General features: G+C 45.8%; 1 protein-coding gene across 12 annotated transcripts; it reads left to right on the forward strand.

The window, feature by feature from the left end:
* Nucleotides 1-4,607: 4,607 nt before the first annotated feature.
* On the forward strand, nucleotides 4,608-169,646 carry CYRIB (CYFIP related Rac1 interactor B). Of its 12 annotated transcripts, none has more exons than XM_047783244.1 (14): nucleotides 4,608-4,815; nucleotides 49,435-49,487; nucleotides 113,223-113,261; nucleotides 113,473-113,491; nucleotides 136,864-136,946; nucleotides 143,693-143,814; nucleotides 148,037-148,142; nucleotides 154,425-154,561; nucleotides 156,588-156,665; nucleotides 158,661-158,777; nucleotides 159,983-160,062; nucleotides 161,301-161,427; nucleotides 162,640-162,710; nucleotides 168,901-169,646. In XM_047783244.1, the coding sequence occupies exons 5-14, from the start codon at nucleotides 136,874-136,876 to the stop codon at nucleotides 168,962-168,964; spliced, it is 975 nt and encodes a 324-aa protein (XP_047639200.1). In that variant the 5' UTR covers nucleotides 4,608-4,815; nucleotides 49,435-49,487; nucleotides 113,223-113,261; nucleotides 113,473-113,491; nucleotides 136,864-136,873; the 3' UTR covers nucleotides 168,965-169,646. The 12 variants fall into 12 exon arrangements, with proteins under 12 accessions (XP_047639200.1, XP_047639199.1, XP_047639207.1 ...); XM_047783245.1 differs by lacking the exon at nucleotides 4,608-4,815 and adding an exon at nucleotides 34,701-34,838; XM_047783243.1 differs by lacking the exon at nucleotides 113,473-113,491.
* Nucleotides 169,647-288,358: the final 118,712 nt, after the last annotated feature.

A 288,358-nucleotide genomic window follows, 5' to 3' on the forward strand; every position in this document is an offset into this window, starting at 1 on the left:
CAAATTAAGGTTTAGCAGAAACATCAATACTCCGCCACATTATTCCATACTCGTTCCTTTGACTTTCAATTGTTAAAGCATCCCTTATGTAAACTGGATGCTCACAAGAAGTTACGGCGCCCCTTTGCCCTGATTCTGACATTCGGGTTCATTTGTGGGGTTTTCGTTTTGTTTTATTTTATGGTCTTTTGTCTTTTTAGGGCTGCACCCATGGCATATGGAAGTTCCCAGGCTAGGGGTCTAATCAGAGCTGTAGCTGCCAGCCTATACCACAGCCACAGCAAGGCGGGATCCTATCCCTGTCTGTGACCTACACCACAGCTCATGGCAACCCCACCGAGCGAGGCCAGGGATCAAACCTGCGTCCTCATGAAAACTAGTCGGGTTCATTAACCACTGACCCATGACAGGAACTCTTCCCCCCTATTTTTTTTTTAAGGCAGGTGAAATTCTGATAACCTGTAGTTAACTGTTCTGATTTTTTATTTTTTAACTGAGATATAGTTGACATACAATATATAGTTATCCATTTTAAAGTGAACAATTCAGCGGCATGTAGTACATTCACTGTGGGGCGCAACCGCCACCTTGTTTAGTTCCAGATTTTCCTCACCCCTAAAGAAGCCTATCGATTAAGTTAGCCCCATTCGCTCCTCCTCCTGGCCCCTGGAAACCATCACTCACTAGCCCTGGTTCTGCATGCCCGGGTTAGGATGCCCGCTCCAGCCTGAAGGTAGCTCTCTCCACACCCCTGAGCCGGCTTCTCCAGCCTGAAGGGGCTGCCTGAGCCACCTGCAAGCTCCCTTCCAAGCGGCCTCAAACCCTTCCAGGATGAGAACCTCTAGAGGGCTCCAGTTTTGAGTGTCCTCCCTTAAGTCTGTTGGTTCTGGGTGACCGGAGGTCGAGGGATGCCGATGACCAGGTGAGTAGACTATCACTGAATTTGCTTTTTCCCGGCTTGAATTTGGTATCTGCTTAAGTGCAAAATCCTAAGCAGCAGGACAAAAACAGACGCCCTGTGTCTCTGGACTTCTACCTTCTGTTACCTCCTACAGGAAATAGCATTCGCTCTGGGGAAAAGGCACATGCTCAGCAGGAAAACACACACACACATTTTTTTGGCTGTGCCCTTGGCATTCAGAAGTTCCTGGAGGCAGGGATAGAACTGATGCCACCACAGTGACAGTGCCAGGTCCTTAACCCGTTGAGCCACCAAGGAACTCCAGGGAAACATATTTACAATTTTTTTTTCTCTTTACGGCCGCACCTGTGGCATATGGAACTTCCTAGGCTAGGGGTCAAATCAGAGCTGCAGCTGGGACTACGCCACAGCCACAGCAACACAAGATCCGAGACACATCTGCAACCTACACTGCACCTGGTGGCAATGCCGGATCGTTTTACCCACTAAGCAAGGACAGGGGTTGAACCCGAATCCTCATGGACACTAGTTGGATTCTTAATCTGCTGAGCCACAATGGGAACTCCAGGAAGCATATTTTTAAAGGACTTTTGCATATATGGTGAAAGAGCTACTTTGCTTAAAAGATGCATGGACTTCACAAAAAGATAGGATTCCAATATTGAAATTAAAAAGTACGTGATGTCGTCCAGCTTATAGAGCAGTGAAAATTCATTATCTCATGTAGCCTTCTCAACATCAGAAAGTAACGTTATGAGTCCCATTTTACAGACAAGGAAATGAAAGCAGTCAGAAGTTAAATGACTTGCCCAGGGTTGCACAGCTGGAAATGGCAGGCAGGCCTTCCTGACTCCAAAATCCTTGCTCTTCTTAGGGTGCTGGGTGTTATGGATTGAATGTGTCTGCCCCAAATTCCTATGTTGAAACCAAGTCCCTCATATGATAGTATTGGAAGGTGGGGCCTTTGGGAGGTAATTAGGTCCCTGAGGGTAGAGCCTTCATAGATGGGATTAGTGTCTGTTTAAAAGCACCCCATAGAGCTCCGACCCCTCTTCTGTCCTGTGAGGACACAGTGATGTAGGCTGCCTGTGAACCAGATCGTGGGCCCCCACCAGACACCAAATCTGCCAGCACCTTGATCCTGAACTTCCCAGCTTCTGAAACCCTAAGAAGCCCGTGTTTATTGTTTAAGCCACCCAGTCTGTGCATTTGATGACAACAGCCAAACAGACTGAGTCTGGGGCTTCTACCTGCTGTTGTCAGGATTGATACCCCAGGGAAATAGAGCTTTTCCAGGCATTATCCCTAGCTTTCCCTCTCCTTGAATTTGTCGGATCCATGAGGACCTGACTGAATGAGCCAGGGTCAGAGGGCAGAACCATCCTCTCAGCCTCCCTAGAGCCAGTGTGGAGACACATGCATATGAGTTAGACCTCTCATCTCAGGCATCTTTGAATACAGTGGAGTGCAAGGGGAGTGTGATCCAGTCCCTGCCCACACCCTCACCTTACACTTCCCTGCTTCCTAGCCCGAACTCTCTGTTATAATCACACCAAACCGTTTCCAAGCATGCCAGAAAGTTCCTACCCCCATGCCTTTAACAATTATCGTGATGATAACTACAACGGCGATAGCTCTCTCCTGGCTCCTACTAATGTCCTGGGTTCCACACATGTGCTATTTCATTCACCTGTTCTCCCCTCTCCCCACCTAATGATGTGGTTAAGGTCAATCCCATTTCACAGATAAGCAAACTGAGGCACAGTGAGGTTAAGTGCTGGGCTTTGAGCCAGACAATCTGGGTTCATGCCCAGCTCTACCGCTATCTAATTAGTCTGACCTTGGGCAAATTCCATCTCTCTCCCAGCTCCAGTATCTTGCAAAACACTGAGCGTGATGAACCTGCCTCATGGGGCTGTGGTGAGAATTAAATTAGACGGGCCCAGCGTTTGGCACCTGGTCAGCATTTCAAAAATGTTCCGAATTATTCATGCCCACTTTGTAGGCAGCCAAGAAAGCAACTAAACTCAGCTCAGCTGTGTCTGACTCCAAACCCTTTCCCTGCATCTCCTCACGTTCATAGTTCAAGACCCAGCTGTCCCGCCCCTCCCCGGTTCACCCTCCACCCGCTGGAGGGTGGGGTAGGGAGGAGAGGCATCTGTTCCCCTCTGTAGGAATGAGCTTCCAGGTGATTCTAATGCCCCTCCAAACTTCTAGGAAGGGTTTTCTGATCTGCTGTCCTCTCTTGGTTCCCTCCCTTCCAAGTTGAGTAACCCCCCCTTTCTCCTGTCTCCTCTGCACGCTATCATCTGTGCTGCTTTCGTGCAGCTAAGGAATCACATGGCACCCCATCTCCCCCCAGGACCGGGAGCCCCTTGGAGGTCCTGGTGAAATCCTCTCATCTCAGCTCCTAGCAGAGGGCTTTAGAGGGGGCGCATTAAGAAACGAGTCATAATGAGGTACGTCGGCCCTCGATATTATTGGGTCACTGCTCAGTCCCCCAGTTCCCCACCACATCCAGGCTAGGTGGAGGTGCAGGGTAAAAAGACAATAGACGCTTTTGAGACAACTCTTGATGTCCTTCTAGAGGTCAAGGGAAAGACACTTTACAGAACATTGTCTATATTCTTAGGAAAAACTTGGCTGAATTTCAAGACAGTGATAGGAGGGGGTCGAGGAACAAGGCAGAGAAGAGAAGAATCGGTTTCCCAGGCATGATGTCTTCTCACGTGGAGAAAAACGCTTTCTTTGCCCTTGTAGACAAGGGGAAATGTGGGGGTCTCATAATACCTGAAACTATAATCACAGTGAGGAGCATTTTGCGGGGGAATTTCCGTTCTAGAAGTCCTTGGCGAGCCTCTTACAGCACAGACACCCCCATTCTCTCCCCGGCCCTGCTTTATTTTTCCTCCGAGCACTTGGCCCCGCAAGGCACATCCCATATTTGTTTATCGCTTGTCATCACCCCACCCCACCACTCTCCCCGCAGGGATTTTGTTTGGATTCCCAGCTGTGTCCCCAGGGCCTGAACCTGCCCTGGCACTTAGTAGGCCCTCAAAGAGTGTCTGTTTAGGGCTGAATGCATGTTTTGAATGCCCACGCTCTCACCGCCCCCGCGGCCAGGTGGGCCGGGCGGGGATCTGCATCCGACCTCCTTCCCCACGTACAGGTGAGGGGCAAGGGGACCCAGGTCCAGGAACCTGGCTGGCCTGAAGGTCCGGGGCACTCGAGCTGGAGCGGGAGCCCTGCCAAATGGGCTGTGACCTTGGGCCATCCCCGCGCTTCTCAGAGCTGGAGTTTCCTCGTCTAGGCGGGGAGGGCGCTCAGCCCCCCAGCGCACCCCTCGCGGCAGCCCGCCCGCCTGCCTGCCGCGACTGGCCCAAGGTCACCCCGGCCCTGGGCCACAGCGCCCTGGCCCCGGAGGGCGCCGGGGGTCGGCGCCGGGCCCCCCGCGCCCCCCGCCCCGGCCGCGGGCTTTCGGGGTGGGGGCGGGCACAGGGCGGTCCCGGGGCGCTGCGCGCGCTGACGCCGGGCCCCGCGATGCGGCGGCGGGGCCGGGGCGCGGGGGGAGGCGGCGTCGGCGGGCGTCCTCCTTTTGTGCGAGCGCCGGCGGCTCGGCTTCTCGAAGGTAAACGGCGTTTCCTCTTCCTCCTCGTTGCGTCTCTTCCTTTTATAGTTATTTCTCGCCTGGCACTCGCCGGGGCCGCTGCTGCTGCTGCTGCTGCCGCCGCGGCGGGGGCCGCTCGCAAACCTGTGGCGGTGACGTGAGACCCGCCAACCCGGAAACGGCGGCGGCGGCGGCGGCACCCGAGGCTCCAAGGCTCCGAGGCTCCTGCGCTCCAGCGCCCGCGGCCACTCTGCCCTCGCCGCTCGCCCCTCGCCCCGGCCGCCAGGTACGTGCTTGGCGCTCCGCCGGCGCCGCCGCCCGGTTCGCCCGCTCGCGCCCTGGGAGCCGATCCGCACCCGGGGAGGGCGTGGGGTGTGGGGCGCGCGCGTGATGGGTGCGGGGAGAGGTGGGGGTGCGATCCGGGCCGCGCGGGGTGCCCTGTGGTTGGAGATGGGGGCGCCGCAGCGGAGAAGGCCCCCCGGCCTGGGAGGGGGCCCGGAGGATGCGGCTCGGGTGGGTTGGGGCGGGAGGATGCGAGGGGTGCACGCCGCGGGGCCGCCGCCCGGGTCTACCCAGCTGCGGGGAGCGCGCAGGGGCTCCCCCCGCCAGGAGGGAGGTGGTTGCCCAGCGTGGCTGCGCCCTCTCGGACCCCTCCTGTGCGCCAGGTGGAAGCGCAGGGTCTCACCCTGGGCGCCCCCTACGCCATCCCGGCTAAGTTCCACTGGGGGCTTGCAAGGCCAGTCTCTTAAAATTGAGGAACTGGAGGGAGTGAGCAAAATCTCCATTGGCTTCAAGACTTCCTCCTGGGGCAACCACCCGCCTGTGTTTAAAGAACATTTCCTCTTTGCCCTTTATCTTTTCATCATCTTTTTTTTTTTTTTTTGATGGAAGTTCAGTGTTAACGGGAGGATGCCCTTGCAAACTGCAGGGCTTTCCTGGGGCTGCGTACACGCACCGTGGGTCTCGAACCTCTGTGAGCTGTGTAGGGGGTGGGAGGAAAGAGGAACCAAGGACTTCCCTTACCGGAGCCTCAGGGGCGGAGGTAGGGGGGTGGGGGGTGGGATCTTTGATCCTCACCCCACCGGGGCCAGCGAGGGGGAGGGGTTGAGCGGGAAGAAGATGCCCTCCCCCCCCCCCACAGAGGAGTGTCACGTGGATTTGCACCTATGTTTTAAGTCCTGGCTCTGCCACTTACTAGCTGTGTGACCTTGGGCAAGTCGCTTGCCCTCTCTGAGTCTTACGCGCCAGAGTGTAAAATGGGTTGCTTTGAGTTGGGCTGTAGAAACTGAGCGTGGATTTCCTGGCCTGGAGAGGATGCAGTGATGGGAAGTGTCATTATCAGTCACCTTTAGTTTCAGCATTTCCCCCTCCCCCCCACACACACACCCCCAGGGAGGCCTGGGCACTTGGGAGGCTCTCCATAGCTATTTGTGAAATGATTAGGTGGATGGTGAATTTTGAGACATGAGTGGGTGGGTGTGTCCATATTTTGGTTTCCTTGCCCTGTAACATCCATTCTGCAATCCCCAGACAGCCACATCTTGCCACCTGGGATATATATATATATATATATATATATATATATATATATATATATATAAAATATATATGCCACCTGGGATATATATATATATATATATATATATATATAAAAATATGTAATCTTCCTCCTTCCTGAAGAGGATTAGCTCGTGAAAATCATTGACTCCTTGTGAAAAGGAGCTTAAACTCTGACTTCCAGCCTCTCCTAATTCTTGGAAGATTGCATTTGGTGAAAATGAAAAGGAGGCATGGTTTTGATTGCCACCACCAGATGCCTGGCTGGGGCAGGCTGCCAGGGCTGCCAGCTGGGCGGGGGGGGGGGGGGGTTCCTGTAAACGTTGAGGAAGCTGGGGGAGAGGTGGGTTTTCTCCTTGCTCCACCTACAGAGGTGGTCAGCTTGCCTGAGCTTTCTTCCCAGGGAGGCATGTTGTAATTTGCATGTCTGCATCCTGGCTAAACTTTAGGTTTGGGGCAGGGCAGAGTGTGTGAGTGATGGAGGAGGCTGGGATGGCGTCATGCACACGGGTGCTTGGAAATGGCCTTCAGATCAAGGCCCACTATGCGTTTCTGCACATCACTTTGGGAGATTTTCGGGTAATCTTGCTTTCTCTGACAGACAGCCGCCTTCTCCTTTCTCAGCTCCCAAAGGCCTGTGTGCACCTCTCTTAGGATCCTTCGCTGTGCTTTCTTTTTTTTCTCCCCTCACATCTGGAGGGCAGCCTGAGTGCTACTCTTATTTTCAGAGGCAACAGCAGGCACCTGTTGGGGGGGAGGCAGCTGTAGTTAAACAGGCGTTGGTTCATATTTAAGATGTAGAGTGACCATAGTACCTCCAAAGTAGAGATTTTTATTCTCATCTTATGACTTTGAGAAAGTGCAGGACTTGGCCCAAGAACCTCAGCCAATTCAGCAGATTCAAGGTCTTCGCTCAAGTCGTCCATCTACAAGACCCTCCCGCTTTTCCCTGTGGACTGTGCTCCTTTCTGAATGGCTTTTGTTTCCTCTGGCACCTGGCAGGCTGGCTGGCATATGCTGAATACACAGTGCGTGGATTTTTTTTTTTTTTTGACAGAAAGAACAAAAGAGTGATGGTTTTCCCTTTGCTCTTTATGGAGATACAGTCTGTCTCCACCTCAAGGTCAGTGCACTGGCCTGTAGGTGACCTTGAAACTGTTCTCTGGTGGTTCCTCCCAAGTGCATCCTGAGTCCTCCTCGTGGAACTCCAGCCTCTGACAGCTCAGGACCCAGAGCTCATGACAGGAGGCACTCCTGAGGGACACCGGTGCCAGGAGGTTGTGGCCTCACACTCAGCACCTCCTTGATTGAAGGAGGTCCTGTGGCTTCTGTGGTCTGGGACGTGGCAGGCTCCAGCAAAACCGTCTTCCAGTGGGCATTGTGGAGTCAGTGTTGTATCAGTGAATCATTTAAAATCCGTACACTTTAGCCTGACAAGTATCCATGTGGATGCGGGTTTGATCCCTGGCCTCGCTCAGTGGGTTAAGGATCTGGCGTTGCCATGAGCTGTGGTGTAGGTCACAGATGTGGCTCAGATCCAGTGTTGCTGTGGCTGTGGCCTGGGCTGGCAGCTGTAGCTCTGATTTGACCCCTAGCCTGGGAACTTTCATAGGCCACGGGTACAGCCCTTAAAGGAAAAAAAAAAAAGGAAAAGAAAAAAAAATCAGTACACCTTAGCTGCATGCTGGCATGAAGCCTCAGAGAGGTCATGACCTTCTCGGAACTTTCTTTTCCAATCTGTGACCAGGCAAAATAATGCCTGCCGCATCCCATCCAGTTCCCTGGGCTTCCGAGCATGAGGGCAGGACCCATATTCTCACCTCACTTTCTGCTCTTAGCGCCCGAGTGCCTGTCAGCGGGTTTCCTCACCTTTCAGAGCCTCATGGTTCTCATTTGGAAAACCCGATGGTGTCTCAGGGGTTGTTTTGCTCACTGCCCTGGTGTGAGTCATGCTCCTAGCCCAGGCCCCCAGCGTCAGTAACGATGGCCTGTGTCCTCACCTAGAGCAAGCGAGAGTGCCAGACCCGTCTCTCCTTTTCAGTTTGAATTGGAGCTTCTGGAGAGAGAGAAGTAACTTGAGCGCAGAGGGTCGGGGGTGGGGGCTGATTTTATTCTTCTTCTCTGGGACACTTGATAAAGGTCTGAGGGGAGTTCCTGCTGTGGCACAACAGGAATGGCAGCGTCGCCCCAGGACACGGGTTCGATCCCCAGCCTGGCACAGTGGGCTAAAGGATTTGGTATGGCTTTGTGGCTTGGATCTGATCCCTGGCCTGGGAAGTCTGTATGCCATTGGGGTGGCCAAAAAAAAGGGGGGGGAGTTCCCGTCGTGGCGCAGTGGTTAACGAATCCGACTAGGAACCATGAGGTTGTGGGTTCGGTCCCTGCCCTTGCTCAGTGGGTTAAGGATCCCGCGTTGCCGTGAGCTGTGGTGTAGGTTGCAGACGCGGCTCGGATCCCGCGTTGCTGTGGCTCTGGTGTAGGCCGGTGGCTATAGCTGTGATTCAACCCCTAGCCTGGGAACCTCCATATGCCGCGGGAGCGGCCCAAGAAATAGCAACAGCAACAACAACAACAACTACAACAACAAAAGACAAAAAGACAAAAACAAAAAAAAAAACAAAAAAAAGGGGGGGGAATCGCTGATGAAGGAAGAGTCGTCCTGATGCTGTTTTTCACCTGTCCCTGAGGGTGAAAGCTCTTCTCCGGACTCTCTCTCATAAAGTCAGCCCTTTGTATGCCAGTGACACTCCCTTCGCATCGTCTCACAACCTTCCTGTCCACTCCTTCCAGATTTCACCCGAGACTTGACTCCCCCCAGGTTCTCAAATGGACAAAGTTCCTGTCGCCTGGGTGAAACTTTGGGAGTCTGGTCTTCGATGTTCTTAAACGGGGGGCAGTTGGCCTCACCAGGTTGAAAGGAAGGTAATACTTTGTAGCCAAGGATGCATGAGGTTAAGGGCAATTGTATTTTCCCTTCTTGCCTCTTCTGCTTCAGAGGAAGCGTGGGTATGGGTTTGGGGGCCAGACTGTCTGGCTTTCCATCCTGGTTCTGCTGCTTACCAGTTCTGGGACCCTGGGCAAGATACTTCCTCTCTCTCTGGGCCTTCTTCACTTTTTTTTTTTTTTTTTTTTTGCTATTTCTTGGGCCGCTCCCTAGGCATATGGAGGTTCCCAGGCTAGGGGTCGAATCGGAGCTGTAGCCACCAGCCCACACCAGAGCCACAGCAATGCGGGATCCGAGATGCGTCTGCAACCTACACCACAGCTCACGGCAACGCCGGATCCTTAACCCACTGAGCAAGGGCAGGGAGCAAATGCACAACCTCATGGATCCTAGTCGGATTCATTTCCCCTGCGCCATGACGGGAACTCACTTCCTTACCTTTCAAGTGAGAAATTGGCACCAGCAGAGGTTGCCGTGACGATCAACGCAGAGGTGGTATGGGGAGCCTCCTGGCACAGTGCATGGCACATAGTAGGTGCTCAGCAAATCTCAGTTCTTTCCCCCTCCCCCGCGCCTGGGCTCTTTCTGTCCCAGCCTCCATCCCAGTATCCTGTCCCTCTGTTAACAGAGCTCTGCTTCCCATGAGGGATCAAGCCCTTGGTTGGCAGCTTCTTCCTAGATTCAAGTTCAGGCCACCACGCTTTCCCAAACCGCTAGTGGACTGGCCTCAGAGTGGTGCTTCCACTGAATAGAGAGATCCCGGTACCAGAGCTTGTCAAGGAGAGTAAACTGGGGAGTCATTGAGTTTACGTTTTGTCCCATTGATTTTTTTTTTTTTTCTTCCTCCTTTCCAAAGACTCACTAGCTGCCATCTGCTCCAGGGGAAGGAGACATCATGTTCATAAATACATAAATAATCGAAGGCAACGAGGAGATTTGTTTAAAGAAGCGATGCTGAGAATGATTTTTATAAATATTTAAGATAATCTAAAACCATTAGAGGAATTGCAGGGTTTATTAAAAAAACTGAAAGCGTGTTTTGGAAGGGTTCCTTTTCTTTCCAAGCTTGAATAAATGTCAAGAGTAGAAAATCAGGGAAGAGAATTTTTCTGAGCAGGGACGCAGGGCCTGGAAGGGGCAGGTGGGCCTCTGGTCTGTTTGTCTTTGCTGTTGGGTGTTGGCAGCTGTGCAGCCATCCGTTTATGGGGGCTGATGGGTGGGGAGCCCAAGGGCAGCCAACTCCCCAGAGCTGAGGGGATTGCCTCGCAGTTCTGAAGCTGCCTGAGCTTCCCTGAGACTCGGGGCCAGTGGCACATGCCAGGAATCACCCTGGGGGCTGAACATTTCATCTCACAGCTTGCTTGTGAGTCAGTGGCAGGCTTCTGGAAGGTTCCTAAGGTGGATGTCTTTTGGTTCATGACAGGCTATGTTTTCCTGAGCCCTGCTAAGGCCTGCAGGTTGGGAGGCATCTAGGTGTCAAAGCGAAGAATGTGTGGTAGGGGGCACATCAGAGCTGGGGGGCATCTTGGAACACCTCCCAGTTGGAAGTGTGCCCCAAATCCCTCATGGATTCCCTTGCAGCTTCTGAGTCGGAGGCCTGGGGTGGACTGAGAGCCCGCCTTTCTAACAGTGTCCCACGCAATGCCCTGGCTTGTGGACCACACTTTGAGTAGGGGGTGCCTGGAGGTCCCCACTCCCCTCATTCATTTGGGACCCCAACTGACACTGAGGATGCAAATTAGAATATGACCCCGGAGGCTCCCGGCAGCTGATGGCTTAGTCAGCACGGGGTGGGGGGGAGGGAGAGGCAGACAGGCCCCAAATGACATGATAAGAAGGTGGCGGGAGCATGAAGGGTTGGTGGAGAAAAGAGCCCAGCTTTACCGCCCGGGAGGTGCCCCACAGGGCCTGTGGGTGCTCTGAGCAGTTAGGTGGGGGTGGGCGAGGGAGGGAAGGCGGCAGGCAGGGCGAGCAGGCTGGGCCTGCCCACGTGCTGGGGTCTGGAAGGACAGAGCAGGAACCTCTTGCTCAGAGTTGCAGGCATCCTGTGCTGTTAAGCGAACAGACGAGGGAACTGACATCCAGACAGGGAACCGTTCTTGCCCGAGAGGCAAAGTCAGGGCCGGAACCTGGGTCTTCTGGCTCCGGAGCCAGGCTTTTCACATGGCCCCCAGAGCCCCTCCCTGTGAGCGCCTCGGGGCTACCTGACTGCAAGGCTCTGAGGCCAAGGGGATGCTGGAGGCTGGATGCCCTCCCCGGGCCCAAAGGTACCTCTACCATGACCTTCCTTTGACAGGGGACCAAGCCCTGTAACCCGCAGGGACAAAGAAGGCCCAACACAGGAAAAGTGAGGACTTTGAAGTCACATAGCCCGTCAGAGGCTAATAGTCTCCTCTCCCCCCCAATCCTTAGCCTCTGATTAGGAGTCTGGGGGACAGAGTGCAGTCCTGCGGAGACTTAAGGGTGGAGAGAAGCTTGGGCAGCCTGAGGAAGGAGAATTCCATCCTGGACTCATTTGCTTAGTGGAGTCTCGTGGGAACGCCTCTGTCTGGCCCCCTTGGAGCTCTTTGGACTTTAAACCCAGCGTCCACCCAGCAAATGCTGTCGGACTGGGGCGCTGAAGGCGCCCTGGTCCTACCACTCAGTAGCTGTGAGACGTCGCCCAAGTCACAGCACCTGGCTGAGCCAGAACCATCCCGAGTGAAGCAGGGCTGATAATGCCTGCCTCTCCCGATTGTTTGGAGAACTAAGTGAGATAATGTGTGTCCCAGATGCTAGGCTAGCCCCTTGCAGAAACACTCCAAAAAGACCCAGGCCCCTCTTCCCAAGGACAAAGGCACCTCCGGGCGGGAACTGATGTGTCTCATGCTGATTTCAGAGTGCGACGTGATCGGAAGGGAGGGAGGGCAGGCATTTCCGTAAGATAATTTGAAACTGCTGCCGTGCCTTTGTGTAAAACTGAACGCTGGGGTTGGCCCCTCTGGGTTCTGCTTGGAACCATGAAGAGAATGATGTACCTTCGGGCCCGGTACCTCCTGGTTCACATGGGATCCCCTTGCTGGGGAGCCTTCTGCAGGTTGCCCACCTCCCGCCGCCTTCGCAGTGCCTGTGTTGCAACTTTGTTGTGGCTCCGAAGTCAGAAACCGGCTGAATCTGCCTGGCGTAGGGCCGGACATCTCACCGAGGCCCAAGAATCCGCGTTCCCCCGTCCACTCAGCCTCAGGGTCTGGGATGCACAGAGGAGGAGCGTGTAGACCTGGGGGGTGGGGGCTGTGTACCCGCCTGGCCCCAGCTTTGCTCAAACCCAGAGTTGAAGTAAAATCCAGAAGACAGTGAGGAAGTGAAACTCAGGCAATAACATCCTAAGATGTCTGCTCTGCTGCCTTGAACTCGAGTTTTGTGTCCTGCCCTGAGCTCCGGAGGCACCAGAGACCAGCCCCTGGGCGCACACAGATCAAACCGTCAGGGAGCAGAGGCTGAGGGATATTTCACAGACCTTTCTGAACAGGGCTTCATAGCTGTTGAGGGCTCAGCTCCTTTGGAGGAAACAGATCCACCCTCTGTGCAACGACAGGTACCCCGTGAGAACCCACTGTGCGCTGGCCTGGTGATGGAGCCACAAGAGGAATAAATGCTAAGTGTCCCCCTGCCACCCCCACGAGTCCCTAAGGGCTAGCCACTCGAGAAGGACGGATTGGGGTTGTTCCCTCAGGCTCACCCAAGCCCAGCCCCGCTAGGCCTGTTCTTGTCACGTAGAAATTGGAGAAGCGCTCCAGTGCTGTTTGAAGGTTGTGGGACAGTAGGGAGAGTCACCAGGCACCAGAGGACAGAGCGGCAGGTGACTGAAGGGGCGGCGGGAGCAGGGCTTGGGCAGCGGTTGTGGCCCAGACAGAGGCCTCCCTAATCACAAGGCGCTCGTAAATGTCATATTGGGGGTTTTTGTGATTGGGGTTTTGGGGGTCTCCTTTGTAATAACAACTTTCCCTTACTGAGCATGTGTCCTTTGCAGTTACGTTCTCGGTAACCCTGTGAGGCAGGCTGTGTTATCCTCAACTTACAGATGAGGAAACGGAGAACAGTTAGAGGCTAGTAAAAATCAGGCTTGGGGGAGTTCGCGTCGTGGCTCAGTGGGTTACAAACCTGCCTAGCAGGTTCGATCCCTGACCTGGCTCAGTGGGTTAAGGATCTGAGGCTGCCTTAAGCAGTGGTATCGGCCATAGACATGGCTTGGATACCGTTTTGCTGTAGGCTGGCAGCTGCAACTCCAATTCGACCCCTAGCCCAGGAACTTCCATATGCCGAGGGTGCAGCCCTAAAAAGCAAAAAAAAAAAAAAAAAAAAGCAGGACTTGACAGTACTGCGCCAGCTTCAACGCCCACCTCTCTCTACTACCTCTTCCAAGTGCATCTCGAATAATCTCCAAAGCCAAAAAAGAAAAAGGAGTTCCCATCATGGCACAGCAGAAATAATTCTGACGAGGAACCATGAGGTCGTGGGTTCGATCCGTGGCCTTGCTCAGTGGGTTAAGGATCTGGCATTGCTGTGAGCTGTGGTATAGGTTGCAGACACGGCTTGGATCCCACGTTGCTGTGGCTGTGGTGCAGGCCAGCGGCTACAGCTCTGATTAGACCCCTAGCCTGGGAAGCTCCATGTGCTGCAGGTACAGCCCTAAAGAGACAAAAGACAAAAACAGAAGAAAAACCTGCAAAGGGAGTTGTGTACCAGCGAGCAGGCGCTGCTCCTGCTGGATGCTGCTAGAAGACAGTGGTGGTTCTCTAAGTGGGCATCTCGCTCTGATGGGCACCTTGGCCATCACCACCACCGAGCGGCACCCTGTGAACGCATCAGCCAAGGGAGTTCCGAATTTATAAATTACTCTTGCAGATAGATGACTCGGGCCCATTAGGGTGGCGAGGTTCTTGGTAAATTCATTGTGAAACTGGCTCGTGCTATTAATACACCCCTGGGCGCATTTGGTGTTAGGATGTGTGGCACAAGCATTGTCCGCATTACTCTGCCTGCACACCGCCCCAGAGGAAAATCTGGAGGAAGGAAGTGTGCTAGGTGTTGAATTGGAGCTGCAGCTGCCAGCCTACAGCACAGCAACACCAGATCCGAGCTGCATCTGCAACCTGTGCTGTAGCTTGGGGCACCACTGGATCCTTAACCCACTGAGCGAGGCCAGGAGTTGAACCGGGGTCCTCATGGAGACTACGTTGGTCCTTAACCCACTGAGCCCCAAGGGGAGCTCCAAGGGTCCACCCTTTTAACTAGCATTCTCAAGTGATTCTGATGCAGTGGTCCCCGTCACCCACCTAGAGGAACGCCCGCATAGCATCTTTTGGCCATGTGCCATCTGTGTCTAATTCCAGGTGTGCCTGGGGGCGGGGCAGCTGGCGTAAGGTGGGAAGGTGTTAAAGGTCATCTAGTCCTATCCTTTTTGGTCTTTTTCAGGCCACAGCCCCCACAGGAAATAGAATTTGTAAGGCGTGGGTTGGGGGATGGGCAGTAAAAGAGGAAGCATCTCTGAGCTGGAGGTGACTGACCCCAGGGCCACTTGCCCAGAGCGTTGAGGAGGTCCGTATCTCAACACAATGTGACCTTCCCACTTGGGAAGCGCTGATTCTTACACCAGGTGGGACCTTGCTCAGATGGCCCGGATTGGTGATGTGGGGTGCCCAGATCACCCGGGCAAAGTCGTCTAGGCCACTCATGGAAAGAATGAGCACCCAGCCAGGGAGGTGAAGGGCCTACTAAGGACCAGCTCATGGCCCAATGAGGATTTCTTGTGACCAGAGGGCCTGTCCTTGGCAGGTGGGTTATTGAGAAAGGCCACCATGGGGTGGCCTTGCTGGCACTCCCCAGCCTCGGAGGCCCGGTTTCCTGTTCTCATCCGAAACTGATTTTCTGCTAGTTCCCAACAGACAGACACATCCTTCAAGACCCAAAAGCATCAACGGAGAAGAAACCTTACATAGCAGTCACATCTCAGTTGTGATGCCCAGAAGTCAGCACAGCAGGCACAGCTGCAGGGCAAAAATGACTCGGAACTTGCACATGCGTGGCTTGTGTGTGTGGTGGGGTGCAGTAACGTGTGTGTAAATTTTGAAGCATGAACAGTAGTGTATAGCGTCCAGTAAGGTACAATGTACGGTATCCAGAAAATAAAACAAGGACAATTAAATGCAGTGGGCAAAGGACACTTTTATTAAAGTCTTCTTAATTTGGAGCTCCCTGGTGGCTCAGTGGGTTAAGGAGCCAGCGTTATCACTGCTGTGGCTCAGGTTCAATCCCTGGCTTGGGAACTTCTGCATGCTCAGTGGCCAAACAATATTTTTTCTTAATTAAAAAAAAAGCATTTGGGGAGTTCCCATTGGGGTGCCACAGAAATGAATCCAGCTAGCATCCATGAGGATGAGGGTTCGATCCCTGATCCCTGGCCTTGCTCAGTGCGTTAAGGATCTGGCATTGCTGTGGCTATGGTGTAGGTCACAGATGCAGCTCGGATCTGGTGTTGCTGTGGCTGTGGTGTAGGCTGGCAACTGTAGCTCTGATTCGACCCCTAGCCTGTGGAACCTCCATATGCTGCAGGAACGGCCCTAAAAAGAAAAAAAAGCATTTGGCCCTTCGGATGTAGTTGAATTTGGCTAAGTTAAATGAGCGAGCTCGGGGTCTTGAGGACATTGTGGTGCATTGAGGGCACCTTGAGCGTGTGTGCTTGCATTCCATATATTCCATGTGTCTGGCTAGTCATTTCTGCTTGAGTGTGACCAACTCTGGAGAGAGTTTTGGGGGCTCCAGCTCCTTGTGGGAGACCCAGAGGGCTGGAAGGCACAGCCTCTCTTGGCCTAGTGAGGCCTGACTCTTTTTTTTTTTTTTTTTTTTTGGTCTTTTTAAGGCCTCACCCGCGGCATATAGAAGTTCCTAGGTTAGGGGTCGAATCAGAGCTGCAGCTGCTGGCCTCCACCACAGCCGCAGCAACACAGGATCTGAGCCCTGTCTGGACCCACACCACAGCTTGGGGCAATGCCGGATCCCTAACCCACTGAGTGAGGCCAGGGCTCGAACCCAGTTCCTCATGGGCCCCTCAGTGGGTTCCTTACCACTGAGCCATGACGGAAACTCCCTACTGTTTTTTTGAATAAAAGCCATCTCTTTGATCACAACAGCTCCTAAATTGAAGACTTTTACGACTGTCCTTGTTTCTGCCCATCTCCCGTCTGGGGTTGGGTGCCCCAGCACAGAGGAGATTTGAGAGGGCCTCCTGCCTCTGGAGAGGACCCTGCCCTCCCAACACCTCCCCCCCCCCCCCCCCCCCGCCGTGGAACTGTCTGTTTCTCAAGTCTTGTTTCTCAAAATTTCAGCGGCGAAAGGCAGGGGAAGTGTAGAAAAACGAATTTGCATCCTTGTGACTGCGCCCTGGCCCTCGCCCTCTTGGAGGCACATGCAGAGTAGAACCGGAGGTGTGACTTTGGACGGTCCCCCAGCCCCTTCCCCCAGGGACCCCCCACCCCCAGGATCATGGCTGGGAACGTCGTGGGAAAGTGCTTCTCTCCAGCTAAACTGACCTCTGTCTCAGGACCTGGGGTAGTTAACACCCAAAGAACAGGCACCTGATCTTTTGTTCTTGACCGGTCATGTTACATGGGGCAAGAGGGAAGGTGTTTGATTTCACCTTGGAACTTGTTCTCCTCCCTGTTATGGAGCAGCCACTCTGACAGGGAAGGTTGAAGGGCAACTGAGAGACACCTGCTGGTGTGCAGAGACCAGAATGTTCCATAGGCGCTCGCTCCAGAGAAAACCCAGCGGGTGCCCTGGCTCCCCCCACCCCCCTGGGTGCCTGGGAGCCCAGTCATCCCCGGAAAGCACCCGAGTTTTCTTGCTGGTGGCCAGCTGGGTCCTTGATCGACCCTTCTGGGCAATCATGGCAATTTTTGTCAAGAGCCATGCAGATCTTTGTAAGCTTTGACCCAGTGACCCCACTTTGGGAACGCTCTCTTAGGGAAACAATAGAAAATCCGGACAAAATGTTGTACGGAGGTGCTCAGCTCAGCTTTTTTGGCAATAGCAAAATAAATTGGAGACACCCTAAGCCTCTGACCATAACCAAAGACCTGAATCATTTCTGCTGTAGCTGCTAAGGGGAAGGCCAGGGAGGCTGGGTGAAGCTGAGCAAAGGCACTTGTTTATTGGGGAAAAGGTGAGAGGGAAATACACCCCCAAATCGTGTCAGAGGTTGTGGCCGGGGGACCAGAACATGGATGCCTTTCTTTTCCCTTCTCTGGTTTATACCTTTTCTGTGATGTGGTTATGGCACTTCTACTGGAAGAGGAATTCTTTCCTCTCTTTTCTGCTAAGAAACCAAGTGCTCGGCTGTTTCCAGGGGAAAGCAAGAAAACCAACGTTGAGCTCCCTTTCTGCATGGCGCTCGAGAAAACAGAGCAGTTCCTAAAACGAAGGCCTAGGTCCCAGTGCTCCTTGGCCAGTTAATAGGAATATAAGAGGACAGCTGGCAAAATCCTCCAGTATAATAGCCGCCGTGGATCAGACCCCCAGACCCGGGCAGAAGGCATTATTGTTGCCATTTATTAATACTAATAATAATGGGGCCATGGGGGAGGGGGAGTCAGGGAGAAGTCACGTGACTCTCTCCCCTCTCAGCGCTGTCTCCCAGAGCCGCTGATGGGGTTCAGGGTGTTTAGAGACCCCAGTACCAGGACCTCTTTTCAAGTCATTTGGAGATTATTTTCTGGGAAAGCTAAGGTGAGGGACAGCTACCAGGGCACAGCAGCAAATTGTTTTCCATGTGGGTGACGTTGTCTTTGTAAGTGGGAAGCAGACGTGTGTAGTCTGGTTTAGACGGAGGGGGTACTGCCCTGGTGTGTGCTCAGTGGCAGATCTGGAACCTTCTGTCCGCGGGTGGGCATCTGAGCTTCCGTCACTTTGGGAGGGCAAATTTCCAGACTGTCTCTGTGGTATTTAAAATGCTATTGTCGGGAGTTCCCATTGTGGCTCAGTGGTAACAAACCTGACTCCTATCCGTGAGGTTGTGGGTTCGATCCCTGGCCTCGCTCAGTGGGTTAAGGATCCAGCACTGCAGTGAGCTGTGGTGTAGGTCGCAGATACGGCTTGGATCCAGCATTGCTGTGGCTGTGGTGTAGGCCGGCAGCTGAAGCTCCAATTCAACCCCAGCCTGGGAACCTCCATATGCTGTGGGCACGGCCCTAAAAAGACTAACTAACCAACTAAATAAAATGTTGTCTCTCAAGTCCTGTGTTTGTCCTGCAGCTCACTTGTCCCCTTTGCCTTCATTTGAAGCAGTTCTGATTCAAAACTCAACCAGTTTTTAAAAGGAGGCACAAAAAAAGGTGCCAGGGACTTTGGTGCCAAAGGTAGGTTTGAGGAAGAAGTGTATGAATTAATTTTCAGCTTTAGGTGGAAAACTGAATTTGCCGTATTTTATTCTTTTTTTGGCCACACCTGCGGCATGTGGAAGTTCCTGGTCCAGGGGTTGAACCCGCGCTGTAGCAGTGACCACACCAGATCCCTAACCCACTGAGCCACAAGGGAACTTCTGAAGTTGCAGGGGGATGTGTTTGAACTTCTTTCTACACAGCCGTTCATTTATTTACTTGTCCCTTTTCTTTTGTCTTTTTTTTTTTTTTTTGCTATTTCTTGGGCCGCTCCCGCGGCATATGGAGGTTCCCAGGCTAGGGGTCGAATCGGAGCTGTGGCCACCAGCCTACACCAGAGCCACAGCAACGTGGGATCCGAGATGCATCTGCAACCTACACCACAGCTCACGGCAACACCGGATCGTTAACCCACTGAGCAAGGGCAGGGACCGAACCCGCAACCTCCTGGTTCCTAGTCGGATTCGTTAACCACTGCGCCACGACGGGAACTCCCCTTTTTTGTCTTTTTTTTTTTGCTATTTCTCTGGGCCGCCCTTGCGGCATATGGAGGGTCCCAGGCTAGGGGTTGAATCGGAGCTGTAGCCCCAGGCCTACGCCAGAGCCACAGCAACGCAGGATCCGAGCCGCGTCTGCAACCTACACCACAGCTCACGGCAACACCAGATCGATAACCCACTGAGCAAGGGCAGGGACCAAACCCGCAACCTCATGGTTCCTAGTCGGATTCATTAACCACTGCGCCATGACGGGAACTTCCTTTTTTTTTTTATAGGGCCGCACCCTTGGCACATGGAAACTCACATCAGAGCTACAGCTGCTGGCCTACACCACAGCCACAGCAATGCAGGATCCAAGCCGTGTCCATGACCTACACAACAGCTCATGGCAATGCCGGATCCCTAACCTACTGAGCGAGGCCAGGGATTGAACCTGTGTCCTCATGGATAGATACTACTCAGTCTCGTTACCGCTGAGCCCTGACGGGAACTCCAAATAGCCATTTATTGAGGTTTCAAGAAAAGCTCTTGTTTTCCTCATTCCCGTTCTCCTCCGCTCTCCTGTTTGGCCCCAAGCCCGGGGCCCTCTGCTCCGAGGCACCTTCTGGAGGAAATGACAGGCAGTTGTGCTGAAAGAATGGAGCAGGGAAGCTCCAGCCACCTGCCGAGTCACACCTGCTCCCCCTACCTGCCCCCACAGGGTCCGGGGAGGGAAGTGCAGCCCAGAACAGAGTGGGAAAGCTGCTGGCGAGAGAGGTTTCTGCCTGGGCACATTATCTCATTTAATCTCCCTCGCCCTCTGCGGGGACGTGTCATTGTCGTCAAGGGTGGCTCAGGTGTCAAGCAGTTTCAGTAAAAGGTTTCAGCTGCTCCCCAGCCAGGAAACCTTGCCTCTGCTGGGTGTGTGTGACCAGCCCTGCCAGCTGCTCCACGTCCCCTCGCTCCTCTCTGGAGGAGGGGTCATGAAGCATCCTTATAGGAGGGGGACGTCGGGGGATAGGCCTGTCGCCTCCGCAGTCCCTCTGCCTTCCCCGAGGGGTGTGGCTGTGCCTGGGCGGCAGGGGTCTGTTCTAGGCCTTCCTCCCTGGCCCCCACGCCTCTCTCAGAGCCTGAGACAAGCCCTCTGTTGGAGAAGAGTTGAGAACTAACTCTAGGAGCAGGCATCCATGGGTAGATGCGCTGGGAGGAGGTGCTGGCCCAGTTTGAGCCCAGCTGAGTGTTGTCAGCGCTGAAGTAGCCATGAGCTTCCTGGCGCTCTGTTCTGCTTCACTGTGACAAACACTATGTCTTGAACCTTAAGAAAAAAAGGAAAGAAAGGAAGAGAAAAAAAGTCAGAAAGGGGCTTCTATGACAGAACATAAAGTCTAATGACAACACCTTACATCCGTAGAGTGCTGTGTGTTTATGCTGTGGCCTTATTCCAGTAAACATCCCCAAGCCCCAGGCTTGGCTTCTCTCTCTTTGAGGTCTGTAGGTCAAGCTCACAGCAGGCCTTGCTCTGAGAGTGCTTGGAGAATGAATGTGCAATTTTTCTTTCTTTTTTTTTCTTTTTTCAGAAAATTGAAGCCCAGAGAGGTTGAGCGATTTGCTTTAAGGCTGCACAGCCAGCGAGGGCCGGAGTTGGGACTTAGTCCTGGCTCTTCTTCAAGTTCCCTTGGTGGCCTCCTCACAGATGCACGTCAGGCTGGCAGAGGAATTCAGGTGCCAAGAGAAACCCCTGTTGAATGACCAGGGCGTTTACTGAGACCTCATTCCCCCTTTATTCTGAAGGCTGGTATCCTTGTCTCGGTCAGCCTGCTCTTGTGGCCATATGCACTGTCCTCCCTAACCCCCTGCCTGCTGAAGCATTTTCTCCTTTGTATGACACTCTTGGGTCTCCTCCAAAGCTCCTGGAAGCCCCCTGGGGCCATATTCTTGAGTAGCTGAGAGTCAGGGTGCAGCCTGTGGCTGCTGCCGTAGCAGCTGGAGCGGAAGGAGGCCAATGCTGGTCCCCGAGCGAGGCCTGGCTGGCTGCTGGGTGGTCTCAGGTCACGTCTCCTCTGGGCCATCACACATTCATGTTCCAGCCTCTGCTGTTTTCATCTGTAGACATGGTCATTCGTGCATCAGACACGTCCCAGAGCCCCTGTGCATGCTGGGTACAGTATGGGGGCTTCTGGTCGTCACAGTAAATGCTGGCTTGTCCCTTCAGCCGGCTCTGGGTTGTGTCTTACTTGGGTCCTGTGCACCTCCAGGCTCCGAGGTTTGGGGGGCATTGGGGAGGCTTACCTGAGAAGGCCTTCTGCACCCCTCTGCCTGCTCCTTTTCGGGGTGCAGGGGGGACCCTGTGCTCAGTGTTTTTCTTCTTCTCCTGTTCCTCTTCCCCTCCCCTTGCTCCCCTTTCCCTCCTCCCCTCCCCCTCCGTTTTCCATTTTCAGCAAGCTTGAATTAAGCATGAGCTGTTGCCCAGGTTTGGGTCGAGTGTCCTGATAGAAAGATTAGCAGCATGCCAGCCCCAGTCCCAGAAGGTCCTCGACTGTGGGAGGAGATGGATATAAACACCAACAGGGAGTTCCCATCGTGGCTCAGTGGGTTAAGAACCCCACATGGTTTCTGTGAGGATGCGGGCTTGACCCCTGGCCTCCCTCCGTGGGTTAAGGATCCAGCCTTTGCCGTGAGCTGCGGTATAGGTCACAGGTGTGTCTCGGACCCTGTGTTGCCATGGCTGTGGCACAGGCCTGCAGCTGCAGCTCTGCTTCAGCCGCTAGCCTGGGAACTTCCCTATACAGCAGGTGTGGCCTTAAAAGAAAAAAAAAAAAAAAAAAGAAGAAGTCATTATATTAATATGCAAAGTCTTAAGGTTTATGAAATTTTAAAAGTTGCAAAATAAGGATATTCATGGTTTAAGGGGCACAACCCCATGTAGTAAAAGTATCAAGAAATGCGTGACAGTGACTAATCCCAAATTTAAGATAATGTGTACCTCTAGGGAACTGGGAGACAAATAGTGTTGGGGTGGGATACCCAAGGAACCTAGTAGTTTGCGTTCGCTGTATTTTTGTTGTTGTTGTTCCTTTAGTTGGGTGGTGGGCACCAGAGGCAGTTTCATTATTCTTTATGTATTTTTTTGTGTATCTGCAATATTGCAGAGTAAAATTAAAAAAAAAAAAAAAAAGGGGAATTCCCATTGTGGCTCAGCGGGTTAAAAACCCAACTAGTATCCGTGAGGATGTGGGTTCAATCCCTGACCTTGCTCAGTGGGTTTAAGGATCTGGCATTGCCACAATCTGTGGCATCGGTCACAGATGTGATTCACATCTGGCTTGGCTGTGGCTCTGGCTGTAGCCGGCAGCTGCAGCTCCCATTTGACCCCCTAGTCTGGGAATTTCCATGTGCTATGGATGTGGCCCTAAAATAAACTAATTAAATAAAAATAAAGTTGTAGGCAAGAGGTTTTAGGGGAGACTGGCCTAGGAGGGTCTGCAACCAGATATGGGGAAATTTCTCTGCACATCTAGCCAAGCACAGGGCTTGGCCAGGCTCATGCACTCAGGACATCTTCAACTCTGCCCTGAGGGGCTGGGGCAGGCTTTCTACAGAAGGTCATAGCTGGAAGTGAATTTTGAAGGCCCAGTGTTGGGAACAGCATTTTAGAAATGGAACAGCATCTGCAAAAGCTGGCAGGCAGGCCAGCGTTCAAGGAACTCCGTGCGAATGGGTGCATTGGCCCAGCTCTGGAGTGGTCCTTCAGTGTATTTGGCTCTTGATCATGTGTGCTCAGAACGGCTCAGAATCCAGGTTGATTTAGAGTTGCCTTGGGATGGGTTCCACTCGGTATGAAACCAAGTCAATTTCCCAAGAACATTTTGATGTTCATCAGGGCCTTGGCTTTGTGAGACATTGGTCCCAGCCCAAGGAGATTGGCTTTGGCTTCAAGTGCAGAAAGCCTCGGTAAACTGAGGCTCTGATAAAGGAGGTGGACCAGCAGAGAGCCAACACTGGCCGGAAAGATCATCTCGTACAGACAGAGAGCCAAAGTGCCATTGTCTGACTCTCAAGACTCTTGGGAAACTGCTCTGTGCTCCAAGGGAGGAGGAGACAGGAGGCAGAAGGGCCAGTCTCTGTTTAGCGGTTTGGGGGATCATGTACATTCAAGATCGTTTTCTTTGAAAACATTGCAAAGCCAATGAAGCTCTCGGGGGAGCCGGATTAAAGCAGTGAGGGGGAATTTCATCCGCACTTAATCAAAGACATTGACTGTTTTCTGGGCCTCGCTGGTTACCCTCTGTTGTTGTCTTTAATTGTGGAAACTTGGCGATGAGGGTTTCATGAAGGCTGGCCCAGGGCGTCACCCCCTCGTCCTCCCACTTTGATCTCTGGGAAGTCATCAGCTTTCTGGGGGACCCTTGGGGCTCCTGGCCATCTCTGCCACTCACGTTCAAGTTCAGGCCAGACTTGCACCCAAATTAAGAGGAGAGGTAATTCTCCACACCCCAGGTCCCTGCCTGGCTGGAGGAAGGACAGAGTTTGTGGACAGCTGTCACTGACAGGGAAGGGAGCTTCGCCAGTGTCTGGTGCAGTGGCCAGAGGAGGAGACTGAAGCCTCCTGATGAGAGTGAACATTCTGGAAGCGGTGGCTTCAGCTTCTGAGCTTCGTTACGTACATCTTTTTTTTTTTCCTTCTTTTTGGCCGCCCTGTGGCATATGGAGTTCCCCGGCCAGCGATCAGATCTGAGTTATAGTTGCGACCTAAGCCACAGCTGTGGCAACACTGGATCCTTAACCCATTGTGCCGGGCCGGGGATTGAACCTGCGACTCAGTGCTCCCAAGACGCTGCCAATCCTGATGCACCCCAGCGGGAACTCCCATTCTGTGTGTCTTTTAATCTCCTAAAGGCTGTTCCTGATGAACCTGCAAGTCCACAGGATTTTTAAATGCAATCCTGACGAGCTGTGTGACAGCCTCGTGGCAGGAGGGGGGCGGCGAAACCCTCCTGTCCAGAGGAACTTAGCATAGATCTCCCACTGGGGACCAATTAATTCTGCAGGAAGTTATGGTTTACATTTTGTCCTGGAAACTCGGGCGCTGTGCACATTCATGCATCTTGGCCCTGAGAGCATCCTCCTCGCAAGTTTTGTTTAATTGCAGTCATGGTTGAAAACTCCCAGCGTTGTTTCCCCCTGATTTCATTAGTCAGTCCTTACCCACATTTCATCTGCTTTCTCTTAAACACTTTTTTGGGGGTCTGTGTTTATAAACCCTGAGTAAACACAAATCCTTGACTTTAATTAGGAAGCCAGCAGCGGCCAGTAAAGGAGGCTCATTCTGCCTGTTTCTCTCTCTTGTACTGTGGCTGTTGAAAGAGTACGTTGGTGTTCCCTGGTCGCTCAGTGGGTTAAGGATCTGATGTTGTCACTGCTGGGGTGCAGGTTCAATCCCTGGCCGGGGAACTTCATGCCGCAGGAGTGGCTGAAAAAAAAAAAAAAAAAAAGAAAGAAAGAAAAGAAAAGAAAAAGAAGAGTAAGTGAAGGCAGGGACCACCCCAGTAGCTAGTTGACTGACCTCAGGGTGAAGAACCGTGTGGTCTTTCCACCTCCCAAGGTATCAGGTGCCCTGAGTCAGCTTCAGTTACAGTGACCTTGCCTGTAATAGATCACTGGCCATGACCTCTGATTCATTCATTCATTCATTCACTGACCACAGGGGCATCCCATTTTATAATACTGTTTCCCCATCAGACCTTAGAGGGCAGTGATTTTTGCCTGTGTTCATTCCTGCTTCTCTGCCCCTAGACTAGCACCTACTGTGGGTGTTCAGTAAATATTTGCTTCATGAATCAATCAGTACCCATTATTAGGGATCTATTTTTCAGTTTTAATTACAGGCTCCGGCCTCCTTGTATCTTTAAAAAAATGTCTCAGGAGGGTTTAGAAGACAAGTTCCCATAGGTGCCAATGGGAACTTGATCAGAGGAAGGTGGATGGAGCTCTGTGGCCCCTGGAGAGATGGTGAGCCAGAAGCTGGCCAGGATGTCGAGTGCATGTGGAAATTGGTGCAAAGAGATCAGGGTTAGAGGCACAGCTGGTTGTACAAGCAAGGACGTCTTGGGCAGGTCACCTGAGCTCCTTGCTTGCCCTGTCCCCTCAGTTTCCATTTCCCTGATGGCCGCTCTGCCCTCCTGGTGGTTCCCGTGGGTACCTCCTCAAGGCATTCATCTGATCCCACTGTGTCAGGCACCACGCTGGGCTCTGAGGTACAGTGGTGTAGGAGGTAGCGGATTCCCTTTTCCATCTAAGCCAGGGGGGTTAGATGGAGGGCCAGACGGTGATGATACAGGGAGCTGGGGTGGGGGGACATGCTGGGGTGGGTGACATGGAACCCAGCCTGAGAAATCAAGGAGGGCTTCCCAGAGGAAGTGGCATCCAGGAGGGTAGAGAGGGGCTGCATCTTCCTACTTTTTGGATTCCTAGCTTTTGGCAGAGCACGTGTAGCAGGTGTTCGGGGAATGCATGGTGACCGAGTGAATGCGTGTAACAGTGTTTTTATAAACCAGGAAGTGTAGGATGAGTGGCAGGTGTTAGGATTATGATTTGTGGACGGTAGAGAAGGGACAAACTTTATCTCCCACTTTCCTGAGGACCAGCTGTTGCCAGGAGCTAGGGTCTGCCTAAGGGCACAGATAGCCCTGTGACATGTCTGTCTCTGCCTTTTGTCCCCACCCCAACCTCACCCCTGCTCGGGGAAGGGGACTGCCCAGAGCTGGTTAGTTTAAACCAACTCAGAAGCCAGCAGCCCCTCCTAACGGGATGCAGATTTGGACATTCTGACTTTGTGCTCAGGACCACAGTCCTAAGGCTGGTGGCAGACTAAGGAGGTAGCTTATCGTGTGTGTGTGTGTTGTGTAAACAGAGTGAGGCCCCACAATTGCTAAGAAAGCTCTGCAGCTCATATTGAAATCACTAACCTCTAACCCCTCACTATAGTTGCCATCTCCAAAGCAAAGCTTGCTCTTTTTTTTTTTTTTTTTGGCTTTTCAGGGCCACATCTGTGGCACATGGAAGTTCCCAGGCCAGGGGTCGAATTGGAGCCATAGCTGCTGGCCTATACCACAGCTACAGCAATGCGGGATCCAGGCCGCATCTGTGACCTACACCGCAGCTCATGGCAACGCTGGGTCCTTAACCCACTGAGCGCAGACAGGGATTGGACCTGCAATCTCATGGATGCTAGTTGGGTTTGTAACCTGTTGAACCACAACAGGAATTCCAACTGATTCATCTTTGTAACCCTAGAGCCCAGCATGGGGCCTGGCAAATCGGGGTCTTGGGACAGTTCGCAGAATGAATGAATGATCTCCAGTTAATGCCCATTAAGTTATCCAGGGTACAGCTGAAGCCTCATATCTTCAGAGGGCAGAGAGAGGGATGTTTCCGGAAGTGACCTTTCGCTACTTGCTTGACGTGTTTTGCAATAACAGGGCTTGAACTTCTGCTCGACACTTACTCTCTGTGGCGAGAGATGAAGAAACACTTCCTTTGTTCACACTTGGCTCTGGGGCTGTGTAGCTGGGCAGAGGCCTCGCTCACTTCTGCTGCCCTGGGAGCCCCTGGGTCTGCCCTGTGGACCAGGCATGGTGAGACAGGTCTCGTGGAGGTGGAGTCACCTAACTCCACAGTTGAGTGAATTGGGCATTTTCTATATTTTGGGGTGCTCAGTATTCTACCTACTTTCCTGTTTGGGGGCATCCCCAAGATGTAAGTCTTGAGAGAAGCAGAGCTCTGCCTCTCAGTACAGAAGCTAAGGTGGACCAGATGTGCATTTTTCCCACCTCCAGCTGCTTGGGCCCTGGTCTGTGGCATCCATGCAGGCCCACAACTTAGATTCCAGCTTGAGCGCTGCAACAATGGAGCTCAGTTGGAGCTTCCTCAGAGTCAAGAGTATCCCACGAACATCATGTGACATGACCTTGGCCACGTCTCCCCTCTGCCCAGTCTTCCCTGGTTCCTTATCCCAGCCTGGTTCCCAGAGTGGCTGATGATTCTGGGAGTTTCCCATTATTTTCTCGTCCAATTCCCTTTTTTCTTTTCTGCTGTCTGTGATTAGCAACCCCGACTGACAGTACCTCCGAGGTCAGAGTAAGACACCCAGTCCCTAAGATGGACCCAACATGGTGAGATGGGTGAGCTCACTCTGGATGCTTCCCATCTCCTGCCTCCCTTTTTGGGGTGTCAGTGCCACCTAGCCTGATCTCTGGTCCACTGCAGTGCAGGTCCATAAACATCAGGTCACCTACTGTTTGTCAGGCATTGTTCTTGGAAGGACAGGGATGCAGATCAGGTGCCTCCAGTGCAAAGGTGGAGATGGACACATGGGTGGGTCTTTCTGCCCAGGCTGGTGGAAGAAGAGGGGCAGGCAAAGCCACTGCCATTGCACAAGACACTCTTGACCTTGATGGGGACCTGCAAAGAAGAGGTGAAACTGGAGCTGGTGGGAGGGCGCAAGGAGTGAGCTAGCAGACTACGCTGACAGAAGAAGGTGTTTCTGCTGTTTCTGCTCAGAGCATCCGAGCCAGGGAGATAATAGGTGTTACAGGCAGGCAGAGGGTGGTGGCTGGTCAGTCAGGAAGGGAAGGCAGGATGACCTGGATGCCAGTGGTCAGCAAATGTCTTCTATAAAGAACCAGATGGTAGATTTCTAGGATTTATAGGCCAGGTGGTCTCTGTCACAACGGCTCTACTCTGCCATCGGGCTGCCCAAGCGTCCTGAGACAATCCATGAGTGAGTGGGTGTGACCATGTTCCAATAAAACTTTATTGATAGAAGCAGGTGGTGGACCTGATTTAGCCCACCGTAGTTCGTTTTGCCAATCCCCGGTTGTACACTATGCTAGAATTTGTACTTTGTGTTGAAGATTATGGCAAATAGATGTACTTCTGATTTTTTTTTTCTTTGTCCTTTTGCCATTTCTTGGGCCACTGCCACAGCATATGGAGGTTCCCAGGCTAGGGGTCTAATCAGAGCTGTCGCCACCGGCCTACGCCAGAGGCACAGCAACGCGGGATCCGAGCTGTGTCTGAGATCCACACCACAGCTCACAGCAATGCCAGATCCTTAACCCACTGAGCAAGGTCAGGGATCGAACCCGCAACCTCATGGTTCCTACTCGGATTTGTTAACCACTGAGCCACGACGGGAACTTCTACTTCTGATTGGTGATAGCAGTAAACTCAAGCCAGCTCAGCTACGGAAAGGAATTAATGAACACATGCAACTGAAACATCCAGGGGTATGGCAAGCTTTAGGTGCAGTTTGAGCTGGGCACTGGCCGGCCCATTTCTCTGCTGTTCTCTCAGCTCTGCCCTCCCGGGTGAACATCCTCCTCAGGCTTCCTCCCTCATGGTAGCAATGAGGCCTCAGCTATTCCAGCCTTCATGTCTAATTCTCTTCCGCAATTCTCATTGGACCACCTTAGGTCACGTGCACACCCTGGAGCCAATCCCTATGGCCGGGAGAATGCGTGCTGATTGGCTTAGGCTTGGGTTCCTGCCTCCTTGTATTGCCCACTGTGACAAAGGAATCAGGACCCCTGGGGCTGCTTGCCTAGGCCAGCTGGGAGCTGCCTGCAAAGAGAGATAGTTCTGCCAGACTGTGTGCCCACTATCCAGCAGGACAGGGTGGAACGAGGCCACTCATGAGAGGGTTGGAAGAAGAGCAGTGCAGAAATGTACCATTTCTAGAAAAATCACTATGGTGACATTGGGGAGAAGAGCCAGCCTAGAGGCAGGGACACCTTGGGAAGTGTTTCTGAGACCGGTAGTAAGGCAGTGGGACTGGGTATTGAAAAGAGAGAATGAATTTGAGAACAGTTTGGGAAATGGAATGGCTAGCACATGTGATTAGTTTACTGTGTGTGAAGTGGATAATGGAGAGGGAGGAAGAAAGACATAGTTGTCGAGGAATCCCCGTTTCTATTAGTTTGGTCACTAGTAGAGCTAGATGAGGGACACGTTTGTAAGGGACAATGTGGAGTTCTTGTAAGGAGTGTGATGAGTTCCGAGGCTGCCTTTCTTTTTTTTGGTCTTTTTAGGGCTGCACCCGAGGCATATGGAGGTTCCCACGCTAGAGGTCGAATCGGAGCTGTAGCCTCAGGCCACAGCCACAGCCATGCCAGATCCAAGCCATGTCTGTGACCTACACCACAGCTCACGGCAACACCAGATCCTTAACCCACTGAGCGAGGCCAGGGATCAAACCTGCAACCTCATGAACACTAGTCAGATTCGTTCCTGCTGAGCCACCATGGGAACTCCCATGGCTGCCTTAATGTCATCCCAGCCTTGCCTGCCAGAAGAGCCCCACCTTTGACCTGCAGAATTTAGGGACAACCAAGAAAAGCTGTGTTGCCATCGAGGAAAGGTTGTTCTCCCTCCTTGCTCTGTATTCCTCTTTGCTCTGGCTGCCAGGAAGCTCAGAGCCAGATTCATGTTTAGGGACAGCTGTAACCTGTCCTTAGGTGCAGTCTATCTGCTTTACTTCCATTCTCATTGCCCCCTTTCAAAGGTATTGGTCTGGGAGTTCCCATTGTGAGTCAGCAGGTTATGAACCCGACTAGTATCGATGAGGTTGCAGGTTCGATCCCTGGCCTTGCTCAGTGTGTTAAGGATCTGGCATTGCCACAAGCTGTGGTGTAGGTTGCAGATATGGCTCAGATCTGGCATTGCTGTGGCTGTGGTGTAGGCCGGCAGCTGTAGCTCCGATTCAACCCTGAGCCTGGAATTTCCATATGCCACAGATGCGGCCCTAAAAAGAAAAGAAAAAAAGTGTTGGTCTGAATTAAATTCCTCTAGTCTGTGCCAAGCTTGTCCTTTAGACATGTACATACATAGACATACTCATATACACATATATAGCATTCACTGAATGCGTGTGTTCTCTATATAAGTGTATGTATAAATAGATAGCGTAAAACATGAATATATGTGCATGTGCATGTATGTGAAAATAAGTATATCTTGATGCCAATTACATGCTACAAATAAAACACATGTTTCTGTATGTAACATGCACGTACAGTGTATGCAGACAGCTGCATGTATATCCACGTGTTTACTGCATACCTGCTTTGTGCCCACACTGAGCTAGGCATGCAGGGAGCACAGCCTAGTAGAAGAGACTGAAAAGAAAAGACCATTGTCACTTGCTGGGAAGGGCCCTGACCTTGGTGAGGACCAGGCAGAGCGGTGACACTTGGCAGGGTTACGGGAAGGCGTGAAGGGTGAGCGGTCACCAGGCCGCTGTGCGCTGGGCGCAGCCCGCCACCCGTGCAGAGCCCAGCCCTGGCTGCTTTGATGAGGACAGCCTGGCCCGGGTGCCTGCTGAGCGACTGACTCCCAGTGGCTCCTTACATATTGATTTAGGTGCGTGCCAAAACCAGAGAGCATCTGGGAACTAGCCTTAGGTTCTTTTAAAGTAATCCATGAGATGGAAATTTCAGAACACCGGGAGACTCCTACCTATGCAGACATGAAACTTCTCCTCTTCCTTAGAATTGACAAGGGGATTGGCGGGGGGGGGTGCGGTGGGTGGAAACTAAAGGCATTTCTGCTCCTCTCCCCATCCCCTCCCTCTTCTGGAACTTGACTAGGTGTCCAGGTCTTCTTTCCAGGAGTTATCATTCTCTGGCCCCCTTCCCTCCTCAGTTTTGAAGCCAAAATGAGGACCCTTTCAGTTTGTTTATGCCACATGTGCGGCCCTAGGACAGGGCTCCCCGGGGCTGCTTCCAGACAGGTCACCCGCTGCCCACATCCCGCACTGGCTGTTTTTTGTTTTTGTTTTTGTTAACAGCTTTATTGAGGTATAGGGTAGACAGAGTCATAACCTGCCAAAGATGACCATGTCCCCATCGCCAGAACTGGTGAATACTCACCTTCCGTGGCAAAAGGAACTTGGCTGATATGACTGAGTTAAGGGTCCTTTTTTTTTTAAGGGCCATACCCGAGGCACATGGAAGTTCCAGGCTAGGGGTCCAGTTGGAGCTGTAGCTGCCAGCCTACACCACAGCCACAGCTATGCCAGATCCGAGCCACATCTGCAAGCTTCACCACAGCTCATGGCAATGCTGGATTCTTAACCCACTGAGCGGGGCCAGGAATTGAACCTGTATCCTCATGGATGCTAGTCAGGTTTGTTACCGCTGCGCCACAACGGGAACTCGAGGTAAGCATCTTGAAAGAGGGAGATGGCGGAGTAGAGTCAGAGAAGGAGGTTCTGATGATGGAAGCAGAGTGTCTGAGTCAGAGATCTGAGGATGCTAACAGTGCTGGCTTTGAAGCTGGAGGAGGGGCCAGGAACCAAGGCATGCTGGCCTCCACCAGGAAGGAAGAACAGGCTCCCCCCTCGCGCCTCCGGAGGGAGTCTGGTTCTGCTGATGCCTTGATCTCAACCCAGGGAAGCCCAGTCTGGATTTCTGATCTCCAGAATTGCAAGACAATACATTTGTGTTATGTTAAGCCACTAAGTTTGTGGTAATTTGTTACAGCAGCCATAGGAAACTGAGGCAAGGTATACTTAATGCATCATAAAGATCTTCCCATGTCAAGTGTACAATTCAGTGAATTTTTTTTGGTCACTTTACCAGTGGTGCAGCGATGGCCATAAGATGGTTTTTAGAACATTTTTGCACCCCATTGAGTGTCCCTTCCTGTCCATTTACAGACAACCTCTGTCCTCAGCTCCAGGTAACCACTAATCTACTTTTTGTCTCCATAAATTCATCTGTAAATTTGCCTTTGGGACATCTCATATAAGTGGAATATATGATTTCTTATGTCTGGCTTCTTTTACTGGGCATAATGTTTTTGAGGTTCATCCATGTTGTTGAGTGTGTTAGCACTTTGTTCCTTTTTTCCTTTTCTTTTTTTTTTTTTTTTTTCTTTTAGGGCCACGCCTGTGGCGTATGGAGGTTCCTAGGCTGGGGTTGAATCGGAGCTATAGCTATAGCCACAGTGATGCCAGATCTGAGCCTCGTCTGCCACATACACCACACAGGTCATGACAACGCTAGATCCTTAACCCACTGAGGGAGGCCAGGGATCAAACCTGCATCCTCATGGTTACTAGTCAGATTCATTTCCACTGAGCCACTATGGGAACTCCTCGTTCCTTTTTTTCTTAATTTTTTAAAAATTATGGTTGATTTACAATGTTGTAAATCTGCTATGCAGCAAAGTGACCAGTCATACATATAAATATATAAGTAAACACACACACATTCCCTTTCTTATTTTATCTTCCATCATGGTCTATCCCAAGAGACTGGATACAGTCCCCTGTACTTTACAAGTAGAACCTCATTGCTTATCCATTCTAAAGGCAATAGTTTGCATGGACTCACCCCTAAACTCCCAGTCCATTCCATTCCCTCCATCTTCCCCCTTGGCAACCACAAGTCTGTTCTCTTATGTCTATGAGTCTGTTTCTGTTTTGTAGATAGATTCACTTGTGCCATATTTTATATTCCACATATAAGTGATATCATGGTATTTTTCTCTTTCTGACTTACTTCACTTAGTGTGAGAATCTCTAGTTGCATCTGTGTTGCTGCAAGGTGGCATTGTTTCATTCTTTTTTATGACTGAGTTGTATTCCATTTGTATATATGTACCTCATCTTAATCCATTCATCTGTCGATGGACATTTAGGTTGTTGCCATGTCTTGGCTATTGTGGGTAACTCCTTCGTTCTTTTTTACTGAAGAAATATATTCTGTTGTGTGGCTGTATCACATTCTCTCTCCACTCAGCAGCTGGTGTTCATCTGTATTGTTTTGTTTGGGGCTATTAGGATAAATACTGCTACGAGCATTCGTGTGCAAGCTTTTGTGTGAACATGGGTTTTCATTTCTCCTGGTTATATACCTGGGAGTAGCCTTTTTGGGGTTGTGTGGATTTTTATATTTAACTTTTTAAACTGCCAAATTGTTTTCCAAAGTGGTTGCACTATTTTTCATTCCTACCAGCCCTTCATGAGGGCTCCCCTCTGACCCCAGCATAAGCCCCACAACTCAAGAAATTATTGTTCACGGTCTATTGGGGTTCTCGATTCATGATCCTTGACCCATCCTACGTTCTGTTATCCTCAGGTGTGTTTTGGGCGTTTGCTAAAATTTGGGGTTTCCCACTGGGTGAGACCTGACGTTGATACTTGTATTTATTTATTTATTTATTTATTTGTCTTTTTGTCTTCTCTAGGGCCACACCCGTGGCATAGGGAGGTTCCCAGGCTAGGGGTCGAATCAGAGCTGTAGCCCCCAGCCTACACCACAGCCACAGCAACGAGAGATCCGAGCTGTGTCTGCAACTTACATCACAGCTCACGGCAACGCCGGATCCTTAACCCACTGAGCGAGGCCAGGGATTGAACTCACAACCTCATGGTTCCTAGTCGGATTCATTAACCACTGAGCCACACCGAGAACTCCGATGTTGGTACTTTTAATAGAAGCAATGAGGTAGAAAGCTCAGGTCTTCTAGACACGGGTGAGTCAAAGGGTTTAGCTCGCTATGCGTTTCTCCTTTACCCCATAGCATCCCACCCGGTTCCAGCTTCTGCTAATGAGGTCTTCTCTCCGCTCCCCCCCACCCCACATCTGAGTCTGTCTAGACTCCTCACTGGGCGGGGGTGAGGTGGGGTGGGGTGTTGGGCCCTGGGGAGCACTGAGGGTTAGGTCTATAGTTAGATGTCAGCCCAGAAGGAGTTGGGGGAGGGGAGGCAGGCTCGACAGAAATGAGATCCAGCCGGAAAGCCTCATCATCCAGGCTGGGCTTGGTGGGCAGGCAGGCTCCTCTTGTTTTCTCAGTGACAGCGGTAACCAGGACACAAGCTTAATTTCGGACAGAGGCAGGTCAAGGAATCTTGCGGGCATCGCACCTTCTGCGTGAGAAGGGGCTGCGTAAGACTTTAGTGACTTACTTTAAATTCCATTGGGTCCCACGAGGTAAAAAGTGAGTCATTTTATGGTGACCATTAGAGGTGGTCAGGCCTCGGCAGAGAAACTTGACCGTGGGGCTTCGAGGCCAGACCTGGGTGACCAGGTTGTAGAGAGCTGGACCCTGGAGCTGACAGGGACTTGGCGGTGGGGGAGATCTGGCCAGTGAGCAGAGGGTCCCCGGGCAGGAAGGCAGCCACTTAGGACCTGACTGTGGCAAAGCGGGTATGGGTGAGATGGCATTGGCCGGCTGGCCTGAGTGAGTCGGTGAGAATCGTGCCGCGTGAGTTGAAGAGTTGATGGGCGCGGGAGCGGGGAAAACATAGCAAATTTAAGGTGATGACCTGGGTCAGCAGAGTGGCCAAGCCCTAAAGTAGAGCTTGAGGGACTCCAGTGCTGTTCCGTGGATAACGTTTCTGCCATCTTTTGAAGATAAACCGAGGCTCAGAGAGGTTAAGCGCCTTGTCCAAGGTCACACAGTGAGTGAAAAGAGCAGCCAGAAATTCAAACTCCAGGCTGTTTCTGAAATCACTATGCCCTTGCAGGATGCCTTCTCTTTACAGATGAATGGAATATACACGGTCCAGGGGAGGGTAGACACTTTTACAGAGCATCCCCGCCCCCACCACGCCATCCCCCACTGCCTGGGCCCACATTAGGAAGTAGAGACTGCTTCTCATTGCACAACCAGCAGCTGTTATTGTCTGTGTTGCACACCCCCCCCCCCCGCCCCCCGCCGGCCCTCCTCTTTGGTGTTGTTTATGGGCAGCAGAGAGGGTGAGAAACCACACAAAGTCTAAGGCCTGGAAAGCTCCAGCAGCTCTGCCGGGAAACAGAGACTGCATTTTTCAGACACCCAGTGCGATGTGGTGCAAAGAGCGAAAGATGCATGCAGAACTTCTCCAGGGCTCCCACAGTTACGTGAGCAGGTATGAATGAGCGATGTGCTAAAGTGAAATGGAGATAAGATTGTCGTTTATACATTGTCACGGGGGTGGGGGGAGGGGAGCCGCAGAAAGCAGAGTACCCGGCGGCGCTTGTCCTGGCTTCTCTGCCTCCTGACTGTGTGACCCCAGGGTGTCATTTCCCTTCTTGGAATCTCAGTTTCCACTTCTGTAAAATGGGAAGGTGGCACTGGAGGTTCTCTAAAGCGCCTCTTGAAATGACCTCTCTGTATAGTGTTTTATAAGTGCTGTCAGTTTAGATTCAGTGTCAAGAGGAGTTTTGTCCACAGACTGTTTTCTATGGTTTTGGATGAAATTTTCACAGCTGGCTGATTTTTCAGATAAAATGGGGATGGGGCCGGGTGCGGGGGACTTTAATGTACATAACAAAGGCTTGACTCAGAGCCTCCTTTGGCTTCAGGGGGTTTCTGAAAGCTTTTGGGAGGGCCTTGCTTGTCCTCTGTGGGGAGGTGGTGGCATTTATGCGTTCTTTCAACATTGACTTAAGCCCTGTGAAGACTGGGGGCTCTGACCTCAGCAGACAGGATGTGGGTTACAGAGCACGAGTGGTCACCCTTGTCCTTGAAGAGCTTAGGGGGTCAGTGGGGTGGTTCGGGAGCACTGTTCATAGCTGGTGGCGTAGGTCCGCGTGGCTGGACCAGAGGTGCTCGGGGCCTGTGATGGCAGCCTTGTGAGCTGCATTAAAGGAACTTGCATCATCACCTCAGGCAGAAGGGGCCACTGCAGGATCTCTGTGTTGGAAGAGGTACCCAGGGGCAGCAAGGGAGATGGAGGGCAAGAGACCGGAGTCCGGGGGTCCAGTGAGAGTGATGCTGTGTTCGCAGGAAGCGGAGGGTACGGGGCCCAGAGCCAGCCTCCCAGGTGCCATCTGCAAGCCACCAAGTCACATGAAATGGCAGCCAGGGCAGGAAATGGGGCCTGGAAGCAACTAGCATCTTCTCATGCACCCACTGAGGAAATGTACCAGTCAGTGCTCTGGGCCACAAGTGACAGAAACCAAACTCAAGCTGGCTTAGGTTTGAAAAAGGTTGACATTTACTGGGTCATGCTGGCTGGGTTTTGTCTCCCTCTGTCTCTTGGCTTTGCCTTTACCCCTCCTTGTTTCTCAGGTGGCCTCTCCCTGTTGGATGGCAAGAGGCTGCCAGAACCTTAGATGCAGGCTTTCAACTCTTATGTCAACAACCACGTGGGGGGAAAAGCATACCCTTTCCTGGTGGCTGCAGTCATAGTGCCAGAGAAGGTTCTTATTGGCCAGTTAGGGTCACATGACCATTCTCAACCCTCAAGAGGGCTCTTATTGGCTAGTTTTGGTCACATGCTTGTTTTGCTTTTTTTGTTTTGTTTTTTGCTTTTTAGTGCCTCACCTGTGGCATATGGATGTTCCCAGGCTAGGGGGTCTAATCGGAGTTGTAGCTGCTGGCCTACGCCACAGCCACAGCCACAGCAAGAGGGATCCGAGCCATGTCTGTGACCTGCACTACAGCTCACAGCAACCCCAGATCCTTAACCCACTGAGTGGGGCCAGGGATGGAACCTGTCTTCATGGATACCGGTCGGATGCGTCACATCGGGAACATCCCACGTGCTTGTTCTTGAAGCAGCCATTGGTTCTGGAGTCTATGCTTTGACAGCGCCTGGAGCACATTGTGCATGTGTGTGTGTGTGGGGGGGGTGTCAGGGGCGGCCCCAGAGGACACGGGTGCCATTCCCGGAGGGGCCGAAGCCTGGACAGAGCAGGGCCCCAGAGGTTTCGTTTTGCCTGGTCAGGGAGGCTTCTGTGGCACTGGTGGCCTGAACTTGGATGGAGTGGGAGGCCCAGCGGGAGGAGGGGGCTGTGGTTCCATGACCTGTCCTAGGTACCACGGCCACAGGGCTTGGGCCCTCCTTCCCTCCCTCTAGCAAACATTCATCGAGGGGCTTATTCCTCTTCTGAATCTCTCAGTATGTTGCTTGCCTTCTTCACGCCCCTCAGCTGACACCCATCAGAGTACTTTCTGGATGCTTCCACCGTGTCTGGTGTTGATCCTTCCCTAGCTGGATGCTGGGGGAGGACTGGGAGCTCTGGGGGAGGGCGGTTCCAGATCGAAGCCCTTTCCCACCCGGTATGAGTGATTTCCAGAGGGCCTCCTGTAGAGCGCATGTGCCATTGATTTCTGTGGAGGTCCATGGAGAAAGGCAGGGGCAATTGCTGTTGGCATCTTTCTCTGCGCGCCCTCCGCTGGGCTGTGTGGTTATTCACAGCCTCTGCCCCTTCCTCTGGGGCTTGATGAGGCCACCTCGGCCCACCCTTACTCTCTTTGCACCTAAATTCTTTGTTGTTGTTGTTTTTCCTGTGAGCGATTCAGGTTTACAGGCCTTGGAGAGCATGCAAATATTTCACTTTAATTAAGGAAGTCTGGAGTTCCCATTGTGGCTCTGTGGAAATGAATCTGACTCGCATCCATGAGGATGCAGGTTTGATCCCTGGACTCTCTCAGTAGGTTAAGTAAGGATGCGGTGTTGCCGTGAGCTCTGGCGTAGCCAGCGGCTGCAGCTCTGATTGGACCCCTAGCCTGGGAACCTCCATGTATCTTGGGTGTGGCCCTAAAAAGACTAAATAAATAGAAAAGGAAGTCTGGAATGAGGAATAGAAAGAGTTACTTCTTGTTTATTGTTCTGGGGGACCCAGAGATTGGGGGGGGGGAATGACATGGTGCTTCCAGCCACATGGTAAGTCACCTGGTCCTCCAGGGTGGCGCGGGCACCCAAGAGGACAGGCCAGGCCAGGGGCGGTGGGGTGGGTCAGCTGGCCCAGGGTGGCCTTGAGAAGAGAAAGGAGGCACAAGGGCACACAGTTTGGAGGCTTCTGTGGGCCTGAATCTGGAGTGTGGAAGGTGATGGGAAGGGTGGGGCTGCCACCAGAGAAATCCCTGCCAGCTGTTAGTACCCCCCCTGCCCCTGCTCCCCGGCCAGGCTGCCCGAGGTGCCTGCCCATCCACTCCTTTGGATAATCCACACTTAATAATCCTCACCACATACCTAAGTGCTAAATGTCACCATTCCCCGCTTTACAGCCGAGGAAGCTGAGCCCAGAGAGGTTAAGACATGTGTCCAGGATCGCCCAGCTCCTCAGTGGCCAGGGGATGTCAGGCTCCAAAGTTGTGCTAAAAGCACCCCGCTGTGTAGTATCTAAGGGGTGTTCTTAGAAACCCCAGGGACTGTTTTGAGGATGCGCAGGGCCCTATAAATTCGAGCCTGAGGAGGTGAGTGAGCGTTTACCCCAAGGTCAGAGCCTGCATCTTGGCTGTGGGCGGGAGAGAAAAGGGCGTGGGTGAAGGTGCACGGGGAGGGGGGGGGGGGCACAACCTGGGGCATCAGGAAGGGAGTGAAGCTGGGAGCCCAGAGTTCCTGTCCCAGCCCTGCCCCAGCATCGTGGGGCTTGGTGAGTCATACCGTCTCTAGCTGCTGGTTTCCTTTTCAGTGAAATGAGTGTAACGACCATAATAATAGCATTTATTGTGGGTTTCCTCTGTGCCGGGTCCAGCCCTGCGACATGAGGGCGGAGAGGTGTGTGGAGCAGGGCTTCTGCCCTGGGCTGCTCGGGGCTCTTGGGGTGGAAGGACCCTCCCCCACCGATGCCACACGTGAGACGTGGGACGCGTTGGTCCTGGTGAACCGGAAACGCCTTCTCAGCCAGTTGGGGCACGAGGGGGGAGCAAGTTGAGTCCCGGCTCTGGTTTGAGGGTGCAGCCGCCATCTGCCTGTTGTCCCTGCAGCCAGACGGAAGGACTTGTAAACAAGGGGACTTCTTCCCCAGCCCTAGGGCTGCCATAGATAGATAGTCCCCACTGTGGCTGGTCATCAGAGCCACCTTCCCAGGCCCTCAGATGACAAATACCAAGTCCCAGCCAAGCAGTGTAGGCACCTGGGAGCTTTCGGCAAACAGATTCCCAGTCTGGGGACTGGTGTTTCTAGTAAGCTCCCCAGGTGATTCCGAAGCTCAGCCTGCTTCTCCTGGGACCCACTGCCCATTCCTGCCGAGGAGATGGATTCATTAAGGCCAAGGGAGAGCTTCCAGGAAACTGGATGCCTCAGGGGCTTCGCAGCTGCTCCTGGTTCCCAGCTCATTACTATGTGCAACCCTTGTGAGAGGCAGCAGGGGTGGCATTCTCTGTAGACATGCAGGATGTGGGCTGTCCCCTCCTTCCCTTGCCCCTGGGCACCCAGTGACCAGCCTGGGTTGCACCTGAGCACTGCGGGGGCACCTGGGCTTCCTCTGGGCGCTGCCTCTTCCTGCTCTGGGAAGGGCCTGGGTCCCTGCCCGCGGGACTGTTGAAGGCCACGTTCGGATGACCTAACGCAGTGTCTCCCGGTGCCCGCTGCCCCAGTGCAGCTCAGCGACACCCAGCCCCAGGCCGTTTAGAACCCGCACTTGAACCTCACAGGGATATTGGAGATCTGGCCGAGATGATGCTCTTGCCCTCTGTTTGGTCCAGAATCAAGTCTTTCTCACATTTTTACATAGACTTGGTCTCTCTGCGTCTAGAGAAAGCTTGTTTCTTGAAGTTCTACTGTGGGCCGGCCACTTTCTGAACATTGTCTCATAGTAAATTTGGAAGGATTACAGATGGAGAAACAAGCTTCCCTAAGGAGTTGTGACACGCTTGCAAATGACTGAGTCCAGATTCGGACCAAGGTCAGTCTGCCTCCAGCGCTCATGCCTGTGCACAGAGATGGACCGCAGTTCCCATTATGTAAAAACAGAGCCGAGCTGTTCCATACCCAAACTGCGAGCCACGTGGGGCTGTTTACGTACAATTGAAGCTTAAATGCAATTCAGTCTCGGTTCTCCTGCTAGAGTTGAGGTGCTCCAAAGCCATGTGGATCTGGTGCTACCATATTGGGCAGTGTCGATATAGACCCATCTCCATCACTGCAGAAAGTTCTGTTGTCATGGCGCAGACAGGGCTCTGGGCTGGGCTTGGTTGACAGAGGATGGTTAGAGGAGGGGATGTGGGGAGCAGGCCGTCTCACTTGTTGGCATCGGTTGGCCCTCTGTCCTGGATTGCTTGAGACTGCAGAGTTTCCCAGGACTTGGCACCTGCTTTGCTAAAGCTGGGAAATTCTCTGGCAACTTGAGTCGAGGTGGTCCCTCTGCTCTCTGCCCAGTGTCCGTGTCGATGTCATGCCTGTGCTCAGGTCCAAGACACAGAGTAGAACAGAGAGTTGCTCAGAGGTCAGGGAGGCGGCTAGCACCTGAGTGACGTCATCATTCAGGTAAAGTGGGAGGAGTGCTCGGAGAAAGGGGAGCACCAGGTACCGCGTATCCTTGACGTCTCCTGGAAGCAGGGACACCTGAGCTGAGGGCGGACCCCTGGGACGCAGTTAACCAGCTGAAGGAGTTGGGAGTGGGCGGAAGCTGAGTGATCAGCCCTGGGCGGTTGGGAGTCGGTAGCTCCAGAGCTGGTTCGGACCGCCGCGATCCTGCTGTCTTCGCTGCAGGCAAGTTCCTTTCCCTCCATGCTCCAGATTCTCTCACCTACAAAACCAGGCAGGTAGACCAGACAACCCCAAATAACATTTCGTACCTCCCCAGGGTCACTTTTTCAAGGAAATCAGGAGATGTCTTTAAGGTGACACAGCCCTGCACTGACAAGGTGTTTGATAATTGGTTCTCTGCTATTTCAGAAACACCGTCTTTACCTTGCTTGTCTGTTAATGAAGCTTCTTGCTGTTTCTCCAGTCGGAAAAGGGCAGGGCCAGGGTGAGCCCACACGGTTGAGGTTTCACTGAGATGGGCTTGAGTCTGGCTATTTCCTTCCTCCTTTATTTATTTTTTTAATTGAAATATAGTTGATATACTCTGTTACGTTAATTTCTGCTGCATAGCAAAGTGATTCCATTATATGCATGTGTATTCTTTTTCGTATTTTTTTCATTATGATTAATCACAGGGTATTGAATATAGTTCCTTGTGCTAAACAGTAGGACCTTGATGTTTATGCATGTATGATAGTTTGCACCTGCTAATCCCAAACTTCTGGTCCTTCCCTCCCTCTCCCTCCCCCTTGGCAACAAGTCTGTTCTCCATGTCTGCCTCCTTCACCTTCTTAATAAATTTTGTGTTTTGGTCTTTTTGCCTTTTTCTAGGGCTGCACCCACGGCATATGGAGGTTCCCAGGCTAGGGGTCTAATTGGAGCTGTAGCCGCTGGCCTACACCACAGTCACAGCAATGCAGGATCCTCAACCCACTGAGCAAGGCTAGGGATCGAACCTGCAACCTTGTGGTTCCTAGTCGGATTCGTTAACCACTGAGCCACGACGGGAACTCCAGATTTTTTTTTTTTCATTTTAGGGCCACACCAGCAGCATATAGAGGTACTCAGGGGTCAAATTGGAGCTGCAGCTGCCGGCCAACGCCACAGCAACATGGGATCTGAGCTGTATCTGTGACCTACACCACAGCTCACAGCAAGGCCAGATCCTTAACCAGCTGAGCGAGGCCAGGGATCAAACCCGCATCCTCATGGATACTAGTCAGGTTCATTACTACTGAGCCATGATGGGAACTCCTTGATTAGATTTCTTAACTCAGTGGTGTGCTGAGCTTTGGCATAAAAAGAAAAAGGCTGCTTATTAAAGTACACAGTAATAATGTTATTAGTTCAAAGAAATGATTGGTTAAAGCTTTAAACTCTTTCGAACCTTTACCAATATATATCTCTTACCTTCCCCTAAAGTACAGAGAATTTCTTAAGGTCAAAGGCAAATTTATCACTTGGACATAGGGTTGCAAGTAGTACAGCTTCATTCAAAACATGGTAAAATATAGAAGCAGTAGATCATGATATTCTGGGAAAACGTAAGATGCAGTTACATCTTAGCTGAACTCAGCCTGTACAAGATGAATGGTTAAGCAAAATGTAGAAACTGTATTTTGGATTTTTATCCTGCTTGAGAATTTGACCCTAGAAATGGTCCCTTGTTGCAGGAGAGAAGGGATGTAGCAGGCAATGATAATAGTGATATTATAGTGATATTATCAATAATGATCATATTGCCAACTATGATCTTTGAACGAGAACGGTCCAGTTCACTAGCAGTAGCTCCCCAAATCCCAGGCCCTGGATCTGGGAAAAGGTGAGCCCCAGAGCTTTGTCAGAGTCCTTCCGCTTAGAGGGTTACCTTCTCAGGCAAGAGGGTGTGTGCATCAGAGAAGCTCTCCCACCGGCACGCTTTCTGTTCTTGCACTTCGAACATGATTGAGGTTTTTTTTTTTTTTGTCTTTGTTGTTGTTGTTGTTGTTGTTGCTATTCTTGGGCCGCTCCCACGGCATATGGAGGTTCCCAGGCTAGGGGTCGTATCGGAGCTGTAGCCACCCGCCTACGCCAGAGCCACAGCAACGCGGGATCCGAGCCGTGTCTGCAACCTACACCACAGCTCATGGCAACGCCGGATCGTTAACCCACTGAGCAAGGGCAGGGACCGAACCCGCAACCTCATGGTTCCTAGTCGGATTCGTTAACCACTGCGCCATGACGGGAACTCCATGATTGAGGTTTTTTACAAAGATTCGTGGTGATCCTGTGTTGTCATCTGGTACAAAGCAGCATATGATGAAGTGTCAAGTTTGGGTCACGGGACTTGAGAGGGCAGTGGGATTGATGAGAGCGGCGATAGTTATCTTAACACTGTTGTCCACAGTTGTTTATCTCCTTATTTACGTATTTATTTTTGTTTTCTAATTTCTGATTCCGAAGATTCCGGGCTGCGCCGTGACCCTCTCCTTTGGGTCTCCTTGGTCAGGGTCACACTGTGTTGCAGTGACCAGTCCACACTCTCCTTGGAGCCTGAGGTCCCTTTGGGATGGGAACTCTGCCCTCATCTCCGTCTCCCTGGCACCTTCGGAGCTGCCTGGCATGTGGCGGGCATGACATTCTCTTGAGCAAACCAAGCCGTCACTAGCCTACGGCCCACGTGTGATCGCTTTGTTGTTTTAGTTGTCAGGGCTGCTGTAGAAAATGCCACAGACTGGGAGCTTATCAACAACAGGCATTTATTTCCCACCATTCTGGAGGCTGAAAAATCAGAGATCGGGGTGCCAGCGTGGTCGCATAAGAGCCCTCCTTGCGTTGTGTGCTCAGGGAGTGAGGGAGCTCTCTGGGCTCTGGCCTATAAGGGCACTAATCCCGTTCATGAGGGCTCTACCCTCATGACCTCCCGAAGGCCCCACCTCTTAAAACCATCACGTTGGGGGCCTAGGATTCCAACGTGTGAATTTGGAGGGCACCCGAACATTCAGACCCACGGTACCTGTTGTTAACGTGTAATGTACGTGTAACGAAGCCCACATACCTCATGGTTACTTTTGCACGTGTGTTGGTTTAACACCTGACGTGGGAGTTCCCGTGGTGTCTCAGTGGTTAACGAATCTGACTAGGAACCATGAGGTTGCAGGTTTGATCCCTGGCCTTGCTCAGTGGGCTAAGGATCCGGCGTTGTGTAGGTGGCAGACGTGGCTTGGATCCCGAGTTGCTGTGACTGTGGTGTAGGCCAGAGGCTACAGTTCCAATTCAACCCCTAGGGTGGGAACCTCCACATGCCGAGGGTGCAGCCCTAAAAAGACAAAAATAAATAAATAAATAAAATCTGAAATGGCAGACGCTTGGAGACAGATGGGAGAGGGGAGTGAAGGGAGATTGCTCCGGTGTGGGCCATGGAAGGTCTCCTGGTAACAGTGTGAATCCTGGACCAAGCACAGCAGATCTTCCAGCCTCGCTGGTGCACGTCTCCCGTGTTGAACATCAGCTCCCGACAGATGAGGTCTGGGTAATTCATCCAAGCAGGGCCACAGAGGTTTGGAAATGTCCTTAATAAAACCTCCTCGTCTTGGAGTTCCCATCATGGCTCGGCGATTAGCAAACCCAACGAGCATCCATGAAGATGCGGGTTCAATCCCCGGCCTTGCTCAGTGGGTTAAGGATCCGGTGTTGCCATGAGCTGTGGTGTAGGTCGCAGACGCGGCTCGGAACCCACATTGCTGTGGCTGTGGTATAGGCCAGCGGCCACAGCTCCAATTCGACCCTTGGCCTGGGACCCTCCATATGCCGCAGGTGCGCCCTAAAAAGACAAAAACAAACCAAAAAGCCCTCCTCGTCTTATGAAAGTGTATTTCTTTTTTTTTCAAACACAGTTTGGTTAGAACTGAGGGGTAACATGAACCTATAGGAAAGTCGCCTTTCCTAATTGAGGCTCAGGGAGGCAGTGGTAGGGAAAAAGTTGGATTAAGAGAGCACTTTGAACTAATTGCAGTGTTAGCATTTCCAAGTGACTGTGGAAACAGCTGAGTGTTCACAAGTAGTGTCTGCAGGGCCCCCTTGAATGTGCAGATAAGCTAGTTACCTGTGCAGTGATGACACTGAATATTTTCTCACGAGTTTATAAAAGGAATTGAGGAGTTCCCGTTGTGGCTCAGTGGTTAACGAACCTGACTAGTATCCAGAAGTACGCGGATTCCATCCCTGGCCTTGCTCAGTAGGCGAAGGATCCTGCACCACATGAGCTGTCGTGTAGGTCGCAGACGCGGCTCAGATACCGAGTTGCTGTGGCTGTGGTGTAGACCGGCAGCTATAGCTCCAATTTGACCCCTAGCCTGGGACCCTCCTTATGCCGTAGATGCGGCCCTAAAAAGACAAAAAATTTAAAAAAATTTTTAAAAAGAATTGATGTTCTTTACAGTCTATTTTCATAAGTTTGGTAAACATTGCCCTGGTAATTTTTTTTTTACATTCTTGCTAAGTCCTCCGAATAATATAAATTTCAGCCTAAGTTAGAAGGATCATTACATTGTAAATCAACTATAATAGAAAAGTAAAAATCTTAAAAAAGAATTATCGTGAATTCTGAATAACAACTACCGTGGTAATTAGCTAACATTGGTTGAGTGTTTAGCATGTTTTAGCCACTGTTCTGGGGGAGATTTTTATTAAATAAGTCATTAGGAGTTGGACGTATTACAGAGCTCTTGTAATTGAACAGGATTATGGGTATATATGTTTATAATTTTATTAATAGGGAGAGAATGAATCACGGCTAGGAAAAAACAGCAGGTGATAAATAAGCCAATAAAATTGTAAGATGAATTCACTAAGGAGCAGGAGTAATTATTTGAATTATTATTTTTTGGTTTAATTAACATATATTAAGTGTCTTCTGGGTAACAGGCCCTGTTAGGTACTTTCACATTTGCTGTTTTATTTAATTACGATGCCGTCTTCACGTCCAGATAAGATTTCCCATGGGCTTCCTTTGACTAATGAGTTATCCTACCTGATGTGTCTCAGTCCCATTTGTGCCCTACAGTCACCTGGGGATCTTTAGAAAACCAGTGCTGGTGTTTCATCCTTAGAGAGTGTTTAATTGTGCGGGCTCGGGACCCAGCAGCAGTGTTTTTGATGATTTTCCTCCCTCCCCTGGTGAAGTCTGGTTGAGCTGGGGTGAGAACCACTGGGCTAGGCTGTTGGAGATGTTGTTTCTCTGGCAGAAAAGCATTGCCTTCAACTCTTCAGCGATAAGCTATTCTTGCAAACTTGGGGGAGTTGGCTGTGCCAGGTGGATATGAGTAAAACACCTGTTTTCCTTTGTCTGTTTCCTATTAATTGGGACTTGGGAAGTGTCAGAATAAGTATTGAATGAGGCAGCCTGGAAAATGTTGCCCTCAGTGTCTGAGACCCAGAATTCCTGGGTGCCCTTATTTGTTACCTGGGTTTTGCTCTGGGGTGGTTTCAGAAATATCATGCCAAGGACCTGCATAAATTTTTTTTTTTTTTTAAGAAAAAAGGGACTCTATTTAAGGAACTTCTACACTAAAGGTAATTCCTTTAGATGAAATGCATTCATTTGTACAGAGTATAGATCTGTGAATAAAAATGTTTAAGAGGCTATGGGAATTATGAAGAATTTTTTTTTTCTTTTTGTTTGGGGCCACACCTGTGGCATATGGAAGTTCCTAGGCTAGGGGTCAACCTGGAACTGCAGCTGCTGCCAGATCCGAGCCACATCTGTGACCTACACTGAAGCTCATGGCAACACTGGATCCTTAACCCACTGAGCAAGGCCAGGGGTCGAACCCACATCCTCATGGATACCAATCGGGTTCTTAACCCGCTGAGCCACAATGGGAACTCCTTTTTTTTTTCTTTTTTTTAATGGCCACACCTGCAGCATATGGAAGTTCCTGTGCCAGGGATTGAACCTGAGCCACAGCTCTGGCAACCCCAGATCCTTAACCTACTGCACCGGGCTGTGATCAAACGTGCACCTCTGCAGCAACCTGAGCTGCTGCAGTCAGATTCTTAACCCATTGCGCCATGACGGGAACTCCCTGGGTGCATTTTTGAGGACCAGGTTCTGGGGACACCAGGATAACCAAAACAGAGTGTCAGCCCTTGGTTGGCTTGAAGTGTCCTGGGGGAGACAGTTCTAGCATTTCTTCAGCGAGGTCTAGGGCTGGGTGGAGGAGGTTGTTGGTCAAGTGACTGACTGTGTGTGAGCCCTGGGTGTTGTCGTTGTTGTTATTTTTAGAAAAAAATGACAAGCAGAGGACAGCTCCCTCCATGAGTCACTGCCCAGTCACTCCCGAAGGGAAAAGAAAGAGGAACGAGGGCCCACGTGGGCTGGTTGGGACTTCCCTTGTGCCCTGGAGTGGCTCTGGGAGTTGGCCAGGCTGGTGAAAGGGCTGTCAGGGGAAGAGGAGCATCTGGGCTCTCAGAGGACCACAGAGTCAGCTCTTAGGGCTGGGAGGGCCCTCAAGAGGTCACCTAGTCCAGGCAGGTTACCCCTGCAACCCACCTGCCTGCACATCCTGCATCTCTCTTCCCGCCTCTTGTGCTCGACCTCGTGAACCAGCAGTTTGGCCTGCGGGCCTTTGCCTGTGCTGCCAGTTCTGCTTGGATCTCCCCTGCTGGGCAGATTCTAACTTGTCTTTTAGTCCTCAGCTTCGAAATCACCTTCTTGGGGAAGTCTTTTTTTGTTTTGTTTTGTTTTTGGTCTTTTCTGGGGCCGCACCCACGGCATATGGAGGTTCCTAGGCTAGGGGTCCAATGGGAGCTGTAGCTGCCAGCCTATGCCAGAGCCACAGCAACGCAGGATCCAAGCCACGCCTGCGAACTACAGCAATACTGGATCCTTAACCCACCGAGCAAGGCCAGGGATCGAACTTGCAACCTCATGGTTCCTATTCAGATTCGTTAACCACTGAGCCATGATGGGAACTCTGGGGAAGTCTTTCTTATACCCATCACTCTCCATCTCCTGCTGAATTAATTAACACCCTTTTCTGTGAGTGCCCAGCACCTGTATTCACCCCTGTTGTAAGTCTTTTTCTTACTCCATTGTAATTGCCTGTCTGCCTGTAATTGCCCCTCTAATTGATGAGAACCCTTTGTGGCTGAGACAGTTTAATTCCTGGAATTATTCCCATGGCCACATGCTTGGCACAGTAGATAATTCTTGAAGGAAGGAGTGTCCTCATTTGACAGCAGAGGCTGCAGGAGCTCAGAGAGGTTCGGTGACTGGCCCAAAGTCACACAGTTCTGGGAGACTGAGAAGGGACCGGAGCCCATGCTGTGAGTCTAAAGAGGACACAAAATCAGATCCAGTTTCTAGAGCCATAGTCTGGGTTCTCTCTGCCCATCTAGAGGGAGAAAGTCACCCTTGTCTTGAGATGACTGCTTTCCTTCTTGGAGAGACGTATTTCCATCTTCTGGGTTTGTCTCTAAGTGGTGAAAAGACCAGCCTACTCTTCTTGTTCTCGAAATAAAATCAGAAGAGTTTTGTGAGAGTGAGTATGCTTTTTGTTAATTTCTAGGACTTTTTCCCAGGGCCTTAAAATTTTTCCCAAATTAAGAGCTTGTCCTGTTTTCTGTATTGTAAGTCTGGTCAAAGAATCAGAAAGGAAGGAAAAAATCCTTTGTGTGGCTGGAAGACATAGCGAGCAGAATCGGGATAACTGTCCTTTTCCCGTGTGTGCACCTGTGCTTGGTGGTGTGTGTCGTGTGGTATGTGCACCTGTGTTCCATGGTGTGTGTTCTCTGCTGTTCCTGTGTGTGCACCTGTGCTTGGTGGTGTGTGGTGTGTGCACCTGTGCTCCATGGTATGTGTTGTGTGTTGTTCCTGTGTGTGCACCTGTGCTCCATGGTGTGTGTTGTGTGCTGTTTCCGTGTGTGCACCTGTGCTCTGTGGTGAGTGTTGTGTGGTGTGTGTACCTGTGCTCCGTAGTGTGTGTTGTGTGCTGTTTCTGTGTGTGCACCTGTGCTCCATGGTGTGTGTTGTGTGTTCTTTCTGTGTGTGCACCTGTGCTCGGTGGTGTGTGGTGTATGTACCTGTGCTCCGTGGTGTGTGTTGTATGGCATGTGGGGCAGAGTGTGGGGCATGTGTGCACACGTGTGAAGTCTTTGCTTGTGAATATACTTAGGTGGTTCTTAAATTGAAATCTCTTTTTCTTTGGCCACTGAGCAGTTTTGTGATTATTCTTGAAAAGGCAATTTTAAACCTCACTCAGAAAACCTGTTGCGGCAAACGGGGGGCTGCTGGCTGAGCAGCAGGAGTGGTTGACAAGATGGGCCGATAACGCTCTCCCACGACAATTGGGCACGGCCCCCAAGCCTTTTGTGAATAAACTGGGGCCGGTTAAGTGGCTTCCGGTAGTCTCAGCACCCGATGAAAAGCAAAGAGAAAACACTAAGGCAGCTAAAGATTTAATCAGAATAAAGACCAGAAAGCGACATTCTTTACCTCTCCCAGGCAATAATAAGAATCTCTAGACACTGCAGACCTTGCTTCGATCTTCACACTAAGTGCTGGTGAATGGGTTCGAATGGGATATTGTCTGCCTATGGTTTTATGAAGGCTCCTTTTGATTCATAAGTTTCTGTCACTCTGAGAGATTTTGAGGGTGAAAAGGATGGGGTAACGTACATGCTTGTTTTCCTTTCTCTGTGGTGTAGAAACCTAAACCAGGAAGTGATTCAGGGTTAGAGTGACTAAGACCCGTTCAGATTCAAGTTTGAGCCGAGCGTTTTGCTGAGACCAAGACTCGCGGCTGTAGCCCAGAGTCCAGCATCCTTCGTCTTAGAATTCTGAGCCTGAAAGGACAGCCTGGCCCCACCCTCCCACCCCCACCCCGGACAGTGTGGCTCAGCCCGGCTGTGCCTTAGTCAGAGACGAGTTTGATTTGGGTTTGTTCTTTATTTACTTGCTGTGCACCCTTCCGCAAGTTACTTAACTTCTCTGAATCTCCATTTCCTTTTTTTTTTCTTTTTTTAAATCTCCGTTTCCTCATTTGTAATATATAAGACTATTTTGAACATTAAATGAGGAAAATGTTTGTGAAACATGCTCTGTAAACTCTAGTGGCCTGGGGAAATGCTGTTTAGATTGAAATGCTATTGGACAGAAATGCTGCATTGGGTCGTTATTCCTGGGACAGGAAAAGATAATGGTGGTTAGGATTGACTGAGGGCTTTTTGTCTTCTGGGGACTTGTGAGGTGCTTAATCCTTGCTTTAACTCTCTTTTACAGGGGAAGAAACTGAGGCCTGGAGTTTGAGTCATTCATTCAAGGTTACCAAGTTGGTAAGTAACAGAGCTGAATTTGACCATGGCTGTCTGCCTTCAGAACTAAGAGCTTCATCTGAATTATCTTAAGCTTTGCAACAGCCCTAGAAAGAAGAGAAGTAACTTGTTCAAGTTCATTCCCCTGATAAGGGGTTGTCTTAGTCCACCCAGGCCGTCGTAACCGAGTACCATAGACTGGGTGACATAGAAACAGTGGAAATTTAATTCCTGTGGTTCTGGAGGCTGGGAAGTGTGAGATCAAGATGCTGTCAGATTTGGTGTCTGGTAAAGGCCAATTTCCTGGTTCTTTGTGCTATTACCTCACATGCGGAAGGGCAACGGAGCTCTGTGGGGTTTGTCAGGGCACTAGTCCCACCCATGAGGGCTCCACCCGCATGACCTAATCACCTCCCAAAGGCCCCGTGTCCTAATGCCATCATATTGGGGGTTAGGTTCCAACATATGAATTTGAGGGAGACACACACAGTCCACCGTAGGGGTTGAGTCAGTATTCTTATCCAGCAGCCTGGCCCAAGAGCCTTTCATCAGAAAGGAAGGTCCATGAGTGTCGAAAATGAAGGGAAATCACAACAAAATGGTTATGTGAGCTCAAGGTATGACAGCATATGGGGCTTCTGCATCCAGGTGGAGACTGTAGAGTCTGGGATTTAAGGTTTCAAGGCCACGGTGAGTTTCAAAATGGAACCTGGGCTCAAGGGGGAACTGAGTACTCAGGAGCCTTAAACATTACATGTCTTCATGAAAAGGGGCTAGAAAAACTCCATTACTTTGAGAATCAGAGAGGAAGCTTGTTTTGAAAGAAAGAAGTCACCAGCAAGAAATTTAAAACCTGGGGCTGTACCAGATGTGGCTGTGGAATCTATATTGTTATGGCCGTGAGATATGAGACCCCCTGCAGCTGAGAAATTAACATAAAAACTGGTCATCTATTGTGGAAATCCCTAGCACAAACACATAATCACTGCACAGGGATGCTTCAATAACCAATACCTAACAGGAGGCCTACAGGATGAACTACCTCCTCTGAAGATGAGTTCACAATCAAATCATATGGACTATTCAGGAAATGAATGGCTTTGAGTTGAAAGTAATAGAACCATCTAAAAGAGATGTTAAAATAGTATATTTTAAATGATTAAAGATGATACAAAGATGTAAAAAAAGAAGGAAAAAGGATAAGTTGATTGGAAGAGCAGCCACATGGAAATGGGAAATAGTCACTGAAATTAAAATCCAACAAAAAGATTAACTGACAGCGTGAAAGAGAGAATTAGTGAACTGGAAGATAATAAGAGTTTACGTTTGTGAAGACCTTAGTATGTGCCATATATATATACTGTTCTTTGTCCTTGCACTAAGTTATTTAATCCTCAGAACAAAATTAAAAGGAAGGTAGTATCATTATCATTTGTATTTGACAGATCAAGAAACTAAGGCATAGTCATTTAAGCCACTTGCCCAAGGTCATTGAGCTTATAATGATGGAGCTGTCTAGCATAGCTGTCCAGCATAGCTGAGAGTCTGTGCTTGCAGTTATTACACTGAAGAAAAATCAAAGAATAAGCACTACGTGGTAAAGAGATGGGAATATGGTAGAGAGGCATGGAGGAAAGAGAGAGAGGGTACTTCTAGTCTCAACAGAGGGACTAGAGGGGGCCGTATGAGAAGACATAATGTTTAGCCCTCTCTTCAGATCACCTCCTATCCTTAGGTTCCAAGAATTTGTGGTCAAATCACAAGTTTGTGACTCTTAGCAGGGGCAGAAATATTCTAAGGAGGGTAGCAGAGCCTCGGTTTCCTCTGTAGAATGCATTGACAGGCTGATGTTTGCCAAGGGTCTCAGGCAGGGGGCGGGGGGGCAGGGGGAAGAAACCCTGATTTGTGGCATTTGCTGATTTCTATGTTATAAATATTTCCGCCATGACCAACTTCAAGCTGTCCACATGATGTCGCTGAACACAGGCTTGGGAAAAGACGTGCACAGTTGGCTCTTTTGAGCCAGGCCAAACCAGCTCCAGCACACCGGTAGCTCTGAGTCTCGGACGTTCCTTCTGTTTTAAGCTCTGATCGCTGGGTTGTGTATCTAAGGAGCGGAATTTTCAGTAATACGTGTGACATCACAGGGACAGGAGGAGATGATGGGACAAGAGTGGAATCTGTCCCCCTTTCTTTCCTTGAATTTAAAAAAAGGGAAAACATTTCGTGAGTGGGCGGAGAGACTGGCATACTTACGACGCTATTGATGCCAGTGAAAGTGAGTCCTAGTTCTTAGAAGGCAATTCAGCAGCATCTGCCAGCATTTTGGGTGCATGTACCCTTTGACCTCGCAATTCCCCTTCAAGAATTTGATCCTAGCAATCTTATTTTTCCTCTAGTTACACATGTGTGTGAAGGTATGCGTAATGTATGTTCATTGCAGCATAATTTATAATAGCAAGACCCTGGATGCAACTGAAATAAATGCATGTCAGGAATGGGTTGATTGAAGGAATTCTGGTATATCTTTGCAAGAGAATTCTGGGCCACTGTTTAAAATAGTTGGTTGTATATCCCAAGAAGGAAAGAAGGAATCATCTCCACAATATAGTCTCTTTTTTTTTGGTCTTTTTAGGGCTGCCCCTGTGGCATATGGAGATTCCAAGGCTAGGGGTCGAATGTGAGCTGTAGCCACCACGCCATAGACACAGCCATGCGGGATCTGAGCCACGTCTGCAACCTACACCACAGCTAACGGCAATACCAGATACTTAACCCACCGATCAAGGCCAGGGATCGAACCTGTGTCCTCATGGATACTAGTCAACACACGGATCAAGGCCAGGGATCAAACCTGCATCCTCCTGAATGCTAGTCAGATTGGTTTCCACTGAGCCACCATGGAAAACGCCTATTCTTTTTTTTTTTTTTTTTAATTGAAGTGTTTTTTTATTGTTGACATATAACCTTATATTAGTTCCAGGAACATAACATAATGACTGGGATGTATTGTGAAATGACCACAAGACGTCTAGTTAATTAATACGCCTCCCCACACAGTTGCAAATTCTTTTTCTTGCGATGAGCACTTTAGAGATTTACTCTCTTAGCACCTTTACAAATGGACACAGTTTTATTAACTGTGGTCACCACACTGTACATTTCATGCCCGTGACATTTATTTTAGAACTGGAAGTTTGAACATTTGACCCTCTTTAACTTGCTTGCCCCAACCCCCAACCCTGGCAATCACCAGTCTGTTCTCTGCATCTATGCTTAGGGATTTGTTTTTGTTTTTTAAATTCCACATAAAAGTGAGATAATACGGTATTTGTCCTTCCCAGATTTATTTCACTTAGCATAATGCCCTCAAGGTCGATCCATGTTTTGGCAAATGGCAGGATGTCCTTCTTTTTTACTGCTGAATAACAGTCCACTGTGTGTGTGTGTGTATGTATATATGTATATATATATAGTGATATTTATATATGTCACATTTTCTTTATCCATTCATTCCAGGATACATTTTTAAGTTTTTTAAAAAAATGCTATATGCAGAAAAAGTGTTTGTGGTATGCTCCCTCCCACGTGCGGGAGGAAAAAAAGGCGAGGGGCGGGGGATTAGTGCTTTATGCAATCCACACACATACACACACTTGATTCCATATAGACTTTGCTGAAGGGACACTGAAAAAGACAGTGGTTGTGGGCAGTACTGTTTAACTCTTGAGGAAAAGCCTAGGCAGTTGTAGGTCTGGGTGGGTGGAAGATATCTTACTGAATATCCTCTTTTTTTTAAATTTTTTAAGCATAAGCATATGGTGTATATTTGTTGGTAAAAACAAACTAACCAAGGAGTTCCTGTCGTGGCTCAGTGGTTAATGAATCTGACTAGGAACCATGAGGCTGTGGGTTCGATCCCTGGCCTTGCTCAGTGGGTTAAGGATCCGGCATTGCCGTGAGCTGTGGTGGAGGTTGCAGACGTGGCTCAGTTCCCGCATTGCTGTGGCTATGGTGTAGGCCGGCGGCTACAGCTCCGATTCGACCCCTAGCCTGGGAACCTTCATATGCCGCAGGAGTGGCCCTAGAAAAGGCAAAAAGACAAAAAGAACAACAACAAAAAAAACCAAACTAACCAAAACTTCACTTTGGGAGCTTTCCACATGGAAGCCCTATTATTATTATTATTTTCTTAGTTGCTCCGGGGCACAGGGACTTCCTGGGCCAGAGATCAGATCCAAGCCACACTTGTGACCTACACCGCAGCTGTGGCAATGCCAGATCCCTGAACCCACTGTGCCGGGCTGGGTATCAAACCTGTATTCTGGCACTGCAGAGCCTCCACTGATCCCATAGCCCCACAGTGGGAACTCCTTATTTTTAGAGGAGATTGGCAGGTCTCTGTGGGGTTGCTGATCCCCAGCATCTATCGAGCACATGCTAAGTGCCAGGCACCTGCCCACATTGTCATCTGCTGCAGGTCTCTCCGTTGCCTGATGCTGCCTGGACCCTACTGGCAGCCTGGTCAGCATGAGATGAACAATAATCCTATTTGCAGGAAGGCGGCGGGGGGTGGGGGGGGGGTGTCTTTGTGTGAAGTCATGTGGCAAACAAGTAGGGGAAGTGGAATTCAACAGCAATCTTAAAAGCGCTTTGGGAAGACAGGGGACCCAGCTGCTGCTTAGAAATCCCAGTTGTCCCGAAAGCATCTCAAGCCTCTCCCTCCTGCCACTCGTCCCTGGCATCTCTCTTGGGACCACATGGAAGTGTTGTCTCAGTGTGAATGTTTCCAGCTCTAAGGTTCTTTGCTCTGGAGAGCCGGAGCTGTGTTTCTGGACTGAATGGATGAATCACGGGTGTGTTTAGAAACCACAGGGGCAAGGAGAATTTGTCCTGCGATGTCCTCCTTTTTCGGCCTTATCTTTTCTTCACCACTCTCTCCTGTTGAGTTCCCATCATCAGAGATCTAAGCAACATTAGCTCTGTTCACTTAAAAAGAGTGACCTTCGGGGCCTTTCTTAGCAAAATAGATGTTCCCAGAGGTGCTTTTAGTGTTGCCCTTGTTGTTTTCCGCAATCAGCCACTTTTCTAACCCACCGGGAAATGTTTTATGGAACCGGAGGCTTGTTTTCTTTTCTCTCTCTCTTTTATCATTTAGTAGTAAATTCAGTAAACAGGTGATTCATTTTGAGAGGGCCGTGTTAGGATGTTTTGTGATTCGATCAACAGTAATTCAAATGGGCAGGAAGACTAGAGTGAAAACTTGAGTTCACAGACTCAGAATCGCAGAAGCTGACCTATTATTTAAGAGTGTAACACCATCTGGGACACTGGGATGAAATTCTTGCAAGGGAGGGCTGTCTGCCCCTGCTCTTGGCTGTTGCTGTTTTGTGGGTCCATTCAAGAGAGCATCCTTGAGCGCTTTAAGTATCACTGCCCATTGTGCAGTGTGCGAGGTAGTGGTTTTAGTTTACTGTGAGATGACTGTATATCAGCAGTACTATCTCTGCTCCCCTAACAGTAATTCTATCTTCGCTGCCTGAATGAAGATACAGAGTAGGTTGAAGTGCTATTTCTTGCGTGAGGCCTGTCCTGACTCCTCCCTGTGCTCCCATGGCTCTGTGTAGCACTTAATTATAGCAATTATTTTATTGGCTTTAAATAATTGTAATTGTTTGTAGCTCTCTCCACATCAGACCGAGTGCCAGGAGACATGGCTTGGATCATCTTGCTTCATCTGTGCATATAAACCGGCATGCAGCTTATGTTACAGCACTTCCAGTTTCATGAGTTAGGATTCTTTTGATGCTGTAATAGAAGCCCAACCTGAACTGGCTTCCACAGTAAGGGGATTTGCTGGTTTATGCAGTTGCAAAGTCCAGGGATGGAACTTAAGGCATGGAAGCTTAAATGGTGGTGCTAAGGCTTACACAGGTTTTCTTCATCTCTCAGTGCTGCCTGCTGTTTCTTTTCAGATTGTGGTGGCAAGATATTTGTCAGCAGTTCTAGAGCAGAAAAAAAGGCCACTTTCCCACCAGTTCAGTGAAAGTCTCAGAATTGAGTCTCGAAGTCGCTGATTGGTCTTCCTGGGTAACATGCCTGCTCTGATTGGTCTTCCCTGTGTAACATGCCTGTTCCTAACCAATCCTGTGGCCAAGTGAATGCAATGATCCTATTGGCCCCCTCGGATCAAATGCCTGCCCCCTGAAAAAGCTTGAGTAGGGTCTGCACCTCCCAGAGCCCAAGGACTGAGAATGGGAGGGAAGGCAGACCTTCCCCAAGAAAATCTGGGACCCATTTGTGAATGGACGGTAGACAAGAGCAAGGAAGTCTGATAAAGTAGCTTTTTAATCAGTGTTTACTCAGTGAATGAATTAACAGATGAATGAGCAAACAAGTGCTGCTGATGATTGTGTGAGCTGGTTATACAATACTCAGAGTGGGGTTCTAACAGATGGAGCCTTTGCAGAGAAGAGGATAAAAGAGAGCATTGAAGTCAAGTCATATAAGGGTGACAATAAATTAGCTGAGATGTTTAACAAGAAATAGGAGACATAGGATAGTGTTTCCAAATGTCTGAAGGGCATTCATGGGGATGGAACATTTGCTGGATTCCTGCTTTGTGTCATAAGTGCTGAACTAGATGCTCTAATTGCCATCACCCTATTTTGATTTTCATTTTATTTTTATTAGACCACCAATTTATGTTCATTATAGAAAATCCATGAATTCCCATTGTGGCTCAGTGGAAATGAACCTGACAAGTATCCATGAGGAAGAGGGTTCGATCCGTGGCCTCGCTCAGTGGGTTAAGGACCCAGCCTTGCCTTGAGCTGCGGTGTAGGTCACAAATGTGGCTTGGATCTGGCATGGCTATGGCTGTGGCCAGCAGCTGAAACTCCAATTTGACCCCTAGTTCAAGAACTTCCATATGCTGCATGTGCGGCCCTAAAAAAAAAAAAAAAAAAAATCACAGAAAAGAAAAAAAAGATCTTCCATAGTCTACTTAGGGCTAATTGTTATTAATATTTTGATATATATTCTTTCAATCCTTTCTCCCTGTTTTTAGATGCATTAAAAAATTCTTATTCAATCTTGGTAGTTGTTTTTGTCAGAGACAAACTGTGGCTTAGAGAGTTTAGGAACTTGTCTGAGGTCCCAGGCCTAGGCATTAGAATTCTAGGGCCAGAATTTGGTCCACATCTGTCACCCTCAGAACCCCCCTCTTATTCCCTGGTCTTTGATTTACCTGCTGCCTAGCCAGCAATCTGTGTAATAACTAATAAGATTTTTTTTTAACGGTTCTATTCTGAATCTTGATTTTTATCATTCTTGGTTTATCCATGCACTCATCTTTTTGCGTGTACTCAGAAAATATTTCATTGGGTGCTTTGTGGGTGCTGGGAGTAGCTCGGTGAACGGGGCAAGGAGCTGACAGTCTGGCTGAGTTCCACATCACTGTAAATAGCTAAATCCTCAGCCTCTAGGGATGTGCAGATCTGGGATCCTGTCAACTACACCAGTCTCGCTCCTCTTTCAGGAGCAACCAGCAAAGCAAACCTGTTCTCAGGTTGACTCCCTCCATAATAGTGAGAGGGCTGCCAGCAGGGCTTCTGTATTGTCCAACATCAGGAGACACCACATAGAATACACATGCTCCAGGAAGTACAGAAGCACCATAGCCAGAAAGCTGGTCAACCTGGTTTTATATATGCCCGCTGCCCAAGACCCCTTTCCTAAAGGGAGTGTGTTTGTGCCGAAGGATGGGAGGTTTAGGGTATGTGTTATAGGTCTGCACCCTCCCAGGGCTCTGCCCACTGATCCAGGGTGTGGCACAGCACGGTGTACATATGACGACCCCATCTGCTGAACTCCAGATCACAACCCATGACGTGAAGCAAGCTTAGCTCAACAGGAGGGAAATAGACGTTCCTTGCATATGGCCTACCCTAGGTGCTCTCACATGGCTCTCCTTGCCTGGGAAGATGGGCATTATTATCCTCATTTTACAGGAAAGGAAGCTGAAGCTCATTGGGAGCTGTGACTTGACCTCAGGCCTATCTGGTGGCCACAAATCCTACAAGCTTCCTCTTGATGCTCTTCTGACCTGGACACATCTGGGGAGTGGGATCTGAAAGGTTCTGGGAGTTCCTGTCATGGCTCAGCGGAAACAAATCTTGACTAGGATGCAGGAGAAGGCAGGTTCGATCCCTGGCCTCGCTCAGTGGGTTAAGGATCCGGCATTTCGAGGAGCTGTGGTGTAGGTCATAGACTCGGCTTGGGTCTGGTGTGGTTGTGGCTGGCAGGGACAGCTCCGATTGGACCCCTAGCCTGGGAACCTCCATATACCAAGGGTGCGGGCCTAAAAAGACAAAATAAAAATAAATAAAAGCTTCCGAATTTGGGTGATTTGATAAGTTTCATTCCATTCATTTATTTTAAATTCCTGGGTCCAGAAAGTCGGTCAGACCCTGGGATATGGGATGGATGACTAAGGCCAGTGAGGGCCCCTGCTCCCAGGGAACTTGATGCCTGAGTTAAGTCAGTGGAAGAGCAATGATGTTTCTGCACAGTCCTTTGCTCAGGGATTCATTCAGCCTTGCAGGAGGATGTGTTAGGATGCTTTGAGTTGCAAGGGACAGAAACCCAGTTCAAAGAGGATAATTGAAACTGACAGTGCTGAACCTAGCTAGAACACAGATTGGGACTTAAACCCACAGTTTTAAATTAGAATTACCCTGTGTCTGGACTCACCAAGATTCAGGTTCTTTATGCGTCCATGCAGGAGGAATTCAGCAAGAGACAAAGTGATAGGCAAGAATCAGATTTATCAGGACAGGATGCTTGTGAGAGATGCAAGCGGGCAGGAAAGGAAGCTTTGGCCTAGGATCCGGTGGGCTACAGATTTTATCATCCAAGGGGACTGGGGGTGGGCTTCCTTTCTGGGAGTAGTATCTCCTCCTTAGCATCCAGTAAGGCGTGTATTCAAATCAGCTGCAGGGCCCTCTTGGAGTTCTTGCCCTTGGTCTGAATCGGGCCTCATCCCATCCCCCACCCAATGACCTGAGGCAATTTTCGCACCTCCGCTTGTTAAGCAAGCCTGCTTTTTCTTTTCTTTTTTTATTTGTCTTTTTGCCTTATCTAGGGTTGCTCCCTGGGGCATATGGAGGGTCCCAGGTTAGGGGTCTAATCGGAGCTATAGCCTCAGGCCTACGTCAGAGCCATAGCAATTGGGGATCCAAGCCACATCTGCAACCTACACCACAGCTCACGGCAACGCCAGATTCTTAACCCACTGAGCCAATGCCAGGGATTGAATCTGAAACCTCATGGTTCTTAGTCGGATTCGTTAACTACTGAGCCGCAATGGAACTCCAAGCCTGCCTTTTCTTGAACCACAGGGGTCTCCCAGCATCCCCCAGGTTTCCCTCTTTATCTGTGATCCCCTATTGTGACTTCTACAACCACCTGTGCCTACTCTGGTCCTATCAGAAGCAGTTGAGTGGTTCATATAATCAAACATTGGTGAGGCGGGGTAGGCTTCAGGCACTCGGATCGGGCTCTAGCTTCATTTCTTCATGATTCTCTTGGCTCTGCACCTCTGTTGGCTGTTCTCGGGGCAACTCCCTTCATGATAGCGAGAGGGCTGGCAGCAGGGCTTCTGTGTTGTCCAACAGCAGGAGACACCACATAAAATACATATGTTCCAAGAAGTACAGAGGAGAGCAGCCCAGTGTGGTGGCCTGGCTGCTGGTACCTCTCAGACCTCATGCTTGCTTGTTCACATCCAGGGGAGAGAGAGTTACTGTCTCTCCCCAGAGCCAATGAACAAAATTTCTGAGCTTGCCTTGGATTGGATCATCTCAGGACACACCTCTGTCTGTCAGCCAATCATGGCGATTGGCTTAGACCATTCCAGACCCACCCCTGGAATTGGAGATGAGGTCTGAATGAATGAAGGATGCTGCTTGATGGGAGAGGAGTGGAGTAGATATTGAAGAGGCAACTACTGTTGGTAAGTGGAAGCGTTTACGATTCGGCTATAGAAGGATGAATAAGGCGTTGCCCTTCTCTTAAAAAGTTTATGTTCTAATGAGCTTCCTGAGATTTTGACAGTGATCAGAGGAAGGGACATTTAGTTTTTTGGTGTTTTTTTTTTCTTTTTTTTTGGCTGCCCAGTGGCACATGGTGTTCCCAGGCCAGGGATCAGATCCACACTGCAGGTGCAACCTACACCACAGCTGTGGCCATGCCAAACCCACTGTGCGGGGCTGGGGATTGAACCTGTGTCCCCGCGCTCCCAAGACACAGCTGATCTCCTTGCGCCACAGTGGGAACGCCTAGATTTGTGGACTTGTAGGCACATTATGTGTTTTCTCAGTTCTGATAATGGCCTTGTCAAGTAGGTATTTCCATTTTACAGATGAGAAAACAGGTTCAGAGCGGTTAATTGGCTTACTGGCTGTCACCCATCTCGGAGGGGAGCGAGGTGCTTTGAGGCTTGGATTCCACATTTCTTCCTCTCCTTTTTGTGATAGTCAGAGAGAAAATAGATTGTTCACAGAGACTCTTCTAAGCTTCGCCTAACGATTCCTCTACAATAAACAGGGCCTTGGGAGTAGTTATTGCTTTTCATTTCGGGCTTTTATTAGAGGGATCCTGCCTGCTTTTTTCTTCAGCTAACTCTAGATGGGAGGTAAAACTCCTCTCCCTGATCCGGATAAGCAGCAGATAATTGAAGAAGCTTCTGAGAAAAGCAGAACCGCTGTCAGCTCCCAATGCATTAGAAGCGGTGCTTGCATTCAGATAATTTTTACAAAAACGATTTCTCTCTCCTTTTGACTTTGCTGCCTGAGGCTTCCATTTGGTTTTAAAGGAATAGAGTAACTATTATGTAATCGTACACAATGCTTCTTTGCCCTGAGCCCGAGTTAACTCGAACGTTCACAACACGGAGTACATTTTTTGGTAAAGTGTTTATGTAAAGCCAGTGTGATTCCTAAATTAAACTACCAGAACAAGGGCAGATATGCTGGATTTTCTGGTTTCCTCCAGACTCTGCAGAGACATAGCATCCAACGGAGCAGGAGATGATTTGCAGAAAATGACTTGTGTGCTGGTGACAAAATATCTGCATTCGGGGGGTTCCCGTTGTGGCTCAGTGGAAACAAACCCAACTAGTATCCATGAGCATGCGGGTTCAATCCCTGGCCTCGATCAGTGGGGGGAGGATCCGGTGTTGCCGTGAGCTGTGGTGTACGTTGCAGACGTGGCTTGGATCTGGTGTGGCTGTGGCTGTGGCGTAGGCCAGCAGCTGTAGCTCTGATTCGACCCCCTAGCCTGGGAACCTCCATGTACTGTAGGTGCGGCCATAGAAAAGCAAAAAATAAATAAAAATTTTTTTTAAATGTCATGGTGCCTGCACCCGGCAGGCATGTCTCATGCTTTGCTGCCAGGTGCAAGACCCTGGTCTGTTCATAGGTCTCCTGACCTCATGTCCACCCCGCCTGTTGTAATTTCATCCTGGGAGAAGGGACATCAAAATGACGGGCGGTGACACCTTAACCCATGAGGTTTGCAACTTAGATTCTGTGCTTTTCGAGCTCTTTTGTCTGCTTTTTTTCTTTTCTTTTCAGGTTACTACCGATGGTAATTAATTTACCTGTCCACAATTCCTTTAAGTTGTCTCCTAGGTCTTGGGTCTTGGGGATCAAGAGCTGAACAAATAGTCTCAGTTATGAATGGCTTTTGGTGGCTCTCCTCGGACCAGATCTCCTCTCCATCTGTCCACACCGGCATCATTTGGGGGTTTTGATTTAATGGGCCTGGCAAACTTGTGAAAGAGGGGATGAGGTCTGAAGGTAAAATGCATAGGTGTCAGTGTTGAGTAAAAGCCAGAAAAACTGGGTTGCTGGGCTCATCTGGTTGACCCTGGAGGGTGCCCACTGTGGCTGTTGTTAGGGCTGATATTTAGGGGTTATTCGTTCCCACGCCTCACCTCGCTCACTCGAATGGTATAAACACTCCTGTCATTGAGGTGGCAGGATTCATGGAACCTGGAAGCAGGCCAGCGTGTGTGTGTGTGTGTGTGTGTGTAGGCATGGACATATATGTATGTATAGGTATGAATCTTGCTGCCTCAGTGACAGTGGTTCTCAAACTTGTCTGCCGTGTAGAATCACCTGGGGATCTTTTAAAATTCCAAAGCCAGGGCCACACACCAGATGAATTAATTCACTGATTCTGGGGCTGGGACACAAGCACTGGTAGTTTTTAAGCTTTGCAGGGGATTTTAATATGCAGACTAGTTTAGGGGCCACTGGCATATGAGAATTACGGTAATAACATCATCATCATCCTTTGAAGATGAGGAGGGATCATGACAATGACCGTGGTACTGGCCCCCGTTGTCTTCTACCAACTGCTGCCTATATTCCAGGGAGTGTCCTTGGGTGTCGTTTAACAAACAGGATCACATCTAATCTGCACAACAGCCCTGCCGGACGACTCTGTAGGTGGTTGGAGAAGGAAAGGAGCAGATCATGTCTTTGAAACCCAGTCAGCTACAGAGTTTGCTTAATCGAGAGTGTCAGGTAAAGTCTAGAAAGATGGAGTCATTGGGCTCCTCATGTTGATCCCAGCGTGACCACCGTGGTCATCATTGGGGTTGAGATTTAGGGGTTATTTGTTGCCACACCATAACCTGGCCCATCCTGATGGATGCAACCATCCTTTTAATCACCACAGTGGATTTAGGAGTCGATATGCAAAAACATGTCTTGCAAAGTTATAAATTGAGGGTGAATTTATTTTGGCTTGTGGCTTGGAAAGAGAATTGAGTGTAGTAAGCCAGGCTATTAATCTTGGGTTTGTGAATTCATCCATCAAAATCAGTTCAAGGAATCAGGTGAAATAAAGTAATAAAACATTACCTTCTGTTTTTGTAGCGCTTTTCTCAATGGGGTATTTAGCGCTCTGTAAACCTCATACCATTGCTAGTCTTTCTGACACATCCTAGAAGGACCATCAGGTCTAAGTAGAGCTATGTGGTACTGCAAGGTAAAAATAGGAGCAAATTCATGTTGAAATCCTTATTGAACATCCATAGTGATGCTTGATTGGAGTCCTGAAGGGTAGTTTGGATGGGAAGTAGGTGAGTGGTGGGAAGGGTGTTTGTAGCAGAGGGAACAGCATGAGCAAATCTGGCACTTTGCCACAAGCTTCAGTATAGGTCTCTAATGTGGCTCGGATCTGGTGTTGCTGTGGCTGTGGTGTAGGCCTGCAACTATAGCTCTGACTCCACCCCTAGCTTGGGAACGTCCATATGCCACAGGTGCAGCTGGAAGAAGAAAAAAAGAAGAAAAAAAAAAGAGTTAAAAAAAAAAAAAGGTAAAATGTTGGATTAAGGTGAATTCCAAGGTTCCTTCCAAGTCTAAATTTGGGTGATTCATTCAGAAACTCTGATGCAGGCACTCATTATTAAAAGTGGCTTATAGGTGAAAATGCTAAATAAATGATGAAATGGACACCACATACATTTCCCCAAGTCTGTGGGTTCAAACAAGACCACTGCCGGGGCAAGGTAGCATGCTCTACTCTGTCTTCCTTTGTGTGTTAGAACTAAGGGAGCTGGAGTTCCTGCTGGGGCTGAGTGGTAATGAACCCGACTGGTATCCACGAGGACTCGGGTTCGATCCCTGGCCTTGCTCATTGGGTTAAGGATCCCACGTTGCCTTGAGCTGCGGTGTAGGTCCCAGATGCAGCTTGGATCTGGCGTTGCTGTGGCTGTGACCCCTGAGAACTTCCATATGCCTTGGGTGGGGCCCTAAAAAAAAAAAAAAAAAAAAAGAGGAAGAAAAAACCGAGGAAGTGTTGCTTTCTCATTCAGCCTGTGTTCTAACACGAAATCGGCACCAGGATTTTAGAGGGGAACCTAAGTATACCAGTTAAGCTGCTTCTTAATTTGGACCATATTGGTTTCCTCTTGGAAAGATTTCTTTCTTTTTTTTTTTTAAACCTTATGTAATATCTTTTCTTCTATAGCACTCACACTCAAAACTGAGAATCTAAAATCTTTCCCTACTCTTTTTTTTTTGGCTGCAGCTTGCAAAAGTTCCCAAACCAAGGATCGAACCCATGCCATGGCAGTGACCTCAGCCACAGCCCTTAACCTGCTGAGCTACCAGGGAACTCCCTCTTTCCATACTCTTAGCTCCTGTTTGACTTATCCCCATAGTACTATCTGAAGCTCTGTATTTCAACTATTGGGACTTTGTCATTGTGGCTGCCTTGGGGAGGGTTTGAATCTCACCTCCTTGTGCTGCTTATCTGATTCCTTGGTTCCAGGGCAGTGGACACACTGGGGATTCAAGAATACATGTAAAGCCCAGGCCGGGTTAACTCAGGCTGGGCCGCTGCCATCTCTTTGGCCAGCTGCAACTGTTTGAGTGCACGCCTGGTGCCAGGCACCGTGCCCATCTCTGTGCTGGCACTGGGGATGCAGTGGTGTCAAAACAGCATGGCTTTGGCCCTCGTGGAGCTCACAGGGTTCAAGGTACACAAATCACCAGACAGTTACAAATGTGTTATGTGCTGGCCACAAGAAACACCAGATCCTGACACCTCTCCCAGCAAGGGGTCTGACCTGCTGTGCTCAAAGTTCAAATGCATGGCCATGATGAAGAGCTCAGGCCAGCAGTGGGAGGCTGCAGGCATTCAGAATAGTGTGTGATCCCACATGCAAGATGGGACCAGGGGAAGGGTTCACGATTAAGCCCACAAACAGCACTAGGGTTCCGGTGATTTGATAAAGTTCAGGACAAGGCTGTCCCCGGATATCTCCTCCCTGCCCCCTCCCCTCTGACACCCCCAAACCAAAAGGAATGATTCTTTCCCTTTAATTTCCCAGGCTGTTTGTCTGTATCAGTTTCTCTGGCAGTTGTGTTGCTTTGTATTATAATCAGGTAGGGTGTGTTTCATCCCGCTGCCCCACGGAAGGCTGTTTCAGGTGCTCTGTGTTCCCCCATCCCCGTGTGTGACCCTGGATGTGAATGTTGACCCATTAGTTCATGAGTAGACCTATGGTTTACCAGTTAACCTTAGTATATAGGCCTCGTTCTTCTTGCATCTATAGCCACAGATGAAAAGGAGGCTCAGAACTGGTGAGAACAGTAGCAGGTAACACCCCTAAAAGCCCCTTAAGGCTCAAAGCCACCCAAGCTTCTGTTGACTGAGGCAGTCAGAGGGGAACTTCTAACAACTTGAGAATAGTTTGATATTAGCTTGTAATTAAAAGTTCAAAATAGGAGTTCCTGCTGTAGTTCGATGGGATTGGTAGCATCTTGGGAGCACTGGAATGAAGGTTTGATCCCTGGCCCGGCACCACACATTGAGGATCTGGCATTGCTGCAGCTGTAGCCTAAGTGGCAACTGTAGCTCAGATCTGATCCCCTGGCCTCGGAACGCCATATGCTGCAGGGCAGCCAAAAAAAGAAGAAAAAAAAATGTTCAAAATAGGAATTCCTGTTGTGGCTCAGCAGGTTAAGGACCCGCTGTTGTCTCTCTGAGGATGTGGATTCGATCCCTGCCCTTGCTCAGTGGGTTAAGGATCCCCTGTTGCCACAAGCTGTGGTGTAGGTCAAAGATGAAGCTCGCATCTGGAGTTGCTGAGGCTGTGGCTCTGATTCCACCTGTGGCCTGGGAACTTCCGTATGCTGTAGGTGTGACCATAAAAAGAAAGTTCAGAATAAATTGGTTTTTCTCTTCTGCATTGTGGCACCTAGTTTTCTTTCTGCCCATGTGATCCTGTTTCCATTCACAGAGTAACTAACCCCCAAGAGCCTATGTTCCCTTCTGCCCCTCCGGCCCTTCCTCACACTCTCCTTCAGCTTCTCCCCCATCTCTCTAGGCCACTTCTTCCATTTCTCCTTCATTTTTTTCCTCTCTATATGCTTCTCTTGTCGATTGCCATCTATTGTTCAGGAGTTCCCCTTGTGGCTCAGCAGAAATGAACTTGACTAGGATCCGTGAGGATCCCCAGCCTCGCTCAGTGGGTTAAAGGTCCGGTGTTCGAAGTTCCCATCGTGGTACAGCGGAAACCAATCCGACTAGTATCCATGAGGTTGCAGGTTCCATCCCTGGCCTCCATCAGTGGGTTAAGGATCTGGCATTGCCATGAGCTGTGGTGTAGGTCACAGACGCAGCTCAGATCTGGCGTTGCTGTGGCTGTGGTGTAGGCTGGCAGCTGTAGCTCCAATTAGACCCCTAGCCTGGGAACCTCCATATGCCTTGGGTGCGGCCCTAAAAAGGCAAAAAAAAAAAAAAGAAAAAAGATCCGGTGTTGCCATGAGCTGCAGTGTAGATCACAGATGCAGGTTGGATCTGGTGTTGCTGTGTTGTGGTGTAGGCCGACAGCTGCAGCTCCGATTCCACCCCTAGCCTTGGAACTTCATACGCTGTACCTGCAGCCCTAAATAAAATAGTTCAAAAAATTGAAAATAAAATGATTTCTTCCCTTCTCTCGTTGGGTTGTCAGTGAATTTTAACTTCTCTGATCCCAACTGCCATTTCCCTGTGAGGGCAGATATGTGATATGAATGGCATTCTATTTTATACATATACTTTTGGACTTGGCTCTTTTAACTCAATATTCACAAATTTTCTTTCTTTTTAAGGGTTTTTACTATATTTTATTTCATTATAGCTGATTTATAGTGTTGTGCCAATTTTTGCTGTACAGCAGGATGACCCAGTCACATATATATACACATTCTTTTTCTCATACTCTTTTCCATCACGTTCTGTCCCAAGAGGTTGGATGGAGTTCCCTGTGCTATGCAGGATATCATTGCTTAATCAATTCTAAATTAATAGTTTGCATTTACCAACCTCAAACTCCCTGTCCCAATCCCTCCCCCTCCCTTTCCCCCTTGGCAACCATAAGTCTGTTCTCCAGGTCTGTGAATCTGATTTTCTTTTGGAAATAGGTTCATTTGTGCCATATTTTAGATTGCACATGTAAGTAGTAGTCACAAATTTTCTTTCTTTCTTTTTTTTTTTGTCTTTTTGTCCTTTTTAGGGCTGCACCCAAGGCATATGGAGGTTCCCAGGCTAGGGGTCTAATTGGAGCTGTTGCTACCGGCCTATGCCACCGCCACAGCAACTCCAGATCCGAGCCGTGTCTGCGACCTACACCACAGCTCACGACAACTCTGGATCCTGAACCCGCTGAGCACGAGGCCAGGGATTAAACCCACAACCTCATGGTTCCTAGTCAGATATGTTTCTGCTGTGCCACAATGGGAACTCCCAGTAGTCACAAATTTTCAATCAACAGATGTTAGTTGAGCTCCAGTTATGAGCCAGGCATCACTCTAGTCACAGGATGGACAGATGAGTGGAGAAAGTGGACCTACATCTGTGTTGTTCTGGTGCTTCTGCCTGGTTTACAGAGGTCACAATAAATACAGTGCAGATTCTGTTATGGAAAAAAGAGTTAATGAAGCTTGGGGTTATTTATAGAATATTTTCTCATGTTGTTACCATCTTTCAGTATGCCTAGGGGTTGCTTATTATCCTTGATGCCAATGGATTATGATTTATTTAGAACTTTAGGAATATAAACTTTATATCTGCAGAGGCTTCTGAGTCATTGAGAGCAGACGTTTCACTTTTGAATGAGGAAACATCTAGAAAAAGACGACTTGCTCAGAGGTATACAGCCCTTAAGTGGCAAGACAGGAGCTTTTAAATTTTAATTAAACTGGTTGGCTTTCATTCCAAAGAGTTTTCTCCCAAACCTGACTATGCTGTTTCCCCATCTCAGAAAATTTAATTTGTTTATGGTTTTTATTATATAAATAAGGCTAATATGGGTAGCTTCATGCAGATACTGTCTTAATGAAAGTGGCAAGTTAATGAATAGTAACAATAATAACAAAGAATAGAAAAGACATTTTTTTTTCTTTTCTTTTTCCCGTCTTTTTGCCATTTCTTGGGCCGCTCCTGCAGCATATGGAGGTTCCCAGGCTAGGGGTTGAATTGGAGCTGTAGCCACTGGCCTACGCCAGAGCCACAGCAACACGGGATCTGAGCCGAGTCTGCAACCTACACCACAGCTCACGGCAATACCGGATCCTTAACCCACTGAGCAAGGCCAGGGTTCCTAGTCAGATTCGTTAACCACTGAGCCACGACGGGAACTCCAGAAAAGACTACTATTTATTGAGCATTTACATTTACCAGGCATGGTGCTAAGTGCTTTACTTGAAATAACTTAACTTGGGCCATGAATACCATGACTTTCCTATTTTTTACAGATGAGAGAATAAAGGGATTCAGACGCTTAGTTCCAGAGCCTGACCTCTTAGCTGCTGTGATATACAGCCTTCCTAGTCTGAATACTAAAACAGCAAATTTCAAAAGCCAAGATAATCTGTAATGTACATTTTTCTTACCATTTAAGAGTTTATTGGAGTTTGTGTCGTGGCTCAGTGGAAACGAATCTGACTAGCATCCATGAGGACACAGGTTTGATCCCTGGCCTCACTCAGTGGGTTAAGGATCCGGTGTTGCTGTGAGCTGTGGTGTAGGTCCCAGATGTGGCTCAGATCTGGTGTGGCTGTGGCATATGTAGGCCAGTGGCTACAGCTCTGATTGGACCCCTAGCCAGGGAACTCCATATAGCTCCATATGCTGCGGGGGGCAGCCTAAAAAGACCAAAAAAAAAAAAAAAGAGTTTGTCAAGATCATGGACATATTAGGTTAAACTGTATGTAATTGTTGTTTTGAGAGTAAGAGGTGGTTGAATATTAGCGCTCTCATATATTCCGTCTATTATTGTAGTTAACCCTCATGATAACAGTGATTTAGGTGGCTATTGTACCTATTTGCTAGGTGAGTAGTCTAGTAATTTAGATGGAGCTTTGGACATTGAGTGATTTAATTAATGTTTGCAGAGAGAAAGGGCTGGGAAGCAAGGAAGGTGATTCATGCAGGTAAACGGCTCGGAGACCTGGGGCCAAATCCTGGCTCCGTCCCTGAGTAGCTTTGTGACCTCCAGCAAAATACTTAAGTTCTTTGGACCTCACCTAAGTTTACTCACCTGAAAATGGAAAGCAATAAAATCTTTCTCATGCTGTCATTATGAGGATTAAATTATAAAACGCATGGAAATCATTTTGTTCAAAACCAGCCTAAATGAAGCCATTGATCAGAGATTCTGGTCTTAGTTGTTTTTTCTGTTATTATCATATTTCAAACCAAACCTCTTTATCTTTGCCTTGACCATGGTGTTTTGGGAAAACAGAGACAAAGTCTTTTTTTTTTTTAATTGAAGTATGGTTGATTTAGGAGTTCCTGTCGTGGCTCGTTGGTTAATGAATCTGACTAGGAACCATGGGGTGGCGGGTTTGATCCCTGGCCTCACTCATTGGGTTAAGGATCCAGTGTTGCTATGAGCTGTGTGTAGGTCACAGATGCGGCTTGGACCCAGCATTGCTGTGGCTGTGGTGTAGGCCAGCGGCTACAGCTCCGATCAGACCCCTAACCTGGAAACCTCCATATGCTGTGGGTGTGGCCATAGAAACACACACACACACACACACACACACACACACACACACACACACAAAGTATAGTTGATTTACAATGTTGTGTTTTAGGTGTATAGCAAAGAGATTCTGGCATATATATATCTATCTCTCTATAGACACACACATATGTGTTCTTTTTCAGATTCTTTTCCATTATAAGTTATAAAATATTGAATATAGTTCTCTGTGCAATACAGTAGGTCTTGTTGTTTATCTGTGTTACATGTAGTGGTGTGTATCTGTTCCAAAACCTCAATTTATCCCTCTCCCCCTTTGCTTTCCCCTTTGGTAACCATAAGTTCTCACGAAACCTCTTTTTTTGAAAATTTATTTATTTTACTTTTTACAGCCATACTCATGGCATGTGGAAATTTCCAGGCTAGGGGTCGAATTGCAGCTGTAGCTGCCAACCCACACCACAGCCACAGCAACGAGGGATCCAAGCTGCATCTGTGACCTGTACCACAATCACAGCAGCGCCAGATCCTTAACCCACTGAGCAAGGCCAGGAATTGAACCCACGTCCTCATGGGTTCTAATTGGGTTGTTACTACTGAGCCATGATGGGAACTCCAGGAAATTTTTTTTTTTTTTTATTTTCCCACTGTAAAGCAAGGGGGTCAGGTTATCCTTACATGTATACATTACAATTACATTTTTCCCCCAGCCTTTCTTCTGTTGCAACATGAGTATCTAGACAAAGTTCTCAATGCTATTCAGCAGGATCTCCTTGTAAATCTATTCTAAGTTGTGTCTGATAAGCCCAAGCTCCGGATCCCTCCCACTCCCTCCCCCTCCCATCAGGCAGCCACAAGTCTCTTCTCCAAGTCCATGATTTTCTTTTCTGAGATGTTCATTTGTGCTGGATATTAGATTCCAGTTATAAGTGATATCATATTGTCTTTGTCTTTGTCTTTCAGGCTCATTTCACTCAGTATGAGATTCTCTAGCTCCATCCATGTTGCTGCAAATGGCATTATGCCATTCTTTTTTATGGCTGAGTAGTATTCCATTGTGTATATATACCACCTCTTCTGAATCCAATCATCTGTCGATGGACATTTGGGTTGTTTCCATGTCCTGGCTATTGTGAATAGTGCTGCAATGAACATGCGGGTGCACGTGTCTCTTTTAAGTAGAGTTTTGTCCGGATAGATGCCCAAGAGTGGGATTGCGGGGTCATATGGAGGTTCTATGTATAGATTTCTAAGGTATCTCCAAACTGTTCTCCATAGTGGCTGTACCAGTTTACATTCCCACCAACAGTGTAGGAGGGTTCCCTTTTCTCCACAGCCCCTCCAGTACTTGTTATTTGTGGATTTATTAATGATGGCCATTCTGACTGGTGTGAGGTGATATCTCATGGTAGTTTTGATTTGCATTTCTCTTATAACCAGCGATGTTGAGCATTTTCTCATGTGTTTGCTGGCCATCTGTATATCTTCTTTGGAGAAATGTCTATTCAGGTCTTTTGCCCATTTTTCCATTGATTGATTGGCTTTTTTGCTAGGAAATGTTTTTTAAATGGCATCTATAAAATAGTGACCCTTGACACAATTAGGGATTCTCTTTCTTTACAGGTAGTTTTTGTCCACCTCCAACAGGGTACCATACAAGGGGGGTGGAGCCGCAGCTTGACCTCTCTTTGGGTTTCTGGATGGTGGTGGGGGGAGGCCCAGGCATGGTTGGCCCACCCAGCCCTTCCTCTTCCTTCCAATCCTCCGGTGCCATCATTGATTTTATAGCATCTTTTCCCCGCCTTCAGTGGCCCCCCTCTCCCTTTGCCTGTGCATCTTGTTCAGGTGGCACAGCCGCTGTGGGGGTGGGCAGGTGGGCCAGGCGGCGGGAGCCCTGGAACACTGACGCGTCCTGCTGGAGTGGCATCAGGCGGGCAGGAGGAGGCCCTTCCTCTTAGAGGATGTGACTCTCAGGGCTGAAAAATCCCAAGAGGCTTCCGAACCCCTCAGGGGCCTGATAGAGCCGTTTGTGGGAAACTCCCTCTTGCCCTCTTGAGTTTTTTCTGCAGCCAGCTCTTCCCTCACTGGGGCGGTGGGCTTTGGGCAGCAAACTGCTTCTACCATCCATCAACTCCGTGGACCTGCCCATCCCTCTTGGGAAAAACCTGGCCTCAGGACAGGGCTTGGGAAGGAGACGTGAAGGCGCGCAGAAAGTATTTCTTTTCCTCTTTTTACCTTAAAGCCTTGGCAAGAAAACATGCTCTTTATTTCTGTCGCCTGTATTAGCAGCAGATTCCCCAACTGAACTCCAAGGCATCGTTCTGGCTTCGTCATACTTCAGCTTTTCTGGCTGCAGACAATTTTGCTTCTCTGGTTGATGCGGACTCTTAATAACTCCAGGTGGTGAATGGGCGGTGGGGAGTTGAGCTCTGCAGAAATACAGCTCCGCGCAATACAAACACGGAGGGGGAAGCGGGAAGCTTGTCAAGAGGGAAGTGCTGTATTAAAACACGTTACCTTCATTGACATTGAGGAAACCTCCCCTTGAGCTCAACACTGCGAGACTTGTTAAATACTTGATGGTGTAGCTACACAGGCCAGTCCCTATGTCTTATGGAGCCATTAACAGCAAGGTAGCTGGTACCTTTAAGAAAGGTGATTAAGTTATGAGATGAAACACAGAAGGCAACAATTCCGAATGTGAACCATTTTTATTAAAATATATGCAGGAGTTCCCGTCGTGGCGCAGTGGAAACGAATCCTACTAGGAACCATGAGGTTGCCGGTTCTATCCCTGGCCTCGCTCAGTGGGTTGAGGATCCAGCGTTGCTATGAGCTGTGGTGTGGGTCGCAGACTTGGCTCAGATCTGGCATTGCTGTGGCTGTGGCTGTGGCAGGCAGCAACAGCTCCGATTAGACCCCAGCCTGGGAACCTCCATATGCCGCAGGTGTGGCCCTAAAAATACAAAAGACAAAAAAAAATTAAAAAAAAATAAAATATATGCATTATAGGTGTTTTATTCATGGCTCAGCTGTTAACAAATGTGACTAGGATCCACGAGGATGCGGGTTCAATCCCTGGCCTCGTTCAGTGGGTTAAGGATCGGGCGTTGCCGTGAGCTGTGATGTAGGTTGCAGGTACAGCTTGGATCCTGAGTTGCTGTGGCTGTGGTGTAGGCCGGCAGCTGTAGCTCCGATTGGACCCCTACCCTGGGAACCTCCATGTGCTGCAGGTGCAGCCCTGAAAAGCAAATATATATATATTTATGCGTTATATTTATACAGGTATAGACAAAAAAAAAAAAACATTCGGAAGTGTAGCCACATATTGGGACAGTGTGGGAGGTTGGATCATGGGTGTTTATATTTTCTTCCTTTCACTCATCTGTATTTTCTTTTTCCTTTTTTTTTTTTTTTTTTTTTGCTTCTTAGGGCCATACCCATAGCATATGGAAGTTCCTAGGCTAGGGGTCGAATTGGAGCTGCAGCCAGCCTATGCCACAGCCACAGCAACATGGGATCCAAGCTGCGTCTGCGACCTACACCACAGCGCACAGCAACACTGGATCCTTAACCCACTGAGTGAGGCCAGGGATGGAACTTACATCCTCACAGATTCCAGTCAGATTCGCTTCTGCCGAGCCACAATGGGAACTCCCTGCTCATCTGTATTTTCAATTTTTCTTCTGCAATCAATGTGTATTATTCATATAATTAGAATAAAAGTAAGGTAGCCAGGGCTCGGGACCTCTCTTTTTTGCCCTTTCATTCCACATATCTATTGAGGCTCTCCCAGGATCTGGCCGCGCACAATGACAGATGTAAGGGTGGGCATGAGACCCCCAGCCTCTGCTTCCACTGAGCTGATGTTTTCTTGAGAGGCTTTTTTTTTTTTTTGGCTGCTCTTATGACATGCCTTCTGGGGCCAGGGATCAAACCTGCACCATAGCAGTGACAATGTCGGATTCTTAATCCGCTAAGCCACTCAGAAACTCTGAGAGGCTTTTAAAATTTAAAATAGTCTTTGAGCTCAAAAAAAAAAAAAAAGTACAGGTTGTGATTAGTGCTGTGGAGGGAAAAAGCCAGCGACACCCTAGGGAATGATGGAACAGAGGCAGGGGGAATGGTGACGGGGAGACCCCTTTGGAGAGGTGACTCTTAAACCTGGAGGCTGAGAAAAAGCCACATGAAGAAGCTGGAAACATATTTGAGGCACAGGGAAGGGTCAGCAAGTGCAAGGCAGTGTGAGTCTTCTTTCCTGCAGGCCACTCAGAGGGCTGGTGAAACTTGATCTGCCCACTTGTGAGAAAGGAGTTTTGCTTAGAAATGTGAAGAGGCTCACAGATACACCTTGTAGCTCTGGGAGGAATATGGCCATAAGGACAACTTTATGGCCCCTGACAGACTGATTAACGTTTTGCTAAATAATAGGAACGTGTTAGGTTTAAGCTCTTGGCTTTGTACTTTGGTTCTTTTTAGAGCAGGAGCTCTGATGGCGTCTTTCATGCTGCCCAGGCTTCCTTCCCCCGTCCTCTTCTGCATTCACTAATTTCACTCACTGGGTGCTCATCCGTAAGGCATGACCCCGGAGTCTTCGTCTTCAGCCTTGGCTGTGGTGGAAATATTTGGGAAGGTGCCTCTTTGTTCAAGGATTCCACATTCATTCATTCCTCAAAGAGGAGGAAGAAAGTAGTTGAGAACAGTTCCTGGATGTTAGATTGAAGACTTAAGACTGGATACAGAGGCACCAAAACCTATAATCGAGGGGCTTAAACATAATCGAATGGTATGTTTGAGCTAACACAGCTGTTCACAGTGTCCTCTCTAAGAACAACTGGGTCATCCAATTCAAGAACCATCCCAATGCCCCGATCCAGTCGTTACAATGCACAGAACAGAGGCTGAAGCCATAATTTTTCTGATAGCGAGAAGCCAAGAGAACAGGTCTGTAATAGTGGTGATAGTCAATAATGACATGGTGCTTTGGGGTTTGGAACATATTTTCTGATACAGTATTTCTGAGAGCATCACAACATTGCTGTGAAGTACGTTTCCATGTCCATGGCACAGTTGGGAAATGGAAGGTTAGCAAGATGGAGCAGGTGCCCTGCTTCCCTCTGGCAGATTCGGGCTCTAAACTCAGCACACGTGCTGTCGCCTGGTGGGTGCGCTCAGAAACGAAGGAATATACTGGGAGTTCAGGTCGCACAGGGGAAGGACCCAGACTGAAAATAATTATTGAACTTAACGTGTGCTGAGTTCTGTCCCAAATTCTGTACACATTTTATGGAAACGAATCTTTACAACAAACCTGTGGGGAAACTGAGGCTCTGAGAGGTTAACCTGTGGAGGTTCTAGAACAGACTTCAAACCCTGGCGGGGCTAAACCCATGCTTCTGGAAGCTTTCTGCTTTGTGGTCTTCTGCTTTGCAAGATTGCATTGCTCACAGAATGAATGAGTGGACAAAGAAACAAATGGCTTAGATGGGTTAGGACTTGAAAACCAGCTTCCATAGAGTCTCAGACATCAGGATTCCCATGGTTGATAGGTTCCTTTCAACAGCTCTGCCATCTCTCCATGCAATACAGTTGCTCAAGCCTCAGTCATGAGAATTGCACTTCACTGGCCCTTGAGGCTACGCTTTTCCAACACCCTTCACCTAAAGGCTCTCTTTCCTGACTCAACTCATCCCTTGCAAAATGCCCAGAGCCAAAGGAGTCTAGGGTTAACCAGATGTGCAGGTTGGGGACCTTTAGCAACTAAAGGAACCTGAGCTATGTCAGCATGATGAAATATGCTGCAGCCATTAAAATGATAAATGTGACTGTAGAAAAATGAAACAAGTTTGGGGAAATAGTTGCACAAATCTGAAGATACCAGTTGAAGCAATGTGCATTTACAGGGATCAAGGTTGGAAGAGAGAGTTCCCTTTGTGGCTCATTGGTTAACGAGCCCAACTAGGAACCATGAGGTTGTGGGTTCGATCCCTGGCCTCACTCATGGGCTAAGGATCTGGCATTGCAGTGAGCTGTGGTGCAGACTGCAGGTGTGGCTCAGCTCCCACGTTGCTGTGGCTGTGGCGTAGGTGAGCAGCTGGAGCTTTGATTTGACCTTTAGCCTAGGAACTTCCACATGCTGCAGGTGCAGCCCTAAAAAAAAGCAAAAAAGGTTGAAAGAGAACAGGAATGAAAACTGTGTAAAAGTTTTGGGACTGGATGGTGTCACCATCCTACCTATTAATCGTAGGAACCTCAGGGTCATGCCTATGGCTCCTTTCCTTGGATTCAACTAGCCGCAAACTCCTGTAGATTTCACATCAGTAAATATCTTAATTCTGGCTCCCGTTCTTCCTTTTCACTGCCAGTTTCCCAGAACAGGCTCTTATTATCTCTCACCTAGACCCCACAAGAGCTTCACTGGTCTGCTGGCCTTCTCTTTCCCACCTAGTCCATAGAACATTGTGGTCAGAGTGATCTTGATATAAAAGGCATCTGATTATGTCTCTCCCTTACTTGGAAGCTTCTACTTATTTGTGGTTGCCTTCAAGAGGCAAGTTCAAACACCTTTTTTTTTTGATCACACCTGCGGCATGCACGCAGAAATTCCCCAGCCAGGGACTGAACCTGCGCCACAGCAGTGACAACGTGGGATTTTTAACCCATTGAGCCACCAGGGAAATCCTCAAAACACCTTAGCAAGGTATATCAGGAGATCCTTTACAATCTCCCCGCCCCCCGACCCCAGTCTTACCCCCAGCCTGCCATGAACTCCCTTCCTCTATCCATGTGCCTTTTCTTCGTGGCATCCCCACCCACCCCCCGTCTCTTCAAGACCAAGCTCATCCTCTCTGAAGCCTTCACAGCCATTCCAGAGAGAATTAGTTCTGACACCTTCCTGGATTACAGTGAATCATGTTGTGTTGTAATGTGAGGTTGCACTCCTTCGTTTCACTAAATTTTGAGTCCCTCCAGAGCAGGCACCACATGGCTTACTGTCCTTCTGTCCACCTTAACCCCTCAGCATGGTGCCTGGGACATGGTAGAGGGGCAAAAATGTGGACTGAACGACTCAATGACTGAGTTTGTAAAAATCCCAAGAGGAAATGCAAATAAAGGGCTTAGAGTACCTGGCACATCCTAGGGACTCCAAAAAGTGTTAGCAAGCCACAGTCATTAAGTCATGATTGGAGCCTAGTGTACTTATGCAGACATCTTTTTTTTTTTTTTTATCCTTCTGCTTGTTTTTTCAAAATAAAGCTTTGACCTCAGCTGAAATGTGATTACATTTTTGCAAAATGATGAAGCAAGGACCGTGGAAGAATAAATTCAGCACTTCTTTTAGGGTCTTGTTTTCTGTTCTCTCTTCGAGGACATCCCACATGGGGGAGTGGTAGAGCTTCCTGGTGAGTTCTTACTCAGGCCAGGAACAGGTCTAGGCCTGATGAGGAGAAAGGTGCCTCTGAGAGGGGCAGTCCGTCCTCCTCAAAGGATTCATCCCCTGTACAATTGTCACTCATCAGATGGACTCTTTCCGTGGCTGGACTGTAAGCACCTCCAGGCCAGTAACATGTCTGTGTTGCTTCCCAGCAATCACTTAGGCCAGTGGATGAAAGTTGCTGGGCATCGGATTTCTCATCAGGGTGGAGGGAGAGATTCCTCAGTATTAGAGGAGGCTGACCATTGCAATAATGAGCTCCTTGTAACTGGAGATAGTCGAGCTAAACTGGGTGTTCATGTGCTGACTGTATCACAGAAAAGATTTCTATTCTCCGTGGAAGATTAAGTTACAGGTGTGTGGTTGCTCATAGCCCATCGCTAAGGGATTCAGTAGGTGAATCCTACTGTTTCAGAGAGAGGACAGAGTCGAGGTTATTTAAGAATGGGCGTCAGTGTGTCAAACAAATAGACCAGAGTTCTTGGATTGTGAAGACTGTTCTATCAGCATCAGCGTTTGCAAAACCTCAGCACCCTATGTTAAATTGAAATTGATGGAAATTATAATGGATATAGTGTAGGACCCCCCCCAAATCATCATTAAGTATGGTAATTAGGGTAAAAGTCTGAGGCCTAGGACTCTTGCTCTTAGTGTATACCTTGAAAAAGCCACCTACTCTCTCCAAATAATATGCCAATGTCATTTGATCTCCATTTAACTCAAGAAGAGGACAGAAGGCTAAAATAATGTTGAGGACTGTCCTCTATTTGGAGCAAGGAGTGATTTCTTGGCTACATGTGGTAAGGCCCAGATGGTTGCTAGAGGCTTGCCTTTTAACTGAAACAAGAGGGTTCATAATCATCCACAGTCTTCCTGAAATTGTGTGTAAATTTGTGTGCCTATGTGCATTTTCCTGGAGAAGAGCCCATACTTTTATGGGCTTTTCAGTGGGGCTCTTGACTCCAAAATGCTTAGAACCATTTACCTCTGTAGGTAAAGATCGGCTCCGCAGTCAAATTGAAAACATACTTGGGAGAGGTAACATTGCAATCACTTACATTTTAGTGTTGATGAAAAAAATCTGAGTTTCCTAACAGGATTAGGATGAGCTAGCTAGATGGGATGTTCTGGGTTTGGTTTTGTTTTCTTTTAATGTAAAGAGGGAGCGTTTATGTTTAGAGTGAAAGGGGAATTAGGGAAAAATGAAGAAGCTGCGCCCTCTGCCACATCTAAATTCTCAGTCCAGCAGACCCCAGAACAAAGTCTCATTTATCTGAAAGAGCTATGCGTGGCACGGTACAAGTCTCAAGTGGCGCCCGATTTCTGTCCTCAGACGGATCCTTTAACACCTCCCAAAGGCGTCTCCATCACAGGTGATAACGGTGTACCTCTAGGCTCTGGGGAGCCTGCCAAACACATCTGCCGTGTCTGGGAGCGTGAGGCTCGGTACCTGGCGGAGGGGTAAAGGAGCGCCCACCAGCCCAGCCGTTCCACGCGTGGGGGGCGGGGGCTGGGTTCAGCACAGAGTCCTGATCCGCGAGTCTGTAGTTCCAGTTCCTGCCATTTCCGAGCTCGCTGACCTGAGACAGGTCACCGTCACCTCTGAGCCTCACTTTTCCAAGTGTAGGATGAGGAGGCTGCAAGACCCGGACCCACCCAGATGCCATCTTCGCGCGAAGGTGCTGCCCCTTTAAGGAGGGCGGGGAGCGGAGGAGGTGGCCGCGCCCCCTTCCTCTCCGCCCCTAGCCCTCCGGACCACCTGTCTCCAGCCTCGCCCCGCCCCCTTGTGGAGGGACGGGGGAAGCGGGGCGGGGAAGGAAGATTGAGGATTTACCTTGCGGGGCGGGCGCGCGGCGCATGCGCACGGCCGGACAGGTCCGTGGCGCCCTCACTTCCTGGCATTCCCCCCTCCCCCTCCTCGCCGTTACCCTGTACATCCGGGTCACTTGCCCTCCCCGCTCAGAGCAGCCGCTGCCGCCGCCGCCTGGCTCGTCGCGGCTCCGCCACAGGGGCAGGTGCGGAGGGGCTCCCGGTCCGGCCGCCGCCGCTGCCCCGCTCCGGGCCCGGGGCTCCCCCTAGCGCCGCTGAGGAGCCGCCGTCGCGGCTCGAGGAGGACAGAGGAGCGGGGCTGAGAGAGCCTGGAGGTTCGAACAGAGCGTGAGTGCTTTATTTTTTTACCCTTTCCTCTCTTCCCTCACAGCTCTCGCTTTGCTGCTCCGCGACCCCATTTTGGCGGAGAGGCGGCTGCGGTGGGGCGGACGCCGGCGCGGGGCTTCCTCTTTTCCCGGCGCGGGGGCCCGCCCCGGCGCCCACCCGCGGTGCTGCGGCTGTACCTCCGCCGGTGCCCCCGGCCCTCCCCCAGCGTCCCCCCGCGTCCCCCGCGTCCCCGGCCTCCCCGGCGCTCATTCATTCGGATCTTCCTTCCTTCCGCCCCTTCCTGCCCCTCGCATCTCCGCGCGCGTGCTCGCTGTCCCCTCCTACCCCCGAATCCTGCCTCTGCCCGTGACCTTTGGCTCCCGGGCTCTTCCCGTCCCGTGTCGGCGTGCGCCCCCCACCCGCAGCTCCCATCTCCCATCTCCCTCTCTTCCTAGCGGCCTCCTTCCCCCTCTCCCCGTGCTCGTCCCCTGATCCACACCCCCTTCTCCCTCGGACTCTGCCACGCCTCGTCCGGACACCCGGCCCTCCTGGTCACTCTCGTGGAAGTTGGTCTCCCCCGCCCCCCGCCACCTGTGCGGCCTGACCGTCCAACTTATGGACTGCTTTGACCTCTTTACTCCCAGCATTTAAAGTCCAGATTCTCAGTCCTAGGGTGTGGTCGTAGTGTGTTTCCACAACACACAGTTTCTACTATAATTACCCAAATCTTTGACTGTCAAACTGTGTGAAAGTGGCAATTGCTGTGTGCGTGCGTGTGTGTGTTCATGTTCCTCATGGCTATTCTGGGTCCTACCAATTATTTTCGCCCCCCACCCCACCCCAGGGGTATCTATGATGGTTTAATTTGCCCTGAATGTAAAATTTGGCAGAAAGTTGTTACTCTTTCGTCTCCTCCACAGTCCTCCTCGCGTGGTTCCATGACTGATTTGCAACGTAACCTGTTAATACTGTTTGTTGCTGAGACTTTTTCTCAGCTCATCTGTCAACAACAGTTACTGAGTGTCTCCCGGTGTGCAGAATACTGATGAAATGCTGAATTCTTGCAGTACCACAAAGTGCCATTCTGGATCAGGCAAAGATTAGGGGCATTTGTTTATACTCCTCCTCTCATGTAAATTTATTGAGATTGCCATCTTTTTATTCCTTAATACGTAATGTGAAAAATGTACATCAGTCAATTTTGCATTTTTACGGTCTTGCCATTTGGAAGATTGGCATTCCAGAGGAGTGTTTCATATAGCTAAAGGAATGTCAATCTCTTGAGTGTTGAGGGACTTATTGCAAATCTTTTTAGACTAATGTACGTCAAGAAAAATAAACCGATCCCTTTAATTCTTTAATTGTACTTAATAATAGAAACAGAAGCTTTGTGTCTGAACACCTTGGTAATTGCAGCTTATTTGGTAGCCTGCTTGTAAAGTGTTGCAGTTAACTAACACTGCCTGATTCAGCTTTCGTAAAATGAAATGACAGCACTTTTTTTTTCCATGTGACATTGGTAGTCCATAATAATGAACTACAAAGAAGATTTTTAGTCCCGAAGTACACCTACCTGGGTATCGGTGTGATACAGTTGCTATCAATGTTAGCAGCATTTTCCTAACATCCCTTTTTTCTAGGAAAGTAGGTACTAAAAAAGGTGCTTGGCTCTTTGTCCCCTTTTAGGTTTTGGATAACGATGTTACATAGTAAGATTACTTAACTCATAGTCAAGATTGCATGTTTTTGGCAGAACAGTTTTGCTAGGTTTATTTATTTATTATTTATTTTGCCTTTTAGGGCCACACCAGCGGCATATGGAAGTTCCCAGGCTAGGCTTGAATTGGAGCTACAGCTGCTGGCCTACATCACAGCTGCAGCAAGGCAGAATCAGAGCCGCCTTTGTGACCTACACCACAGCTCACAGCAATGCCGATCCCTGACCCACTGAGGCCAGGGATCCAACCCGAATCCTCGTGGATACTAGTCAGTATATTTTTTTAATTGTTTAAAATTTTAGCAGTATGTAGCTACTTGAGAGGAAACTCTTGTTTTCTAAAATGCAGGACAGGGAATTTCCGGCGTAGGCTGGCAGCTATAGCTTCGATTCAACCCCTAGCCTGGGAACTTCATATGCCTCGGGTCCGGGCCTAAAAAGCGGGATCATAGCGTGAACTGTGAACTCTGGATTATTTGATAATTAGAAGCTAGATTTTTCTCTCCTAAGAAAGTGGTTAATCAAAGGGGGCTAATCACCTCCAGCAAAAATAAAATTTCAGATACTGGGTAAAACTAAGTAAATGTAGTTTATTTCTGATAGATTACAGGGGACATTTAACATAATTAAGTTTAAGATTTATTTCTCTGAACTTTCCCTCCCAAAATGGATAAAAAATTATATTAGTGTCACTATTGAGATTATTTGGCTCATATTTGAAATGGTCATTTACCTTTACTTAGTAGGTAATTGAGCAGTAGAGAGATGCTTATTTAATCCTAGTCTCTTTGGGGAAAATATTGAACTGTCATTACATGAAGTTACTTAAATCATTAAACATTGATGCACTCAACTGTTAGAGCCTATAATTTGCTCTTTCTCTTTTTAAGGAAAACAAAATTATGAAATTTTGAAATATGTAACCAAATTGTTAGTGGCATGGCCACTGTTAACTCTTGGTCTCTCCTTTGCTGTTGTTGTTGCTGGGTAGTTTAGCATAGTGCCTGTCTGGTGCACAGTGGATAGTCCATAAATGTTTTGACTAATTGAGTGAATGACAAGGTCAGGAGAGTTAGACTATAGCATTATTTTGTAATTATGTGGCAAAAGTTTTGGAGAAAGATGTTGATTGCTCTCAGCTGTAGTAATCTCAGCTTGTACATTTTGAAGATTGCTCTATTTGATTGCTTAAACTGCTTTGAAAGTAAAATAGACATTTTGTCTTATACTTTAGTTCACTGAATGGATTTGTTCACTTAGGATGAATATTTGGTATGTGTATCTTGTCCATATTCATGAACAGTGGTCAATTCATGTAATTTCTTGTGTATTTAAAGTTTCCAAAAGTCAGCATAAAAATTCTCGAATGTGTGAGCTCATCCTATATTATGATCCGTTCACTAAATTAGGTTAATTTTTCAAGGAATACTTTTTCCTACAGCAGGAATGGAAGGAAGAATCCAATAATGTGGCGATAGTTAAGTAGTATTTCAGTGGTGGTCATGATAATAACGTTAATAGTAACTAACACTTAGCCAGGGTGTACTACTTGCTACTTCCCAGGCGGGGCTGTAAGACATTTCTTTAATCTTTACATCGCCCTAATACTAGTAGGTGTTGGTATTTCCATTTTACTGGGAAACTAAGGTTAAGTAACTAAAGTGACACAGCTACTAAGGGATTGAACTGGGTCTTGGCTCTTAATTATTACGCCGTGATAGTGAACACCTCTATGTCAAGTTCTCTGTGTCCATTAAGTTGGTTTTATGACAACCCTGTAAGGTGTAGGTCAATTCCTAGTTAATTCTTACTGAACATTAGGAAAGTAGGGCTCGTTGAGCTTAGGTAACTTGTTCAAGTGCATGCCCAAATAGGATGAAGAAAGCTCATATTTAACCCCAGGCCTCCATGGCCTTTACTAAAATTCTACTGCAAAGTACTAATTTGAGGTCCTATATTTTATATTGTACATTTAGTAGGTTTATTTAAAACAGCAAATCTCAGAACTTTTTGAGCTGCCACACAGGATGGATGATGTTCACCTTTCTGTACTCTCCTTGAGCATATCCGGGATTATAATTTCCTGCTCACTGGCTGTAGCTTCACCCCTTTCGCACTCGTGCAAGTATATTGGAATGCAAATGAGTGGTATTTGTAAAACTTTTTAAACAAGGAAATCATTCTTAGAATTTTGATTCTTTAAATAAACGCGTTTCTTATCACATGTCCCACATCCTGATTGCGGTACCATGGGTGAGAGTGGCTGTTTTCAAAGATTTTAGGTGATTTTGTGTAAATAGAAGACCTAATGCAAAATAAACTTATTTTCAAAATTAACTTATTTTGAAAAGATGATGTCCAGTGGTACTGTTGTATGTAGCTTTTAATCCTGTACAGCTATTTTCTGCCATGCAGGTAATCTGTACTTGGTGCCCTGTGTGTCTGGCCTGTGTTAAATTGAGACTGATACACTTTTCACTGTGTCTGTATAGCCTAAAAACCCTTCTTCCAGTCATAAATTGGCATATTCTCAGATAATCCAAATTACACTGAGTTGTACAGTCAAACAATTTCAGTAAACACTGGAAAAATATGACATATTCCCAGATATTATTATTTGTGATTATTTATGTCATCTCTCTGTTCTTATTGAGGATAACGGAGACTTGCAGGCACTCATTTAAATGAAATCTGAGATTGACTAGGTTTTAAAGTGGACTCTTGTAGTTTGTTGACTTGTGCTTTTCTTGAGAGATTCTACTTGTAAAATTTTAGTTTGTATTGACAAAAACATTGCATTTAAGCCCTGTTTTGCTCTTGTCTGATAGTGTGAAGATTCTCAGATAAGATAGGAATAATACTACCTCTACTATTTGCTGCGGTGTTCTACTCTTGTGAAATTTTTGTATTAATTTTAATACAGCATGATAGGGAATGAAAAAGGTACTTTATTTTATTTTATTTATTTATTTCGTTTTTAAGGCCACACCTGCAGCATATGAAGATTCCCAGCCTAGGGGTCTAAACAGAGCTGTACCTGCCAGCCTATGCCACAGCCACACAGGATCTGAGTGATGTCTGCGACCTACACCATGGCTCGAGGCAATGCTGGATCCTTAACTGGATGAGCAAGGACAGGGATTGAACCTGTGTCCTCATGGATGCTAGTCAGATTCATTAACCACTGAGCCATGATGGGAACTCCAGAATGTACTTTTATTGAAGTAATGCATTTCTAAGTCAAATGGTCATTAATTTTGTTTGTTTGTTTGTTTTGATCATCTTTTTCTTTGGCACCTGGCGAAATCCTTGGCATGTGATTGCCATTAATTACTCAGTTAGTTAGCACATAAGCAGGGTTATATGAAGATGAATAAAATATGGGAGTTCCTGTTGTGGTGTAGCGGAAATGACTCCACCTAGTATAGTATCCATGAGGATATGGGTTTGATCCCTGGCCTCAATCAGTGGGTTAAGGATCTGGTGTTGCTGTGAGCTGTGGTGTAGGTTGCAGACGTGGCTGGGATCTGGCATTGCTGTGGCTGTGGTGTAGGCCGACAGCTGTAGCTCCGGTTAGACCCCTAGCCTGTAAACTTCCATATGCTGCAAGTGCTGCCCTAGAAAAAAACAAGCAAAAAAAGGTGAATAGAGTATTAGTGGTCCCTTTTTACAGTGCAAGACAAGATAGAGGAAAAAGAGTATTAATTCAGCAGGTACCTAATCTTATTTTACGATAAATGCACATGTTGTAGTGCCGTCTAAACTAAGATCTGAAGAGTGAACCAATAGTCATTTGGACGAAAGGGAGGATGCATAGGCACAGGAGGAGGGAGAGGCCAAAGTTTGGAGATAAGAGGGGTCCTGTACATCTTAGAAATAGTCAGTCACTGGTTCTGTACGGCAGTAATGTAGGTGAGAAAGGAGGTGTGGGAAAAAGGTAGACAATAAGTCAGCTCTGAGGCTGTCTGTGTGTCTCGTATTAATTCACATCATATGGGACTGAAGACTAGGGGGAGCCAGTATAGGATTTTAAAGAGGGAGAGCGTGAAATACTGATTTATCTTTTCAAAAGATTGCTCTGATATCTTTTGGAGAATGGATTGAAGGTGAAGTAAGCAAGTTAAGCTGTTGCTCTAGTCCAGGAAAGAATTGATAGTGATCAGTGCTCTGCTATTGACAGTGGAGGGCTGATGTTAAATCTGTGAGTTGATGATTTTTTTTTTTTTTTGTCTTTTTTAGGGCCGTACCTGTGGCATATGGAGGTTCCCAGGCTAGGGGTGGAATCAGTGCTGTAGCCACCGGCCTGTGCCACAGCTCACAGCAACACAAGATCCTTAACCTGCAAGGCCAGGCATCGAACCTGTAACCTCATGGTTCCTAGTCGGATTTATTAACCACTGAGCCATGACGGGAACTCCTATGAGTTGATGATTTATTGGATCTGAGCTCCATTGAGCCAGTAACTCTGTGTCCAGTGGTAAAGCAGAGCAGGCATTTCCCCCAGAGTTCTTGCTACCACTTTTTCATGTGAAGTTGAGATGCTGTTGGGGCTAAGGCAATGCAGATAGGGTTTCATAGATGCCTTTTCAGTTGGCTCTCTCTATTGTTAGTCACTGAGTATGAGGTGACCCACCCCAAAGTAGGAATATCAGGCTGGAACTCATGAGGCGTCCATGAGTCAGGCTTTCAGTTTCCATAAGAGCAAGCTAATAGCTGCTTAACAAAAGGAGTGTGCTGGTTAGAAGTGTCTGGGAGGCAGAGTCCACAATGCCTAGGGGCACCTCCAGGTGGTGCCTTCGTCAGGGGCTCCAGTCAGTAAAATCATGAGTCATGGAGATTTAGAACTAGAAATGGTTATTAGGGTTGTGGGGCCCCAAAAGTACTAGCATGTTTCTCCACGCAGCCCTTCCTGATTGGGAGACTCCCCTTTGGTACTTACAGGATGGGGATGTACAGCCACACTCACATAAGTTGCTGCTATACCTGAGGATGGGTGTTGAGGCAGCAGCGAGAGGACAGCGAAATCGCCCAAAGTCACTTCATGCCCCTTCTCTACTGTAAGTCCTGCCCAAGCCCTATTAGCCGAATCTGGATGTCCCTCCCTTCATGGGACCAGATAGGGTGACAGCCTGGGTGCCTATATCCAAGAGAGCCATATTCAAGAGTCCCTCTCTGAAGTTTGCTGGGAAGCCTCTGAGGGGCATGTGCGGCCTTCAGTCCCTCTTGGGGGTCAGGGAGACCTCAGCCCAATCCCTTATCATTTTTCTCTGTAAAGCAGAAGAGTTTGGGAATAGAAGTAGAGGCTGATGGGAAGGGGCGCAGAGGGAGAGAGCACCTCTGTACTGTGTGCACTTTTGGTCCTTCCCTTGTAATTCAGCCAAGGGAACTTCTAATACTTTTGGTGCATCTAAAGCTCAATATTGTCAGCAGGTCATCCTTACTTACAGTCTGTTTTGGCTTTGGGGCCTCTGGCTCAGCAGTCACAGCCTTTCACCTGGAAATACAGAGCTTGTTTCCATTGTCATGACACATCCCTTCCTCTGCTAGCCCAGGGGAGAATGAATAACAACCAAGTCACCATTTTAATGCCTGATTTCAATCCATCCCACTTTTCATTGCTCAGTTTCTAAACATTAATGCAACTCCTTTCATTAACAGGACAGTGGGGATCCTTATTCCCCTGTCTCTCCACCCATCATTAGCGTGACTCCTATCCCAGTGCTCTTCTCCTTTCCCAGAACTCTGCCCTCAGGGGCCTTTATCCTCTTCTAGAAAGTCATGGCTCTGTCAGTATCCTACTCTTGTTGCCAAAACTGTCCAGAACCATGATGATCTGAGATCTTTCCGTACTTGCAAGCTAATAAGTTCCCCTGCCACATTTTTGTGGATGCTGGTAGAAGACAGGAGACTCCCCTGTGAGAGATGAAGGACCGTTTATTCCTCTCAGTAATAACAATATCTGGAGTATAGGATTTGTACTACTTTCCTGATCCTCAGGCACCTATAGCAGGCCATGTTATTGGAGAGAAGCCCTGTGTTTCGGGAACCCAAGTCCTTTGTAATGAGTGGTAAGCATGCCTGTCCTTTACTCTAGAGGGATATATTATATTATACTGGACAGTAAGCATGACTGTACTTTGCTCCAGAGGGAGACATCGTTTTTATCTTTCAAGACTGTCTGCTACATGGATGTCCTTGAAAATATAGTCTAGAGCAGAGGGCACTTGGTATCTCTGCTTGCAGCACATTTTAAAAAAAGGCCTATAAAGACTTGTTTCTCAACATATATAAATTTTACTTAAATCTGACTTTAAAAAGGTAGCTGGCATGTTGTAAGAGCACAATACATATTGTTATTGGTGTTCATTTCCTTGCTCTATTTTCTTTTTTTTTCATTCTTTTTTTCCCTTGCTCTGTTTTAAAGGGCAGATGTCTATGCAATGACTGGTATAATTTTGGGATTAATTTTCTTCAAGGCAAGTTAGTAACTAATAATGCTTACTCAAAGAGTAATGTCTAACATGTTCAGATGCCTTTTGATTTGGGGAAAAAAAAATCATATGTGCCCTTTTAAGAGTTTCAGTAACATTAAAGTGAAATATGGGAAAACAACCTTTGGTTGGCAAGGAATGGGATTACTTTGCTTTTGTTTCTATCAGACTATATTGCTGTATTTAAAATTCTGGCAAATTCTAACAAAACAATATCAATTAAGCACAGTGTTTTTTGTTTTGGGGGGATTTTTTTTGGCTGTGCCCAAAGCATATAAAAATTCCAAGACCAGGGATCAAACCCATGCCACAGCAGCAACCCAGGCTGCTGCAGTAGCAACATCAGATCATTAGCCCACTTCATTCACCATAGGAGAACTCCTTAAGCAGTGTTTTAAAGTGAGGCTTCTTTTTCATTAGATGCTGAGACAGTATAGATTTAAGGGAGTAAGAGGCTAGTGTAGTTAGTTAGAGGGGGGTTTAAACTTGCATTTTATTTTATTTTACTTTTTTTAGGTGTAGGGCTCCATTTTATCAACTTGCATTTTCCCTTTCTTTCTTTCTTTGGTCTTTTATGGCCAATCCCGAGGCATATGTAGGTTACCAGGCTAAGGCTCAAATCAAAGCTATAGCCGCCGGCCTACACCACAGCCAAAGAAACGCAAGATCCAAGCCACGTCTGCATTCTACACCACAGCTCATGAAAACTCCTTAACCCACTGAAAGCTGACTTTACTTGCTGAAGATTGTTCCATTTGAACTTCTTTTGACTTAAATATTTAATGTGTTCTGCTATTAAGCAAATATATTTACCAAGTTGTTTTTGTTTATTTATTTTCTTTTTTTGCCTTGTTTGGCTGCACCCATGGCATATGGAAGTTCCTGGGTCAGGGATCGAATCTGAGCCACAGCTGTGGCAACATCAGATCCTTAACCCACTGCACCAACTTGAACTCCCCAAGTTGTTTTTAAAAGTACAGAGAAGTCAGCTTCATTTATTCCATTCATTCGCGTTAAAGTGTACATGAAGTTAGACTTGGAAATGTAAAACAATCTTTTCGCTATGGTGGTGCTAGTTCTGAGTTGATAGTAAAAGTGGGTTAAATGGAGGGCTGAAGCATTTTGGAAATAATCTTTAGTAAGTGGGACTTCTTATATTAAAATGTGACTATAGTTAAGCTAAAGCCTTCTTTTTTATTTATAGAACAGTATGTTGAAGCAATAGTCAAAATATGTAGCCTGGGATTGGCAACCCTCTGAAATGGGTGTGCCTAAGTTCCATTATAGTATGTGTCATGGTGACAACTGGCTAGTGTTCTGTCTTTGGTATGTGTCACTGACCCTTTCTTAGTAGCCTATTAGCATATTTAATGTGTGTCTTTTAAGAGCTTCATTTTCCCTTCTTTTCAGTGTTTTTTCTTTATAAGCAACTATTAGAAAGTTTATATTGTTGTATTGAAATGAAATTTAACTTTTTTTTTTGTCTTTTTGCCTTTTCTAGGGCTGCTCCCACAGCATACGGAGGTTTCCAGGCTAGGGGTCATCTCAGAGCTATAGCCGCTGGCCTACACCACAGCCACAGCAACGTGGGATCTAAGCCGTGTCTGCAACCTACACCACAGCCCACGGCCACGCCGGATCCTTAACCCACTGAGCAAGGCCGGGGATCGAAACTGCAACCTCATGGTTCCTAGTCGGATTCGTTAACCACTGTGCCACGACGGGAACTCCCCAAATTTAGCTTTTAAACCATTCTCAATTTGCCTAGTTTGAGTAAGTAGATAGCATATGCATTTAATTAATTTTAAAAAATATTTAAGTACTTTGAAATTCTTCCTAGTTGAAGTATACAAGCAAAACTTTTTGTGACGTCCTTTTACTACCTCTGGTCTCTCAGACACCTTCTAGGATCTTAGCTGGGCCTCACAAGTAAGAGATGAAAGAACAGGTTTTGAAAAAGTATGACTGGTTTACGGTATTATAGGAAACTGCCCTCAAGTCATAAAGTAAGGTTAAACAGGTGCTTTCAGGCAATTCATCCCAGGCCCTTTTTTTCCCTGGTAGCAAGGTCGCATTGCACATCAAGGCTTCTTAACTCATGGCCTGTGCCTCATCTTCATATACATTCTTTTCCCTAATCTGTAAACTGGGAACCCTAAATAACCTTTTCACAAGTTAGTTGAGGATACTGGAAAAGAGATTGCTAGGAACTGTTCATGATTTGGATAGTATTGAATAAATTTAAATATTTAATACATTCTGATATTTCATAAATACCTTTGCCAAGTTGTTTTTGAAAGTTCAGAGAAGTTGGCTTTATTTATTGCATTCATTTGGGTTAGATATGCATGAATTACCTTTAATCCCCCTTCTCTGTAGGTATGACCTTGCTGGATTCCTATCCAAAGAGTTCCAGAACAGGCTTTGGATGATTCTGCTTTTTTTTAGTCTCTGGTATAGGAATACATAATAAATACATAATATCCATATGTGTGCATGCTTATATAGCTTTATTCCTATTAAAATTTTGTATAGCAAGATCATATAATTAATATGGAAGAAGAAGGTGACTTTTTTTTTTAATCTTAGTAAAGATGTGGGGCTAGTAGCTAACTTGGTCAAATAGATGTACTCCCATGACTCTAATACTCACCAGAAAAGTAGAAAGTAAAAATCACCTTAGAGTCCTGATAATGGAGATAAGGGTTACCATGTGTATGCTGTTCTAATATATATTTTCTTTTAATACAGTTTGGTTATGTGACTGAATTTTAACTTTATTTTTTCTTTTTGGTCTTTTTTGGTCTTTTCTAGGGCTGCACCTGTGACATATGGAGGGTCCCAGGCTAGGGGTCCAATTGGAGCTGTAGCTGCCACACCACAGCCACAGCAACTTGGGATCTGAGCCACGTCTGTGACCTACACCACAGCTCACGGCAACACCAGATCCTTAACCCACTGAATGAGGCCAGGGATTGAACCCGCAACCTCATGGTTCCTAGTCAGATTCGTTAACCGCTGAGCCATGATGGGAACTCCTGAATTTTAACTTGGACATCTAGGAGGAAAAAAAAACAAAAAACAGTAATTCCTTTAGTGAAAATAACTCTGTGGCATGTGGAAGAGCCAGGAATTGAACCCGAGCCACAGCAGTGGTAATACCAGATCTTTAACCCACTGTGCCTCAAAGGAATTCTCTCCACTCTTTTAAATACAGTTTTACTAACGTATACATATCATAGAATTCACCCATTTTAAATAATTCAGTGGTTTTTAGGAAATTACTGAATTTGAACATTCACTGAATTTACTGAACCATAGTCCAGTTTTGAAAAATTACCATCAACCCAATAAGTTCCGTATTCCCTATTATACTTTATCTTCATATCTACCCCAGCCTCAGGTAACCACTTACAGTAGTCCCCCATATCCATGGTTTCAACCTTGTCAACCTTTCAATGGAAAGTTCCAGAAATAATGCATAAATTCAAAATGTGTGTGCTATTGTAACATGAAATCTTGTGCCTGTTCTGGTCCATCCTGCCTTCCCTTTGTCCTGCGTATCCTGCTCCTTAGACACTTAGTAGTCAGTGTCTGGGCAGTTAGATTGACTGTCATGATGTGACAGTGCTTCTACTACACAGGTAACCCTTCTTTTACTTAGTAATGGCCCCTAGAATGCGAAAGTGGTGATGGCAGTTTGGGCAGCTAAAGGGAAGTTGCTGCGTGCTTCCTTTAAGTGAAAAGGTGAAAGTTCTTGACTTAATAAGGTAAGAAAAAATATCCTATTCTGGGGTTGCTAAGATCTAAAGAACAGATCTGTCTGTGAAATTGTGAAGAAGCAAAAGGCAGTTTGGGCTAGTTTTGTTGTCACACCTCAAACCACAGTGCATGATAAGAACTCAGTTAAGATGGAAAAGGCGTTAAATTTGTACAATAGGATTTTTTTTTTTGTCTTTTTGCCATTTCTTGGGCCACTCCTGCAGCATATGGAGGTTCCCAGGCTAGGGGTCGAATCGGAGCTGTAGCTGCCAGCCTATGCCAGAGCCACAGCAACGCAGGATCCAAGCCGCGTCTGCAACCTACACCACAGCTCACGGCAACGCCGGATCTTTAACCCACTGAGCAAGGCCAGGGATCGAACGCACAACCTCATAGTTCCTAGTCGGATTCGTTAACCCACTGCACCACGACAGGAACTCCAATGGGATATTTTGAAAGAGAGACCACATTCACATAAGTTTTATTCAGTATGTTGTTCTAATTGTTTTATTATTTGTCTCTCTCTTTTTTTTTTGTCTTTTCTATGGCCGCAGTCACGGCATGTGGAGGTTCCTAAGCTAAGGGTCTAATTGGAGCTGTAGACGCTGGCCTACGCCATAGCCACAGCAACACAGGATCCAAGCCGCATCTGCGACCTACACCACAGCTCACGGCAACACAGGATCCTTAACCCACTGAGCGAGGCCAGGAATCGAACCCGCAACCTCATGGTTCCTACTTGGATTCATTAACCACTGTGCCACGACGGGAACTCCTATTATTCGTCTCTTAACGGTGCCTAATTTACAAGTTAAATGTTATCAGAGGTATGTATGTATAGAAAAACACAGTGTTTAGGTTTTGGCACTACCTGCAGTTTCAGGCATTCCCTGGAAGTCTTCGGACATACCCCCTTGGATAAGGGAGGACTACACTACCTACTTTCTATCTCTGTAGATTTTCCGCTGTTAGACATTTCTGACAAATGTATTAATACACTATGTGGGTTTTTTTGGGTGTGTCTGGCTCCCTTCACTTAACATGTTTTTGAGGTTCATTGATGATGTTGAGTGAAGTTGATCCTTGAACAGTGCAGGGTTAGGAGATGCTAGCCCTCTGCACAGTTGAAAATCCGTGTGTACCTTTCCAGTCTGCCCTCTGTATCTGCAGTTCTGCATTTTCTCAGGCTTAGCAACCTCTGATCTTGTAGTTCTTGCTCTGTTTTATATATACATATATATATTTTTTTTTTCTTTTGTCTTTTTTGCCTTTTTGACTTTTTCTAGGGCCGCTCCCGTGGCATGTGGAGGTTCCCAGACTAGGGTCGAATCAAAGCTGTAGCCACTGGCCTATGCCAGAGCCACAGCAACTAGGGATCTGAGCTGCGTCTTCAACCTACACCACAGCTCACGGCAACACCGGATCCTTGGCCCACTGAGCAAGGCCAGGGATCGAACCCGCAACCTCATGGTTCCTAGTCGGATTCATTAACTACTGAGCCATGGCAGGAACTCCTCTGTTGTATATATATATTTTTTGTTGTTGTTGTTGTTGTCGCTATTTCTTGGGCCGCTCCCGCGGCATATGGAGGTTCCCAGGCTAGGGGTCCAATCGGAGCTGTAGCCACCGGCCTATGCCAGAGCCACAGCAACGCGGGATCCAAGCCGCGTCTGCAGCCTACACCACAGCTCACGGCAACACCGGATCGTTAACCCACTGAGCAAGGGCAGGGACCGAACCCGCAACCTCATGGTTCCTAGTCGGATTCGTTAACCACTGCGCCACGATGGGAACTCCATCCTCTGTTATATATTAATTGAAGAAAAATCCATGTGTAAGTGGAACTATGCAGTTCAAATCCATGTTATTTAGTGGTCAATTGTATAACAATATTTTGTTCATTTTAATTGCTGAGTAGTATTCCATGATACAGATATACTACATTTTGTTTATCCATTCACCAGTTTATGGACATGTAAAAAATTTTTTTATTAGAGTTGGTTTATAATGTTCTATCAAAGATGCATGGTTTGCACCTTTTTTCTCCCAGTCAGCTTGTCTTTGTATTTTCTTTCCTTTTTTTTTTTTTTTTTTTTTTGCTTCTAGGTCCGCACCCCTGGTATATGGAGGTTCCCAGGCTAGGGGTTGAATCGGAGCTACAGCTGCCTGCCCACACCGCAGCCACAGCAACTCAGGATCTGGGCCTCATCTGAGAGCTACACCACAGCTCATGGCAACGCTAGATCCTTAACCTGCTGAGCGAGGCCAGGGATCGTATCTCCAACCTCATGGTTCCTAGTAGGATTCGTTTCTGCTGCACCACAGTGGGAACTCCTCTTTTTATTTTCTTAATGGTCTTTCTTGAGTTGCAGGGTTTTTGGATTTTGATTCAAAAATGCAGTTTTATCTTTTTTTTCTTTTTTTCTTTTTACGACCATACCTGTGGCTGGGGGCCAAATCAGAGCTGCAACTTCAAGCCTACGCCATAGCAGAAGTATTGCTGGATCCTTCAGCCGCTGAGTGAGGCCAGGGATGGGACCTGCATCTTCACAGAGACTGTTGGGTTCTCAACCCACTGAGCCACAGTGGGAACTCCTCTTGTTTACTTTTAAGGATTGTGTTTTTGGTGGTGTGTCCAAGAAATCTTTATCCAATCTAAGGTCATGTGATTTATGTCTTTGTTTTCTTCTAAAGTTTTATAGTTTTAGGAGTTCCTGTCGTGGCGCAGTGGTTGGTGAATCCGACTGGGAGCTGTGGGGTTGTGGGTTTAATCCCTGGCCTCACTCAGTGGCTTGGGGATCCGGTGTTGCCATGAGCTGTGGTGTGGGTTGCAGATGCAGCTTGGATTCCGCGTTGCTGTGGCTCTAGTGTAGGCCCGTGGGTGCAGCTCCGTTTGGACCCCTAGCCTGGGAACCTCCATATGCCGTGGGCAGCTGCCCTAGAAAAAAAGGCAGAAAGACCAATAAATAAATAAAGTTTTATAGTTTTAGCTCTTATATTTAGTTCTTCGATCTGTTTTTAATTAACCTTCATATATATTGTGAGGTACAGTTCTAAGTTCTTCTTTTTATATATCAATATCCAGATTCTCAGCCTCATTTAAGAGAGTCCTTTCCCTCACTGAATTGCCTTGGTATTTTTGTTGATAATCAGTTGACCATAGATAGATGGGTGTATTTCTGGGCTCCCACTTCTAAATATCTATCCTTCTGCCAGAACCACATATTTTGATTACTGTAGCTTTTCATATCATATTTTTAACAATGCAAATAGCATTCTTTTCTTATAAAAATAGATGTTCATATTTATAAAAATGGAAACTATATAGAAAAGTAAAAGAAGAAAGCAAAAAAATCACCATCTAGGTAGTCCCTGTTTTGGTGAACATGTTTCCAGAGGTCTCTGCACATACATGCGTGTTATGTGAGTGTACATGCACCCTCCTCACTTATACATAAAGACACGTCAGTGTTTGCCCACGCTCCTTGTTCTCGTGTGCTTTTTGAGTGAATGCGTCTATTGTCAACTTTAAGAGAGAACTGATTATTTTTCTTTCTTCAGGCACTTCTGTAATTCTGTGAGTTTTACTGATATATACTTCTGAAAAGAGTGAAGATTCTTTGGATTAAACTCTAAGGCTGTTTTCTTGGTAGCATGTTAAGTGGAATTTATTTCTCACTTCATCTGCTGAAAGATGACTTTAAAATAAATTTTTTAATGTGTGCTGTGTGAATGGATGGCAAATTATATATGAAAACTTAAAATTAATCCCCCAATCCAGTTTTAAGTATTTCCATAAATCGCGAGTATTGCATAAACTTTTTGGCACTTGTGATAATGAGTGTGGGGCCAATAAATGAATATATGTATTTATATGATAGTTTCATTTGCAGTCGTGTGAGAACTGATCCCCACTGCAAGCTAGTTTTTACCGTGTTAATAAAGAGATAGCATCATTTGCTCTTTTCTGCTTTGAGAACTCAATCTCAGAGCCCTGATGAAGGTGGATCCTAAGATACTTTCAGTAGCCATCAGGGAACTGTGACCAAACTCTCAAACACTTCTCATCTGAGTGTAGGTCACATTCCATGATCAGAAACTCTTCTGACATTCACATGTCCCTTGTAGTATGATTTTCTATAATGACTACATGGTTTAAAATTACATTTAGAGATATAACAGATAGAGGAGGGCGTATAGATTTTGCCTAATTCTTAAAGGTTGAAGTTTAATTTCTCGCAGCAGGGAGCCATGAAAGGTTTTTGCCTTTGGGGAATAGTGTAGAGAGACAAGTTTCAGAAAGCATTGGTTTAGTGGAAGTTTGGTGTTTGAAAAAAAAGCATGCTTCAATTGTGTGAAACTGGATTGCTCAGCCGAATTTATATAAAAGAGGTGTTTTTGTACGTGATTTTAAAAAGCTGAAACAAAGTTTGAGATGACACGTGGATTCCACAGAATGGAAAGCAGTTAGCAGTGGCTAACTCTGGTGGGATTTTCAATTTTTCTAACCTGCTTTTGGTGGAAATTTTAGAAAAAAATGTTAGCTATATTATGAAATAAGCTTTAAAATGGAACTCTTGGGAGTTCCCCTTGTGGCGCAATGGAAATTAATCCAACTTCTGTCCACAAGGATGCAGGGTTGATCCCTGGCCTAGCTCAGTGGGTCAGAGATCCCATGTTGCTGTGGTTGTGACATAGGCCGGCAGCTACAGCTCTGATTAGACCCCTAGCCTGGGAACTTCCATATGCTGCTGGTGTGGCCCTAAAAAGCAATAAATAAATAATAAATGGAACTCATTTATTCTGAGTTTGGCCCAGAGTCAATAGATGAGTATTTCTGAAGTGACCTGTAAGAATGCCATGCAGGTCTTAACAGAAGAAGGAGCCAGAAAATGGGTCTTGTGACTTCTGACACCTACCCCATCTGTTGGCATACAAAGATCCAGAAAGTTAGAGTTTTTGAACTGAGTTGTTGGAAATTGGAAAAGAGTTTTTGAACCAAATTGTTGGTGTACTGGGAGTTTCTCCTGCACACCCACCACCCTGGAGTGCTCTCCCTTCCCAGTACAGGAGGCACTTGGAGAGCCTGCTGTGTAACAGTTTGGTTTGGGGGACACAGTGGGTTGATGCCTGTCACATTCATGCCTGGTGAAAGAGGCTGTCTGCTCTGGCAGCACAGAAAAACGAGGTTCCTGTGTGGGTGACTGCCCATCCTTCTAGCAGTCTTTGGGGCAAACGGTTCATGTTTCCCTGGACCTGATGATGGTCACTAGTGAGGGAAAGCCCGTAGAAGCAGGGTGGTGTGGGGTGGAGGCGGGCAGAAATAAATGGCTGACTTCCTAAGAGAGATGCTGAGTTCTCCACCAGGGGAATTGCAGTGATAGATCTCAGTGGGCTGGCGCAGCTGAGAGTGTCCCAGGACCCTGAAAGCAGTTTGTCCCTTGCACCACCCCCTCCCTTTTTTGGCTACACCTGTAGCATGTGGAAGTTCCTAGGCTAGGAATCCAGTCTGCACCAGAAGAAAACTCCTCAAAGCAGTGCCTGACAGATCACTTTGGAGCCAGGAGAGTGCCCATGCCCTACGGAGACCCTTAATTGCCTCCCCCAGGGGTACTAGGGTGGAAGAGGGGGGCGTGGGGGGGGGCAGACCACAGTCCCCTGGTACTGCTAGCCCTAGGCAGAGTGGGATGAGGGAGAAGCTGGATCCTGGAATGAAAAATTTTTCTAAACTGGATCTATCAATTTCTAATCGTAGGTAGTTTTTATGTGACCAAAGTCATAGGCTTGCCTAAATAAAAGTTCAGGGACATTAACTATCACCGAAGAGTAACTTAAAATGATAGTGCTATACAAAAAGTGGCGTTATGGTTACATCCCACAGATGCTGTCTGCTCTTTCAGGTTAGTGGTTACTGTTGTTTTTCTAATAAGAAAAATATCAGTGAAAACAAATTTTTACAAGAAGAATGTGTCCATTGAGGAGTTTTGTTGTGGATAAAATGACATCAAATTTGGGACCAGGGGAGTTCCCGTCGTGGCGCAGTGGTTAACGAATCCGACTAGGAACCATGAGGTTGCGGGTTCGGTCCCTGCCCTTGCTCAGTGGGTTAACGATCCGGCGTTGCCATGAGCTGTGGTGTAGGTTGCAGACGCGGCTCGGATTCCGCGTTGCTGTGGCTCTGGCGTAGGCCGGTGGCTACAGCTCCGATTCGACCCCTAGCCTGGGAACCTCCACATGCCGCGGGAGCGGCCCAAGAAATAGCAACAACAACAACAATAACAACAACAACAAAAGACAAAAAAAAAAATTGGGACCAGGCAGATCTGTGCTTGAGTCATGTCAACCCCTTAGCATTGACATGAGGTAAATAAACCAATTTTTGAGGTTCATTTACCTCATTTACTTTTTATAAAAAGCATAGCATCACCTGCTTTCTAAAGAGATTATGGGAGTTCTGTTGTGGTGCAATGGTTAACAGGTCCGACTGGGAACCATGGGGTTGCAGGTTCGGTCCCTGGCCTTTGCTCAGTGGGTTGACGATCCGGCGTTGCCGTGGGCTGTGGTGTAGGTTGCAGATGCGGCTCGGATCCCGCGTTGCTGTGGCTCTGGCGTAGGCCGGTGGCTGCAGCTCCGATTGGACCCCTAGCCTGGGAACCTCCATGTGCCGCAGGAGTGGCCCAGGAAATGGCAAAAAGACCAAAAAAAAAAAAAAAAAAAAGATTATGGTCTGTAGCAAAATGCATGGTATACAGTAGGTTTTCAGAAATATTAATAGCCCTCTTTCCTCCTTAAAGCAAATATTTCCTGTATTTTTAAAAGTCTTAACATGTGTTTTACTTCCTCTAAATGTGTTTCTTTAAAATATCAAGTGGGATATATATGACTACAGGATACTTACTATCAAGGATGTTAGAACTGTGAGCTTTTTAGTATAGTGAAAATTAACCTTCAGTTTGAATTGTGAAAAGTTTTTAGACAGAACGAAAAGTAGTTTTACTTACATGTTCATTTTTAGTGAGGAAACATATGAAATACGGGTCTAAAGAGAAGGTAGACCTAGGTGGAGCATCTTTTCCTTACTATTCTTGGGGCAGTTTGGTTTATATAAAACAAAAAGACAGCATCTTATTGCAGAGAGAATACTTTGTGAAAACCAGTATTGCTGCGGAGGTGCTAGTGTGATTCCCAGCCCTGAGCAGTGGGTTAAAGGATCTGGCATTGACACAGTTGCAGCTCAGATTTAATCCCTGGCCCAGGAAATTCCATATGCCTCAGGTGCGGCCATTAAAAAAAAAAAAAAGCTTTTTTTAGGCAAAGGGACTATTTTTCTTTTCTGGGTTAATGGATGTGCTGATATAAATCCCCCCCCCCCCAAATTGTTTTACTTAATTTAAAGCATATGACGAATGTTTTTGGAAATTGTTAGTGGTGGTGATGTTGTTAAACATACAGGACAAATTCAAACATCACTACTTCTCTAGCTTTCTCTGGTGCTGTCCTCTTGCATAATTCAGTTACTCCTTCATCCATTTCCCTGTAGCAGTTTATCCACAAACTCTAGTGTAGCATTGTGTTTAATTACACTGTGTGGTAGTAATTTGTTTATGTGTCTTCTTATAGACTGTGAACTTTTGGAGAGCAGGTCTTATATTACTCAGCATCTTATGCTCTGCCTTTAACGTGTCATCTGGTGTTGGAAGGCCTCTACTAATCATTGTTGAATTGCCATTAGGAAACACTTTAGCACTTTTTTTTAAAAAGATTATGTGATAAAACATTTTTAATAGTTAAAGTGTCTATTTATAGCTACTCAAGCAAATAGTTGTGCAATAATATTACATATCAGACATATAGTATCTCTCCAAAGTGGTTATCTATGCTTGTTGCAGTTGAATTATTTTGTTAGCCTGGAAAAACCATTATCTTTAAAACTGTCGTGTAAAGATATTTAGTATATTTTATTTACAGTCTTTTTATAAATTTAAATTTTAATAGGGGAAATTACACATTTTTCCTGAGTTTTATCAGTTACCTACTACTTTTTCATTGATCTCATTTTCAAACAAATCCTTTTAGCAGAATGGCCAATAATTCCTTTTTTTTTTTTTTTTTGTAGTTTTCTAGGGCCGCACTCGCGGCATATGGAGGTTCCCAGGCTAGGGGTCTAATCAGAGCTGTAGCCACCAGCCAACGCCAGGGCGACAGCAATGCGGGATCCAAGCTGTGTCTTCGACCTACACCACAGCTCATGGCAACGCTGGATCCTCAACCCACTGAGTAAGGCCAGGGATCGAACCCATAACCTCATGGTTCCTAGTTGGATTCGCTAACCACTGAGCCGCTGTGGGAACTCCAGCAGAATGGCCAGTAATTCTAAACAATCGTATTTATTCCAGTGTCCTTAAATCATTTATCTAGTTGTTTGCTAAATCCATCCATTCACCATATTCACACTTGAGACTGATGTGTCAGGCATGGTGCTTTAGTGCAGGGGATACAATAACAGTGAACAAGCTTTCAGTCCTGGGAAAGAGCCAAGCATTTTGATGAGTGGTACAATGTGTCATGGGGCCCATGAAAAGATATTTAATTATCTTGGAATATACCTTCTCTCACACTGAATTTTCTCTAAATTTCTATCATAATTATAGTCAGTAACTGTTCTAGTATGGACAGAATTGTTGAAGACTTGTTACTTTCTACATATGCACGTATTTCAACAGGAAATCATTAATTAACCTCTTCAAGGGTGAAGATTGCCTTGTTTCTTTCTATATCCATGGCTGGAGACATAGTAAAGATTTTAATAATGATTGTTGAATTGACAAACAGAAGCCCTATAACCCTCTGGTGCTGCTTAAACTCTTTAGACCTTGAAAACTACAAGAATGGTAGTAATAGCACTTACGCAGAGGGAGAGCTGTAGGCTTAATGTGACAGGTTAAGACCTGGGAAAAGAGCCAGGCAATGGCTTGTTATTTGTAAGCAACACAAATTACCTCTTATGCAGATTTTGCAATTACTTCTTAATTTTTATTTTATATTAACTGAGGTTAAGAAGTTTTAAGAGCAGGATGTGTACATTTGATTTTTATTGGTGGTTCCTAGTTTTCTTTTGCATAGATTTGCTTTTTCATTCTAGTCTTATGGAATAAGGCTTTTTTTTTTTTAATTGCGAAGATGACTAAAAACATAACCATCTGCATTTTGAAATTAGTGATATTATAGTTCAGGCTCAAAAGTTTGAGGACATGTTGCACTTAGATACTTACTTTCTTAGAGCATTATAGTATTTGGCACTTTGGTGTTGCTGCTAAACACTTGTTTATTACTTATTCCAGCAGTAGGAAAAAGGCTGGAGCAAATTAAGATGTGGACTTAGGTTAGCTTTGGGACTTTGGATTTTCCAACTGTGGACTTGTCTTAATGTTTCCGTTACTGTGAAGTATAATTTTCAGAAGTACTCTGTGAAGTGCCACAGTTGTAGAAAGGGACGTTAGTGAATGCACTTTATATTCTTTGCTTCCAAATGGGGTCATTTTCTTCTTGCTAATGTGAGTTAGATATATTGATGTTTATGTATTTCTGCATATGTTAGATCTCTAATAGTCACTGTAATTAAAAGTGAGAAATCACATGGTTTTTAACACCCTTTGTTGTATAGCTTATAATATGGAGTTGTTTTTTGTTGGTTTTTTTTTTTTTTGGTCTTTTGTCTTTTTAGGGCCACACCCGTGGCATATGGAGGTTCCCAGGCTAGGGGTCAAGTCAGAGCTGTAGCCACTGGCCTACGTCACAGCCACAGCTCACAGCAACACCAGATCCTTAACCCACTGAGCAAGGTCAGAGATCAAACCTGTGTCCTCATGAATGCTAGTCAGATTCATTTCCGCTGAGCCATGATGGGAACTCCCTATAAAGCATTCTGTATTGTCAGTATCTTCATTTCTTATTATATTTTAAAGAGACAACCAGACAGCTTAGGAAAAAATATATTTATAGGTATGGTTTATATAACAACAACAACAGCTTCCATTTATAGGTATTAGGGACTGTTTTAAGTGTTAAATTTAAGCATATATTCATTTATTCCTCACAAGAACCCAAAAAGAAGTAGGTATTACTGTTTGTTATCCTCTCTCCAGATGAACAAATAAAGGCAGAGATTAATTGGTCCAATGCTAAGCCTGACAAGTCTGGCTCCAGAGTTCATGCTATGAATGGTACATTTTGTAAACCAGCACTGGTTCACAAACCATTGCCAGTCTACAAAAGAACTGGGATTTGTATTTTGCAAGTCTTTCAAAGACAACTTTTTTTTTTTTTTTTTTGGTATTCTGAGTTTTTTCCCTTTGTATATTAGATTTCTGGATTTTTTTCCTTTGGACCATCATGGATGGAAGACTTAAAAACAAGTGTCTTTGACCAGAGAGCTTGAAGACTCTGAATAGGCTATGCAGGAAATTCTATTCAGTACTCTAGAAGTGACCCATATTCAAAGAATATGCCTTGGTCTTCATAAAAGGATTAGCTAATGAATGTGTTGTTATATTGCATTATATTGTATATTATATTATTGTATAGCTCAATCAAGAATTTTGCTGAATTGAGCAACTTCTCTTTCTGATTTTATTTTATGATGGAGAAAAGAGGGCCTTTACTGTAAACACTTTAGGAAGAGGCAAGGCTTATCTGGAAAGTTTTTGCTGTGTTTACTCATCATTTTGAAAGTGGAGCAGATTCCTAAAAGTCAAGTTACTAAATTGTACCATTCACCTTTGTGGTTTGCATGTGTATTTTTATCAGTTTCTTTAACAGTGATAGACGAAAACATGCTTTTTTTTTTTTTTTTTTTGGGTCACCATAAGCATGACATGCAGATTAAGACTTCACTGCATCATTTTACCTGAACCATGTTTTAAGGTGCTTCAGCACTTCTTCCTGTTGATCACCTATGGAATTGTTTAGGAGGAAAGAAAAGATTTCCAAAAAAAGAGGGAAGAGAAAAAACACACCTTAGCCTTTGTTTTCTTTTGAATGTACCTTCTCTGTCCCCAGTCTCCCTTAACCCAAGCACCAGAGCATGGGCTAACCTCTCCTGCTAGCCTTTGATTGCTTGCTCATTTGGCATGAAGATTTAGGTATTTGATTTATGTAAAATATATGAAAGGATATGTAAGTTATAAATCATTAATAAGCATAATCATTAATAAGCATAAGCTCAGCACTAATTAAGATCTAGGAAACTACTTTGTTCCTTCCCTGTACAATTTCCCTGCCTCCCCCAAGGGAAAATACTCTCCTGAATTTTGAGATGATTGCTTTTATAACTTAAAAAAAAGTCTATGTCTCTAAGTAATATATATTTTAGTCATGACGTTTTTTGAGTTATGTAAAAAAACCATTGCGTCTTTTGAGACTTTTAATGAATTCATTGTTTCTAAAAATCTTCCTTTTGCTTCGAGGTGGCTGTGGTTCATTTGGGCTACTTTATAAGTTTTCATTGTGTGAAAAAGCTAAAATTTATTCTCTTGTCAGTGAAGGTTTAGGTTGTTTTCAGTGTTCTGTTATTTTGTTTCCCTCCGTAGCAGATAGTGTTGCTTTGAGCATGCTGGTACCTTTCCTCTGGTATCCATATACAAGTGTCTTTAGGTGTATATATCTGAGAGTAGAGTTGTTGGATTCTAGGGTATGCAATATTCACTTGAACAAGGTAACTCCAAATTTTTCTAAAATGATTGTAACAATTTATAATCCCACATATTGGGTGTCTAAGAGTACCTACTGATACACATTTTTGTCAACACTTAATGTTGGGTTTCTTAACTTTTGCTAATCTGATGGGTGTAAAATGATATTTCATATGGTTTTAGCTAAGTGTGGAGGCTGAGTGTTTGCCTTTCATGTTTCTTTTTCTTGAACTGTCTCTTCTTGACTTTTCCTTTTTTTTTTGTCTTTTTGTCTTTTTGCCATTTCTTGGGCCGCTCCACGGCATATGGAGGTTCCCAGGCTAGGGGTCTAATCGGAGCTGTAGCCGCCAGCCTACACCAGAGCCACAGCAACTTGGGATCCGAGCCGCGTCTGCGACCTACACCACAGCTCATGGCAACACCAGATCATCAACCCACTGAGCAAGGGCAGGGATCGAACCCGCAACTTCATGGTTCCTAGTTGGATTCGTTAACCACTGCGCCACAACAGGAACTCCATTGATTTCTTTGTCTTGTTCCTACTGAGTTTAGCAGTTCTTTGTATACTAGATACTAACTTTTTTTTTGTTATATATGTTGGCAGTATCTTCCCGCAGCCTAGTGGTTTATATATTCAGTTTCTTTAAAGTGTCTCGATAGAAAATTTTGGTATTACTTATGATCAGATTAATCAGATCAGTCTTTTGTGGTTAATGCTTTTTAATATTTTATTAAAATTAATCATTCCTTCCCATCGTTCAGATCGTAAAGAATCATTCTTGTATTTTCTTCTGAAAGTTGGAGTTTTGCCTTTCAATTTAAAGTCTTTAATCCCATGAGAATTGATTTGTGTATAGTATAGGATAGAGATTTTATTATTTTTTTCCTATATGAATAATCAGTTACTCCAGCTCCATTTATGCAGCAGTCCCTTCTCCCCAGTGATCTGCAGTGTGGTCCCTTAGCATTTACTTGCTCTCCATAAAAGTATGTATTTGTCCCTGGACCATGCATTCTGCTTTTGGACTGCATGCTGTTTCATTTGCCAGCGTGTGTTAATGCTGTTCTGTCTTAATTACTGTGGTTTTATTTTATATATTGATATCTGATTGGGCAAGTTTGTTTTATTTGATTCCTTGAACATTTTGGCTGTTCTTGAGTTTTTGCTTTTTCATATAAAGTTTAGAATCTGCTTATTAAGTTTTATAAAAGAATCTTTTGGGGAGTTCCCGTCATGGCTCAGTGGTTAACGAATCTGAGGTTTCGAGTTCGAACCCTGGCCTTGCCCAGGCGTTGCCATGAGCTGTGGTGTGGGTCGCAGATGCGGCTCGGATCCCGCATTGCTGTGACTCTGGCGTGGGCCGGGCGGCTACAGCTCTGATTGGACCCCTAGCCTGGGAACCTCCATATGCCGTGGGAGTGGCCCAAGAAATGGCAAAAAAAAAAAGAATCTTTTGGGGATTTTGGTTGGAAATGCACTTAATATTTATGTGAGTTTTTGAGAGAATTGACTTTTTTTTACAGTATTGAGTCTTATTTATGAACATGATGTCTTTACATTTATAGCTTTCTGTAAAGTTTTATGATTTTTTTTCTATGCAGATATTGCGAGGCTTTTGTTACAGATTTATTTCTAGTTTATTTCTTTTTGCTATTGTAAATTGTGTCTGTGGGAAAAATTATCTTTTGTACTTTTTACTTGAAAATAGAAATCCAGTTGAGATTTTCATATTGATAATAATATGCAGTTACTTTGCCAAACTCATGAATTGTTTTTCCTTAAAAATTTTTAACTTTTCATCTCTTTCTCTTGACTTTTAACATTGTTGAAAGTAGTACTGGTGGACATGTTGTCTCACTTAGATTTTAAAGGGAGTGTTTCTAACAGTTTTTTCATGAAGAATTATGTTTATTATAGGCTTTTGGTAGAGGTAGATATCTTTTTATCCTTTCTATTCTTATTTCGCTAAGTTTTTTTTTTTAATACAAGTAGTACAGCTTTCATGAAAAGCTCTTTCTGCATCTTTGACCTGTTCATATGGGTTTTTTTCTCTTTAATCTGTTAATGTGAAAAACAGTTTCCAGGTTTTCTAACCCAACTTTGCATTTCTGAAATGAGTCAGAGTTGGTCCTCGTTTGTTTTTTAAACTTTTAAATTCAGAGTAGGACTAGGAGTGGTGAGAATGGTGGTGGTGGGAGGGTAAAGGTGCTGAAGCAGGTCAAGAAGCTAGAAAAGATAGTCATTTCAAATGTGCTAAAACAGTGATTTATGCTAATTCTGGAGCATATTTATACTCAGGATGTATAATTAAGTAGGTATTTATTTGATCTTTTCTAAAATTGACCCTGGGGAAGGTAATATTTTCCTTATATATAGAATTGTAGAAGCTTTATTTTTCTTGTTATTACTTCTCTTTTATGTACCTTTCCTTTAAAATTAAATCGTGTATGTAAATTTCATGAGATTTTGAACACATGGAGTAAATTAAATGAACAACACTAAAAACTCTTATCTTTTCTTTTTAAGCAAGCATTTATTTTCCAGAATTTGAGTTTATGGAACTGCAAAATAGGATGTGTATTTGTTATAGAATATATCTTAAGCCTATGAAATCTTTAGGTTGGCATGATTGCAGCACCTGGTGTCCAAATGCATCTTAGAGTATGTTTATTGCTGTATATTTTCTAAAATATGCCTGAGTTTAGATATTAGAGAAATCCCATTGTAGAAAGTTTGGTGATTAGGGCAAGACATTGACAGTAGCCAGGAGATCTAGAAGAAAGAAGGTTCTGTGCACTGTTCTAATGCCTGGTGATCATCTTTATCAAGCCTTTGCCCCAGGCTTTCCAGTTATTGATTGCTTTTTTTAGGAATTATTTTTAATTCTACAGAGGAAGCTAGTGGGGAAGTAGTATTTATTTTACAGAAAGTTAATTTTTAAAAAGGAGTACCGTAACTGTTACGGCCTTAACAGTTTCCTAAAAAATAGTTCTTTCTCTTTTTTCCTGCCCCTCCCAGCTTCCCTGTCTCCCTTTTCTCCTCTCCCCACAACCCCTTGTGACTCTGAGCAAGCTGCTTCTCCCTTTAAAGCCTCATCGAGGAAAAGAGGCAAATAATTTCAGTCTTATTAGTTAGTCTTCAATGAAGTTAAATCTTAACAAAGTGCTTAGCGATGTCTGAAACACAGTAAGTGAAATGGCAGCCTAGAAGACAGACAATTTTAAGAGACCATATCTAACTTTATCATGTACATTTATATTGGGTGTCTGATCTAAGATGTTCAAACATGACTGTGACCCTCTTAAAAATAAGTAAAGCCTTAGAAAAGTGAGAAAGGATTAGTTTTACAAATGTGGAGGAAAAATAGTCGCCCTCCTTAGTAAGTAGTTCAGTAAGACACACATACATGCACACTTTTGAAACAGTGAAGTTCATGTCTAGGATGCATAGTGCTGAACGCAGTATAGATTGGAACATACCTTTGTATAAAGCAATTTGGTATTAGGTATCAAGACCTAATAATATCTTAAAATTTTTAAACTTATTTCTGTGAGACTCTGGGTTGGTCATAGCCAGGATAATTATCTACATTGTACTCTGCATGAAGGTGCCACATCTATCTATCAGGCACAAGGTAGAAATGTCACTTCTGGGATCATGGGTGGATTTAGGGATCAGGCTCTTCTGGCCACATTTTGAGCAGTGGTTGCCTGATTTATAAAGCCACAACAGCACCTGTGGCATGCCTGGGGTCAGAAGCACTCATACTCCCTGGCCACACTGGTGCATGTAAGTGTCTTGTCTGGACTGAACTGAAGCCATCCCCTGAGGGTTATTTTTTATCACTTACCTCCCCCCTTAGAGGATGATTCTCAAACTCTCCCTTCCTCCCCACTTGGCACGACCTAATGTGGTAGATCTGAGAAATTTAGAGCAAGCCTGCCTGGCATTGTCTTAGGCATGTTTGTGCCTTGATGTCCAGAGGTTATGTTTGTTAGTATGCAAGAGCGTGACTCATGAGCAGAGATCCATGTATGCATAGCCAGGGCTATTGCTTGCTGGGCTTCTTGAACCCCAACCCTGGCAGAACTACCTTGTACAATACAATACAATAACCAGGTTGTACAGTAAAATACTAGTTCATAGTATGAGGAAGGGATAATTTTTTCTAACCTGCACGAAGTCTTTATGCGCTTTTGGAAGCCCTGGATATAGCAGAGCCCTCAGTAGGGAAAAGAAAATGTGGTATACCTAAATGTTAGGATGGGACATAATGATTTTGGAAGAATTTTTAATGATACATATGATTTGTTTTTTTTTTTTTTTGTCTTTTTGCTATTTCATTGGGCCGCTCCCGCGGCATATGGAGATTCCCAGGCTAGGGGTCCAATCAGAGCTGTAGCCACAGGCCTACGCCAGAGCCACAGCAACGCGGGCTCCGAGCCGAGTCTGCAACCTACACCACAGCTCACGGCAACGCCAGATCGTTAACCCACTGAGCAAGGGCAGGGACCGAACCCGCAACCTCATGGTTCCTAGTCGGATTGGTTAACCACTGTGCCACGACGGGAACTCCTGATACATATGATTTGAATGAGAAACAAGATACATATAAAGAAAGGGTGTTCAGTTGTATAAAGTGTGCATAGGAGAAACAGAAGGAAATGAAATAAATTGTTGCAAGTAGTCAGCTTTGGTTGTGGGATTACAAGTAGTGATTTTTTTTCTTTCTATTTTCTCTATTTTATTCAGTGAGAGTGCTTTGCTCCTCTAATAAAAGGGAAAATGAAAATTATAAGAAGTTCCTAGAAATGACAAAAACAAAGTCATGTTCTGAGGACCCAGAGTTACTATTCAACTGTTATTGTAAATTTACTTCTTACTGGAAAAAATACAACTTTTTTAGACTAATGACAAATGGTGATAATTTATGCCTTCAGGAGCATGGATTTACAACAGAGGTTAAGAATTTCCTGGGAGTTCCCTCGTGGTGCAGTGGTTAATGAATCCGACTAAGAACCATGAGGTTGCGGGTTCGATCCCTGCCCTTGCTCAGCGGGTTAAGGATCTGGCGTTGCCTTGAGCTGTGGTGTAGGTTGCAGACGCGGCTCGGATCCCGCGTTACTGCGGCTCTGGCGTGGGCCGGTGGCTACAGCTCCGATTCGACCCCTAGCCTGGGAACCTCCATATGCTGTAGAAGCAGCCCTAGAAATGGCAAAAAGACAAAAATAAATAAATAAATAAATAAATAAATAAAAATAAAGAATTTCCTGAGAGAGCCAATTTTAAAGTGGGAAAATATACTTGATATTCAAGATATGTAATAGAGCATTATGCAGTCATATAAAGTATTAGTTATTACATAATTTCAAGGTTGATTATATATTAACTATACCTTGACAGTTTATCTATATAAAAAATGTAGTTCTTGGTATAGCACAGAGGAAGGCTCTTAATGTAACCTTTACTCTTTCTTATTATAAAGCCAGTTTTGTGGTAGTATTATGGTGTAGGATGACATGCAAGCTTCAAATTTGTATTCAGATATTTGAGTTCTGGTTTGTCTTAGACATGAATATTTTTAAGTGTTCGTTACTTGAGATAGAATGTTAAAATAGATATGTATGTATTATTGTAATTTTAATATTAAATAAGAAAAGTAGTGACCATGTTCAATAAAATTGGCATTTCTATTGATCTTTACACAATCTTAGAGATTTTTACTATTTTACAAATAAAGGAAAGTGATGCTCAGATTACATTTTACAAATAATAATTCAGGAGTTCCTGTTTCGGCTCAGTGGGTTAAGAATCCCACATGGTGTTTGTGAGGATGTGGGTTCAATCCCTGGCCTCGCTCAGTAGGTTAAGGATCCAGTTGCCACAAGCTTCAGTGTAGGTTGCAGATGCAACTCAGATCTAGCGTGGCTGTGGCTGTGGCACAGGCCTGCAGCTATAACTCCCATTAGACCTCTGGCCTGGGAATTTCCATATGCCGAAGGTGCAGCCATAAAAAGAAAGCAAAAAGAAAAGAATAAGTGGATATTCAGCCCAAGTTTATCTCATTCTAGAACGAGTGTTCTAAACCGTTTTGTTTATATTTCCTTTTTATTAAGGTAATTTTTTTATAGATGTGTTTGTTTTACTTTCTCTTATAAATTACCATGATAATCTTTTCCTTTTAATGTGATTTTAAGTGTATTTACATGAATTATTCAAGCATTTTAGGTTTCCCTTATTTTTTTATATGACTGACTCTTATCTTTCCATGTTGAATTTCTTACAGTGCTTCAAATTGTTCCTTTAAAGACAAGTAAAATAATTTTTGAGAATTAGTTGTAAGAAATTAAACTCTCTAGAATGTATAGGACAAGAAGTTTGTATCTCAGTTTTCTGTGGGATTATTTCAGCTCTTTTATTAAAGTTTTCTTTCTTCATCATGTACTTTTTACATTCCTCATGTGGACTGTTCTCTTTGTACCTTCTGCCTCCTTTTCCTTCTTGTCCAAATCCTGTTCCTTCTACAGAATTTATCTCAGCTGCCAGAGCTTCATAAAATCTTTTCCTAATACTTAATTTCCATGCTGTACTCTTATTGAAATTTCTTAATTGCCACAGACTTATGTAAATATTTCTGATGATACTTCATTTTTACCTTGAATATTTTAATTGCTCCGGTAAGCCTAGATATTTTTAGAGAGCACAGTTTTTTTCATCATGGTATCTTCTAGGTATCTGTTTTGGTGCTCTACTCGCAAATAGATTTTCTGAGAAATACTTCATAATTTTTTACATTTGTATACAATTGGACCTATCCTGATTTCTGTTTTCTTCCCCCTCGCCCTATAGCTAGCTATACCAGTTCCACAGTTTTAATTACTAATGAGTAGGATGTGTCCCTCTCACATGATTTTCTTTCAAAAATTTTTGTAGACCTGCATGGTCCTTTTTTCACAAATGGATACGTAACAACAGTTTCAAGTTCTCAAATTAAAACTTACTCATATACTTGTTGGAAATATGTAAAAATGTCCTTTTATATTATCATCTCATCTGGGAATACGGTAGGCCTTTAATTTGAAGTGCTCTTTTCTGTTTCTACGATGGCTTTTTAAATTGCTTTCTGTATGTTAAGGGGAACTTAGATTGAATTCAGCTAGAGTTTATCACGTGCTCAAATGAAGGAGGAATGCAATCTAGGTTGAGAAGGTTGCATCTCATTTTTCCATGGGATTATTTCAGCATGACTTATTAAATAAAATTTTCTTTAATGCAGTTAGATTTATGTACCATCATTCAAAATACTGCAAGGCTGTAAATATGGTTGACAGAATGCTCTGAAGTCATAACTTGTATGTTTTATGTTTTGCTGGAGGCAAAGGAATTTTAATACTTGAAGAACCTTTAGGTTTATAGATTTTAGACACTTGGATTATCTAATTTACATATTGTCTAATATTCGCTACTTACGACCTGACATTTGATTTCTAAGGATGAAAGCAATTACGGTGTTTCATTGCCTCTTGACTTATTTAGAGTTAGACAGATGGAGTTCCCACTGTGGTGCAGTGGGTTAAGGATCCGGCATTCCCTGGCCTGGGAACTTCCACGTGTCATGGATGTGGCAAAAAAAAATTAAAAAATAAAAAATTAAATAGAAACAATAGAGCTTTTCCCCATGGTTTTATTCAAGTGGCACTGGGTTTTCTCCTGTAGTTTATCCAGGTGGCCGGCCAAGCCACTTGTTTTATTTCTGGGTGGCTGCAGTGAGCCTCACGGAAGGAAGTTTTTCTTTGTCAGAGAAAGCAGAACTGTTTACTCATTCCATTTGTAGTAGCACTGATCCAAGAGAAGCTTTTGAGGAAAACTAGAGTGGTTAAACTTTGAACATAAATAGTTCCCATTCATCTCCTAACTGATAGAGATAAGTAAAAGATTAGGGATTAATAATATATCAATTATAGTCAGCACAGAGTTCTAGAGCAGAAACTGCACGCTGATGGTTCACCAACCATATATAGCCCTCAGACTGTTTCTTTTGGCCTACTGAGTATTTGCAAATTTATTTACTTAGTTGATAACATCTAAAAATTGTTCTACATGAATATCCAGCACTAGATCACCTGCATTTTTACCATGGCATGTTAATAGCACTGGCACTCTATAGATTAAGCCCCAGTTAGCACTTCTGACATGGCGTCAGCATTTAACTTTGCAACCCCTGTTCTAGAGTCTCTTGAATACAGAAGTAGTAGTAGATCTAATACAGCTAATACTGCTGAACCTTCAACCCTGAGTAAATAGTAGGTAGAATAGTAGGCATGAAGATTTTAGGTAGTGAGAGTTTGAGTGAATATGGGATGTATGAGAAAGAGTAGTGGCAGAAGAATCCAAGGATTTTACTTGATCGCTATAAGGATAGAGGTACCATCAACTGAGACAGGGGAGATTGCTGGTAGGTCAGATTTGGGGAGTGAGATGAGGAGTGCAGTTTTGAACATGTTAAGCTTGAGGTATCTATTAGAGCATCCTACTGGAGATACTGAATAGGCAGTGCTATGAGAACGTGGAGTTGGAGAGATATGTCTAGACTGGATAAATTGAGATCTGTAGATGATGTAGAAAATCAGGAGATGGAGTGAGATCCCAAAGGGAGTGGAGGACCTCGGACTGAGCCGTGGAGCATGTCAGTATTCAGGGGTTTGAGAGAAGAGACGTTCAGCATCCGGTGAGGTGGGACAGAAAGGAAGGGGTGTGGTGTCCTGAAGGACAAGTATCTTGTCCTGGTTTTACCCCCAAAGCAGAGCCTGAAACAGGGATTTTTTAAGCAGGTGATTTGTTTGGGGAAATGTTAAGAAACAGAAGTCAGAGAACTGGGGCAAGAGAAACAGAAAAGAAGGGTGTATTATTGACCTGGTCACTCCTGTGAGCAGTTGGGGCATGATGCTGAGGAAGCCCTCGGATAAGACATGAAAAATATGCCTCCTGGTGGGAAGAAGAGGGTATTTATCTACCAGATAGCCTACCCGCATTGGTCATGGGTTGCCTATAGACACTCTCACACTTCCAGGTTCGTTACAACTCAGGATGGCTGAAGAGGTCCTGTAGGCATCTCTTGCTGCAAGGCCTTTGAGCAGGAAGTGAGCCCTACCAGTGCAGCTCGCAACTAAGGGGAGCTGCCTCAGCCGAATGAAAATATGAGACACGGCACAAGAAGCGTCCCCTACAGCCCACCGTCTAGCACCCTCCACTAAGTGCTTGCCACGTTTAGTCCAGCCTGCTACACAGCTGGTCACTAAGCTCTACATTAGACTTACAGTAGGAGGGTTTGGGATAAAAATGTTCGTTATTTCAGTCCTCTACTCATTCTAGATTTTCCTTACTCTCAGCCAGCGCATCAACAGATTGCAGCGTTTTCCTGGTAGAGTGACCCAGATCTTCTTCCCCAAGTGATCAGTACCTGTAGTTGCTGTATCCTTGTCAAGGCCTAGTTGTTGCCACTGCCCATTTACAGTCATTACTGCACTTGGCAGCCTCAGTCGAATCCCCTAGGTCCTCCGTATTCTTTCTCCTGTCTCTCTTGTGTGGCAGCAGCTCTTAAGTCCTTGTGTTAGGATCAGTTTGCAGGACCCTCCTGTTGTTCCCCCTCCCCCACGCCATTTGACCGTTGCTTCAGAATGCTTCCTGTGTCTTCTGGCAGAAGCTCCTCCCCTTCTCCCCCAGAATCAGAATCAGAATTTTTAATCCGTGGGAGCCTTATGTTGCTAATCTTGTTTTTGTTTTTAATCTGTCAGAGATACAGTGCCACATTTCAGCCTTGGGAAGACTGTCAGATCACTTACCATTTGGAAGATAGTGCTCAGTTCCCTCAAGATGTTACCAATCTTTTTCTTTTCTTTTTTTGTCCTTTTAGGACCACACTCTCAGGATATGGAAGTTCCCGGGCTAGGGGTCGAATTGGAACTGTAGCTGCTGACCTACACCACAGCCACAGCAGCACCATATCCAAACCATGTCTGCGACCTACACCACAGCGCATGGCAACACTGGATCCTTAACCCATTGAGTGAGGCCAGGGATCGAACCTGCGTCTTTGTGGATACTTGTCAGATTCGTTTCTGCTGAGCCAAGACAGGAACTCCAAGATGTTACCAATCTTTTATACATAGAAATTGTATATTTGTTAAATTCAGGACTCTTGGATTATATAGAAAAAACAACTAGGGAAAGAAATTTTCACACGAAGATGACTAGGTACACCAGTCAATATTTCTCCTTATTCTGTGTGAACTAAGCTAATTTGTTATACTGGCTAAAGTGCTTAGTTGCTCATTCTGAAGATTTCATTTTGCTTAAAACTGTTTCAGCCTTTGAAATAGTAAAACCAGTCCTAGGGAGCACTTTGTGGTTCACTTGAGTTTTGCCAAATGTGCCTCCGGCTTATAATAGGGAGAAGATAAGCTTCCAGTGTCTATTTCTATTGTCATAGAAAATAAGGATCTTAGGAGTAAAACTGAGTTTTAATATATTGATATTGAATTAAACTGTGATAAGAATATAGAAATGTGCCTCTTTTGATAATTTTACAAAAATAAAGAGGAATTACTATTTTTCCCTTTGTTATCTGAATAAAGAATTACTAATCTTTTTCTCTTGTTATCTTCTGTTTCATAAGCTATGATAACAACTGTGTGCTTTTCTTGTTTCACCTATTAGTTTTTGAGTATCTTGAGGGTGACAGGGTATTGTATCACCCTCAAGATACAATATGTTCCAGGGTTTAACATAATAGCGCCTTACTCTTGGTAAGCCTTCTTCAGTTGTCGAGTTAACGCATGGCTGAGGGATAGATAGTGGCTTATGCACTTGATATGTGATAGCATTGAGGAACTTTGTTAGTTTTAATAAAAATTAAAACTTGTTTTAAATTATAATAATGTTTTAGACTTTCTTCCTTTTTTCTTTCTTTAAACAGATAGAGGGACAAGAACAGAATCACCAGCACTGGCTGAAGGTAAATATGTCTTTGGGGGAAATGATTACTCAAATACAAATAAAAAGTGAATGATTTGAATAAAAACTACATTGGCTAAACATAATTAAAGGAAAATGTTCTGTACGTAAAATTGAACTGCTAAAAATATCTGTAGGAAATAGCCGATGTGTTTACTCTCTGGCTTAGAATAGGAAGTAATATAAATTAATTAGAACTTTTTTTTTTACAGCTTCCTTTCAATAGGAGAGGTATGTGTTTTTCTTTGAATTCCTTTTTTAAGCGATTTTAGCTGTCACCAGTATAGTTGATCAGGAAAGATTTAAGTCATAATTCTAGTTTGTTTGTTTGTTTGTTTTAAAGCTAGAAGGAAAGGAAAGGCACTTCCACATGTTTTTTTAAATAGGAATCCTACCTATAGTGGGTTTTGGTCCCTTTAGAAAGTCTTAAAGTAAAGAACACAACAACAACAAAAAGATACTATTAAAGGATCCTGAGTACCTAACAGTTTATAATCCTATAATTGTTTTAATTACAACAAGTTAATAGGTATTAGAAAATGTAAGTTTTCTTATAGACGTGCTTTGTGTTCTTCAAGTGAAAATGGTCAGCTTAAAAAATCTCTTTGTTCTTTCTAATAATAAACAGAGATAGATTTACATTTCAAAACTTCCCTGTCATTTTATTAGAACTGATAATTACAGTTATCCTGATGGTTCATTGGAATTGTAATCACCTCACCTATCCTGTTTGTCATAGTGCAGGAATTTTCAACCATTTTTTGTGCCATGATTCTAATAGTGATCTATGGTTTCATGAAGTAAAATACACAGGATTACAAAGGACTAGTTATATTGAAATATAATTAACATATTAAAAATAGTTTTTCGATAGAGTAATGTATATGCTTCTCACATTAGAGAATAAGGTTTAGCAACAATTCTGCTAAATACTGTAATTTTAAATAATGCTGAGTTTGCTTTGAGGGGGGGTGTTCTTTAGAGCTGCACCCTTGGCATATGGAAGTTCCCTGGCTGGATTAAGAACTTCTGTTAGTGGAAAGTTCTACAACATATTCGATTAAGTATAGTTTTTTATGTTCTGAATAACTTATCTTAAAGAAGTAGAGGCATGCATCTGTTCCTTAAGAAATATCCTAACTGAAATACCTTTGAAGAAACTTCTTTTTGCTGATGTAAAAATCACAGAAAGAACAACATGCTCTGTAGAAAAGAGGGTGAAAGATAAGTGTTAAGCCTTGGAGAATGCCTGCCTTCAAAGAACTCACATTCTAGTTCAAGGAACATGAACTTTTGAGATGCCAAAAGTTTTAACAAGAGAAATGTCATAATTAATTGCCATGGAAAGATGTAAATAGTAAGTGCTGTGACGCTTGTGTTATGGGAATACACAAGAAGGTCAAGACTTGTAAAAAGTCACCAAGCGTTTTCCACTTACTTCGCTAGTATGAGCTATATATGACAATATGCCACCCTAAGCTAGGAGGAGCCCGGAATGTGCACTCAATTCGAATGTTTGTTCAGCACCTTGTAGCTGATTACTAATAAAGGGAATGGCAGTGGCACTGATGTTTGGTTGATGACGAAAATAACCTTCATATTTGTTTTGAAGGACACATGTGGGGCATCTGACTTTTGCAGGGGGTTGGTTTGTATTTTTGTTTTTGGTTGTGATCCTGACTGATGCCATATTTTAAAGATGTTCTTAAAAGCTGCACTGTCAGAATCATTAGTATAAGCCCCACTTTTAAAAACTTATTTGCTCCTTTTGCCCAAGTCACTAAGTTTCTCTAGTCTTCAATTCCCCTTTATAAAATTAAATAATTGAGCTAGATCTGTGGTAAAAATATTCAAAGTAGTTAGGTGTGATTTGACCTTGGTTTTATATAGGTATTGTCCTCATATATGCACTGCAAAACTTTGAAAGCTATAATTATTAGGTAGCATACTTACTTTAAAAAGTTTATATGGTATACACATACTGCATTTTGGTCTTAATGGTTTCAAAAATGCATTTAAAATTTATATGCTGCACTATACTAAGAAAACAGTAGATTGTCTTCTATTTTTTTGTAAATCAGTATTTTTGTTTGTTTTGGGGTAAATCAGCTTTTATAATGGTATTTAGTGAAAGAAATCAGACCATGTCATTTGAATATAATTATGGAGTACACTTGGTGGGTTTTTTGTTTTGGTTTGATTTGGGTTTTTTTTTTTTTTTTTTGGTCTTTTTTAAGGCTGCACCTGCAGCATATGGAGGTTCCCAAATTGGGGATCCAATCGAAGCTATAGCTGCTGGCCTGCGCCACAGCCACAGCAACTCAGGGCCCAGGCTGCGTCTGCGGCCTACACCACAGCGTGTGGCAACGCCACATCCTTAACCCACTGAGCGAGGCCAGGGATCCAGCCCACATCCTCATGGATATTAGTCGGGTTCATTAACCACTGAGCCACGACGGGAACTCCCTGGAGTATACTCGTTAAATTTACTTAAGGAGTCTGTCTACTCTAACTGAACTAAAATACTGGTATTATGACATAAATAATACTGACGTAGGCATTCCCATTGTGACTCAGCAGATAAAGGACCTGACTGTATCCATGAGAATGCAGGTTCCATTGCTGGCCTCACTCAGTGGGTTAAGGATCTGATACTGCTGCAACCTGCAGTGTAAGTCGAAGCTCTGGCTTGGATTTGGCGTGGCTGTGGCATAGGCCAGCAGCTGCAGCTCTGATTTGACCCCTGGCTTGGGAGTTTCCATTATGCCTCATCTGCGGCCCTGGAAGAAAAAAAAAAAATCTGACATAAATAATGATGTAATTAAAATATATAAGCAGTTATATTACCACCTCTTCTGAAAGATCAAAATGTAATGAATAACCTCTGTCAGAGTCATTTTTAGCATTGTTAAGAGATACTGGTTTATAAATTTAGAAAAACAAAGTATGTATCTTAAAACTCATATTATCAAGAAGATAAAATTTATATTTTGTTTTGTATTGTTTATGATGAGCCTGGTGGTTATATGCAAGAGAATGATTTTAAGTTCAAGAATAAGGAAAACATTTAAATTTAAAATTCCTTTTAAATTTCTTTTTTTTTTTGTCTTTTTGCCATTTCTTGGGCTGCTCCAGCGGCATATGGAGGTTCCCAGGCTAGGGGTCAAATCGGAGCTATAGCCGCCGGCCTACACCAGAGCCACAGCAACGCAAGATCCGAGCCGCATCTGCAACCTCCACCACAGCTCACGGCAACGCCGGATCCTTAACCCGCTGAGCAAGGGCAGGGATCGAACCCGCAACCTCATGGTTCCTAGTCGGATTCGTTAACCACTGCGCCACGACGGGAACTCCCCTTTTAAATTTCTTTAGTGTGCTAGGCTCAAACAGAAAGACTTGATAAGGTAGAGTAATATTTAAGTACATTTCTTAGTTAGCATCTGTTATCTTTTCTAATCATTTTTTTCCTTAAAATTTTTTTCTTTGAGAGCTTTATTCCTAATTTAGAAATTTTACTGCTAGTATTGAATTAATTTCTTCCAGGAACACTTGAAATTTTTCTTAACTCCTTTTGGGTCAATTATGTGAACTTTTATTTATGACTAAGAAGCAGTATGGCAGAATGGTTAAGAGAACTGTTGGGAGCCAAATTTTTCCCAGTGAGAATTCCAGCTTCGCTGTTTACTAGTTGTTGCCCTTGAACAAATTATTTAATCTTTCTGACCTTCAAGTTGCTCAGAGATAAAATGAGGATTGTTGTGCTAATCAGCCACATAAAATAGTTGAGATTTTATGAGATATAATACTTTAGCATAGAATGTGGATCACAGTTAAGCCCTCTCTCATTCATTGACTTTTACTTTCATTTTGTGCTTAGAAGCATCCCGGGTCTTCTGCAAGTGCTTTGGATATAAAAGTTAAGTTAGGAGTTCCCGTCGTGGTGCAGTGGTTAACGAATCCGACTAGGAACCATGAGGTTGCGGGTTCGGTCCCTGCCCTTGCTTAGTGGGTTAACGATCCGGCGTTGCCGTGAGCTGTGGTGTAGGTTGCAGACGCGGCTCGGATCCCGCGTTGCTGTGGCTCTGGCGTAGGCTGATGGCTATAGCTCCGATTCGACCCCTAGCCTGGGAACCTCCATGTGCTGTGGGTGCAGCCCAAAGAAATAGCAAAAAGACAAAAAAAAACCCCAAAAAAACCCAAAACAAACAAACAAAAAAAGTTAAGTTATAGTCACTCAGGGAAAAATGATTCTATTGCCCTTAGTTCCTTCAGTCTATAATGTTTAAGAAGGTCCTTATGATGAATATTTCGTAAATAAACCCTCCTAAAATTTACTCTCTTTTAGAAGCTAAATCCTCATAATTACTAGACAGGAAATAACTTGTAATTTTTTGCATATGTGAGAATATGTATATAGTCTGATGCATAGATTTCTCTTACCTCAATATATATTTTAAACTACTTCAGATGTTTAATGAATTGTCAAGCAGCACAGGGATTGTTTAGTTTGGTTCCAGCAAGCTAGTGAGAACTGAGACCAATGAGAAGGTAACAAGTGAGTTAATTTCAGTATAATACAAGTTTTATATGACTCCTGAGGGTGGGGATTCATGTTGGAGTAATTTTGTATCATTATAGACTGTTAGCTGAAGTTTCTAAAAGAGTTTTAAAAACTTGACTCAAGTCTAAAAATTTGTCATTTGAAAACAAAATGACTTATTCTTTGGGTGTAGTCATTCAGAGTAAAGTAAGTAGAGGCCAGGTGACTATTTGTTATACACAGATGTAGAGTGACAACTAAGTAACATCTTACTAAGGTTACATGGTCAAACTTGAGCCTTCCTCCTTAATGTGTGTCTCAGTTTGGGCTGCTGTAACAAAATACCATTAAGCTGGGTGGCTTAAAAACAACAGAAATGTATTTCTATGCTCGAAGTCCAAGGCCAGCATGGATGATGATTGGATATAAAGCCATTATGCTTGATGTTTTTCACTATTCATAGTGACTTTTTTTTTTCTTTTTACCTTTTCTAGGGCCGCACCTGTGGCATATGGAGGTTCCCAGGCTAGGGGATCGAATTGGAGCTGTAGCCACCAGCCTGCACCACAGCCGGAGCAAAATGGGATCTGAGCCACATCTGCGACCTACAGCACAGCTCACAGCATCACTGGATCCTTAAGCCACTGAGCGAGGCCAGGGATCATGGTCCCTAGTCAGATTTGTTAAACACTGAGCCAAGATGGGAATTCCATGCATAGTGACTATTAATGTTAAGAAGAAACCCCAGTTCACCAAAGGAACCAAAAAAACCCATGGGAATTCTCACTTCAGAGAGTACTTTATCTTTTATTTTTTTATATATATGTATTTTTTTATTACTCAATGAATTTATTACATTTATAGTTGTACAATGATCCTCACAATCCACTTTTATAGGATTTCCATCCCACAATCCCAGCGCATCCCCCCATGCCCCAAACTCTCTCCTTTGGAGACCATAAGTTTTTCATAGTCTGTGAGTCAGTATCTGTTCTGCAAAGAAGTTCCATCTGTCCTTTTTTCAGATTCCACATGTCAGCGAAAGCATTTGATGTTGGTGTCTCATTGTATGGCTGACTTCACTTAGCATGATAGTTTCCAGGTCCATCTATGTTGCTAAAAATGCCAGTATTTCGTTCTTTTTAATGGCTGAGTAATATTCCATTGTGTATATGTACCACATCTTCTGGATCCACTCCTCTGTCGATGGACATTTAGGTTGTCTTCATGTTTTGCTATTGCAAATAGTGCTGCAATGAACACTGGAGTACATGTGTCTTTGCGAGTTGTGGTTTTCTCTGGGTAGATGCCCAGGAGTGGGATTGCTGGATCAAATGGTAGTTCTATGTTTAGCTTTCTGAGAAATCTCCATACTGCTTTCCACAGTGGTTGCCCCAATTTACAATCCCTCCAACAGTGTCATAGGGTTCCTTTTTCTCCACACCCTCTCCAGCACTTATTATTTGTAGACTTTTGGATGATGGCCCTTCTGGCTGGTGTAAGGTGGTACCATTTCTTTATAATGAGTAATGTTGACATCTTTTCATGTGTTTTTTGGTCATCTTTGTTTTGGAGAACAAAGAAGACATACGTCTGTATGTCTGTTTAGATCTTCTGCCCATTTCTTGATGGGGTTGTTTGTTTTTTTTTTTTGATGTGGAGCTGCAGAAGGTGTTTATAAATGTTGGAGATGAATCCCTTGTCAGTTGACTCACTTGCAAAGATTTTCTCCCATTCTGTGGGTTGTCTTTTCATTTTGTTTAGGGTTTCCTTTGCTGTGCAGTAACTTTTAAGTTTAATTAGGTTCCACTTGTTTGTTTTTGTTTTTACTGTCATTACTCTAAGAGGTTAATTGAGAAGCTGTTGCTGTCATTTATGTCAAAGAGTGTTTGGCCTATGTTTTCCTCTAAGAGTTTTATAGTGTCTGGTCTTATTTCTAGGTCTTTAATCCATTTGGAGTTGTTTTTTTTTTGTGTGTATGGTGTTAGGGAGTGTTCTAATTTCATTCTTTTCCATGTGGCTGTCCAGTTTTCCCAGCACTACTTATTGAACAGGCTGTCTTTTCTCCACTGTATATTCTTGCCTCCTTTGTCATAGATTAGTTGGCTGTAGGTGCGTGGGTTTAATTCTGGGCTTTTTTTTTTTTTTTTTTTTGTCTTTTTGCCATTTTCTTGGGCCACTCCTGCGGCATATGGAGGTTCCCAGGCTAGGGGTTGAATCGGAGCTTTAGCCACTGGCCTACACCAGAGCCACAGCAACGCGGGATCTGAGCCATGTCTGTGACCTACACCACTGCTCACGGCAACACCGGATCCTTAACGCACTGAGCAAGGCCTCATGGTTCCTAGTTGGATTAATTAACCACTGAGCCATGACAGGAACTTCTAATTCTTGGCTTTCTATCCTGTTCCACTGATCTATATTTCTGTCTTTGTGCCAGTACCTTACCATTTTGAGGATTGTTGCTTTGTAGTATAGTCTGAAGCCCAGGAGCCTGATTCCTCCAGCTCCATTTTTCTTTTTCAGGATATCTTTGGCTATTCTGGGTCTTTTGTGCTTCCAAACAAACTTTAAAATATTTTGATCGAGCTCTGTGAAAAAATGTACTTGGTAATTTGATAGGGATTGCATTGAATGTGTAGATTGAGAATACTTTATCTTTTAACTCAAATTACCAGGGAAAGAAAGTAGAAGAACAGTTTTTAATAACCTCTTAACTGTTTCAATCATACTATGGTAACTAGAATTGAGGATTATTCCTATATGCCAAATCCTGACAGATTTCCTTGAGCTTAGAGGTCTCCTGCTTTCCTCTGTCCTGCTTCCTGCTCTGAAATCTCTGAGGGGAAAGAGTGATGGCAGGTACAGATGTTTTCCTTCCGCTACTGTGAGGACTCCTTACCTATGAGAGAGGCCCAACTTCCTTGCCCTTTCTGCTGTAGTTTGATGACTGGGGGAGAAATCAGAGGCTCTCATTCCTGGAGAGTGAGGTGGAATGTTTACATGTAGCAGAGAAGAACTTTCCTGTAGCCCCTAATCTCCATGCCCCCAAAAATGTATATTAAAAAGCACTATTTCTGAGGATGGCTGTTGGGTTTTAGGACCAGGATTTGAAGGCTTTTGGCTCTCATTGCTGTAATGTGTAAGAACATTAGAAATACCAGTGAAGATTAGTTCAGTGGTGATGAAGAGTATTGTGGGAAAATATCTTGCTGTCTAGGCCAGCTTTAATGTGTTAGCAGTAAACCTTTGCCCATCAACCTTACCTTTGATGGAGTTTCTTAACTTTTGTTAAGCTTTCATTTGAATTATTCCTTAGTGGCTAACAAAGTCATAAGCTTACTCCCTACTTTATAAAGATGCAGTTGTTTTATTTGACCTAAAGCTACACCTTTTATGGGATACACTTAGTTTAGGTATGTATTTCTTTGATGAGGAAGCTTTTTCTACTTGATTTTTTTTTTAAACATGTTTTTATTTTTATTTGTCTTTTTGCCATTTCTTGGGCCACTCCTGCAGCATATGGAGGTTCCCAGGCTAGGGGTCAAATCGGAGCTGTAGTCGCCAGCCTACGCCAGAGCCATAGCAACGTAGGATCTGAGCCGTGTCTGCAACCTACACCGCAGCTCACGGCAATGCCGGATCCATAACCCACTGAGCAAGGGCAGGGACCGAACCCGCAACCTCATGGTTCCTAGTCGGATTCGTTGACCACTGCGCCACAATGGGAACTCCTGTCTTTTGTTTTTTTTAAGGCCGCTGTTGCGGCATTTGGAAGTTCCCAGGCTAGGGATTCAATCAGAGCTGTTGCTGCCAGCCTATGCCGTAACCACAGCAAAGCCAGATCCAAGCTGCATTTGCGACCTGCACTGTAGCTCACAGCAATGTTGGATCCTTAGCCCACTGAGTGAGGCCAGGAATCAAAACTGCTGAGTCACAATGGGAACTCCTTTACTTGACTTTTGATTCATTCATTAATTGAGCTAATGTTTACTGATTAGTGACTGTATGGTAGGATGTCTACCAGAGACTAGAATTTCAAAGATGAAAAAGATGTTTGGAAGACCTTCCTCATAAAACTCATCAAGGAACTGATATGTTCTATCTTTTATAAACTGTTTTATAGAATAGAAAGCCAATATATAAATATATATGTAAAATATTGAAATCAGAGAACAAAACCAGACAGGAATGGAGAGAAAAATTATTGGTCAGTTTTATGGAATAATCCAAAGTGAAATATTAGTAAACCAAATTTAGAAATATATATATGTGTGTGTGTGTGTGTGTGTGTGTAATATATAATTTAGGTGTCTGTGTATATATATATAATTTAGGTATATATATGTGTGTATATATGTATCTTATTTATTTATTTATTTTGGCTGCACCTGTAGCATATCAAAGTTCACAGGCCAGGGATCAAACTTGAGCCACAGCAGCGACCCAGCCACTGCAGTGGCAATGCTGGGTCCTTAACCCACAGTGCCACAAGAGAACTCTCAGAATATATGTTTCTTTAAATGACCAAATAGAGCTGATCCCAGAAATGCAAGGATGATTTAGAACTAGAAAATGTATTTTTATAATCTATCATACTCATAGATGAAATGAAAAAAATGCTTGATATTTTATAAAGATGGCAGTTTGCCTCAATTATGTTATATATTTTAATGCAAAATCAAATCAAAAATCCCATCAGGTTTTTTTTTTTTTTTTGGTAGAACTTGACAATCACGTGAGTGAATAAAGGCCAAGAATTGCTAAGGCAATTTTGAAGATGAAGCATTACTTAAACAATAAGCACAGGGCATAAAGACATGATTAAAAATGGATTATGAGAGGAGGGAGTGGGATGGAGTGGGAGTTTGGGTTAATAGATGCAAACTATTGCATTTGGAGTAGATAAGCAGTGAGGTCTTGCTGTGTAGCACAGGGGAACTATATCTGAGTACTTGTGATAGAACATGATGGAGGATAATGTGAGAAAAAGAATGTATATCTATATATGTATGACTGGGTCACTTTGCTGTACAGCAGAAATTGATAGAACATTGTAAATCAACTATAGCAGAAAAAATAAACATCTTAAAAAAACCCAAAAACAAAACAGAAAAACCAAATTGCGGTTTGCAACCCAGTGGTGAGATTGGGGAATATTTAACAGATACTCAACAATTTCTTTAAATTGAAAAAAAATATATAGGAAAAAATGGACTACGTGTGACAAACGGCACCATAAACATAAGTTAAGACATATTACAGACAAGGAGAAAGTATTTGCCATGTACACAAGCATCAAAAGATTGGTATTCAGAACTCCTATTTAGAAGTCCTAAAGCCCTGTTGGGAAAAAAACTGAGTGGTGCATCAGTTGAAGTCAAGTCAAGTTAGGAAAACATACTATGAGTATTTCAAAGGGAGTTTAATATGGAGGGTTGGTTATAAAGAAGAACGAAAGGGAGGAGGGGAGGAATAGAGGAGCAGAAAAGATGGGGTGTAGCTCCTACTACCACTCAACTGGACCCACAGACTTCCCCCTCTAATTAGGGCATTGGCTGCCCGAACCACCCTGTCTGAAGTGCTCCTACAGCAACTGCCGGTCTGTCCTGGCTAGAAAAAGTCTGTTTCTCTCTTTCCCCAACCTTATTCTCTCCCTTTAGTCCTTTTATTGAAATAACCTAATAGGAACCCAGCTGGCAAGGACTTCTTGGGAGTATCATTTACAGATTCCAGGCCCTAGCAGTATGGGGTGGTGTTTCCAAAGGTAGGTGTGGGGCTAAGAGACAGTGGACAAAAAATAAAAGGCATAGGTAACAATGAAATAGGCATTTTTATTGGTAATCAAGAAAATGCAAATTAAAACATCACATATTCTACAATCCAAAAATTAAAGCTTGAGGTTTTGGAGGAGAGGAGAGAGGAAATCTTTTACTAGTGTAACAGTGAATTGGTAGAGGTACTTTGGAGAGCAGTTTGGCACAATCATAATAGCATTACAGGTGCCCTCTAATTTTTATTTTTTTTTATTATTATTATTTTTTGTCTTTTTGCTATTTCTTTGGGCCGCTTCCGCGGCATGTGGAGGTTCCCAGGCTAGGGGTCCAATCGGAGCTGTAGCCGCCGGCCTACGCCAGAGCCACAGCAACGCCGGATCCGAGCCGCGTCTGCAACCTACACCACAGCTCACGGCAACGCCAGATCGTTAACCCACTGAGCAAGGGCAGGGACCGAACCCGCAACCTCATGATTCCTAGTCGGATTCGCCAACCACTGTGCCACGACAGGAACTCCCTTTTTTTTTTTTTTTTTTTAAGAGAAACCTTCTTAATGAATCCTTGTAAAACAGGTAATTTTGAGTTTGGGTCCCTCCCCACCCCTGTATTTCCATCACTTACCATTCTGTACACTCCTAAATTACTAAACTGAGAATTTTGTACTAGCCATTCTCATAATGTATTGCCTGTACCTGAATGCAGGACATTAGAGCTGGAAGCATTTTTTTTTGCTTTCTTGTTCTAAATTTGCAACTCAGGCAGCTAATTTGCCTTGGTGGTTTAATTTTTAATGGCTAGATGGATGGAAGAGTGCTAGTGCTAGGAATCTCTGAATCAGACTCAAAGATGCCATGACAGTCTGTAATACTCTTTATTGTGGTTCACTCCCATTTAAGGTGCAGTACTGGTTTCCTAATTTATGATAGGATAGCTAGGCATCCTAGTGAGGCTTTTATTTAAAAATAGCTTAAGTAAGATTTTTCATTTTAAAATACTAAATTTAAGTGTATCCACTAGATGTCAGCATTAGGAAAGATGTAACATTTGTAGAATCATAGAAGCAATGTGAGAGATTCACACTAACAAGTAAACTGACTTATGTAAAGCCACATATTTTGTGATAGAGTCAAAACTACAAGTCTCCCAATTTGCATCTCATTGTTTGTTTATGTCACATTTCTTTATGGCAAGTAACTTAATTCCATGCTTATTAGACTTACAAAATATATTGATCTTGACATGTGCTAGGGATTCATGTTGAGGTTTTCATACTACTGTGATGATATTGTAGCTGGGCACCCACGAATACCTGAATCCTGCTTCCCCTTTCAAAAGTCCTTACATTTTGCAAAGTAAGAAGAATAGAAGAATTACTTTATTCAGAGCTACACTAATCCCTTGTTGGTGATAGATTAGATAGTCTTGGTAAAGTTAAGGATTAAGCTACTTTCTCTACATTCCTCTGTATAAGTCAGATTTCAACCAGGAATATAGAAACCTTACTAGCTATTTTAAAACAGGAAATTTAATGTATGGATTTAATTGCACAAATGTTGGAAGCCTGAGCAAAAAGAGGATAATGTGTTTTTACTCATAACAGTTCTTACACCAGTTCTGGACTGTTTTCCAACACCACCTCTGACTCCAAATGTGCGGGTTTTTTTTTCCCCACACCAGTCAATTCTCCAACTCTCCAGACACCAACTAGGAGTCTTACAATTCATTGATTCTACTACGTGGGGTGAGTACAGACCCCACCGGTTAAGTAAGGCTTTAGTCCCACAAGACTACCTGCATTCTGGATGCCAGGCGCAGGTCCCATGCCTCCTTTACTTCTGACCAGCCAGCTATGAATTGGAGGTTCCCATGACCCCCTCCTCAGGTTCGGTAATCTGCTCTAATAGTTCACAGAACTCCGGGAAACACTTTACTTACTCCTTCCAGTTCATTATAAAGAATACAAGTGAATAGCCAGATGGAAGAGGTACATAGGGTGAGGTCTGGAAGTATCCTGAGCATAAGAGCTTCTCTCCCCATGGAGCTGGGCTGGGCCACCCTCCCAGCATATGGATGCATTTACCAAGCTGGAAGCTCCTCATACCCCTTTAATGGTTTGTTTGGGTTTTTTGGGTTTTTGTTTGTTTGTTTGTTTGTTTTTTAGTGGAGGCTTCACTGTGTAGGCATGACAGATGGTAAATCATTGGCTACTGGTGATCAACTCAATCTGCAGTCCTTTTCCCCTCCCTTGAGGTGAAGAGATGGGGTTGAAAGTTCCAACCCTTCAGACATGCCTTGGCCTTTGTGGTAACCAGCGCCCATCTTGAAGGCTTGGCAAGAGTCACCTAACAAAAACAAGAGGCTCCAGCTATCCAGGAAATTCCATGAGATTTAGGATCTCTGTGTTAGGAACCAGGGATAAAAATCAAGTATATATTTCTTATTATGTCACATGACATAACTTAGATATTGGTGATGACGAGAAATAGTCATCACTTCTAAAGCTGGAGGAACAAAGGACAAGAGGTGGATTAAGCAGAACTTAGGTGCTAGAAGGAAGAAGACTGGAAGCTTAGACCTCTGAAGGGGGCCAGGCACTGCACTGTTGCTAGGAGTTCTGCAAGAAGCTGCATCTTGGAGCCATAGCTGGCTTTTGCTCACAGGAAATGCTGACAGGACTTGAAAAACAGAAAGAAGGACTTTCTTTCTTCCCACCTTCCAATTTCCTTGTAGTAACTTCTGTTGATGGAATATACTGAGAAATCAGCTGACAAAGTGGTCTAGAAAATATGCTTAACAGCTTCTTTGTCCCCATATCACAAAGCAGATTATAGAAGGATAGGCTTAGGGGTGTGAGAAATAGGAAAATTACCATCACAGTCCACCTCTTTGACTCCTTGGCATTAATTTATCCATGTTGACTTAAGTACAATAGCAGTGTTTTCATACTTCCCCTGAGAGTTTTTGTTCTTGAATACCTCATGCTCTAGGGGTACAGGCAGGAGGGAAAACAAGCTCTGTGAACCTAGAGTCCCAGAGAAAACGCTGTTTCTACTTTGCAAGTTCAGTGGAAGCAGGTATCAGGGGTGAGTGGAAGTCCTGGGAACTCAGGTTCTGCATAAGGCTCAAAAAAGATCAGAAAACAGAAGGGCAAGAGCAGAAGGGGAATCTTGGTTATGCCATTTAATGAACAGGTATTTGTGGCCAATCATTGCATTGTGTTAGAACAGAAAATTCTGGTAGTAGCTTATTTTGTTGGAGAAAAAGGAGGGGAGGAAAGTGGAGAAGTAGGTGCAAAGTTAGGGTGTGATGTGTGTTTGCAGTGCAATTGGGAGAGCAGATAGCATATCAGGATGATTATTATAGACTTGCCTGAGTTGTTTATTTCTCTCTATTATGCTGACACTCAGCTATTAGAAGTTTTCAGCTTCCTACATAAAATTAGTATGTTTGATACCATTAACTGACCGCTGTGTTCCTAATGTGAGTTGCAGCCATGTCAGAAGCTAAGAAGGAATTGTGATTATACCTTTCCTTTAAATTATTGTGTACCTAACCAATCCTTCAAAGAAATACTATTGGATCCCACCTATTTCCAGTCATTAAGTAAATTCATAGGGTATCGAATATTTATTCTGACCTGTGTTGAATATTGTCTTGATGTGCTTGTATCAGAGGTACACCAAATGTACATTTGGCCAATAATCAATATTCAGCTAAAGCCAAAGATGAAAATCATAGGCTAAACTTCTGAGATACATTAATAAATCTGAAAATGATCAAAATTTAATTATTATAATGTTATTAATTATAATAATTTTTGAAAGTTTAACATACTGAAAATTTTTTCATTCTTGCACTGTTGTCAGCCTCTAGATGAGTTCTGGAGTCACCACTGCTGTTCATTTGCAATATTAAATGGAATTTGGCTTTCAAATGGTTATGTTGCAGTTTAGGAGCAGTTCTACAAACCAGACTGTGCTTCGTGCAGTGTTTGAAGAAAATGGTGCCTGAATTATTTTCAGAGGCAGACATGCTAAGTGAGATTGTTGAGATCTTTTGAATTATTTTGAAGTTTCTACTATTTTAGCCTGAACTTCCTGCTTTATGTAATCACTTGAGAAATGCTTATCCTTAACTTTGAGACCTAAAAACGTGGCCCTGGAGGTCAGTAACTGGCTTTCGGGATGGCAAAGCCGTGTGAGTTCCTACTTCACCTTTTCACTCACCCACAGCATTTTCTGTCTAGTAGATTGATCAGAAGAATCTTTTCAGCATGTGTCATAAAATATTTCTGTAATTGCTCTCTGAGAGCACATCAGTTGGATTCTTTCTTCAACAGATTCTAGGTGAATTACTTTCTCTGAAAGATATTAGTGATTTTCTTTTTTTTTTTGTTTTGCTGTTGGCATTATTGTCTTCAGAGTAGAATATTAATACTTTTTATGTTAAAGTGGATTTTTAAGCATGTAATAACTAGTTGGTTAAATACATGACAAAATGATTCCGAATCTTTTCTGTGTCTCGTAGTTTATCTTTGGAAGGAGAATTATTAAAGCACTTCACTATTTTTTTGCTATATCACATTTTGTTATATTACATTGTGTTACAGTTTCTGAATACGCAACTAAAGAGTGTGAACATAAGCATAAACCTGTGATTCTTTAATTACTACTGGCCTTCATCATATGTGTTCCATTGCCAGTGAACATTGTATCATATTTTTCATTACTCATTTCCTACTCTGTTGATACTGCTTCAGAGTCATGGTACATGTATGAGAACCAGAACTTTCTTGGTAGACAAGTAACGCAAAAGCATAGTTGAATTCCAGATTAATCCACCATCTTGTCAGTTTTAAAGACTTTCAGTTTTTCTATGGGTCTGAATGTCTCTAAGGTAAATAGCTTATTTAATTCTCAGTAATATTTTATGCACAACAGAATGTAATTCAGGGAGTTCCTGTTGTGGCTCAGCAGGTTAAGAACACAACCTAGTGTCTGTGAGGCTCTGTTCGATCCCTGGCCTCTCTCAGTGGGTTAAGGATCTGGTGTTGTTGCAAGCTGCAGCATAGGTCACAGATGTGGCTTGGATGTGGTGTTGCAGTGGCTATGTAGTGTAGGCCAACAGCTGCAGCTCCAATTCAACACCTAGCCTGAGAACTTCTATATGCTGCAGTTTTGGCCCTAAAAAAGGAAAAAGAAAAAAAAAAGAATGTAATTCAGAAACATTGTATGGTATTATGTTTACTAGAAGTCCTTCTTGCCTAGGATTCAGAACTTGGATAAATGTAAGAAATTCTTTGTCATCAAGACTAAAAACAGTTGGTTTCCAGGGACTGTTTGGTTTTTTTTTTTTCACATTCACATTTTTAGTCACCATAAATTGGAAACAGTAGGTTTGTATTAAAAGTATTCTTGTGAAATCTATTGTTTTGAAGTTTTATTAAGAGAGAACAAAGTATGTTTTGGTGTCTTCTTTCTCCTGTAACACTTCATATTTCTTTGCATTCTTTATTCAGTTACCTGGTTGAAGGTGATCATGGATATTGGCTTGATTTTAGAGTTTGTCCTTTTAAAATTTTGAAGAGGCAGAATTGACACTCTGCTTTTTTTTTTTTTTTTTTTTTTTTTCATTTTCTAGAGCTGCACACAAGGCATATAGAAGTTCCCAGGCTAGGGGTTGAATCGGAGCTGTAGCCGCCAGCTGACGCCAGAGCCACAGCAACTCGGGATCCGAGTCACATATGCGACCTAAACCACAGCTTATGGCAACACTGGATCCTTAACCCACTGAGCAAGGCCAGGGATCGATCATGCAACCTCATGGTTCCTAGTTGGATTCGTTGACCACTGTGCCACGACGGGAATTCTGACACTCTGCTTTTAAATTTTTCTCAGAAGATTCTTGGAGGACATATGGACTAAAGGAAATTAAAATTTAAACCCACATTTTAAAACTTACTTTCTTTAATTTTGTGAGTGCTCTACAGGATCAGAATTATGATATAGGCTAGTTTCCATTCTTATTTGTGTTTCGGAGCAGTATTTATGGCAGTGGGAGAATGGAATGTTGTTCCCAAGTTATCTTGGCAAATTGTAATTTTCTTAATATTCACAGCCTTTGTCATTTTGTTTCCTTAATAGTTAACATTTCAGAAGTTTTTAATCATATATAAGATTAATGGCTTTTACTGGGGCAGGGAAGGACTGTCTTCAGTTACTTGACTGGAAAGGCAGTGAGCTCTTCCTAAATTCTCAGACTTTTTTTTCCCCCAACTCAGAGCCTTCAGTTGTCAATATTTATTTTGGTCTTCTCTCCTCCTTGGAATGCTCCTGTAATCTTACAAAGTTTTATTTTCTGTGTGTATGTTTATTTTTTTCATTTATTTATTTTTGTCTTTTTAGGGTTGCTCCTGCAGCATATGGAAGTTCCCAGGCTAGGGGTTGAATCAGAGCTGTAGCTGCTGGCCTACCACAGCCACAGCAATGCTAGATCCGAGCCACATCTGTGACCACCACAGCTCACGGCAACACCAGATCCTTAACCCGGTGAGCGAGGCCAAGGATCAAATCTGCATCCTCATGGATACTAGCTGGGTTTGTTACCTCTGAGCCACAACGGGAACTCCTGTGTGTGGGGGGGTTGTTTGTTTTTGCTTATTAGGGCTGCACCCTCGGCATACGGAGGTTCCCAGGCTAGGGGCTAATTGGAGCTACAGCTGCTGGCCTACACCACGGCCACAGCAATGCAGAATCCAAGCTGCATCTGTGACCTACACCACAGCTCACGGCATTGCCAGATCTTTAACCTAACCCACCGAGTGAGGTCGGGGATTGAACCGGCAACCTCATTCGTTTCCACTCTCCCACAAGGGGAGCTCCGTGTGTGTGTGTTTTTAATCATGCAGTTATTCAACGAATGTTTATTACTGCTTACAACATCCCAGGCATTGCTCTGGGTGCTGGGGGTAGAACAGTGTATAGACCAAAGCTCCTCTCTCCTCAAAGTTGACGTTGTAGTAGAAGACAGAGTAAATAGATAAGCAGAGGAATGAATATGTGCCACTTGGTGATAAGCATTGGTTTGGTAGAGGGTAGTGAGGAAGTGGTATCATGGATGGACTGGTGAAGGACGCGCTCCCTGAGGTGGTCTCATTGAAGCACCAACCTGCATGAACTGCAGTAGCTTGTCATTTAAAGGTCTGTGGACGGAGCATCCCAAGCCAAGGAAAAGCAGCTACAGAGGCTCCAAGGAGAGAGAACTCTTGCTGAGCTAAAGAAGCTGCAACAAGCTGCTGTGGAGCATGAGGGGCAAGGAGACCAGAGTGAGTTAGGCACAGACCATGTGGGGTTTTGTGAGACCTGGTAAGGAGTTTGGATTTTATTCTGATCGTGTGAGTAAGCCATTGCGTGTGTTTGAGTGGAGAAAGGATTTATATAAATATAAAAAATTTATATTTTTAAAATATTGCTTTGCCTCTTCTAATGAGAGACTGTAGTAGGAGGCAAAGGTAGAAGCAGTTAGGAGGCATTTGAAGTAGTCCTGAAAAGAGGTGATGGTGGCAAGAACCAGGCTGGTATTGCAGTAAAGGAGGTGAGACAGGGCATCCTTGAAGCTAATGAGAAAGGTGAATTGAAGAGGGAGGAGTGTCAGTTATGTCAGATGCTTCTGATGGGTAAAGTAGGCTGGGGGCTTTTTTTTTAAAATTTTTTAAATGGTTTTTATTTTTTCCATCAGAGCTGGTTTACAGTGTTCTGTCAGTTTTCTACTGTACAGCAAGGTGACCCAGTCAGACATACACGTATACATTCTTTTTCTCACATTATCATGCTCCATCATAAATGACTAGATACAGTTCCCAGTGCTCTACAGCGGGATCTCGTTGCTTATCCATTTCAAAGGATGGGGACTTTAGAACTGACCATTGGAAATCACCATGGGTGTTGTTGGATGACCTTGCCAGAGCACTTTGGTGGTAGGGATTGGGCAAAAGCCAGGTGGAGGGGGCTTAACAGAGGGTGGAAGGAGAGGAATAAAAGACAATGAGCACAGGCAATTCTTCTTAAGGGGTCTTGCTGCACAGAGAAGCAAGGAATAGGGTGGGAGCGGGGAACTCCTGTGCCCTGCAGTTGTGTTTCTAGTGGCTTCTGTTATTCTAATTAAGGAAATGTCTTTTCAGATGTTTTGTGGGAAAATGGTGTGATGTGTTTATTAAGTGCCTCTGTGAGCTCAGAAATACAGTCCACAGACCAGGGCCAGCAAGAATGTGTTCCTTTCCAGATAAGCCAAGAGCTTTGAAACAAAGTAACCTAAGAGCACATAGTCACAAGGTTTACCAGAAATATCACACGCACTTGAAGTAAACTATATGTGACTTCTGTGTATTAAATGTGTATTTGGTAAATATTTATAATATTTAGTTTAAATCCAAGGATTACAATAAAAAGCTTTTTCCTCCTAAATTCTGATTGCAAGTTTATTATTCTAAATTATAATATTTATTATTTACTTTGAAATAGTGTCTCTAAAATATATCATTATTTGGGACCAAGTGTTATATAATCTGGAAAATCTCTTAGATATTTTGTATCATAATATATTTTTGTATCAGAATAATAATATTCATCTGAAATTTAGAAATCATACTAGGCAGAACTCTTTAAATGAAAATGACAGAAGCCCCACTCGACTGAAAAGGTAAAAAAATTGATTCAAAGAAATTAGGATATCTTATAACCAGATGTAAAAATCTAGCAACTAAACTGAGGGAAATGGCAGCTGAAACTCAGAAACAAATGGAATCAAAAATTAAGGATGTTAGGACACTTTCTGTGACTCTCCACTGCCTGTTGGCTTCCTGCTTTTGTGACAGAGTGGCTCACTCTAGGGCAGAGGATGTGGCTGCCACACGCTCCAAAGCGTCTCATGCTGCTGGCTGCAGATCCTCGGTCAGTCGGGTTGCTCTAGCGAGGGCCATACTGATATTTATTGCTGGGAACTGTACCCTTTTGCTTGTATTACTCCATTCAATGATTTCATGAACCCTCTGCAGTGGATATTATAATTATTATACACATTTTTCGATGAGAAGATGGAAGTATGGAGAAGTTAAGAAACTTGACTAAAGTCACAAGGAAATGGCAGAGCTGGGGGGTTTGAATCCACGTGGTCTGGTACCTACCAGAATGGACAAGTAGCCCTTATGACGTATGAAATCAGACACTGAGGGAATGGAGAGGGTTTGTTTTGGTTTTGGCTGAAGAGTTAAACTATGCAAGACAACAAGGAAATGGTTTAAATTTTTTTGTTTATTATTGTGAAAAGATATGACAACTGTGATAATGTTATAACTGTTTTCAGACCTTTGAAAAATTCCATGAGTTTTTGTTCAAAGAAACACACATGACATGGGTTGCCTCCACCTTGTGTGATGGGTTACTCCCAGCATCTAGTGTGTAGAGGCCCAGAATGCTGCTGAAGATCTTATAGTGTGAGGTAGACGCCTCTCAACAGAACAGTCACCCAGCCCCAATGTTAGTTAGTAGTGCTGAAGTTGAGAAACCTGTATTAGATAAACTGGGCCATTTTCTAATTAAGAGTCAGTGTTTGGGATGAAAAGGTAAAAAAAATTCTGAGTCTTTGAGGACTTGTGGAGAGGCAATAGGTAGGACCAAGTGTTAGGGTCCCATTAGGCTGGGATGCCTTGAAAGAAGGACTAAATAGTGGAAGAAATTTGCAGGAGAGGTAGGAAAATGGTCCAGTTACATCATTTTCTCTGAAGTGTGCATCCAAGTGCAAAGGTAAGGACATTTAAATCCTTCCCTCCTGTACCTGATGGGGGTCTCAGAGGAGGAATTTAAGACAGCATTTCAGCAATATTCTTAATGAAAGTGGCCTAAATATGGGTTTTATGACTTCCTCTGCTTTATAACATTGAAATTCATTGTCAGGTTGAAGACTCTGTTTTGTATTAAGAGAAATAGAGCCATTATTATTTTTTAAGTTATTTTGTGATTTGGGGGGATATAGTAATAGCCAACATTTTTATTGAATGCTTTCTATGTGGCATACATGGTGCTATTTTTTTTTTTTTGGTCTTTTTGCCTTTTCTAGGGCCGCTCCCATGGCATATGGGGGTTCCCAGGCTAGGAGTCTAATCGGAGCTGTAGCTGCCAGCCTACACCAGAGCCACAGCAACGCGGGATCCGAGCCGAGTCTGCAACCTACACCACACGGCAACACCGGATCCTTAACCCACTGAGCAAGGCCAGGGATTGAACCCGCAACCTCATGGTTCCTAGTCGGATTCATTAACCACTGTGCCATGACGGGAACTCCCTACATGGTGCTATTAAGTCAGTATTTTATCTCATTGAACTCTCATTATGACCTTTTAACATCGTTACTATGAAATGTGTGTTTTATTGGTGGAAGAGAGGACTCCCAGAGAGGTTATCTAGCATTCTCAAGGGCAAACAGCTATTTATCTAGAGTTGGAATTTTAGTTTGATTCCATGACTAATAAACTCTTGTAACACCAAATAGTGTGCTGCCTTTTCCTCAAAGACAATTACAGCCCTTTCTCACACTGATTTTCCATCTGTGATTGGAGTTTGATACCACTAGGTAATCCTTTGTATATTTGGTCTTAGTTCTTGTTAGTGAGAGAATTTATATAGGTTTGGAAACAGATATTCTGTGTATGTATGTATATTTGAAAACTCTTAAAAATTGAAGCTGTGAAATATTCTTTTCTTCCCAAATGGTTCCTTTAAAAATTTATTGAATAAATTTAGTAACCAATTTGATGCAATTATTTGGATGTGATAATTTTGGGAAAATGCTTATGTTTTCCTTATATATGAAAGTTTGGAATTATTACGCTTTTTATAGTGTATAAGAATAATTAAAATGAAATATTTCCCTTTTAGTTTTAATCTCAGCTAATCCACCTGTATAAAATGTTGTAGAAAATCTTTGCAGTGAAATTCTGTGTAATGGAGATTTAAATATCAAAAATAAGATAGATCCCTACCTCTTCCATAGGGAACATATTGATGTAAAAGAGAGGTGATCCTTTAGTATTAACCGTAATTGTGAATAAATTAGGTTGCCTTTAACATTTCTAAGAAGTATGTGTCAGTCCCTCAGGTTTTGATCTTTAAAGCAAATAACTCTCATACATAAACTGTTATTTCCTCTTTGGGAAGCTTAAAGTTAGGAACATTGGCCGTTGTCCGGAGAGTAGGTGGCAGAAGGGGGCCAGCACAGGTGGCCAGAAGTGCTCACTCTTTTCAGACTTCTTGTAATAGGGGTGAGTGATAAACTATTTTCTTTCATTGATTAAAAAAAAAATATTATTACTTTAGTATTTTGTTTCATTTATACTTAACCGGCAGTTCCATGTTTGGATAAAAAGTATGGAGGTTGGGTGAGGGCCTGGGGTACCTGTGATGTCATAGTCTGCCTTCTCTGTAGTTATTGCAACTTCAGGGTTTGAGCCTTGTTTCCTGTTTCCTGGATGTTCCTGACCCCCTCTTCCACCTTCATCCTCACTGAGTCATGGCAAATTCTTGGGCAAGATTTATACCAATGCATTATTTTTCTTTTACAAACTTAGAAGTTGTGATAATTAATGGCTTTGTGTGTGTTTGCTATGTTAACTTCTAAGTTACATACCTTGCGTACAGTTGATATTGTTGAATGATCAGCTTGTGAGTTAAATAATAAAAGGTTTGATTCATCTCAGGAGTATAGAAGATGTGAAAAATACTGGGTTTTGTGTGGTAACAATTTTTAAATGGGTCGTTAATTGATATCTCCCTTTAGTCTTTAATGGTTAAGTGTGGTTTGAATATTGTCTTTCTTATATTCCTGATAGGATTTGATTCCTCAAAGAAGGAAACTACCCCTATTATTTAAAAATTATAATCTCAGTATTTACTTATTTGAAAAGTCTATTTTTTATGTTAATTTAAATTGAGAATATATTCCTCAAACATTTTAAATGAGTAACACTAGCATAGATATTAATCAAATGTAACTATTGCAAGTTTTATGTAAAAATCGAATCTTTTTTTCCAATTTTGCCATATGTAACTTTTTTGATATGTGGAAAAGTGAGACAAGAGCTGTAAACTCAGAGCCAAATGTGCTTTTGTTGTTCCAAATTTTCAATGTCAGGAGCATATAAACCTGCACCTGTTGGTAATTATGAGCAAGCCAGCCTTTGCCGAATCCCAGGCCTCTGCTTAAAATTTTTTTACTGGAACTAAATGATGTTGCCATTTTTATTTTTAGGTTTGCTGGCATGGGTAATCTCATTAAGGTGCTAACCAGGGACATAGACCACAATGCAGCACATTTTTTCTTGGACTTTGAAAGTAAGTCTCTTAGCCCTTCACAGCTGGTGTATAATGGTAAAGGTGGAAGATTAATTATACTCACACCACAGTGAAGGCCAGCCAGGATATTTGTTAATAAAATATGGGGATCAAACAGAGTTTTGCATGACTTTTTCCTTAATTGTAGGCAAACATCACCATCATATGTATAATTCTTTAGTTTCTCCATTTGCTAAAATCATGTTGAGTCTGTAGCCAGTGCTGTCCTTTCATTAGTCCATGAAGCAAGTAGCCTTATGATGAACATTCTAATAGTATGCCTTAGTGACTATGCCCGCCAATCCATTTGCTTATAATCCTGATAATTTTATAAAAAATCAGAGTTGTGCTGCATATCCAGAATCAATACAAATTATTGATAACCCAAATTTGGTTAGAAATATATGCGTTATTTAATGGTATACAGGAAATAGCTTAATATTCTCCTATTTTAAGATGAAATGCAAAGGTGAGCTGTGGCCAAAACTCTTAATATTCGGCTTTGAAATAAATTGTTGTTCAGTGCAATACTAAACAAGATTACATGTGAGTAATTCCTGATCAGAAGTTTCTTTTTCAGAATACTAGCACTATTGGAATACTTAAAGAATTTTTCATTATAAGGCCATTAATGAAACTTGTTTTGGGAGAATTTTGAGAAGAATTAGAACAACAGTTATGCCATTGTGTACAGGAAAACTGCATTTCACCTCTAGGTCCTCCATATCAGCACCTTGAGAACCTGGTTTGCTGTCTGCCAGAGCACAGTCTGGGTAACCTGAAGGACGAATTCATGGCCTAATGAACATTTTCCCTGTTACAATTTTTTTTTTTTTAAAGTAAATTTCAGATGTTCTTTTTTATAAAGGGATATTTTCTCTTTTCTCATTCTTGTCTTGACAGGTACCTTAACATGGGGAATCTTCTTAAAGTTTTGACATGCACAGACCTTGAGCAGGGGCCAAATTTTTTCCTTGATTTTGAAAGTGAGAAGATGATTTTATATCTATTTCTCTTTGCCTGCAGTAGACTGCGTTTGTCTTGCACTAAATGAATGTTTCCACTTTGCCATCTTCTTAACTTTTGCTTTGCATGACTGAGCTATGAATTGTTTGAGTAAAATTTCTGGTGCCTTCTAGAACTGGAAGTCATATTTTATAAATTAAATTGTGATAAAATGTTTTTACTTGAATTTTTGTTAAGAGATTCAGATCTCTTGGACATTATTTTATAATTTGAGATTGCTAATGAAAACATTTGAGATTCTTGAATGAAAACATTTTTATGAAAAAATTTTGGTGGAAAGGACAAGTGCTACTTCAAGACTTGTTAAATAGAAGCAGTATTTCAGGAAAAATGTATTGCAGTTGAGAAAATTTGACTAGGTTTCAATTACTCTATGTACCTATTGAAGTATTTTACATATAAAATCTGTTCATGAAGGCCATTCAAAGCTCAGTAATTTGGGCATAATATTAAAAGGTAAGTGTGAACCTTAATTATTTAATCTTTGCAAATAATTAATTTGAAAAGTTAAATTCATTATATGTATTTTTTTCAGGAATTCATTTTTTTCTAACTAAATAAAAAGAAAAATAATGGGTTCACAGACCTTTAAGTAATTTGCCTTCTGTTTGTTTTATGTTGCATGACCTATTGTAATATGGTCTAAGAGTGGCAGGTAAGTGTCATTGACCCCCGTGCATGTTGAAAAGCTGTTGCTTTTTTGGCTGTCAGTGTTGCTTAGCTTGTCTGGTTGTCAAATTGAGAACAATGATATTACGTTGGTGTTTTAGTGTGAATGTTGCTATTTTAACCGATGATTAGAAAATTGTTAGGAAAGGGTGAAGAGATAGCCTTTAGTTTGTAAGTCATGTGATCCCTTGCATTTTTTATCTGAGATTAAACCATTTGAATAGTTTTTGAAATGCTTAAAATTTAATACCTTTTCTGGTTTTTAAAACAAACAAATCCCTAAAGAGACATTACATTTTTCCATCAACTTCAATTTAGTTTATATGATATTGTATAGTGTATTCTATTTTAAGAATAATTTGTATTTTTTCTTTAAACTAGGCTATATGAGCACATTAATTTGTAACATCTCCATTTGATGGGATAATTTGTGGTCTCTGATGTTTTTCTACTTTTACTACATTCCTGTAACTGTTTGGTTACAGTTTGGGTACTGTGTGCAGGCCAGCAGAGTAGTGATGTCAGTATGGGGACCATACTGTTTGGTATTTAGGGGAAGATGTTATTGAATGAATATTAGTTTTCTTGACCCTTCTCAACAATTTAACAATGCTGTTTTAAATGCATGTTTAGCATGGATTTTAATCAGCTTGGGGATGTTGAGCAGATTGCTTACTTGATGATTATTCTTTCAGATGAGGCAGCTTACATTAGAGCTATATTTTAGTTTATTTGCATCTGTTTCAAACTTGCTCTTGTATATTTTTCTGCTATTCTGTCTCCTTTTTACTCTTTGTCTCAAATTCCTTACATTTGCAGAATCTTGGCTTTGATACAGTCAAGATCTTGTTCAAGACTTGGCACTTGATCTTTTTATAAACCTAGCATTATGTTGTGGTCAGGTGAGAGGCATGAGTTTACTGTCGTTTTAAAAATATTACTTGGTCTTGATTTTCTAATCTGTGGGAGTTTGGACCATTCTCCTTAAAATTTAAATAGCTGGTTTAGTAGCAGGAAAAGGCTAAAATGGCTAACAACAGTAATAACCAACAACAAAGAACTACATATAAAGTATTTACCTTCTTAAAGACAGATATACATTTGAAAATATTTGTTACTTGTATCAGCCAGTGTAGAACTTTTGATGTACTGGTTTACTGTAAATGAAATTTTGTGAAAACAAACTGCAAACTAGGCCAGAATTTGTCTGTAGTTAATTCTTAGATTTTTAAATGTTTTCTTTTGACTCTAACAGAGTCCTTTTAATCAATTTTATCTCCTATCCATTTGCATATTTGTCTCCTTTTTAGAGATATGCATTTGTTAATGTATTTTATCATTAGGCTACTGTAGTGACCTCTTGGAACTGTTCCTCTCTTTAAACTCTTACACCAGGTTCAGATTTGCCACACAGTTGATTTGCCAGTTCATTATGATTACTGAGAATAAAGTAATATTCTTTTCTTAAACAGTATTTAGTACTTCATTGTTTTATTTCTAGAACAGTAATATTAAGGTTATTAGAATACTTTAGTTTTGCTATTCCCACCATTCTAGTTAAGTCTAGTTCAGTGCATCTCCATGGCTGGGCTATAGAAACTATAGAAATAATTTCATACTAGATGGATACACTGGCATTTTGCATCAAGCTGTATGAAAAGTAACTATTCTAGTGCTTTTAAAGCGTGGTTTGAGGAAATCCTGTAGTTTATAAAATGAGGACTGTCTTTAAAGTAAACCATTGTCCCCTCCTGTGCGTGCACACACACACACTGGTTTTCACTTCAGTTCAGCTTGCCTACTCTATGCCAGCCAGTAGGTACTGGGGATGCAAAGATAACTAAGATGCACCCCTTCCCTTTGGAGAGCTCTCAATCCCAGCAGATTAGGTAGAAATGCAGGCTAATTATTTACATAGTTTATATTATTCAAGTGTAGGTCAGGAAGGGGAGTAATTTATCTTAGCTATGGGTAGATTGGGCATGGTGGCAGACATTCCTAGGGTAACATTTGAGGTGGATTGTGGAGGATGAATTTAGGAAAGAATGTAGAAAGAAGAAACAACATATAAAAAACCTTAAGGTGTGAAATGACATTCTGTGTTCAGTGAAACATAATGTTATCTATTCAAAGTACTAGAAAGAGGATCTTTTTCTTAAAACAAATTTTACCTGTATGATTTTAAGAATAATTGTTAATTAAGATGTAAACCCAGGGAGTTCCCTTTGTGGCCCACTGGTAATGAACCCAACTAGTATCCATGAGGATGCCGGTTCCATCCTTGGCCTCAGTCAGCAGGTCAGGTATCCGGCGTTGCCATGAGCTGTGTTATATAGGTCACAGATGCAGCTCAGATCTGGCATTGCTATGGCTGTGGCGTCCGCTGGTGGCTACAGCTCCAATTAGACCCCTGGGAATTTCCATATGCTGCACTTCTGGCCTTAAACAGGAGAAAAAAAAAAAAAAAGATGTAACTCAGAATTGCCCCATAAAATTTGGTGGCAGTTATGCTGATGACAGCATTCAAAAAGCACTGAACCTGTACAGCCTCTTTACCTAACTGCTATGTTTGTTAGTTCACTAAATTATTTTGTAGAAGAAAAGAGACTTACTTATGTCACTTCCCAGCATTAGCATAGTGCTTTGTAATCACAGAAGTTCGGTCTTCAGTAGGTCACCTTGATTTACTTAGCTCTGGGTAGATCAAAATAAATGGAGGTGGTCATCTGTGAGAAATAGAATCCTGCCTTCTCTGATTTTTTTGTTATAATACCTTTCCATTTAGTCATACATTTCCTCTGATTCTTGTGTCTTTTGTGTTACCTGTTCTTCCTGCCCCCCCATTTTAAAAAACTATTGATAATATCCAATCTCTTAGTCTAACTTCGTTTTTCCACTTTATCTCTTGTATATTTTCAATTGCTTTTGTCCTGTACTTTGAAATAGCTATTCCGGTGGCACTTTCTTACATTTATTTTTCTAAAGTGATGTAGGATTATATCTGTTTAGAGATTAAAATGAGTAATAGCCTTCTTTAACTCATGTTCCTTCAGAAAGTACTTATTATGGAAAATCTAGGTGCTGAGTTTACATGTTGTTAAGTGGTGTATACAATACGTTGGGCCCTGCCTCGATGAAACTTGCGGAGATCAAATTTTTAAATATTTACTGAATAAATGAATGCAAGATTAAAGCAGAAAGACCCCTTGTCACAATTAAAACTTTTATGTCACTTTTCAATTTTTTTCCTTTTGTAGCTGATCTTTGCCTCCTTTTGTACCAAAATTTCTAAAATTATTTTCAGTGATTCTTCTGTAGGAAACTGGTATGAAATTATAAGTAAAATAATTAATTTTACCTTTAGTAAGAGCAACTGAAGCACACTTCAGTTTCCCTTGAACAGCTTTTAAAACTAAGCTCGATGAATAATCACTATACCTACTCTTGATAGAAGATGCGTTTTGCAATCAAATGAATGTCCTTTTGTTAGTTAGCTAAGTGATACATTTTTCCTCGAGTGATAAAATTTTTCATTTTTTGCTATGAAAAATCAAAGTGACAAGTCTTGGTTGCATTATATGATACCATTTTTGGAAAAAAATGCTTTGTTTTATACAGTCTTCTCCCCTCCTTAGTATTTCACCCTTTTGCATGACTGGCTCTCAGTAAAGTAGTGCTTACCTGTCTGCTCTTTTCTGTTTGTCTTCATTTCTACAGCAGTCTTCAGCAGCTTTCAAAATTATAAATGTGACTTTCCTGTGACAGTCTAAAAAATGTTTAATAAGTGTGGTGCTGGGTATTTTTTCTGCCCTTAGGGGAAACTGGAATCTTCTCCTTTATTTTTAAATTTCTTGGTACTTACTAAACCTTTAATAATTATTAACCACTTCCAAGGTCTATTTAAGTCTACTTGATAATATTTCTTTTGTGTGTAATTCTCAGTGTCATATTTTTCTGTTAATAACTAGTCACCACACCCAAAAAACATAGTTTATTTAGTATTTTCAAACTTCACAAATATCTCTTAACATATAATAGTCAAAATATTGTCCTTTGTCATGAATTCCCACTTCATGAATTCAAACTATGATATGTGTCTACTATTGATGTTATGTCTATAGTTTCACGATTCCATATGAAAAAATATAAAATTGCTGTCTTTTGCATGTAAACTATTTTTCTCTACTGCATCTGGTGTAAGTATAAAAGTTGTTAAGGTGTACTTTTTTTTTAGAGTGTGTCTAACCACTTTGGAGACTGGTCTGGCTAAATGTGAAAAAATATTACTGCTAAATGAGAGGCTCTGATTTTTAAGAAATCATTTAGCTACAATATCAGTATTTGCTCCTAGTAATACTTTTGTAGCTTTGGACACAGAGTCTTTTTAATTTTCAGTTGATTCCTCTTGTGTAATTATTTTGTCATAGCATTTTCATTTAAAAAATAGCTGATTTCTTAAAGAGAATTTGAAAAATAAGGGAACAGATATGAGAACACACATTCTTAAGTTGGCTTTTGCATGTGAATGTTACTTATTGTTGCTGTAGTACTGTCTTAAGTATGTTAAAATTAAAATTTAGTATTGTAATTGTTGCTTTAAAAATGTAAATGATATATTTTTGACTATTTGGCAAGTTTAATAGATGGAATTGAATTATGACTTGCCCCAAGTGCAAAATAAAGTTACAGACATCTGAACGCCTAGTTTGATGTGTGAACTAAGTTTTTTAAAATTTTCTAGGGAAGGGAATCAAAAGATCCTTGTATATTTGTGGAGAGGTGGAGTCTGTGCAGAGAAGTCTAGGTACTAGTTTTATGTGATTGGTAAACAAGAGATTTATCAGAAATATTCTTAATTCATATTATAAATTTAGTCTCTTTCCCCTGCCTCCACAGTTGGAGAGAAAATTTTAGCATGGAAGAATTCTGACACCGCAATTGCTGTCTAAAACATATGGAAATCAAAATATTGATCATTTTAAGTGCTTTATGCCTTATCTGTAGTATTGAATGGGGTCTTGTTGGAAAGATTTATGGAAAAACTCGGTTTCTTCATAGATCATCCGTTTTTCTCAACAAAATTTATTGACTAAAAAGGATTTATCCTTAGAGAAACAAATTACCAGGGTGTTAAAAATAGGGTTTTTGTCACTTTGAGTCTAACAGAGAGAAATCCAAATTTAGTCATCTAGTAACCCATGTTCTGTGGCTAACACCGCAGGTGATGGAAATGCCCATATGTTTGTGTTCCCCATTATGCTTTTTATAAGTTTAATTCTCCCTTCATTTTTCTTCTCTCACTCAGTCCCAAATATGTATAGCAACTCAGTTTTTGCTTTAGTATTTCCAAATTTCAGTGATAGTATCATACCTTAAAGCTTCTAGTTTTCAGCAGCCTAGTAATTCTGGAGCAGTTTCATAATCAACTCCTCTGCACAGGAATCTGTACCTTTTGTTCATCAGCAGAGAAGTTCATTGCTACAGAATATAAAGCAGTTTCTAGGAAAGGGGAGCATCTAAAAATCCTTTTTAAAAAGCTTCTAATTTATTATATCAAAACTCAATCATTAAAATAAACTTTTTCAGAAAATAGCTTGTCTTAAGAGATGAACAAGATATCTTAGTAGGCCTTTCATTTCTGTTGCATTAAAATAGATCATTACTCAGGCATTTACAGTCATTACACCTAGTGATGGGTGTAGTACAAACAGTGATTATGAGCACTCGGTTTAAATTTTGATTTATAATTCTCAAGTTTATTTAATATACCACATTATAATTTATAACCTAAAATAAACAGTAATATTTGGTGTTCCTTGCCTCTTTGTGATATTTATCAACTTAAGGCTAATTATTCAAGTGCAGAACTATGGAAAAACTATCAGTCTTTCTAAGAAGTGCAAAGTTAGCATGTGGCAAAATAGTCAATGTTAGTCATCCTTAGAAAACTGGATTATTCATTGCTCAGAGTTATTATACATGTACTTAAAAAAAAATCACGTGACTGTCAATTTTCTTGTGCTTTCCTGCTGTTTAGATGCCCAGCCTACAGAATCTGAGAAGGAAATTTATAATCAGGTGAATGTAGTGCTAAAAGATGCAGAGGGCATCTTGGAGGACTTGCAGTCGTATAGAGGAGCTGGCCATGAAATACGAGAGGTAAAGCATCTTTATACATTTTCCAGTAAACTGAAAATTACTACGTTCCTCTTCTTTTTTTTTTTTTTTGTTGTTGTTGTTGTTATTGTTGTTGTTGGTATTTCTTGGGCCGCTCCCGCGGCATATGGAGGTTCCCAGGCTAGGGGTCCAATCGGAGCTGCAGCCACGGGCCTACACCAGAGCCATAGCAACGTGGGATCCGAGCCGCGTCTGCAACCTACACCACAGCTCAAGGCAACGCCGGATCGTTAACCCACTGAGCAAGGGCAGGGACCGAACCCGCAACCTCATGGTTCCTATTCGGATTCGTTAACCACTGCGCCACGACGGGAACTCCCATTCCTCTTCTTTTAATCCTTTGTTTTCTATACTTGTCTATTGCATCTTGAGTATTGTGTTTAAAGAATGGTCACTTGCACTATTTCGAAAGTGGTTACAGTGATGTAAGTGTAAAAGGAAAACAAGGTTCTATAAATATGTAAATTATGTGTATTTAAAGAAAGTTTTATTTTTTGGTTTAGTGTCACACCTGAAATTTACAACATCCGTTGGGGGGTGGGGTGAGACTGCTAGTCATAGTGATCGTGGAGAGAGGTGAGAACATCAAACTGTGCGTGGCTTTTCTGCTTTTCTGTTCCTCCCAAGCTTCCTAGGAGAACGCTGAAACCATCCATGCGGGCTGGACCCCCTAACTCTGTCTAATGACTTCACACCACAGAGCACATGTTTGGTGTGGTCTCTCTCCACTTGCTTTTCTCCCAAACCTCTGAACTTATCCAGGTTTCCATCCATTTCTTCCGTTTTTTCAAAAGAAGCTGTGTCCCCGCTTCTTACCAAGACTAACTTCTCTAAGTTTATTCTTCCACTCTTTTCTGGCTTTACTCTTCTAATGTCTTTCTCTTAATTACATCCTTTTTTTTTTTTTGTCCTTTTCCTTTTTCTAGGGCTGCTCCCGCAGTGTATGGAGGTTCCCAGGCTAGGGGTCGGGACCTGTAGCCACCGGCCTACTCCAGAGCCACAGCAACGGATATCCGAGCCATGTCTGTGACCTACACCACAGCTCATGGCAACACTGGATCCTTAACCCACTGAGTGAAGCCAGGAATCGAACCCACAACCTCATGGTTCCTAGTCGGATTTGTTAACCACTGCTCCACGAAGGGAACTCCTTAATTACATCTTCTTTATGTTTTTCTTTTATTGACTCCTTCTCCTCAGCACGTACACATACTCAGGTGTCCTATACTACCTAAAGAAACTCCCTGGCCTCTGAACCTTATCTCTTTTTTTTCTCGTTACCACAGTTCTTGAAGGCATAGCTCACACTTTGTTGCTTCATTTTTTCCCACCCTTGTGTTTCTGTGTCTCTTCTCTATAACTTAATAGTGCAGAGGTTATCAAGGATTGATCTCTTGGGTTTACATTCCATATCTAACTTGATTCCTCTAATGACATTTGGAGTACTAGTGAAGGAAGAATTAAGTGTAGACACCTGAAGATGACAATTCAGTAAGTGTTTTGGACCAAGGGGCCAGAGGTTTGGGTGATAGACTGGATGTTTAATGTAGAGGAGAAAGAGGAGTTAGAAACCATGGTTTCTAGTTTAGATTAGCAGTTGGTGGTGTCAGCAGTAGGGATTTTTTTTTTTTTTTTGGTCTTTTTAGGGCCTCACCTGAAGCACATGGAGATTCCCAGGCTAGGGGTCAAATCAGAGCTACAGCTGCTGGTCTATACCACAGCTACAGCCACACCAGATCCAAGCCGCATCTGTGATCTACACCACAGCTCACGGCAACGCCGGATTCTTAACCCACTGAATGAGGCCAGGGATCAAACCCACAACCTCATGGTTCCTAGTCGGATTCGTTTCCCCTGCGCCACAACAGGCGCTGCTAATAGGGAATTTATAGGTCGTGTAAATTCTGTGTTTTACCTCTCCTGCACTGGACTGCTTGTGTCCCAGATGTTTCTTGCGCATGTATAGTTCCTTGCCTTTGTTTTTGCCTGGAATATGCCCTTCTTTTTTCTTTTCCTGTTCAATTCATACCTTTTCTTCAAATCTCAATAATACTCTTTTTCGCTGCACTCTTTTGCCCTGGCATTTTGCTCATGTTTCTTTTATGGTAGCCATCACTTAAAAAAATTTGATATTTGATGTCTATATCTTCACTGCTGCAGCTTTAGCTTGAGGAGGGTACATAAACTTGGGATTTACTTACTTTTGTGTTATCAGCTCCTAGTACAGTGCAATAAGCAGTTAGTAGCTGTTGAAGAAATAAATGAAAGAGCTTTAGACTAATCTTGCCAATGTCTTTAGCTTGAGTAAAACCTTAAGATTTCAGTAAGTGAAGGCATGTAACCATTTCTTTGAAATTCTTAATTTCTCTAGAGAGAGAAACAAGTACTTTCCGAATATGTTTTGATATATCCAGAAGTGTTAACATTTTTGAAATGAGTCATACTACCTACTCCATGACAGACCCACTATTGACGCTTTACTGAGTGCCCTTTCGCATGTTAAGCTACAGTGGGTACTGTTCCAGAAGTGTTATCTAACAGCGGTAAAACCCATCTGAGAGAAGAAAGACTCAGAATTCTGTAAGGCGAACCATAAAATACTACAATAAACGAGGAGTAAATGTGTTCAGTTCTAAATGTAAGCAAGGCAAGGCCAGGGAAATAGTTAACTTCATTCAGTTATGAAAATCAGTGACATTTGCTAGAGCATTTTAATATTATGAGAATGGGTTGATATCTAGAAAATCACTTTTAGATCCTTGCAAGAAAGGTTGGATAGGCTTCTGAAGAGAAGAAAATAAATTTAAAAATTGTGTCTATTTGTTTATTTCCCAAATAGTAAAACAAATTTTTACTACTTCATGTAAAACCATTGAGACTGGGCTTGAGGCTAAAAGGGTTTTTTTTTTTTTTTCCTTCATATACATCAGGATAATATCAAAGTCTTTTTGAAATATTCATATTAATGTGAAATAAGGATTGTTACATCTTGTAATGTGAGGTTTTCTTTAATATTGCACTATTTCTAGGTAGTCATATAAATAGGATTCATTTCAGACTCTTATTTATATTTTAAAAAATCAAGGAAATTTGAATATAGTGGCAAGCTTGTAAAGCAGATTGCTTAAATAATGTTTAGCCCATTTTTTAAGTTTGTAGCTTAAAGTTTGTTTACTTGACACATCTTCTCCATCTATCTGGTTTCAATTTTATTTTGCTTTCTTATTTTTTGATTTTGCGTGGATGGAGTCAGTGCTAGTGTCTTGGAAAGAATCTAAGCGCGCCATTACATCTTTTGATAATGTTATAAACAGGTATTGGCTGTGCATTTCATATCTTTCAAATGGTGTGTTTAGCTCATTCGAAGATGTTAGAGAAAGCAAATCAGGTCGTGGGGAAAAAAAGGATCAAGAAAAGTATCCATAAGCAACAGGAAGGCGAAAGCAAGAAAATATATTTCTTTGGGAGTAACCCTCTCTATTTACAAATGATTGCCTGATGGTTTGGATGTCTGAGGAAAGAAAGAGCCTGTTCATGTTGATGTTAGAGTCTCTAGATTATGTGTTGTTTTCTCCACTTTCCCATTTGAAACTGGTTTTTCACCTTATTCAAGAAAACCTAGATTCCAGAACAGAATTTTAGTTAATAGGGAGGGAATAAGCCATAATTTCTAAATCACAGTTTACAGGTTGATTTAGGGTCTGAAGTGTTCGATAACTTTTTTAAAGCTAGTTTGGACCGACCCTGGAATTTGAATTACTGAGAGTACATCAGCCTTTTCCAAGAGTCAAGATCTTATTTCACTTACTGCCTTACTTTTTTGGTTTCCTTTTATTCCACTAAAATAATCCTTAAACAAAGAATTTCTAAGAAAGCCTATCTGTGATATGGGAAACAATATAAAATGGTTTCTTTTTGTGCTCTAAAAGGTATCAAGGCATATAATATAAACATATTTCGTGTTCGTTTTTATTCCATTCGATCCATAGCCATTGCAACGGTAACGAAGAATGTGTTGTAATAGGTTTAAAGTATCCATGGAGTTGAGAAGGCCACTCTCAGCATTCATGGGTCCATTATTCTGAATTTCATAGATTATACTAGGGTTTCCTGTGTTTGCTGAAACCTGTATTTTAAATAATGTGAAAATAGTACTATTGTGATTTTTAAAAATCTAACTATTTTTATTCTTTGGATTTTGAAGGCAATCCAGCATCCAGCAGATGAGAAGTTGCAAGAGAAGGCATGGGGTGCAGTTGTTCCACTAGTAGGCAAATTAAAGAAATTTTACGAATTTTCTCAGAGGTTAGGTAAGTTGAAAGTTTTGTCATTATGACTTCCCTAGTGAAAAATAGCAATTATTGATACTAGAAGTTACTTATAATACTTTGTTTACATTGCTGAATATTATGTAGTAAAGCTTGTTAGACTATAAGATTATAGTCATCCCTTTTGACCACATGCTCTTGAGTATTTTCTCAATCAGTTATATCTTCCATAGGGAAATCTCTGATGCTTTGCAGCCTGAAAGGTCCCGTTACTATCATGAGAAAATCACCTGGTAGACTTTCTCTTCAGTTCTGTAGCAGATCCTTCCCTTATGTGGGAACTCGTCCTTGGGCTTCTGGGTTATTTAGATTTTTATGTTCTGAAGCTCATTGCTGATGACGAGAAGTTCCTATACCTAAAACTGTACAGGATGAGAAATAGGAAGCTAGTGTTGTACGTGAAATTATCTAGGGAGTTATTAAATAACAAGAATTCAAAACCATTTGTTTTTTCCCTCACATGGGAAAAATTACTCAGAAATCAAAATTGTGCCTTTAATATAATGACTAAGCAAAATTGGGGTTCTTGGAGAAGGAGGAGGTAGATGAGGTGAGATTTAGCCATTTGGCTGCTAGTGTAATTTGAAAGAGGTGAATTAGAAGAGCTTGACTCTGTAAAGTTGGGATTGTAGGGGAGGAAAGGTATGGATAGGCATCAGAAATTTCAAACATTTGAATTTAAGTTTTTGACAGATTTTTTCATATAGTTTTGATTTTTGAATCGTAGTAATAATAGGTGTTCTGAGTACATACAGTTTAATGGGAAAACCAGTACTTGTAGAAGTCAGGGTCTCAAGCTAAATTTAGACCTGAGATGTTAGTGTGTGTGTGTGTGTGTGTGTGTGTGTGTGTGTGTGTGTGTGTGTGTGTGTGTGAAATCTTTTGGTTGCTTTGGAAAAATCAGTAGCTTAGGCAACAGTTGATGAGTTAATCTGCCCCTCAGTTGGTAAAGCTAAACGGCAGGCCGACTCTGCGTCCCTTAGGGCACGTGCTTTCTAGATTGCAGTAGGTCCCTACTGCATCCTGTTCTTTTATATTTTTCTCTCTTTATATTATATTAACTACTTAGCCATTTGTGTTTGCAACCTCTGCTTTAAAATTGAAATTCTTTTTTTTTTTCCCCAAATGGCCGCACCTGCCACATATGGCAGTTCCCGGGTCAGGGATTGAATGCAAGCCTCAGTTGTGGCAATGCCAGATCCTTTAACCCACTGCATCAGGCCGGAGAATCTCAAACCCATGCTTCTGCATTGGCCCATGCTGCCACAGTCAGATTCTTAACCCACTATGCCACAGCAGGGACTCCGAAGTTTTGGGGTTTTTTTTAATGCCCATTTAAAAAAAAAAAAAAATGCTATTTTTCCTTAGATGCAGTGCACACTAATGCTAAGACAGGTAATAGTTAAGATAGAAGTGTCAGTGTAAATTATCCTCTTTTTTTTTGTTTTGTTTTTGTTTTGTTTTGTTTGGTCTTTTTAGGGCCACACCCGCAGCATATGGAAGTTCCAGGGTAGGGGTTGAACTGGAGCTGTAGCCACTGGCCTACACCACACCACAGCAACACCAAATCCGAGCTGTGTCTGTGACCTATACCACCACTCACAGCAACACTGGATCCTTAACCCACTGAGTAAGGCCAGGGATCAAACCTGCAACCTCATGGATACTAGTCAGATTCTTTTCTGCTGGGCCACAACGGGAACTCCTTGATTATCCGTTTCTTGCTAGAAATAAGAGTTATAAATTATTTTCCCCAAGCATGACAATCAGTTCTTTCATTCAAGAATTTATGATATCTATAGCTTTAGTTTTGTAACCTCAGAGAGCCTAGGATTTTTCATCTTGGTTATCTTCAATTCTACTTATTTAGAGTTTTTCTTGTGTTTCTCATTCCTACCTGCTTTTGAAGTTAAATTGCTTTAGATATTGAAGCTTATCTTTGTCTTTTATCATTTGCCAGTAGAAAAAAAAAAAAAAAAGAATTGTAAAATAGGCCAAACTAGTCAGACATGTTTTTCTCATATTTTGACTGTTGGAGTTAAATCAGGCTAGTGATGTGTATTTAAACACAGGTGTTCTGTTTCATTTCAACAGAGGATATATTAACATAGGTAATAGCAAAAAGCTATCTGTTTTTATTGTCGTGTGAGAGCCTTGAATCTTCATTGTTGTAGTTTAGGGGTTTTTGTAAAGGTATGAGCAACGTACAAATTGAAAATTTGGTGGTTTACTCCTCATCTCTTGGCCATAGTAACCTCGTTCATAATTTCCAGTTTTCTTGCTGACAGGAAACAATATCCTTGTTTGCCTATGATGGGAACTCAGTGTTGAATGAGTAAGTGGTGGATTAATGAAAACATACGTCTGATATATCACATATGTGCTTGGTATTAAGAAGAAGCAACAATAATGGATTTTAGGCTTTGGAGGCATAATGGCCTGTGTTTGAATTCTGGTGTTTGCTATTAGGAGCTGTGTGGTCTTGGTTACATCGTTTAAATTCTCTGAGCTTTGGTATCCTGTCTGGACCTCCAGTCAGTTGAGCTCTCTGCTTTAAGTCCACTTAACCTTTTCATCTCTTTTCTTCCTACCTCACTGTTGAGCCAGAGATGAGGATAAACACCACAAACAGCACACAGAGCATCTCGCAGCCGTGCAGATGCATGCGGCCCTTCAGACTCCCACAGAGAGTGTGGCTTGGCTGGAGCTCTACAAGTAAACCATGGGGTGTCTGCAGAAGGGGGACCCTGATCCCTTGCTAGTTTGCATATTTATAGAAGGGCAGGGAAGGGCTCACTTGACTAATGTGGAAGGTACTGAACTTTGCCAACATAGTTGAACCTTGCTGGCGTGGGAACCATCCTGTCCTTGCTTGTTTCAGCCTGAGGCCTTCCCAGTTGAGGCAGCTACCTGAGGGAAGGTTGTGGGATCTGCTTTGTGTATCAGTCTTCCTCCTGTTCCAGGGGCTTTTGGGGGCCACCTCCAGGGGTCATAATGAATGAGTCTATCCAGCACGTTGACTCCTTTTCACTAGGCTAAATGTATCAAAATCTACTCAAAAAGTTCTAAAGTGCCCATAATAATTTGGTCTTATCGCTTGGCTGTCTGAAATTCCCCACAGTCTATATCCTTTGGGTTCTCTGCTGAGGATTCAAGGGCTGGTCTTTGACAGTGATGGGTGGCAACTGGTGAGAATAAAATGATCTTATCGCTAAAGGAGGCTTCTCTTCCTAGTCATCCAGTCGATCTGCTTTGTGGACTAATCTAATCTGTCTTTATTTCTCGCACTCAGTCTCTTCCTTACAGTCTTCCTACGTAGCTTTGGCTTCTGCCCTGGTCAACAGCTAAATTCTTCCAGAATTTAGGGCTTATGTAGCCCACTCATTTCCTCCTTGCCATATACCTTTTATAAGAATCATAACCACATGGTTTTGTTTTAGGAGCTTCATCAGAGATGCCAATCCCAGGAGTTCTTTTATGGCTTAGCAGGGTAAGGATCCAATGCTGTCACTGCAGTGGCTCTGGTTGCTGCTTGGCACAGGTTCAGTCCCTGGTAGGGGAGCTTCCGCATGCCTGAGTGTGGCCAATAAAGAGAGAGACCAACCCCTATGTCATCTCTTCTTTGACCTCCCTTTCTGAGCCACTTTTGGAATCCTGTCTCTGATTCTCATTTTGTTACAGGGCATTATAGTATTGAGTTAGCAGAGGCCCCCAGCCTAATCTAGCTGCTTCAAAGGCAAATAAGCAATGTATCATCTGGAGTTTCTCTTTTCTGGTAGCTCTGCCATTGAGGACTTTAGCCATTCAGGACAGAAGTTCTCCTCCTGTGGTCATTGGCCATCTCAACTCAGCCGCACGACACGACTCCACCCTTTGAGGTGGGTGTGGGAAATGTCTCCCATTCCCCAGGGTGGAAGAGCACTTTGAATGCTGAAGTTAAACCTGAGTCTTGATAAAATCCCTCAGACTTTATTTTCTCCTTACATTAATGTTGACGCATCAATTGAATATTGGGAAAAGTAAACCATTTTTCAAAACAGCCAAAAATTTTTTTCTTCTTTATTGACCATCATGTCCACTCTTGCACTTCTGTAAGCCAGCCATACTCCCATAGTCTGTAGTTTGTTTTTAAGTGGAGTTTTTAAATGCTACTCTGATGATGTCATTACCCTGCCTAAAAAGTTTCTCCGGGGACATTAGGATAACAAGGCCAGGGTGCTTCATGTGGCGCTCAGATGACGTGCATATTGCTTTAGTCTTAGGTTTTGCTCCTCTTTTTTTTTTTTCTTTCTTTCTTTTTTCTTTTTCGGCTACACCCAAGGCACATGGAAGTTCCTGGGCCCGGGATCGAATCCAGGCTGCAGACGCCTGACCCTTAACCTGCTGCACCACAGCGGGAACTCTTGCCTCTCTGTTCCAACTGTGTTGGTCCTCTTGCAGTTTCTCTTCTGTGTCGTGCTCTTCTCAGTTCAGGATCTGTCTCCACTGTTTGCAGACTCTCGCTCATCCTTAGTGCACAGTCCAGTCTCAGCCCGGATGTCATGCATTCAGGGAGATCATTTCCTGAAGTCTTCAACTAGGTGAGGTCCTATTTTTGTACATTTTCATGGTGCCAGATGGTACTTCTCAGCATAGCTCCCAACTAGAATAAGTTGTCTTCCCTCTGTGTAATTAGGCTCTCTGTGGGGCGTAGGGTGTGTCCTCTTCATCTTTGTTTCTCCAGTGCCTGGCACATATTAGACCACCAATACATCTTCTGACTTTCTATTTAAAAAAAAAAAAAGATAACTATCACTTAGAGTTACTGTATGGATTACAAATAATGCCTTTGAAGTGTTCAGCTCAGTACCTGGCACATAATGGACACATAAAGAGTACTTACTATTGGAGTAATCAATAAATTAATCTTCTATAAGGTTACAGAAGCCTAGTTAGAATGTCGCTTTAGGGAGTTCCCATCGTGGCGCAGTGGTTAACGAATCCAGCTAGGAACCATGAGGTTGCAGGTTCGGTCCCTGGCCTTGCTCAGCGGGTTAAGGGTCCGGTGTTGCCGTGAGCTGTGGTGTAGGTCGCAGACATGGCTTGGATCCCTTGTTGCTGTGGCTCTGGTGTAGGCCGGTGGCTACAGCTCCAATTCGACTCCTAGCCTGGGAACCTCCACATGCCGCGGGAGCGGCCCTGGAAAAGGCAAAAAGACAAAAAAAAGAATGTCGCTTTATTTGAGAAGCAGTTTATTGGTGGAAAGAATGGGGCTGTGAAATCAGAAACACTTGGCATTTATGAGCTATATCCTTGGGGGTCTAGCTTCTTTGAAATTCAGTTTATCCATCTGTAATGCTTATGCCAGAGTTAATGATGAAGGTTAAATGACCGACTGGGTTAAATGCATGATATGGATGTTGTTTTGTAATTGTGTCTTCATAAACGGTAGAGTTGGGTTTTTTTTAGATTAAAGGTTGATGATCTAACGTAAATTTGTTATTAATAAATATTAATCTGGCATTTATTCATTAATGTCAGATCACCATCTAATTCTGTTAAGTTCTTGTTTTCTCTGAGTAGAATCTATCATTGTTTACTGATTCTGTAATCTGTAACTGAATTAGTTTGATATCTGTGTTTAGTTCTTTGAAGTGAAATATCAGTATTTCACTTTTTAAACATAGCATTTATTAACCTGGCATTTCAAAAATATCAGTTGTTTCAAAGGGGGACAAGTTTTATTTATATAATGAGTTAGAATATTTATATTATAGTTCTGAGATACCAAGCTCTAAAACACTCAGGAAGCTGGTTATTAAACTAAATATTTGGTTTCATTTAGTGGCTGAGAGAAAGCACTTGGTGTTTATAAATAAACAGCATGTTCAAAGTATGCCAAGTAATTTGTTCATACCCATTTACAGATTTGCTCCTGTGGTCACAGTGCCACTGAAGAAGTTGCTTAGCTGTAGGTGGCAGTTACCATTTCGTAAAAATTAACAGTGTGTAGAATGTGAATGTGTGAGAACTGTCCTTTGGTCCTAGTATTTCATTCAGATTGACATTCTGCATGATTCTGAATTAGGGTTTACAGAAACCGAGTTAATCTCTTCAGGGTTTTTGTTCTGGTAAACAGTATTCAGTTTGAGTGTTTAGATAATCTGATTTTTAAAGAGTCTTTACTTTTATAGGAATTGAAATCAAAACATTTTAAAATTGCTCACTTTTCAATAAACAAATATCAGAGAGATGCAAACACTCTTTTAATTTTTTTTCTTTTAGAAGCAGCCTTAAGAGGTCTTCTGGGAGCCTTGACAAGTACCCCATACTCTCCCACCCAGCATCTAGAGCGAGAGCAGGCTCTCGCTAAACAGTTCGCAGAAATTCTTCATTTTACACTCCGGTTTGATGAACTCAAGGTAGGGTTGTTCTGCTGGTCCTCGTTGTTACGTAAATTGTGAGTCTTTCCAAGAGCACTAGAAGGAGATGCCTGGAGACCTTGTTAAAAAGTGTTTAAATGCTGTTTACTGGTCCTTAGCAAAAATTTGAAAACTAGATGTAAAAATTAATACAGGTCTTAGAGTTCCCATTGTAGCTCACTGTGTTAAGAATCCAGCTTGTATCCATGAGGATGCGGGTTTGATCCCTGGCCCCACTCAGTGGGTTAAGGGTCCAACATTGCCATGAGCTGTGGTGTAGGCCGGCAGCTCTAGCTCCAATTTGGCCCCTAGCCAGGGAACTTCCATATGCCGCAGCTGCAGCTGTAAAAAGAAAAAAAAAATTATACAGGACTTTTGATATATTCATAGCAACCAGCAAATTACCCAGTATTCAGTTTTTATTTAATTTTTGTTTAAGAATCATCTCTGAAAGTTCCCTTGTGGAGCAGTGGGCTAACCATCCAGTGTTGTCACTGCAGTGGTTGGTGTCACCACTGTAGCATGGGTTTGATCCCTGGCTCGGGAACTTTGAGATGCCACAGGCACAGCCCCCCAGAATTTAAAAAATAAAAATCATCTCTGAAACAACAGTATTGACCTTTTGTAATTTTTTATTTTTATTTTTTGTCTTTTTTTTGCTATTTCTTGGGCCGCTCCCGCGGCATATGGAGGTTCCCAGGCTAGGGGTCAAATCAGAGCTATAGCCACCGGCCTACGCCAGAGCCACAGCAATGCAGGATCCAAGCCGCGTCTGCAACCTACACCACAGCTCACGGCAACACTGGATCCTTAACCCGCTGAGCAAGGCCAGGGACCGAACCTGCAACCTCATGGTTCCTGGTCAGATTCGTTAACCACTGCGCCACTACAGGAACTCCAGACCTTTCGTAATTTTTTAATGCTCATCCCCAGTTTTTCTCAATATTCTTCTAAATAAAAATGTTAAGATATTTTTTCTCTATTTCTTCCACTCCCCTCTTCCCCCCTCCCTTCCTCTCTCCCTCTTTCCTTTCTCCCCCACCCTCCCCCATCCCCATCTGTCTACCTATAAATGTCCTTTTTGTTTTTTTTGTTTCTGTTTTTTTGGGGGGATTGTTTTGTTTTGTTTTTGTTTTTTAGGGCCCCACCTGCGGCATATGGAAGTTCCCAGGCTAGGGGTCAAATCAGAGCTGCAGCTGCCGGCGTACACCACAGCCCCAGCAACTTGGGATCCGAGCCGTGTCTGTGACCTACGCACAGCTCCCAGCAACACCAGATCCTTAACCCCCTGAGCCAGGAATCAAACCTGCAACCTCATGGTTCCTAGTTGGGTTCGTTAACTGCTGAGCCATGAAAGGGAACTCCTGAATGTCCTTTTGTTACAAGGAGTCAGTAAAGAAAGAAGGATCAGATTGCACATCAGGAGACCTGAGTTCTAGGCTCTACCACAATAACCAATTTTGAGGAAGGTCCTTTGACTTTCTAGGGTCTCAAGTAGCTTGCCTAGAAAACGGAAGAGCTAGATTGCTAACTCCAACATTTTATAAGCATTACATCATGGACAACTGTTCTCTTTTGTTACTTTGAGCACAAATGATTTGTGTATAAAATAGACTATTTGACGATTGTCCTGATGACCATACGCACACGCGGCGCACACACATGTGCGCGCAAACACATACCCTCTTCTGTTATAACAACCCCAAATGAGCGCCTGCCCATTCCTCTTTGTCTTTATTTGGTAATACTATTTTTTCGTTAACAATCTTTCTGTATATTACGTTAATGAGAAGAAGGGAAGTATACTGTGACTGAAAAACAGTCTGCACAGTCTTCCATGTTCTGTAATGACTGAGGACAGCGTGCAAAGAGTCATCTTGGATAATAACAATTTTAGTTCTTAAAATGGTATTAGAAATTGGGGCATGTCAGTTAGTTCAAACTGTATTTAGGAGATCTTTCACTTAATCTTTATACTATCACTATAGTACGTAACACATTTTTCTTTCACAAATATCTTTTTTAGATGACAAATCCTGCCATACAGAATGATTTCAGCTATTATAGAAGAACATTGAGTCGTATGAGGATTAATAATGTTCCAGTAAGTTAATACTTTGAATTAGGGGGTCATAATAATAATTCAACTCTCAGTTTGTTCAGTTTAATCTTTTATTTGCTCATTCGTTCACTCATTCAGATAAAGCCAAAACTAGTAGGAAAATAATTATAGGCAACCACAGCTGTAGGAAGAAAGAGCAAAATGTAGCAAACCGTATGGTATTTACCCATTTTTTTCACCCATTTCCTTATCCCACAACTACTTCAGTAAAATTGCTTTTTGTCTGTATAACATTGATACTTACAAATTATTCTCTTTGTGTTCTCATTTTAATTAACTGCACAAAAATTGTGTCGATTTGTGCTTATGAGTTTTTTGTCTCCATAATCTTGGAATGGGGGAATCCTGGAGAAAAATTGCCCTGGGATGAGAGAAATACTAGCACTGGCAGGAAGGGAGTCGTGCGGTCTTGCACTTGGATCACGTCTGTATCTGCTCTGACTGTGGGAGAGAATGGCTTCTCTGCCTGCTGCTTGGCGAGCAGAGCACCTCTTCTGGTTCCTTTAGGCTTATTAGCCCTTTGACTTCTCACCTTAAGCTGTTGAATACCCTTTTCTACCTCGGAGATGCCAAATGCCATAAGTAAAACCATAAATAGGAAGAAAATATTTAAATATCTGTCTTCTTCCCTAGATAGTTTCAAGACCATTGTACTAATTGGTATGAAAGATAGGAGATTGCTAGGATCAGCCCTTACCTCAAGTAGATAATTTAATAAAGAAATAGTACATAATTATGTAAGGAGTGTTAAATGGGCTAAGAGGTTTAAAAAAAAAACAAAAACCCAAAGGAGACCATTGAATAACTATTTTGTGAGGTGGTTGCTCTAAGACAGGCCTGGGTTGGAGGAGAAATTTCTTTTCCATGAACATCTGGTATATGCATTAGTTTGGTTTTTCGTAGACAAGTTCCTGCCATGAGGCTGACCTTCTCTGTCTTTTTATACTCACCATGAGAAATAGAATAAAATACCCAGTCTTCTGCTGCAGCCATCCTGGCATCACTCAAGGCCAAGCCCCTTGGTGTCATCTTTGTACTGCCTTTTATTCTCAATCATTAGAAGTAAATCCAGTCATTGTCAAGTGAAATCTCTCAGATCTCTTCACCACCGCCCATTTCATCTCTTAGTACTTCTGTCCCAGTTGCGGTCGTAATTCCCACTCTCTTTTCGGCAGCTATTGTATAACTGTGCAGAACTTCCTTTCTGACATACGTCTCTTTCTTCTTGGTACCGTCTGCCCACTACTGTTAGTTGCCTTTATTTAGAAGATGAACTTTATTGTTATTCCTTTCTTCCAACACTGTAACTGGCTCCCTGGTGCAGGTAGAAGAAAAAAACTTAAACTAGCATTTAAGGTGCTCTAGATTCTGACCCCAGCTTTACTTTCCAGCCCTCTTTCACGAGTTGCTGCCCCTTATTATGCTGGCTACACTGAATTACACTCTCCCAAGTCATTTGAAAGCATTTTCTTCCTACCAGCTGGATGGAATTCTTAACGTACCTGCCCATCGTCACCTGCAAAAGCCTGACTCTTCCATGAGTCCATTTTAGTTTCTTCCGGTTCAATTTAGTCTTTCCCTGACCCGCCCCCTTTTCTGTCATCGCCTCTTCGCATGTTCTTGTGGTTGCTCAGTGGATACTTAGTGCTCCTCGTATAGCCAGGTACAATGTCAGGGCCACCCTTCTGACTTCCACAGCATGAGGAGTGATCCCTTGTAGACACAGTAGGCAACCCATCAAGGTTTTATTTAATTGCTTACTATTTAAAATATTTTTAAAGAAGTTAGTCTTTAAAAATTTTTCTTATTATTTTTAATCTATTTTTTAAAAGTATTTAAGTTTTACGTGCACGTGAGGGTCTATAAGAGTATTTATTAGATTAATTTAACAAGCATTAGATAGGCATCCTGCCTTGGTCCTTTTATATTATTTAATAGCTTATGAACTGATACCAGGTGTCTTTATTTTCCATACAGGCAGAAGGAGAAAATGAAGTAAATAATGAATTGGCAAATCGAATGTCTTTGTTTTACGCTGAGGCAACCCCAATGCTGAAAACCTTAAGTGATGCCACAACAAAATTTGTATCAGAGGTAAGCCTTGCTGGGAAGTTACTCCTTGTGTTGTTACTCTTCTGCCCATTTCAAGATGGGATCGCACTGCGTCCCCTGACTTTAAATGCCGTCCAAGCTGGTGGACTCGAGTGTGCGCTGAATCTCCTCTGCCCTGGGCCCCCGTGTGCACATCTGCTGCCTGTTCGCAGTCGCCCTTTGGATGTATGGTCAACACCTCAATGGCATCACAACCAAAGTCTGAATTGTTTTTCTCAACTCTCCCTTTTCTCCAGCCTTCCCTTGTAACACTGGACTAGTAAACAACTTCAAGGCTATCATCCTGTCTTTGTCTTACCTCCTATATCCATCCCATCATGCAGTCTTATTGGCTCTCCCTACTGAATACCTGAAGTTAAAAATGTCACTCTTTGCTACCCCTTACTACCTCTCTAGATGAGCCCACCACCTCTCACCTGGACTACTGCATTTGTGCTCTGATGATTCTTATTTCTTCCGTGTGTTTGGTTTGGTTTGTTTTTTTTGTTTTGTTTTGTTTTTGTTTGTTTGTTTGTTTTTGTCTTTTTGTCTTTCTAGGGCCGCTTCCCACGGCATATGGAGGTTCCCAGGCTAGGGGTCTAATTAGAGCTGTAGCCACCAGCCAACGCCACAGCCACAGTAATGCGGGATCCGAGCCGAGTCTGCAACCTACACCACAGCTCACGGCAATGCCGGATCCTTAACCCACTGAGTGAGGCCAGGGATCGAACCTGCAACCTTATGGTTCCTAGTTGGGTTCCTTAACTACTGCGCCACGACGGGAACTCCTTCTTCTGTTCTTGACCCACTGCGCAGGCCTTTCGCCAAAGAGCAGCCAAGTAATCTTAGAAATAAACCACATTCCCTTCCTCCTCTGATTAAAATGTTTGCAGTGACTTCCCAGTGCACTTAGGATCGAACCCAAGTACCTTGTGGCTCATGGGGCATTATCTGCACGTTGTGGTTGTTCCCCCAGCCCTAGGATGCAAGCGCTTCTTGGGCGAAGGGTGGATCTTGGCTGCCTTGCTCATAGCTGTGTCCTCAGAGCTTAGAACAGTACCTTGACGCTAGTGCATTTTATCACAAAGTTAAGAGTAGGAACCAGATTTTAAATTAAAAATTTTTATGTTGTGCTAGATTTTAAATTTTTCTTAGGTAATAACGGTTTTTCACTTTGACTTTTTTTTGTTCTCCGTACATTTTTACAGAATAAAAATTTACCGATAGAAAACACCACAGATTGTCTAAGCACCATGGCTAGTGTGTGCAGAGTCATGCTTGAAACGCCGTGAGTATTTGCTAATCCTCTTCTCTTTGACAGTCCTGTTGAAATGATCACAGCTATGAACAAGTCATATTTGGAAAGTGGAAATCAAGTATCTCTCAAGTACATAATGCTAACATACGAACAAAATTAAACTAATTTGACAGTTTAATGTAAGTTCTGGTTAAGAGTAAAGTATCGTTGGTGTTCAGGTGCCTCAGACCAGTCATAGACTTGGAGTTTTCCGGAGGGGAGTCCGTGGTGCTTTTCTGGGAGCAGGGACGAGCTCTGAAGCTCTTCTGCTTATGCCTCTTGCAAACATTCTCATTCTCTTTTCGTAGAGAACTTTGCCTTATTGCCAGAGGGCTAGTATTATTCTCCATATCCCCTTCTCTTAATTTTAGTTCTGTTGTCTTCCCCCCTCCCCAACCCTAACCTGAATTCTGTTCAGGGTTTCTCCTCTCTCTCGAGCCGTTTATAATGTATACCACAGTATTTTCTGGCTGGATTTTCCTGTCAGTAGGCAGAAAGAATTCCTCCTGTGTTCCTGAATAACATATGGTTTTACAAGATAACTGTAGTTTTTGTGGTGCTTTTTATTTTCAAAAGCATTGTTACAAATCTGTCTCATTGGAAGACGGTGTAGATGTAAGAGAGCAGCTATTCCTCCTCCTCCTCCTCCTCGTTGTAGGGAGGAAGGTCCTGGGAAATGAAGGGACTTCCGCACAGTGGCTGACCCCACACATGTGCTTGGATGTCACCATTCTGGTTCTTGACTCTTTCCGCTGTGCCATGCTGCCTTCTAGGAGACAAGAGTCCTTTTTCCCAAGTGAGAGAAGAATGTGATTGAAATTTAGGAAATTTAAGTCCAGTAATACAGTGATGTGTGTAGATCAAGTTAGCCCCTGAGTAGCAAATGTACTTGCTCTGTTAACTCGTGGCTTCTTTCATCACATGGATGATGACAGCCTTTCAAAGCACCACCCCCAGACTTTTGCTTTGGGGCTACTTGTGATTTCTCTGAAACTGTCTGATCTCTGCTGAGCAAAAGCGGTCATAGACCAAGGGGCATATCGAGACAGGAACAGTATGCAGGTGGTAACTGCCCCACTCCCCGCATTGCCCTGGGAATCTCAGTGCAGAGAAGATGGAGGTATAACGTGAGTGTCCCTTTTAGGTCTCGGTGGGAGACAACTGTCAGCATCGGTCAGCTCCTGAGTTGGTGCTGCGCCTCATCCATGCATGTCTTTTCTGCCCTTCAGGGAATACAGAAGCAGGTTCACCAATGAGGAGACAGTGTCATTCTGCTTGAGGGTAATGGTGGGCGTCATAATACTCTACGACCACGTACATCCAGTGGGAGCATTTGCCAAAACTTCCAAAATTGATGTAAGTGACACTAGTTCCCAGTCACTTCTGCAAAGGGCTGACAAGCTGCACTCTGTCACAGAATTGAGTGATAATGGTGGATTTCGGTCCCCTCTCCTCTCCTCTCCCAGTATTTCTCATAGCCTGTATACAGACGGAGGAGAATGATTGAAGGATAATTGTACTGTTTTTAAGAGTATCTCCTTGTAGGGAAACCTCAGTACCCATAAGTCATACTTCTGCATATTTGGCAATATATGTAAATAAATTTTTTTTATTCTGTCCTTTCATTCCTTTGGCCAAAGGCCATTTTAAATAAAGATTTACTTCCAAATGTATATTAAAAACTAGTAGAGGTGCCCCAGTGAAAAAAGCTGAAGACTCCATATTTTCCTTCCGCCCCCACAGTCATAATCATTTGTGGCTGTAGCCTGGGGTTTCTCTACTTTGTAATTTTTCTCCTTACACTCTCACATCTGGTTCTTGAGAATTACAACCAGTACTTGCAGAGAACCGTTTCCCTTTCACAGCTAGTTCAGGCTCTTCGCAGTTCATGTGTAGATTACTGATTACTAGCCAGTCTTCTTGCCTTCATTCATATGTAAATAGAAAAAAAGTCACCGTTCATTGAGTGATTACTGTTTCCCAGGAATTTTTTTTTTTTTCTTTTTACAGCCGCACTTGCAGCACATGGAAGTTCCTGGTCTAGGGGGAAAGTCTGAGCTGCAGTTGCTGGCCGACACCACAGCCTCAGCAACATCAGACCCAAGACACATCTGCAAACTGCACCGCCACTTGCAGCTGCACTGGAGCCTTAACCCACTGAACGAGGCCAGGAATCCAACCCTCATCCTCAAAGAGACTGTATTGGGTTCTTAACCCTCTGAGCCACAGCAGGAACCTCCCTGTCCCAGGAATTTTAGCAATTTCTCTCATTTAACTCTGAAAATACTCCTAGGGTGTAGATGTTATTTCCCGTATACGAATAGAGACATAAAGTTTAGAGAAATTTGTGATATAATTGTTAGTGACTAATACACCAGGATTTAAACCCACATCCCTGTGGTTTCCAAAGGCTGTGGTATTTTTACTGTGCTCTGCTTTTTCACAGTAATCAGGCTCAGCTTCCTGGAGTCCCATGGCTGTGGAGCTGGCTTAAGTTTTACTCTTTTGAGAAAGAATGTTAGATTAAAAAATGGATATGTTACCTTTTCTGTTTCCTTTTCTTCTTAGATGAAAGGTTGTATCAAAGTTCTTAAGGACCAGCCACCTAATAGCGTAGAAGGTCTTCTCAATGCTCTCAGGTGTGTATGTGTACAGGTACATGTATATAGAAAAAACGTCTGTAAGAAAATGCTTCAAGTGTGAATCGCACAAAGGATGTGAGTATAAATGTTCAAGTAAGATGTGTGAAGGTCTCATTTTACTTACTGATAATCTTGCTTTCCAGTATCGGTTACTATATTTTTATAGTGTGTGTGTGTGTGTTCGCACGCGTGCATGTGCATATACCAAGGAAAATAGCTTCATTTATTTGCTAAAGAGTTTGGCTTTCACTTGTTGCCCCTCTTGAAGCAGGGGTTGCTTATTTTTTAATAAAAGTAGTTATAAATAAAATTGAGAAAACAGGAAAATTTTAAAAAGAAGGAAGTAATGAAACTTCCCTATTTTGAAATAAACCACTTTTAGCATTTTGGTTATATCCTTCCAGAGTTTTTTTTAACACTTGTATGTGGTCATAGCTCTATATAATAGTTATCATTTTATAAAATAATATCATACAGACTCTTTTATAACTGCCCTTTTCCCTTAAAATAGTATAATTACATTTCTATGTTCATAAGGCAGATTTCTTATTTTTGTGCATTTCCCGTAATAAAAGTAGTCCGTCATTATTCGATGTCTTATCAGCCTAGGCTTTTTTTTTTTTTCTCCACTTTTTTAGGCCACATCCACGACATGTCTGAGTTCCTAGGCTAGGGGTCAAATCAGAGCTACAGCTGCCCCCATGTGCCACAGCCACAGCAACGTGGGATCTGTGTGACCTACATCACAGTTCATGTAACATGGATACTGGTTGGGTTCATTTCTGCTCTGGCACAGTGGGAACTCCTCAGCTTAACTGATTTCATTAGTAAAGCTCCTAAAAATCCTGATACATTTTAAAATGAAAATCTCAGTACATTATAACATCTTAACTACAGAGATTTAATTGGTAGTATAATTTCCCTAAATAAAAGATGATTTACGGACTTCCTGTCGTTGCTCAGTGGTTAACGAAGCCGACTAGGAGCCATGAGGTTGCCGGTTCGGTCCCTGGCCTCTCTCAGTGGATTAAGGATCTGGCGTTGCCCTGAGCTGTGGTGGAGGTTGCAGACACGGCTGGATCCCAAGTTGCTACGAGTCTGGCGTTGGCCGGCGGCTACAGCTCTCATTAGACCCTTAGCCTGGGAACCTCCGTGTGCCGCAGGTGCGGCCCTAGAAAAGACAAAAAGACCCCTCCCCCCAAAAAGATAATTTGTTCGTTACTTGATTATTTTGTGTTTGAACACAAAAATTATATGAACACAGAAATATTTATTTACTGACTTTTTGAAGTGCTAAGCCATCTTTGCTTCTAATTCCAGTGCATTGTAGTTCGCTTAATAGAATAAAATGATTTCCAGTTGAGTATTATGTTCCCAACTTGTTTTATGAGCAGAACAGATTATTACTCTGTTTGAATACTTACTTAGTCACACCTGGTACGTCCTAAAGCAAAATCTAGGCTGTGTCGTTTCAGCTGCATGGAACCATGAAATTATTTTATTAAGATGATCAAAAGTGGAGTTCCCATCATGGCGCTGCTGAAACAAATCCGACTAGGAACCATGAGGTTGCAGGTTCGATCCCTGGCCTTGCTCAGTAGGTTAAGGATCGGGCATTGCCATGAGCTGTGGTGTAGGTTGCAGACTCAGCTCGGATCCCGAGTTGCTGTGGCTCTGGCGTAGACTGGTGGCTACAGCTCTGATTAGACCCCTAGCTTGGGAACCTCCATATGCTGCGGGAGTGGCCCTAGAAAAGGCAAAGACAAAAAAAAAAAAACCAGAGTGTACTTTTATTTTTCAAAGTGTAAAAGTAGTTTGGTGTGAGGCAAAGGAGGGCAGTGGCAGTGAGTGAGGGGGGTTGGAGTCTCCTACACGGTGGCCTGCCTTTGAGGGAAGGGGAAGAAAAGCACCATGACGCAAGAGTTTCCAGTCTGTTTTTATTTTTCTTTCCAAATGTATAATAGAAATCAGAAAAGAAACGTTTGTTGCAGAGATAACTCAGCTCTTGAACTATTTTTTATTCATAATGAAACATACTGTGTCTGCTTCTTTTTCACCTGGGAAGTTTTGTGAGGTTAACCAGTATACTTGCTGGTATGTAGTAGTGTTATAATGAGTAACTTTTTAAAACTCACAATTTAAGCTGTAGGTTTACAATGCAGTTTCATGTCTGTGACTTTATTGAATCTCTCTCAGCTCAGTGAGGTACGTGGTGGGTTTGGATAACCACTGCAAGATGGCTTCATCTTGCAGTGGTTACCGTAAGCTCTTGAGAGACTTAAAAATTATATAGCTAATAAATGTTGGAATCTATTTTCAAATTCAGGATTTTATTCTAGAAATCCCATGTACCTGATGCTACATCGTTGAGCCGTAGGTTTACTGTGAGGTCGGACTTTAGTGTGCTTTGGCATCATCAGGATGGAGAGGGAAAAGGCAGGTTCCCAGCTTACCACCTCTGGAGAGTGTTTTCACAGGGTCTTGGGGGGCCCAGGCATCTCATCTTAGAAACCAGCACCCTGTCTGATGTAGATAATGCTGGTACTTTGAGAAACACTGCTCAAACTAAACCAGCCTAGTCCTGAATAGGCTTCACTCAGGATAAAGATATTGTTAAGAAAGTATTTTGGAATCCCCAGTGCTGTGCTAGTGTTATTACTTCTACCTCTGGAAAGTGCAACACATTTTGCTGCATTATTTTCTTTTTTCGTGAATAGCTGATTTATTAGCGATGCTCACTCTGTCATTTTCCTTAGAGCCAAGTTTTAAAGGAGTATAATTGCACACATATATACACTGCTTATTTTGAATGCTTTTCTGTGGCAGTGATATACTACCTCCAAGTTACAGTGTGTGATCATAAGGAAGCAGCGAGTCATGTGTACATGTTACAGGTGAAGAAGTGGAACCAGGTGCTTTCGGTATTAGAGGACAAAAGCTAGAGCTGGGAATTCAGGTTTATTGCTAGATAATTGTCTTCTTAAGTTTAAGAGTAAAGGTAAATGATAGTTGCTTTTCTGCAATAGAGAAGTCATGTGCACTTGGAAAAGGACTTTGTGGGTTTTGTTTTCGGATGGTTTTGCTTTTTTTTTTTTTTTTTTTCAGGGCCACACTCGTGGCATATGGAGGTTTCCCAGGCTAGGGGGTCAAATCAGAGCTGCAGCTGCTGGCCTACATACACCACAGCCACGGCAATGTGGGATCCGAGCTGAGTCTGCGACCTTCACCATAGCTCATGGCAACACTGCATTCTTAACCCACTGAGTGAGGCCAGGGATCAAACCTGCATCCTTGTGGATACTAGTTGAGTTCCTTACTGCTGAGCCACAGTCAGAACGTCCCCTTTTCTTGATGAGAGTGTGATGATGTGGCATGCCTCTGGATTGGCTCCATCCAAAAGGATGTAAGAAGGGCTGAAGCTCCTGATCATGTCCCGCAGAGGGAGCGAGAGCTCGGGTCTGGGCAGAGGAAAACGCTCACTGCTTATGGACTGGCCTGGCCCCTGCTGAGCAGTAATGCTTCACTCTGCATAGACATGTGCTTGTCCATGTTACGTGGCTCTTCCCACTGTCCAGTTGTGTAAGGGAGATGGAAACAGCAGAAATGAAGAGAGGATGCTGAAAATTCTTATTTCCTGACATCAGTAGGATTATATGTAGCTATATGTACACTCTGTCTGCACTTGGGAAGTAAAACAGAAAGATCAAGTCTGCTACATCACCTACCACCTAGGGTGAAAATATTCCCTTAGGGAGTTTTCTTTCAGCCTGGCTGCTTAGCTTCTTGTCTTCCTTCCGCAGATACTCATTGAGCACCTGTTATGTTCCAGGCTGAGGTCTGTTCAATGATATGAGAACAGTATGGAAGTGACTTAGTAAATTATAGAGAAGATGTATTAGGTACTTGATAAGCATATGTTGCCACTTTACCTCTCCAAAGATTTTACTTAAGCTTAGGTACTTTCTGCAGTTTTTACTTCTATTTGAAATGGACCTAACAAAAATTGAGTTTAAATTTCTTTACATGGAGACACTGTGTGTATTCCTTAATGTTCGTAAAACGTTTTTCTTTCTCTTTCTCCCTTTTCTTTTTTTAATTGCTGCACCTGTGGCATATGGAAGTTCCTGGGCTGGGGATTGAATCCAAGCCACAGCTTCAACCTGTGCTGCAAGTGCAGCAACACTGGATCCTTTAACCCACTGTGCTGGGCCAGGGATCAAACCTATGCCTCTGCAGCAACCTGAGCTGCTGCAGTTGGATTCTTAACCCACTGTGCCACAACAGGAACTCCAAAGAGACACTTAAAGACTATATGAGGAATGCTTGTAAGCCAAATTAACTGATCAGCATTAAAGTTCTTTCTGAATTATCTCGGTAATGTATCCCACATTCAGGCATTGAGCATCTATCTCCATTACTCCTAATCTGGTCCATGCCTTGGTCACGGGCTCCCTGGTTGGTCCCTCTGCTGCTGCTTCTCCCTCAGCAGCCAGAGTGGAATCACATATCGCTCCCCTGCTCAACATCCTCCACTGGCTTTTGTTGCCCTCAGATTAATCTCCAAATTCTGCACTCTGGCCTGTCTCTAGGATCTGGTCTCTAAGGCCCCGGCCAGTACTTTTCTCCTTTGCTCCTGATACCCCATCTGTAGTTTTAGTGTATTATTCTTCTCTTGCTGATAGGTTGTAAACTCCTAGAACAGTGCCTGACACATATTAGGCCTGCTTATTGAATTTCTGCTATTAAAAAGAATCCTATATGGAGTTCCCGTCGTGGCTCAGTGGTTAATGAATCCGACTAGGAACCATGAGGTTTCAAGTTCAATCCCTGGCCTTGCTCAGTGGGTTAAGGATCCGGCATTGCCCTGAGCTGTGGTGTAGGTCGCAGACGTGGTTCGGATCCCGCGTTGCTGTGGTTCTTGTGTAGGCCAGTGGATACAGCTCCGATTCGACCCCTAGCCTGGGAACCTCCATATGCGGCGGGAGCAGCCCAAGAAGTGGCAAAAAGACAAAATAATAATAATAATAATAATAATAAAATAAATAAAAAGAATCCTATGGTGCATCTTCTTATAAAATAATAATCACTCTTAGTGATTCTTTTTTAGGTTCTTAATTTGCATTTACATACTTATAACAACAACAACAACAACAAAAAGGGAGTTCCTGTCATAGCTCAGGGGAAACGAATCCAGCTAGGATCAATGAGGATGTGGATTTGATCTCTGACCTTGCTCAGTGAGTTGAGATCCCGCCTTGCTGTGAGCTTGGTGTAAGTTGCAGGCGAGACTCGGATCCCGAATTGCCGTGGCTGTGGTGTAGGCCGGCAGCTGCAGCTCCGATTCGACCCCTAGCCTGGGAACTTCCATATGCCATGAGTGTGGCGCTAAAAAGCCAAAAAATATGTACACACACACACACACACACACACACACCTACTTATAACAAAACACGTTTGCCTGGAACTAAGGTACTTAGAGAATTGAAACATTTTGGGATATGAAAGAACTGTAGCAGTTGAACTGTCTTTGAATACGGAATAGAACAGGGGTTGTAAAGAGCCAGAGAAGAGGCAAAAATTTAAGTTTCGTAGGCCACGTGGTCTGTTACAGCTATTCAGCTCTGCTGTTGTAGCAAGGAGGTAACCATAAACAATGTTTAAATGACTCCATATGGCTCTGTTCCAGTAAAACATTACATATAAACACCGAAATTTGAATTTCATATAATTTCCACATTAACATGAAGTACTGGGGTTTTTTTGTTTGTTTTGTTTTGTTTTTTTACTTTTTCTCCCAACCATTTAAAAATGTAAAATAATGTTCAGCTCACAAGCCATACAAAAATAGGTGGTGGGTTGTTTGATCCACAGGCTATAATTTGCCAACCCCTGATACAGGGCAACAATTATTTTCCTCTGAGTGGGAAGTTACAGCTAATTGTTTACTCTACAGTTTAACCAGAGCATTTTAGTAGGTAGTTCTATAGTTAAACTGCCGTTAACTATTCTGTTTAAAAGTGGGGGCATAAGCTGGCAGGACCTGGACAGGGTTAAAGCTGGAATGAAAAGGCCTGATTTTGTGAGAGGAGGTTGCCTGGCCAATTGCTTCCTTACCATAATGATAGAACCTGATTCGGGTTATGTTTGTTTTTTAACTCCCTAAAACTGATGTTTTTTCCACTTTCAGGTACACAACAAAACATTTGAATGATGAGACTACCTCCAAGCAGATTAAATCCATGCTGCAATAACAGTTCTGGGCTAAGCACCTGCTGTAGACAGAAGACAGTATTCTGCAGTGACTGAGAATGCACAGTTTTTAGTGATTGCAATTACGATCTCATTTACTCTTGCTTTTTATTTCTTTCCTCTGTTCCTCTTCCCTCTTTTTTAATCATGTTCTTGTTCTTAAGACTTCTTTTCTGTGCCAAAATCAGTAAAGTTATACTCTGAAGGGATCTTCTCCTTTCAAACAGGCCATCTAAGGCAGCTAATTACGCATTGCATTGGGATCTCTACTGAGAAAACTTCTGTGACTTGAACTAAATATTTTTAAATGTGGATTTTTTTTGAAAACTAATATTTAATATTGCTTCTCCTGCATGGCAAAACTGCCTATTCTGCTATTTAAAAACCCTCAATGGCTTTATTTTCTACTGCCGCTTTTTTCATGTGCAGCCAAAATGAAAAAAGTTTAAATTAACTGTGTTGTACAAATGGTACCCAACACAAACTTTTTTTAAAATTAGTAAGACTTTTGTTTAAAGTTTTAAGTTTGCATTTTGACTTTTTTTGTAAGGATGTATGTTGTGTGTTGAACCTTTATTAACTAGCGTTAAAAACTGTGATGTGTGCGTAGAAGATTACGTATGCATGTTCATGTTTAAAGAACGGCTGTTGATGATAAAATAAAATCAGCTTTCATTTTTCTAAGTGTGGCTTGGTTTACCAGTGCTTTTGTTTTTAGGCTTCTAGAGCTTTCCCCGTGTATGTTTTATAGAGTGTATATACACACACTGCATTATCTTCCCTTCTTTGAGGAGAGAGCTGGGTGTTTTCTTTTTTCTCTTTTGGCTTTTTAGGGCTGCACCTGCAGCATGTGGAAGTTCCCAGGCCAGGGGTCCAATCGGAGCTACAGCTCACGGCAACGCAGGGTCCCCAACCCACTGAGGGAGGCCGGGGATTGCATCTGAGTCCTCTTGGATGCTAGTCAGGTTCGTTAACCGTTGAGCCATGACAGGAACTCCTTTTCTTTCTTTTATTTTAGTTGCTTTTAAATCTTGCAAAGTGCAGTAAGACTAGTGATCTTGTTTATTACTTGACTTTTATTCTTGATTTACTCTTGTATGGATATAGTAACAGAAGAGAAACTACACTCTGCTTGATGGGCAGATCCCAGGAGTGAGAAACTAGCAACTTGATACAAAGAGTTAGGAGAAAAGAACAGTCCTTAGTATGGGGAGGAGAGTGAGTATAAGAAGTCCTTCCCAGGAGAAATGGAAGGCCATGATGTCACTAGTGGTAGGAAACTGACATGCTTAGGATTTTGTGAACATAAAACCTAAATCATGAAGTCTGAATGTCCTGATTGGGAGATTGTCTAGTCCAGCTGTGCTGGTTTAATACGAGTATCTGACCTGTAATACAGTCAGGGGTTAACTATGGGGGAAAATCCATCAGAACCTGGCTTAGTGCCCTCTTGGTGGAAGCCCTGCCGACCTCTCTGGCCTCTGTCTCGCTCTCCGACTCCATACTCTTACTCCTTGCCAGACTCAGCTGCCTGCTCCTCAGGCAGTTTCCTGCGTGTCACACTTCAGGACTGGCTCTGGCTGGGCCCTGAGCTGTCGTTCCCTTCCTCACATCCATCCCACATGTGGCAGCTCTTATCTCTCAAGGACCAGCTTGTGTCATCTCCTTGATGAAGCCTTTGGGATAACTTGAGCCACCTCCTTCTAGCCACCTTCTAATAAGAGGGTCGTAATGGGTTAAATAGTTCCCCCTGCAAAGCCGTGTGCCCTGGCACCTGGAAACGTGACCTCATTTGGAAAAAGGGTATTTGCAGCTGAAATTAAGTCAAGGATCTGGAGATAAGATCGTCCTGGATTACATGGGCCCTAAACTCAATATGGGAAAAGGGAAAGCAGACACAGCAGAGGGCCGTGTGAAGATGGAGGCGCTATTGGACAAGGAGCCAAGGGTTGCTGGCGGCACCGGAAGCTGGGGACAGGCACTGAACATTCTCCCTCAGAGCCTCCTGGAGGCAGCAATCCCACCAACACCTTGGTCTCAGACTTAAAGCTAACAGGACTGTGAGGATAAATTTTTGTTCTAAGCCATCCATCCAGTTTGGGGTGGTTTGTCCAGTGCTCTAAAAATCTAATTACAAGTATGTCATCCAACACCTCGGCTGTTGGCACTGGATCTCTTTTCCAATACCATGTGAACTTGAGAGAGGAGCCATGACTGAGGCTCAGTGTCCCGAGGATCTTGCCTGGTACCTGAATTTAAATAGGTGCCAGTGCAAATGTTTGAACAGAGTGAAGGAATATAAGTTGAAGGAGACAGAGCAACACTGATGCCACCTTTGTAGGTACCATAGCTTGCGATCTGCACTTTGGAGCCTAAGTGGAAGGATCTCTCCGCCTCTGATCGGGGCTCAGCAAACTCATCTGTGAGCCAGGCCTCCCGCCACCTGTTTTGTACAGCCTGTGGATTAAGAACAGTTTTTACATTTTTCAAAGGTTGTCAAAAGTCAAGATAATATTTTGTAGCATGTGTAAAATACATGAAATTGAAGTTTCAGTGACCATAAATAAAATTTTATTGGAACACAGCCTCACTCATTTGTTTATGTATTATTTTTGGCTACTTTTTGCACTAGAGTAGCAGAATGGGATTCTTGTGACAGTGGCCATATGGTCCTCAGAGGCTAAAATATTTACTATCTGGCCCTTTCCAGAAAGAATTTACTGATCTCTAGTTACTAGAGCAGCTTCTTTGAGAACCACAGGGCTGCAGTGTGATACAAGGAGCCATCTCTGCTGCAGGAAATGGAGTTAATTTGGTCTAATATTTGTCATTCAAAGAGCCAAAGAGAATCGCCTCCCAGACCTGATCTATTCATGTCTGTCCTCAGAACAGGAGATGGTGAGGCTGGCCATGGGCTCATCAGGAAAGAGGATCGAGCATCCTTGTTCCTGGTGGCGTGGGGGGTGGGGGATGCTCCTCCAGGGGGCACTTGGCAGTGACAGGCTGCAAGAGGGGCAGGGTGTGGAGGGTGGATCTCAGGACAGTCCCTGTGGAGGAAAGAGTTCCCTATGCAAGTTCTGGTCCCCTTCCTGCCCTTCATTGACTTCATGACTTCCCTGGGCCCCCTTTCCCCATTTGTAAATCTCCATGGTCCCACCTCAGACCTGGATATAGCTGCTAAGGTAACACTAGCTTCCAGGATGTGCCCCCACATGCTTCTGGAAGGTCCCAAGAAAGGAGAGCCGCTCAGGATGGCCAAAGGTGCCTATGCATAGAAAATGGGCGTCCTTCAGACCCCCACACCACGAGGCAGCCCAGACGCCAGATCTGCTGCTGGCCCCAAGTGCACAGCTCTTGGGGTGCCTGACTCAGAGATTTCGGACAAGGATCATCCTGTGAGCATTGATGGGTAGACGCTCTAAGGGCCCTGCAAAGGGAGGAAACCACTGTATGTAAGCGTGCTATTCAAAGGGCACAAACACCGGCGCCAAAACACTGTTACCCCTGTTTTACAGATGGGGAAATGTGCTCAGAGAGGTTAAGAAATGCCCACGGGAGTTCCCGTCGTGGCGCAGTGGTTAACGAATCTGACTAGGAACCACGAGGTTGCGGGTTCGGTCCCTGCCCTTGCTCAGTGGGTTAACGATCCGGCGTTGCCGTGAGCTGTGGTGTAGGTTGCAGACACGGCTCGGATCCTGCGATGCTGTGGCCCTGGTGTAGGCCGGTGGCTACAGCTCTGATTCGACCCCTAGCCTGGGAACCTCCATATGCCGCGGGAGAGGCCCAAGAAATAGCAAAAAAAAAGACAAAAAAAAAGAAAAAAAAAAGAAATGCCCACGGTCACAAAGCTACAGCCAGAGCCACCGTTCAGTCTAAATCTACTGGTTTCAGAACCCTCGCTCTGTTACATTATTTTTCTCCGTCTTTAATGATGATGATAGAACCCTCATTTTCTAGGACTAGTTTAATTAGATTGTTGGTTCCAATTATGACCACCTCTAATTTCAGGCAAAATTACTTTTCAAGAAAGTTGAACTTAAAAACGTATGTGTTATGGAACAGCATTTATTACTGGGTTCACCAGACCACAAGAGAGAAGCCTGTCGTTGCCAGTGGACGTCCATTCCCTCCCCTGCAAAAGGCAAGGTTCTTGCTGGGAGAGAAGATTTGCCAATTTGTGTAACGGGGTTCAGAGCAGGGAGGGTGCATGGGGGAAAGGGAGGTGGGAGGGATACGGAGAAGCAGGTTGGAGAAGTGGTTGGAGGGCCTGGGGCGGCTGCAGGAGGTGAGGGGATGGGAAAGGAAAGTGGATTTAATGCCCTTTAAGACACGTGAGTTAAACATTAATCCCTTTTGTTGTTGTTGTTGTTGTTGCTATTTCTTGGGCCGCTCCCGCGGCATATGGCGGTTCCCAGGCTAGGGGTCCAATCAGAGCTGTAGCCACCGGCCTACGCCAGAGCCACAGCAACGCGGGATCCGAGCCGCGTCTGCAACCTACACCACAGCTCACGGCAACGCCGGATCGTTAACCCACTGAGCAAGGGCAGGGACCGAACCCGCAACCTCATGGTTCCTAGTCGGATTCGTTAACCACTGCGCCACGACGGGAACTCCTTTTTTTTTTACATTAATCCCTTTTAAATTGCTTGCCGCTCACTGATTGATTATTAAAAAGGCATCTCTGAGCCATTAAGAGCATGATACGAAAAGACTTGATTGATTTGCTGGACTGCACAACTCTGGCGAGAGTGGAGAGCATCTGTGTTTTTGGTTTCACCACAAGGAGGAGCCCGTGTCCGTCTCTCCAGACAGAACTGAAGATGCTTAAATTTGGTCCAAGTGTGACACGGGTGCCTTGTTTCCAGAATAGAGCTTTGCGGGGCTTGGTGTAAGGTCTGCAAAGATCCCCTTGCCTAAAACCTCACTTCTCATGTTACAGAGAAGGTTTAATGGCTTGCACATGATATGCTACGGGGTTTTTTGGTCTTTTATGGTCACTCCTGCAGCTTATGGAAGCTCCCAGGCTAGGTGTCAGAATCGGAGCTGCCACTGCCAGCCTACACCACAAACCACAGCAACTCAGGATCTTAGCTGCATCTGCAACCTACAGCTCACAGAAAAGCCCCTAACCCACTAACCACCCTTAACCCACTGAGCGAGGCCAAAGACGGAACCTGCATCCTTGTGGATGTCGATTTGTAAGCTGTTGAGCCACAATGGGATCTCCTGTATTACGTTTTTTTCAAAGCAAGTTTATGAAACTCAAGTTACCAAGTTTTCTGCAAGATAATTTATATGAATGTGTGGAAGAAATACTGAAAGGGTTGGAATGTCAATATTAGTTATTTCCTAGGAACGGAATTAAGGAGATTCAAATGTTCTTTTTGCCTTTCTGAAACTTTTTTACAGTGACCATTGCTTTGATTGTTAGGTTTTATCAGTAGAGGAAAACATATCGAGTGTTCCTGCTGCGAGTGGGCCAGACCAGTGGCCTGTCTGCCTGTGAGTGCTTCTTCCTGAGGTGGGTTTCTGTGTGGGTGCGCCCTGCTGAGAAGAGCACAGACCTGGGACTGTGACATGTCCTCAGGCTCGCTCGCTCTCTCTCTCTCTCACACACACACACACACACACACACACACACACGCATACACATTCCCCCCGCTGCTCACACAAACACTCACAGCCCTTGACCACAGTGGAATCCCTGAACCATGCAGCTGGGCGACACCTGAACAGTTAGACCCATCGCTCTCATTTTATAGACGGAAAACTGAGGCTGAAGGAGAGCCACAGGGAGCTGGAAATGAGGGGAGGTAGCCCAAGTCCTTTGTGAACCTGGAGCAAGGTTTGGCGGCTTCTTCCAGAATTAACAATATCACACAATAATAGCCAAGAGCCAGGCACTATTCTGAGCACTTTATGTCCAATTTTTTAAATCTCCACTACAATCCTATGAACTGGGGATTCTTATCAGCCCGTTTTCCCAGGGGAGGGGTGACTACAGGAGAAGGAAAAGGGGGTACGTGCCCAGAGTTACACAGCTGTCGGTGGTGGAGCCCCAGCTGTTCTGGAACCTACCTCTACTGCCTCTCAAGGAAGAATCCTGGTCCGAGGTAGGACCCTAACCTAACGGGTGCCCCTGCAGATCTGGATGGGTGACTAAAGTCTGGGGGCCTGTCTTGACATGGGGGGAGGGTGTGCAAGCCGGCTGTGGTCCCCTGTGGCCGCTGGAGGGGCAGCTGCAAACTGCCCCTGGGCCCTGTGTGGAGGCGGCCCTGGGCCAGCAGCTCCCGGGGTCAGGATGGCTGGGACCCTCCGGGAGGGAGAGGGAGGCACCCTCTCAGGCACTGGCCTGGAGGGCCGCAGGGCCAGGGTACGCCAGCAGCTGCAGGCAGGCGAGGGACACATAGAGTGCGGACAGCTGTGGCACCACGTCAGGGTCCCAGGCGAGTTGGTGGCCGGGCCCCCCCAGCTGCAGCCCACAGCTCTCCACCAGGCTCCGGGTGAGGACCGCGTCCTCACTCTGCAGGGACGAAAGGACTTGCGGTGGGAGGAAAACTGTTGTTTCCTCCGTGCAGTTAAAATTCGGCTCCAAGATGCTGGCGACCTGCAAGGAGCCACCAGGATGAAGAGACAGGCTTCCCAAGCCCCGGGGTCAGTGGACCCACACTGTGGGTGGGGCCTCGCTCCCTGCAGAACTGTGCTTCCATGTAACACCCCCACATGTGCCCTTCCCTGTGTCCCTGGAGGCAGTAGTTGCCAACCACCAGTGCCCCCGCCTCTGCAGATGCTGTTCTGCCTGGATTCCCCCCCCCATCTTTTCATCTGTTAAGCCATGAACCATGTAGGGGGGTCACCACTCTGGGTAATGCCCCTGAGCCTGTCTCAGTGCCCCCACAGCCACGGGCACAAGCTGAATCAAGCGCCGTCTGCATCACCTTGACCAGCCTGTGAATAAAACCGGGCAGGATGGAATGCAGCCCACGGGCCTGGGTGCGCAGAGGTCAGAGCCCAGCACACGCTGCTCCCACACTCCCCCCTGGGCACTCACCAGCTCCAGCTGCTGTGGCAGGATCCCCCTCTCTAGGTGCTGGGCTAGCAGGCAATGTTGGGTGTCACTCAGCACTAAGGAGAGACGGGAGGTGAGGGCACCGAGGGTCTGGGGCACCTGTGACCCTCCTGCTGGGCCCTGGAAGCCCCGAGAGGAAAGGCTGGGATACCTGAGCCCTGAGGTGGGGCCCTCTTTCCAGAGGAGGTTCTGGAAGGCAGGAAGTGCCCTGTGGTTTGCAGTAAGAGCACTCTGTCCCCTCAGTTTTCCTAAAACGCCATCCTTTAAGGGTGCCTGGTAGGCTTCGCTTACAAAGGGCTTTCGTGTGTATTAGCTTCTCTGCAGGCCCAGTGGCTCTCTGAGCTGGTTACTACGCAGGATACGGCGACCTCCCCAAGGCTACTCATGGCAGAACCGCAACGAGAACCCAACCCAGACAGTGTCCTTCTCAGACCCCCCGCCCCGCCCCCAGGAGTCCTCTTACCTACGAGCGCTCCGAGAAGGCACAGGATGGCCCTGCCTTTCAAGGGGGACAGGCTGCCAGAGGGGTCCCGGACGGCACTTAGGATGAGGCCCCCAGGGCCATCCAGCTGTCCCAGCACCCCGGTGTCCAGGGCCTGTTCCAGCTGCAGGGGAGCAGTGAGAAGGACATGGAGAGGCAGCTGTGGGCCCCCCTCTGCCCTCTGTCCACACACTCCACCAACCCAGCTCCCGTCCCCACACCCTGTAGGGCTGGGAAGAGCCTGGCTTCAATGCCAACACTGACCCAAGGCTCAGGCTTCAAGGAGCAAAAGCCCAGGGAAGTTCTAACACAATAGCTGGCACAGGCAGCACCCACTCACCTCAGGGCCATCTGAGGTTGTGCTCCACCAAGACCCAGAGCACATTCTGTTCCTGCCTCTCAGCCCCCTAGCCCAGCCCTCTCTGTCCTGGGTGCCAGCCCCCAGCCCGGGTCTGGCCAATGGGCGGGCCCCTCACCATATCCTCGAGCTCCTGCAGTGCCCGAGGGTCCTGGAGCAGCTCTTGGAGGGCGCCCAGCAGCGGGAGCCGCAGCTCCAGGGGCAGCGTGGCCAGGTTGTGCAGCTGGGCCCCTGCCCACATCTGCAGGTCTCGGAAGTTGGGCTTCCCTTCCAGGCTCCTGACGGTTAGGCCTGCAGGAGAGGGATTGGCATCTGCTGGCTCCTGTGCCCAGGCTCCCTGCCCAGTGCCAGCCAGGCCCCCATGTCCTGAGCCTGCCACAGACCTGGCCTCAGGCAGAGCACGCCTTTTCGTGCTCACCTCTCCTCCCACCCTCCCCTCTTCCCTTCTTTCCTTCTGGAAGCATTTACCCAGCACCTACCACAGGACAGCCACGCACGTCTCTCCTTGCCCATCCTCACTCTCCTCGTCCTCTGCCTCTGCCCCTCCCCTGTCACCCTGCCCAAGGCTGATGCTTCGGCTCTGAGAACGGCCACTTCTCTGCCTGAGGACCTGCTCTGCGTCTGTTCCTCGGACCCCCAGGCTGAGCCCCGCCTTTGCCCAATGGCCCCACTGGGACAGCTAAGCCCGGGCTTCTCAGGCCACTTCACAGGTGGGAAGGTGGATCTGGCAGAGTGGCCAGGTGCCCCTTTCTTCCCACTCCCATCCTGTTAACAATACAAGCTCTCTTGAGACCCTTCCAGGCACCAAACGCAGTCCAGACATCATCCCTGATCTTCCCGGCCTGGTAAGACAAGTGCCCCCCCCCCAACACCCTGTTGTGGGTGGGAAACCAATGCAGTGTGCGGTGGACCGGGGTGTGGGTGTGTGACTCCCACGCTTGCCATCCTTCTCCCCATGGCCTGGTCCTGGTTTTTCCAGGTCATCTCCATCCCAGGGAGACAGCACACGGCCCTCCCTCCCCCGCGAGGGAACTGCGTGACCACCTGGTAGAGGGAAGGGACCCCAACCACGGTGTCAGGGCAGTCTCTGTGGGAAGCAGTGCTTTCTGGCTGGTGTGTGGGCCAGGGCGGGGTCACTCACTTCTGTTGGTGTCTCTGCAGGGCTTTCTTTCAGGCAGGTGCCGAACAGCTGTGCGGAGCATGGGTGGGAAAAGTGAAAGTGAAAAGTCCCTGGCCCCTGATGAGCAGGAGCACCCCTGGTCCACTCTGCGCTAATTAGATGACACCACCCCACCTCTGGTCAAGTGCCCCGACCTCGCCGCCAGGGCCAGTGGGGCACAGGCTGGGTCGTAAGCCCCTCCTTACAGCCGCCTCAGCAGCCTCTAGGAAAGGCAGGTCCCTTTAGGAGCTTCCTGCTGGCTGACTGCTCAGGCCCGCAAGGAATGAGCCTCCCTTTCTTCCTCCTGCCCCTCTCCCAGCCCTGCCAGAGGGAGAGTCGCGTCCCCGCTGTGCTGCCCCCCCAGCCCCGCGTACCCCAGCGATCGTCCTCCATCACCAGCTGCAGCACCCTGTATGCCAGGACGGTGCCCTGTGGGATGGTCACCATCTTCTCTTTGGCTACGGTGCCCTGGCCCCGGAGCTGGGAGGGAAGAGGGAGAACAGGGCAAGTCCGCAAGGGATTCCAGGACCTGCGGGGAAGAGCCTTAGGGGAGACAGGAGCAGGGGATGGAGGGGGTGACAGCCGGGAGCGACTGCAAGGCTCTCTCTTGTTGACCAGGGGCTGCTGGGGTTGCAGGGGAGAGGAAGCTCCAAAGGCAGGGGACTGGGGACGCCTGGGCACAGCAAGGACAGCATTCTGCAAAATGTGTTGCACTTGAGAGATTTCCAAAACTCCAGGGACTTCTGGGGTCAAAGCAATACGCATGGGCACAGTAAAAGCTCTAAAAGGTCCCACCATAAAGAGCTGAGTTTTATTTTGCCTCACTAAGCACTGTCCAGAGTTTGGAGTGTTCACTTTGGAAAGGGCTGAGATGGAATCCTGGGGCATTGCAGCTGGAGAACCCCCAAGTGATCTCCCTGTCATTCTCTCTCACTCGGCAGGTGGAAACTTAGGTGCAGAGGGGCAGCCAAGGGAGGGGGGTGCCCCTGGCAGCTGGGACTCCTGATGTGGGGCCAGGGGTGGCACTGTTATCACCCTGCTCCCACAGTGTTGCTACTAAAAAGCAGCAGTAATAGAATTGGTGTTCCTGCTGTGGCACAGTGGTAACAAATCCAACTAGTATCCCTGAGAATGTGAGTTCCATCCCTGGCCTCACTCAGTGGGTCGGGGATCTGGCATTGCCATGAGCTGTGGTGTAGGTCACAGCTGTGGCTTGGATCCCACGTTGCTGTGGCTGTGATGTAGGCTGGCAGCTGTAGCTCCGATTTGACCCCTAGCCTGGTGACGTTCATATAGAATGAACCTCTCCTTTTCACCTGGCACATGGCTGCCCTGAATACCATGAATCTCAGTTCCTTTGCCACTAGATGTGACCACTGAGCCAAGTTCTGGTCAGTGGGGTGCAAACAGAAGGGGTATGTGCAAGTCCTTTCCTCCCTCCTATTGGCTGGACTGTGGACGTGATAACTGGAGCCAGAGCAGCCATCTTGGTCCGTGCGGCAGAAGCCATCAATTGAGGATGGCAGAGTGAAAAATTAGAAAGAGCTAGGTCTCTGATAACAATGATCTCCCAGGGCAGCCCTTGGGTCCCATCTGGACCTTTTTGTAAGAGAGATCCTTTTCTTATTTGGAAGGACTGTCACTCTGGGTTTTTCATTTCTCACCGCGAGGGTGACTGTCTTGGTTTTCCTAAGATTCTCCTGGTTTTCTTGCTGAAAGTCCTATGTCCTGGGAAGGCCCTGGTCTCAGACAAACTGGGAAGGGGAAGGTTGGTCACCCCACACTGAACCCAATTCCATGGCACACCTGCAGCCTCCATACAATAAGAGATCAACCATAAATATTTAATCACACCCCCCCCCCTTATCACTCCCTATCTCTTTCCCACAACTGACAAGTGGGTGAGTCTGCCTGCTCTTTTTTTAGGGCCACACCTGAATCATATCAAAGTTCCCAGGCCAGGGGTCGAATCGGAGCTGCACCTGCGACCTGCACCACAGCCAAAGCAACATGGGATCAGAGCTGCCTCTGTGACCTACACCACAGCTCATGGCAATGCCAGATCCTTAACCCACTGAGTGAGGCCAGAGATCAAACCCGCAACCTCACGGATGCTACTAGGTTTCTTAACTGGCTGAACCGCAATGGGAACTCCGAGTCTGCATACTTGACACCTGCTCAGATAACCCACAATCACAAAGCCACTCAGCTGTGTTCAGAGGCGGGGCTCCAGTTTCACCAGCTTGATTGAACACAAGGGCATTGGGACAGAAAGGCCCAGGTTTTGCCGCCCCCCCCCCCATTCACCAGCTGTGGGTTCCCCAACAAGGAGCTTAACCTCCTTGAACCCCAGTTTCCACACCTAGAAAACCTGACACATGGTACCTACCAGACCGAGCCACCAGGAGGAAGGGTGAGAGCATTTTGCACAGTGCTCTCACTCTGGACAGTATCCAGCATGGTGGCCGGGAGACTGGCCTACAGGTGACCAGTACGCACCTGCACTCCTGGGGATGGTGAAAGGCGGGGCCCAGAAGTGATGCTGTGAGTGCAACTCGATTTGTGGGAGATGCAAGCCCCAGAGCCCTAAAATACCAGTGCAGGGCCCAGCCTTCCTGCATCACAGTGGGGACCAGAGGTCTGTGGGTGCTGAATGACCGAAGAACAGAGCTGGTGAGGTGCAGGTCTGAAGGTGGGGGGAAGGAAAACAGGGTCCTTTTTTTTTTTTTGGCAGCACCTGCAGCATGTGGAAGTTCCCAGGCCAGGGGTCAAATCCACACCACTGCAATGATCTGAGCCGCTTCGGTGACAACACTGGATCCTTAACCCACTGTGCCACAGGGGAACTCCCAAGAAAACAGTACTAGAACCTAGTACATCTCAGGCACTTTTCTCACATTGCTACTTAATCCGCACACTGATTCTGCAGCCCCGAGAAGTCAAACTCCATGGGTCAAGCGACCTACTCAAGACCACACAGCCAGCCAGAGGCAGAGCTAGAGATTCATACCCAGACATGCCTGGGTCCAAAGCTGATGCGAAACCCCCTACCTCGTGATACCGTCCCTGACAGCACAGAAGAATCACCTGGGAACGTTCAAGAATACCAGCGACTGGTCCTCGTCCAGACCAGGTAAAACTCTGTGTGTGTGACTGGGTTTTGGTATTTTAAAAAACCTAAACAGGAGTTCCCGTCGTGGCGCAGTGGTTAACAAATCTGACTAGGAACCATGAGGTTACAGGTTCAATCCCTGGCCTCGCTCAGTGGGTTAAGGAACCAGCATTGCCGTGAGCTGTGGTGTAGATGGCAGATGCAGCTCAGATGCTGAGTTGCTGTGCCTGTGGTGTAGGCCGGCAGCTGTAGCTCCAATGAGACCCCTAGCCTGGGAACCTCTATGTGCCGCGGGTGGGGCCCTAAAAAGACAAAAAAAAAAAACAAACCAAAAAGGAGGTGATTCTAACGCAGGGTTGAGAACCACGACACAAGACCCAAGCGCCCGGGAACTCCACTCCTGGTGCACGTGGGTCTTCAGTGGGGCAGCTCTTTGGCCGGCATTCGGGTGGTGGGGTGGGGCTCCTTGGTGGCTCTCAGCACCCCCGCACCCTGAATGTGGCCCCCCTGTACCTTGAGATGGCCCAGCCCGAGGAAGGACAGCTGCCCTGCTCCCTCTGCTCCGCTGAGGCTCTGAAGCGTGGTGGCCTCCACAACCTCCACGGCCTCCGTCACCACGTACAGGCTCTCCCGCTTCCGGCTCAGCAAATCCCTGAGGAACGAGGGTCTCGGAGTCCTCAGTTTCCTGTGGGGGTGGGGATGGGGGTCGTGAGAGAAGAGGCAGACTGGTGGGGGGGTGTCTCCAGGGTCCCGGGCCTTTTGAAGGAGGCAGCCTGGGGTCTGTGCGGGTGTAGGTGGCGGGAGGGGACAGCGGGCAGCTGGCCTGCACGCAGGGACGGGAGTTCACGGTCAGGTCGGGGAGGCTGGGAAGGGAGAGACTAAGGGAACTCCGAGACCTCCGTGTCCCACAAGGTTTGAAACAGCCACACCAGGGGCCCTCCTCGGGCTTTCCGCCAGCCCAACTGGGCAAAAGGCCCACATCCCTTGGCTCATGTGGTGTTTACAGTTTTTGAGATAATATTCAAACTGGTGGGTATCACCCCAAAACAAGAGACGATTTCTAATGTCTCTTGAAAACCAGTGCCACGGAGTGCACATTCCCGCCTGGCAACCATCAGGTGCAGCTGAGCGGCAGCTGCGGGCTTCAGGCAGGCATGTGTGTCCCCTAGTTTGCCGCAGTCCCCACCGCTCCCTGTGGCCTCATGCCTGGCAGCGACCACACTTCTGTTTCTTTTCTTGGCCTTAAAAGCACCACAGTTGAGATCCCCGACCTCACACGGGCCCTTCCCACCGCCTGCTGTCTCTTCCCTCGGCCTCTGGGTTCCTGCTCATCCCCCATCCCAGCCCACCCCATGCAATGGCCTCACTGGAGGCCTCAAGCTGGCAGGAGCCTCGGGCTTTTCTCTCCTGTCCCCCATGCTCCCCTCCAGCCCGGGTTGGGGGGTGGGGGACTACGCCTACAGAGAGGACAGCCCAGCCCACCTGGTTGATGTGCCCTGACAGCTCTTACCTCTTCTCCACCAGAGTCTCCCAGGTGTGGGGGGACACCCTGAGAGTCTGCACAGCCAGGGCAGAGCTGCGGGTCACCACGCCGCCCCCGGTCACATTCCCCAGCAGCCCGCTGTGCCCATGCTCGTGGCCCCCATCATGGCTCCTGCCACCGTCTCCTGGATGTGGATGGGTTCACTCCGGCTCAACTCTGTGGGGACAGAGGTCCAGGCTGGGGTCAGGGGGGGAGGGAGGTGGGGATGAGCCTGGCTAAGCCTCAGCCTCGGGCTCCAGTTTGGCCTCCACCACTTCGTGGCTGGTGTGACCCTGTGCAAGAAGCCACTTAACGCTTGGTGCCTCAGTTTCCCCATCTGTAAAAGGGACAGAAGAAGGACAGGGTCTTCCCCCAAGGGTGGTTTTCAGCATTAACGGAGGAATTGCTGACGTGGCCCCTGGCACACAGCAAGTGCTTTATCCATGCCAGCCACTGTGGCATCTAAAAGTATTATGACGATTACTTATCACACAGCGGGGACAGGAGGAAGAAAATGGCTCCTCCTTCCCTGACACGGAAGGTGCATGGTGCTTGGGGTGCCCATGGCGAGGCTCCAGGCCAGGCAGACCGGGGGGGGGGGTCCTCTGTGTGCCTGGGTGGAGGGTGTCAGCTTTCTCAGCCACAGGACCTGTCCCCTCTGCTCTGCCGCCTGCCAGCCCCACCTGAAGTTACCTGGGATGGGGGAGCCAGGCTCTAAGGCATCCATGAGGGAGAAGTCCGTGGCGATGAGGGTTTCCCAAGGGTGAAGGTGGTACCTGTGCTTCTTCCTCACCAGGCAGAAGAGGCGCAGGCGCAGGGCACTGGCCAGGCTGTTCACAGGCACCAGTTCGCCTTTCCTGCCCAGCTCTCTGACCAAGCTCTTGGTGTCCCTCGAGAACAGGGATGACTCTGGGGAAAGTGACCGGGGGCAGCGTGGTGACCTGCAGCTCTCACCCTGGAGGGGTGAGAAGGGCGGGTGTCATCCGGGGCTGTGGATGGGGGGCCTCGGTGAAGGCTGCCAGCTGGCTGAGCTTCTAACACTGAGGATGGGGGGCCCTGGACAGACTGGGTTCTAAGGTCAGGACATAGGTGGGAATCACAGGTGGTCGAAACCCCTAGAACTATTCCTCCAATCACTCCCCACCTGCCTGCCTGGGACCCCAAGAAACGCCAGGACCAAGGACCCCTGGGTTTTAGATCAGCTGTTTCCTTGGGAGCATTACTCTGTGACTTGGTTTCCTCATTTTCGAAGTGGAAGTTCGTAGACATTTACATAAAATATTTATAGATTACTATTATCTATAATAATACCTCCTCTGTGGGATTTGACCAGGACTAATGTGTTGTTTGTAAAGCACTTGGACCAGAGCTGGCTTATGCCCATAGGCTGTGACCCTTTGTGGTCTGGCCCCTCCTCCTTTTCCCAGTTGAGCCCCAGACACCCTCTTAAGAGGGGGGAGAAGGAAAGGGGATGGAACCGGCCGGGAGCAGGGTTTCTCTCCTCTCCCTCCGCCTGGCGCACAGAATTGGCTTTCTTCGCAGATGCATCCAAGAGGGAACTCGAACTCCCCTCCCCCTCGCTCCCTCCCCGGGGGTTCCGCTCTGGCAGAGTTTTTTGTTCTTACTCTTTGATGTACCTGGACATGGCAGTGGGCACCCTACTGCAGAGGGGACCGGAGAGCCATAGAGGGTGTGTGAGCAGGGCAGCGACAGGGCACACCCGTGCGTGTTTCAGCAGCGGCGCCCAGGCGGCCGCGAGCACTGTCCAGTTTGGAAGGGGGAGCGGGGAGGAGCTGATACCTATATCCGGGGGTGCGAAGGGCCTGTCTGGGGGCCGGGGGTAGGGAAGGAGGGAAGTGAGGGGCCCACTTCTCCACCAGGCATGGTGCCTAGGGCCCACAAAACAGTTTTAATTTATTTAAAATCAGAAGAAACTTTTCTCTCTAAGAAAACGTCATAGTACATAATTTGAGTATAGCTGTCTGTTTACCAACACGCTTAAGGCCAGAGAGAAACTTACAGGTGGTTGGGAGTGGGACAATACGGTCCTAAACGGTAACTGTGAACATTGTGATGGAGGAAGGGGCCGGGAAAGGGGACCACGCGTTGGGGAGACGCGAGGCAAAGGAGTGGCCCCCCGACGGCTCTGCGTTGGACCCGCAGGGGGCTCCAGAAGCACGAGGGCGACGAGGCCCTCGAGGTGGGTGGTGAGGAATTCGGGTTGGGACCGTTGAGAGGACACGGGGGGGGGGGACAGCTTGAGGTTCGGGCTGCCGCAAGCGGAGACTCAGCCGCGCGAGAGAGACAGAGACACGCTCTCCAACGGAAAGGGATCCGGAGCAGGGAAGGTGGGGGAGAGGGCGAGGGACCCGGGGCCAGACCGCCTCCGAGGGGCCGCTGGGGGCGCCCTCGCCCTCAACCCCAGCCATCGCTCCATCAATCACCCCGGTCCCCAGTCTCTACCTGGGCTGTTCCCCGGGCCGTGGTGGGATGCAAGGCCTGGCTCCCAGGCTGTGCCCCACGGAGGGACTCTCTTGGACCCCTGCTTAGGGCCACAGGGTTGCCAGTCCTGTCCCTGCCCAAGGGTCGTGGCCCCTGGAGGGCGGGGTCTCTCACCCCTACCTCTGACCCTGACCCTGACTCGTGGTGGTTCTCCAGCTTTCAACAAGGGCGTTTAGACGTAGGCTAATATTTATGCTTTGTTTTCCTGTAGTTTAAAGAATCACATTGCCCCGAAAGGGTTTTTTTTAAACCTCAGATAACCCCCCCCCCCAGGCACCACTTTGAACTCTCTTTGTTGCTTGTTTTTGTAACTAGCTGTTATCTTTCATTTTTAAAAGGCTGCAATGAGGTGTAATTCACACACCATTCAATTCATCCATTGAGAGTATCCAATTCAACTGCTTTCAGGGTAGACACAGAATTGTAGAACCCTCGCATCAATCTTAGAGGACTATTGATGACCCTCTAAAACCACTCCCCCCAACTGATGTACTTTTCGGATTTGCCTGTTGTAGTTATTTCATCTAAGTGGAACGATACAATATGCGGTCTCTTAAATAATAAGCTTACTCGGCTGTAGGCACTACGGGTGAGCTTACACCGGGGGAGGTGAGAATTTCCAGCCCCTCTTCCTCTACATCCATCACACACGAGCCCCATTCCTCATCTCTCAGTAGCGCAGCATCACAGTTCTCTTTGTTCTTTCCTACGATTGTGACCATGTAAACTCTTCTAAGCTGTTAATAAACTGTAATTCTTTTTCCTTTCCTGTAGAATTTTGGTAGGGAAACTGAGCAGGGCCCTGTGGGCCTCCTGGGCACACAAGCATTTCTGTGCCCCCATGTCTTATTTTTGGAGAAGGGGCTTCAGCCTCCCTGACCTTTCCCGAGTTCCGAAAAGTTGTTAATTTGGGGGGGGGGATGTGGAGATGGGGAAGGGTCATCTGGAGTCAATAGTGCAAGCCTTGGGGGCAGGGTCTCGGCTCCTCCTCAGGGAACACCAATGACAACTGAGTTCTTCTGCAGCATTAACCCCCCAACAAACGGATGTTAATGGAGCAGCCTTCCTTCCGGAAGGAAGGATCACCGGCTTTGAAAAACACGGAAAGCCTGCATCTACCCCATCCTTCTCTGAGGCCCGATTTTTCACTCCCAAACTCCAAAACCAGCTCCCAATCTCTCCCCAAAGCGGGCACCGTCTTTAAGGCCATAGCCTGCTGTGGCCCCCTTTGCCCCGCAAACAATAAGGCATCTTTCTCTCCTTCACCCAAAACTCCACCTCCGCACTGTTCTATTTGGCAGTGGCGGACAGAGGCCAACTTTGGGCAACGATAGTTGCTCATTGTCCCTTTTTCTTTTCCTGTTCTGTTTTTTTATGTATTTATATCCCAATCCAAACTCTGCCAAATGCTTACATCTCCTCCTCTTATGCCCAGATTCAGGGTATAATCTCTCCGGAGCCTTCCTTTCCGTTCAGAGGGCGCCGCCCTGCTCTGGTTCTCAGTGTCGTCCAGGGAGCCCCTTCTCTCTTCCACAGTAAACCTCCTTTCCCGGGAGCCAATGTCTGCCTTGTGTTTCCCTCTCTCACTTTGGTGTATCAAGTCCTTCACATCTTCTGAAGAGGGGAACACAGGCGGTAATTTATTTTATTTATTTTTTGCCCCCCCCCCTTTTTAAGGACCCCTCCCAAGGCATGTGGAGGTTCCCAGGCTAAGGGTCAAATCAGAGCTGTAGCTGCCGGCCTATACCACAGCCACAACAACGCAGGATCTGAGCCCCACTTGCAACCTACGTCACTATAGCTCATGGCAACAGCAGATCCTTAACCCACTGAGTGAGGCCAGGGCTCAAACCTGGATCCTCATGGATGCTTGTCAGTTTCATTTCCGACAAAGCCATGATGGGAACTCCCTTGGAGAGTAATTTGAAAAACAAAACAAAACAAAACAAAAAAACTGTTTGAAAATGCCCTTCTATCTTCAAACACAATATAGACTTTTAGATTGGAAATAATTTTTCATCAAAATTTAGGAAGATATGCTCCATTGCTTTTCGTTTGCTGTGTGGTTATATTTTAAAGTCATTCTCACATCTGATCTTTTGTAAATAACCTTTGTTTTTCCCCCTGGATTTTCTTTGTCCCACATGTCCTGAGGTTGGTTTGTTTGTTTTTTGTCTGTGCCAGTGGCATGTGGGCCAGGGAGTGACAATTTGGATCCTTAACCTGCTGAGCCACCAGAGAACTCCCCCAAAATGTGTTTTGGTAGGGGCCCATTTTCATGTATTTGTCTCAGGCGCTCAATGGGCTCTTTAAATCTGGAAATTCGTATTCTAGTTATGGTGTATTTGTGTGTGTGTGTGATATGTATTCTCTTTTTTTGGGGGGGGGGGACATTTTATCCAGAGGTTAGGTTTCCTAAACTGCTCTTTTAGATTTCTTTAAGAAAAACTTTATATTTTTAATTCAAAAAATGTTATTATATTTATAGTTGTACAACCATCATCGCAACCTAATTAATTTTTCAGCATTTCCATCCCAAACCCCCAGCCCATCTCTCCCCTTCACCAACCTGTCTCTTTTGGTAACCATGAGTTTTTCAAACTCTGTGAGTCAGTTTCTGTCCTGCAAATAAATTCATTGCATCCTTTTTTTAGATTCCACATGTAAGTGATAGCATATGATGTTTGTGTCTCAGTGTCTAACTTCACTTAGCAGGATAATTTCTAGGTCCCTCCATGTTGCTGCAAACGCCATTATTTCATTCCTTTTTATGGCTGAGTAATATTCCATTGTGTATTATGTACCTCATCTTCTTTATCCACTTCTCCATCTAGATTTCTTTTCTTCCTTATAGTTTATCTTGTGGCTTTTTGCTCTACTTTTTGGGAAATTTCCTCAGTTTTTTAGCCTCTAATACTTTTACTGAATTTTCATTTCTACTATAATAGTTTTAATCTCTTTCTTTCTTTTTTTTGGCAGGGCCTATGGCATACAAAAATTTCCTGGGGTATACAGGTGTTTCAGAGGTAGAGTTCTTGCCTGGAACTCGGGAGGCCTGGGTTCGATTCCCTGCCCGTGAAGCAGCACTGTCTCCTTGAAGGTCCCGTTGTGGCTTAGTGGTAAAGGACCTGACTAACATCCCTGAGGATGTGGATTCCATCCCTGGCCTCACTCAGTGGATTAAGGCGTTGCTGTGAGCTGTGGTGTAGGTGACAAAACACGGCTTGGATATGGTGTTGCTGTGGCTGTGGTGTAGGCTGGCAGTTGTGGCTATGATTCAACCCCTAGCCTGGGAACTTCCATATGCTGTGGGTTTGCCCCCCCCCAAAAAAAATCCTCTTAGTGTTGCCATATTTTTACTCTCATTTTTTTCTGAGGATGTTAATTTTTTAATTTATTTAATTTTTTTTTTTGCTTTTTTTTGGGGGGGCATATGGAGGTTCCCAGGCTAGGTGTCTAATCAGGGCTACAGCTGCCAGCCAGCACCAGAGCCACAGCAATGCCAAATCCAAGCCAAGTCTGCGACCTACACCACAGCTCATGGCAACGCCGGGATCCTTAACCCACTGAGTGAGGCCGGGGATGGAACCCGCAACTTCAGGGTTCCTAGTCAGACTCGTTTCTACTGCGCCACGACAGGAACTCCAATTTTTTTTTTTAATACATCATATATACTTCCTTCCTTCCGCATGGCCCTCCCAGTTGCTTTTTGTTTGGTCTTATCTCTTTCTCAGATGTCGAATGATGCTTGTCCGCACCCGTTTTGGAGCGGGGCATCAAAAATCGGATGGAAGCCCTAAGCAGGGGGGTGGTGGTTGTTAACAACGAGCTTCACTAGAGGGCAGTAGTGCTCAACTTGGTTGCCTATTAGAATCAGCTGGGGAGCGTTTGAACCCCCTCCCCCTCACTGCAAAACAATCAAATCAGAGTTGTCGGGGTGGGGCTCTGGCAGCAGCATTTTTAAAAGCAGACCCTTGATTTCCGTGTACCCTCAAAGCCGAGAACCTGTGCCGTGCGTTTCCTTAGGGAAACTGAGGCCCTTATCAGTAGGTTTTTCTCTTAGGCTTAGTTCTCCCCAGGAAGAATCTTCTAGTCTCCTGCCTGCTACGGAAGCTCTGGGAGAAGGGAGTCAATTTGGAAAGACCACGATTACAACTTCCAGCTCGGAGAGAAGGTGGGGAAACAGGTGCGGGCTGTCATGGGAGGGCGAGGTGACGCGGAACTTTCTATGAGAGAAGGGCTCTCTCAGGGCCTTTCTGCGCCCCACTAGGGACCGAGGAGACTTTTGGAGTGTATCCTTTTGTCTTTTTGTGGGACGGAACGAGACAAGGGAGGACTGTTAAGCGCCCAGAGTTAATTATCACCCGCTAAACAAATCTAAAAACCCCAAGGGCCTATCAACAGGGGAGAAAAAAAATATGAGTCACGCAAGATCTTTGTGGGCTCTTAACCCAAGGGCATCGTTAAAAAAAACACCCTGTCCCCTCATCTGCTTGGTTGAGACATTGGAAAGGAGGGGAGATGGGATGGGGGAGGGGAGGGGAAGACTGAACGTGGCCTCTGGGAATAGGGGCGCAGCACTGAACACCAGGCAGCGTCTTGGGGGGAGCACAAGGCTGGAAATGCAAATAACCACCCCTGTGGCTGGGTTTTCCCGAGGGAGGGCCTTGCCCTGGCCTGACTCTCCTCTTGTCCCCCAGGCAGCCAGGTGACCTCACTCCTGGAAGCTGGGACTCCTGAGCCCCTCCCCCAGCACAGACTGACCTCTCTGAAGACTGGGTGTTAAGCAAATCCACACCAATGGGTTGGAGACCAGGAGTTCCCATCATGGCACAGTGGAAACGAATCTGACTAGCGTCCATGAGGACCCAAGGTTGATCCTTGGCCTCGATCAGTGGGTTAATTATTAAAGACGTGCAAATCAAACCTACAATGAGGTACTACCTCACACTTGTCAGAATGGTCATCATTAATAAGTCTACCAATGGAGGAGTTCCTGTCATGGCGCAGTGGAAACAAATCTGACTAGGAACCATGAGGTTTCAGGTTCCGTCCCTGGTCCTGCTCAGTGGGTTAAGGATCTGGCATGGCTGTGGCTGTGGCTAGCAGCTGTGGCTTCCCTAGCCTGGGAACCTCTATACGCCGCGGGTGTGGCCTAAAAAAGCAAAAAAATAAGTCTGCAAATAACAAATGCTAGCGAGGGTGTGGAGAAAAGGGAACCCCCCCCTACACTGTTGGTGGGAATGTAAATTGGTACAACCACTATGGAAAACAGTATAGAGGTTCCTCGGAAAACTAAATATAGAACTACCATATGATCCAGCAATCCCACTCCTGGGCATATATCCCTATAAAACTATAATTAATAAAGGTACATGCACCTCTATATTCATAGCAGCACTATTCTCAATAGCCAAGACATGGAAATAACCTAAATGTCCATTGACAGATGAATGGATTAAGAAGATACAGTGGAATACTATTCAGCCATAAAAAAGAATGAAGGCGTTCCCGTCGTGGCGCAATGGTTAACGAATCTGACTAGGAACCATGAGGTTGCGGGTTCGGTCCCTGCCCTTGCTCAGTGGGTTAAGGATCCGGCGTTGCCGTGAGCTGTGGTGTAGGTTGCAGACGTGGCTCGGATCCCGCGTTGCTGTGGCTCTGGCGTAGGCCGGTGGCTACAGCTCCGATTGGACCCCTAGCCTGGGAACCTCCATATGCCGCGGGAGCGGCCCAAGAAATAGCAACAACAACAACAACAACAAAAAGACAAAAGACAAAAAAAAAAGAATGAAACAATGCCACTTTGCAGCAACACGGTTGCCACTAGAGATTCTCCTACTAAGTGAAGTGAGTCAGAAAGGGAAAGACAAATAACACATGATATCACTTAAATGTGGAATCTAAGATATGGCACAAATGAACCCATCTAAAAAACGGAAACAGACTCACAGACATAGAGAACAGACTTGTGGTTGTCAAGGGAGGGAGTGGGATGGACTGGGAGTTTAGGGTTACGAGATGCAAACTATTCCATTTAGAATGGATAAGCAATAAAGTCCTACTGTAGGGCACAGGGAACTATATCCAATCTCTTGGGAATAGACCATGATAATATAAGCCAGGGAATGTATATATAAATGGCTCACTTTCCTGTACAGCAGACATTGGTACAACCATTGTAAATCAATTATACCTAAAATAAAAAAGTTAAAAGAATATATCCCTTAGCCTTACATGCTTAAATGTTATTATCAGGCATTCTCCTTTATTAATGGAAACTTCAGGAAGAACTAGTACTTTTCTTTGGGGTCAAATTAGGAAAAAAAAACACAACAACACTCCCAAACGAAAACGCTTGTACTCATTTCCCAAATCAATCCTGAGCATTTCTGTCTCTGGCCATAGGATCTTTTTATTCGTCCCAGTTTCCCAGGTAGAACTTACCAGACTCTGTTACTTGGTCTTGCAGTGAAAAGATTCCAGGTGAGTCAGTTCCCGTCCAATCTTCAGACTCTTGCTGTCCAGCAGAGTTTCTCAGACAGACTTCAGAGAACAGATAAATGGGACTCTGATCACTGTTTCTCTCCGCTGCTGGGTCCCTGACTCGGTTTCCAACCTGGAATCCGAGAGAAGCAAGTGTGTGATGGGCTCTCCTCCCTTCCAGGAGACCCGGGTGGGAGCTGAGTCCTGGATCATGGAATCTCAGCCTCTGAAGTCGTTCTCGGCCAGAAGTCGATGGAGGAGAATCAGGCAACGTTCACTTATATAATTGTGGGGCTGACTCTGAGCAAGGTACATCTCTTCAAGCAATGTTTTCCCAACACAAAAAGAACTGGCTGAACAGGTGTTTGATTCATGGATTTCCAGTCACCTAAATTACCTTACCTCGCCCACATTTTATCTTTTTTTTTTTAAAGGACTGAACCCTCGGCATACAGAAGTTCCCAGGTGAGGGGTCACATCAGAGCTATAGCCACCAGCCTATGCCACAGCCACAGCAAGGCAGGATCTGAGCCGAGTCTGTGACCAAAACCATAGTTCAAGGCAATGCCAGATCCTTAACCCACTGAGAGAGGCCAGGGATCGAACTTGCATCCTGACGATTCACAGTCAGATTTGTTTCTGCTGAGCCACGACAGGAATGCCTAAAATTTTTGTTTCTTTGTTTGATTGTTTTTTAAGGGCCACATTTGTCTTAAATGTGCTGAATGTCAAATGAAACCCTGCATCAGCAAGAACCGTAGACATAAACTTCGGGAAAGACAGATACCGTAGCAGGCAGTGCCCTGGGGAGGGCCTCTGACCCTGACGCAGAGATGTGTGCGACAGGAGTGCACATTCCATTTTTTTACTGTGTATGTTTGTCTTTGGGGGCCATACCCGTGGCACATGGAGGCTCCCAGGCTAGGGGTTGAAGCAGAGCTGTAGCCATGCAGGATCCAAGGCGCCTCTGCGAGCTACACCACCGCTCACCGCAACACCGAATCCTTAACCCACTGAGCAAGGCCAGGGATGGAGCCTGCATCCTCATGGATCCCAGTCAGGTTCCTTTCCGCTGAGCCATGATGGGCACTCCAGGAGTGAACCTTCTGAGCTAGCCTGCCTGTCAAGTACTCTGCATGGATCGTGTGATGCAGCCTTGCAATAATCTTCATTGTTCATTAAACAGTTGTTTTCCTTCATGGGCACACCTGTGGTGGCCTATGGACGTTCCCAGGCTCGGGGCTGAATCAGAGCTGCAGCTGCAGGCCTACACCACAGCCTCAGCACCTCGGGATCCGAGCCACATCTGCGTCCTTTTTTAAGATTCCACATGTAGTGATGGCATTTGATGTTGGTGTCTCATTGACTGGAGGACTTCACCTAGCATTTAGGTCCATCCATGTCTGCAGGTGTTTTTTTTTTTTTTTTTTTCTGTTTCTAGGGCCGCTGCCGTGGCACATGGAGGTTCCCAGGCTAGGGGTCCAATTGGAGCTGTAGCCACCGGCCTACGCCAGAGCCACAGCAACACAGGGATCCGAGCCTCGTCTGTGACCCACCCCACAGCTCACGGCAACGCCGGATCCTCAACCCACTTAGCGAGGCCAGGGACCGAACCCGCAACCTCATGGTTCCTAGTCGGATTCGTTAGCCACTGAGCCACGACGGGAACTCCCTGACCGATCTTAAAACACGACAGTCAGAACAGCTCTGCACTCCCACGTGGCCACAATATCAATTGGATAACCAAAGCCATGGGCCTGAGTTTGGCACTTTCGAATACAGCATCTCATTAGACCCTAGGAACTTCCTCAAACGGAATGGCGCATGGTTGGAGGTACCCCGTGCCCAGGCCTGCCGGGCACATGGGCGTCGACCCTCTCTTGGCAAAGACGGTCCACCTGTCAAGTCCTCCTTGGTTCCCTCTCCCCTCCACCAAAGAAAATGACCTCAAGACCTTCTAGAAATAAAAACCCCTAACCCAACCCTCCCCCCCCCCCGATTTTGATGCGGCAGACGAACCACCCCCTTATTTCTCCAAATCGGGTGCTGCCTCCCCCTGGTCTCCCAATCCCAGTCCCGACCCCGCGAGTTCTCCTCCGGGCGTCCACCCTCCCTCCCCTCCTTGTACTCGATATGTTTCCTTTCCGGGAGTTGGCCGGACCCGAGGGGCCGCCGAGAGTTCGTGGGCCATTTCCCGTTTCTGAGATGGGTCAAAGAGAAGGAGAATTGGGGGCATTTTCAGAAACTCCGACAAAATATAGAAAGGAGTTTCTCAGACTCACCTGAGCCTATAACCTCGCTTGGAACGACATCGATTATATTCTGTTAAAAGTTATTTTTTCTCTATTCCTCAATGAATTTATTATACTTAGAGTTGTGCCATGATCCTTCCAATCCGGTTTTGCAGGATTTTCATCCCACACCCCCAGTGCATCCCCCCAAACTGTCTCCTGCGGAAACCAGAGGTTTTTCAACGTCTGTGAGTCAGTACCTGTTCTGCAAAGAAGTTCCGTCTGTCCATTTTTTCAGATGCCACATGCCAGTGGAAGCACTGGATGTTGGTGTCTCATTGTCTGCCTGACTTCCCTTAGCGTGATAACGTCCAGGTCCATCCATGTTGCTAAAAATGCCGGTATTGTGTTCCTCTTAAGGGCTGCGTCCCATTCCACTGTGTGTATATGCACCACATCTTCTTGATCCACTCCTCTGCCGATGGACCTTTAGGCCGTTTCCATGTCTTGGCTCTTGCAGATGGTGCTGCAGTGAACCTTGGAGCACATGTGTCTTTGCGCGTCGTGGTTTTCTCTGGATGGATGCTCAGGAGTGGGGAATTAGACTTTCTGACGAGGACCCTGGGACCTGCATTTTATCTTTTCCCTCAGCTTTATCGAGCTATTAATGACCTATAGTGCGGAAGTTTTAGGTGTCCAGTGTGATGATTTGGTGCATGTGTATATTGCAAAAAGTTGACCAGAGTTGGGTCAGTTCACACGTCCATCCCCTCACGCAATTGCCATCTTGGTGATAACATTCAAGATCTACACTCTGAACAACTTGGAGTGTGTGACACAGTATTGCCGATGCCAGCTGACGTTAGATTCCCGGGACGTATTCATCCTATAACTAGAAGTCTGTGCCCTCTGGCCGGCATCTCCCCGTTTCCTCCATACCCCCAGCCCTGGGCAACCGCCTTCTACTCTGTTTGTGAGTTTGCTGTTTTGATCTTGCATGTACAAGCGAGTTGAGATGCTCTGTCTGCATCTGGCCTGTCTCATGTAGCATAGCGCCCTTGAGCTCCGTCTGGCGCTGTGCAAAAGCGACCTGGAACTTGCGTGTTCCATGAGCCCCTTGGGCTGGGGCTCGGCAGACGCTCCCGTACAAGCTAATGTTAACATTATACAGTCTGCCTTCATAAGGAGCGGAGGTCGGGTCCTCCCCTTCCCCGCCCCCGCCTGTAGGTTTGCCTTCCTGATGCCCTTCGTGGCTTACTCTCTGGGAAGCGCCTCCCTCGCCCGTCCGTTCCCAACCCTGCCCCCTTCCTGGGCGATTTCCAAATTCCAGTAAGAAATGTGCGGAGGTGTGCGTCTTAGCATCCAAGGTCAAGTGCTCGTCGGGGGACAGGAGCCCTCGAAGGAGGTGGAGTGGAGACGGTCCTGTAAATGGAGATGTCGTAACCTCCAGGGAGAAGAGAGTTTGTGGGAGGGAACAGTCAAGCAGGTGTTGGTTGGTGACGTTTGGGGTGACACATGGGGGCTGAATTCCTAGGAGGACAGACTGCTTGAGGTGGGGGCTGAGGGGTGAGTGCCAGGGATGGAGTGTGGACACAGGGCGTGGAAGAGTTAAGGAAGCGTCTGTGTGGGGCGAATGGGTGGAGGAGGGGGACAGGGTGGGGGGGGGCGGGGGGCACCTGGTTGAGGGGTCTATGGCAGAGACTTGATGTTGCTGTCAGGTCGAGGGGAAGGATTCAGGAGGCCTGGAGAGGATGAGGATATTTATCTTCAGCTCTGGGGAGAAGGTCTTACTGCCCTTATGACGGATGGGAAGGCTGTGTAAGGACAAATGCAAATGAAAAATAAGAGACTCATTCCTCCCAGTTGAAACTAAGGGAAGAGATTTCCCTGCCTTCCTTTTCCTTAGAACCTTTATTTTAGACAATTTGGGTAAAAGCCTGAACCCTCTCCTCTCCTTGAAATGTGTATACGTCCTTTTGGAAACTCCGCTTTGGGGTTCCCGCTGTGGTGCAGTGGGTGAAGAATGCAGCTGCAGGGGTTCTCGTTGTGGCGCAGCGGAGGCGAATCCGACGAGGAACCATGAGGTGGCAGGTTGATCCCTGGCCTTGCTCGGTGGGTTAAGGATCCGCGGTGTTTCCGAGAGCTGTGGTGTAGGTCACAGTCGCGGCTCAGATCTGGCACTGCTGTGGCTATGGTCTACACCGGGAGCTCTAGCTCCGTTTGGACCCCTAGCCTGGGAACCTCCATGTGCTGCAGGTGTGGCCCTAAAAAGCCAATGGGAAGAAAAAAAAAAAAAAGGGAATTCAAGTGGAGCGTCTCAGGTCGCTGTGGAGGCACAGGTTTGATCTCCAACCCAACACCGTGGGTTAAGTGATCCACTGTTACCGCAGCGGCAGCTGGGATTCAATCCCTGGCCCGGGATCGTCCATATGCCACAGGCGCATCCCTCAAAGAACAACGAACAGACAGAAACCCTTGGGCTCAGGGCCCAGGGGTGTGTGTCTCAAGGACCTGAGACCCATTCTTTGAAAATGTCAGCATCGGGAGAATTAGCACCCCTCCCAGTTTCTGTGGAAGGGCAGGTGCCTAAAGTCAGCCCACACCTTCTTCCAAGGTACAAATCTGCCTCCTCTTGTGAACGAGCGAAGTTTTGTTTTTCTTCTGGGTAAAGGCAGTTAGCCGACAGGTGGTCACCGCAGTTACCAGGTGAAGTCAGGATAAACTCGGTGGGATCCATGGTGCTAGGGAGTGTTCTTGTGGGAGGACTAGGCATCATTTATCTTGAGAATGTGGGGAGTTCCGTTGTGGCGCTGCGGAAATGAACCCGACTAGTAAGCCTGAGGTAGGGGGTTCGATCCCCGCCCTTGCTTGGTGGGTTTAAGGCGCGGTGTTGCCGTGAACCATGGTCTAGGTCTCGGATGCAGCTCGGACCCGGCGTTGCTGTGGCTCTGGTGTAGGCTGGCGGCTGTGGCTCTGATTTGACCCCTCGCCTGGGACTCTGCATCCGCCACAGGTGTGGCCGTACCAAGCAAAGAAAGAAAAGATGTTGTGTGTGATTGGTTGTAACTGCGGGGTTATGTATGAAAGGGGGCGATTTCTTTCTGTCTTCGCCGTCTTCGTGGATTGATTGCTTGTGACACATGCGCCGCATTCCGGTTTAATGCTTATCGAATGATAGCATTATTTCTCCGCTGCCTTCATGGGCAGATTTTTCTGGTTTGGGGGATTTTAACTACGTTTCCCCAGCAGCTGAAAGTCACTGAGGGAGTCCGTTTTTTTCCGGTTTCACGGCGCGTGCTATGGCAAATGATTGCTCTCTTCTGCACCTGATTTTCCTTTTTGCTTTGCGATTAGGATTCAGTTAATTCACACAGGTTCAATGCCAGATCCTTAACCCACAGAGCGAGGCCAGGGTTCGAAGTCGCGTCCTCACGGTTCCTAGTCGGATTCGTTTCCACTGAGCCAGGACGGGAACGCCTAAAATGTTTGTTTGTTTGTTTATTAAGGGCCTCATTTTGTCTTAAATGTGCTGAATGTCAAATGAAACCCTGCATCAGCAAGAACCGTAGACATAAACTTCGGGAAAGACAGATACCGTAGCAGGCAGTGCCCTGGGGAGGGCCTCTGACCCTGACGCAGAGATGTGTGCGACAGGAGTGCACATTCCATTTTTTTACTGTGTATGTTTGTCTTTGGGGGCCATACCCGTGGCACATGGAGGCTCCCAGGCTAGGGGTTGAAGCAGAGCTGTAGCCATGCAGGATCCAAGGCGCCTCTGCGAGCTACACCACCGCTCACCGCAACACTGAATCCTTAACCCACTGAGCAAGGCCAGGGATGGAGCCTGCATCCTCATGGATCCTAGTCAGGTTCCTTTCCGCTGAGCCATGATGGGCACTCCAGGAGTGAACCTTCTGAGCTAGCCTGCCTGTCAAGTACTCTGCATGGATCGTGTGATGCAGCCTTGCAATAATCTTCATTGTTCATTAAGCAGTTGTTTTCCTTCATGGGCACACCTGTGGTGGCCTATGGACGTTCCCAGGCTCGGGAATATTATAATATACAGCTCACACAACCACCAGATCCTTAACCCACTGAGCGAGGCCTGGGATGGAACCCACATCCTCATGAATACTAGTCAGGTTCGTTGCCACTGAGCCACAACGGGAACTCCTCTGTGCATTCTTGGGAAAACTTGTTACAGCCGTTTTTTTGAGTATAGCCGTCCTGCTGGGTATGAGTTGGTTATCTCGTGGTTTTCATTTGCAGTTTGCGGATGGCTTATGACATTGAGTATCTTCTCAAAATCCCATTGCTCCTTCATATACTTTGGAATAATGTCTATTTGGGTCTTCTGCCCTTTTAAGGATGTGATGATGGTTTGACTATGTAGAGTCATGTAGAGCAACAGTGGGTCAGGGATCTGACTCAACCGGGTTGACGTTTCCGGCTCGTGCCCCTGGGTTCTGGCAGTGCTGTGCTTTGAGGAGCAGTGACTGGCAGTCAGGCCTGTGTGGGAGGATCTGCTGGTAACCTTGGGGCATACTGAATTGGAAAAGTCTGTGAGATTTCCAGTGAAAGTGTCAAATAGGTAGCTTGAAATAATGGTTTCGCAGCTGCGAAGTTGGTTTGATGATGAGCGTTACTGCGCTATAAATGGTAACTGGAGGCATGGGCTTACATAAGTAAGATGGACTCCAGAGGCGGTTTATGGAAGAATTGTTTCTTTCTTCTTCGTCCCTTTTCTTTTTGGCTCTTCAGGGCCTCATCTGCGGCATGTGGAAACTCCCAGCCTAGGGGTCAAGTGGGAGCTGCAGCTGTCAGCCTAAGCCACAGCCACATCCACACCAGATCTGAGCTGCACCTGAAACCTACACCACAGCTCACGGCAACGCCAGATCCTTAACCCACTGATCGAGGCCTGGGGTCGAACTTGCATCCTCGTGGATACTGGTCGAGTTTGTTACCGCTAAGCCACAACGGGAGCTCCTGGAACGGAAGAATGGTTTCTGAGACTGAGCCTGAGGTTCCTCAGCCTTTGGGGGCAGTTGGAGAAGTTGAGCCAGGAAAGGAGACTAAGATCAGGTGGTCTGGTAGGCAGAATCTTTAGCCGTGGTCCCCAAGACCCCCGCCCTTGTCCCCAGGTCCTCTGACCTCACTCCTGTGATGGTGTGTTTCGCATGGCGCAGCTGGTCTTCAAGCACGGAGCTATCCTGATGGGTCTCACCTAATCAAATACATCCTGAAAAGCAGGGAGTTTCCTTCAGCCGATGTCAGAAGAAATCGGAGCAGTTCCAGGCATGAGATGGACTCCATGTGGCAGCGGGACCTCAGTCCTGCAGCCTCAAGGAGCTGGATTCTGCAGCAACCTGCATGAGCTGGGAAGCAGATTCTTCCCAGAGCCTCCAGAACCTTGACTTAAGCCGTGTGAGACTCTCAGCAGAGACCGGGCCAGGCATGTCTGGAATTCTGATCTAGGGACCATGAAGTTAGAGATAAATCTTGTTGTAAGTGGCGATGCCTGTGCTAATTTGTCGAACAACAACGGAAATTGCCACCGTTATGGAAAGAGTGGTTTTCTTTCTTCAAATTTTTTTTTTTTTTTTTTGGCGTATCATTGATGTGCAGTGTGGTGTTAGCTTCACGTGTACGTGGAACGAGGGGTTTTCAGGGAGAAAATGGCTGAAAAATTTAAATGCCGCCGAGAAACAACAGCAGCAACAGCAGCAATGAAAGGAAGTAAACATGCCCGTTAGAGCTGATGACGTGGACGTCATTCGGGGAGTTCGCAACATCTGTTTGTGTGGTGGGAAGTCCATCGCTGTGGGCCGAGGAGGATGGGAGGTGAATTCTTGGAGGTGGCAAGTGTGGACATGGCTCAAACTCCCTCCCTGCGGGCGGGGGATGGAGGTGGTTACAAGGCAGTTAAGTAACTCGAGGGGGTGATGAGGTTGGATGAGAGCTTTGTCTTCATGTGCGTGTGATTACAAACTGATGGGAAGGAAGTTCCTGTCGTGGCGCAGCAGAAACGAATCCGACTAGGAACCATGAGATTGCGGGTTCGATCCCTGGCCTCGCTCAGTGGGCACTGCCAGGAGCTGTGTGTGGTGTAGGTTGCAGAGGTGGCTGGAATCTGGCGTTGCTGTGGCTGTGTTCTAGGCAGGCAGAAACAGCTCCGATTAGACCCCTAGCCTGGGAACCTCCATATGCCGCAAGTACGGCCCTAAAAAAAACAAACAAACAAACAAAAAAAAACCCAAACTGATGGGAAATATCTGTAAAGGGGGAGAGGTTGAAGGTACAGCTGAGAGGAGTTCCCGTCGTGGCAGTGGTTGGTGAGTCCGACTGGGAACCATGAGGTTTCGGGTTGGATCCCTGACCTTGCTCAGTGGGTTGATGATCTGGCGTTGCTGTGAGCTGTGGTGTGGGTTGCGGGCACGGCTCAGATCCAGTGTTGCTGTGGCTCAGGCATGGGCCAGCGGCTGCGAGGCCAGCCTGGGAGCCTCCATATGCCGCGGGAGCGGCCCAAGAAATGGCAAAAAGACAAAAAAAAAAAAAGTGCAGGCGAGAGAAGGGATCCCTGTGATGACTCATTTTATGATTTTTTTCCCTTCCTCTTTTGTAAATTGAGTTTTTAAACGAGATGATTTCTAGGTATTTCTAAGGCCCTCCTGTGATTATTGTCTTTACTTAAAAAAAAAAACCTATTGAAAAAGGAGTTCTGGTCGTGGCTCAGCAGTTAGTGAACCTGACTAGCATCCGTGAGGACATGGGTTCCATCCCTGGTCTTGGCCATGGGAGGGGGATCCGGGCGTTGCCGTGAACTGTGGCGTAGGCCAGTGGCTGCAGCTCTGATTGGACCCCTAGTTTGGGAACCTCCATATGCCAAAGGTGTGGCTCTAGAAAGACAAAAGACCAAAAAAAAAAATTATTAAAAAACATTTTTTGGCTGCGCCTGAGGCTTTTGGAAATTCCCAGGCCAGAAATGGAACCTGTACCACAGCAGCGACCCCTAGTGGCTGCATTGACAGTGCAGATCCTTAACCTGCGTGCCACCAGGGATCTCCATCTTTACCTTTAGCTAACCCCCCCTCCCTTTTTTTTTTTTTTGCTTTTTAGGGCTGCATGTGTGGCATATGGAAATTTCCAGGCTAGGGGTTGAATCAGAGCTGTAGCTGCCGGCCTGTGCCCACAGCCACAGCAACACAGGATAGGAGCCGCGTCTTTGACCTACACCACGGCTCACAGCAATGCTGGATCCCTAACCCACTGAGCAAGGCTGGGACAGAATCTGCCTCCTCATGAATACTAGTTGGATCATAACAGGAACTCCCACTAAACTCTGATTCTTGCTTTAGCCCTTAACAAATCTTTGGGAACTTCGTTTTGTTCAAGTCAAGCTTTTCATACCCTCTTGATCATTGCTTTCTCTCCAAAGCATTCCAAGGATTGAGCAGGGCTCTGTTCCCTCCCAGTGCTCTAGGGGAGTGTTCCCGCCTCTCCTGGCTCCTGGTGGATGCTGACAGTCTTTGATGTTTCTTCGCCTGTGGCTGTATCACTCCAGCCTCTGCCTGTTTTCACACAGCTTCTTCCTTGTGTGTCTTTGTCTCCGTGTCTTTTCTTATAAGGACATGGGCATATTGGATTTAGGGTCCTCCCTCATCCAGGATGATGTCTTTAATAAGCTTAACTAATTACATCTGCAAAGATTCTGCTACTCAAATAAGGGCACATTCTGGGGGTCCAGGTGCAGTGAATTTCTAAATGAGCTTTCCTGACTTTAGGGGGCACATGGGAGCTTATTCTGTGAAGGGGTGTGTGTCTGTACTAAGTGGGGGAGATTGGCAGCCGACTCAGGAGATGGGGTGCATCCCCCCCAAGTAAGGCCATTTCAAACACTGCCCTGGATGTGCACACACAAAATCTGAGCTGCTGCAGATGGCGCTTGTAGGCTGCCACTTGAGGAACCCCTCATGGCCCAGAGTAACAAATTTTCCCCAGGCAAAATTTGTCTCCCAATTAAAAGTCAGTGGGAACTCTGGCTGCTGGTGGCAGAACCAGCTGGAAGGAGGTGTGCTTGAAGGAAGCAGGTAGAACACTGAAGACGATTCCAGGCACTAGGAGGTAGGAACTTAAAAAGGGAATTTACTTAATTATGGTTTAAATGGATCCCAGGAGTACCTCGCAACACATTTTTTTAAAGTTTTACTGATATATGGGATCACATCTTCGTGGTTCAGCTCCTGAGTGGCACTAACTGGCAATATTCTCATGCATTTCCAATTTATACCAGGAGGTGGCAGCATTGTCAAGCAGCTGGAAGCTTGCTGGGGCTGCCAAGCGTCCGGTCCTTTATTTGCTCTGGAACCTGCTGTTAAATTAAAGGCTGCTCTTGAGTTAAAGGATCTCCATTCTCCTGCCTGCCCTCCCCCATTTCTCCCTTCCTTCCAGCTTGCTCCCTGCTGGGTTTACAGGGAATGGGCTGGGAGAAATGGGATGAAGGCCGAGGGCGTCAACACTCATTTCGTTTTATACCCTCAGAATGGAATCTCCCTCTTAAACCCAATGGTGGTATTAATGCCCCCCTTAAAAAATCTCTGAGAAGTTAAGACCTGAATTATGGGGAACTTTGCACTATTTTCAGTGTTTCAGAGAAGCTGTGACTTGGTAAAATGTCAACTGCTTATGCAGGATTACTACAGATTCTGTGATGAATCTGATGGTTTCATGCTGAGCAGAAGCCCAGGTTGAGAGTTTTAAATGTCTTTCGAGAAACAGGGAAATATTGTTTCTAGATAAATGCAGCCAGGCAATAACACTCTTTCAAAGTCCTGGAGCCTTGGTCAGCACCTAGGAAAGCAGGAGTGGTGAAAATCGCGGGATTCGCTGTCTCGTTGAACCCGGAGATAGTCTTCAAATATCTAGAGGGCTGCGGTGATTGGGCGGGGGGCAGCTGCAAGGATCTGGGTTTGCAGAGTTCCCACCGGGGCTCAGTAGGTTAAGAACCTGACATAGTGCCCATGAAGATGTGGGTTCGATCCCTAGCCTTGCTCAGGTTAAGGGTTGAGGATCTGACATTGCTGTGAGCTGTGGTGTAGGTCACAGGTGTGGCTCGGATCCCTCGTTGCTGAGGCTGTGGCATAGGCCAGGGGCTGCAGCTCTGATTCAGCCCTTAGCTGGGGAACTTCCATATGCCACAGATGGGGCTGTAAAAAAAAAAAAAAAAAAAATTCCCATCATGGTGCTGTGGAAACCAATCCAACTAGTAACCATGAGGTTTTGGGTTCGATTCCCTGGCCTCACTCAGTGGGTTAAGGATCTGGTGTTGCCATGAGCTGAGGTGTAGGTCACCGATGTGGCTCGGATCCTGTGTTGCTGTGGCTGTGGTGTAAGCTACAGCTCTGATTAGACCCCTAGCCTGGGAACCTCCACATGCTGCGGGTGCTCTCCTAAAAAAGAAAAGAAAAGAAAAAGAATCTGGGTTTGCGAGTTGGACAGATCCCTAGCTGGGTGACCTCTGGTAGCTAATTCAGATTCTCTTAGGTTTCATTTTTTCTCATTTTACTGAGTTGCTGTTAGAGCAAATTAAATAAGGTATACAGGAACCTGCCACAGCATCTAGTGCACAGCCGATACTCCATGGGATTTCCTCGGATGAATTGAAATAATACCAGGGGTAACATGAGGTTGTAGAGGCCCGCTCTGTGCTTGGTATTGCGGCCCGAGGGAGACTCAAAGGCCGCTGGTGTGGAGAAGAGAAAGCACGTCCGTGTGTGACGTGCTTCTCTGCTTTGGGACCTTTAAATGACTGCTTAAGGAGTTTCCGCTCTGGTGCGGTGGGATCTGCAGTTTCCCTGACATGCTGGAAGCAGGTTCGATCCTGGCCCAACTCAGTGGGTTAAGGATCTGGTGTTGCCTCACAGCTTCGACTTGGATCTGATCCCTGGACTGGGAACTCCGTAGGCTGTGGGGTGGCCAAAGAAGAACAAAAAAATTACTGTCTAAAATTTTTAGATACTTTTGGATAATGGAGCATACTTAAAGCTCTCCCCTCCTTCGGGAGGGCTGGGCCAGAGGTAACTGGGAGCCTGAGGCTAGACACTGCTTTTCTTGCACTGTGTCCCAGAGGCGGTAGAGAAAACCACAGTTGTTGGAAAGCAGACTCTGTGATTGTCTATGTGGAATCAGAGAATGGATATGTGGATACGTATGACTGGGTCACTTTGCTGTACAGCAGAATTTATCACAGCTTTGTAGATTTTTGTTTGTTTTTAGGACTGCACCTGTGGCATATGGAGGTTCCCAGGCTAGGAGTCGAATCGGAGCTACAGCTGCCGGCCTACACCACAGGCACAGCAGCGCAGGATCCGAGCTGCGTCTGCGACCTACACCACAGGTCACGGCAGTGCCAGATCCTTAATCCACCGAGTGAGGCGGGGGGTCGAACCCGGGTCCTTATGGATACTAGTCGGGTTTGTTACTGCTGAGCTGCAACAGGAACTCCCTTTCTACTCTTTTGATAATTTCTAGTAGCTCCTTTTTGATAATTATGCTATCTGATGGTTCTTTGTTAAAAAGTCTTTTGGGTTGGTGAGTTATGCTCTGTTTCCGTGTGTGACTCTGTCTGTGTGACAGGCTTCCATATGACATTAGGAACAAGCGTGTCATCAGACGGGCTGTTACGTATGCTGTCCTGAGTGTACACAGGATGACAGGTGTGAACACAGGGGACACACAGTGAACAAGACCCCCTTCAAGGCATTTATATATATATATATATATATATATATATATATATATATATATATATATATTTTTTTTTTTTTGCTATTTCTTGGGCCGCTCTTGCGGCATATGGAGGTTCCCAGGCTAGGGGTCGAATTGGAGCTGTAGCTGCCAGCCTACGCCAGAGCCACAGCAACGCAGGATCCGAGCCGTGTCTGCGACCTACACCACAGCTCACGGCAACGCCGGATCGTTAACCCACTGAGCAAGGGCAGGGACCGAACCCGCAACCTCATGGTTCCTAGTCGGATTCGTTAACCACTGCGCCATGACGGGAACTCCATGGCATTTATATTTTATAAGCCGTCATTTCATAAAAGGAGGAGGAAGATTGTATTGCTTTGTAACAAGTTACTCCAGAACAGAGTGGCTTAAAGTAGCAAACATCTAATGTATATTTGTTTCCCTGTTCTTTTGAGTCAGGAGATTGGGAGGGGCCTTAGCTGGAAGGTTTGGGCTTGCGGTCTTGCCTGTGATTGCTGTCGAATGTTGGCTGAGGCCCCGGTCCTCAGAAGGCTTACCTGGGCTGGAGAATCTGTTTCGAAGGTCCTCTTGCATGGATGGCTGTTGGCAGGAGGCGTTCCTTTCCGAGCGGGCCCCTCCTCGGATGGCTTGAGGGTCCTTGCAGCGTGGCAGGTGGCTTCCCCCAGAGTGAATGGTGAGAGAGAAAGAAGTGGGGGGAGAGCTTCCATGCCTTATGTGGCCTAATCACACCCTGCAAATTCTGCCAGAGTGTATGGGTTAGAAGTTAGTCCCTAAGCTCGGTTCCCACTTGTGTCCCATCTCTTGTGGACCTATTTTAAAACCATCATGTAGATATATGTTTTTATCTGTCTACCAACGTCATGAATCCCTCAAGATGTGGAAGCAGGCCCTTGTGCCTACGTTTTCTTTCTTTTTGTTTGTTTTTGTGTTTTGTCTTTTTAGGGCTGCACCCACTGCATATAGAGGTTCCCAGGCTAGGGGTCTAATTGGAGCTGCAGCTGCCAGCCTGCACCACAGCCACAGCAATGCCAGATCCGAGCTGCGTCTGTGACCTAGACCACAGCTCATGGCAATGCTGGATCCTTAACCCACTGAACAAGGCTAGGGATCAAACCCACAAGCTCATAGTTCCGAGTTGGATTCATTTCTGCTGCGCCACGATGGGAACTCCCCATGCCTACATTTTCATTCATTCCTTCATTCAATCATTCTTTTTGTTGTTGTTGTTGTTACTCAATGAATTTATCACATCTGTAGCTGTTTAATGATCATCACAATCCAGTTTCACAGGATTTCCATCCCACAACCCAAGCACATCCCCCACCCCCCAAACTGTCTCCTCCGGAGACCATACGTTTTTCAAAGTCTGTGAGTCAGCATCTGTTCTGCAAAGAAGTTCATTGTGTCCTTTTCTCAGAGTCCACATGTCAGTGAAAGCATTTGACGTTGGCGTCTCATTGTATGGCTGACTTCCCTTAGCATGATAATTTCTAGGTCCATCCATGTTCCTAAAAATGCTGGTATTCTGTTCATTTTAATGGCTGAGTAATATTCCACTGTTCATTCTGCAAGTGTTCATTGAGCAGCCTCTACTTGCTGGCAGTCCCAGCATTGAAAATAACTCTTTGTGTCTTCACTGGGATTCTGGAAAGAATAAAAGTATGCTCTGCTTTGTTAAAAATTTGAAGACCTGGAGTTTCCATTGTGGCTCAGCAGGTTAAGGACCCAACATTGTCTCTGTGAGGATGTGGGTTCGATCCCTGGCCTCATCCAGTGGGTTAAGGATCCTGGCATTGCTGCAAGCTGCAGTGTAGGTCCCGCAGAGGTGGCTCAGATCTGGCATTGCTGTGGTTGTGGTGTAGGCCTGCAGCTGCAGCTCTGACCCCTCGCCCAGAAACGTCCATATGCTGACACTTGAAGACCTATCCTCTAGAGGAACCAAGAAATAGACCACCTGGAGTTCCCGTTGTGGCTCAGTGGTAAGGAAACCAGGTGGTATCCATGAGGACGCGGATTTGACCCTTATCCTGGGAACTTCCACATATGAGGGAGAGGCCCTAAAAAGACAAAAAGGAAAAAAACGAAACAGACCATCCAAGCAAGATGAGGGTGCACTCCAACCAACTGCAAATTAAGAGTGCCAATGTGCTCAGTTCAAGTGGCTTTTTATTTTGGAAATCCTTCTGCTTGTGTAACGGTTGCCTAGCAACCAGAGCTTTGTTCTCAGATCACAGGGGAGCCGTGGAGCAGAGTTGCTCAGGAGCATTAAAGTTCTTCCCAGGCACCAGAGAAAGTCTGGGTGCTCAGCCCTGCTGGTTACATGGAGATGGGGAGCCCCTGGGGGAGTGGTGTTTGCCTGGGGTGGGGGCAGGGTGTGCGAACGAGGCTGGTATTTCTCCTTATGGACAGCTCAGAATGACACTGTTCACATCTGAGAAAGAATAACACTTATCTTCAAATGTCCTTGGCACGCGCTTTAGCAGCACTTGTACTGAGACAGGAATGACACGGGAACAACAGCGCCACTTACTGGCCAGCAAGCTCCTCACATCTGTGAACATTCCACAGTGTTTTTTTGTTATTTTGTTTCGTTTTAGGCTTTTTATGCCTTCCTGAGGCATATGAAGGTTCCCAGGCTAGGGGTCGAGTCAGAGCTGCAGCTGCAGCCTACACGACAGCCACAGCAATGCCAGATCCCAGCCACGTCTGCAACCTATACCACAGCTCATGGCAGTGCCAGATCCTTAACCTGCTGAGCGAGGCCAGGGATCAAACCCACATCCTCATGCATACTAGTCGGATTCGTTTCCGCTGCACCGCAATGGGAACTCCCCATTCCACAGTTCCATGATTTGAAGCTATAGATTTCAGAGGTGCTGGCACACAGGTGATGCAAATCCAGTGACTTCCCCATATTTGCGCTGGCCCCAAACCAGAAAACCTTATTTTCCTTTTTTTTTTATATGTCTTGAAATAAATGAAATGCAGTCAATGTCTCCTGAGCACATGTTGTATGCAAGGCTCTGGATTAAGTGCTGTTGAGGTGCAAAAAGTAGTAACGTTTGGCTCTTCTCCTGCATTCGTTCAATGGATACACATTTTCAAAGGGTGCAGTTTGCCAGGTCCTCTGCTTGGCACTGGGAGTAGAGACATAAGGTGATATGGCTCCTGTCCTCAGGGTATTACATGCTGGTGGGGCTCATGACATAATGGGAACGACAAAAACTCCTGTGGCTTTCCTGGGGAAGAAGGAAAAAGGGCTCCAATCAGGGAAACAGGGTCTCTCGACAGCTACCCAGGAGACCCTGACCTGCCCAAATCTGTATCTAGATGGTTTGCTGTGAGCCCAGAGCCCTTGAGGTGTGGACTTTTATGTAAAAGCGTTGTTTACAACGCCGCCCCAGCCCAAGGAGTCCAGGTGGGCTTTAGGAAATAAAACAAAACTCTTAACTCCTTCCCTCCCAGTGATTCTGTCTTTACAGCATCACCTCTTTCTAAGACCCTCCCTCTTACTCTAGGAGGGCTCCGAAATTCCTCACTGAGCCTGCAAAGGGGAGGCATTGAAGGCTTGTGAATCTGGGGTGGAAATGATCAGCAGTCTTTCTTTTTTCTTTTTTTCTTTTTAGGGCCGCAGCTGTGGCATATGGAGGTTCCCAGGCTAGGGGTCGAATCAGAGCTATTTCTGCCTGCCTAGAACACAGCCACAGCAACGCCAGATCCAAGCCTCATCTGCAACCTATACCACACACAGCTCACGGCAACACTGGATCCTTAACCCACCGAGCAAAGCCAGGGGTCGAACCCGCGTCCTCATGGATACTAGTCAGATTCGTTTCTGCTGAGCCACGGCGGGAACTCCATTGTTATTAATCTTTACATGTGACTCTGGGGTTTTTAGCCTATAAAGTGGGTCAAGAGCACCCTCCTATTTGTCCTCACCACATCCATGAAGGCACCTAATGTATATGTTGGGAAAAGCATATATTTTGATGTTTGGGGAACTTGGGCTTCTGTTCTGGCTTCTGCCAATTTACTGGCTTCGCTATCTTTGTAATAGTTACATTGCATTATAATAGTGCCTTAGAATAGTTAGATTGTTCAGTGCCTTTTATGTTGAAGTGTTTTAAAATTTTTTTTATTAAAGTATATTTGATTTACAATGTTCTGTCAATTCCTGCTGTACAACATAGGGACCCACTCATACATATTTGTACATTCTTTTTCTCATATCATCCCCTTTCAAGTTCTAGCACAAGAGATTGGATAGTTCTCTGTCCTATACAGTACGACCTCATTGCTTCTCCATTCTAAATGCAGTAGTTTGTACCTACTAACCCCAAACTCTTCGTCCATCCCACTCCCTCCCCACCCCCTGCTCAGCAACCACAAATCTGTTCTCCATGTCTGTGAGTCTGTTTCTGTTCTGTAGATGGGTTCATTTGTGCCATATTCTAGATTCCATTTACAAGTGACATCATATGGTATTTGTCTTTCTCTTTCTGACTGACTTCACTTAGCATGAGAGTCTCTAGTTCCATCCACGTTGCTGCAAATAGCATTATTTTGTTCTTTTTTTCTGACTGAGTAGTATTCCATTGTGTATCTGTACCACATCTTCTTAATCCATTCATCTGCTGATAGACATTTGGGTTGTTTCCATGTCTTGGCTATTGTGAATAGTGCTGCAATGAACATAGGGGTGCACGTGTTATTTCAAGAGAAGTTTTGTCCAGATAAATGCCCAAGAGTGGGATTGCTTGGTCATTTGGTAGTTCTATATTTAGTTTTCTGAGGAACCTCCATACTATTTTCCATAGTGGTTGTACCAATTTACATTCCTACCAACAGTGTAGGAGGGTTCCCTTTTCTCCACACCCTCTCTAGCACTTGTTATTTGTGGACTTAATGATGGCCCTTCTGACTGGTGCGAGGTGATACCTCATTGTAGTTTTGATTTGCATTTCTCTAATAATTAATGATGTTGAGAATTTTTTCATGTGCCTGTTGGCCATCTGTATATCTTCTTTGGAGGAATGTTTGTTCAGGTCTCCTGCCCATTTTTCAATTGGGTTGTTGTTTTGCTCTTGAGTTGTAGAAGTTGTTTTTATGTTTTAGAGATTAAGCCAGTGTCAGGAGCATCATTTGAAACTATTTCTCCCATTCCGTAGGTTGTCTTTTTTTTTTGTCTTTTTGCCATTTCTTGGGCTGCTCTCGTGGCATATGGAGGTTCTCAGGCTAGGGGTCCAATTGGAGCTGTAGCCACCGGCCAATGCCAGAGCCACAGCAACGCAGGATCCGAGCCGCGTCTGCAACCTACACCAAGCTCACGGCAACGCCAGATCCTTAACCACTGAGCAAGGCAAGGGATCGAAACCACAACCTCATGGTTCCTAACCAGTGCGCCTTGACAGGATTCGTTAACCAGTGCGCCTTGACAGGAACTCCGTAGGTTGTCTTTTTGTTCTTTTCATGATTCTCTTTGCTGTGCAAAATCTTGTAAGTTTGATTAGGTTCCACTGGTTTATTTTTGTTTTTCTTTCTGTTGCCTTAGGAGACTGACCTAAGAAAACATTTGTCTGGTTGATGTCAGAGAATGTTTTGCCTATGTTCTCTTCTAGGAGTTTGATGGTGTCTCGTTTAAGTCTTTAAGACATTTTGAGTTTATTTTTGTGCATGGTTTGAGTGTGTGTTGCAGTTTCATTAATTTACATGTAGCTGTCCATTTTCCCCATCACCACTTGCTGAAGAGACGGTCTTTTTCCCATTTTATATTCTTGCTTCTTTTGTTGAAGATTAATTGACCATAGGTGTCTGGGTTTATTTCTAGGTTCTCTATTCTGTTCCATTGGTCTGTATGTCTGTTTTTGTACCAGTACCACACTGTCTTGATTACTATAGCTTTGTAGTATTGTCTGAAGACTGGGAGAGTTATACCTCTTGCTTGGTTTTTGTTCCTCAGCATTGCTTTGGCAATTCTTGATCTTTTATAGTTCCATATACATTTTTGGATTGTTTGGTCTAGTTCTGTGAAATGTCATGGGTGATTTGATAAGGATTGCATTAAATCTGTAGATTGCTTTGGGTAATATGACCATTTTAACAATATCAATTCTTCCAATCCAGGAGCATGGAATATTTTCCCATTTCTCTGATTCTTCTATTTCCTTGATTAATGTTTTATAGTTCTTAGTCTTTATAAGTCTTCCACCTCCTTGGTCAGGTTTATTCCTAAGTATTTAATTTTTTTGGGTGCAATTTTAAAAGATATTGGATTTTTATATTCCTTTTCTAAATATTTCATTGTTAGTATACAGAAATGCAGCTGATTTCTGAATGCTAATCTTGTATCTTGATACTTTGCTGAATTCATTGATCAGTTCGAGTAGTTTTATGTGGCATCCTTAGGGTTTTCTATATATAGTGTCATGTTGTATGCATAGAGTGACAATTTTACCCTTCTAGTTTGGATACCTTCTATTTCTTCTGTTTGTCTGATTGCTATGGTTAGAACTTCTAATACTATGTTGAATAAACGTGGTGAGAGTGGGCATTCTTGTCTGACTCCAGATTTTAGTGGGAATGCTTTTAGCTTTTCGCCATTGAGAATTCTATTGGCTGTGGGTTTGTCATAAAAAGCTTTTATTATGTTGAGATATGTTCCCTCTCTACCCACTTTGGTAAAAGTTTTTTTTTTTATCATGAATGGATGTTGGATTTTGTCAGATGCTTTTTCTGCATCTATTGAGATGATCACGTGGTTTTTGACTTTTCTTTTGTTAATGTGGTATATGACATTAATTGATTTATGCATGTTGAACCATCCTTGTGAACTTTGGATGAATCCCACTTGGTCATGATATATGATCTTTTTTATACATTGTTGGATTTGGTTGACTGAAATTTTGTTGAGAATTTTTGCATCTATATTCATCTAAGATATTGTCCTATAATTTTCTTTTTTGGTAGTATCTTTTTCTGGTTTTGGTATTAGGGTGATTGTGTCTTCATAGAAAGTCTTTGGGATTATTTCTTCTTCTTCAAACTTTTGGAAAAATTTAAGAAGGATGGGTATAAGTTCTTCTTTGTATGTTTGGTAGAATTCACCTTGAAGCTATCTAGTCCTGGACTTTTGTTTGTAGGGAGAGTTTTTATTAAATACTCAATTTCATTTCTAGTGATAGGTCTTTTCAGTTGATCTGTTTCTGCTTGATTCAGTTTTGGTGGGCTGTAAGTCTCTAGAAAGTTGTCTATTTCTTCTAGGTTTTTCAAATTGTTGGTATATGATTGTTCATAGTATTCTCTTATGGTTTTTGGTATTTCTGCAGTATCCATTGAGATTTCCCTATTTTCATTTCTTATTTTGTTTATTTGCATTCTTTCTTTCTTCTTCTTGGTGAGTCTGGCCAGAGATTTTTCAATTTTGTTTACCCTTTCAAAGAACCAGCTATTGGCTTTATTTTTTTTTTCCTATTTTTTTTGAATCTCTATTTTATTGATTTCCTCTCTGATCTTTATGATTTCCTTCTTTCTGCTGACTTTAGGATTTGTTTGTTCTTCTTTTTCTAATTCTTTAGGAAGTAGGTCAAGTTGTTGATTTAATATTCTTTTTTGAGGAAGGCCTGTATGACTATGAACTTTCCTCTAAGAACTGCTTTTGCGGCATCCCATAGATTTTTAATGGTTGTATTTTTTTTTCATTTCTTGGCCACTCCCTTGGCATATGGAGGTTCCCAGGCTAGGGGTCCAATTGGAGCTATAGCCGCTGGCCACAGCCACAGCCAGAGCCACAGCAACGTGGGATCTGAGCCACACCTGCGACCTACACCACAGCTCACGGCAATGCCGGATTGTTAACCCACTGAGCAAAGGCAGGGATTGAACCCACAACCTCATGGTTCCTAGTCGGATTTGCTAACCACTGCACCACGACGGGAACTCCTAATGGTTGTATTTTCGTTATCATATGTCTTGAGGTATTTTTTAATTTTCCTTTTGATTTCCTCGTTGACCCATTGTTTTTTTAGTAGCCTGTTGTTTAGTCTCCATGTAATCAATCTTTTCTCATTTCTTTTCCTATAGTTGATTTCTAGTTTCATGCCATTGTGGTCAGAGAAGACACTTGAAATAATTTCTATACTCTTAAATTTGTTCAGGTTAGTTTTGTGTCCTAGGATGTGGTCAGTTCTTGAGAATGTTCCATGCACAATCGAATGTATATTCTGCATTTTTTTTGGATATAATATCCTGAAAATACCAATGAAACCTACCTTTGCAGTTATGTCATTTAGGATCTCTGTTGCCTTATTGATTTTCTGTCTAGAGGATCTGTCCATTGATGTGAGTGGGGTATTAAAGTCTCCTACTATTATTGTATTCTCATCTATTTTTTCCTTTTATACCTGTTAGTATTTGTTTATGTATTTGGATGCTCCTATATTAGGGACATACATATTGACAAGTGTAATAGCCTCTTCTTGAATGGATCCTTTTGTCATTAAATACTGTCTTCTCTCTCTGCTTTGCCCTCCTCAGTCTGGCTGCTGTGCTTTTCTCCGAGGCTTTGAGGTCTCTTTGTCTCTGCTGATCTCCCGGTCAGTTAGGTGGCTTCCCAGGGTGCAGATTCCTTTCCTCTGTCAAAGCTCCCTCTCAGGAGTGCTGGTCCCATCTTGATTCCTGTTTTTTTTCCCTCTTCTCTCTGTCTCTCTCTGTTTTTCTTCCCCAGTGATGTGGAGGGTTTCTTGTCCTTTTTGGAAGTTTAAGGTCTTCTGCCAGCATTCAGTAGATATTCTGTATGACTTGTTCTGGATGGTTTTTTTGATGTGTTTCTGGGAGAAGGTAAGTGCCCTGTCTTACTGCTCCACTGTATTGATTAGGAAGCCCCAAGGCTTAGTCATTCATGAGCCACCTTTAAGGCTCTTGCAATATATATATATATTTTTGGCTTCTCTGCACCCGCAGTATATAGAAGTTCCCAGGCCAGGGATGGAATTTGAGATGCAGCTGTCACCTGTTCCACAGCTGCAGCAATGCCACATCCTTAACCTACTGCACAAGGCTGGGGATTGAACCCACGCCTTAGTTGTGACCTGAGCTGCTGCAGAGACAACACTAGATCCTTAACCTACTGCACCACTGGGAACTCCAGCTTTTGCCATATTCTTAAAAAAGGGGGCTATTCTTTAATTTATAATGACACCCTTCTTTTACATGAGATATGAACAAAAAATTTTTATGTCACTACCTTAGATGAAAAATCAGTATCACTTGCCATATAGAGATGACATCTACACAGTGAAAATGAAACATTATTAGATTCTCTCTTGCTGGCCGGTCTCTGAGCATGTAATAGGTTCTGTCTTTAGAACGAGTCATGCCCTTTGGGAAACACTGATTGGCTGGCTGCCTGGATAGATGGATGAATGGAAACAGACTTTCTGTTTCTTCATTAAATAGAGATTTATGGAGGCTCTGCTCCATGACAGGCACTGGATTGTCTCTGGCATCACAGTGATCATGGACCAGACGAGGTCTGGGATCACATGGCACTTTGATCCAGCATCTCACGTGAAGGAGAGGAGCCAGCCTTGATCCTGAGAGAGCAGGTTTTGATGGAGCAAGAGCTGGGGTAAGCGGACGACTTGAAGAGATGCACAGTGGAAAGGTTGTTGGTGATTGAGGCCCATCCCCAGCAGCTGCAGACTCTCCCTGCCCCTCTGGGGTGCGGTGTCAGTCCCACCACCTGCCCCCCCCCCGACCCCGCCGCCAACAGCCTGACCTCAGCTGGGATGGGGTGTGCGAGCTGCTTCCTGTGATGTATTTGGAACCATCGCTTAGTAATATAACGGTCTGTTGCAAACATCTTTACTTAGCATTTAGTGAGAGCCCGACCTTTTCCCACCCAAGGCCGCTACTTCTATCAGTGGCTCTGTGTGTGCTCTTAGCCAGAATACCCTCCCGCCCCAGTCAGGAGCAATAGATCATGAGCTCCATCATTTATGGCCTATAAATTAGAGGGTGGCTGGCAGAGCTGGCTTCTGTGCCTGGCTGCCTGCTCCATAAGATACACAGTGTCACCCTTTTATCGGGGGATCGTGGGGGCAGGCTGTTTGGTCTCCTTCTGATCCCCCTGAAAGACAGTATTTACTGGCTCTGGAAATACCTTCACCGCATGTTTATTTCTTTGAGACACTCTGCCCCAGGCTCCTTGGCTCCCTGTTCTTGTCTCTGTCCCGAGCTGTCTGGGCATTTCAAGGCTTGGGTGGTATGCTGTCCACATTTCCAGGGCTCCTCGGAGGCAGCAGAATCCGCTTTTTCAAAGTGCACCACACCCGGAGCGTTTGGGGTTTCATAATGGCACAGAGCGGCTGTCTGCCGCGCGCTGGAGGTTGCATTCCTCAGACAGCGTGTTCCTCCCTCTCCACCGAGGCCACAGAGCTCCATTGACGGCTGGGACCGTTCCATCCCTACTCCTCGAGAGACTTGGCGCCACTCTAGGGGCCCTGGCCTCCCCACGGGCGGCCGTCACATCGCCTGGGAGGACAGACGGAGGGCTGTGGAATCACACATCTCAGGATGAGCCTTGACCGTGCAGCGAGGTGGCTCTCAAAGACATCTCAGATTTCAGAGTAGCCCACTGTCTCCGTATTTGGAAGGGGAAGCGTTATGGTGGAAGCTGTCCTGAGACGCCTCGGTTTAGCCCCAGAATTAACTCATGAGGATCCGGGAGGGGCGGGGAGCAGCAGGGAGGGAGGCTGTTGCAGTCATGGGACGGCAGAGTTGGAAGGTGACTTAGAGGCCGTGCGGGCCAAGAATACCCACCCTGTCTGTTTTGACAAGCGCCCATCCAGCTGCAGTCTGAGTAGGTCGGCCCTGCCAGGTTCCCAGCCTCGCCAGGCATCTTCTGGGGTCAGCTGGAGCCTCTGGGCCTCATCTCCGCCTCCCCCATGCCCAGCGCTCAGGACCCCTGCTCTCTTCTAAGCTGGAGAGTGTCTGGAACCCTGGCTGAGTTCAACGAAATGAAAGTTCAGGTCCCCGTTGGGTTGCTCTTCTCCCTATCTTTTTTTTTTTTTTTCCCTTTCTTTTTTGGCCGCCCGTGTGGCCCATGGAGCTCCTGGCCCAGGGATGGATCAGATCTGAACCTCAGTGGCGACCTAAGCCACAGCTGCGGCAATGGCAGATCCTTAACCTACCGTGCTGGGCTAGGATCGAACCTGCGCCTCAGGGCTCCCATGCCACAGTGGGAACTCCCTCTTCCCCATCTTTGCCCAGCTGTCGGGTAAGTGGGGTGAGGCCCCTGACTCCAGGCACCCACCCCTCCCTCACCCTCTCTTAGACACTTGCCGGCCCCGCCTTATCCAGGCAAGACCGTGTCCCCCCCTGCCCCGGGGCTGGCGGCCTTGTCCCTGAGCCTCACACCTGGGATTCAAGTCTTCCTGGATGAGGGCCGACCTGCTCCCAGTGTCATGTGCAGTGCTGCTGTCTCTCCCGCGGCCGGTGGAAGCTGAGCTGCTCCAGAGTCAGGCTGCTGGGCTAGCTGCCTTGTCGCTCAGCCCAGGCACAAAATGTTCAATTTCAAATACTACCTCCATCTGTTTCATCCAGCTGAACCTACTCTGCGTATCCCTAAGCACCTCCCGAAAAGTGAGAATCAATCTCCCAAAGTGGGAAACTTATTTAATAATAAAATGTGTCCTGTACTACAAGCCAGACCCTTTCTTCCATACATGACATGCGTGAGGTCCCCAAAGCCTAGGAGGTGGGTGACATTATTACTGTTACTGTTACGATTTTATTCCTGTGTTCAGAACACAGGCACTATAGCTGGACCACCCGGCTTGAGACCCCAGCTCTGCCACTTTCTGGTGCGGGGCCTTGAAAAACATGCATAGCCTCTTTTTTTGGCTTGATTTTCTCACCCAGAGGATGGGGCTACTGATGTCCACTTCCAAGGCTTTGCGATGTGTGTAAAGCATTAAGACGGTGCCTCACGGGGCCCAGAGATCTTGAGTCACATGCCCAGCAACACACAGGAAATGGTAAAGTTGGGACTCGTAAAAAGGCCCTCCAGTGTGAGGCCGCCCCTGCCTCTGCCTGTCACTGGCTCCTTTCTCAGCCTTGAAACCAAGAGATTAACCTGGGCGATGCCTTAGGTTGTTGCACTTTTTTGCCGTCGTAAATGCCTTGCTTTCATCCCTTTTGAACTTGTCCCCTTTCATCAGTAAGGACCATGTTATTAACCTGCTGGTCAGGCAAAAGCAGCGCCTCTCGGTCTCGCGTTTAAGAGAGTGGCATTGGTTTGGGGCACACTCACATCTGGGATCCGCCTCTGCGTCGTCCCAGCTGGGTGACCTCGGGCACGTCAGCAGACCTCTTCCTCCATCTGTTCTCTCATCCGTAAAAGAAGGAGACTGAAATGCACCTCCACAGGGCGGCATCCGCCTCTTGTGGACCTCTTTACACTTGGATTTTCTCATTTAGAAAGTGGGACGATTAGATCTGCTTGTAAGGACTCGAGCGAGAACCTCCCCCCGCCACACACACACACGCCGGCTGGTACAGCGCAGCTTCTCCTTCTCTGTGGATGCTACTAGCTAGCATCATCATCCTTAAGATGTCTTGTGCAAACGGAAACAAGAATTTGCTTGTGTTCCTCTAGATGGAGGCTTTCTGCTAAGCCATCCACGCCATCCCCTCCCCTCCCGGACAGATGCGTGACTGTGGGAGACGGCTGCCCAGCCTCCGTGCACAGCGTATGGCCGTGAAGTGGATTTGCCCTCTGCCGGCAGATAACGAGTCTCCAGGGGGCCTCAAACCCGTGACCTTGCCTTCATTAGCCATGTGAACTGGCTGGCCCAGTCTGCCCTTGGTAATAATTCTTGCCAGGTCACATAGCATATCTTTACCCCATGAGCCTTGGGTTAATACCACCCTTTGACCTTATTCACTTAAAAGGTAACAAAGCAACAGAAGCATCCATTCATTTATCCAGCCGCCGTTTATCAAGGGAGAGTCTTGAGCTTCTTAGTTCACCGTGACTCAGTGCCTGCTGCCAACTCCTTCAGGCTGCCGCCTTCTTCCCCAGATAAGAATGAAGTCAGGTAGCTGGGTTTCCCGGTACTGGGGTCACTCATCACCTCTTCTCTTCTCTCCACACCCAGTCAGGCACTCACTTTAAAAGGGCTTTGAGCCGATGACTCTGAGAAAAAGCCCAGGACCCAGAATCCCTTTCCTTTAGGATCCCATTAGCGGGCTGATGGGCGACATCCGTGTGAGGGAGCCAAGCGCAAGAAACCCCGCTGACAAATGCAGGACACATGTTCGCTGGTGTCGGATGGGGGCACTTCCTTGACATACGCAGGTCTGCTTAATTCAGTTCAGTCCGGCAAGTTTTGGGCAAGTGCCCAAATGCTTGCTCACTCAATGATCCATTCATTCATTCATCAAACATTTTTTGCAGCGTTGTATACAAGCGCCATCCTGTACTGCACACAAAAGAAATCTATAGCGCTTATCCTGCCTGCATCCTCATGGGAGATACGATTTACATTTGCAAAACACCCAGAAAAGAGTACCATGCAGAGGGGAGAAAAAAAAAATACTTCATTTAGCATCCAGGCACCCATTCACTTAACACGGCCTTATTATTCACTTAACAAAGACGCATTCATTAGCGACTGTGTGTCAGGTGTTTGATGCTGATACCAGAAATGAGCAGCAAATACATCATTTCTATAAATTCAGCAAATTCACCATGGACCCTTGGGAGACCTTCTTAGATGGGGACACTGCAATTAATCTCAGATCTCAGATAAGAGAAGGAGAAGGTTATGCCAAAGCAGGGACGGGGCATTCCAGAGGAATTGGCATATGAAACCATTCTCCGACTTTGTGTGTGAAGAGGAATTTCATTCATGTCGTACCTTATGCAGTAGGTGAGGTGTGGTCCAGATTTCCACCTGGCAGTGCTGAGTTGGGGCCAGGAGTGGGCCATGTCTTAGCAGGAAAGCCACTGGCTGCACGGCCAGTGACAAGTGCCTGGTCCCCTCTTAACTCCAGTGCCCTCCTGTTTCTGATCCTGTGGCACCTGTCATCTGCGTGTATGCAGGCCACCCTTTTTGACTGAGACCCGAATTGCCTGGAGCTCTGAGTCCTGGTGAACCTTGGAATGTCGTCCTGGCCCTTTTCCCCTTTTAGGGTTCAGAGAAGTTCCCCAGAGGCTGGGCTTAGGAGGGTGGCATCTGCTTTCTTCTACTTCTCTCCCCAGACTCATCTTTAATTCCCTGGGGGCTGCAGAGGCCCGCTTGTTCTCTTGGAAGACCCAGAGTGTTTTTCTCCTGGCTAAGGAGGGTCCCTGAAGTAAGCAGCACCCCCTCTTTATCCAGGCCTCACTGGCCGAATGTGTCTGTGGGCCTCTGGGCTCTTGAGGAGCTGCTGATGCTCAGCCCAGAAGCGGTAGAGAGCTGCGCCCACCTCCCACCTGGATCACGTGGGAACAGGTCCCCTGTGGACAGGTGGTGGTCCCCGAGGCTGCCTTCCTAGTGCTTCCACACCGCAGAAGACCCTTAGAACCTTGAAGTGGCCCTCGTATATTAGGGGGATGTTTCCAGGGACCGAGGGGGAGGAACACGGTTTAACATGAAAACTGTCTGCTTAGAGAGCCCTACATGCGTAATGGTGTGTGTGACGGCAGAAGGAAGGAAGGAAGGAAGGAAGAATGAAGGCAGGGGGTGGGGAAAGGGAAGGAGGCGAGGAGGCTGGGGGGAGGGGAAAGGGATACCAGCCTAGCTGCGGCTCCCTCCCGTCTCCTGGTCCCCACACTCTCCTCGAGGTGAGCGGCAGCCTCCTCCGCTGTCTGACTGCACCCGTGAGCCCGTGAGATCAGGGCTGTCTTGACGTTGGTCACGGGGAGCAAGACCGTTAGCCTCAGGGATTGATCGCAGGTCAGAGCCTGGCACGTTGGGGACCTATCGCAGAAGCCCTTGAAGCTTCGTGATGAACGAGGCACCAGGTACCGCAAAGGGAGATGCTTGGGCTGGGAGCGGCGTGGCGCAGGGGGCAGAGCCCGGGCCCGGGGCGCAGCGCGAGGCCGAGCACATCCAGGCTCTAGACTCATGGCCCATGTCCCTGGGCAGGTTGCTTCTCCTGGACCTCGGTTTCCTATCTGTAAAAGGAGGGGGCCGGCCAGAGGACTTTCTTGGGTTTTGGGGCAGAGGTCAGTTCTTTCCCGTGCTCCCCTTACTCTGCTCACAGCCAGCAGCAACACCCTTGTATTCTGCTGCACCCGTGGCCCTTGGCGGGATCAGTGATGGCACGCCACCTTCCTTGCTTCCTTCAACGTCCCTCCACTTTACATCCTCAAGTGCGGCACGGAGCCCTGGGACCCTGGCCGGGTGCAGGCTCGAGCCTCGCCTCCTTCTCCGCCAACACCAGGTGCATCTCCTCTCACCCTTTTCAGGGCATCTCTGAGAAATGAGGCAGAGAACCTCTACCAACCTGGAATGTTAAAACTTACTTCTACAATCAGGTTATACAGGAGTTTCTGCTGTGGTGCAGTGGGTTAAGAATCCAGAGTCTTGGGTTGCCAAAGGCCCAGTGTGGTGGGGTAAAGGATCCAGTGTTGCTGCAGCTCGGATTCGGTCTCTGGCCTGGGAACTTCCATAGTGTGGCCATAAATTATTATCATTATTTTGTCGTTTTAGGGCCACACCCGCAGCATGTGGAAGTTCCCAGGTTAGGGGTCGAATTGGAGCTGTAGCTGCTGGCCTCCACCATAGCCATAGCAATGCCAGATCCGAGCCGAGACTTACACTACAGTTCACGGCAATGCTGGGTCCTTAACCCACTGAGCGAGGCCAGGAATCGAACCTGTGTCCTCATGGATACTAGTCAGATTTGTTTCTGCTGAGCCACGATGGGAATTCCAAAATTTTTTTTTAATTAAAAAAAAAATCAAACAATACGCAAAGACCCAGAGTCATCATGAGAGGATTTCTGCCTTTCCCCCCTTAGTCACAACTGATTTCAAATATTAAGTGTATGTTCAAGCCAACATGGCTCAGCTTCTGAGCAGAATGTGCAATGCATTTAAACTTTAAGCCAAGGCCAGAAACTTCAAAAAAATGTTCTTCTCCCAGGGGGCTAACTGGGGCTCCGGTGTCAGGCATCTGTGATCACCTACTGATCCTCTCCTGCCACTTGGCCTACTTCCTTTGCAAACTCTGAAAACCTCTTCACTCGATTTCTTCTTCCTGCCAGACCACAGATTTCCGGGATGCCGAGCTCTTCTGGAAGCCTCAGGACTTTCCCTGCTGTGGAGCCTTGGTGGGCAAGGGGCAAGCTTGGGGGGTGATGATTTTTGAGGCTGGGCTGGATCAGGAGGGGCTGGGGTGAACTTGGGAAAAGGCACCGGACCTGGAGAAGAGATTCTTTAAAACAATTTTTTAAAAAAAATTATAGTTGATTTACAATGTTCTGTCAATTTCTGCTGTACAGCAAAGTGACCTAGTTATACATATGTATGTGTGTGTATATACATATACACATATTCGTTTCCTCATATTCTATCATGTTCTATCAGAAGTGATTGGATATAGTTCCCTGTGCTATACAGTACGACCTCATTGCTTCTCCATTCTAAATGTAGTACTTTGTGCCTACTAACCCCAAACTCCTCGTCCATCCCACTCCCTCCCCCTCCTCCTCCCCCTTGGCAACCACAAGTCTGTTCTCTATGTCTATGAGTCTGTTTCTGTTCTATAGATAGGTTCATTTATGCCATATTTTGGATTCCAGATATGTGATATCATATAGTATTTGTCTTTCTCTTTCTGACTTACTTCACTTAGTATGAGAATCTCTAGTTGCATCCATGTTGCTACAAATGGCATTATTTTGTTCTTTTTATGGCTGAGTAGTATTCCATCGTATGTATATACCACATCTTCTTAATCCATTCATCTGTCGATGGACATTTAGGTTGTTTCCATGTCTTGGCTATTGTGAATAGTGCTGCAGTGAACATAGGGGTGCATGTATCTTTTTGAAGGAAAGTTTTGTCATATATATGCTGGGTCATATGGTAGTTCTAGATTTAGTTTTCTGAGGAACCTCCATACTGGTTGCTCCAGTTTACATTCTCACCAACAGTGTAGGAGGGTTCCCTTTTCTCCACATCCTGGAGAAGAGATTCTTGACTCAAGAGTGGGAGGAAGGCTGGAGTTCTCACTGTGGTTTAGTGGTTAACGGCTTTGACTAGCATCCACGAGGATGCAGGTTCGATCCCTGGCCTTGCTCAGTGGGTTAAGGATCTGGCGTTGCCATGAGCTGTGGTATAGGTTGCAGATGTGGCTTGGATCCTGCATTGCTGATTCGATCCTTAGCCTGGGAACCGCCATATGCTGTGGGGGTGGCCCTAAAAAGCAAAAAAATAAAAAAGAAAAAAAGAGTGGGAGGAAGGGATGCTGGGGGTCCAACAAGCCAAAGGGAGAAACTCTCCAGGCGAGACATTTCAAAGCAGGGTCCTCCTGCAGGCAGGTCTCCTGTGGGCACAGCTCGTCAGGTTTTCTGTCGGGTCGCTGATGAGTTTCAACACTCAGTGCACGCTGGCTGCGCCCAGGGCGCAGGGGAAATGGAGATGCGCGAAGCCGGCTGGATGCCGGGGCAGGGGCTGGGAGTTCCAAGAGTGGGGGCGTTGGCACCGCATGCTAGTGTGGGGTCTGAAAAAGGGGGGCTTTGAGGCAGTGCCCTAGAAAAGGAGCAGCACTTCTTCCGAAAGGAATCATGCAAAAGGGCAATAGAGGCTTTTGAGAGAAAATTGTTCTTCCAGATTAAAAACAAAAACCCCCCAAAAATTTTCCCCAAAGTTACGGGCTTTTAAAATGAAAAGATAAATTTGTTCAACATTCACACGTCTGTGTAGTTAATAAGCTCCAAATGTGGTCTAGGGTTGATCTACCTAAAAAATGTCACCCGGGGAGTTTCTGCTGTGTCTCAGCGGGTAAGAGAACCCAACTAGTATCCATGAGGACGAGGGTTCGATCCCTGGCCTCTCTCAGTGGGTTAAGGATCCGGCGTTGCCATGAGCTGTGGTGTAGGTCACAGACATGGCCCGGACCTGGTGTTGGCTGTGGCTGTGGTATAGGCCCTCAGCTGCAGCTCTGATTGAATCTCTAGCCCTGTGCTGCAGGTGTGGCCCAAAAAAGGAAAAATAAAGAGTCCCCCAAGGGTGCTTGTTAAACATTTGGGTTTGCAGCGTCTTCGCTGGACCCGGGAAGTCAGTGATTCTGAAGTACATGGAAGACTTAGAACCAGCCGTGAAGCTGATCTGGTTCAGTGGAAAGAAAAAAAGCCCAGGAGAGGGTTATCTTGAATGCAAGTTGGCTCCTAAGTGGAGGAGGCTTCTGGCTCACTACTGGCTGGGAATGGAGGGGCTTTTGACCTTGAAAAGCTCTCTCTTTCTGATAGCATCTCTGAAAACAACCAGCCCAGCACCTGCCGCACACAGTTGGTGCTCTGGGCAAGTGCGAGCCCCGCGGGTTCCAGGGGAACCCTTGGCCTGATTTCCAGCTGTGCCCAGGGCTGCAGGGCGGCGCCTCCTCAGCAGCTGGCCTGCATCCTTCCCCACGCTGTGCGGCCTGCCTTGCCTGCGCTCTGCAAGCATCCCTAGCCCCCTCCAAGGCCCCGGGTAGATAGGCCTCCCCTTGAAGGACCGAGCTGCGCCGAGAGATGATTTTCTTCTGCTCCTCAGCTGGGCCCAGCTGTTTCCAGTGCCCGAAGGACCCTTCTCTTCCCGTTTCTCATTTGTTCCGGGATAAAGCCCAGAGCTTGCTTCAAGGTTTCTGGACCACCCAGGACTTTGGGCCTCCTAGGAAGAGGCCCTGGAAAGGTTCTTGGCTCTGGAGGCCCTCGTGTAGGGGGGACGGGAGGGTCACATTGGTAGTGGGACAATGCCTGGGGAGAGCTCTGGCCCAGGGTGTCTGGGGTTTGGATCCTGGCTGTGCCGCATTGATCCTTGGGTATCAACCCTGCATCTAGACTATGGGCATGAGAAAACGCAATGAAAGCAGTCATATGCATGCAGCATCTTAGCTCTGTCTGCACCCTTGGGAAAGATGGCAGGGTACAGCTCATCACCACGCTGAAAACTGCACAATTAGGTGATGACCCCGCGTGGGAGAGAGTCCCCAGGAAGGGCAAGAGGGTGCTTTCCTTCTCACGAGGACTTGTGCGTCTGCGAGTCCCTCCTCCCTGAAAATCTCTCCCTTCTTCCTTCTTTCCCCCAGTCCCCCTGGGTCAGCTCTCTGCCTTCACTCCCACCAAGCCTTCATGCTGTGGCTCTACCAGGCCTGTCTTGTCCTTCGACCGTGTTTGGGGTGGAATGAACGCTGTAGCTCCTGTATGTCTCTTTTGCAGCTGCAGCTGCAGGTGCGCCGGGGGGCGGGGGAGGGGAATTGGGGTGGAGAGTTTCTGTACTCATATTGACCACCGTTATTGCATAGTTTCAGCATTAACAGCATTAACAGAGGCTACAGTTTTCCTCTTACCAAGACACCCTCCCAGGAAAAGATGGGAGGGACAAACCCCACCCCCTGGTCTCATACAGTTTCCCACCAGCACCTGCAGTCAACACGGACTGGCCAGCCGTCGTTATTGTTGGTAGCAGTAGTAGTTGCAGCGGTATTTCCAGTGGGCATGTGAAGGTTCTGATCTCATTTTTCCAGCCCTCCAGAAGGGTGGTGCGTCGATGTGCGGGTGACAAGGTGCCCTGGAGCGGAGGACAGACTCTTAGCCAGGGGGTCCCTGACTCTCACGGGTAGGGGTGGGAGCACTGCTGGGTGGAGCTCAGGTTATCAGCAGACCAGGGTAACAGAAACCAAAATATTATCTCTGGAAAACATACAGTATCTGGGTTGTCAGTCCCAACCTCTAACCGCAATGAGAAGTCAAGTACTTAGAAATGGACGGTGGCGTGTGTCCACCTGAATACCTTCAATTAAAGTGCGGACATGCTGGAGCTTTTAAATCATCAGCTTCTGGGGAGAAGGAGAGAGGGCTCTGTCTTTTTAATGGAAAGAGTCATGCAACTGCTGAGCACCTCCTGTGTGCCTTTGCAACCCAAACTTAAAATAATTATTTTAATGATGGACGAGTGAGGCTCAGAGTGGTTAAGAAATGTACCCAAAGACACACAGTAATGTATAGAGACAGGATTCAAACCCCAGGCCCAGTGCTTTATCTGCTCTATGACCCTGGGTTTCAAAAGGCACACAGTGTAAGGAAATTAGGCTTATGTTCTTATTCAAATCTGGATTGTTTTTCTATTGTTGCTGTGAAAAATTGCCGCAAGTGTCTGATGAGATCATAAATTTGTTCTTTACTTTTTTGACCCGCCAGTGGCATATGGGGTTCCCAGGCCAGGGATCACATCTGAACAGCAGTTGTGATCTACACTGCAGCTATGGCAATGCAGGATCCTTTAACCCCACCGTGCTGGGCTGGGGATCGAACCTGCATCCTGGCGCTGCAGAGACGCTGCCGATCCTGTTGTGCCACAGTGGGAACTCCATATTCTCTTATAGTTCTGGAGGCCAGAAGGCTGAAGTGAATCTTAAGTGGTTAAAGTTAAGGTCTCAGCGGGCTTCTCTTCCTTCCAGAGGCTTCCTTGCGTTTCCCAGCTCCTAGAGGCTTCCCACATTCCTTGACTCCTGGCCAAGGAATCACATCCCATGTCTCCCTCTGCTTCCATCATCTCATCAACTTCTCTGATTCCGCCCTTCCTGCCTTCCTTTAAGGACCCTCGTGATTACATTGGACCCTCTCAGATAATCCAGGCTGTTCTCGTCGCCTTCAGATCCTAAACTTCGTCACATCTTGAGTCTCTTTTGCCACAGAAAGTTACAAATTCCAGGGTTGAGGTCATGGACATCTTGGGGACGACTCTTCTGCCTATCACGACATCCCAGTAATGTTTTAAATCAGTGCAAAAATCTCCAGGTAGTCACTCCCCCAGCCCCCTTCAAAACCTATAATCTGTGCCATTCAGTACAGTTACTAGGTTAGACTAGAGACCTCAGGACTTGTCATAGGCTAATATGCCTACATTTATTAGCGCTTACCATGACTCTTAGCTACAACCTCGCTTAATCCTCGTCAGCCTGATGGGCTCAGTACTGTTACGATCTGCGTTCTCCAGGTGAGGACAATAACAGCACAGAGAGGTTCAGCAACTGGCCCCAGATTACACAGGAAGTGGCAGACTGGAACCCTGCTGACTGGTCTCAGAGCCTCCCATGGCTGTGAGCTCCAGGAGGACAGATCCTGAGTCTTTTTTTTTTTTTTTTTTTTAAGACTCCACCCAAGGCAAATGGAAGTTCCTGGGGCCAGGGATTGAATCTGAACTGTAGCTGCAGCAGCGCCAGATCCTTAACCCACTGCCCTGGGCCAGGATCAAACCTGTGCCTCTGCATCAACCTGAGCCGCTGCAGTTGAATTCTTAATGCACCGCACCCCAGCGGGAACTCCCTGAGTCTGTTTCACAGACTGTTGTATCCTCTGTGTGTGTCCACACAGTGCCTGACCACAGTAGGCACTCAAGAAACGTGCTATATGAATGAAAGCGTTAACACACCCCAAACCAAATGACTCTGTAGTGTCTCTGCACTGGGGTCATTAAGCAAGCAAAGAGAGATCAGGACTCGTAGACAGACTGAACGTCCATCCCAAGAATTAAATCAGTGGTGCTTTTGCTCACCTTGCCAGTAAGCAGGAAATTAACCCTTTTCTCTTTTACTGGGAGTTTCCATTATCTGCGCATGGCGGTTAATGCAGTATCTACTAGGATGCTCCCCTGAGGGGGAGGTGAGGGTCAAGGCACTTGGGGGGTATCAAGGGTACCTTGATCTCTCCTCTTCCTCATTCTTGCCTTTGCCAACTGCTTGCTCGGCGATGCTGCCTCTCCCCCGCCCTCCTTCCTGACTGGAGGCAGCTGTCAGGCCCACATCTGTCTGCTTGGCTGCAGTCGGAGCCCAAGAATCATATTAGTGTCAGTGCTTGTATGAAACCAAGCCCAGGAGGTTGGGGCTCTAAGCTCACTTTCTGTCTGAGAACCTCCCAGCCTCCCAGATCCGGGGCTCTCAACGGGTCATCTACGTGAAAAGAGACCAAAACACGTCCCATTTGCAGGCCACAGCCAAAGCCTCAGATGTGGCAACATTTCGGGCTGGATCTCGTGAAAGTGGATGGGTGGTCTCATATGGGGGGTCCTGGTGGGGTTGGGGGGCAGTGGGGGGAACCCTCACTTCAAACCACTTCTCCGGGGGGCGGTGTCTTGAGGACTCCTTGGGACTCCTTGTCCTCCAGGACCGGCGTCACTTGGCCAGCCTTCCTCCCTTCCTCCCGTTTGAGGAGGGTAGTTAATCACTCCCTTTTATTACCCTGAGTCTAGAACTTCCTAGGACATCGAGGGACGACACTGGCACTTGGAGGCATAACTGCCCACTTAATTGCTACTGAAAACATTGCTGTGAAATGAGCTGCCAGTGTTCCTCTGCTTGGTGGCAAAGCTGTGACCTTTGGCGGGCCTGGGTCTCCCCTCACTAGCCGCCTGCGAGCTTGGGACTTGCGAGTCCCAATTTACACACCAACATACCAACTTGCCTTTTTGCTATAAGATGGCTTAAATCACATCCAGTACCCCTTGCACTCAAATGGGTTCAGACTCCTGTATTCCCTGGTGATGTTTGATGCTGAATTCCCTGTGGCTACGGGGGTGTTAGAGTATTTAATGGGGATGGGGCAAGATGAAGGCACTTGGAGCGGGGGTGTGGGTGTGGGGGGTGTGGGTGTGTGGGTGTGGGGGGTTAAGCGGGTCTGGGTTCCAAAGTTTATGCGCTCCGGTGATATCACCCACGTCCAGCAGATGGCGATGTTACTACATGCAAGAGGGGTTTTGGACATTGGCTTCAAACAGCCACCTCCTTCCTTTCTAGAAAAAAAATAAGCAAGCTGTTCCCCCCTCCCCTTGGAAAACGGGGGAGAGAGCTTTCTAAAAGGATGTATACTTCTAAGCTTTCGATAGGATATAAAATGAATTTGAAGGAAATTATATCATCTTCTTAGGCTTACACTGCCTCTTCCCCCTGCTGGATTCCTGGATCACAATGGCTCTGCCCTCCCCCTCCCCCTCCCCGCTTCCTCCCCCTCCCCTCTCTCCCCCCCAATTTCCTTCCTTCCGTCAGTCCTTCCTTCCTTCTTTCCTCCCACTGGCTTTATTCACTTAACACATGGAATTTTAAAACAATGTGATGCAAATTAGGAAAGATTACATTTATATTGTTAACTGCACATACAATTCCACGTCCAAAAATGCATAAGGGAAAATATAAAACTAGAAGGAAATAGGCAAAAAAATGTGAACATTGGTTTCTTCTGTGGCTAGGAGGAATTTTCCTGTTTTTTTTTAATTTTAATTTTATTGATTTTATTTTTTTCAGTATTTGTACTTTATTGATTTTATTTCTAAAATGATGGTAGAGCAAAATAATGGTGTACAATTCTGTGACTTGCAGCATATGTATGAACTTGCCCAACCACCATAGCACTCCTTTCTCGTCTCCTTTCACCCTCACCAGCCCCTCTCAGCCTTTTCCCCAGTCCACCTTTCTGCCCATTCCTTCCTACTCTCCTCACCTGGCTTCTCCTTCTCTAAATGCCTCTATTTCAGATTATTTTTTTTTAAAAGAACTCTGTCCCCTAGTGATCTCATCCACTCCCATAATTGCTGTCAATCACCTTCATGACAAATGGCTCCCAGACTGTAACCCAATCCCGATGTCTAGGTTCCACTCTGGATCGATTTGCTTGTGTACCTCTTGGACTCACTTGGATGCCCCCTAGGTGATGCCAGCACTGCGTGTCACAAACCAAACCCGTTTCTCTTCCTGGTTTGGGCATGCCTCTGCTGCACCCCAGACCTCTGTTGATGGTGACACTGGAAACCTGGCTCTCGAGCTAGAACCTCAGAGGCATGTGTAGGCTGTCCTTGCATTTTGCGTCCGCCAGTGACCATACCTGGTGGGTTAGGTGCCTTGATCCATTCCCTGGTCTCCATCCTCATTCTTGCTCTCTTATTTGTTTATTTATTATTTAAAAATTTTTGTGGTTGCACTGTGGCATATGGAAGTTCCTAGACCAGGGATTGATTGAGTCTGAGTCACAGCTTTGACCTGTGCCATAGCCGCAGCAATGCTGGATCTTTAACCCATTGCATGGGGCCGGGGATCTAACCCGCACCTCTGCACTGACCCGAGCTGCTCTAGTTGGATTCTGAGCCCACTGTGCCATAGCGGGAACTCCCATCTTCATTCTCCTTTGCTCCAGACGGGGCTCTTACCACATCTTGCCTGGGTTCACCTGGCAAACCTCCAAACTGGCCTCTTGTCCCTAGTTTGTCTTCTTTTCTGTCCCTGCTTCCCATTGCTAGCACAGGCTGGAGTTAAACCAGATGTGATCATGTTTCAACCTCTGCCAGAGCCGCAGGGTGGTGGTCAAAGGTTTCACGGGGCCAAGCCTTCGAAATGGCCCCATGAAACCTGGTCAGCCTCAGCTTCCTCTGCTGCCTGAGTCCAGCATCGAGCTTCAGCTCCGTGACACTGGTTCGGACACTCCAGCTCCACGGTGCTCTCAGGAACCCTCGCCCATTCTTCCACTTGGTGTGTTGACAGTAATTAGGTTGAATAATAACCATCAGGAGAATCACCTCCTCTCTGCACCTGTTCTCCACTCCCTTGGGAACACTGAATTGCTCTTTCTTTGGGGGTCTCCTCACTGCCGACTGTTGGGTGGTGGGGGTTACTCCTCAGGAGAGAGGCTCAGAATCTGAGGACCTTGATCATAGCAGGAACAGTCAGAAAATAACAGAATGAGATTAAGACTGAACGAGACATGGAATGAGAAATAGGGAGGGAGGCAAAGGTTTAAAAACCAGGGGCGATGGCAGTGAGCTATCATGGAATGAACACTTTTTTAAAGGAAGTTAAGTTTTATTGATTTACAGCGTTGTGTTAGTTTCGGGTGTACAGCAGTGTGAACTGGTTATGCATAAACATGTATCCATTCCTTTACAGACCCTTTTCCCGGGTAGGTTGCTGCAGAGTATTGACTAGATGTCCCTGTGCCACACAGTAGGTCCTTGTTACTCACCATTTTATACGTGGTAGTGTGTATATGTCATCCCAACCTCCCATTTTATCCCTCCTGCCAACATTTTCCCTTTGGTGGCCGTCATTTTGGTTTCGAAATCTTTGATTCTGGTTCTGTTTGGTGAACAAGTTACCCTGAAACATTTTCATTAGATTCCACATATTAGTGATTTCAAATGATATTTGTCTTTCTCTAACTTACTTCAACTTAGTATGGGAATCTCTAAGTCTGTCCATGCTGCTGCAAATGGCATTATTTCCTTCTTTTTTATGGCTGTAATAATACTCCTCCGTGTACATGTACACATCTTCTGTATCCACGCTTCTGCTGGTGGACTTTTGGGTTGCTTCCATGTCTTGGCTGTTGTAAACAGTGCTGCAGTGAACATGCGGGTGCGTGTCTCTTTTTGAATTGTGGTTTTCTTGGATAGATGCCCAGGAGTGGGGTTGCTCAATCATATAGTAGTCCTCTATTTAGTTTTTAAAGGAATTGCCGTACTGTTTTCCATAGTGGTTGCACCAGTTTACATTCTTACCAACTCAAAAGGGTTCCCTTTTCTCCCACCCTCTCCAGCATTTGTTGTTTGTAGACTTTTTGATGATAGTCACTCTGACTGGTGAGAGATGATACCTCATTGTGGGTTTTTTTTTGTCTTTTTTTTTGCCATTTCTAGGGCTGCATCCGAGGCATATGGAGGTTCCCAGGCTAGGGGTCAAATTGGAGCTGTTGCTGTTGGCCTACGCCAGAGCCACAGCAACGTGGGATCCCAGCTGTGTCTGCGACCTACACCACAGCTCATGGCAACGCCGGATCCTCAACCCACTGAGCAAGGCCAGGGATCGAACCCACAACCTCATGGTTCCTAGTTGGATTCGTTAACCACTGAGCCATGATGGGAACTCCCCTCATTGTGGTTTTGATTTGCAAACTCAATAATTAGTGATGTTGAGCATCTTTTCATGTGCTTTTTGGCCATCTGTCTGTCTTTTGAGAAATGTCTGTTTAGATCTTCTGACCTTTAAAAAATTTTTTTTATTATAGTTGATTTACAGTGTTCTATCAATTTCTGCTATACAGAAAGTGACAGTTATACATGTATATACATTCTTTTTCTCATATTATCTTCCATCATGCTCCATCACAAGTGATTGGATATAGTTCCCTGTGCAATACAGCAGGATCTTCTGACCTTTTTTTGGATTGGGTTCTTAGGTATTTTTGGATATTGAGCTGCACACGTTGTTTGTATATTTTGGAGATTAATCCCTTAGTCTCTTTGTTTGCAAAGATTTTCTCCCATTCTGTGGGTTGTCTTTTCATTTCATTTATGGTTTCCTTTGCTGTGCAAAATCTTTTAAGTTTAATTAGGTCCCATTTTGAACACTTCTTCAGTGCCCCAGAAGTTGTATTATTTAGCTTCACAATAATCATAAAAATCTAATTTTCAGATTAAGAAGGTGACGTTCAAAGAACCTGAGTAACCCAGCCCACGGGACACAATTGGTGTTAGAGCCACTTTTGTGTGAGTCTGAAACCTCATGCTTCCCAGTGAAGGAACTTTCTGGAAGTTCTGACTGAACTCTGGAGGGAGTACTTTCTTTTTTTAAAAAATTTTAATTTTTATTAAAATTGAGAAAGTTGAATTATAGTTGATTTAAAGTGTGACCATTTCTGTTGTACGAGCAGCGTGATTTGGTGATACATAGACACACATCCATTCTTCGTCAGATCCTTTTCCCGTGTAGGTTATCACAGAGTATTATGCAGAGCTCCCTATGCTCTACGGCAGGCCGCCCTTGACCATCCACTCCGTATATGATAATGGCGTGCATTTGCCAGTCCCAGCCCCCCACCCCTCCCTCCCCCACCCTTCCCCTTTGGTAACCCCAGGTCTCTTCTCTGTCTGTGGGTCTGTTTCGTTGATAGGCTCCCTTGTGCCGTATTTCAGATTCCACCTAGAAGTGATGTCTGTGGTTTTTGTCTTTCTCTGTCTGACTGATGTCACACAGTATGATCACCTCTAGGCTGGAGGGAGAACTTTCTAAGTCAGAATGTGCCTTTCCTTGGGGGTGTCCACGGGGCCGAGCAGAGCAGACCCGGCAGTGGTCCTTTGCTGATGGTTTGCATCCTCCGCGGTTGCCGGCATCCAGAGGAAGGAAGCCTCTTCAGCACAAACCCTGTAAAACTCTGGACAGTCAGGAAAGATGAGAAAACCAGCTCACTGGGGCGAGAGTGGTTGCCTGCTGCTGGGGCCAGAGTTTCCTTCCTAGGCTGACCCAGTACCAGCTGGGAAAAGAGAGCAGAGGAACAGGGTCCATAAGCAGGACCATCGCCTGGTCTTTTTTTTTTTGGTCTTTTTAGGGCTGCACTCTCGGCATATGGACGTTCCCAAGCTAGGAACGTCCATATGCCTACACCACAGCCACAGCAACGTGGGATCCGAGGTGTGCCTGTGACCTACACGGCAGCTCACGGCAACGCCAGATCCTTAACCCACTGAGCGAGGCCGGGGATCAAACCCTCATCGTCATGGATACTAGTTGGGTCATTTACTGCTGAGCTGCGCTGGGAACTCCCCCTCCTGGTCTTACCGGAGTCACTCCTGGCAGATGGCGTGGGTTGCCAGAACTCCGGGCCCACCTGCTCTCAAGCGCTGGGATCAGTAAACCCATCCAAGCCAAGAAGGCAGGAAGACGGAACGTAGAAAACCTTCTGTGCTGGGGTTCGGGAGACGTGGATTCTGGCTCCAGCCCTCACGAGCCCTGGGGTTTGAGCCAAGACCTTAACCTCTCTGGGCCTCAGAGGCCCGCTGTTCAAATGGGGGTCACGGTGCCCGCCCCGCTCGTGAGGATTTAGTGAGGATGCACTCTTTGTAATCTCCAGTCTCAACACCTGCGAACTCCTTGAGGACAGAAAACTGCCTTCTTCTCCAGAATCCTCCTACGTAAAACCAAAGAAACAGTTACGGTGAAGGGCTTCATGGTGCTTACACGGTTTTCTTGCGGGACCCCGACCCCCGCACTCTTCTGGGTTGAGTAGGGACTTCATGATTCTGTTCGTTGGGTCCCTGATGTTTGCTGATCACTTACTGTGTGCCCAGCCATGTGCAGAGGTTTGGTTGACAATGATGAGAAAAGCCAAGACAGCCTTCATCATCCGGAGATCCAAGTATTAGTGGGACGTACCCATTACGTAGATACACACATGCACACGTACAAATTGAGTTCCAAGAAGGAAAACAAAAAAAAAAAGGAAAAACGGATGAATGTGTTGGGAGGAGGGGCCCAGGTTGGTTTGTGGAGAATGGGCTAGAAGGTGTCTCCGAGGTGGGGCATGGCCGACGAGGCCTGAAGGCTGAGTAAGGAGCTGGCCAAAGAGTGGGGGTGGGGTGGGGGGTGGGGTTCCAAGCAAAATCCTTTTTTTTTTTTTTTTTTTTTTTAAAATTGCACCCGTAGCGTATGGAATTTCCTGGGTCAGGGATTGAATCTGAGCTGCAGCTGTGACCTACACCACAGCTGCAGCGATGCCAGATCCTTTAACCTACTGTGCTGGACCAAGGATCAAACCAGCACCTCTGTCGAGAGCCGAGCCACTGCCATGGATTTTAACCCACTCCCCAAAATCCATCCTCAGGTAAATGTTTGGATTTCATTGGAGGGATCAGTTCTGCCACTACGTTTTATTAAGAGAGTTTTGAAGCAAGGGCTCCAAAAGGAATTGCCGCGTCAGGCTCCTGGCCACAGGCAAGCTGGAAGCGGAGATTTTCGAGTCATTGCATAAGGACTGCACATCAGTACAACTGATGTCAAGGTCCCCCAGGGGTCCCCGGAGAGGGGGGTTGTCTGCCGAGGGTCTTGGGGCCATGTGCAGGAGCTGCCACTAACAAAGAGACTTCTGTTCTCGCCAGCCCACCCTCCACCCTGGCTCCAGGGCACAGCTGCTCATTTGACCCCTCCTTCTGCCGCATCTGTGCAAAGACCCCCACTCCAAATTACTTCAATGGCAGGAGGCGGCTGGGAACAGCTGGGAGCTGTTGTTAGCTTCTGGCAACGTCCTGGAATTTCTTCCTTGTGGATCCTGTGCCCCTGAGCTGCTGGGGGCCCCTGACTTGACCTGAAGTTGAACTTTGCTGGAGGGTCCAGGGCTAGGAGCTGCCTCCATGTCGGCTCTGATAGCAGCATGAAATTACACAATCTTTCTGAGAAGGGCCGAGGCTGCCTTTCCTGCCATTCCTGGGATGGGCAGACTCTCAGAGGCCCCGGGGTCTGCAAATCCATTCATGTTTTCCAGGGGCAGGATGGTGCAGGAGAGAGCCACCAGATAAGACACTGGCTTTTGTTCACGAACACCCGGAGGAGGTCCTGCAGCAGATAGCAGACCTCCTGGCAGGGACGAGGCGGAGAGGGGTGGCTTCAGATAAGATGCTAGTTGAAGAGAATGGCTGTTTTCAAGGGTGGAGGTGCAAAGCATCCGTTAATGAGTGTATCTAGGGGTGAACTTCTCATTCACAAAATTGGGGAGTTGCTGCAATTCTGGTCTTGGAAACCCTTCTTTTTAAGCACAAGGAAACGAGTCCAAGAGAGGGGAAGCGATTTTCCTAGATCACGGAGCAAGTCAGAGGTAAAGCCCTGTGTAGAAGGCGGAGCCTCTGCCCTGGAACCCACTGCTTTTCCCACTGTGTACCGGGTGCCCCTGAACCCCTACCTCCCACGACTTCATCTTGCCCTCCTGTGGTCTCTGTATGCATTTATTCATTCATCGACTAAGCCTTCCATCGATTCATGCCTGCCTTTATGTGTTCACGCATCAACATTTATTAAGAATACAAAGAGGGCCATGACAGCGCTTCGAAGGGTGGATGGTGGAACGGAGCAGATACCCGTGAGAGCAGAGTGGCGGTACCAGCCACGCGGCGTCGGGGAGGGAGGGGGGATGCGGAAGGCGCAGGGGAAGATGGCTCTCAGCTGTGCCTTACGGGAGGAAAAGGATTGCATGTGTTGAAGAAGAAAACAAATGCTTTAGTACTAACCCCCCAGAGGCAGCATGAGGGATGGAGAGAAGTTATATCTTGGCCCCAAAGTGATTGATGAGTTAAAGCAATCAATTCACCTGTCAATAGACACTTTGTGTATATACACATGAAGCAATATACACTTCGTGTCTCTGGGGGCCGTCCCTGGTGCTGGGCCCTGTGGGGATGTCAGGATGGAAAGACACCTCCTTTTCCTTGAGCAGCTTGCCGTCTAATGAGGGGAAAAAAAATAACACAATAAAGAGAAGAACTGGAGGTTCCCTGGCGGCTCAGTGGGTTAAGGACTCAGCCTTGTCACTGCTGTGGCTCAGGCCACTGCTTTGGTGAGGTTCCCATCCCCGGTCCTGGAGCATCTGCATGCTGTGGGCTTGGCCAAAATAAAATGAAATAATAAAAGGAAGAACTAACAGTGACCTTGAGCTTGTGAGCCTGGTTGGTTCGCCTTGCTCAGCCTTTTACCTGCGTAGTATTTCAGGGCTTTGACTTCCTCACCTGTGAAATGGTGAAACTGGACCTGCCTTCCTGTCCTAGTGAAAAGGAGAGGGCAGTGTCCAGTCTTTCTTTTTTTCTTTTTTGCCTTTTAGGGCCACGGCTGTGGTATATGGAAGTTCCCAGGCTAGGGGTTGAATCGGAGCTGCAACTGCCGGCCTATACCACAGCCGAAGCAGGGCGGGATCTGAGCTGTGTCTGCAACCTGCACCACAGCTCACGGCAACTCCGGATCCTTAACCCACTGAAGAGGGCCAGGTATCAAACCTGCGTGCTCATGGATGCTAGTCGGATTCGTTTCCATTGAGCCACGATGGGAACTCCCTATAATTTCTTTTCCTTTTTTTTTTCCTGCAGAAGGATCAAGTGCAAACACCTGCCATTTAAGTGAATCCAGCCTTTTATAGCTTGCTCACAACGAACTCAAGTATAGCATAGTGATTTAGAGTGTGGGCTTGCGGAGTTCCTATCCTGGCATGGTGGAAACATAATCCAACTAGGAACTGTGAGGTTGTGGGTTCGATTCCTGGCCTCACTCAGTGGGTTAAGGGCCTGACATTGCCATGAGCTGTGGTGTCATCACAGACATGGCTCGGATCTGGCATTGCTGTGGCTGAGGCACAGGCCAGCAGCTGCAGCTCTGATTAGACCCCTAGCCTGGGAACCACCATATGCTGTGGGTGCAGCCCTAAAAAGCAAAAAAAAAAAAAAAAAGTGTGGGCTTTCCATTGGTCTTACCTCTGCCACTTGCCAGCTGTGTGATCTTGGACAAGTTACTTAACCTCTCTGTGCCTCAGTAGTCTCTCCTCCATACGTTGGGATGATTATACTCCATACCACACAGGGTTATTTTGAGGGTTAAATGCGATGATACATGTAAAGCACTTAGGATTAAATGAGATAATACATGTAATAAGCTTATTGCATGTATTATCTAGCTTATTACATGTATTATCTAGCATAGTGAGTCCTTGATCAGTATTCCCATTTTATTCCCATGCTTATTACATGTATTATCTAGCATAGGGAGTCCTTGATCAGTATTCCCATTGCAGAAATCTCCATCCTAACCAAATCCATCTCTGTTAGTGGCCTTGAGTGTGTTTTGACTTTCTTACTGCTGATTTCAGATGCTTCTTGCACCGGCATGGAATGGCTTCTCTTTCCTTTTGCCTGTATCCAAATCCTCTTTATGGTTAAAAGTCAAGGAACTCAGCGAAAGGCCTGGACCCAGGCAGACCCCCCTGCTGCTCTGGTTCTGTAAAGGTGGGAGATCACTTGGCCTCTGGGTTCCAGCTCCCCCCTCTGTGAAGTGCAGATATATGTATACTTAATTGAGGTATAGTAGAGTGACAATACTGTGTTAGTTTTAGGTATACAGCCACGTGACTCAGGTGTAGATACATATATACATTTTCCAGATTATTTTCCATCATAGGTTATATAAAACATTGACTCTCGTTCCCTGTGCTCTACAGTAAATCTTTGTTGAATATCTAGTTTATGTATGATAGTTTGTATCTATTAATCTCATACTCCCAAGTTCCCCCACCTCTTTCCTCTTTGGTAACTGTAAATTTGTTTTCAGTGTCTGTGAGTCTGTTCTGTTTTGTATATAGATTCATGTATATTATTTTTTAGATTCCACATATAAGTGATACCACAGAATAGTTGTCCTTCCTCTGACTTAGTTCACTTAGTATAATCTCTAGGTCCATCTGTGTTGCTGCAAATAGGATATTTCATTCTTTTTTTATGGCTGAGTAATATTCCATTGTGTACATATCTTAACCTAATCGTCTGTTGATGGACACTCCTATGTTCATAGCAACATTATTTAAAATAGCCCAAGTCACAGAAGTGGAGACATTTATTCAGATCTGCTGGAGTTGTTGAACGGGAAATCCTCAAACTCTGGCAGGTAGCCAGTGCTTAATACATGATAGATATTATGAAGCGAGGTCTTGCCAGTCCTTCCTGCCTGAACTTCCCCCAAACTCTTCTAGTAATTAGTATTTTTTTAATTAAAAAAATTTTAAATTGGAGTTCCCTTCGTGGTTCAGTGGTTAATGTACCCGACAAGGGTCCATGAGGATGCAGTTTCGATCCCTGGCCTCACTCAGTGGGTTAAGGATCCTGCTTTGCCGTGAGCTGTGGTGTAGGTCGCAGACCCGGCTTGGATCCCATGCTGGGGCTGTGGTGTAGGCTGGCAGCTATAGCTCAGATTGGACCCCTAGCCTGGGAACCTCCTCCATATGCCGCAAGTGCAGCCCTAAAAAGAAAAAAAAAAATGTATAGTTGATTTTCAATGTTGTGCCAATTTCTGCTGTACAGCAAAGTGACCCAGTCATACATTTATATACATTCTTATTCTCATATTACCTCCCATCATGGTCTGTCCCCAGAGATTGGCTATAGTTCCTTGTGCTGCACAGTAGGACCTCATTGCTTATCCATCCTAATCCCAAACTCCCAGTTCCTCCCCCTCCCGTTCCCTTCCCTCTTGGCATTTCTAGTAATTACTGATTCTAACATTTATCTCGTTAGTCATGGACCATGTACGACTTGTATCATCTCCCCCTCCTCCCCTTGGAATTATTAGGGACTCTTATGGCCACTTGGCTTTTCAAACACACCTAGTATCCTCCTCACTGCAGTGGCAGCTCCTTGAGGGAAGACCTGCAAAGACATTCCCAACTTGACCACAGTTTATCCAAGGGTCCTGCAGTTTATCCAGGAGCTGGATGCAGGGCTCATATTTTCCAGCAGCCCATTGGCTCTCTGTGGTGGTACCTCGGCTTGGCGCAGCCAGGGCTTCAAGGTCCCTGCTCTCTCATAAGTTGTTGTCTCTTTTCATCTTTATCTTGTGTGGGATTCTCTCCCTCCCTGGCTTTGGACTTTTCCCAGCTGCCCCGCTGACCTGTGTGAGGCTGAGGCCGTCCGTGGGTCCAGAGCCTGGGCCAGAGCAGATAAGGGCTCGTTCTTGGAAGCTGCCCCGTGATCGTTGCGTGCCTCCTCCTCCTCCTCCCTTTCTCTGTGAAAACTCGAGCCTTGCATTTGTGTTCCAAGAAACGTTTCAACGGTCCCAGGCCCTGGGTGCGGCCTCACCTGAGATAAGGCCTGGGTGCAGGCTCTAAGGAAGGAAGAAGGTAGAGCCGAGAGGAAGCTCTGATCAGCAGGAAGGTTTCCCAGGCAGGGCCCCCACCTCTGGCAGTGATGGCCCTCGAGACTGGCCGGCCTGCGAGGAGGGACTGCTGGCACTGCCCAGGCCTCCTCTCCTGTCCGAGGCACGCATTGTACCTGGAGAGGTGCTGGGCTATTACACCTGCGGGGAAGCACTGGGCCAATGATGACAGCTCCCTGAGGCCTCAGCCGGGGAGCCACGTGGCTGAGGCTGTGGCTGCTGGAGCAGCTTGGCCTTGGATAAAGTCTGATACTGGACATGTCACTCAAGTGGACCTCAGGTTCCTGCCTAGAAATTAAATGTGTTGGATCAGTGTCTGTCTGTCTGTCTGTCTCTATCTATCTATCTATCTATCTATCTATCTATCTATCTATCTATCTATCTATCTATCCTTTTATGGCCTCATCTGTGGCATATAGACGTTCCTGGGTTAGGGGCTGAATTGGAGCTGCAGCTGCCGGCCTACGCCACAGCCACGGCAGCCCAGATCTGAGCCACGTCTACAGCTTGTGGCAACAACAGATCTTTAAGCCACTGAGTGAGGCCAGGGATTGAACCCTCGTCCTCCCAGGCTCTGTGTTGGGTTCTTAACATGCTGAGCCATAATGGGAACTCCTGTATCAGTGTTTTAAACATTAAAAAAAAAATCAGCGTGTTTTATATGCTTTTCCAAAAGAATCGTATGCATCTTCCAAGTTTATAAAGCAGTAAAAAGAGCAGCTCTTTTCCTGCCGTTTACTGCTACCACGTGCTGTGCACCTGAGACACATCTGTGCACACCTGGATTTCCCCCCAATACAGTTGAAACCCCCCTGGGCTAGTTCCTCTCCACGGCCTGCTCCAGGTCTGCCAGGATGCTTCAGTGATTCAGAATCCCTGTCAGTGGAGATGGCAGCGCAGTGCCTGTGTACAGGGACAAGGGTCACAGTGTTTAACCATCTTGACCGTGATAAACTGATCGGAGAGGATGCTGGTGAGTGACCTGGTTGGATGTCAGTCATGGTTTTTTTTTTTGTCTTTTTTTTTTTTTTTGCTATTTCTAGGGCCGCTCTCGCAGCATATGGAGGTTCCCAGGCTAGGGGCTGAATTGGAGCTGCAGACACTGGTCTACACCAGAGCCACAGCAACGCGGGATCTGAGCCACGTCTGCAACCTACACCACAGCTCACGGCAACGCCGGATCGTTAACCCACTGAGAAAGGGCAGGGACCGAACCCGCAACCTCATGGTTCCTAGTCGGATTCGTCAACCACTGGGCCACGACGGGAACTCCGTCAGTCATGTTTTTGTGTTGGAATCATATGGACAGTGATTTCTAAGAACCTTCAGATTCATTTGAATAAAAATTGGGGGCTATTATTTTGAACACTGTCCAGAGGAAAGAGGTGAATGCACGCTCCCCAACAACCCTAAGTCAGACACTAAAGCCTTCCTTCTGGACCTTTGGTCGGATGGGTGGTGCCAGGGAGGAGTGGGCAGAATGAGAAGGGACTCAAGCTGACCCCCAACATCAGGCAAGAATCCCACCAGGGCTGCGCCATAAACACTCCTTCTGGGATGGGTTTCATGCTGAACAGTCCCTGGAATAGGTATGTGTTGTTTTCCTAGGGCTGCTTTAATAAATTACCCCAAGTGTACTGGCTTGAGAAAAAATCGTAGAAGTTTCTTCTCTCCTAGTTCTGGAGGTCAGAATCCGAAATCAAGGTGTCGCCAGGGCCATATGCTCTCAGAAGGCTCTGGGCGAGGCTCTTCACCTCTTGTAGTTGATGAAGACTCCAGGTGTTCCTTGGCTTGTGGCCAGATAGGTGCAGTCTCTACCTGTGTCTTCATACCATTGTCTCTTTTCCCTGTTTCTTCCTGGTGGCTCTTACAAAGACACCTATTAGTGGATTGAGAGCCTACCTGGATAATTCAGGGCGATCTCAAGAGCTTTAACTTAATTACATGTGTAAAGATTTTGTTTTCAAATAAGGTCACATTGATAGTTTCTTGGTTTTTTGTTTTGTTTTTTTCTTTTTATGGCCGCACTTGCGGTATATGAAAGTGCCCAGACTAAGGGTTGAATCAGAGCTGCAGCTGAGGCCTATGCCACAGCCATGACAATGTTGAATTTGAGCCCACTGAGTGAGGCCAGGGATTGAACTTGCATTGTTGCGGACACTGTGTCGGGTTCTTAACCCTCCGAGCTGCAGTGGGCACACCACGTTGATAGGTTTTGGAAATTAGGCTGTGGATCTGTCTTTTGGTGGGGGAGCCACCATTCAACCCACTATAAGGTGTTAGTAACCCTGTGTAGGGATGAGGACACCCGCGTCCAGTGCACGGAGGTATTTTGCCCATGGTGCCTCAGCCGGTGGGTAGCAGCGCTGGGCTGGGACTTGCCCTCAGGCTTGCTTTGTGCAACATCATGGAACATCAGAGAATGCAGGACCATCCTGAGCCATCCGGCTTGCAAGACTCCATCTGGCCCGTAGAGGGCGCTCAACATCACTCTGTTAGGGAGGTGGTTATTGATCCTGAGGCCTTGACTTGAACGGCAAGGGGGCTGGCAACTCATCCATCTGCCTCTGTATTCCTAGCAAAGTGCAGAAAAAGGCAGAACAATGAAATTTAATGCCTCTAAGGCACTGCTCATATGTCCATGTACCTTTATAGTGTCTCCAGCCTGGGGTTCGTGGTAGTGCACAGGTGCGTGGACAAGGGCCGCACGGGAAGGCAGAACTGCCGCAGACCCGGTGCCTGCCGCCCTGCCCTCCTTGCTCACAGTCTACCTAAGCGACTTCGGCTCAGTCACTCTGCCTCGCTTCCCAAAGATGTAAGATGGGCTTTCATAATACTCTTCCCACAGATCCTACAGGGCGTGTCTGTGTTTTGTTGATTTGGATGGGGTGGGGGGTGGGGGGTCCTGCCTGAAGGCAGCAGGAAGCAAAAGATAAACTGTCCAAGCCCTTCCGAGCCCGTGGGTTCTAGGACACATTTTAGGCTGCTTTCTACCTCCAGATGCAAGCGCATATTGTAACTGTGAGGGCGACGCGAAGCAGGGGGCAATCACGCTCTTTTACTTAGATCAGAGCAAGGAACTCTGCTTACACTTCGATGGAAGGGAGACAAAGATCCCTTTGTGATGTCAGGGGATCTATTTCATGGGAATGTGGCCCGCCCGCGACTTCTCAGAGGAGGCTTTGGGAACCAGGAGGGAGGACCGTGGGGTACGGAGGGCAGGAATTAAGGGGGAGGAAACATCTTGACGCAAAGAGACTTTCCCAAAGTTGACGGCTCTCTGACTTTGCAGTGGTTGACCCGGGAGTGCGAGCCGGCCTCGCTGTCAACCGAACGGGGGCCAGGTTCATGCTCATCTGCAGGCGTGGAGGTCTTTCTGCCTCCACCCATCCGACCTGTCTGAGCTCTCACTTTAAAGACCCGGCCGAAGTTCCTCCCCTGTCACTGACCAGTTGTCGACTTCGTAGGAGTTGCCTCACCATGCCAGGTCCCCCGGCTGTCACAGCCATGCTAGTAGCCACTCCCGAGGTGGCGTGTGAGATGGGCTGGATCAAAGCATGGCAAACTTCCGGCACAGTGCTTGCTTGACCCACGGCAAGCGTCTAGAGGTTGTGACTTGTACGTGGGACGTCTTGCCATCCTCTTGTGTGACAGTTGGGAAAAGTTCCAGGTTGGTGCAGGAGCATCCCAGTGTGATGTAAGGACAGATGCGCTCTTGTGTTTCAGAATGAAGGCAATTTGAAATTTTTTTTTTTTTTTTTTTTAAATCCTTAAGTCCCGGCGAGGCTTGGTGTCGTACCAGAAAGTCCTTGTTTTCTGTGACCGTGGGTCTCGGGCCAGGTGTTGGAATGCCCCCACTCCCCCCCGACTTCCTTCTGCTGACTGCCTGCAGACAGGCCAGCTCCCAGGCATCTGAAACACCCCTCAGAAAGCAGGAATTTGCAAATCCGTTCCAAGCTGGAAGTGACTTTCATGGGATGGGGCCGCCCCGGCTCTGTGACTCTGTAACGAATTCCCCCAGTCCTGGCGGCTCTCCCGGAGCCTGGGACCTGATCAATGGATGAAAGGACTCGGGTCAGATTCAGGAGAAGGCCGTGTCTGGAATCTGGTGTGTGAGCTCCCAGCATGTGGAAACCTCAAGTCCTCAAGTTTCTTTATGATTTTCCGTATTCTTTTCAGGCAGCTCTTTTTGGGGAAGGGGAATGTACCACCCTCCAAGTCAAAAGAAATTAAGTTTAGACTAGAAAAAATCAGAGATGCAACTTAGCAGCACACCTTCATTTTTCGGGGACCCACACCGATGGAAATGAACGGAATTGCCTGCTACACGTTTCTGTGCGTGTGTTTGGACATCGATGGCTGTAAAGGTGGCCTGAAAAGAGGAGCAGTGCCCTCTGGATCCCAACACTGGCTTCTCGCACGAGCTGGGGATCCTAACTCGTTGTGGAACTTGGAGCAGGCCTCCTAAGTTCTCAGGAAGTCACTTTCCCTATTTCTAAAAGGAGTTGGCTTCAGAGTTTCCTTCCCTATTTACAATTCTTTGATATATTTTCCAGCGTTAGGTAGAATTCACCGTTGCTGGATGCATTGTGAGAGTCTCTGCTGTTTGCAGAGTGCTTCCTCGCCTCATTTGTTGTTTGGAAGCTTCAGAGGAGCGTGGCAGAGAGGTGGTGTTACCCCAGCGTATAGATTAGGAAACAGGCTCGGGTCAGTTGAGTGTCAAGGCCAGATGACACTTTTGGCTGGTCAACGCGGGAGGTGAGACAAAGTCTCAGATCTCCTGAGATCCATCTCTTCCAGATATGAGAGTTCTTCCCAGTCATGACATGGAAATTGCTGGCAGAGCCAGAAACCATATCTAACCATGGCTGGTCTCTGCCAGAGGCAAAATCCTGCTCCCCTGGCTCTTTTGAATAGTGGTCGCCAGCCACCCCAGGGGGTCTCCTTAGGTTCTATTTGGGGTCCAGTTTATAATCAGACATGCTACGTGATAAAAACGCGGGTTTCCAATATGGGTCTTATGACCAGGTGTACTGGTGGGAGAGGGCTCCAGGATGGACGCAGGGCAGGCGGGCGTCTCTTCTCTACCCTTAACTGGCGGCTCCTGTATCTCCCCTTTCACATCTTTAAAATGGGCAGTACAATGTCCCCTGTGTAGGACGCTCCTGCCTGAATTCTCCCGCCTTCTTTATCGCGTCTTAATCGTTTGTAAATGGAACACTCGGCAGTCATTAAAGGGATGTCATGTAGGAACCCTGGACGCGTGAAAGACGGTTGCGGTATGTTGCTATGGGAAACAAATGACATGAAGGAGTATACATATATTTTTTTAATTGTTAAATTTTTATGGCTCCACCCGCAGCACATGGATGTTCCCGGGCCAGGAATTGAATCTGAGCAGCAGCTGTGGCAGTGGGTTCAAACCTGCACCTCTGCAGCCACCCGAGCCACTGCAGTCGGATTCCTAACCCGCTGGATCACAGCAGGAACTCCTAGAGTAGTGTATTTTGTGTGAACTCTTTTGGCATGAAGATGTAAAGCAAGGCACGCAGTGACAAGAGGCAGATTATCACACACCAGGGCTGGTTATGGTTTTGGGGATTCCTGGGGCTACCAGTGCTTTCCACCTCTCTTGACTTTTCTGCCTTTCCTTAGATGTATATACATTGATTCTATGTTCACATGGTAATTCATTCGTTGTTTTTTTTTTTTTTTTTAATTTTTTTCTTTGAAAGGTGACCAGGTGAGGATTCTCTTTGGGAAGAAACTCAGATAAACAATTTGCTTCCAGGGAGTTGTTGAATAAGACCCATTTCCCCCCAGTTTTCCAAACAGACCCAAATTGTGTCATCCCCAGTCATGGCTAATTAACCCTCTTTCTGTTCAGTGAAGACAGCCGCTCTCAGCTGCCCGTGGGTCAGTGGGAGAGAGGATGCGGCAGCCAAGCGCAGTTGGAGCCCGGGCGCCGCATCTGCTGCTGGCCTTTGCCAAACAGCTGTGCTCTGAGCAAGCCGCGTGATGACACTCAACCTGCAGGAAATGTGGGTCGTGAAGCTGGTCTGCAGGCTGGGGGACAAAGGGTGGACGGTTCTACTCCAACAGGTGGGCCGGCCCGGGGAGAAGGGGCTCGAGCCATGCAGAAAGAATGTCTGTTGCTCTTAGTAATGAGCGAGGGTGGCCCAGCTGTTGGATAAGACCCTGGGCAGGATGCTGTTGCAATTTGGCCGAGAACCCACAGTCCCTGGGCTCCAGGCTTTCAACACAGAGAATCCTGAGGGGAGTTTCCCCCCCAGCTCCCTGGTAGAGCTGGAGAGAGAGAGAGCGAAAAAATGGCACACGTACATGCAGAGCCATCAGTTACACACGTAGAGGCATCAGCTAAGCCCACATAGTCCTGCTCTTGGGTGTATCTCAGTCTCAGTTTCTTCAGTCTTGTCAGGAACCGAGAAGGGGAACTTTCTTTTCTCCTAGAACCAGTAGCTCTCAGCGTGGAAAATGAAATAACTTTGTTTCATACGTGACTGCATGTTTTTATTTTAATCTTTGTATTTAAGTGCATTTCCTTTTCTGGTTGCATTCTGTTCTGTGGCAAGCGCTACAGGCTTTCCACGTCGGAAAGTAAGAGCGTTCTTTTAAAAGTACATGGATGCAGGTAAAATGGAGGCATTTGGTACGTGATTAATAATACAGTTAGAACAGGGAAGTGGCCAAAAGCTTCAAAGCGCGATGCAAACCACTGAAATGTGGGCATCCTTATTCCTCGCTGGCCTGGGGGCTGAGAGGTCTGGGGCTTTGCTGGCTCACCTGCTAGTCGGTTGGATGTAAGTCCGTAGCTGTCCAACTTGTCTGTCCATTGGAATCACCTGGGGAGGGGGTGGGGCCGGCTTCAAAAACTACCGCTGAGCGTGTATCTCCTCCCCAGAGATTCTGATTGAGCAGATCTGGGGGACGGCCTGGATTTTGGAGGCTGTGAAAGATCCCCAGGTGATCGTAATGTCAGGCGGTGGACCCACCGCTCCAAGCAAAGGCTTTGATTTCCCCGGGACTTAGTTTCCTTGCCTGTGATACCGGGTTGTTTATCTCATAGCCAGGATCTGCCCTGCCCCCCACGTTCTTAAACATGCAGGCCAAGAGCTTCCAGTTCAACACTTGCTCGCTGAAAAGGGTCACTGGATAGTGGGATGACATTGACTGGTCCTCAGTGCCTTTAACTCAGCTTTCGTCTCTGCAAATGAATTTTCTAATTTTTCTTGGCTCCTCCTGATAGTTTTTAGTTCCTGTCTAAAGTCATCTGCATTACTGTTGAGATCCGCTCTTAATTCCTTCAGTATTTGCATTACCTCCTTACAGAAATTGACAGAATATTGTAAATCAATTACACTTTAATTTTAAAAAAGACATGAGGTTCTAGAGAAGAAAATATCAGGTCTAGTTGGGGCTGTTGGTGCAAAAGGAAGAAGGTGGAACAGAAGATGGAGAGGAAAGGGGTGCCTCGCAGGACCTCATTTCTCCAAGCCAGCTTGGCTGAGAGTTCGTATTTTCCGATGGGAGCGGAGTGGGGGTGGGGCAGATCTACTAAGATCTGGATCTAGGAGCTGGGGCGGCCGTGGGCTAAAAGGAAGACCTCAGACAAGTCACTTCACCACTTTGGTCCTCAGTTTCTCCCTCTGGAAGGTGAGGAGGTGGACTGATGGGTCTGTAAGTTTCTCTCCATTGAGCCCCAAGTGACCGTGACCGACTAAAACTTCCCATCCCCCACCCTACCCAGCCTTTCTTGGCTTTTTGCCAGCAGAGTCCCCAGTGGGTCGGTAGATGGCGCTAGAGACCTTTGCATTCGGCGTTTAGGGTTGCTTGACCCACCTGATTTCATGCTCTCACCCTGGCAAGGCTGGGATGGTTTTTCTGGCTGAGCTCAACAGCTGCTGTCCGAGTGCAATCATTTGTGAGCCACAAAGGGGCAAAATTGAAAGGAAAAGCATTTCTTTGCCCCACTAGGGCCCAGCACAATAAGACCAAGCTGGTGCTTGGAGCCCATCACCTCTTTCCTGTCTCCCTGGGGTGAGACTTCACCTGTGTCTGATATTTGGTAGATGTTACTTCCGTGATGAATGCATAAGGAAGCCTGGGCGTGCTTAAGACTTTGGGGGGAAGGGAGGAACCTGGGCCATTTTTAAAACCAATTTCTGGGACGGACCTCAATTTGGAAGTGCCATACTCCGTCTCCATGAGTGAAGCTTGGAGCTGTCTTCTACAGTCCAAGAGTTTTGCTGGCACGTAGGTAGGTGATTACATTGCAGTGCAATAAACACGGCAGCAGTGGGGGCCCAAAGGACACGTGGCCTAGAGTGTAACAGATCTTCAACAGCAGGGACTTGTATCTGGAGACGGAGAGAGAGCATTGTTTTTCTGAATTTTCTGTTCGTAACGAGAGTGGTGGATTAATGCACCAAATGCTTCTAGAAGCTAAAATGATTTTCATAGAGGGGATGCTTGGAACTGGTATGCTAGGTGTAGTTACTGGGATGTTATCCCACCAGCTGGAGACCCCGTTCCGCCTTTGGGGGAAGGGGCCGGGAGGGCAAGGAGATGGGGCACAGGCGGTCTGGGAGAAACGGAGGCCGGTGAAGAGCCCCAAGTGCCTGGTGACTTAAAGCTGCCACGTGGTAACTCGCTTGGCTTCCCTGTGACTTCCAGGGTCAGTCTGCTGTGATAAACTTGACCAGCGCGCGCATTGATCTAGGATACGCTTTATCTTGGAAGTTACAGAAACTTCCAAAGAGCAGCCAGGGGACCGAGGCGCCCCGAGCGGGGCTTTCCGTTGCCCCTGGTATACACAGGGCTGCCTCCGCTTCTCGGAGTTTATGATGTTTATGAAGATCCCTAACAGCTGGCTTCAAACCCAGCCCCTCCGAGAACCGTTTCCAGGACTCTGAAGCCCGCATTTCAGCTTCAGGAACGGCGAGACAGTAAGTTGAAAAATCTCATTTTCGTTATCTTCACAGGAATCACCATAGCTGCCATTAATTCAGTGCCTTCCAAGTGCCAGATGGTGGGTGAGGGAGTTTTCACTTAGTGCGCAGAAATCTCAAGCTAAACCCGCCAGGTCCTACTCTTCCACCTGCCCGAGTGGAGACGTGGAGCCCGAGAGGGGCACTAGGTTGCCCTTGGCTCCCGTTGCTGGAAGGCAATGGGGCTGGAATTCGAACGAGGGCGCCCACTTAGCCCAGTTTGCCGGGCGCTTTCCCAGCGTTTTAGGATGAAAAGCCCTGTGTCCCAGGAACGACCATGGTCCTGGGCAGCCGGGAGGGTTGGGTAGCCTACTATGCAGGTGCATTGGGTTCTTGCTGTATAGAGCCATGTAGATGCTGAGAAGCGTCCTGGGCTCCCCTTTCGGCACCCAGCGGTACGTGGTTGAGCTCCCTCTAGAAGCCCCCTTCATGATGTGCTGTGCTCCTCCTTGTCTGTCCCCGAGTGCCAGCTCAGGGCTTGTCCCCTCCCAGCTGTTTCCTGGCCCCTGCATTGCCTGCTTGCTCTTGCTTTCAGTCCGTCCTCCACCACCACCTGCCTGGAGTTTCCCCCCAGTCCCCAGTCCATGGCTGGCTAAAACCATCTGAAGACTTGGACTTGAGTTACAGCTGAGCCACCTCCTGGCTCTGTCCCAGGGATCCCTGGAGCCTTTGCTGTCTCATCCAAGACGGGATGTCAGCTGTACTCACCCCAAGACACTGCCGTATAGTTTAACATAAACGCAGGGTGAGAAATTGCTCTTGACCCCGAAAGGCATTGCACACACTGGCTGTTGTTACTGTCACTGTGGTCCTACTTTCCCTGCATAACCCTGGAGCTCAGTGGCAGCGTGGCCTCTCCAGGCTGGGAAGGTTTGGGTACCTGCTGGCCGGGCTTGTGTGTCTTGGGTTTCTTCTCCACATTTTGTGGATTTCAAATCAGGGTTTTGTGAGTGCCCGAGAAATTGGTTTGTGAAAGGCGTAGTCTTGTATCTGGCCCGGCGGTGAGCTGAAAAGGAGATTGGAACATTGAGGCCTTCAAGTCAGCCCTCTAGACCCAGGCCTGGGAACACTGGCTCATGGTGTTGTCAATAAGTATCCGGGGGCACAAGCGAATCAGTGCACGAATGTGACAGAGAACCTGCTGAATAAGTGATGGGGAGACATCAGAATGGGTGGTGGCTTTGCTTTGTGAGGCCAGGAGTAGTCAGTGCAACAAACAGGCTGATTTCTTATAAACGTTTTTTTTTTGTGTGTGTGTGTGTCTTTTTAGGGCCGCATCCATAGCATATGGAGGTGCCCTGGCTAGGGGTCGAATTGAAACTGTAGCTGCCCACCTACACCACAGCCACAGCCATGCCAGATCTGAGCCACGTCTGCGACCTACGCCACAGCTCACGGCAACGCCGGATCCTTTACCCACTGAGCGAGGCCAGGGATTGAACCTATGTCCTCATGGATGCTAGTCAGATTCGTTTCCGCAGAGCCATGACAGGAACTCCTCTCATAAACCCTTTAAATCTTTCTAGAACCAGAGGGCTTGTGAAGAAACACATTAAATAAGGAGTGTCATAATTGTCCTTTTCTTCTCTGCTCTAGTTCTTTTCACTCTATGCCATGGTCACATCCCCGCCGTGATCTCATTCCTCTTGTCACCAACTAAGCACAGGTAGGAGCTGTGTGTACCATGTCTCCTTTAGAAGTATTGAAGTAGGTTATTTTCCCCTCCTCTCTAGACCAGTCCAGAGCACAGCATTTTCAGTTATTTGTGTTATTTCATCATATATCACTGGTTACTTCTCAGTGTCCCTGGCTGGTTTCTTTTTTCTGCTCACATGTCTTAGATGAGAAAGCCCAGGGCTCCATGCTTAGGCCCCCTCTCTCTACCCACCCTCCTTCCCTTGGTGGTCAGGCTCCTTCAGTCTTTTGGCTTCAGTTGTTATTTATATCCCATGACTCTCAAATTTGTATTCGACTGCCTACAGGGCATTCTCACTTATTTTTTATTTTTTTTTTAGGGCTGCACCTGAGACATATGCAAGTTCCTAGGCTAGGGGTCGAATTGAAGCTGCAGCTGCCAGTCTACACCATGGCCACAGCAACATGGGATCTGAACTGTATCTGTGACCTGTGCTGCAGCTTGCAGCAATGCAGGATCCTTAAGACGCTAAGCGAGGCCAGGGATCGAATTCTCATCCTCATGGACACCATGTCAGGTTCTTAACCCGCTAGGTCAGAACAGGAACTCCTTACTTGCATTTTTTTTTTTATTACTCAAATGAAATTTATCACATCTGTACTCACTTGCGTTTTAAATAGACATTTAAACACAACATGTCCCAAACTGCACTCTGGGTCTGCACCTCGCCTGCCTACCCTGCCCCCCAAACCTGCGTGTCCTGAGGTCAGTCATTCTCATCTCAGTTGAGGGCAGCCCCCTCCTTCCCTTCAGGCCACAAACCTTGGGGACATCTTTGACTCTTCTTTATCTCTCATTCCCACTTCAAGTCTTCCAGAAACTCTTTAGTTCAACTTTAAACCACCTTATTTCCTGGATACCAAGATTCAGATTATGTCATTAAAAAAATTTTTTTTTTCCTGGCTGTACTGCAGCATATGGAAGTTCCCAGGGATTGAATCCGAGCTGCAGCTGCGACCTACGCCACAGCTCCAGCAATGCCAGATCCCTTCACCAGCTGTGCTGGACCAGGGATGGAAGCTGCTGCCGTTGATCCCCCTGCGGGGGACTCAAGCGGCTGCAGTCGGATTCTTCGCCCAGAGTGGGAACTCCGTCTGCTACCTTTTAATGTCTCCAGATCAGGAATGTGTCCCACAACCTGGCATCTTCAATTCAAGGAGACATGGTAGGTCAAGAATGTGGCCATTTCACAGCCTTCTGCTGTTAATACCGGCGTCACCATCATTTCTCACTTGCATGACTCTCACAGCTCTTGGACTGGTTCCCCTGCCTTGCCTTTGGTAATATATTGTCTGTTCTCAAATGATAGCTGGGTGACTCCTTTAGAACATAAATTAGAAACCTTCCAATGACTTTCTGTCTCGTGAAGGAAAAAAGCTGGTGTCCACCTGGCACCTGGCCGCTCTTTCATCTGTATCGTATTCCTCCTCTATTCACACCCCCTCCTCCCCGCCCCGGCTTCTCAGCCACACTAGCTTCACTGCTGTTCCTCCAGAAGTTCAGACATGCTTCCACCTTTGGGCCTTTGCAGTGAACGTTCCTGCTTCTTAGAGCTCGCTTCCCTCAGTTATCTGTCTCTTTCAACTCCTTTATCTCTTTCAAGTTTCGCTCAAACACTGGCTTATCAATGAGGTTGACTTTGACTCTGTAATTAAAATTGCAGCCCATCTCACACCTACCCCAGAACGTATCTGCAAGTCTCTGCTCTCTTATTCTCAGAGCACTTTCTAGCATGCTTCCCAGGGCACTTATTAATACCTACCTTCCATTCCCGGGAGGGAAGCTGCACCAGGGCAAGAATTATTCTGTCTGCTTTACTTACTGGTACCAAGCATGTAGATGAGGGGCTTCTCCGTATTTGTTGAATCAAATTCAACAAAAGCAGCAGCCAGCAGAGAACCCAAAGTCGAGCCTGCAGCCTTGTCTGAGACCCCGGTGTAGTTTCAGGGATGACAACGAACGGTTTCCCCTCCCTTCCTTCAAAGTAAGACCCCCAGAGCCGAGGCCGTTCCCGAGAGCGTGGTGGGGAAAGGGTGGGAGAGATGGCTTGTGGAAAAGAGCAGCGTCGGCATCTTGGGTACGCTTAGGTGGGTCGGAAGCTGGGTGGCCACGGGTGACTGTCATTAATCATCCTCTTGGCACCACCTCAGTGTAAGTGACGGCTTTTGTCTGCACCTCCTGCTTCCAGGGCCATGATGTATGGCCCGGGAAGAGTCTTGGGCACTAATAGTTGGAAAACCCGGAAAGATAAATGCTCATGTCCTGGGCCTGTGAGGGAGGAGTTAATCATGATCAAGGCTGGAGGGACGTGCAATCCGGCATTGGCCTTGACCTCCCAAGTCTGGTCAGGCTGTTGTCCCCATGCAGGGCCCTGGTGACCGTTATCCTGGCAGAGGAGATGGCACGTAGGCATGGCTCTGTGAGAAGTCATCGGTTGCAAGGCTGTCTGAGACATCAGCTGGAGAAGAGAACCGATGAGGACACAGGTGTAAGACAGGCAGTGAGATTCGGAACGCTGCCTCCAGGCAGCGTCTTCCTCCTCGTGTCCCCTCTTTGCCACCTCGACAGAAGGCTCCAGGCGGGAGCGTGTTACATGGACAGAGATGAGGACGTGCATCACGAGTCTCATTTTGCCGTTTCCCACACTCTCCGGCAAATTCTTCTTCGTTTTCTCAGTGATTTGTAAAGTGAGCCTCTCTTGTAGCTGGGCAGAAGTTTCGATATCACCAAGGGCTTTAACTCTTATTAGCTAATATGATCCTCTCAATGCTATAAGGTTGGAGAGGGTATAATTATCTCTCTTTTCCAGTTGAAAAAAGCCCCCTAAAATTCTGAGCATTCGAGCCATTCGTCAGAGGTCACAAGGCTAGTAAACATCAAAGATGAAATAAAAAATCAGCTTCTTGTTTCCTGGCCCTTTAAAATGCCAAGAATCTCTTAGGCACTCGTATCGAATTCGTTGACATTAAAATCCAGTAAGCAATGATAACCTCCCAAGGAAAGAACATAGAGGAAGGGCCTCAAGACAGGGGGTGCCTGGAGCTGCTGAATCCTGAGTTAACACGTCTTCATTCATTCATTCATTCATTCCAAAGGGTGTTTTGAGCACCAGCTTTGTGCTGTGCGCCGTTCTAGGTATTTGAATCCTAGGTCCCATGGCACCTGACTGCAGAAACATCTTTGCGACGTGAGGAAAAGGACCTTTCAAGTTCTGGAAAATTGGACCACCCCACATGGGTATTCACTGTGGTCAGTGCACAAACCCTAGAGCATCTGCGATTCCCAGGAAAAAGCCACACCTTGGTTCCTGCTGTTCCCGCTGCGTGCTGTGCTCTTGCCTCAACTGGATACTCGTCTACCTCTGCTCCTTGTTGAAGCCTTGACTCAAACACTGTCCCTGGATGGAAACCGCCTGGACACCTCACCTCTTCCCGGAGAGTTGATGGTCGTCAGTTCTTTGAACTCTGCAGATCCCGTCACGCACTTGCACTTATTCCTCACGTTGGTTGACGTGTCCGTCTGTCTCTACCAGCCTCTGAGCCTCTTGACGGAAGAGAGCATCCATTCAGAAAATTTTGTAGACTGTCCAAAAAAAAAAAAAATACAAGCAATCTGGAGAAACCATCAGTAACATGTCCGAGTGTTTCATTATATTATTGTCTGATGTATACTTAAGTATATTATTTTTCAAAATCCGAGATCAGATGGCTTTATTTTCTCTCTTCTAGCAAAGATGAATCCCCCCCCCCATACTTTAATGCTTTTGAAACTGGGACATATTTTACAACCCGTATTCCATGGTTGTTAACATTATAGTGTTTATCAACACCCAGATTTGATACTAAATGGACGGTGCATTTTAAATTTTTACCGTCCCTGCTGTACAGCACGGGGAACTATGTCCAGTCCCTTGTGATGGAATGCGATGGAGGATAATGTGGGAAAAAGAGTGTATGTATGTATGGACGACTGGATCCCTTTGCTGTACAGTGGAAATGGATAGAACACTGTAAACAAACTATAATGGAAAAATAAACTTAAAAAATAAATACAGCAAAAAAAAATTGTTACCACCTGGAATTGAGAGCATATGATGTGTGCATGTGTGAGTGTGTGTGTGTGTATACTGTACTTTCTCAAATACACATGTGTATATGTAGAGTTTTCTCAAGTACACATGTACATGTGTATGTGATATTCTGTGACGCGTGTTGACCATATAGTATTATGTGGTGAGCACTTTCCCGTGATGGTGAATAGTCCTTGAAAATATAACTTTTAATGGCTGCCTGTAGTTAAATGTATGGGTGGATATCTGGAATCTAATGTATAGCACAGATAAACCTTTCCACAGAAAAGAAACTCATGGACTTGGAGAACAGACTTGGTGGTTGCCAAGGGGGAAGGGGAGGGAGTGGGATGGACTGGGAATCTGGGGTTAATAGATGCAAACTATTGCCTTTGGAGAAGATAAGCAGTGAGATCCTGCTGGATGGCACAGAGCTGTATCTAGTCACTTATGATGGAGCATGATAATGTGAGAAAAAGAATGTATACGTGTATGTGTGAATGGATCACTTTGCTGTATACTAGAAAATTGACAGAACACTGTAAACTAACTAGTGTAATGGAAAAAGTAATCATTTAAAAACGTGTATGGATGAGTCACACACTTTAGACATTTTTTTGATTTTAATTTTTTAATGGAAGCGTAGTTGATTTATAATGTCGTGTTGGTTTTTGCTATATACCAAAATGATTCTGTTACACACACACACACACACATACACACACACACGTATACATAGGCTTTATATTCTTTTCCATTACGGTTTGTCAGGACATTGAATAGAGTTCTCTGTGCCCATATTGTTTGATTATCATTGGCCCTTTAAGCTGCCTCTGGTTTTTCACTAGTATACATGTGTAATTCTGTTTGACCATCCACACACGTATATCTGGTTATATCCTTCAGATAAACCCCAGAAGTAGCATTACTAGTCCAAAGCAAACATCTTTTTATTAGCCACAGAACCGATTGTCTGAGCAACTCCTATCCAGTCCCCACCGGCCTTGTTCTGCTGCAGTTCTACCTTTGAGGAGCACAGAGAGAGAGAGAGAGAGAGAGATGGTAGTTCTAGGCCCCTTGGTGGCTGCCTCAGGGCACGCAAACCTTCTTTTGCAAAAGGTATGTCAGCAATTTTAAGAAACACATCAGGTCTTTTATAAAAGACAAAATAAGTAAGCTTTAAGCAAAACCCTTGCACAGTGACTGTATCTTTGAACCCAAGTTATTTGAGTTTGCAATATGCTACAGGCTCAGACTTGGGTTTGCATCCTGAGTCCTTGACTCCTCAGTGCCACATGTTCAAAACTACCCAGAACTCTAAGGTCAGGTGGGTTTGAGACTAATCCATCCAGACTGACTTGGACCAAGGAAAAAAATCATCAGATGAGAGAGCAGCTTTTGTGAAAGCATGTTCTAGTTCAGCTTTTAAACTTGCATTAGGAGTTCTTGTTGTGGCTCAGTGGGTTAAGAACCCAACCAGTATCTATGAGGTTGCAGGTTCAATCTCCAGCCTTGCTCAGTGGGTTAAGGACCTGGCGTTGCTGCAAGCTATGGTTTAGGTTTCGGATGTAGCCTGGGTCTGGTGTTGCTGTGGCTGTGGTGCAGGCCAGCAGCTGCAGCTCTGATTTGACCCCCAGCCTGGGAACTTCCATATGCTGCAGGTGTGGCCCTAAAAAACAAAGACAAACAAAAATGAAGCATGAATTAAACACCTTCTCTATGTTGGCACCTTGTTGGTTCTGGAAACATCGTGATGACCAAGATCCAGTCCTTACCTTCAAGAGGCTCAGAGACTAGTAGGGGCTTCAGACTGGTAAATACATGAGTTCAGTAAAGTCTCAACAGTCGTTTTGTCGGGTTTACAGACAACAGCAAGAGCAAAGGGGAGGAAAAGTTAATTGCATGTGGGAGAAGGGGATGGTCGGGAAAGATTCAGAGTGAAACTTGAGCGGAGTCTGGAAAGATGCTGAGAAAATTGTGATCTTTTTTTTTTTTCCTCCTTTCATTGCTAGTACCAAACACTCCCATTTTAATTTTTTTACTCAAGGTCCAATTTTGTCGAGGGAGGATACCTTTGTATTCTTCATCATCAAACCCTGGCCTGAGGGAAAGGTGGGCAGTGGAGGCCTTTTTGGGCTTGGTCAACAAGAGTGATCTCGGGCAGATCGCAGAGGCTGGGATGACACTGACAGAGTTCCCGCTGTGGTGCAACGGGATCAGCGGCATCTCTGCAGGGGCCTTTTGCAGGATACAGGCTCAATCCCTGGTCTGGCACGGTGAGTTAAGGAGCCGGTGCTGCAGTTGTGGTGTAGGTCACAGAGGTGGCTCGGATCTGATCCCTGGCCCAGGAACGCCATGTGCCGTGGGGCGGTCAACCAAGAAAGAAAGGGAAAAAAAAAAAGAACGGCTCCCTTCTTGTAGGATGGCAAGAGAGCTCCTTCCCCAACATATTTGCTTCCTGTAATTACTCAGTTTTCCTAAGAAGGCAGAAAGGGAAAGAGAAACTTTCTGGAAGGTGCCCCTGAGGTGTGGGAGCAGGTGTGAACAGTAGGCTGAGCAGGCACTAGGGGATCGCACCCGGTAGTTTAGTAGGACGTTGGTGAGACCTTCCTCATTCAGAGGTCACTTACTTGGCTGTGTTGACTGTGTGACAAACCTTTGAGAACCAGGAAATGGCAGTGGGGGGGTTGGGGGGAAACTCCAGTGTCAAAGCCAAAAATCAGAAAAGACCGTGGAGTAAAGCAAAGTGCTTTCTTTCTGGCTGAGGCACAAAACTTATTTTTTCTTACTTAAGAAACTGTTCTAACATGGCAATCTAGTTTCCCAAGACATAGCTGATTAGATATAGAAAATTAAAAGCATGAAGAGGAGGCGGGCTGCAAGGTTCAGCTCAAGCAAGCTTCGTAAAATCCAGAGACCCTGCTGACCAACCAGGAAAAAGCAGCGAAAACTCTGTAAGTGCCCATCTTAGGGCATTTCATGGCGCTCGTGGTCCCTAACGCCCTTGGCCGTTGGAGTGACGACCTTGGTTACTGAACAGGGCAAAAATTACCCTTGCTGCCCTCAATTCATACAAGCAGGAGAGGCAAGACGCTTCCTTCCAAGATAGTTAAGGTATTTAATTCGTATTTAAAAGGCCTTTTGGAAGAGAATAATTTGGGAAATCCACCATCCCTTTCTGGTTCTCCTAACTCTGCCCACACTTTTGAAAACAGTCCCTCATGGAACTTTCTTCTGTTTCTCCTATGAGCATGATATCCGTCTTATGGCACTACTCTAGGTTATGCAGATGTCACAGGACTTGGTCTAATATCTCAGTTCAAGTTCACGGAAACTGTTCAGAAGGCTACCTTTGCAGCTGAACTTTCAACCAGTTTGAGAGCCTCTGTGCTGAGGTTTCAGTTCTCTCTGAATCTATTATATTGAGCGTTGTACAACCTGTGCTAAATGCCCCAGCAAATCGAGCATCCTTCCCCTCTTATTTTTTATTTTAAATGTGCTTTATTGAGGTATAATGTCAATGCCAGGAAACGTGTCTGTTCAAATGTTCCGTTTGGGGAGTTCTGAAAAACGTACACGTTCCATCCATCGTGGTAGTCAAGACATTACATCTCCATCGCTGCAAAAGATTTCCCTGAGCCCTTCCTCCTCAGTCCCAGTGCCAGGCAACTGCCGGTGTGCTTTTTCTCACATAGGTTACCTCTGTCTTTGCTAGTGATTCATATTAATAAAATCACAAAGTATTCTTTCATGGTTTGGCTTCTCTCGCTTAGGATAATGTCTTGGAGTCGATTCCATTCTGTTGAAGGTATCAGTAGTTCATTCTTTGTTACTGCTTTGTGTTGATTGATTTACCTATGGATGGGCATTTGGGTTCTTTCTGGCTTTTTCCTCGTGTAAAGAAAGCTCATATTATGTGCAAGTTTTTGAGTGAACATGGTTTCATTTCTGTTGGCTAAATATCTAAGCATGGAACTGTTGGGTTGTATGGTCAGTGTATGTTTAACTTTTTAGGAAAGTGCCAGCTAGTTCTTCAAAATGATTGTGTCATTTTGCACGCTCTCTCACCAGCAGGGTGTGAGAATCTCAGTTAGTTCCTTACCAGCACTTGGCATTGTCGTGTAATAGTGTAATAGTGTCCATTGTGACCTTAATTTGCATTTCCATGATAATGGATGCTTTTGAGCATTTTAAAAAATGTGCTTATTAGTCATTTGTATATTTGCTTTTGTGAAGCCTATCTGTTCAAGTGTTTTGCTCTCACTCCCACCAATGTGGCTGATTTGTTTATTGTTAAATTGCACATTTCTTTATATATTTCTGAATACAAATCCATCATATATATGTTGTGAGTATTTTTTTCTAGGCTTGTCTTTTCATTTTTTTCCAATGGTGTCTTTAAAAAGCAGGAATTTAAAATTTTGATGGAGTCTAATTTATCAAAATTTCCCCTTATGCCTTGTTTTTTTTTCCCTAAGAAATCTTTGCCTAACCCAATGCTGCAGAGTTTTTCTCTTATGTGTTCTTCTAAAAGTTTTATAATTTTAGTGTTGCTTTAAGTCTATAATCTATTTCAAATTAATTTTTTGTGAGTAGTGTATGGTGAGTGTTGAGGGTGATTTTTCCCCAGATGAATATCCGGTTATTCTAGCACCATTTGTTGAAAAAGACGATTCTTTTACCATTGAATTATCATGGCTTCTTGGTCAAACACTAATTACCCAGTTCAAGGATCTATTTATTTACTCCCTTCTCCTCCTCCTCTGATGAGTTCTAGGTCTATTCTAATGCCAGCAACTGTCTCAATTACTGTAAATTTATAATAATTCTTGAGCTTCGATATTGCTGGTCTCTGTGTTATTTTTCAAGATGGTTTTGACTATTCCAGGTGCTTTGAAGTTTTGTATAAAGTTAAGAATCAGGTTGTCAGTTTCTGCACACACAAAAAATGCCTGCTAGGCTTAAGATTGGAATTGTGTGAATCTATTGATCAATTTTGGAAGAATGGCCATTTTTAACAATATTGAAGCTTTCAATCCATGAAAATCAGCACATATTTCTCTTTATTTAGATCCTGTTAAAATTATAATCGTCAATGTACAGGTCTTGTGAGTAGTTTAACTTTATTCCTACGTGTTTCATGTGTATGATACTCTTGTAAATGGTATTTTTAAAAACTTTACCTACTGCTGGTATATAGAAGTAAATTATTACCATTTTCTTTTTTTAAAGCTTTTTTTTTTTTTGCCACGCCCATGGCATATGGAAGTTTCAAAGGCTGGAGTTTGAACCCGCACCAACCATAGCAGCAACCAGAGCCTCCACAGTGACAATGCAGGATCCTTAACCCACTGTGCCACAAGGGAGCTCCAGTAACTATTTTCTTAATGTGACCTCCTACCCTGTGACCTTTCTAAACTCCCTTATTAATTCCAATACATTTTGGTTTTTTTAGATCCTTTTAAGATTTTTATTTCGTGAATAATCAGGCCATCTGTAAATAAAGATAGCTTTACTTCTCCCTTCCTAATAGTTTTGCCTTTTGTTTCTTTCTTTACCTGTGACCCCTAGTAAAGTTTTTTTTTTTTTTTTTTTGCCTTTTCTAGGGCCACTTCTGCGGTATATGGAGGTTCCCAGGCTAGGGGTCAAATCAGAGCCGTAGCCACGGGCCTATGCCAGAGCCACAGCAACGCACGATCCAAGCCGCGTCTTCGACCCACACCACAGCTCACGGCAACGCCGGGTCCTTAACCCACTGAGCAAGGCCAGGGATGGAACCCACAACCTCATGGTTCCTAGTTGGATTTGTTAACCACTGCGCCACGACGGGAACTCCTGTAGTAAAGTTTTGATTAAAAGTGGTGAGAGTAGATATTTTTGCCATGTTTCCAGAAAGAGACAAACATCCATCCATTCATTATCACGTATGATGTTAGAGTAAGTTTTTCACAGATGTTCTTTATCTGCTTGAGGAATTTCCTTCCAATCTTTGTTTGTCGAGAGTTTTTATCACCCATGGGTGTGGACTTTTGTTAAATACTTTTTCTGTGCCGATGAGTTGGCCATACTTCTTTTCCCTCTTTAGTCTATTGATGTGGGGACTGGAATTGATTAATTTTGAATTCCTGGGATTGGCTGTTGGTACATCCTGTTTTAAATTCCTACAGGGTCCTGACCCCTCTTTAATGTAGCTGTAAGAATGGTTATTGTTTGGATCTTACAGTTGCACACATGACATGGAATAGACCAGGTTGAGTTAGGTACAGCTTCTCATCATCCCCGTGGCACCCCATTACTTTACATTGCTGAAAAGAGGATGAAATTATCTTGGCATGATTATTGTATTACAGGAGGATGGTAAGTGAAATTCCCATAATCACTGTGCTCTTTTACCTTCGTCTCTTCCCTCGCCAGATTCGAATGTTCTAAGAGCTGAGACTTGGTTTCATTTCTGTAACCCTGGTGCCAAATACATGACAACGTGAACAATGAAGAGGTGCTTTGCTGCTCTTATCGCGGATCCTCTCTAAACCCTGCTAGGTTACCTTTCTTAGCCCACTTAAGAGATCCCAGACCCCTGAGACGGTAGGTGCAAATCCATGGCTTGAAGCTTATTCTCTTTCCTTCTTGTTCCAGAATCTCTTACATGGTAGGCTATTAAATGATTAATTGTTGGCTGATTGGCTGAATGAGTAAATGAATGAATGAGTGAAAGTAACCTCCCCCCCCCCTTTTTTTTCATGAATGGAATAGGTCCACCTAATGAGAGAGAGAAAAAAAAAAAAAAAAAGCTTGGAGCCTGGCCTGTTGGCAGCGTGTGAGGGAGGGGGACAGGAAAGGGCAGGGAGTTCTTGCTAAAAAAGAGAAAAGGAAGTAGAAACTATAAATTTACTTGACAGGGTTGCATCTCTGCGGCTTAGACGTTGGGCACTTCATCTTGGCATGATTATTATATAACAGGAGGATGGAGAAATGCCCGGAAAGTATTGCTTCCTATTACATAACTCTCACTGTGTGCCTGACAGCATTTCTGATAATGAGAGAAGAGAGCGTCTGCCCCTGTCCGGGTGAAAGGCTTTCGAGCGCCTTACGGTGGAATCGGCCTGGTCTCCAGCCGTTTGGAGCGTTAGAGCAGCCACTGATTTCCTCAGACAGCCTCAGGCATGTCTCCCTGGTCCCTTGTCTCTGTACCTCCTTCCCCAGGAAATGGGTTATATCCACATTCCTTATAATCACCTCTAAGATCTTCTAAATATGTGGTCCTGCCAAACCCAAAGAGGGACTTCTGGGGGAGAACGCCCTTGCATGTTTGGGTTTATGTTACTAGGTCAGATTGGCCCCAGCCGAGTTCATTGGCTGTGAACGTTCTTCTTCTTCTTCTTCACAGTTTAGTGTTTTGGTAAATGAGACATTGGAACAGTCTTCGAATAGTTCCTACTTGTCTGGTTTCATGTTTCAAAACGCTGTATGATACAATAAGCATTACCTGGTGGCTCTGCCGTGGCCTCTTAGCAGATGGCTCTGAGTTGAGCCATCGTGAAGTCAGTTAGGGTCACCCTTCGGAGCACCCGAACCCATTGGTCTCTGCACCTGCGCCACTGCCTGTTGACCTACAGAGCGTGTGGTCGTTGCCCAGCAGTTGTCCTGTGTCAGTATATCGAAGCAGATGATCGCGGCTGGAATCCTCCATTGTCCTTCCCCTTGATGCAGTTCTCCAGCAATTTCCGGCGGCTCTACCATCTCTAAAATCTCTCTGGAATCCAACCACTTCTTACTCTTCGCCCTGCGACCTCCACCTGCCAGCCACCTCCGTGCTTTTCCTCCTTTGCTTTTGCAGCTCTGGCACTGGCTTACCAAGCAGTGACTGGAGTGAATATTTTCCAACTTGGAAAGTAAAGCGTGTCATATGGCTGCTAAAAATCCTCCCAACACTTTCCGTCACAGATTAGAAGATCCCACGCCCTCTGCATGCCCTTAAAGCCCGAAGGCTCTGGTTCTGCTCACCCCCTTGACAGTATCTTCTACAGCTCTTGTTCTGGTCCTGCTGGCCTTCTTTCTGTTTCCCAAACACCTTTTGTCTTAGGCTCTCTGTTCTGGCTCTTCCTGCTGCTTGGAAGATTCTGTCTCAGGATCCTGGCATGAGTGGTTCATCAGTCCTGGTCTCACCTCAAATGTCTTCTTCTCCTGTGCTTCCCAGTCTAAAGTCGCCTCTCATTTTCTCTCTGGATTATTAATTGTACTGCCTTATTTATTCATAGAACCTGCCTTGGTCTCCAGACTTTTTGTTCATCTCCATTTATTTCCATGCTTATTGTGGATCTCAGGAACTGACCATCCCAGGGGCTGGCAAACTGCTGTTGGGCAAATGGATCTTGCTTGTTTTTGTGCATAAAGTTTTATTGGAACCCAGCCATGCCCATTTGTTTACATATTTCTTTTTTTACTTTTTTTAGGACTTTTTTTGTATATCATTTACTCTGATTTTTTTTGTTGTCTTTTTGTCTTTTTAGGGCCGCACCCGTGGCATATAGAGGTTGCCAGGCTAGGGGTCCAATCAGAGCTGTAGCCACCAGCCTACACCGCAGCCACAGCAACGCGGGATCCCAGCCGCATCTGCGACCTACACCACAGCTCACGGCAATGCCGGATCCTTAACCCACCGAGCAAGGCCAGGGATCAAACCCGAAACCTCATGGTTCCTAGTCAGATTCTGTTTCCGCTGCGCCATGATGGGAACTCCTGTTTACCTATTTCTAGTGTCTGCTTTGGCTCCGTAAGTACAGATTTGGAGTTGTGACAGACACGTTAGCCTTCAAAGCCTAAAATACTTTTGGGCCCTCCCCAGGAAGCGTCTGCGGACGCTGCTCTGTCTCCCTGCCTGTCTCGTTCACTGCTGATTCCCTGCCTGTTCCAGGCACGTGGTGGTGCTCAATAAATATTCATCAAATGGGTTTAAGGAGTGAGGGAACACAGGACGTTGTGACTAGGTTTGCCTCTAGGCGGGTATGTCTTTTGAGCCCATACATCTTGCAGGCAAATGAACTCATGGGGCCATTTGCGTGTATGTATGCATATGCGTGTTTGAGTGTCTGGGAACAAGAAGGCAGGGAGGCCAAATGAGGCAGGTTTTGCATCCATACAGATCATCATTCCGAACCTGGCTCTGTCGCTTAGTACGACTTTGGAAAAAATATTCAACCTCTTATGCTTCAGTTTCTTCATCATAAAAAAGGAGAAAGTGGAGTTCCCTGGTGGCTCAGTGGGTTACTGACCCAACGTTGTTGCTGCTGAGGCTCATGTCACTGCTGTGGCACAGGTTTGATCCCTGGACCAGGAATTTCAGCATGCCTTGGGTTTGGCCAAAAATTAATAAATAAATAATAAATAAAATAAAAAAATAAAAAATACAAAAGGATAAAGTGATGCCTACCTTTTGGGATAACACCGGCTGACTTTAGATGCACAGCCAAGGTCATGGAGTGCATAGCAGACTGCACTTAGCTTCCTTGAAGGAGTTTGAAAGGATGTCGTGGGGAGGGGTCTGAAGTACAGCAGCAGCATTTCAGCAGTTCAGTCAGCTGACCCGGTGGACATGCTTCAAGTGCCTCCTGTCTCCCAGGCCCTACGCTGTGTTCCAGGAAGGTAGACGCTATCCAAGAAGAGCTTCATAGCGCTCAAGTTCATAGGCACCCAACCTGACAAGGTCCAGTGCTACATGCCGGGAAGTGCGGAGACAAACACGACGCCGTCCCCTGCAGAACTTCCAATCTTAGAAGAGGTCAGCGGAGTTGACCTGCCATAGCTTAGCCGTGGAAGGTTGTTAAGAACCACAAGAGATACGTAGATGCCAAAGAAGATCTAGAGAAAGGGATAGGAGCACATCGAATTTATTTTGAGGTTCGAACAGAGAGGCTTACAGAATGGGCAGCCTTTTTTTTCTTTCTTTTTTAAAAATTTTAATGGAGTATAGTTGACTTACAATATTAGTTTCAGGTTTACGGCAAAGTGAATCAGTGGTACATATATTCATTCTTTTTTTCCCATATAGGATTTTACTGAGTAGACCTCCCTGTGCTGTATGGTAGGTTCTTGTTAGTTTTCTGTTTCATATATAGTAGTAATATATATGATTATATATAATTATATATAATAAAAACAGTCAGTATTTTATGACTCTGTATGTGTTAATCCCATCCTCCGAATTTATCCCTTCCCCCAGTGGTTTCTCCTTTGGTAATCGTAAGGTTGATTTCAAAATCTGTGAGTTTGTTTCTGCTTTATAAGTTCTTTTGTGTCATTTAAAAAATTAAATTCCACATGTAAGTGATATGTGATATTTGACTTCACTTAGTATGATAATCATTAGGTCAACCCATGTTGCTGCCTATGGCTCATTCTTTTTTTTATGGCTGAGTAATATTCCATCTCTACCACATCTTCTTTATCCAGTCTTCTGTTGATGGAGATTTAGGTTGCTTCCATGTCCTGGCTACTGTAAGCAGTGTCAGCTTTTGTTCTTTAGATGATCTCCAGTACCTCATGATTTTATTTTTAATGGACTTTTTTTGTATATCATTTATTCTGATTTTTTTTTTTTTTGTCTTTTTAGGGCCGCACCATGGCATATGGAGGCTCCCAGGCCAGGGGTCCAATTGGAGCTGTAGCTGCCAGCCTGCGCCAGAGCCACAGCAATATTGGATCTGAGCTGCATCTGCAACCTGCACCACAGCTCACGACAACACCGGATCCTTAACCCACTGAGCAAGGCCAGGGATCAAACCCGTGTCCTCATGGATGCTAGTTGAGTTCGTTAACCTCTGAGCCATGACAGAAACTCCTGTACTGATATTTTAAATCCTACACTTTTTTCCTCAATTAGGTGAGCAATATATCTTTAATGAAAATAATCATACACAAATCTAGTTTTCTTGTAGCTTGAGAGCAAGATAGGCAAATGTGACTTCTGGTAGCACACTCATTTTTTAGAAAGAAGTCTTAGGGAATTTCTGTAGAAAGAAATCTGAGAGATTGGTTTTGGGTGTTAGTTCATTAGTCACCTTGTGGCTCAGTTAGGCAGACCCATCTCCACCTGTGTCTTTCACCCCAGGTTTTGTGTCTTAACTGAGGGACCAGTCTGAGCGTGGCCATAGAGGCGACTGAAGAAACCTCTTCTTCCTGTCTCTTTCCTTTGCGAACATATTAAATTACCTGTAGACCCAGTGCTAGGACCTGAAGGCCCAGAGATGAACAGCTGGTATTTTATAACTCTGAGTTCTGTGCTCATTGAATACGATGAACATTTCTTAGAAGCAAAAAACTAAGAAAACTACACAAACCAAGCCCCTCTCATCTCTCAGCCATACACAGAGCACAAGCCCTGCCGGAGACCTCAGGTGTCGGAAACACAATCAAACACAATCCCTGTCCTCGAGGAGCTTACAGTTTTGTAGGGACATTGATTGGTGAATACGCGCCGTGAATTTGTTTTATGATTGCGAGTCAGTATCTTGTAGTTCCTGTGTTGAAATCCCAGGTCTACCCCTGATGATCTGTTTGACCACAGGCAGGTTATTTAATCTTTCACCTCCTCAGTTTCTTCATCTGTAAGATGGAGCTAATAATAGCGACGAACCCATAGTATTGTGGAAAGGCGTGCATGAGTACAACAGGGCTTAGCACATAGTGGGTGATCGTCACTGCTGCTGTGATGGCAGAAAACCACGCGGAACTGAAGGAATGTCACGCAGAGGGTAGGATGTGCAACCGTGGCTTCTCCACTTTTCAGAAAGGACCTTTCCTAGACTTTCCCCTTGTGATCTAAGAGTGATGTGGCCTCACCTGTACTGGATTGAGCCTCTGGGATGTCTGTTCACCTGTGCTTCCTGGTTTTCCCTTTTCCTCACTGGATGTCTCGGTCCAGTGAGTCTGGCGTATTTCCGACGTTGCCTAAGGAGAGCATCTCTAACAGCTATTTAACAAGTTGAACTTTTAAACTGTCATTCCGTTTTCATTAACCGAGTCCCTGGAACCTAACGTTTCCCTCAGAGAGGGAGAAGGTCACAGGTAACATTCTATACTCGCTTGGCATATTCAACTCATGGAGTAACATCATAGGGTGTTAGCCTCAGTCATCCTGAAAGAAGCCATGGGAAGAAGTGATGCTTTTTATGCCCGGCGCGACTGGCTACAATGTATTTCTAGCAAGCCATGGTTAGAGAAGAGAAAGTGTCTTCTTTCACTGGCTTGCAGCTAGGTACCAAGTCTTGCAGAAGTCATTGAGGATAATGTGGTGAATGGGACATTTTATATCTCCTGCCTTTGCTGTAATGCAAAGAGAAGTCTAGTCCTTATTGTTTGGGGGCGGGGGTTCAAACAATTTAATAACCCCTGTCTCAGGAGTTCCCATTGTGGCTCAGTGGAAATGAATCTGACTAGCACCCATGAGGATGCAGGTTCGATCCCTGGCCTCGATCAGTGGGTTACGCATCCAGAGTTGCCGTGAGAGCTATGGGGTAGGTCACTGAAGCGTCTCGGATCTGGCATTGCTGTGGCTGTGGTGTAGGCCAGTGGCTGCAGCTCCGATTCGACTCCTAGCCTGGGAACCTCCATATGCCACGGAGGCGACCCTAAAAAACTAAACTAACAACCCCCCCCAAAATCCCTTCCTGTCTGGAATTCATAACTTTGCACTTCAGTTCATTCCAATCCAATTCATTTCAGTTCAGTTCAGTTTAACTCATTTTTTATCGATGACCTAACCTGATCCGCTTTGAGACTGGTCCAGTTTGAGGCCAGGCAAAGGTGCCTTTGAGGGCTTTCCAGGGGCTTGAATCAGGTAGAGGAGTTTTCTTTTCCCTGGCCAAACACTTTGGGTTACAGGAAATAGCAACCCAACTCCAGACATTTTAGGAGGAAAAATTAGTTGGGGGGAGGGCAGCATGTATTAAAGTCGGCCACAGATAAGCGGAGCAGTCCCAGGACTCACTCTCCCCCAGTGTTACCGCTCTTTCCTGCATCCTCATCACCTCCTGCACCTGGTGTAAAGGTCCAATTTTTCCGTCACCGTAGAGGCTTTGTCTCATGGGTCTCTACTTGTGAAGTACTAGGTAAAGGCTCTGATTGGCTCATTTTATGTCAGCTGCAGCCAGCCAGTCCGACTCCTAAAAGGACTGAATTGACTTTCTTTTGCAATTATCCTGTAGACTGTGCTGACGCTCACATGTCACTTTCAAATGGGAAAGAGGTGAGGTTCCCAGTTAACTTCTGACTGTAATGAATTACTTGTCTGATTGAAAAAACACGGCATATTCACGCTAGAAAAATCAGAGAATGAAATTTTAAAAGCACAAAGAAGTGCACTCTCCAGAAACAACTGCAAAGGTAGTTTTAAAACCCTTTTTCTTTTGGAATAATTTCAGATTTACAGAAAATTGCAAAAATAATGTGGCGTTTTTCTTTAGACCCTTTACTTCACTTCCTCTAATGCATAATCATGGTGCATTTGTCCCACTAAGAAATGAAAATAGGAGTTCCCATCATGGCTCAGTGGTTAACAAACCCGACTAGTATCGTATCGATGAGGATGCGGGGTTGATTCCTGGCCTTGCTCAATGGGTTAAGGATCTGGCGTTGACATGAGCCGTGGTGTAGGTCACAGACACAGCTTGGATCTGGTGTTGCTGTGGCTGTGGTGTAGGTTGGCAGCTACAGCTTCCATTGGACCCCTAGCCTGGGCACCTCCATGTGCCATGGGTGAGGCCCTAAAAAGACAAAAAAGAAAAAAAGTACAGTTCTGTTAACTCACTCAAGACTTTATTTGTATTTCAACAGTCTTCCTCCCTTCCTTCCTCCCTTCCTTCCTTCCTTCCTTCCTTTTGCTTTTTAGGGCTGCAGGTGCAGCATATGGAAGTTCCCAGGCTAGGGGTCGAATTGGAGCTGCAGCTGCTGGCCTATGCCACAGCAACGCCGGATTCGAGCCGAGTCTGCGACGTACATCACAGCTCATGCAATCCTTAACCCACTGAGTGAGCCCAGGAATGGAACCTGCATCCTCATGGATTCTAGTTGGGCTTGTTACTGCCGAGCTACAACAGGAACTTCCAGCATGACTTATTTTTTTTATCAAGTTTCCCCACTTTAAGTTAACCATCTCTCTGTTCCCATACTCTGTTCTTTGGAAATGAGTCACTAAGCCCAGCTGGCTCTCAAGGAGGAATTAAGCTCCACCTCCTATTGTGGGGATGAGCTCCATAAGTCAGCAAAGGTAGTTTTTAATACAGATTTTTCTGGACCAAAAAGGAATCACACTGGATGTGCTTTTTCTATAATCTACTGTTTTCCTCTTAATAATAGAGTCTGAATGGACTTCAACATCAAATATTCCTCTAGGGCATGGCTTCAAATATGCCTCTAGGGCATGGCTTTTCACAGTTCAGTATTTAGCTGTCTGGATATATCAGAATTTAACTCATTTGTTAGTCTGGGCATTTAAATTGTCTCCAGTTGTTTTTCCTGGGTATTATGAAAATCGCTGTCGTTAACATCCTTCAGGTGATGTCTTTGTACAGTTATAGTTTTCAAGGTAAAAATCTAATTAAAATAAATGTATCAAAGCATCTGCGTGTTTAAAAATTTGGGAGTGTATGTTGTCCAGTTGCCTCCTTCGAAGAGTAATGTCATCGTTACCTGCTACGTTTGGCTGCTTCCTCAGGAGCTTCTCTGGAGGGAGTCAGGCAGGGAGGATGTGCTGGGCAGATGTGGGCTGGGCTGCCATTGTTAAAGGCAGCTTAAAAGAGAGGAGTTGAAGGTGAAGGTTAAACCCTGTTGCTCGTTTTCTAAGCCTGAGATCATTTATTAATGCTGAGGGCAGTACCACAACTTATTTACACATTTAAAACAGTCTTATTTATTTTTTTTTGTCTTTTTGCCTTTTTCTAGGGCCACACCCGCAGCATATGGAGGTTCCCAGACTAGGGGGGCCCAATCAGCTGTAGCCACCCACCTGTGCCAGAGCCACAGCAACGCCAGATCCGAGCCATGTCTGCAAGCTACACCACAGCTCACGGCAACACCAGATCCTTAACCCACTGAGCGAGGCCAGGGATTGAACCTGCAACCGCATGGTTCCTGGTCGGATTCGTTAACCACTGAGCCACAACGGGAACTCCAAAAAGTCTTATTTAGGAGTTCCCATTGTGGTGCGGTGCCTTAAGAATCTGATATGGGCAGCTTGGGCTATAGCTGCAGAGGCAAAGGTTCTATCCCCAGACCAGTGCAGCGGGTTAAAGGATCCAACATTGCCGTAGCTGCAGCATGGGTCACAGCTGTAGCTTGGATTCAGTCACTGGTCTGGGAACTTCCGTATGCTGTGGGTGCAGTCAAATAAATAAATGTCTTATTTAAGTATGTATTGCAGAGGGAAGAATTAAGAGGGTGGGAATAACAAACACACTACTATCTAAAATAGATGATTAACAAGACTCTACTGTTTAGCACAGGAAAATCTACTCGATGGTTTGCAATAACCTATATGGGAAAAAAGAATGGATATGTTTATATGAATGACCGATTCGCTTTGTTGTACACCTGACACTAATACAACATTGCAAATCAACTATACTCCAATAAAATTAAGTAAAAAAATACAAGCAATTAAAATTTAAAATAAAAAATTATAAGTTGCATAAAACAAATTTCACTATTATAAAAATATAAGATGGAGATATATATATGTGTATATATACATATGTATATACACACTATCCATCTATCTGTAGTTATTAGGAATGGGAAAATCAATTTCTTTTGCTGAGCATCTGTGCCCAAATATTCTATTGCCAGTGTCTTGAAAGTCTACCCTGAATCCCTTCCAGATAATCCCTGGGGGTAGTAACTATTATTCTGTCTTTAACGGTAATCACTTCCTTGCGGGATCTTTATTTTTAAAGTTATAAATAAGATGCACGCTCATGGCAAAATAAACACCATGACAGTTTGCAAAGTGAGCGTTTAGGCTGTCTTTCAGCAGCCATCCTCTTCCCAGGGATAGCGGCTACTCACAGAGTGGTTTAGTATATCCTTCTAGGTCAGTGCTAGCCACTGGGACTTCCGGCAATGATGACATGTTCTATTTCAGCACCGTTCAATGCACTGTTTAATGCAGTAGGAACAAGGCACATGTTAATAATGAGCATCTGAAATGTGCCTTGTGTGACTGAAGAACTGAATTTTACTTTCCCCCCCCCTTTTTTTAGGGCCACACCTGTGGCATGTGGAAGTTCCCAGGCTAGGGGTCGAATCAGAGATGCATCTGTCATCCTTTGCCACAGCTGCATGGCATCCGAGCCTCGTCTGTGACCTACACCACAGCTCACTACAATGCCGGATCCTTAACCCACTGAGCGAGGCCAGGGATCAAACCTGCATCCTCATGGATACTAGTCGGGTTCATTACTGCTGAGCCATAATAGGAACTCCCTACATTTTATTTCATCTTAAGTAATTTAAGTTTGGGAGGGGCATGTGTCTAGTGGGTACCATATTGGACCACACTCTCACCTGCTGACATACTGGATCCTCTCAGCATCTTACATGTGAGGACATGTGCATCTTAGTGAGATGAAGCATTAACCCCGGGTCTTCCAGCCGGCGGTTACAGAGGCCCTTTCTTGACGTCATGCCTAACACCCTCTCCACACCGCCGTTCTAGACAGAACACCACTACAAAGGCCAGCTGTGCATGTGATTTTTTTTTTTTTTAAAGCATATGTCTCAGCCAGAATTTGAGCTGCCCCATTCAAGGTTCTGTGTGGTTTGGTTTCAAAAAGAGCGGGGTGAATGGGATGCTTCCTTCCCCCAATGGCCTTTTTTCCTCTGGTTCTATGTTTCTATAAGCTTTTTCTATTTCTTCCGTGTTTTGGAATGTGAAATTTTGTATAGGCTCGTTTATCCCGAAAGTGATCTTAATTTTAAAATCATCATAATCTCTCTTTTTCTTTTGAGACAGAAAACAAAAAGAGTGCCATGCCTGTTTGAGCGTGAATTAAATGGCACATTTGAAAATCATGGCTCATGACCGTTTAATTTACTGTCCTCATGTCACATTGAAAGAACTTGGACAAGGAATCACTAGATGGGACCTCCTGGTCTCACTGTGGCCGTGGTAGCATGTAGGGATTCTCTGAACAATAACTTGGTGAATTACAGATGCATCATCTAATACACTTAGGGGGAAGGTGTAATTTGGTGCGTAATTCCTGTTGCTCTTATCACACAATCAAAATTGTCTCCTCATTGGACAAGAAGGCCGAGGTGGTGTAATACTTGCCTTGGTAAATTTAGCCTTTTGCAAAATCACTTGCCCAGAGCAGGTCCTGCAATTTGAGTTCAATGGAAAGAAAGAGGAAGAGAAGGAAGGAAAGAAGGAGGAAGAAAGTTCGGGACAAAGGCAGGAAACAGCACTTTAGTTACCAATTACTTACTTTCCATACCTTATATCTATTCCCTCTGACAACTGGGTAAGAGAGAAACTGTTGAAGCACCTGTGACCAGAGAGGTCCAGTAACTTTCTGAAGGCCACACAGCTGGCAAGCAGCGGAGTTTTTGTTCTTGAGGCGACTCGTAAAGCTAGAATCCAGACTCCCAAATGATTGTGCTCATTGCAAAGGTTGTGAAGGACTGTGAAATCAGCGTCTTTACTGAGTACCTGGGCCCCAAGGGAAGTCCCAGATGACTTGAGAAAGACAAAGGCCTTGGATCAGTTCTCGCCTGTAGCCCTTTCTCTTCCTGACATTAAGCCCGTTTCAAGCCAGGTTCCTGGGCTGCCATTCTCATGCATATGGATTTAGAGGGTAGTCGCTTTCCCAGCAGGGCCTAGGGAAGTGTATTAATTTCACAGAGGGCCCCTCGGCAATAGAGGGACGTCCTCTGAACCATTTAATCTCATCTTTTGTCTGAGGTGAGAATGGGCATCATCTCCCCCTCCCCCCATCACATTCTTTGTTGGCGAAGAGCAGGCCCGGAGGGGAGAGGGTGCTGGCCCACCAAGCTTGGGAAAGGCCAAAAAGGAGGGCTTTGCGGGAGGTGACCCAGCCTTGGGGTCCCCTGAACTCTGAGGCCTAATCCCCTGTAATGACCTGTGTCCGAGGGAGTCTTTGTGAAGCTGATGAAAGGAAGTGGGCCTGGGGAGGGGTCTGCCCTTCTCGCCCACAGTTCTCAGAGGGGCTTGGGTGGCTTCTAATGAGGAGGTGGGGCGAGGATGCTTTTAGCTGGAGGACTGCGGGGCCGTCACATAAATGGGATGCCTAGAGAGGCTTCAGGATTCCCCTAGTTTCAAGTTCAGCCCTCACTGTCCATGCCTTTGGGACCCCCCCTCCCCCATCCTTTCCTTTGCAGGAAGCTGCTGGAACTTGACCCTTCCATCCCCGAGCCTGTAATGGGGTCTCAAGGGTCTCAACCCAGATCAAGAAGGGATCAGGAATCAGGGACTTGTTGAGCAAAATTAAAAAAATGTCGGATACAGAAAAGAGCAGATCTCTCAAGATCATGTCATAATGTATGCCATGGAGAACCCTGTCACCCTGGGGTTCACAGCCGCACAGAATCTTGTCAAGGCTGAGGTCTCTGGGTCTGTAGTGAATTAGAGATAAAAAGCATCAGACAAGGAGGCTCTTATTAAGTGGTGGCCACTGGGATGAATGCAGGCAATCAGCTCATCTACTCTCACATGTCTTGGATGAAGACAGTGAGTCCCAGAGAGGGGAAGTGATGTGGGGAAGGTTGCACAGCAAATTAATAGCAGAGCAGAGATGGAAACACTTTGGGCACTCAATTCAAACAGAGGAGCCCTGTGATCAAAGTCCATCTTTATTTTAAAAACTGGATTTGCGGTGCGTGCAAATCGGGAGGTAGGATCACAGGCGTGGGAGAGATGTAGACAAGTGACTACATGTTCCCTTTGGAAGATTGCGATCATATTTCTGGATGGTGTTTTCCTTGGAGCAGAAATGAAAAGCCTTAAGTTTTAAACCCAAGAGCTGACATGCTGGGTAGTTATTACTGCTTGAGCATGGGGCATGGCAAGGATGAGTTCTGTTTCTGGGAAAGAAGGAAAAAAGAAACAGGAAGAAAGCTTCAGTGACAGTGAGAAGGGAGCTGTCTGTTCTTGGAGTCTGAGGCCACCAAAGTCAAAGATCTCCAGTTTGATTAGAAATAATTTGATATGGTTTCTTTAATTGAATTAGGGGCTGGTTTGATGAGGGTGGGGGGGTTCTTAACATTTTGTGTAGTGAGTCTGATACTTTGCTTAGTCCAGGGTTGCCAGAGACTTTTTTTTTTTCCTTTTTAGGGTTGCACCTGAGGCATATGGAAGTTCCCAGGCTAGAGGTCGAATTAGAGCTACAGCTGCCAGCCACGGCCACAGCATCACAGGATCCAAGCTGCATCTGCAACCTGTACCACAGCTCATTGCAATGCTGGATCCTTAACCTACTGAGCGAGGTCAGGGATCGAAGCCATGTCCTCATGGATACTCGTTGGGTTTGTTACTGCTGAGCTATAGTGGGAACTCCAAGAGAGGCATTTTTTATCACTGGCATTTTTCAGATGAAGAAATCAAGGCTCAGAGGAACCTTGCCAAGTGCATTAGCTCCGGAAGAGGCCATGGTGGGCACTGGACAGAAGTCTTCTGACCTTGTATGGAGCATTCTTTGTGCTCACCTCAAGTATGCTCTAGAGTGAAGTCAGTCACGCTGCTTCTTGCTTTGGGGTTTGGGGTGGAGAGTAGGGTTTATCCTGTGCTTGTAGATAATAACACAGGTTGGGGCTGACTGATTTTCCTCTCCATGCAACAATCCTAGCCACTCCTCTCTCTCATTCAAGTCAGGGCAGGCTTTGCCTACATACGATGGCCGGTACCTACTCCTCAGGCAGCCCTTTTGGCATGTATGTCCCCTTAATTTCGCCATAATAATGGAGATTCTTTTTTGCTCCCAATTCCTGAGATTGTGCTTCCTGCTTTTTTTCCTTCTTCCTATCACTGGGCTTTAGTTTACTTAGTCTTTTTTTTTTTTTCTTTTTAGGGCCACATCTGTGGCATATGGAGGTTCCCAGGCTAGGGGTTGAATCGGGCTGTGCCTACGCCACAGCCACAGCAATGCCAGATCTGAGCCAAATCTGCAAACTACACCACAGCTCATGGCAATGCCAGATCCTTAACCCACTGAGCAAGGTGAGGGATCAAACTCACATCCTCATGGATGCTAGTCAGATTTATTTCCGCTGAGCCACGGCCGAAACTCCAGCTTACTCAGTCTTTAGTGACACTGTTGGCTGCCACTACCCAATGGCCATGACGCTCTCTTTGTTGCTAACAGAACTCTGCTTTTGCTCAGCTCTACACCCTCTATGGCCATCGAGGGAGGCTGGCCTCAGCACCAGCCCCAGGCTTAGAGAATGACTCCTGATTGGTCTACGCCAGTTATCACAGGACCCATCCTGAGACTGGTGTAGGCATGTAGTCGTTTTGGCTAATGAGACATGAGTGGATGGTGGCTTGGGGCCCTCTGGAAAGGTTTTCCTCCTTTTCAGAAAGGACCTTCCGGGGGCTCTGCTGCTGCTCCTGCAACACCAATTTGCCTCCCTAAGACGACTGGAACTGCAGCCATCATGGTGGGGGCCACAGGGGGTGTGAGCCGGAGGAGAAGACGCTGAGCATGGCAGCATGGAAGGGTGGAGGTAATCTGGGTCCTTTATGAAGTTACTGAGTCACTGGATTAACTAACCCTGTTAACACCCCCTCCTCTAGGTGATCCCTTAATATTTGACTGCTTGGATTTTTTTCTTTCCAGGGAATTTTTTTTTTCAAGTATTAACATGTAGCTCAAAGCATCGCCCCTGAAAAGTTACATCCCCCAAATCTGTCTTTTCCCAGCTCCTTCCTGGAACTGTGCTTCTGACATCCCCCACTCTTTGGTTCCTGACATCCCTCTTCTCAGGAGTGTAGCCCTGAGAGGTTCAAGGTCTCAGGAGAGGAGCTGGGAATAGGGCGGGGGGGCATGGGGAGGGGTGTCCCGAAAAAGTACTGTCCTTCTACATCTTGTCTTTCAAAAAAAATTTTTTTTTAGATTCTTTTTTTATTTTTATTTATTTATTTATTTATTTTTGTCTTTTTTTGCTATTTCTAGGGCCGCTCCTGCGGCATATGGAGGTTCCCAGGCTAGGGGTCGAATCGGAGCTGTAGCCGCCAGCCTACACCACAGCCACAGCAACGCGGGATCCGAGCCGCGTCTGCGACCTACACCACAGCTCACGGCAATGCCGGATCGTTAACCCACTGAGCAAGGGCAGGGACCGAACCCGCAACCTCATGGTTCCTAGTCAGATTCACCAACCACTGTGCCACGATGGGAACTCCAAAAAATTTTTTTTTTTTTTTAATATTAGATTGTAGTTGACTTACAATATCGTGTTAGTTTCAGGTGAGCAAGGTGATTCATGTACAGATATCCATTCTATTTCGGATTCTTTTCCCATATAGGTTATTATGGAATATTGAATAGGTTTCCCTGTGCTGTGCAGTAGGTCCTTGTTGGTTATCTGTTTTATATGTAGGGGGGTGTGTGTTAATCCCAAACTCTTGGTTTATCCCTCCCATTTTTCCCCTTTGGTAACCATAAGCTTGTTTTCAAAGTCTGTGAGTCTGTTTCTATTTTATAAATAAGTTCATTTGTATCATTCTGAATGCTTCTCCATATAAGTGATACATGTGATATTTGTCTTTCTTTGCCTGACTGACTTCGCATACGACGATAATCTCTAGGTTTGTCCATGTTGCTGCAAATGGCATTCTTTTTTATGGCTAATGTTTCAGTTATATCTTCTTTAGTCACTCCTCTGTTCATGGACATTTTGGTTGCTTCCATGTCTTGGCTATTGTAAATAGTGCTGCAGTGAACACTGGGGTGCATGTAGCCTTTTTAAATTATAATTTTTTTCTCCAGATATATGCCCACAAATGAGATTACTGTATCATATGGGAGTTCGATTTTGAGTTTTGTATTAAACCTCTGTGCTGTTGTCCATGGTGGCTGCAGCAGTTTACACTCCCGCCAACGGGACATGGGGGTACCCTTTTCTCCACACCCTATCCAGTGTTTATTGTTTATAGGCTTTTTGATGATGGCCATTCTGACTGTACACCCTGTCTTAGGTCTCTCAGTTCTGACTCCCCTCACCTCTTGATTTAGTGTCTTTTAATTTTTAAAATTGCTCCTTTTAGAAAGTGGATCTAGGGCAGAGAACATCATGACCCCTGCTATTTCCTGCCTGCTGTTCCTCTGAGGAAACGCTTCCCTGGAATTGCCGCAAATCCTATAGACTGTAGCCCCATCTCCCTTCCCCCACGTATCTGGCTGCCCTGTCCTATTACCAGCTGTCTGTGTGGTCAGAGCTGCCTACCCTCTCCGTGCGTGCCTTTTCTACCAGATGCTTCTGGCTCTTGCCACCCAACCTTCATTTGCATACAAGGGCCGAGCATGACCCTGCCAAGCCCATCCAACTGAAGCAATAGGCTGTTATGGACTGAATGATACCTCCAACCCCCACATTTGTGTATGGAAGCACAACCACCAATGCCGGCTGTATTCAGAGAGAGGGCCTTTAAAGAGGTGATTAGGTTAAATGAGGGCATTAGGGTGGGGATTTAATCCAATATGATGATGTGCTTATAAGAAGAGGTGGAAACCCCAGGGATGCACACACAGAGATAAAAGGCCATGTGAGGACATAGCAAGAAGACGGCCATCTGCCGGCCAGGGAGAGAGAGACATCCCGGGAGAAACCAGCCCTGCCAACACCTTGACCGTGACCTTCCAGTCTCTAGGACTGTGAGAAAATAGATGGCTGTTGTTTAAGCCTCCTAGCCTGTGGTATTTTGTTAGGGCAGCCCTCGCAAACGAATACCTATGTTATGCCTCATAGCCCAGAGCTGATACGCAGTGGTTGCTGCTAGAGTACTGAATTCCTTCCTTCCTTTGCCCTTTCATTCTATTTGCTCATCCATCAGAAAGGTAGGGTAACATCAAGTGGAATCCCCCAGCGTGTGTTCCACTGAATACTAGCCTGTAAGATACTCTGTGACGAATGGGCTCTGAGGTCATAGAGAGGTAAGACAGCTCCTTGCAAAGTGGTCATACGCACTGTGATATTAAAGACTCTGAGAAGTCCTGCAGGAGAGAAACTTGTCTCAGGTTATTGCAGCAGGCATTTTTCAACACCGACATTCCACTCTGTAGCCCTTTATTGACTAACCTCTGCTAATATCCACGGGGCCTGTGGTGAGAAAAACGCTGATCTTGGGTTTCAAAGCAAAGCCTTGACGTTGGACCCTTCTGCCCCTTCCTTGGTGAACTGAAGTTTTCTCATTTGCAAAATGAGGCCAGTAGTCACTATCTAACATATTGTTTTGAGGATCCAAAAGAGCATCTATGTCAAGGGCCAACACAGAAACATTCTGTTCTTGTTCCTTATCCTCTTCTCTCTTTCATTCATTTGTTTATTCAGACACTCAGTAAGTACGTTTATTGAGTGCCGATGTGTACGATTCTTGCTGGATGGAAGTAGTGAGTTTCTTGATGCTCTTGCTTCTCTGAGCTGCGCTTTGGCCTTAAAGACCTGGAAGAGCTCAAACTACACCTCTTGCAACTCTTTTCCTCCTTCTGTGTTTTTTAATAAACAATGACATGTGATTCCAGGCCTCCCCTGATTTCATGCTGGCCACTGGGAAGGCAGGCTCGCTGCATCTTATTAAGTGTGTAGGTTCTGTGTGGGCCCCTGGCTTTGTGGAGAGTGAAACTCAAAATCTCTGGTGGTGCAGCAAGCTGCCAGGTGAACCTACACCCATCATCCAGGCCAGGTCTGTTTGATCACGGTTGGAACTATATGGCGAGGCAGCTCTGCTGTGGGTCTTTCAGCTTGAAAGTTCTTGAAAGCCCAAGGCCTTCTGTAGCTTTCATTTGGGCATCTGTGAGTAGATAAAGCTCTGAATGAATCATAATGCAGTGTGAATTCTACCGAGTCAGAAATTACCAGCAGAGCCAGGCCTGCCGAGTAAATTCTTGGTGAGAGGCTCTGTGTTAAACTCTCTACTTACACCGCCTCATTGAATCTTCTCGAATGACCCAATTATCCCCATTTTATAGGTGAGGAAACTGAGGCATAGGGAAGCTAATTTGCTCCAGCCACATTAGAAAGTAGTGGATCCAGAATTTTAAGGTGGGCAGTCCACCTCCAGAGCACAGGCTCCTAACTGCTGTAGTTTTCTCAGTTCAACTAACAATGACCTCAAGTTTACAGGTGTCAATAGTGAGGCCCTGGGAAGTGAAATTATTTGACCAAATCCCACAGCTAGTAAATGGCAGAGCCAAAACCTGATCCCGGGTACCTCTGGCTCCAAAGTGTTCATATTTTTTAGAGTTCCTGTTGTGGCCCAGCGGTAGCAAATTCAAGGTTCCATGAGGATGTGGGTTCCATCCCTGGCCTCACTCAGCATTGCCATGAGCTGTGGTGTAGGTTGCAGATGTGGCTCAGATCCTGAATTGCTGTGGCTGTAGCGTAGGCTGGCATCTGTAGCTCAGATTCGACCCCTAGCCTGGGAACTTCCGTATGCTGCACGTGCAGCCCTTAAAAAAGCAAAAAAAAAAAAAAAAAGGCAGAGAAATAACCGAAGTGTTCATACTTTTTACTGTGGACCAACTCCCCAGCCTCACCCCGTTTCATGTAATGCTACAAGTGTAATCCAGAGTAGCTGGTTGTAGCCTTGAAACAACCACATGTACTATGTTTTGTTAGTTTCCCTTCTGCAGATGAGTTGAAGTAACTTGCTAAGAACACAGAGCTGTATGTGCAAAGGGCCCCTACTGTGTTGGCCTCTAGTCTGAAAAACTCTTCCTTCTACCCTTCCTTTTGCTAAATCTTTCTTATCACTCAGATCTCAGCTCAAGTGCCGCTTTCTTAGGATGGCTTCTCTGGTCCTCCAAACTGGTTCAGTAGCCTCACTCTGGAGATTTTTAGGGCAACCTTTAATTTTATTTTCTACTTTTTAAAATTTTTGCTTTTTAAGGCTGCATCCAAGGCATACGGAAGTTCCCAGGCTAGGGGTTGAATCGGAACTTGTAGCTGCTGGCCATACCACCACTAGATCCAAGCTGCATCTATGACATACACCAGAGCTCATGGCAACACTGAATCCTTAACCCACTGAGCGAGGCCAGGGATTGAACCCGCATCCTCATGGATACTAGTTGGCTTCGTTGACCACTGAGCCACAACAGGAACTCCCTCTTTTCCACTTTTTAATGATCAATTTGTGTGATTATTTTATAAATACCTGCCTGCCCTTAATTGTCCACACTCTGAGGCCAGAGTCCACATCAGCAATGTTTTTAGTGTTTCACCCAGTGTTTGGCCCATAGCTGAAAAATGGTAGCTATTGATGTATAAACTAATATATATCTATATATCCATATATGTTGATACATATAAATGATAGTGTTATGTATGTGCATAGGCTTGCATATACACATATATAAATTACAGCCATTAGGTCCATTCAGTTCCTTCTCATTAGTGTATCAGTCGTAGAGATGTCAATTAGCAGCATGATTATCGAAGCTCCGATTATTTGTTCTTATCAGACATCGCCCATCAATCACCATCCTCTCTTCTGCGGAGACACAAGGATCCTCCTCAAGGCACTGGACTTGATCCAACAAGTGGCCATCCGAAGTGGGGAACCCATTCTCAGATCTTAGGAATAGTTGTATAACCATAGTTTCCTGCAACTGAAATCACCTGAAGAATTAAACAACACTGACACTTGGGGTCCTTTTCTAGAAATTCTGATGAATAGGTGGTGACGTTGATGGTCTGCCAGAACCACTGGCAGACCATACGGTGTCTATTCTGATTGGTTTTTGTCAGGATTCTGTGTTTTCTTGTGTTTTACAAGTTCTGTTTACATTCCTTTATCTGCAGTTATAGCATCTCTACAAGGGCAGATTGGGTGTTGAGGATACAAAAATCATGGAAAGATTGGTCTCAGTTTTCCCATAGCTCTCACCTGAATGAAGGAGACAGGCAAGCACAAAGAATTCTTTTTTTTTTTTTTTTTTTTTTTTTAGGGCCACATCTGTGGCATATGGAGGTTGCCAGGCTAGGGGTTCAATTGGAGCTGTAGCCACTGGCCTACGTCACAGCCACAGCAACTCGGGATCCAAGCCACGTCTGCAACCTATACCACAGCTCATGGCAACGCCAGATCCTTAACCCACTGAGCAAGGGCAGGGATTGAACCCGAAACCTCATGGTTCCTAGTTGGATTCGTTAACCACTGTGCCACGATGGGAACTCCCAAAGAACTCTTAAATGAAGAGCTGGTTATGTGTTAATTTATTGATGCATGAGAGCACTAGGGAAAGTGAGTCAGAGGAGGAAAGAAGTTCTACCTGAAAGGATCTGGGAAAACTTTTTGAAGGAGTTTGGGATTAAACTTGGAAGACAGGTGGGCTGGAAAGTGGTGGCGAATCCAAACTGTGGATGACTTTGAATACCAGGCAAAGCCACATGGAAGTGAGGGAAATAACACAGTTTTCAGAGTTGATTGATCTTTAGCAAATAAACTGGCCGGAAGGCAGAGGATGCATTGGAGAAGGATGATGGGAACTAGAGGGTTGGTGCAGAGTCTAGCCTGATTTATAACGGTGGACACGGGCTCTGTCAAATATATTCATGACAGTGAATCAGAGGTGGAATGGGATTTTGGCCATATGGGAGAAATATTGAATACTACTCAAGGGCAATCTATGAGAATTAATTGTATACTTGCTGTAGTTGTTTTGTATTCTACTGTGAGCTCCTTGGAGAAAGATTTGCATTCCTAATCTGGGGCAGGTACTGTGTCAAATATTTTACATCTGTCTTCTCATTAATCTTCATACTATTTCCACAGAGTCATTTCCGTTTTATGGATGAGGATTGTCTTGTTTTTTTCCACTTTATGGAAGAGGATCCTGAAGTTAGAAATATATTAAAGAACATTCCCAAGGTTACACACCAGTAAGTGGCAGGTTCAGGATCCAAGTACAGAGTGTCTTGCCCCAGAGCACAAGCAGTGACCCGTGATAATTCTGTCTTACCTATTGCTCTATTCCAGTGGTTCTCAGAAAGGGACATTTTGTACCCTCTCCCCCAATTTCTAGCCATTTCTTGAGGTGATTTTGTTGTCCCACTGGACTGGGGGTTGCTACTAATATTTAGTGGGTAGGGGCCAGGGATGCTGCTAAAAATCCTGCAATGCATAAGAGAGTTTGCAGCCCATCGCCCCCCAGGAAAGAATTATCTGGTCCCAAATGTCAGTAGTGCTGAGGTTGAGAAATCCTGTTCTCTTCCCAGGGCCTAGCTCAGTGCCTGGTACCTAGGAAGCTCACTCTGCATGCTCGTTGACTGAAATCAAACTACTGAATATATTCTTTTTTGTATATATTTAAATTTATGTGAATATAGCTCTTTAAAAACATGCATTCTTTAATCCTGATGTAGGCTCCTGATCACAGAAATTTCACTGTGTGTGTTATCTTTATATCCTGTCAAATCTGTAACTTTGGGGCTATGTTTCTAATTTATCCTATTCCAAGTCTTATCTCCTGTAATTATGCTGTCTCCTGGCTTGGCCCTTGTCCCACGGATAGGAATTTCATTTTAAATCCTCCAGTTGCTGTACTGACTTAGGAAAGATTTGGGGGTTTGGGGAGTGTTTTTCTTTCTTGTCCCTACCCCATCCTGTTGGAATTCATTGCATCACCCTGTACTTTTCTCGCTTGATTACATGGTATGGGCTAGCCGAGGGGCTTAGCATTCACTTTGGCGGAGGCGCTGCCTGCTCTGGCCCACCAGAGAAACTCCCTGAATAATCAGATCCATGTCAGAGCCTACTGAATGAAGTGGTTGCGGCTGGAAACCTCTGTCCCCGTCCAGAAGACAGTAGTTTCCCGAACTTGGGTGATGTGGGCTCAGAAAGTTCTATGCCGTGTTGTAAACCAAATGGGCTTTGCAAATCCAACCTGATGACGTTACCCTGTATTAGATTTCCAGCCGACAGCTGTTGCTCTGTGTTCTCCTCCCCCCAATCCCTGATAGGCTCTGGGATTTAAAAAAGAAAAAAAAGATAGCCACTTAAGAGCTTTGCTCATTTCCCCAGTTCCTAAATTCCACGTTTTCAGTCCCTTCTGTCATCACTGCTTTTGGCGCAGCTGCAGTTAGAAAGGGGGGTACCTCATCGCATGGCCCGTTTGAGCACTAGGATCATCTTAAGGAAGGAGCTGAGGAGGAGGGGGTCATTTAGGTCTGCATCCTGATGAGAGGTCACTTAGCTTCTCCAGTAACCCCCAAAGTCTGACCCAGCCAGACTCACCAAAGATGCGCAAGAACAAACCAGTGAGCGTGAGAGTCCTTACCATCTGCTCATACCTACGTTGTTGCTTCCATTTGACCTTCGTGAGCCTTTCAGTAGTTGAACACTATTGTGTATCATCCATCTACTGGTTCAGAAGGGCAAGTGTGACCACCGGCTGAACAGTTAAGGAAATCCCTTTGAACCCTCTCCCACCCATCGCTGCAGATGTGATTTTGCTTGATAAGCGATGCTGCTGTCAGTTAGGCTGCATCGCACTATAAACAGTAGGGAAACACACAAACAACTAGCTGAAAAGTTCAGAGACAAAGCTTCGGTCTCAGGCAGTGTCATCATGAGTGAGAGTTTTTCTCCTCCATCTTTCTATGTGGTTTCACCTGAGTCTGCTTCTTTCTTGTTCCCAAGCTGCATACCAACGGTTTTTGGAGTAAGATAACTTCTTGTCTCATCCTTTGGATGTGAAAACTACTTTTCCCTGAGATTTCTCGGTCTAAGTCTTGAGATTCATTCTGAATGGGCTAAGGTTGCAGAATTTCTGTGAATCAACTTTCCGGCTAGAGCCTGGAATGGGCTGATTGGCTTGGTCTTAAGTTATGAACTCTGCTCCAGGAAAGCAGATGGAAGTCAGACCATTAGCAAGGAGGCTGGTGGACAGTAAAGACATCGTCAACCCATGTCCATTAGGAGATTGATGCTTGGTCCTCTTGGCATTTGAATGTCACCAGTCTATTCAAATAATGGATTGATCACTGCCTTCCTTTGTATTTGAGGAGCTCCCTTCCCAAATTCCTGACTCAATGAAATCCATTCACTGTGACTGTCTGCATGGCCATTGGCCAAAAAATCTAGACCTAATTCTTTTTAACAAGGCAGAAACTGTGATAGAATTTTGATGACAATCTTAACTGTAAAGCTATTATTGTTCAGCGAAATATTACTGAAAATGAGTCCATAAATGTACTCACTCCATTCATTTATTCTAAAATCTCTTTATTTAAAATTTTTTTTCACTTATTTATATATGTATATTTTTCTACTGTACAGCATGGTGACCCAGTTACACATACATGTACACATTCTTTCTTCTCACATTACGTGTTCTATCATAAGTGACTAGACAGAGTTCCCAGTGCTACACAGCAGGATCCCATTGCTAATCCATCCCGAAGGCTCCATTCTGCATCTATTTACCCCAAGCTCCCAGTCCCTCCCCCTCCCTCCCCCTCCCCCTTGGCAACCACAAGTCTATTCTCCAAGTCCATGATTTTCTTGTCTGTGGAAAGGTTCCTTTGTGCCATATATTAGATTCTAGTTATAAGTGATATCATATGGTATTTGTCTTTCTCTTTCCGACTTCCTTCACTCAGGATGAGATTCTCTAGTTCCATCCATGTTGCTGCAAATGGCATTATTTCGTTCTTTTTTATGGCTGAGTAGTATTCCATTGTGTATCTGTACCACATCTTCCTAATCCAGTCATCTGTCAGTGGACATTTGGGTTGATTCCATGTCTTGGCTATTGTGAATAATGTTGCAATGAACATGTGGGTGCATGTGTCTTTTTTAAGGAAAGTTTTGTCTGGATATATGCCCAAGAGTGGGATTGCTGTGTCATATGGTAGTTTTATGTATAGTTTTCTAAGATACCTCCATACTGTTCTCCATAGTGGTTGTACCAACTTACACTCCCAGCAACAGTGCAGGAGGGTTCCCTTTTCTCCACACCCCCTCCAGCATTTGTTCTTTGTGGACTTATGAATGATGGCCATTCTAACTGGTGTGAGGTGGTATCTCATGGTAGTTTTGATTTGCATTTCTCTAATAATCAGTGATGTTGAGCATTGTTTCAAGTGCTTGTTGGCACTCTCTCTATTTTTTATCTATCATATCAGCATAAAACATACATTAACTATCCTCCACATGCCAGTTACTGTGCAAAGTACTAAGATGTAAGGATAAACATGCTAATCTCGAGGAGTTCAAAATGAAGTAAGAGTAGTACGTGAATAATTAACAGTCATATATTTTTATCAACTAAGAAAGAAGTTTTTCAAAATAGCTCCTTACCTAAACTCCAAATCATTGTGTTTTTGTTTTTGTTTTTTAGGGCTGTACCTGTGGCATATGGAGGTTCCCAGGCTAGGGGTCGAGTTGGAGCTGCAGCTGGCAGCCTACCCCGAAGCCACAGCAACGTGGGATCCCAGCCGTGTCTGTGACCTACACCACAAATCACAGCAGCGCTGGATCCTTAACCCACTGAGTGAGGCCAGGGATCAAACCAGCATCTTCATGGGTCCTAGTCAGTATCGTTAAGCACTGAGCCATGAAGGGAACTCCTCATTGTGTTTTTTGTGTATTGTGAGTCCATTTCTACTTTCCCCCTACTTTCCTAGTATAAATGTCCTCAACTTGTCACTATTCCTCACCATATTTATGACTACTGTATTTCTTTTCACTCCTGAAGGTCAATTTTCCCTCTACTCCTATGACTCCACAAGACTAATTAAAAAAAACCTCCCAAAACTGCAGTTAGTTGCATGTGTACTTGGGGTTGCCTTAATAAACATATGGTAGATGACCAGAATAGCATGGATACTTTCTTTTTTCTTTTCTTTTTTGCTTTTTATTACTCAATGAATTTATTACATTTGTAGTTGTGCAATGATAATCACAATCCAATTATATAGGATTTCCATCCCACAACCCAAGCGCATCCACCCACCCCCCTAACTGTCTCCTTTGGAGACCGTAAGTTTTTCAAAGTCTGTGAGTCAGTATCTGTTCTGCAAAGAAGTTCATTCTGTCCTTTTTTCAGATTCTACATGTCAGTGAAAGCATTTGATGTTGGTGTCTCATTGTATGGCTGACTTCACTCAGCATGATAATATCTAGGTCCATCCATGTTGCTAAAAATGCCAGTATTTCGTTCCTTTTAATGGCTGAGTAATATTCCATTGTGTATATGTACCATATCTTCTTGATCTACTCCTCTGTCGATGGACATTTAGGTTGTTTCCATAACATGGATACTTTCTATATAGTTTCTCAATTTCACTGTGGCAAAGACCTCTTAAGCAAGGAGTTTTGGATTCTGCTATTGCTAGGAAAGTCACACCTATATTTTTCTTTGATTGAATTTAGATTTTTATTTTTTTGTGTCTTCTTCTTCTATTTTTTTTGGGGGGCCCCACCCGTGACATATGGAGGTTCCCAGTCTATGGGTTGTATCAGAGCTGTCGCTACTAGCTTATACCACAGCCACAGCAATGTGGGATCTGAGCCGCATCTATGACCTACACCACAGCTCATGGCAACACTGGATCCTTAACCCACTGAGCAAGGTCAGGGATCAAACCCGCAACCTCATGGTTACTAGTTGGATTCATTTTCCCCTGTGCCACAACGGGAACTCTGAAGTATGTAGAAATAAATTTAATGAAATAGTTGCAAGACCTTTAAAAAAATGAAAGCAACTCTTTGCTTCCTTTCTCTTCAAGAAGAAATGTTCAATGAAGAAATGCTCTAAGGGCCTTAAGAGTCACACAGGGATATACCCGCACAAGGAAAAGGGAATGAGCTTTGGAGTCTTAAGTTGGGACCCTTGATTTGTCCTGCGCTAGCTCTGCTGCCCTGATTCCTCATGTCCTTCCGCCATAGATTCTTCTTCAGTCAAATGGGACCACAGTTCCTACTGCAGGTAGGGGGAGTTTCACATCTGACCCATGGAGAGCACTCAGCACAGCGCTGGGGGTGGGGCCGGCGTGGGAGGGCTTCATTTCCTCCCTCCATGTCTCCTTTCTTCTTTCTTTCTTTTGACCACAATCATTAACTGTCTATATAAGAAAGGGTCTTGGGGGTGAGGAAGATTTGGGCAGGGATGTTTGGCATATATATATTTTTTAACTGTGATGTTAATCTTTTTTTTTCTTTTTTAAAAAATTATGGTTTGATTTACAGTCAATTTCTGCTGTACAGGGAAGTGATCCAGTTATACATACATATATATACATTGTTTTTCTCATACTATCCTCCATCATGTTCCATCACAAGTGACTGGATGTAATTCCCTGTGCTGTGCAGGAGAACCTCATTGCTTATCCACTCCAAAAGCAATAGTTTGCATCTACTAACCCCAGTGCTGCTATTTAGCTTCTAATGTAGATGACTCTATAGTCTTTTTTTAAAAAGTTTGGAAACAAATACACAGCCAGTATAATTTTTATCATTCATTAGGTATGTTGCCATGAAAATGAATACAGCAAATGGTGTGCTCTTATCTTAAGCAAAGTGACATGTTCTGAACACATAGAGCTAATGAAGCTCTCAGCATTTTAGTTTGACCTTAGTGGTTTGTACTGGGAGTGACCAACAAAGAAGTAGCTATTGTCATCAAAGGTAAGAAAAAAGAACAGTATTTATTCAGTGGCCTCTATGAGCTAGAGACTGTGCTATGTGCTTTCTGCCCTCACATAAAATTTTTAATCCTTCCTAATAAAGTACCCCCGATGCTTGGACCTCAATGTCAAGAGAAGAATGAGGATTTGCTGTTGGCTTTTCGAGCTTTTCTCTTTCATCACTGGCATCTTTTAGCAGTTGTTGTGGGAAATCTCTCCAAAAAGCCAGGCAGAACAGTTGGTAATGCTTCACACATAATGGGCCAATTTGCAGATGAGGTTACAGTTAGCTTCTGACAGTGATTCTGAGCGCTGCAAACCTTTCCTTTTGCCTGTTTTCCTTATCTAGACTTCCACTTCCATGTAACGTTCAGTATACAACAATCTGAATTTGTAACAATTTCTAAAAAAAGATTCACAAAATACTTTACTTTTACAAGCTCTCATTTCAACATCATTTTCTCAGTTACTACAAGGGAGACAATTTCCATACCTTTGGCTTTTGCTAAAGTTCTCTGGCTTTTGCCACAGAAGCATTCTCCTAAACACATTCTTTCCATTTTTTGTTTGTTTGTTTTTTTTTTTTTTCTGATCATATCATTTCTTTTTTTGCCCGCCCCCCTCCTTTTTCCCTTAGGGCTATACCTGCAGCATATTGAAGTTCCCGGGCTAGGGGTCGAATGGGAGCTGCAGCTGCCGGCCTACGCCACAGCCGCAGCAATGCCAGATCCGAGCCACATCTGTGACCTACACTGCTCCACATCTTGCAGCATCTTGGATCCTTAACCCACGGAGTGAGGCCAGGGATCCAACCCGCATCCTTGTGGATACTAGTCAGGTTCTTAATCTGCTGAACCAGGACGGGAACTCCTGATCACTGTGATTTCCAGCTGCCCGGCTGCAAGAGCCAGTGATGTTCGGTGTACTAAGTCCTAGACGCTGTTTTCAGTGCTTGATATATATGATTGCCTTTGATCTTAACAACCGCTTTGGAAGTAGGAAGTTTTCGTGAATTTATCTTTCGATTTAGAAACTAAGGCAACAAAACGTTCAGCGTTTTGCCCATACCTCTTAAGTGGCGGAGCTCGGAATCAAATCCAGGCAGAGCTCATCCACTCAAGAGCGCATGCTTGGGACCACTGCCCATTGTTCTCGCTCTGACATTTGTGCAAGAGTTTCCTAAGCGGTTTGGCTGCATCCAGTCTTGACCTTCTAGGAATCTTCATCCTGCAGCTTGTTCAAAACTCATTTGGATCATATCATCCTCTTGCTTGAAACTCCCAATGGCTTTCCTTTGTCTTAAGTATAAAGTCCAAACTCTTTTTTTTTTTTTTCTCCTTTTGTCTTTTTAGGGCTGCATCTGCGGCATATGGAGGTTCCCAGATCAGGGGTCTAATTGGAGCTATAGCTACCAGCCTACACCACAGCCACAGCAATGCCAGATCTGAGCCACATCTGCGACCTACACCACAGCCTATGGCAATGCCAGATCCTTAATCCACTGAGCGAGGCCAGGGGTCAATCCTGCAACCCCATTGGATCCTAGTTGGATTTGTTTCTGCTGTGCCACAATGGGAACTCCTGAAGTCCAAACTCTTTATCACGGCTCACAGGATTCTGTACGGTCTGGCCTTGCTCACCCTCCAGCCTCATCTTGCTGCGGTCGGTCTTACTCTTCTGAGCCCCGTTAGGTATCTGATCATGTAATGGATTATGGAGTTCTCTGCCCTCTCACAAAGACCCTTGCAAAAGCAGCCTTCTACCTTTTTCCCCACCTTGTATTCTTTATTTTTATTTTTATGGCCGCATCCACGGCGTGTGGAACTTCCTGGGCCAGGGACTGAATCTGAGCCTCAGCTGCCACATACGCCACAGCCATGTGGCAACGCTGGATCATTTAACCCACTGCATCGGGACTTGGGATCAAACCTGCACCTCGGCAGTGACCTGAGCTGCTGCAGTCGGATTCTTAACCCACTGCACTACATCGGGAGTGCCTCTCCTTGTGTTCTTCTGTTCTGAGTTTTGGATCTGACTGCTGGACTGGGGCATCAGTGTCGCCTTCCCTCTTTGTTTTTCCCCCTTCCTGGTTCTCCTTTTCATCTCCTCGCAGGCTTCTTTCCCACTTCCTTTTGCACCGGTCCCCATTCGTTCCTTCTCAACTTACACATC

The sequence above is a fragment of the Phacochoerus africanus genome, chromosome 6 (assembly GCF_016906955.1).
Source record: "Phacochoerus africanus isolate WHEZ1 chromosome 6, ROS_Pafr_v1, whole genome shotgun sequence".
NCBI lineage: Eukaryota > Metazoa > Chordata > Mammalia > Artiodactyla > Suidae > Phacochoerus > Phacochoerus africanus.

Excerpts from the sequence above, each read along its gene's own strand:
- CYRIB (XM_047783244.1), top strand. The coding sequence starts at position 136,874 with ATGGGGAATCTTCTTAAAGTTTTGACATGCACAGACCTTGAGCAGGGG. Across the intron at positions 136,947-143,692 it reads TTTTTTCCTTGATTTTGAAA|ATGCCCAGCCTACAGAATCT; the intron begins GTGAGAAGATGA and ends CCTGCTGTTTAG. Across the intron at positions 148,143-154,424 it reads CGAATTTTCTCAGAGGTTAG|AAGCAGCCTTAAGAGGTCTT; the intron begins GTAAGTTGAAAG and ends TTTTTCTTTTAG.